General features: G+C 49.2%; 10 protein-coding genes across 16 annotated transcripts; 5 read left to right on the top strand and 5 right to left on the bottom strand.

The window, feature by feature from the left end:
- The first annotated feature begins 7248 nt into the window (after window positions 1-7248).
- ASIC4 (acid sensing ion channel subunit family member 4) lies at window positions 7249-36012 on the top strand. Its single transcript, XM_056496654.1, has 10 exons — window positions 7249-8589; window positions 30934-31078; window positions 31246-31373; window positions 31464-31623; window positions 32018-32074; window positions 32171-32324; window positions 32710-32801; window positions 33115-33194; window positions 33510-33614; window positions 33880-36012. Exons 1-10 carry the CDS (start codon window positions 8014-8016, stop codon window positions 33997-33999), a joined length of 1617 nt encoding a protein of 538 aa, XP_056352629.1. The 5' UTR covers window positions 7249-8013; the 3' UTR covers window positions 34000-36012.
- Window positions 36013-40872: 4860 nt separating this feature from the next.
- On the bottom strand, window positions 40873-45984 carry CHPF (chondroitin polymerizing factor). Its single transcript, XM_056496653.1, has 4 exons — window positions 45609-45984; window positions 43915-44479; window positions 43546-43728; window positions 40873-43156 (listed from the first exon to the last, which is right to left on the bottom strand). The coding sequence occupies exons 1-4, from the start codon at window positions 45911-45913 to the stop codon at window positions 41894-41896; spliced, it is 2316 nt and encodes a 771-aa protein (XP_056352628.1). The 5' UTR covers window positions 45914-45984; the 3' UTR covers window positions 40873-41893.
- Window positions 45985-48686: 2702 nt separating this feature from the next.
- Window positions 48687-53861, top strand: TMEM198 (transmembrane protein 198). Its single transcript, XM_056496549.1, has 5 exons — window positions 48687-48804; window positions 50678-50928; window positions 51039-51614; window positions 51846-52036; window positions 52498-53861. The coding sequence occupies exons 2-5, from the start codon at window positions 50739-50741 to the stop codon at window positions 52642-52644; spliced, it is 1104 nt and encodes a 367-aa protein (XP_056352524.1). The 5' UTR covers window positions 48687-48804; window positions 50678-50738; the 3' UTR covers window positions 52645-53861.
- Window positions 53862-54010: 149 nt separating this feature from the next.
- Window positions 54011-74070, bottom strand: OBSL1 (obscurin like cytoskeletal adaptor 1). Its single transcript, XM_056496894.1, is given in 26 exon segments — window positions 54011-54164; window positions 54409-54675; window positions 54777-54881; window positions 55032-55193; window positions 55293-55446; window positions 55593-55705; window positions 56039-56305; window positions 56535-56801; window positions 56883-57152; window positions 57301-57567; window positions 57670-57945; window positions 58061-58336; window positions 59031-59312; window positions 59576-59851; window positions 59941-60369; window positions 60371-60646; window positions 60919-61191; window positions 61562-61834; window positions 64282-64554; window positions 64683-64958; window positions 65120-65329; window positions 65413-65718; window positions 66048-66308; window positions 66512-66781; window positions 67547-68638; window positions 73931-74070. Coding segments are annotated over 25 exon segments (6870 nt in total). The 5' UTR covers window positions 68580-68638; window positions 73931-74070; the 3' UTR covers window positions 54011-54156.
- INHA (inhibin subunit alpha) lies at window positions 71002-74189 on the top strand. Its single transcript, XM_056496550.1, has 2 exons — window positions 71002-71426; window positions 72305-74189. Exons 1-2 carry the CDS (start codon window positions 71060-71062, stop codon window positions 73036-73038), a joined length of 1101 nt encoding a protein of 366 aa, XP_056352525.1. The 5' UTR covers window positions 71002-71059; the 3' UTR covers window positions 73039-74189.
- Window positions 74190-74899: 710 nt separating this feature from the next.
- LOC130255626 (gap junction gamma-1 protein-like) lies at window positions 74900-79675 on the bottom strand. 6 transcript variants are annotated; one of them, XM_056496547.1, is made up of 3 exons: window positions 79525-79675; window positions 75271-76466; window positions 74900-75144 (listed from the first exon to the last, which is right to left on the bottom strand). In XM_056496547.1, the coding sequence occupies exons 2-3, from the start codon at window positions 76439-76441 to the stop codon at window positions 75137-75139; spliced, it is 1179 nt and encodes a 392-aa protein (XP_056352522.1). In that variant the 5' UTR covers window positions 76442-76466; window positions 79525-79675; the 3' UTR covers window positions 74900-75136. The 6 variants fall into 6 exon arrangements, with proteins under 6 accessions (XP_056352522.1, XP_056352518.1, XP_056352523.1 ...); XM_056496543.1 differs by lacking the exon at window positions 79525-79675 and adding an exon at window positions 78870-79109; XM_056496548.1 differs by lacking the exon at window positions 79525-79675 and adding an exon at window positions 78825-78892.
- Window positions 79676-84606: 4931 nt separating this feature from the next.
- Window positions 84607-103699, bottom strand: STK11IP (serine/threonine kinase 11 interacting protein). Of its 2 annotated transcripts, XM_056496142.1 has the most exons (24): window positions 103482-103695; window positions 103181-103383; window positions 101085-101159; window positions 100768-100863; window positions 99805-99912; window positions 99531-99602; window positions 98454-98583; window positions 98181-98284; window positions 97293-97382; window positions 96205-96246; window positions 95551-95718; window positions 95169-95250; window positions 94695-95060; window positions 94336-94526; window positions 93323-93433; window positions 92405-92600; window positions 90513-91004; window positions 88926-89041; window positions 88637-88734; window positions 88290-88468; window positions 87945-88029; window positions 87448-87530; window positions 85745-85971; window positions 84607-85441 (listed from the first exon to the last, which is right to left on the bottom strand). In XM_056496142.1, the coding sequence occupies exons 1-24, from the start codon at window positions 103534-103536 to the stop codon at window positions 85301-85303; spliced, it is 3510 nt and encodes a 1169-aa protein (XP_056352117.1). In that variant the 5' UTR covers window positions 103537-103695; the 3' UTR covers window positions 84607-85300. The 2 variants fall into 2 exon arrangements, with proteins under 2 accessions (XP_056352117.1, XP_056352118.1); XM_056496143.1 differs by lacking the exons at window positions 84607-85441; window positions 85745-85971; window positions 87448-87530 and having other exon boundaries at window positions 88290-88400; window positions 103482-103699.
- A 204-nt stretch (window positions 103700-103903) lies between these two features.
- SLC4A3 (solute carrier family 4 member 3) lies at window positions 103904-137458 on the top strand. The gene is made up of 23 exons (XM_056496141.1): window positions 103904-103984; window positions 108901-109041; window positions 110337-110493; window positions 114009-114334; window positions 114754-114896; window positions 115470-115681; window positions 121489-121640; window positions 122209-122389; window positions 122936-123071; window positions 123175-123349; window positions 123745-123841; window positions 125557-125741; window positions 127302-127515; window positions 127818-128039; window positions 128366-128514; window positions 129831-130025; window positions 130478-130684; window positions 131277-131366; window positions 132985-133151; window positions 133505-133758; window positions 133986-134155; window positions 134593-134766; window positions 135487-137458. Exons 2-23 carry the CDS (start codon window positions 108988-108990, stop codon window positions 135562-135564), a joined length of 3738 nt encoding a protein of 1245 aa, XP_056352116.1. The 5' UTR covers window positions 103904-103984; window positions 108901-108987; the 3' UTR covers window positions 135565-137458.
- A 7021-nt stretch (window positions 137459-144479) lies between these two features.
- On the top strand, window positions 144480-231908 carry LOC130255265 (unconventional myosin-X-like). The gene is made up of 41 exons (XM_056495718.1): window positions 144480-144570; window positions 158261-158359; window positions 163631-163789; window positions 167438-167625; window positions 167860-167994; window positions 171245-171369; window positions 172676-172689; window positions 173287-173371; window positions 174124-174227; window positions 175560-175689; window positions 176516-176634; window positions 180223-180369; window positions 181059-181159; window positions 183017-183083; window positions 183519-183611; window positions 187227-187295; window positions 188136-188218; window positions 189742-189850; window positions 190518-190598; window positions 191533-191657; window positions 192460-192574; window positions 198392-198498; window positions 202707-203006; window positions 206917-206956; window positions 208443-209213; window positions 211232-211355; window positions 211814-212057; window positions 212860-212955; window positions 214584-214677; window positions 215295-215350; window positions 216967-217109; window positions 218388-218582; window positions 220232-220389; window positions 221592-221715; window positions 223451-223748; window positions 224968-225175; window positions 225854-225990; window positions 226142-226265; window positions 227755-228204; window positions 228890-229081; window positions 229614-231908. The coding sequence occupies exons 1-41, from the start codon at window positions 144550-144552 to the stop codon at window positions 229725-229727; spliced, it is 6144 nt and encodes a 2047-aa protein (XP_056351693.1). The 5' UTR covers window positions 144480-144549; the 3' UTR covers window positions 229728-231908.
- Window positions 231909-236700: 4792 nt separating this feature from the next.
- Window positions 236701-280106, bottom strand: LY75 (lymphocyte antigen 75). The gene is made up of 35 exons (XM_056495719.1): window positions 279934-280106; window positions 277455-277829; window positions 276420-276593; window positions 275948-276112; window positions 275278-275388; window positions 273486-273626; window positions 271729-271917; window positions 270949-271106; window positions 270018-270128; window positions 268703-268791; window positions 268182-268354; window positions 267807-268003; window positions 266663-266805; window positions 261101-261182; window positions 260476-260547; window positions 258935-259058; window positions 258063-258098; window positions 257617-257792; window positions 256963-257027; window positions 256058-256134; window positions 254819-254955; window positions 253700-253805; window positions 251668-251828; window positions 251150-251279; window positions 248523-248749; window positions 246778-246946; window positions 245466-245627; window positions 244394-244516; window positions 243764-243958; window positions 243177-243397; window positions 241946-242120; window positions 241284-241451; window positions 240146-240268; window positions 239536-239703; window positions 236701-238558 (listed from the first exon to the last, which is right to left on the bottom strand). Exons 1-35 carry the CDS (start codon window positions 280040-280042, stop codon window positions 238374-238376), a joined length of 5217 nt encoding a protein of 1738 aa, XP_056351694.1. The 5' UTR covers window positions 280043-280106; the 3' UTR covers window positions 236701-238373.
- Window positions 280107-281386: the final 1280 nt, after the last annotated feature.

Here is a 281386-nt window from a genome sequence, read left to right as displayed (position 1 = left end):
GCCCTGCTGACCACTGTGGGTACTCCTCGAGTGCCAGCATTTCCTGTACTCTGCACTGGGGCTACTTGCAGGCTGCACTTCTCCAGAGTGTCTAAAAAACCTGGTGATTGGCTTCCTGACACTGCTGGGTTGGGCTTCAGCCCTGCAGCATTCATCACCCTCCCACTCTCATGCCAGTGCATGAGAGACCTTCTCCCTAGTGCAGGGCCAGGGCTGTTTGGGGTGGGATGGGGCTCTCATCCTTCTGCACGCCACAACAAGGCTACATCCTTCTGCACACTGCCTCTCCAGTGTGGCACAGCTCTTGGCATGTCCCATTGGCTGTGAGTGACATTCCAGCTGTGCCAGCTGTGTTCAGCAGCAGCGCTACCCACGCCTGCAGCTGTTCATGCCAGCATGCCAGCCCTGATGGGGGTGTGCCAGGGCTGGCGGTGTTGAGCCAGGACAGGGACACTCAGCTGGTGCCTGAGGGCTGCACTTTGTGGCAAGCATGGACCCCCAGTGCTGTTGAGCCACAGCTGGCTGCAGAGTGGCCCTCCAGGCCCAGTCCACTTCATCCATCCAAGCATCCCCCGCCCATAAATCAGCAACTGATGGTAGGCCACCTTAGGAGCTCAAGCTCTTCCCAAATCCTTTTCCCTGAGGGTCTCCTGGCCTGCCTTGTGATCCGGGATGACTGTGGCTATGGTCAGCTGCCCGCCCTTGTCACCTTTGCTCCAGTGTCACTTGGGAGGGAGTTAAGCAAGCAGGACTGGGTGAAGCTTGTCCATCTCTGGCTGCACTGGCTGGAGCATCTCCAACTGCTGCCCTCTCTGCCCAACTGCTGCAGCTCCCATAATGTATTCATCCCAGGATGCCCCGGTGCAACTGCAATATAATTATTGGACTTTATTACACCATTAACTTTAAAATTTTATAAACCACCAGGCAGGTGACAAGTGGTAGAGGCAGGGGGTCTCAGGCTGTGGTCAGAGGGGCTGTGAGGGAAACAGTGCTGGGGACTGTCCCTGCAAAGTGCTGAGCCTGTTTCCCTGCCATGCTGCTGTTCTTGCCAGCAGTGCAAGCCCAGTGGCACCCCAGGAGGGTGACCACTCCCAAGCTGCTCAGCACAGTGTGGCCACGTGCCAGCCTCCCTGGATGCCCTCCTCAAGATGGCAGGGAGAGGGGAGGACCAACCAGCTGCAGCAATAAAAGGCTATAAAACCAAATGACTGTCTCTGCATGCTGCAGTGATGGCTCCCAGGGTGTATTCCCCTTCCTGGCAGTGCTGAGGGCAGGAGGGACTGTGCACATCCCACTGCCCATGCACAGAGCCAGGGCTCCTGCTGCCATGCAGCAGCTCCCTGGTCACGTCTGCGACAGCCTTTCCAGCCGTGGGGGATGCTCTGGGGGTGGTGAGGCCATTTCCTCCACTCCTCCCACGCAGGACTGGAGGGCAGCTCCAGCCGAGCCTGATCTCCTGCTGTCACGGGCCAGCGAGCATTGCCAGATCCGGAGTCAGGAGATGGGTGCTGGCTTGAGCATCCTCCTGGGGATGCTGAACACCCTCTGTGCTGACATGTCTGGGCATCCACATGGGGAGGAGACTCTGTTTTGCTCCTCTGCATGGATTTGGGAGGCTTATAGATTTGTTTTCTCTCTGTGAGAATGTTTGTGCAGTGTGATCCAGTGGCTGGCTCAGTTTGGAGGTGGTTTGTACTGACAGGGTCAGAATAGAACATGGACAGGGAGTGCTGGCTTTCAGCCTAGCAGAGCCAGGGCAGTGGAGGTCCATGGCATGTGGGGTGCCTTAGATGGAGACCAGAAGCAGGGACTGCTGCACATGGGTGGGAACCCCACAGTGTCCACTGCCTGCTGCCTCTTTCTGGGCACAGGGGCAAGAGCTGGCTGGGTGAGCATTTCTGGGAAGAGGAATTCAGGAGGGTGACAAGTCAGATCTCACTGTTCACCATGGTTAAATACCATGGAATCAGCCTGGGCTCAGCACAAACCCTTTTCTCCCATGATCAGGCAGGCATCGGACCCTTCATCCCATTTAGTGTCCATGGGATCTAACCCAGCTCTGATGCAAGCATTGTCCTCTCAGCCATCAAACAGATGCTCCTACACCCAGATCCAACTGAAACCCACTCCTTTAAAAGGGCTTCAAAAGCTACATAAACTCAGTGTTGTTTTCTTGGCAGCAGCGAAAGGTGTCCAGGGCACCTTGTGCGAGCTCATGCACACAGCTTACAAAAGAGACTTTGTAATTGAGGTTTTGCGCTTAATGAAGGAATAAATTGAATGGGAGTGTTGTCTTTAATTGGGGTGTTGCATTAATTAAGGTATTGCACTTAATTGGGGTAAAGCATTTAATAAGGTATCATGTTTAATGGGGGTAGTTTACGTAAATAGGGTCAGTGCGTTAATGGGGTGCTGCATCTCCCATGTGTCTGCTGGCCTTGGCAGACTTTTCATCTGTCACAGTGGGACAAACTGGGCACCAGGACCACCAGTGAGGCTGGTCTGCAGCAATGGAGCTGCCATCTTCCCCATCCCATCATGATTCAGCTGGTAGCAGTGCCCAAATCAATGGCTCCTCTCCTACCCTGGTGCGTACAGCTGCCCCCCACCACTCCCAGCCCTACCACTCCCAGTGGGTGCAGTGGGAGGATGGTGCAGAGGGGTTCAGGCAGCATTTCTGCTCCTGTGGTCCCCCCCACAGCCAGCTCCACAGCAGGCAGTGATGCCTGGCACGCTCATGACACTGTCGCCAGCCTTGCTCTCCTGTAATAGGAGTGGACGTGTTGTCATCCCACATCTCCCCACGGCCGAGGCTCTCGCTGTCCTTGCTGCAGAGCCTGGCCTGCTGGGCAGGTGCCGGCAGCATGCTGGGGAGGCCATGGAAGGAGGCTGTTCTTGTTAAGCCAACGTGTTTGCAAGGGTCCCAGAGGATACAACTTGCATGAGGCAGAGCTGAGTGCTGCGGCCAGCTGGGCTCCGCAGTCACGTTCCCTTCAATTAGATCAAAAGTAATGATTGCCCCAGATCCACTTCCCTCTGGGCATGGGGCCGTGGCCAGCGCCAGCTCTGGAGTGTGAGGAGCTGGCGAGGAAGATGCAGCAGCCAGTTCAAAGGTTTGGGCTGGCAGTAGAAGCACTCAGCAAGCTGGATCCCAATCCTGGCCAGTTTAGCCAAGCAGAGTATCCGGTGGGAGCTCCCTGATGGGGGTCCCCCATTGGACAGCTCCCTGATGATCACCCAGGCCTGTAACTGTCCGGTCACTCATGTCCCCCACCCTCCAGGGCTGCCCCTGACATGTCACTGTTGGTCCCCTGGGCTAATACCCTGCATCCCTCCTGAGCAGCCGCAGCCCTGCAGGCTGGCTGGGAGGGTGAGCTCACTGCAGGTGAGCTGGAGTGCAGTGGGAGTTTGGGTCTTGGTATGGAGAAGAGTCAATCCATTGGCTGGGGGACAAGAAAGGGAAATCACAGCCAAATCCTCATCTGGACTGGGCTAGAATAGAATAGACACAGCCAGTGCCTGTGCCTTGGAGGGGATGAATCACCATGAGGGTGCTGGAGGGCACCACAGCAGGGTCAGGTTCACCAAGCATCCCTCCAGACTGTGGGGCCAGCTTCTCCCATGTGTAGACTTCACCTATCTCCTGCTGTTTTCTGTGGGTGTGTCAGAGCCCTGATGCTGTAGAAAGCCCCCTCCTTCTGTGCTCAGTTATTTGGTCCATGGATGCAGCCTTTTAACCTTCTCTGCTCTCACCCAAACCTCCAGTGTCTCCAGCTGGGTTCCATCACTGCTCCCTGTTACTGCCATCCTCTGTACTCTTTACAATTAATTTGGATTTTCCTTGATGTGTGTCCCGGACCAGAAACAGGGCTCCCAGTAAGGCCTTGCCGCCAGCAAACACTTCAGATGCCTCACGAATGATTCTCCTTCTCACGCAGCCCTGAGCAACGTTGTCCTTTTCACTGAGTTCACTGCAGTTGCAGGGCTGCTAGACATCCCATATTAAACTGATAGATCCCATATGAGGTTTGATCCCAATGAATGAGGTTTCTTCTATTTTCTCCTAACTTTCAGCTGCTTTTCCAAGCATCTGCCTGGCTTCTGGGCATCTGAAAACAGCTCCTGCTCACACAGATAACTGCACCTGCAGAACACGTCCTGCCTGAGGGTTCCACCCCTCTGCATGCCTTGTTTATCCACCTGGAATTGTCCTGGGATTTGGTGTTAAACTCAGAGAAGCTGATGTTGCTGCCCACTGCTGAGCCAGGCTCTGTCCTGCCCTCCTGCCCGCTTGGCAGCCCTGCCCTCCAGCCGCTCGCCCTCTGCTTGCTGGGCAGATTTGCTTCCTGCCCCAGCCCAGCTCTTGTCCTTTTGAATTGTATCTGATTGTTTTCAGGCCATTTCTCCGATTTGTCAACATCATTTCGAATTCCAGTCCTGTCTTCCCTGGCACCCGCAGCCTCCCCCATCATCTGAGTGTAGTACATGGGCCCTGTGCCAAGTCCCTGACGATCAGCATTCCCCTGGCTGGGGGGCACGGGGGTTAGCAGGAGAGACTCCACTTTCCCAATCTGCTGGCAAGCCCTTGGCTGGCTCTCCCATCCTGTTGGCTTGCTTGCACGGTGGCTAGTGACGACAGCACAGGAGCCCAGGGCATTGTGCTTCTCCTGACTGTTAGCATCATATCCAAGGACTGGATGAGGGACCATGAGAGAGCAAACAGACTGTAGCTGCGTGTGGCTAGATGAAGGGGCAGATGAGCCCTACACACACCACAGAGTCCTCCCAAGTGGCCTTATGCCCCCCATGTGCAGGCACTCAGCCAGAGGTGAGGGGGTCCGGTGTGGAACCTTGAGGACCTGCAGACCTGTTGGCGGAGGGGCAGCACCAGCCATTCCTAGTTCAGGCTTTGTTCTCTGCCTTGTCTGGTCTGAGTAGAAAGCAGTCCCTAAGCCCTACTGCCCAGCTTCCCAAGCCATGTTGCTTCCCCACTCCCTGCACCTCCATCCCACTGTCTCTGCCAGCATGCTCTCTCTTCTAGAGCTCCTGGCTGTGAAGCCACAGTCCTCCCCTCTTCGTGGCTTGTAAAAGGCCTGCTGCTGCTGCTGGGGATGGGTCTTGTCCTATAGGTGCCACTCACTTGGGCACAGCTTGATCCCAACCTATCCTGGCTGCACTCTAGCCTTGGGTAATCCTGCAAGGGGATGAATCCCCAACACCCATTTGCCCTTCCTGGGCGGACAGGCAGGAGCAGAGTAATAGGAGAGGAGAGCCAGGAAAGGAGACAGGAGAGGACTTAGGTCATTGGCCACACATGAGGGGATCATGCTGTGGGGAGGGTGCTGAGACATGTCCCCAGTCTACATGGCAGTTGATAAAGGAGTTGAAGATGCCCAGAGAAAGCAGGGATATGTGATCCCCTTGGTATGGGGGACGAGGTCCTGTGGGGAGCCAGGGGACCGTCCTGGGCTCAGCTGCTGGACATACTGTCCAGCACACAGAACACTGGGCTCCAGCTGGCCCCACACTCACACAGCTCAGTTTGCCCCTGTACCTCAGGGTGTGTGCTATGGGGTGACCTGCCTGGCAGACCCTCCATGCCCTCATGTCCCTCACCACCACAGCACCTGAGAGGTGCAGGCAGGGACTACACATGCAGCACTGCAGACCAAAGACCCAGGGCTGGCCATCGCCTGGCTCCATGGAAACTCCTTGCCACAGGATCAGGCCCTTTTTGCCCATGGTCCTTGCTGGGCCAAGCATCCCCCAGAGGACCAGGGGCCCCTGTGGACGCAGCTGTGGTCTGGTGGCTATGTGGCTGGGGCACCCGTGGTGGCAGCAGCGCTCGGGTCACCTGCCCAGCCTGCTCCTACCGTGTGTTTCCGAGCTGGAGGTGCAGGGCTGGCACGTGCACGCTGCATCCCTTGGGCAGGAGGAACAGGCGGCTGGGGCTGTGCGTGCTCCTTGCCGGAGGCAGCCTATCATGCTGTATTGACCCACACAGAGGCAGAAACATGTGTGCCATGCACAGATCGATGGGAAGATTGAAGATGCATGTGCGCTCGCCGGACGGCTGGGGAAGGCTTTGTCGTTGGCATTGGCAGCACAGTGAAGGTCACGCTGACCTGCGGCGCAGTCCCCGAGGAGAGGCGAGGCCTCCTGTCGCGCTCATGGGCGGCTGTCTCATCACTTGTCCTCCGGAGACCCTGGATTCCCTGCCAGGCACGCACCTTCTCAGCAGAGCCATGTCTGCTGTGGGGGGGGGGCACCCAGTCTGGGCTTGTTCTGGGAACAGGGAGCTGGTGTTTCCCCCACCACTGTGCCACAGGGCAATGTCACAGAGGGTTGTTTGACTTGTGAGTGAGTGGGTTGGTTCAGCCTTTTTAGCTGTGCAAATCCTCCCTCACCACCTGGTGAAACCAAGGCAGGAAGCTGGGAATGATCAAAACTTGCTGGCAGAGGTGTTGTGCATCGGGAACAGAGAGACCCAGGTGTCATGTGGTTGGTGCCTCAAGGTTGAACCCATCACCTCATGACCGAGCCACGCTCGCAGAGCCCCAGTGCCGCGGGCAGGACGGGGCAGGAGGATACCCTGCTTGTCACTCTGCCTGCAGGGCAGTGCTGGCTCGGGAGCTGGCTGCTGCCTGGGGCTGTGCACAGGGTCGACGGTAGCATGCCCTAGAGGGAGCAGACCCCGGGAGGAGCAAGGGCTCGGCAGGGCAGGACAGGATGAGGGCTACCCCAGCTCAGCCTTTCTAGCAGAGTTGGACACCCCCCTGCGGTGCCCCCCACTCCTTGTGCGCTGCCGCGGAACAATGAGGAGCAGGGAGGGAGGGAGGGAGGGAAGGGGGGCAGAAATGAAGCCGGAGGACCCCATCCCGGGTGCACAGCGAGCGCAGTGGAGAGGCGGGCGGCGGACACCGGGCGCAGGAGGCGACACTGCCGCCCTCCCGGCTCCGGGGCACCGAGGAGCGCGGCGGGGGCGGGGGGAGGCACGGGAAAGTGCACCCCTGGCGCCCCGTGTTCAGCCCCGCTCCGGCGGCTGCTCGCCGGCCGGATCCCGCCGGGACAGCCGGGGCCGGGACCGGGACGGCCGTGGCTCGGCGCTGGCCGCCGTGGGTCGGGCGGGCCGCGGCAGGGAGGCGGTTAACGGCCAGGGAGCCGCCGAGGCAGGAGGAGTCCGCAGGCGGGCGAGCAGGAGGGGGCCGCCGGGCGAGCTGCCCGCAGGCTGCCCGCCCCCGCCGAGCCGCGCCGCGCTCTGCCCCGGGGCGCACGGGCCGGCGGGGCACGGCGGGGCCAGGCGGAGAGCGCGGCGACAGCGGCGACGGCGGGGGACAGCCTTCGTGCCCCGCCCGCCACGGCACGGCTCGGCATCGCACGGCGCGGCGCGGCACGGCACGAACGACTCGGTATCGCGCGGCGCGGCACGGCTCGGTTCCGCTCGGCACGGCTCGGCTCCGGCAGCTCCCGAGCCATTCAAACAAGTGGCTCCGGCAGCACTTCGGGGCCGGAGCTGGGGAGCGGGCGCAGCGTGGCTCCTTGCCCCGGAGGCGCCGGGCCCTTCACACTGCCTCTTTTCTCTGACGCTTGCTCTTTATTTGACGATGAAATAATGTTGACATGTCTTGAATTATTAAGTATTCCCTGGATTTTATTAGCACATGATGCCTAAATGCTGCCTGTATCTGCTGGGGTCTTAACCAGAGAGGAGCGAAGGAGAGAGGCAGAGAGACAGAGCGAGGGAGAGGAGAGAGAGGGGTTTTTGACAGCTGTATTTGTGCTGATAAGCGAAGGCACAAGGAGACGATCGACTAGTGAGACAAGAGGGAAGCGGCGGCTCGGAGCTGCTGAGAGGGGCTGCGCTTCCCTCCCGAGACGGCTCGGCCCTCCCGGTGCCGTGCTGGGGCTTGGGGGGGACCCGAACCCCCTCCCAGCGCCTGGCCGGGCTCTCGGCCGGTGCCTGTGCCAGGGGGCAGCTCGCTGGCTGGGCACACCAGCTGCGCGGGGCAGATGCCGATTGAGATCGTGTGTAAAATCAAATTTGCTGAAGAGGATGAGAAGCAGAAGGAGAAAGAAGAAGGGGACAAGGAGAGCCTGATCGAGGAGCCTGCCCGGCCCCGCTCCCGGGATCTGGCCACCTTCGCCAGCACCAGCACGCTGCACGGCTTGGGACACATCTGCCGGTCGGGACGGCTGGGCGTGCGCCAGACCCTCTGGGCATTTGCCTTCCTGGCCTCGCTCGCCTTCTTCCTCTACCAGGCGGCCAAGTCAGCGCTGCTCTACCTGGAGCACCCCCACGTCATGGCCCTGGACGAGGAGGCCATCCGCGAGATGGTCTTCCCCGCCATCACCATCTGCAACATCAACCGCTACCGCCACTCGGCACTCACCGACGCCGACATCTTCCACCTGGCCAACATGACCGGGCTGCCCCCCAAGGACCGGGATGGTCACAAGGCCACGGACCTGCTCTACCCTGACCCCGACATGGCTGACATTGTCAACCGCACCGGCCACCAGCTCGACGACATGCTCAAGAGCTGCAACTTCAGCGGCGAGAACTGCTCATCCCGCGATTTCACTGTGGTGAGTGCACACCTGGCTCAGCTTCCTCAGGGGCCCGTACCGGCACGGGGGGCACCCACCTGCCCGCGCCGAACCGGAGCAGGGCTCCCTGGCTCACTCCGGCTGCTGAAGTTTGCATCTCTCTCTGTTTGAGTTTCCCTCCAAGTTTCACACGGAGAGAGGGAGAGGATCCTCCGTGGGAGCTCTCAGCAGGGCTCTGCGCCACAGGACGGGGATGTCGGCAGGTCTGTGCCTGAGGGGCTCACGGGCAGGAGCCGCGGTGGGTGAGCAGCAGGGTTCAGTGGTACCCCGGGTGGGTGTGCAGCGGCCGGGGGAGAGCTGTGGCATAGAGTCCTGCTCCAGCCTGCTCTTCCCCCGGATCAAAGTGCCCTGACGCAGGGTGCTGTACTCAGGGAGAGGGGCTGGAGCAGGGGGGCAGGCAGAGACCCCTTTGCACATAGGGGAACCTTCCTGCATTTGCGGGATTAGCACCGGGATGTGTGTAAATGTGGAGACCGCCAGCATTGCACACGCACGTGTGCACATGCCGAGCACAAATGCCGAGCCGCTCCTCTCTGGAGGCACGGCTACACCCGGCGAGCGGGGGGCTGCCCGCGGCTGCCCGCTCACTGTCCGGGACTGGCAGCGGGGCCTCTTCCAAGCCCAGCCTGCCCAGGCAGAGAGCCCCTGGCCGACCGCCGCCAGTGTACAGCTCTCACCAATATTGAGCCTGGAAATCACAAATCCCCGCTGTGGTTTGGGAAAATAAATGTGCTGAACGGGCGGAATACCTGATGGGACCCTTTTCAGACCTTAATGACTCTGGAAATGAGCCGCCTCTCTCCTACGGCTGCCAGGGGCTACTGCTCAGCTGGCTCCCGCGTTCTCAGGCGCTGTGCTGCCAGCCGGACCCCGCTCCGTGCCGGGGAGTGGGGTGTGATGCCATGGGCTGTGCAGTATCCTGGGGAAGAGGGGAGGCTCCGTGGGGCTGGAAATGGCTGATGCAGCATGTTCCGTTTCACTTCATGCCCATCGGTAAAACGCCTGCTCAATGTGCAGAGTGATGCTGTCCCTGGGAAGAGACTTGGGGAGGAGGGGGGATCGCCGTGTGCGGGGGGGATGGTGGTGGCATGGGGCACTGCAGTGGAGTGGGAAGGAGCGGGTGACAGCGGGCGGGCAGCCCCACTCCTCCTGGGGATTTGCTGGGCTCTGTGCCTGCTCTACGCCAGCTGCTTGAGTTTGCCGGGGAGCAGTGTGGTTCAGCAGGGTTTGGAGCAGGAAGCTCTGGAGCTGGACAGTCCTGCACGTGGCTTGGCCATGCTGACTTCAGCCCTGGGATGCTCCTGGAGGATCCTGCACAGCTTTGGTTTGTGGGGGAGGCAGCGAGCCCAGCCTTGTGCTGGGCAACGGCACAGCATGGCAGTGGGATTTGGAGTGTGCTGAGCCGCACTGTGATGTTGGCAGGGCAGAGCTCAGGTGTGTGGGGCGGTACAAGCTTCCCACATCATGGACAGAGTGTGTGACATGCACTGTGCTACATGGCAGTGAAGGGTGACTACCAGGACAGTCACTGGGACCCAGTTTTCATCGTGTGGCCATGCAGGACTAGCTGGTCTGCTTACCTCATCTGCCTATGAGCATGCCCTGGGGATGCCCAGGCAGTCAGCTGGACTCTGGTGTCTGAGCACCCTGCACTGGAGCAGTTTTCAGGCATGAGAATGGCTAGTGCCAGCTAGCCCGTGGGCTCATGGCCAAAGAAGGGGAGTATAGGGCTCCTAAAGCTTCCACCCACTCTGTCCACAGCTCAACATTTCTGGCCTTTGAGGCATCAGGGGCTGTCACCTCTCACTTGCCTGGAGCAAAGGGGTAAACCTGGGGCAGGAGAGGCTGCAGAGATTGGTGTGGGGAGGGGATAGGTGAAGATGTGATACACTTCTCAGCCATACAACATGTCCCAAAGCCTTGCCAGGCAGCAGCGGGACCTGTCAAAGCATCACACCGTTTGCAGCTGGAGCCTTCTACTCCTGTTCTCTGAGCCAAATAGGTCCCTTGTACCTCCTGGGAATGACTGAAACACAGCACAGGTTTCTTGGCAGGCAGGTTGAGTCCCAGCTGGGCTGTGTGGGCTTGGGCACTCCTGTGCCTCATAGCTATGGCCCCAGTGAAGGGGGACCCAGGCTGCTCACGTGGTGGGGAGCTTCAAGCTTGGCTGGTCCCATTTCTGGGTCCCCATATGAGCCTTCATGTTCAGCTTTTGTACCCGCTCTGCTGTGGGCGAGTGTGTGAGTCACAGCATGTCCTAGCAGTGACAGAGGGCTCCCAGACTGCAGCACATCCCAGTAGGGCAAATGGCTTGGGCTCCCAGGGCACCCAGCCCACAGCAGAGGCTGTCCCTCAGTGACACTGGAGAAGGGAAGGAGCTTTCCCTGCAGCCATGCTTGCAGGAGTGCTGGAGTCTTTCCTTCCCTCTAAGTATGAGGTGGACTTTGTCCAGAGGCTGGAAGTTTTTCAGCACGACAGTGGCCAAGCTGTGGGGCTGCCGCCGACTCCCCGTCCAGGAGCAGGAGCAGCGCCAGGGCTGGAGCATGTCCCCTCGCACTGCTGCTTGCAGCCTGTGCTCACAAAATAAATAACTCGTGCGGATCCTTTAAGTAAGAGCCGTGAGTGCTAAATGATCTTCCCCTATTCAACGTCACAAATCCACATTCTTTATGGGACAGCAAATTAAGAAACTATCGGGAAAAAAAAAAATCCCCAGCGTAAGCATCTTCCATGTAATAAAGCCGGGCTGGGCTGTAAATCTCCCCAGCGGCAGGGACAACCCTGCGCCGCAGCGAGGCTCCCTGCAGCCCCACTGACAAATGTGCCCCGGTGCCGGCTGCTGGGGGGCCGTGCTGGAGCCCTGGCAGAGCCTCTCCTGACCCCATGAGCTGGTGTGTGCCCCGCAGCCCCCGGCTCCGCTGTGCCGGGGCACTGCCCGCCGCACAGTGTCCCACGGGTGCCTCGGTGAGGGTGCCGGGCACGGAGCGCTCCCGGCTGGGCCAGTGCAGCTGCAGAGCTGAAGGGGCTGTGCAGAATCAGTGCTGCTCTTTACATGCCGTTAAGCTGGAAGTGTCCCCGCGGGGATGGGGCTGAGCTGCCATGGGTGGTTTGGCTCACTCTAACCAAACCTCCCTGCCCGGCACCCCGGTACAGCCACAGCCAGGGCCAGTGCTGGCCGTGTCAGGTGGCACTGAGGGAAGAGGGAGCCTTCCCGACACAGCTTTGGAGATGGGGGTACAGACAGATGGGGTGTGCAGGAGTTTGGGGGCTGTGGGAAGAAGGGCATGGAGGGGCCCCTCAGCTGGCAGCAGCATCCCGCCTGTTTGCCGGCAGTGGCTGCAGCAGGAGCTCCGCTCGCGGCCGGGCAGGAGCCCAGTGCCTTTCTCAAAACCTCGTTCGTTGTCAAAAGCCTTTTGTTTGCGATGTGTGGCTGCCGAAGCCAGTTGTGCCGGGGCTGGAAGCTGGGGGGGGAGCAGGGAGGTTGCTGAGAGCTGGCAGTGCCTCTCGGAGCTGGCACCAGCCCCAGCTCTCCATGCTAGGCCTCCTGCCTGCCTGGGATGTGGGGAGTGAGAGGGGTCTCCAGCACCCCATGCAGACCCCAGAGGGGAAAGCCCTATGCTGAGATGGGCAACATCCTCAGCTGTGTTCCACGTGCACACAAGAGGTCCTGGCTCAGGGGGTGGGCAGGGGCAGCAAGCTGTTGCCTCTGCCTCCTCCAAGCAAGGCTCTCACACTGTTCCTGACATGGGGACTCTCTGACCTTTCCACCAGAATAGTACTTAATAAATGTCACATTTTCAGCCTATTTTTACTGGGTAAAAGAGATGGACTGATTGTTTTTCACCTGCTCTGCCCTGCCTGGTGCCTGCTCAGCCCCTGGCATTTGACCACTCCATTTTCCCTGTACTCCTGTGCAGGGCTGGGGTCCCCCCACCTGCTCAGTGGGCTCCAGTTACTGCAGAACCTGCCTTGGCTGCGGTGCAGAGCGGCTCTTGGACCAGGCAGCGCCATACAGGTCCCAGCACAGCATCATGTCCTTTGGAGGGTGGCATGGCTGTGGCTGTGGTGGGTGTCCTGCCATGCCTGGCAGGGACTGGCTGGGCTGGGGCTGGTGGTGTCAGTGCCCAGGAGAGGTTGGAGCATCCCTCACTGATCCCATGCCTGTGAGCTGCCCAGCTGAGCCCATCTGTGCCCATCTGGGTCGCAGCACTCCACTCACTGCATCCACATCCTGCAGTCCTAGCCCAGCGCCTGAGCCAGCTACCCAGGGGCTCACAGCCCATCTGGAACCCTCCATCCTCACAGTCTGGCCCCTGTGCTGGTGCATTTCCAGGCCTGTGTCCCGGGTAGAGCAGGCATGTCGCAGGCTGGCCGTGCTCCTGTCCAGAGCAGCAGCAGCAGCATCTCTGGCTGTTACACATGAGCCGCCTGGGCACGGCTCGAGGCGCTGTTTGTGCCAGAAACGGGGGACTTTAATGCAATTCGTTGCCATTTAATTTTACACAATTCCTGCTGCTTAATCCGCTGAGAAATGCTAATTTATACAATTCACGTCTAAAAATAAATGTCAGTCCAGCAGCTCCCAGCAGTGGGTAGCTGCTCCCACCAGCCCCCACCAAAGCCTTCTGCAGGGACCCCAGTCTGGAGCCCACCTTGCTCCCTGCCAGCCATGCTGCTACTCCCTGTCCCAGGCGCTCAGGCTTTGGCAGCAAGTGTCTGGATTTGGGGATAATGGGATTTTGGGACACTGTGGTGGGAGAACAAGAGGTTGGCTGCACATAGGGGTGTCACTACAAAGTCCCTCGTGACAGTGGGGCAGGTTGACAAGAGGACAAGGAGGTGTCTTGACAATCTGACTCAGATTTTTGGGGAGACGCTATTGGTGTGGGGGTGTCTTTGGGACCACTGCTTCCTCATGGATTCCCCCAATAAATCTGAGTGCAGCCCCATGTGCAACTGCACCCTGGGCTGTGGCTGGGGGTGCATGGAGCAAGAGGGGTGCCCAGTGCAAAGGCTTGGCATGTAGCCCCCTGGGCTGCACATGAGGGGTCCAGCCATAGGTCAGGGCAGGTATTGGGTGGCAGCTATTAATTGGTCACAAAGTGCCATTAATGAATGTGGGATGGGAGGGAAACATGGACCCCTCCTGCCTTGGGAGTGGCGATGCATCATTAGGTCTCTGAGGGGGCTGGATCAATGGGGACAAGGGGGTCCATGGCTGGGAAGAACCTATACTGGGGTCCCAGACCCCTGCCTCTTGCCCTTTAGTATCTCCATACCCTGCTGCCCTCCACCCCAGTGCCACTGCCCCAACCATCTCACACCCACTGCCTCCCCTTCCCCACCCTCTTGCTGAGCTGACGCTCCATCCAAGTGGGGTGCCACTGATACAAGCAGCAACAGTGTGGAGAGGGTGCCAGGGTAGTGGGGTGGGCATCAAGGGCCGTGGTGGTGGGTGCCAGCTCCCTGCAGGAGGAGGGTGAGGTGGGGGAGCAGGGGGGTGCGGAGGCAGCGCAGCGGGGGAGCAGAGATGCTGGAAGAGCCGACGGCTTTCCCACCGTCTCCCTGATTGAGATCGGATCACCGTGAGCATAAAAAAGCTCTCTTCATAATTATATTTAATGAATTGACTTTAAAAGCTCTTATGCTCTTATCTGGGTAATTTAATATCACACACTTAATAAGCCTGTCTCCGATACGGGGGGAGCCAGCGGCCAGGACGCCCGCGCCTGGTGTGTCTCCCCAGGGATGTGGGACGTGCCATGAGGCTGAGCCCACGTGCCAGGCTGAGTGGAGGGAGATGCTGCTGCCCCCTGGGGCCAGGGCACCCGTGGGGGGACTGTGGGGCAGTGTTCCTCCAGCACTGCTGGCTGCAGAGGGGGCTGGGCACCTCGAGTGGATGTGAGAGGGATGGGGACAAGAGACACAGAGGGGACTGGCTCCAGGAGCTGGTGCTTGCTGGTGCCTGGGGCCATGGGGCAATGGGAGCACAGGGAAGTGGGCTGACAGGGTGCAGGTGACAGATGGGCCAAGGGTTTCATGGGGTGCCACATGGCTGGCTGGGCATGGGGCAGGGTGGCTGGGGTGTAGGTGCCCTGTGCCAGCAGCATGGTTGGATGCCACATGGTCCCATTGCTGAAGGGCATTGCTGTGGCCCTGTCCTTTTATGCCAGCTGTGGTAGGGGCCCCATGGACAGCACTGGGGACAGCCATGTGTCAGAGTGCAGCACAGGTTCCAGTGCCATGAAGCTGTTAGAGCCCTGTCTCCTTCTGGCTCCAGCCACCTGGGGTAGTCAGCTGGGATGTCACGGAGGTAAATGAAGGTTTGTCACCATGGTCTCTGCAGCTCTGTCTCTTCCCCCTGCACCTCCCCAGCTCCTGGAGTCCCAGAAGGGGTGTGGGCTGCCTCCTGCAGGCCAGCATTGCTGTAGCCCCAGTAGGAGTCTCTGTGCCCCCACTCCCCCACGATCCGTCACTGTGTGCAGGCGGGCGCCTGCGGCGAGCTGGAGGGGAGGCTCTGCCATATGGAGCCAGGGGCCCTGGGGATTGCAGGAGCCTGGGGCTGGGACCTGTGGCCATGGGGGCAGCCCCCAGAACCCTCCACTCCAGACGCTCACTGGGCAGTGGGGTGGAAAGCCACTGGCCAGGGCTGTGTTCTACTGTGAGCTGGTCTGTCCCCCAGCCTGGCACCATGTCCCCAGTCACCCTGTGTCCTCGGGTCCCTGATTCCCAAGTGATGGAGGACAGAGCAGCACCTCCCAGCATCCATGACTGTGCTGCCACAGGACAGGTGTCAGGGACAGGGTCACAAGGACAGGGTGAGCAATGGTGGCCCTTGGCCAGCCGTCCTCAAGCTCTGGAGTGCCTGGCAGTGCCGGCTGCCATCCTGGCACTTGGTGCCAAGGCTGGGTGGGCTGGAGGGAGGCACGTGCCAAGGTTGTGGGGCAGGGGAACAAGGACACAGCTGCCACCTGGCCCTGCAGAGGCACTGTGGGACTCCCCCAGGCAAAGCAGGGATCCCTGCTCCCCACTGGGGCATGGGGCAGCCGTGCCGGGTCTCCCTCCATGAGGGAGTGTCTGGAGAAGGAGGTTTACGGAGCTGCACTAAGTGACGCAAATGGTTTGAAGCCCATAAAGAGAGACGGTTTTATGTAAGACGACTATATAAAGCTCTGCTGTTCTGCCATTGATGAGATATAGGCCTTTATTTATAGAAGGCAATGTTTGCGGTGTGAGTGCTGAAAGCCAGCCAGGGACCCGCAGATAGGGCGTAGAGTCATTTGACATGCAGCTGCCGTCGACACTGTTCACACATTAAAGAAAAAAATTAACAAGTTTGCAGCCAGTCAGGTGGAAAAAACAATAATTGTCGAAAAACGTATTTCCCCCTTTTTCCAATAACAAATAACTGGAACGCTGTTGGGGAGGCTTCAGCTTGCTTTCCCTCTGGGAAAGGATGGGCTGAGGCTCCAGCCAGGCTAGCGGATGGAGTGGGCAGGGGGAGGTAGACAGGGTGGGATGAGAGCCCAGACAGAGGATGCTGCCACAGGGTGGATGTCCTTGCCTAGGCATTTTTATGTCCACGATTGGAATAACAGGGCCTGCAGGCAGGGAGGAAGGCACCAACAGCTCAACATGGCCATGTGTGTGCTGGGGGATGAGGAGGGGGAACAAACACCAGGAGCTGAAGATGCTCACTACGTGAGGGGCTGTGGACCAAATCTCGCTGGATTTTCCTGCCTGGCCCAGCATTGTCTCTCTCCACCTGCACACACAGGGATGCTCTGAGGTTATTTCTTATCCAGATGTGGCTGGGTTTTTACTGGAGAGCATGCAGCCAGTCCCTGTGGCCAGAGTGCCCTGCCAAATTCTGTTTCATGCACGAAAGGAGGAAAAACTTCTCATGATTAATTGTGCAATAGGGGAAAACATGCATCCCTAACCTGTTCCTTGCTGGTCCCTGGTCTTTTCTCCCAGGCACTGCCCCGACATGCAGCCAAGGGAGGGTGTGAGGACAGGAGGGTGCTGACACCTCTGCCATGTCCTGCCCTGTCCTGACTCTGCCAGACCATGAAAGGTCCCAGCAGCGAGCAGTCAGGCTCAAGGTCAAGCAGCTTCCCTGCAGCTCCCTGCATGTTGTGTGGATGGCTGTCCCCTGCTCATACTGCAAAGCCTTCCCTCATGCTCCCGTGTGCTGTGCCAGGCACAGGCAGGGCTCTGCCCACCCCATCACCCACCATGCTGCCCTTGTGCCAGCAGCAGGCAGGAGGTGAGGGTGGCAAATGGCACTGTGCTGCTGGGCTTGGGTCAGGGGGCCTGGACCTGCACCCGGATGCACTGGGACTCAGGGCTTCTGCATGTGCCTGCTCTGTCCCCAGGAGATGTTACTGGCTGCATGGCTGCTCCTCCCCTGCCACCCTCATGAAGCCCTTCTGCAGATGCCCTCCAGATCACTTGGCCCATCTCTGGGCTCTCAGACAGAAGCCTGAGAACACTCTGCACATGAGCTCAGCTGTGCTCAACAGGTTTTCTTCCAGCAGAACAAAAGGTTTTCACCTGATGGCACTTGGGGAAGGTGACTGCAGGAGGAGGTGGGGGACAGAAAAGCCACTGGCTGGAAGGATCTGTGGGCATTGTGTCCTGGTGGCAAAGAGGTTGGGGATCCCTCTTTGTTGGAGAGCTGAGCCAGGCTGTTCCCTGCCCAACAGTGGCTGGGCAGCAAGGGAGAGGAGGCACAGCCCTGTCAGAGTAGAGCCTCTTATTAATCACTAACCGCCGGCCCTCCAGCCAGCAGCTCATTAGCAGTTTAATTCCCGGTGCCCGGCATGCAGGAGGGCTGTGCAGCTCTGATTGAGCTGGATGCACTCATCTGGGCAGCTGCAATCAGGTGGTGGCCCCCCCACTCTGGTCACAGTCACAATCAGTGGCCACGTCCCTTGTGTCTGGGGTGGGCTGCATGGCAGGTGCTGCAGGTACTGCAGGTGATGCAGATGCTGTGGGTCTCTGGCCAGGCAGGGGTGAAACACATGGGTGGCAGTGGCTTGTGAGCAGAGCCAGGGGCTGGAGATGTGCCCATGTCTCCCCCTGTACCATCGATATCAGGCTGTGCCTGCAGTGTGGCAGTCCCTGCGGTGTCATGGGGCTGGGAGCAGCTGTCAGTGGTGTCAGCAGCCTGGAGAGGCACTGTGCTCGGCTGCACGAGGATATGTCACCAGCCTGTCATCTCTGGGGTAATGACACCCTGCACATCCCTCTGCTGCCCCGTCCCTCTACCACCTGCATGTGCAGCCACAGGGGCAGCAAGGTGAGGGCTGTGGTCCCTGCCTGCATCCTGGTGTTCCTGCCACCATCCCAGGTTCTTTTCTCCCGTGGCTCTTCTTCCTCTCAGACCCCTTCATTAATGGGATGGGGAAATTCGCCTGGGCCATGGGAGCAGGACAGGGGCAGGAGGCACTGAGTATTCCAGAAAAGAGGTATTGTTTGTGGATGCTGCCATTCTCTCATGGACCTTAAACTCCATCTGGGCATGCAGAGGTGGGCACCTCTGTGCCTCCCAGCTGCTTGGGGGTGTTTGCAGCTCAGTCTTATCCCTTTGCCCTCCAAAACTCGCCATGTCCTTCACTCCCAAGCTGCCATCTCCATAATTTTTTCACAGCGCAAGGAGTGAGGAAGAGACCACAGCAGAGATAAACATCTCCATCTGTCTTCAATGCTCCAGTGGCTGGAGCAGGGCAGTGAAGGGGCCTGCAGATGTCCCCACTGCGGTGGGGAAAGGAGGGCTAGGGTGTACGTGGGGGCAAGTCAGGGGCCACGCTGGGGCTGTGACTCCTGCAGAGGGTGCAGGGCCAGCCCAGCATCTGGTGCTGCTGCCCCTGGGAAAGGCTTGGAGCAGCCTGCCTTCCTGAGCAGCATAGGACTGAGGGCACTATGCAAATCCAGCTGAGATTGATGCAAGTATTAATTATGGCCCATCAGCTCAGCTCTTGCCCAGCAAGGCAGGGCACCAGGTCGTGCCGCAGTTTTTCAGGAGAGATAGATTTGCACTGGCAGTGTGTGCCTGTCCCCCTGTCCACAGGCAGCTCTCACCATCCTGCTGTGACTGTGGTGTGCCATGCCAGGTCAGCCTGGCTCTCCCAGCCCCATGGCACTGCCTGGCTCAGGAGTGAAATCATCAGTGAGCAGGGAGGTGAACAATCTGAGGCAGGAGCAATGCAAGCACTGTCAAGCAGTCTGGCATACCCAGCTCTGAGGTCCTGCTAATCAGAGACTGTCTGCAATTACATGTGCTAATTATGGGCAGGGATTCACAGTAATTCCTGCCCTGCTAGCATGACACTGGTCACACTAGGTGTATTGCTTCTTCATGAGGACAGGAGGAAATAACTAGCACTGTTCAGCACACAGGAAATGGTGTATCACCAGGCTTCCTGCCCAGCCACTTCTCATCCCTTCCCATCCCATCCCATCCCATCCCATCCCATCCCATCCCATCCCATCCCATCCCATCCCATCCCATCCCAATCCATCTCATCCCCATCCCATTCCACCCCACCCCACTCCACCCCATCCTCATCCCCATCCCATTTCACCCCATCCCAGTCTATTCTGTACTGGACATGGTACAGCATGTACAGTGCCATACATGGAGCCCTGTCTGCATGGCCATGACAGCTGCTCTGTCCCCGAGCACCTGGCTGATCTCATCTCAGTGGAGCTGCTTTTCAGAGGGAGTTTTTCAGGCTCTGACCCCCCTATGCTGCTGCTGCTGCTCTGACATCCTGTTTCCTTATCGCCTGACATGACCTTAATTAACTCCCTGTGCTGATAATGCTCTGGGCTTGTCCTCCAGGAGCTGTATCTCAGCATTGTGTCCTGCCTCATCCTCTTATGGACCACTGCAGAGACTGCACAGGCAGTCTGGAGCAAGGGAGAGAAAGGGATGTGTGGTGCAGGCAGAGCAGGGCAGTGATACTGGGGTCGCTGGGATGACATGGAGTGGATGGCACAGTGCCAGAGCCAGGGGCTTGGTGCTGCATTGAGGATTTCAGGGAGATGCTGACCTAGTGGAAATGGCTGTCATGGTGCAGAGGTGGGTTCTGGCAGGAAAGGGGCTGTGCTGATGCCCAGGGCAGGGTGGCAGAGGCAGTGGTGTCCATGGCAGCAGCATCCATCCCAGGCTCCAGAGGTGCTGTGCACCAGCATGGAGGGATCCTGGCTTTCCTTGCAGTGCTGCAGGGGAGCTTGGGCAGCTGAGCTGGCAGTACCCCCCACCACTGGGAGCTGCCTGACTACCTGGCTGCCCCTCCACTGCCAGCCCTAGTGGATTGAAATGCCGGCACTGATGACTTGTAGCCACTTTATCTCCCGTGCTTGGCAAATATTGGCAAAGAGGAGATGTTTCAATAGTGAGGTTTGTCGATAGGAATCTGTGTGTGATCCCACCAGCTCCGTGCCGTGCAGCAGCCCAGCTGCTTCTGAGGCAGCTGCTCACCAGGATTGAGCCTGGCATGGGCATAGTCTGGGGCCCATGGGGTCACTTCCAGCACCTTTTCCCCACAGACAGGTTCCCAGCAGGGTGCTGTTCTGAGCTTACCTGTGTTGCAGGTCATGTATCATCCCCCAGCACAGGGCTTTGGAGCAAGGTCCTTGATCAGGGCTCCTGTCACCTGCAGGTAGCTTTCACCTGGCAGCAGCTGGGCCAATTCCACGAGCCCTGCAAAAAGCAAAAGCTGCAAAATGCTCTCAGACAGTTTACTCCCAGCTTGCAGCCACTTCTCATCCTCACCCCTATTCCCCACACCTCCAAGTCCCCAAAACTTTAGTCCTGCCTGTCTCAGGTGCTCAGCTCCCATTCCCAGGCCCACAGCCCAGGCAGCAGTGAGGATGAAGGACCAGCTGTTTCTGGGCATGAGTGGACAGGGTGCATTTTGACCCCTCTGTTTGTGCTGCCTGCAGATACAGTGGGAATTCTATTTTCCTGAAGCTGGCTGTGCCTGACACCTCAGGCATTATGGAAAGTGTGTACAGATACACCTGCTCCCAGCATGCAATGTATGGAATGCTGGGAGCAGCATATACTCCTGGGAATGAGGCACTGGAACCAAGCAGGGGCAAGAGGAAATGGTCTGAAGAGAGGAGGTGGGAGCTGTCAGTGCTGCTTCCATTTGTATGGGTGGCTTCCATTTGTATGAGGAGGGGAGAAGGAGGTCCTCAGCTGCAGGGCAAGGTTGCCTTATCCCATTCCTGCCAGGACAGGTCCCTGCTCCCACAGCAACCACTGGGAGCTGAGAGGAGCTGAAGAAGACAACTGAGGAGCTCCTGCAGGTGCCAAGGACCAGCACATGGGCAATGTGGCCCAAACACACAGGAGAAGCAGATGCCTTGGGAGTCCTGAAACAGCCAGCCCACCACCTGCATGGAGAGCAGATAATGGGGATATAGGGATAAGGTTGTCTCTGCCTGCCAGTGCCCACAGCTCTTCCCCTTCCCGGCAGCCCCGAGGAGGGAGCCCCTGTCAGTGCCAGGGTGCGGGGACTCTCTTGATCAGCCCCTCTGCCCGGGAGCGCCCAGGCTGGGGAAAGCCAACCCCTATCATGTTTGTTCCATTGATTTAGCGCCGCAGAGAGGGTTTAATCAGCCTTTAGCCTGCACGCTCCAGCATTAAGAACAAATCCATTAGCCACGAGATAACCACAAAGGGTTGTGCTGAGGCTGGATGAGGTCCCAGTGCCTTCAAGATGCAAATTGGCAATCAAAGATCAAAGCCGTGCAGCTCCCTAATCTCTGCTAAAAGGGCTCAGCTATTAAGGAGCCCTTTCCCACTGAGCTGTGATCACCCCACTTCACTAGGAGTCCCTATGTGCTGTCGGGTTACACCACCATCCCAACTGGCCTCCTGGCCCCCAGATCCCCTGAGCCGGCCCTGGGGAGGAGGGTGCATCCAGGGCTCAGGCTGTTTGCTTGCATGTTGTTTCCTTCAGTTCTGACATATTGGACTCAAATTTGTGTTGTCAGAGACAGCGGAGCCCACAGCAGTGTCGGGGGTCAGTGGCTGGAGGGGAGGAGAAAGGGAAGAGGTGGGAGTTTGGATGGGCCAGGGTGGTTGGAGAGCTGTGTGGGGCTTATGCAGTGCCTTTGGAGATGGAGAGGATGCTGGCAGGCAGCTACCCTTCCTACTGCTCAGGGATTTAACCTGGTTCAGCCCATGCCTGGTTGCACAGGTGGCTCAGGGCAATCCCTGCTGGCCCCAGGGAAATCAGTGGTGGGGAGCATGGCGTGGGGGCAGGCATCAGGGAGCAAGTGAGGGATCACGGCATGGCAGAGTGTTTTGGAGCCATGTTCCACTTTTGAGGGTATTCCTGCTCATCCCATGCCACCCTGGAGCATGGGGGTGCATAAAGCCCTGGTTCCCATAGCCGCCCTGCCAGCTTCTGCATGGTGCTGAGCTCAGGCTGCAGGATGCAGTCTGCCCCCCTCTCCTCACCCAGGCTGTGTTGCCTGTGGTGGCTCCACACACGGCTGCCCCGGCAGCCCCATGAGTCCCAGTCGCCCCACACTGCAGGAGCGCCGCGAAGCTGCCAAACTGTGACAGGAGCTGCAGTGCCAGCACTGTCAGCAAATCTGCGGCAGCACAGATGTGTGCTCTGCTCAGCATAGTCCAGCTCAGGGACCAGTATCCCTCTGCATCCTGCTGAAATGGTCACAGAGTGTGTGAGGCACTCTGCAACAGGTGGGCAGGGAGCCCATCAGCCCCAGCAGCGGGGAGCAGAGGGTCTTGTCTGGCTGTCCTTTTTTGTGGGGATCCTCTCTACTGGCAGCTGCTCCTTGAGGTTCTGCTCATGCCCCACACAACAGGCCCACGGCAGGCAGCACAGCCTTGCAAGAGCAGCAGGCAGTGAGATGCTGGCACCTCAGCCAGGGTGACAATAAATCTTATCAGTGCAAACCCATCCGTGGGCAGGAGGATAACCCCTGTGACAACCCAGCAAGAGTGGAGGTTCATCTTCCCCGTGTGTGTGCTGTGGATTTACAGATAAATGCCACGGCTGGAAGGACCCCCCCACACCCCCTCCCCTCCCGCCTAACCCTGTCCTGAGGCTGTGGGAGCCGCCAGATCCAGGCCGGTGTGTCCCAGGGACAATGGCCATGCTAGGAAGAGTGAGCCTGATCTAGGACTCAGTAGGGGGATACCTGTATAGGTGAGGATGGAGGGAAGGGTACATGCGGGACAAAGTGGCATTGCCCTGCCTGCTGTCCTGACCCTATTGTGTTCTACACGCACTGTCACATGGAGCCCTGCATCCTTCATAAACCCCTATGTGGGCTTGGGCATCACGCAAGCTGGACCACCGGAGCTCAGTGATCGGGAAACCTGTGAATGAGTGTGTGGCACTGGCAGTGTGTCCCCGAGGCCGTGTGACAGCGCCTGGCGCGAGCCAGCATGCTTCGTGGGTGCAGGCTGTGTGCCCATCCCCGCCTGTCCCCCCCCGCTCCGGCCGGGCAGCGAGGAGTGCGGTGTGCCGGGAGCGGGGGCTGCTGAGCGGGGCGGCAGGCGGCATCCCTGCCCCGGGCCCCGCTCCTCGGCTCAGCTCCCCCATCTCCCGGCAGCCGTGGGAGCAGTAATGAGATGGAGCAGCAGAAGGACGGCGAGATAAGGCTGCCTGCGCTGCCCCAGCAGATTAAACGCTGGGATTAAGCAGGCGGTGCCAGCTCTGCTGCCTTTTTATCTCGCTGCTTCTCCCCTCTTATTCTCCCGCAGTCGATAGAGAACGGTCTCCGAGCTGTCAGCAAAGGAAATTGCTTGTTAACCCTTTGGGGACGGGCGGCAGAGCTCCCTGTACGGCTGCTTTCAAAGAGAAGCGGTCCCCGGGGGATGCGCTGCCCGCGGAGCCAAGGAGGGATGCGGGGACACATCCCCGCAGGGCCGCGCATGCAAAGGAGAGCAAGACAGAGCCGCAGCCAAAAGCACCAGCGCCCAACCAGCACCATGCAGAGGCACTGATGCACTGGGGTTCCTGCGGGGTGACAACAGTCGAAGAACGGAGGCTGCCTAAGCTCCACAAAGGAGCCCTGGGGACATTGCATACCCGGCTTTCGGGTATCCTTGATGTTCCCTGCTTCCTCCTGCTTGCAAGATGTGTGGGCTCAGTGCTACAACTCTGTGAAACAACAGGGCTGGGGATCCTTCTCCGGTCCTGAGGACAAGTGGCACGGGCCAGCTGTGTCTGCACAGTACCGCGCGTGGTGCTGGATCTCCTCCAACTGCCAAGGGGAGCCTGCTACCCAAACCCATCATTATTGCTCTCTGTGTATGTGAGTGTTTTGTTGGGTTTGCAGCAGCGAGGCTGAGCGGCAGCCCATCCCATTGCTTATCCGTAGCGTGCTGTGCTGTGTGCCTGGGAGCAGCGTGCCCGGCGCGGGGGTGTCTGAGGGTGGGAAGTCGGCTGGAGAGAGCCGGAGGGTGCACAGAGTGACAGCAGGATTGCTGCTTATCACAGTCCAAACCCAAGCTAGGGAGGGTATTAGCAGCTCGACAAAGTCTGGCATTTTTGGGGATGCAGCTTTGGTGTAGTCTTTCCCGTGGGGACCCTGAGCACCTCCCAAGCAAGGAGGCAGAAACTTGGGGCAGAAACCTCCTGCAGCTCCAGCACCCCACTCGTTCTAAGGGAGAGACCAGGGTAGGTAGGCAGCATGCTTAGCAACTCAGGGGTTTTCCGGCTGCCAACAGGATGAAGAGGACTTCCCCAGCCCCTGCCCCTCGCCTCTCTGCTCCTGCCTGCCCTCCCCCTCGCATCCCTGCCCTGCACTGCAGCATGCCTTTGCCACTGGCGCTTCATTTTCTGCAATTCCCTTGGTGTTGGCTCCTTCACCTGCCCAGGTGTCACTTTTGGTGGATGCTTGAAAACGAAAACAAACTGGTTGAAAGCACAAGCTGCCGGGAGATCTGCAGGGAGCGGGTTAGCCTCGGCTGGGGCAGCAGTCCCGACCAGCTTGGGATGCTGCCCGACGGCTGCTGTGGAATGAGAGGCAGAGCTGTGTGCGAGCCCTGGGCAGCCAGGGCTGAGGAGCTGGAGCTGATGCTGTGCTGGGCAGCCGGGCTGCGCAGGCAGGCAGAGGCTGAATCGGGAAAGGAAACCAGAAGTGATTGGCACGCGAAGGCTGGCACGCTGGAGGCTGCGAGGGGATAGGATTGCTGTTTATAAATACATCAAGGGAGTAAACACAAGGGAGGAAAGAGAGCTATTTAAGCTAAGGGACAATGCTGGCAGAAGAACAAATGATAAAAACTGGCCATGAATAAATTTAGGTTGGAAATGAGTGAGATTCTGGGACAAATTTCCCCCAGGAGCAGCAGGAGTAGAAATCACTACTGTGTGATGGCACTTCCTCTGCTCTCACAGGCTGTCATGTGTGTGCAGTGTGCTGCCATGCCTGTGCAGTGAAGTCAAGAGGTGAGGAGCTGGGGTCCCCAGCTACTCCCCTCTCTGTCACAGCCACCCAAGCTCCATGTGGCATGGGCAGCACAGCTCTCTCCAGCTTCTGTCTTGGCCAGTGCAGGACTCCTGGGGCAATGGTTTGCAGGGAAAGGTCCTTCCCTGGCACATGAGTTTGGGCACGCTGTCACAGATGCTGATCCTGAAAGCTGGATGGTGCCAATGTCCCCATGCTTTAACAGTCACTGGCAGCGCTGGGACAAATATGCTGGGAGGGTGTCCTTGCCCATGTGCACAGTGCCTCCCTCTGCCTTGCATTGCATCCCTATGCTCCTGACCCACCAGCAGCAGGAAGCCTTGGTCTAGATGCTGCCTGTTCCTGGGGACACGGGTTACACGCTGTCCCTGATGCAGCCTGGTTGTGACCTGCTTGCCCTGCCCAGTGCTGGGGCTGGGGTGTCTCCCACTGCTGGCCAGCGGCACAGCCTGCAGCACAGCTGAGCAATTGGTATTCCAGCAGCGAGCCTGCTTGGCATGAAAGGGGCTCTGCCAGCCCCACACGCCCACATCTCCCCTGCTGGCTCAGGCCTAGCCAAGGGAACTCAGCTGGCAAGGGCTGTCCTGTAGCATAGAGAGAGGCACAGCTGCAGTGGCAGGATGGGTCTTGGCCTTTCTGGGATATGCCGGCTGCAGCCTCTGGCCCCCTTGCCCCACATTGTTTTCCCTCTTCCTTTGGAGGCAGATCAGGGAGCCGCAGGAGATATTCCAAAGCTTAGCCCTTCACAGGATGGGGGAAACAACAGCCTAAACCTTCACTTGTGTGTGTTGTGCCCTGCTCTGTTTGGGCTGAGGATGCAGAGTCTGGTGCCCCATGGAGGCAGCCCCAGACCCCATATGCAGGGCTGTATCCTGCAGGAGGCATCCCAGGAGCTCCGTGTGGGGCAGGAGGGGCTGCTTGTGTGGGAGATGGTTGTGCTCCTGCCAGAGCTGGGGTCAAGCCAAACTGGCACCGTTCCCCAAATCCTCCTGGGAGCGGGGAAAGGAAATGGTGCGACCATGCATGAGAAGGGACGTTTGCAGTGGCAAAAACATCCCACTGGCTCAGAAAATTGCTGCAGAATCGGGCTTGAAATGAGTTGAAATTGCTGAATCCAAGCGGATCTCATATCCCGGGCAGTTGTAATGCTGGCGTCAGCGCTGCAGCTTCCCTCCCGGGGCACCCAGGCGGGGCTGGCTGTGCTGTGCGGGGGGAGCTGGCTGTTGGGGACAGGGGGGCTGCCCCGGGGGGCCTCTGGTGAGGGGCTCCAGCAGAGCTGGAATCTGGGGCTGGGATTCCAAAGTGGGGAGCAGGAGCGGAGCAGGAGCAGAGCAGGAGACAGGATGTGTGGGTGTGCCATTGCCCCAGCTCTACCAGTGTCATCCAGATTTGGCCCCAGCTCCTGTGCCCTGTCTCCTGTCCAGGAACATCCTTGTGCTCCAGCTGCCCGCATTCACTCAGGAAGCAGCATTTCCATTTTTGGAGGCTGCTTTCCTTTATGCCACAGCCTTGACCATGCTGATTTCCTCTCTGGGCTCAGGTACCTGGAGATGACCTTACCCCTGGGCTGGCATCCCCACCAAATCCAGGTGGGCAGCACTCTGGTGTCCTCTCATTCCTGTCCCCATCTCCATTATGGCCCAGTGATGACTGTTCTCAGGGGTGCTTCTATGCTGAGGTGATCGTTCCTGTGTGGTGTGCCCATGCCCAGGGCCTGCCCGTCAGCTGCATGTCCCAGTGGGAGTGTGGGAGCAAGGCTGGATGTCCCAGTGGGGATGTGGGAGCAGGGCTGGTGGCCCAGGCATGCAGCAGCAGGACCACTAGCACCATACATGTTGCAGCTCATTCCCCTCGCAGGAAAACATTTGGCTGGAAGCTTAGTGTGGCCTCTTGTCTCCTCAGAGCAATCAGGATTTGTCACTGCCTGCAATGTTTAACGTTGTCTTCCAGAGGCTAAATACCATGGGGAGCTGTGTAAGCCGCAGAAATACCTGTGTGAGCTGGGATCAGCCCAAGGCTGGCACAATGGACTGGCAGCAGTGGGGATGGGGACTGGGAATGCATGATGTCGGTCCTCATGCTCCCAGTGTTCACAGGTGGGCTGGCGTGAGCCAGGATAAGGGTGCTGGGGGTCAGCATCTTGCTCCCAAAAGGCTCCCCACAGCAGGGGGGCTGGGAGGCAACTCTTGGGAGCACTTGGGGGGCCCCAGAACTGTAAGGAGTGGGGAAGAAGATGCCAGGGTCCTCAGCAATATCTGACTGGGATCTGCCTGCCGAGGCGCAGGCAGCTATTTCTGTCAAGGTCAGCGTGTCTCCATGGGAGAGAGAGGAAAATGAGGAATCATGTAAAGAAATTACCTCTCTAATGGGGTCTCCCTGGATGTGAGCATGGCATGGGGATGCCGGCAGGCACTGGCTGAGCAAGGAAACCAGCACGGGAATACTGCCTCTGGCCCTAGGACTGCAACACTCACGGGTGCCCAGCAGGCAGAGCAGGGTGCCCAAGGGCCCATGCCCCAGTTGCTATCCTTGGCTGGACATGTGTGGTACAGTCCTGCAAGGTATTTTTCTGGGTCAGCTGTGGGGAGAAAATCATGTTCCTGCTGCAGGCAGGCTCTTCTCTGCTCTTCTTCCTCCTCCTCCTCCTCCTTGTGCGCTCCCTGTTATCTAATTGGATTTGTCATGCTGGAAAGGCAAAGCCCTTCAGGACTGTGCTGTGCTCTCACCAGTGTGATTTCACAGCTGGCCTCGGCACCCCAGTGGCCGACAAGTGAGTAACCCAGCTGGACGCCATGGGCACCCTTGCTTCCCATATTCCCCCACAGCCGTGCCCACCTGCCTGGAATACGGCCATCACCACAGCTGGACCTTCTTCTCCAACCCTGCCCAACACTGGTCCCTGTCCCTAAGCCCTGTCCCCACGTGCTCCAGCCTCTGCATCCCATCCCCATCCCTCACCCGCTCCGGGGTGATTGCCATGCCGCCCGGAGATGTCTGAACTGACACGAGATGGAAGCGTTCACAGAAATGACATTTTCTCCAGCCTGGGGAGCTTATCCTCGGTTTAAAGAAAACTAATATAGAAGCTGCCCTGGTGTGCCAGGGCTGATGGTATCAGGCTGGAGCCGCCGGCGCTCGCAGCCGCGATAAATCTAGAAAGGAGCCGAGCCGGCTGCAGCCGCTCCACAGAGAGGGGCTGGGCCGTGTCCTGGCCATGCTGCGGGGACACGGCGGGAGGACACAGCTCAGGGCGGCTGTGGCGGGGTGACCCACAGCGCCCCGAGGATGAGGGGAGCGGGGAGCCCGCGGCGGGGACGGTGCCAGCGCTGCACTCGGCGGCGGGGCTGCAGCAGGAGCCGGGGAGCTCAGCGCCGGCCCTGGCGGGCTGAGGGGCTGCCCTGGGGCTGGGCCGGGCCGGGCCGGGCCGGGCTGAGGGGCTGCCCTGGGGCCGGGCCGGGCCGGGCTGAGAGGCTGCCCTGGGGCCGGGCCGGGCTAAGGGGCTGAGGGGCTACTCTGGGGCCGGGCTGGGCTGGGCTGGGCTGGGCTGAGGGGCTGCCCTGGGGCCGGGCCGGGCTGAGGGGCTGCCCTGGGGCTGGGCCGGGCGGGCCCGGGGGCGGCGGGGGCGCGGGAAGGCAGCGCGGGGCCCTGCTGCCCCCTGCCGGGCAGCGCCCGCCACGCACCCGGCACCGCGGGCAGCGCCTGCCGGGGACGGGCAGGGCCCGCCGGGGAAGGGCAGCGCGGCCTGGCCGCCCTTGGGTGCTGCCGCTGCCTCCGCTCGCCCCACTCGGTGCCCGCCCTGTTTCTGACCTGCCTGAAGTCCTCCTGCGCCTGTAACCCAGCTGCCAGATGGGATCCTGGTCGCGCCTCCAGCGTGGCTATAGGTGTTGCTCAGGCATCAAGGCCTGCGGCTGGGATGCTGCTGGAGAGTCACTGCTGAGGTGATCAGGAGCTCCCTTTGTTCCAGTCCCTCTGGCCACCACTGGCCCTTTCCTGCCTGATGCAAAGGAGTTCAAGGATTCTGCTCTTCACGGGGCCCAGTAGCCCTGACTTGTCCTGGGGCTGTGGAGGATGAGGGACATTCCCCTCTCCATGCCAGCCCACGCTGGGTGGGTGCCGGAGGTGGGTGCCTGGAAGCAGCAGCAGCCGGAGATGAGAGGCTGAGCAGAGTGCGGTGCTGAGCTTTGAAGGCACCTGACAGTCTGTCGGGGCGCTGCCAGCCACGCTGACAGCCGGGTACAGACACCCCCCCGCCACTGCTGCTCTCTGATCACAGACTTGCCGTCACTTCAAAGCACCCGCTAGGCGCAGGTGGGTTCTCAAGCAGCCTCCCACCCCATGGTTCCACTCCGCCTGACCCACAGTCTTGGTTTTCCCACCCCACCTGGCCCAGATACACAGAGGTCCCCAGCTCCAGGGACAGGGATACCAAGGTACAAAGTAGACAAGGTCCCAAGCAGCACTGGCAGTGGTGATAGCCCCCCAGTGCTGTCACTGTCCTGCCTCTGTGGGGCACAGTCCCCAGCTGCAGAGCACACACAGTTGGTGACCCTGGAGGTCCAGGCAGTGTTTTGTGGTGACTCCAGTGAAATGCATGGCAAGGGACAAGGAGGAAGAGCTGGGGCGCAGCATTCCTAGGCACAGGGCTCACACAGTGTGCCTGAGACAGGTCATCACTGTCTAGACACAGATATCCACCATGCTGGGACACTAGGAGTTGCCAGTTCAGCCTGCCTGGGGTAAGACAACACACACCCCTGTCCCAATCCAGCTCAAGAAGGAATTTTCCACTTCCGAATGCAGGCTGGGGAAAGGCGTGTTTGTAGCAACCCCCTCCTCTCCCTCCCCTCACCCATCACCAAAGCAGCTCAGGAAGGCGCTTGCCTTGTTCGTCTCCAGGAAGGTGCAGAGCAAAAGCCTCCCAGGAGGGAGAGATCCCTGGAGGGGACCAGGGACCCTGGGCAGCCCACTTTCCAGAGGAGCCACCCTAAATGCAGTCATGCCATTGCCTCTTGCCTGCTGCCAGGACGGGGAAGTTCTGACACCAGCCCAGGACAGCGCGCCGCAGCTCGTTGTTGGCATCCTGCGAGCTACCCGGATCCCCGGGCTGCACTACATGTGTACCCGGCCGCAGTCCCGCCTGCGCCGGCTGCTCTGGAGCCTGGCCTTCCTGGCCTCCGCCGGGCTGCTGGCCACCGGCACCGCCGACCGCCTGCAGCACCTGCTCTCGCGGCCCGTGCACACCCGCGCTCGCCTCGCCTGGGCACCGCAGCTCCGCTTCCCGGCCGTCACCCTCTGCAACACCAACCGGGCACGCTTCCTGCACCTCACCAAACCCGACCTCTATTCGGTGGGGGAGTGGCTGGGGCTGGCCCGGGAGAACCACTCACTGGTGCCCGAGATGCTGGCCGTGCTGGGGGAGGACCGGCGTGCCTGGCTGACACGTCTAGCCAACTACTCGCGCTTCCTGCCGCCCCGCCGCTCCGAGCGCACCATGCAGAGCTTCTTTCACCGCCTGGGCCACCAGATTGAGGACATGCTGGTGGAGTGTCGCTTTCAGGGAGAGCGCTGTGGCCCCCAGCACTTCACTCCCGTGAGTTCCCTCCTGGAAGGTGCAGGACAGCTAGGCTGCGCCACGGGTACTGGGAATGATGCTTCACCCCCACCCAGCAAGGGTGGAGGGGTGGCAGAGTGGGGAGTCAGGCTGAGATGAGCCTTTCCAAAGCTCATGCAAGACTGTACCTTCCTTCCATCACCTCCATGAAATTGGAAAGGAGTTTCTGGACCTCATCCTGCTTGCAGAATACTCGACCAGATCCCTGCCTGCTCCCTTAATGCTGCTCTCTCCATCCCCAGGTCTACACACGCTATGGTAAGTGCTACACCTTCAATGGGGATCGGAGGAATCCACGTGTGACCCGCCAAGGTGGCATGGGCAACGGGCTGGAGATCATGCTGGACATCCAGCAGGAAGAGTACCTGCCCATCTGGAGAGAGACCAGTAAGTGGGGCTATGGCTCAGACAAGGCACAGGTGAGGGGTGCTAGGATGCACGGTTTCTGGGCAATCAGAGCGCCCTGTGAAGGGACTATGAATAAAGTAGGGCATCAGAGGGGTGCAGGGGCTGGGTCGGTGCAGGCATGCAGCACCTCTGTCCTTCTCCCACAGATGAGACATCATTTGAAGCTGGTATCCGGGTCCAGATCCACAGCCAGGACGAGCCACCCTATATCCATCAGCTGGGCTTTGGTGTCTCGCCTGGCTTCCAGACCTTTGTGTCGTGCCAGGAGCAGCGGGTAAGGCAGGATACCCCACAGCCACAGGGAGGTGCCTGCAGGCACTCAGCCCAGCACAGCCCTGCAGCAATGCCCTTCTCGCCCCAACAGCTCACCTACCTGCCACAGCCATGGGGGAACTGCCGGGCCAGCATGCAGGGGGAGCAGCTGCTGCCTGGCTATGACACCTACAGCATCGCTGCCTGCCGCCTCCAGTGTGAGAAGGAGGCTGTGGTGCAGAGCTGCCACTGCCGCATGGTCCATATGCCAGGTGAGGGTGTTCATGATGGCATGAGGGACAACCCACTGCCCCAACAGTCTGCTGGGGTTGTCTCAACTCCCAGCAATCTGCACCCAAATATCACCTCTGCCCCAACACCCTGCACCCGAGGATTCCCCTGGCCCCATCCCTCTCCACCCAGGAACCACCCCAAACTCTCCACATGCTAGGTCAGCCTCAGCCCCTGTCCTACTCTCTTTACGCCACAGGTCAGCCCCTGTTTGCCTTGTACCTGGGCCACATCTGCCTCAACCAACCTGTAGCCAAGGGTCACTCATCCCCATTCTCTCCTCACCCTGCCCCACTATCTCCAGGGGAGTGAGTCAAGACTGGGGGGCAGAATCTGGCCAGTCTCCCCGCCTCCCAACCTTCTGCTTCTCCGCAGGCAATGAGTCCATCTGCTCCCCTAATGTGTACATCGAGTGTGCTGACCACACGCTGGGTAGGTGTGGCAGTGGGGTGGGCATCTAGGCGCTGGCTGAGTGCCCCAGGGAGGGGGCTGGAGATTGTGGCTGTGCCCATGGGTGTCTGCCCCCAGATGCAGCAGTGGAGGACAGCCAGGAGCGCTGCAGCTGCCCCACACCGTGCAACCTGACACGCTATGGCAAGGAGATCTCCATGGTCCGCATCCCCAACAAGGGCTCAGCGCGCTACCTCGCCCGCAAGTACAACAAGAATGAGACCTACATTCGGTGAGTTGCCAGCTCTGGGGTATTACAGGGGGTGGGCAGGGGGCTGGGGAACTAGGGAGTTTCCACTCCACTCCTGGCAGCAAGCAGAGAGAGGGTCCTGGCATATGTGGTCTCTGTGCAAGGGTGTTTTCACTAGAGCTTCTTTCCAACTTGTCCAATCTTCGCAGCCCTCCTGTCAGCACCTGCCCACCCCACTGTCTCTCCTGGCCTGGGACATGCCTTATCCATGCCCTCACTGCACCAGCCTGAGTAATTCACGAGGGCCATGGGAGTACCTGGGAGCACCTGGGAGCTGGAGGGCTGTGGGACACAGAAGGCTTGTGGGAAGTGGTGCAAGAAGGTCGATGACCAGCCCTCTTTGCTGAGCACAGTGGTGTCCCCACAGGGAGAACTTCCTGGTGCTGGACATCTTCTTTGAGGCGCTCAACTACGAAGCCATTGAGCAGAAGAAAGCCTATGACCTTGCTGGGCTTCTCGGTGACTCCCCTTCCCTTCCTGTGGAGCCCTAAGGCGCAGAGCTCTGGGTCCCAGCCCTGGGAACATGAGGGTCTGGTGGGGGAGGGATCACACAGAGCAGCAGCCAGCCACAGGCTGAAAGGGTGGAATGCTGCTGACTGTCCCCTATCCCGCATGTCTCCCATTCCCTCTGTCCTGCTGACCCTGCCCCCATGACTGCTCTGCCCCCACCATCTGGCAGCCCTGGCACTGCCCACAGCCCTGCTGGCCCACCCAGGCTTCCAGTGAGCTGCACAGCTTCTCCTGGTGACGCTCTTCCCCTTCTCCTCCTCAGGTGACATCGGGGGGCAGATGGGCCTGTTCATCGGTGCCAGCATCCTCACCATCTTGGAGATCCTGGACTACATCTATGAGGTGTGCTTAGCCTTCAGGGATGTGCCTTGGCAGTGGGTGCAGAGACAGGCTTTCTGGGGAGGGAATAAAATATGTGGCCACCCCAGAGGGCTATAATAGTCCTAAATTAGGGAACACTCAGAGGAAGGCAGTAGGAGGAGAATGGGTCCCCCAGCATTCCTCAGTAACCTGAGGACAGGGAGGATGGTGGGCCAAGGTGCTGTTCCCACTGTCCCTGGGTGAGAAGGGGAATAGGCAGCAGTCCTGTGTAGGCTGGGGTGTCCACAGGGTGCTACCTGTGTGCAGGTCTGGGTCTGACCCCCCATTTGCTCCCAGGTGATCCGAGATAAGGTGAGCCGGGTCCTGCGCCGCTCCAAGCCACCTCTGAAGAAGCCCTCGGGCAGCATTGCCACACTGGGATTGGAGGAGATGAAGGACCAGGTACTGCAGGGCTGGGCTGCCTGAAGGCTGCAGGAACAGGGCCTGGCCATGTGTCTGCCCTGACTCCAGGAGGAAGGGACACCATCCCAAGATCGAGGGTCTGTGTGGCTCCGCATTTGGTGCCTTCAGGTTGCAGAGTCAGGGCAGTCCCAGGGAGGCAGGGAGCTGGGGAGCTCCTGTGGACAGGCTGTGATGGGTGGGAGAACTAGGGAGGGGGCAGGGTGAATGGAGTCTGTGCCCACCCTATTGACTGCCATCCCCACAGAGCCCCTGTGAGACATTGGGTCGACACGTGGAGGGCGCCTACAACGCGAGCATCCTGCCCAACCACCACCACCGCCACCACTACCCTCACCAGGGAGTCTTCGAGGACTTCGCCTGCTAGGCAAGACTGGGACTGGGGGGCAGCCCCCTGCCACCCCCCTCCCCAGCGTTCTCATGGAGAGGGACCGCGGCACTGGGTGCGGTGGGCACAGGCACCTGCCTCCCCCACCCCAGTGCCAGGACCAGCCACACCGCTCGCCCCCAGTGATGCCACTGGAGCTGCCTCAGCACCGGCACTGGAGCAGCCCCCTGGCCCCTTTGCCTGTCCCCTCTGCTTGCCCCTAGCACGTGGGCTCAGCCCAGTTTCAAGCACACAGCATGGAGGGAGATGGGCATGCCAGGGGGGTTTGGGGGAGCAGCAGGTGTGGGCCAGAGAGGCCCTGGTGCTGCAGAGCATGAAGGCAGTAAGCCGAGGTTCCTGTGAGCCCCTCCAAGCCCTCCCCTGCTGAGCCCTCCTGGGTGGTAGTCTCTGCCCTGCATGGTTTTCCCATGAGAGAAAGAGACATGCCTGGAACAGCTTCCTTCTACCCGGGAACCACCTCCCTCTCTGCAGGGCAGGGTTGCAGGGCACCCCTCTGAGCAGCAAGGCCCCTGTGGCCAGCCCAGAGACATCCCAACTGCAGCCACACCTGCATGGCACCACCCTGACCCCTGGCACCACCACCACCACTGTGACACGCCCCTAAACATCTGCCCACCCTTGCCCAACCTCATGCAGTCTCTCAGGGCTGCAGCCCCTCCATCACTGTTCCCAGCCAGACCCCTGCACTGTGACTCCCCCTGCCACTCCAGTGTTGGCCCCAATAACCCCCAATCATTTCAGCACTGCAAACCTACTGCCTCCCCGTCTCCTGCCCCAATCTGTTGTGAACCCACCCTTTCCTTGCCCAGGTATTGCCCAGAGTGGCTCATCCCTTGGTGTAGCTGCCCAGCACAGCCCAGGCAGCATGGCAGGTCCTGCCCTCACTCCCCTGCCACCACTGCTCTTTTGCACCGTGCACGTAGCCCTTGCCATGCTCCCAGCCCCAGGTGCTGAGCACCCGCTGTGCCTCCCCAGACTGTACGTGGTTAGGAGGGTGCTCCGTGCCCAGCACTGCCCCAACAGCCACAGTCCAACCTGCTGGCCAGAGCCTTGGCCAAAACTGGCACCCACAGACGTCCTGCCTGCCCTGAGATGGCGGGACCACAGCAGGACACGTGGCAGGACCCGCAGCACTCCCCCTGTCCTGTTGTACATTGCCTCCACCCCCTCCACTGTAGCAGCAGACACCAGCGCAGGGCAAACTGCCCCAAAATATCTCAGGAGGGGGGGCGAGCTGGCAAAGCTCCCCTCAACACACACACTTGGCAGAGGGGGACCCCAGGGCAGGAATTTGGGACTTCTAGGGAAGTCTGGGTTGAGCCAGGCAGCCTCTGGCCCTGCTGGTTTGGTCCCCATCCCTGGTGCCCACAGATGGAACATGGCCATGCTGTGCTGTGCCCAAAGCCATAGATGCAGGAGGAGCCATCATCCTTGCAGCCCTCAAGGCCCCACACAGGGCACAGGGCACAGGGCAGGGACCAGGGCACCAGCAGCCCTGGCTCTGGGTATGCATGGTCCAACAGCTCCCCTGAAGTATGCACCCACGTGTAAGCATGTCCCCCGTGGGTGCAAGCACCCAGCTGCGTGGTGTTCCACGTCCCCTGCATGGGGGGATACACAGCGAGCCCCCTAGCAGGCCAGCCACACTGGTGCTCCCCAGGGAGCCCTCCAGGGCACCCCGTGCTGGCTCCCCATGGGGTTCCCATACACCAACCTGCAAGCAGGAGGGTTCCCAGAGGGTGCCATGAACGTGCCACAGCCATGCCAGCCAGCCTTACACCAAGGTCTCCTGCGGCAAGTGGGGGATCTCCTGCGGCAGGACGTGTCCCCTTCTGGCCAGCCAGAGCAGCAGGCCCTGAGCAGGGTGGGCATGGGCACCACGGTGGGAAGACCAGCATGACCCACTCTCGTGCTGGTGAATGTGAGAGATGTGTGTCACTGTTTTATAAATGTACAAATGCTCCCTTAATAAAGAGGCACAAGTAGGTCCACAGATGCCTGCAAGGTGTGATGGGGCAGAGATGGGTGAGACACCACCCTAGAGGAGGGGTGGTGGTGGGACCCGGGGAACATTTTACAGCCCTGCACTCGTGTATGAGGGCTGCAGTGTGAAACTGAAACAGAGGAGACAGAGAATGGGTGGAGGGGAAGGGGGGCCCTGCTGGGGCTTTCCCTGACAGAGGTGCTTGTCCAGTTCCTGCCTTCTCCAGAACTTTGACCATCTGCCCCAGCTACCCTGCAGCACAAAAGGGACACAGTAGGAAACAGAAGCTTGGTGAAGCCAACACCAGAGACCACCGGTTTCCCTCTAAACCAGTGAGGGCTGAAAAAGCCTGAGTTAACTGGGTGCAGCTGGGACACAGGACCACATACCACAGCTTACACCATGCCCTGTGAGAACAGAACTGAGCTTGGGTGCTAAAGGGAGAAGCAGGGAAATAGCTACATGCTCCACATCTTGTTATCATCAAGTAAGAGGGTTGGATCCCTTTGGGATGAGACTGTCGCTACCACCAGACTCTGACCCATCTGCCCCTCCAGGATGCCCCATCATTCCACACACACCAAGACAGTAACTGAGCCTCCTGCTCTACAGTGAAGACAAGTCACAGGAGCTGAACAAGGAGAACAAGATTGTCTGGTGAGCCAATGAGGTCCTCCTGGATGTCCTCCAGCTCCTCCAGCACCATGCACAGGAGTGAAGCAAGGCAGAAGGAAAGGCTGGGCTTCATGCATGGCCCATCCCAGCTTCTTTGCCAACAAAGCAACCTCAGGATCATTCCCAGGAGCCCTGTAGTGATGACCTAATGAAGATCTGACACGTATTTTTCTCTGCTGCTCTCAGCACTTCTATTCTTTAATTTGACAACTTTCAGGTGCTATCTGAAGTGACAGCTTCTGTAGGGTCTCCCACTTCTCCAAACAGGACAGGCAGATTACATGAACCCAAGCACCACCCCACACCTGTGACATGCCTCAAATGGCCCTGGGCTGAGGAGGGCCAGTGGGACAACCCAGGTTTTGCACCCCAGGGTCAACCACATACACCAGTGCTGTGGCTCCGCTGTGCCTGTTCAAGGGTCACCAGGGGCTTGGTCCTCCCCAGAGATGGAGATGCTGCCACCTGGGGCTCACCCAGCACAGTGCTGCTTGAAACACCTGTAATGAACCACATGAAAAAGCTGAGGCATAATTACAAGGCGATCCACTTCCCTGAAACAGGCCCTTAATTTTAATGAGCACAGTGCTCTGGACAAATGCCAAGTACCTGATCACAGCAGGACTGACTGTGCTGGTGACAGCTTCTGTCACGGTAGAGGTGACAACCCCAGAAGACACTGCAGGAGTGGCAGTAGGGACTAGGCACCAGGACAGAGCAGGCAGCAAGAATCTCTTCTGTCTTATGGGACAGGCATCTCCCCATGGCACTTTCCAACATGCCTCTACTGCCATGAACAGTTATTACAGCCGTTCTCATAGAAAAGCTGTATTTCATCCAGCTTGGGAGCAGAGGGTTTGGAAGTAAGCCCCAAAATGCAATGGGACATGTAGCCTCACTGCTGTCACCTCCTCCCCAAGCATCTCCTGCCCAGAGATGCCGATGGTGACAGGCAACACCTGGAGAAAGGAGTGACTCTCAGCATGTCTGTATGACGTGCAAATGCCAAGCTCACTGATTTGCTCTTTGATCATCTGCCTGTGACCCCCTTGCTGGAAAAATGGGCTGATGGTGCCAATCAGTCAGGCCAGGCAAGGGACACGCAGCACTCAGCCCCTTACTGTGGGCAAGGAGGCTGGAAAAACTAAGGAGGCAATTAGAAGTCCAAGCAAGCTGCCTGCCTCTTCCCTCAGTGCCAGAGCTTCAGGGTCTTGTATTCTGCCAGTGCTCAGGTGGTGTGGTGGTGTGGGCCCAGAGGGGACATCCCTGGGCATAGCCAGATATGCTGACACCCCATAGAAGGAAACCCCTGCAGGCAGGCACACACTGACTGCAGCTCTGCCTGCACCTACAGCTTTCCTTCTTCATTGAAATGCTCTGATTTCCCTGAGCTTGGTCAGAAAAAAGCCCTAACCAAAGCCCCTCACACCCTCCAGAGGGGCTAAGCAGTGTGTTGGACATCCAAGGCATTGGATGCAGGCACAGCTTGGCAGCTCCCTGTCTGCTCCCCCTCAAGCAGACCAGCTTCCTCTGCCTTCACTTAGAGACAGGAGGAAATGTTTGCTGGAGTTGGGTCCTGGGCTGTGGTCAGTAGAGCTGCTCCTGCAGGACAGGCACCACTGGCCCCTTCCCAAGGAAAGCACAGGGAAGGAAGGGCGTTGTATTTCCCCTTGCCCTCCAGCCCTCTCCAGGCATGGCTGCAATTCCCATGTCCTCCCAAAGGTCAGCCATCAAGCTGATTAATATTGCTGGGGCTGAAGTAGCTTTGCCACAGAGTTTAGCACAGCCTGAAGTGACCCAAGCAGGGTTAGAGAAGTAGGTTTTGCCTTCCCTGCTCACAGGCCCACTGTTATGTTTGCATACACAGGAAAACAAACCACAGTGGGGGGGAGAATAGCAGTAGTTTGGGTTTTCCCCACTTTGTGTCTCTTTTCTGGCCACAGTTCAGAAATGAGAGGAGGCAGGAGGGAGGACAGGTGCCCACCCAGGCCCAGTGTATTCAGACGTTCCCTCTTGTGCTTCAGAGTGCTCTGAACCACCCCTTCACTGTCATTTTTGAAAAACTTTCCAAGAGGAAATTGCTCTGTCTCTCTTGATTGCTGTGGTGAGCCAGTAACACTTAAAAAATTTCCTCAAGGGAAGCAGAAGTCTACAACCCAGGAGACAAGTTTTATCCTGCCTCATTTGTAAAATTGACCTTTCACTGCCCTGCTTCCTCAACTGGACAAGTGCAAAAATCCACACATTGTATGAAAGTACTGGTCAAGCCTGAAGAGGGATCACAGAATGTCTATTTTCTCAGCTGCCCACATCAGCACCCAGGGCTGCTCCTCCCACCCTTCAAAGGTGTCACTGTCCCTGCCTGCTCCTGCCAGCCCTATGAGGGCCCACAGAGTGCACCCGTGCCCATGTCCCTATTGTCACAAGTCTCTGCCACATCCCAGTGAGCACAGACAATGCTCACTTCACAGCCAGTGCTCACATTGCTCATGTCACCAACCCCCTTCCCAAAGTTTTGCACATCCTTCTTTGAGGTTTCATCATGTTTTGATGCCTGGCAAACATTAAAACAGCTTCAAACCCTGCCAGCTCCCTTTAAAAGGGAGCAGTAATGATGCTGGGAGTGCCACAAGCACTGTCACTTGCTCATGCATATGTCAGAGCAGGGAGACTCTGCTGGTATTGAGAGTGCAGAGCGTTAAGTATGCAAATATCTCTAACTCAGTCTGGGCAAACAGCAGTGAGGCAAGAGCAACTTTATCCAGACAGTCTCATGATAATTAAATGACAATTCTGAGTTTCTTTTCACAGCCAACTTGATTTGAAGCCGCTTTATTACCATTTGGATGCTCTTCTAATGCCTAATCACATCTTACTACTTGGTCTGCTTTTCAGAGGATAAATGTATCTGTAACACACCTGCATCTGCCTCACTCCCTTTGCCCCAGATTTCCACTTGAAGGGAATTAAGGATGTGCTCAGGGAAGATCAAAAATAGAAATACTCAGAACAAGCTAAGTAACTGTCTGAAATATAATGAAATTATATTTAAACATATACACTCCTACACCATGGATACAGAGACTGGAGCAGGAAGAGATGAATGAGGTATCCTTGGAAAAGGCATACCACACAGCCCAGGGGCTCTCCATGAGTTTTGCTGAGCACTAGAAGCCTTGATAAGTAATAGTGAGTAGGTTCAGTTAATTTTCTTGGGGGTGCTCTTTGATATATGTGTTTCATGAAGCAGTAAAACATGATGAGTAAAGGGCTGGAGGGAAAGGCACATGGAGTCATGAAAAACATGCCTGCAGCAAGCAGCATGGGCAAGGGACACAGTCCCCACACCTCAAAATGCATATAGGAGCTGCAGGTGATGAAACAGTCCAGGACAGGACCACAGTGCTCTACTCAACTAAGAACTGGAACACACAAGTGCTGAGAAGCCCTGACATGTAAAACAGCCCTAAAAAGAGAGAGAGCCATGCAGAGAGCAGATTCAGCACCAGTGATCCAAAACAGTGCTCAGATCCTGTTTCTGGGAGTTTCCTTCAGAGCTGATCCCAGATCCTGGAAGGCATGATTGCTCATTTGATCAACCAACCTCTGCTCTGACATGGGCCAAGAGTCCCCAGTTACTCACATACAGACCACAAAGGCTGTTACAGAGTCAGCAGAGGTGGGAGGACACGGAGCTGCACCAGCCCTTTACTGGTGCTTTTCCACTCATAGACAGGGCTGAGGACTGGCCAGTGGGACCACAAGTTTACAGCAACAGGAAAGACAGGGCAGTCAGCACGTTGCACTGGACTTCCCACATCAGGGGGCTCAGCATCCTGTCACACCACCAGTGATGGCAGCAGGTAGGGCAGGACAGCCCCAGAGGCCGTAAGCATCAGAGGAAGTGCAGGACTCCTGCAGGGGTTCAAGCAGGTATTTCCAAGTGCTTGGCACAGCACCTGCCAGCCTGTCCATAAGGCAAGTGGTCTCCCATAGCCTCCTTAAGAAGAAGCAGGCATCTTCCTGCTCAGGTAAAGGATGCTGCACGTGTTTGGGAAAAGAAGCATCTCTGTAAGGAATCTGTCCAGCCAGCTGCAGACAGAACTCATACAAGCAGCCAGCACCTACCACCACAAAGACTCCCAGGCGAACACTCATAATTTCCTCATAAGAAAATCAGCCAGACCCACCAGTACATCTCTCCATTTTATTAGTGTAAATGCACCCCATCCCTCCTCCTTTCCCCCCTATTAAATACAAACCAGGAGCAGAGAGCGGCTCCTCAGTCACTTTCTCCTTAGGAGATGCACAGCCAAGCCCTCTGCTATGCCCATCAGTGTCAGGCACAGTGTCCCTCGGCCCTGAGGGCAGCCCCACAGTGGGGAGGGATCCCACCTCTGTCAGGAGGCTCTCGTCTGAGGGCTGTGACCTCCGACGTCCTATCAATACTGCGAAGGCCGAAGCGGCCTGGGTCATGGTTCCCATGGGGAGCAGCTCACGGTACGTGAAATCAGCAGGATCCCCTCTGGCACCCCCGACACCCACTGGCCCCAGGGGCCCAAGTTCCTCACACCACAACCAGCCAGGAGCACTCCAGCTCATTGCCAAGCGGCAAAACCCCCAAACCAACATCCTTATTGCTCTTTTGGGATGGGATGTGCCCCATTCCACTGTCCAAGCTTGTGGCAGGCACAGGGACGTGTTCCCTGTACAACCAGGCCAATGCTCCAAAGGAGCAAGGGGCACAGTCCTGTCCCAGGACACTGGGGGAACTACGAGGGATTACTCCAAGCCCTGTGGCAGTCACGGCCCTGCAGAAGGGGAACTTTGGGCTCTACATTCCCCCAGTTAAGGGGGGACAGCAAGAGACAGGGCAGCTCATCTCCCCAGTGCTCAGCAGCAGGGCCAAGACAGAGGGATGGGGCCAGCAGCCACCAGCTCTGAATGAGGAGCCAGGCATTGCAACTTACAGATCAGATCAGACTCTGACTCCATCTTGCCTGGGGGTCTGCACAGCCATGGCTGCTTGAGAAAGACCCAGGCACCCTGGGCTGGCAGACCCCGGCCTGGGGAGCCCCAGTGGGGCAAGTCACGAGCTTGGACACCAGCAATCTCTGCAGCCACTGCAGAAGGAAGACAGATCTGGGCAGAAGAAGAAGTGGAGCGGGCAGGCAGGCATAACACGGCAGGGCCAGCCCCTCCACCATCCAGGGCTCAGGTGCTGTTGCCCTGCTCCTGCTCAAAAAGGACCATGGCCAGCTGGGAGCGAGAGCCGACGCCCTCCAGGCTGCTCTGCACACAGCGGTGGTAGATGTCCTCGCTGAGCCGCGGGTTGCAGGCCTGGTGCCGGTAGCGCTGCAGCAGGGCAGGCTCCACAGCCCGGAAGACGTGCAGGTTGGAGTACTTGATGAACATGTCGTAGATGTCCAGGGTCTCCAGGATGTCCTCATTCTCCTGCACGTCCCCTGCCATGCGGGTGCGTGCTGCCATGTAGTCGGCGTTGTAGAAGCAGGCTTCGTGGAAGACGTCACGGTCAAAGCGCCCCATGTCCCTCAGCAGGTCCAGCGTGGTGGGTGGCACCTGGTTGTGGTAAGCAATGGCTGGGTTGTAGCCCTGGAAGTGGATGGGGAAGAAAACCTGCCAGTTGTTTATGGTGTTCATCCGGCAGCGGTTAAGGAAGTCAACAGTGACCTCTGTCCCCACGCCAGCCACGAAGAAAAGCGTGTCCACAGGATGCTTCTTGGAGATAATGTCCATGACCTTGATTTGGGAGGGTGCATCTGTCTTAACGCTGATCCAGGGGATCTTTACGTCTGCGTACTTGCGCTCATACTCGGTGATCTGGGACTTCACAGAGGCAAAGATGTCATTCTGGGTGACCTGCTGGGCCTCAAAGGGGTCATAGATGAAGAGGAAGGTGAGCACTGCATTCTCACCGCTCTCAAAAGCCGCTGCTGCGTAAGCCTCCAGAAAGCGGGCAGCGTAGTCGCGGTCGTGGGCCGTCAGCGGCAGGATGACATTGATGCGACTGGCCTCTGTCACATAGGGCATGGGGATGATCTCCACCTCGCTGAGGGGCCGCACCAGGTGCACTCGCTTGGTGACGGAGCGGCTGTGCCCCTTCTGGGTGACCACCTCCACCTGAAGGTCCAGCGTGTACTCCATGCCGCGCATGGGGTCGAAGCGCCGGTAGCCGTTCACCAGCTGCTGCTTGCGCACGTGGAGCACCGGCTGGTACTTGCGGTTCAGCTCCTCCATGGCCGTGGCCACCACATCGGCCACGTCCGCCAGATCCGCACCATGCAGCTCACACTTGGGGGAGCCATCCACACAGGCATACACCTGCTCCTCTGTGAAGTAGTCCCAGCGCAGCACCTCAAAGCGGGTTTTAGGCTGGAACGGGGGCGGGATGCCAATGGGCCATGTGGCGACGTGGTCCCCATCCGCAGACAGGCTGCTGGCGTTCTGGATCTCCATCTGCAAGACAAGAGACGGAGGAGTGAGAGCCAAAGCAGGCACAAGCAGATCTTCCAGATCTGGCAGCACTCAAGCTGATTTCTGATACTGAGCTGGCTCAAAAAGCAGTGCCCTCAACCAGACCCCTGTCCAGGTATTCTCCTCCACCCTATCTGGCCTTTGTGACAGAACTCTGCGTTCTTCCAGTTTCATCACTCTGAACCACCACTGCATCTTCAGGACCCATCTAGGTCCAAAGCTGCTTTCCAGACAGCACCACTGCCTCTGTATCCACACGAGTTCAGCTGATCCTGTCCAACAGCAGGATCAGGGGAGAAACCCAGAGAAACCAGAAAGCACACAGGAATGACAAACAGAATCAAGACCCTCCCAGACAAGCCAGGTCTCACCTGGAGCTGCTGGATCTCCTGATAGGTTCTCTCAAGCTCCACCTGTGCAAAGTACTTGTGTAGCCGGTACATCTGGAGGGGATCCAGCACAGGGTGCACAGTGAAGGCGCTCTGGAAGCGGAGGTCGGTCTCCCGTTCGGGGTCTGCGTTCTTCCCCAGCTCAAAATAGTGGTAATGCAGACCCTGTGCCAGCCAGGAGAGATAGGTCACAGCCAGCCCCAACCTGTACTCCCACACCACCAGATGCCAGCATAGCAACCTCAAAGAATGTCAGGGTGCAACAGCAACCCTCTCCCAGGGTTGAGAGAGCCCACAGGGAAGAGGGAAAACACTGGGCCAGGATCCAGCCATCTCTTCTTCAGGACCTACCTCATGTTCCTCAGCACAGCTGACACCTGTGTAGTCAATGATGCAGCGGCCCAGCCACTCATCAGGCCGGGCACTGAGGATGTCATTGCGGCAGCTCTCCAGGTGCTGCTGCAGGAGCAGGAGGAGGCTGCGGGACAGCAAGTAGCCAAACCCTCCATAGCAATAACGTCCCTCAGTGTCCCCGCCGATGAACTCCTCAGGACGACCCAGGTAGAGGTGGGTGTCAATGCTGAGGTGGGCGACCAGGCGGCTGATGCGGTGCGCCTCCGTGTAGGTATCGTCCTGCACCAGGAAGAACCAGTCGAAATCGTTCACGTAGTGGTCCAGAAGGTACCGGATGGTCTGGTACATGTTCCAGATGGGCCGCTCGTCACTGTGCGTCACCACCGTCATGCCGTGGGGCACCTTGCGGCCCCGCGTGCCCGTGAAGTACACCAGGCGCTCCAGGCGGTGGGCCAGCGTGCGGTTCACAGCCACCCCCAGCGTGTTCAGCGTGCTCTTGGAGGTCAGCACGCCCACGAAGAGCCGCTGCCGCATCCCCAGCTCTGTGCTAATGTACCGGGTCCTGCAAGAAGAAAACAATGTAGGGCACTGCAACCCCCCCAGCCTGCACCCTCCCTGTTGTAACCAATGGCACTGACCTCAGTTCCTCTGCAGGAACTGCTCCCAGGCTTCAGCCACACACACAGGACATCACCCCAGAGTCAGCACCTGCCACTACACCTGTGTCACAGGCACTGCAGAGCACTTTGCTGAGGTCCCCTGTCAACTAGCGACTAAAGGGGATACTACCTTCCCATAAGCTGGCCAGTCCAGCTCAAAACAGATGCTCTTAAAAGGTTGAGCACAGCTAAAAGCAGGAAACAGGGCTGCACAATCCAGCTCTAGCAGGGACATGACCCACCAGACACCCCAACCAGGTCTGAAGTGGGAAGCATCTTGCTGCCACCCCTGCCAGCCATACTACCCTAAATCAGGCAGGCAGGAGAGCCTGTGCTGCCCCCCTAGGGAAGCCAGGCCCCACACAGGTTGCTGAAGCCAGCAAGGGGGCTGGTTGCATCCCGCTCCCCACCACGGCCCCCAGCTGTCGCACTCACAATGACTTTCAGGTTTAATTCTCCCAGTCTGGCGCAGGAGCAGGAAGCGACCCCCCCATCACGTCCCCCAACCGCTGCCTGGCACACAGTGGCCCCATTCAGCCCCCTTCATCCGCCCACCGCCTCGCCAGGACAAGGAGGCCCTTTCACTGCCTGCTCCCTGTCATCTAGGGGACGCTGGGATGGGGCTGCAGCCGACTCCGGAGGAGGCTGGCGTTCGCAGCGCTGGGTGGGGACGTGCCACCACGGGAGGAGTCCCAGCTCAGACACGAGGGGACCGTCGCAGGGTGCCCAGCAGCACGTGCTGCAGCAGGCAGCCTCCCACAGCGGGCATCGGCACGGGCAGGCGGCTCCTCGCTGCGGGCTGGGGGTACGGTGAAGTCGGGCACGGGGGAGGAAAGGAGGCAGCTGGGAAAGGCACTCTCAGTGAGAAAAACCCATCTGCAGCCCTAGGTGGCTGAAAGGAGGGCAAAGCCCGCCCTTTAAAGTCCCCCAGCCCCAGCAAGGCAAGTCCCTGAAGCTCGCCCGCAGCCACCCCCAGACAAATCCCGGTGAGCGGCGGCCCGAGTGCCCCAGCCCGGCCCGGCCCCCCCGCACCTGACGGCCTTCTTGGCGGCCCTGCCGGGGCTGGGTGGGCGGTAGGGCACGACGCGGGGCTCCCAGTTGTCAGCGCCCAGCGCGGCGGGCACGGCGTTGGGCCTGCGCGCCGCGTTGCCGTTGGCGGGGCCGGGGGGCGGCGCGGGGCCGCCGTCGGGGTGCGGGCGGGTGGCGGGGCGCGGCGGCGGCCCGCAGGGCTCCTCCACCCAGGTGACGCTGAGCAGGCTGAGGGTGAAGCCCAGCGAGACGCCGATGGCCACGGGCCCGGCGGGCCGCAGCACCGACAACACCAGCGACAGCCGCATGGCCGGGACGGGACCGCGACCGGGGCCGGCTGCCGCTGCCGCTGGCGGCGCCGCCGTCCGACGTGTCACCCGCGAGCCCCGCCCTGCGGCGCGTCACCCGCCCCGGCCAATGGCCCGCGAGGCCACCGGCGCGTCACGGGGCGGGGCGGCCGATCGGGGCGGGGCCCGCGTGGGGGCGGGGCCAGGTTGCCGGGAAACCGCGGGGCAGCGGCCGGGCCGGGCGTGGCGCGGCGGGGCTGGGCCGTGCCCCGTGCCCCGCGCCCCGCGCCCCGCCGTGAGCGCCCCGCGCCCCGCCGTGAGCGTCCCGTGCCCCGCGCCCCGTGCCCCGTGCCCCGCGCCCCGCCGTGAGCGCCCCGTGCCCCGCGCCCCGCGCCCCGCCGTGAGCGCCCCCGGCAGGGCAGCGCCTCAGGTCCCGGCTGCCGGCTCACAGAGGGGAAAGCGCATCCGACTGGAACCGCCACCTGAGAGGGCTTTAGGGTGTATTTCCCTCGCCTTTTGTGCCCGGCACACGGGGATGTCCGCGGAGCCGTGTGTCTCCTGCCTGGGACAACCCAAACTACGGCGCTGGTGAATTCTTGGTGGGCTCGAAGCGCCACGTTCCCCAAACCATTGCCCGAAGGTCGTCCCCTCGGTGTAGCTGAGTCGTCGGGGGGATGAGTGAGGGGCTGAGTGTTTGAGGTCAGAGCTGCCGGCTGCAGGAGGCGGCTGGGCTCGCCGGGTGCCTGGGGAGCAGGCATACCGGGAGGGCAAACGGCGGCTGGAAGATCTTTGGATGCACAGAAACAAACCATCCCGGGGAAGGAGGAGAGCAGGCAGACATCAGGAGATGCCAGCAGCAGCGACCTTTATCATGTGCTTCAAACGGGAGCTAAGGGAGCTCCTCCAGCTGGGGTCGGGTCGCCATCCCACTCTGAGCTGTCTTGCCGCATAGATCCACCATCGCATCCAGAAAGAGCCGCTGGGGCAGACAAAGCTGAAGGAACCGTATCGGGGCAGAGTTTGCTGCACAGACGGCGCTTCCAGCACAGGAATGATCCAAACCAGAAGCTGCAAGGCAAGCAGCCCTACATGCCTGCTCAGTGCCAGGCATTGCTGAATAAGGGCAAAGGAGGACCGGGCCTTTCCACCCATTCCCAGCTCAAAACTTACTTCCACAGCCTTGCAGCCATTGGGACTCTCAAGTGCCTCTGGATTTACTCTGGGCGGGGAGTCCATTCCACCCTCCCCATCAAACACAGTCCACTTGCCCTAGGGGAGCACCAGCAGCCACAGAGCGCTGCAGGTCACTGAGGGCACATGGGAGCCCACTCAGCTCCAGGATCTCTTTCATTTTCTAAAACAAAGCAGCCTGTTTTCATCAGAAAGCGGTTGGCAGCAGCCCACCCCCCTGAGATACTAGACCATCATCCAAGCCTGGCTGCTTTTCACAGGCCTTTTTACTCTTGAATGGACTAAAACAAGCAATAGGCAAAAGCGGTCACATGGATGGCAATTTAATGAAGAACATATCAAAACTAGAATCAGAGAGAACATGATAGGATGAGGAGATACCAGAAGGAAAAAAAGGTGCAGAGTTAAGAAAGGAACAAAGATCTCCCACACCCAGAGGTCAAAAAGCAGCCAGGATGATAAAAAATCCAAAGTAACATGTTTTCTGTACCTTGCAAAGTGCATTAGAAATAGATGTATTTGATTTCCTTTATGGGTTGGAATATTTAACTTTACCCACCTTATACAAACCCTGATCATTTTATGTGAGTGATGAGAGGTTTTATTCTGAAATGACCCTGCTGATCTGACCTTATATTCAGAGAGAGGTGCAGATCAGAGAAAGTAATAAAGTTTCTGGACTCTGAGCTCAGAAAACTTGCATGGGAAGCTGAGGGCAGAGCACACACCTCCCAGAGCTTGCCTGGCAGAGCCCAGGGCCCCCATGCCTGGCAGCCGTGGAAGGTTCTGTAGGGAAGCAGCGGGAAGGCAGCAGTGCCGTTCCTCCAGCAGCCCCTTCTCAGCCCCCCGCCAGCTGCAGCTCCCGCCTTTGTCTCCCCAGTTTTGGCATGGGGCTGGGAAGGGGCTGCCAGGGGGAACGGCAGCTGCTGCCAAGAGTCTTCTGTGTGCCAGGATTTCCCGGGGGTCCCTGGGCGCTACAGCCAGGAGGTGCCAGCTCCAGAGAGCTCTGCCTGGAAGCTCTGCTTGCCCTGGCTGTATGTCCTATCTGCTCATGAGGGATGGGTGGGCAGCTGCTCCAGATGCCCCTGACATGTGCATTTGCCCCCTCTTGAATGCAGGCACTCCAGCCCCCATGCCCCACAGCTCCTTGCACTCTGCACTGTCAGGTCCCACCTGACATATTACCCTGCAGTTCCCACATCTACACCCCTGCATATCACTGCTCTGTCCCCTCTCAGCAGCTGCACACCGAGCACATGGCACACATGGGCCAGCCCGGGGCGTGCTGTGCCACACTGCACACAGCCCTGGGCTGAGTCCCCGGCGCACGCCATGGCACAGGACACGGCACTCCGGTGCATACCCTGATGTACATTCCAGTGCACCCCGCAATGTGCACCCGAGTGCACTCTCAGTGTGCACCCTCACTTTACACCCCAATGTACAGCCTCAATCTACACCTCACTTGACACCCCAACGCGTACCCCAGCGCACCCCCAACTCACCCACCTCAGCCCCGCCCCCTGCAGAGGCCCCGCCCCGCCCCGCGAGGCCCCGCCCCGGCGCGCGCTGACGGCGCGGTGACGTCAGCGGAGCTGTCCGCTCAGCACCGCGCGGCGGCCGCGCCGCCACCATGCGCGGGGTCCGCGGCCGGGAGCGCCGGGAGCGCCGGGAGCGCCGGGCGCCGCGGGGCCGCCGCCGCTGCCGCGCCGGGAGCGCAGGTGGGAGCGGGCGGAGCGGCAGAGGGGGCGCGGCACGAGGGGATCCGGCAGCCGGGTGACGCGCCGGACCCCTCGGGGGAAGGGCTGGGGCACCCGGCTCCCGATCCTCCCGTCGTCCGGCGGAGCGAGCGCGGAGACGAGGATGGGCGTGCGGGGGGCCCGGCGGAGCGCCCCCGGGACCCCCGCCCCGAACAAAGAGAGGGGCGGAGCGGCCCCGCGCCCCGGCGGCCTTTGCGGCCGTCGCTCGGCAACGCCGCGCCCGCCCCGGCGGTCCGGGGCCCGGCAGCCCGGCGGGGGCAGCGGGGCCCGGCCGGGGGCGGCCAGGCGGGCGGTGCGGCGGGGCTCTGCCCCGGGCGCTGCCCCCGGCTCGCCGCGGCCCGCGGGGAGGGGAGGGGTTCGGGGGGCCCGGGGCGGGCGGCAGCAGGTGGGTAAGTCCCGGCGCCAATGAGCAGGCGCTGGGCTCCCCTAGCAACAGTGCCCGCGCCAATGGGCGCCGCGAGCCGCCCGCGCCGCTGCCCGCAGCCCTGCCCGCATCCCGTGCCATCCCATGGCATCCCGTGCCTTCCCCACACCGGTCGGCCAGCCGTGACATGCCGCATCCCCGGTTCTCCCGCCCGGCAGAGCCCTGCTCTCGCTCCACACACCATCTCCTATCCCCACCAGGGCCGGAGCTTCGCTGCTGGGCTCTGCGGATAAAGTCCAATCCTGCTTAACGTCCCCCCGGGGGCTCGAGCAGGGGCCCAGCGCTTGGCTGCCCGCTCCCTACCCGCCTGCTTCCTTGGGATTAGGCTCTGTGCTCGGCTTCCCCACGGGGATTTGCCCTGGCTAGCGTTGCCTTCTCCAGCCAAAGGGAGAAAGGAGGTTGTCGGCAAGGGATGAAATGCCAGTGGAGCCCGCCTGGGCAGCAGCAAGATGCTGGGCAACAGAGAGCCATGACTGCAGCCTTTGCCCTCTTCCCAGCTCCTTCCCAGAGCGCTCTTTTTGTGAGCTGTCCTGAACTGGCCGCATAAACTTGGCACTTGGAAGGAGTGATGCTGGCCTGGGGACAATTTGTGACAATAAACCCATTCTAAACCAACCGAGCCTGTAAAGGGACTAGGGGAGTGAAGGGGGTTAGAACTGGCTCCAGGTGGGAGCAGGCAGACGGATACTGTAATTAGGTTTAAACCGAAGCTGGATCAGTCTTTGCAGGGGATTATGACCCCTCCGTCTGTGTAGGCGCTGCAGGGGGCCCGGTAACTGTTTGCTCAGCATCCCAGCACAGCCACCGCATTACCGGTGAGCCCTTGGGTTAGGGGCAGTGCCAGCTACAGCTGGTGCCCTTCCAGCCCCATGGATCCACATGGGAGGGCTGGATCTAGTATGAAGACCCAATTTGTTTTTACAAAGACAGTGGGAGCTGGAGCAGAGATGAAAAATAGCCAGAAATATGATTAGAGGATTGGAGAAAATGCCTTGGAGTACAAGCTTAAAGAGCTCAATCTGTTTAGCCTATAAAAATAGAAGACTGAGGGGTGACTTAATTACTGAGCATAATTACTTCACAGGCAGAAAATACCAAGTTGTGGAAGTCTCCTGTTAATCTAACAGGGGAATGGTGCAAGAGAGGCATGGGCAGGAAGCCACAGACAAATTAAGTGACACAAAGCTCCCAGGGGTACAGACAGGCTCTCTGGGGACAGCACATCCCTTCAGCCACACATTGGGTGACAGTTTGCACCCCCACTGATGAGGCTGTTCCTCCAGTCCCTCCCTTCCTACCCACGTAGTGGAGGGACTGAGCAGGATTTCTGGTGGCTGGGTGCTGAGAGGTGGGACCGCTGCCCGGCACATGCCACCAGTTCCTCCATTCTCCTTGTCTCTCTCCCGCCAGGTGGGGCAGGTGCCGGGACACAGTTCTGCCGGCGAGCTATGAGGCAGGAGTGGAGATTTTGATGCCTCTCCCAGGAGTTCCCAGAGCCATGACTGCAACTGTGCAGACGCTGCGGTTCAAGCTGCTGCCGCACGAGCCAGGCCAGGAGTGGGGGCATAGCTGCCAGCAGGAAATTGAGCGTCGCTACCAGGTGGTGCCCTCAGTGGTGTGCGCTATGTGCTGCCTTTTTGGCATCATCTACTGCTTCTTCGGTGAGCCAGGCCAGCCTGACTGCTGGTGGGGCAAGTGGGAAGGAGGGCAGAGGGTGCTGGGCAGGGGGGTGCTGGCCATCCACTCTCTGACTGTGGTGGTCTCTCCACAGGCTACCGCTGCTTCAAGGCTGTCATGTTCCTGACGGGGCTGATGTTCGGCTCTATCATCATCTTCATGCTGTGCTACAAGGAGAGAGTGCTGGACACACAGCTGAGTGTGGAGGCCTCAGTGGGCATTGGGTTGGGCATCGGAGTCTTGTGTGGGCTGGTCACCATGCTGGTGCGCAGCGTTGGCCTCTTCATGGTGGGGCTGCTCCTGGGGCTGCTGCTGGCGGTGGCCACGCTGGTGGTGATGGAGCAATTCTACCACCCACCAACGGTGTGGATCCCCATCGCGCTGCTCTTGGGCGTGGGGATGCTCTTTGCTGTCCTCACCCTGCAGTGGCAGCGCTTCTTCACCACCCTTTCCACCGCCGTCTTTGGCAGCGCCATCATGACCGTCACTGTCGACTACTTCATCGAGCTCTTCCTCCTGGTGCAGTACATCTATGAGCGCATCAAGGTGGCCCCTGCTCGCCCCGTGTGCTGGTACAGCTGGGTCATCCTGGGCATCTGGCCACTCCTCACCACACTGGGTGTCCTGGTCCAGTGGAAGGTCACAGGCGAAGGCTACTCCCATACAGAAGGTGTGTGGGGAGTGGGGCAGATGGGCATGGCACAGGTTGAGTGTAGGAGCTGGGAACCTGGGGAGGGGTGGGTGTTTCCAGCACCTGCTCCACAAGGACAGATACGGGGTTCAGGACTCTGTGGCGGCACACCACCCAAAAGAGGTCTGGTTGCTCAAAGTTGGTGCTGGTTTGGCTGCGGGGGTTGTTTGGATGTGCTCCCCAGTGCTCACTGGCCGCTCTGCTCCACAGTGATCATCAGCCGGCAGCAGCGCCGCGTGCAGCTGATGCGCATCAAGCAGCGGGAAGACCGAAAGGAGAAGAAGAAGAAGCGGAGACCCCACCACCCACCACCCCACCAGCACAAAGCCCACCCCCCCGAGCCTGCTTACCGCCGCAAGCCCAACCCCGTGCGCCGCTTTGATGGGGACGTGCTTTCCCCCGTGAGTCCCGCAGCCAGGGTAGAGATCTCCCCCAGCCTCCACAGCCATTCCTTCTCCATGTGGGTGGGCTGGGGCATGGAGAGGTGCCCAGGCACCAGCTAACATCTGAGCTCCTTGAGGGATGGGACTGGAGTGTCCTAGGGACTCAGCAACTCAAGGAGGGCTAAACTGGGCCGTTACTGCCATGGAGCACTTCAGCCTTTGCAAGCAAATGAAAACTGCTGGTCAAGAGTATTGTGGGCATAGTAGAAATAAGCAGTAGGCAGGGTGCAAAATGCCCTGGGGAGGGATAAGGCTGTGCTCCCTGCTGTGGCCAGCCAATGGAGGGCCTGTGTGCTGGGATTCCACTGGGTGGTTTTTGAGGGGGGCCAGGGAGGGGCTGTGGCAGCATTCAGAATGGGGTGGGGTGGAGTGTTCCAGGAGCAGAGCCCCCCTCACTTTCTGTTCCCCCTCTCTCACAGAGCTACATCCAGAGTTTCCGAGAGCGGCAGACAGGACCATCGCTGAACAGCCTCATTGCCAGCTCCCATGCTGTGGTGGACCTGGACTATGACTGCAGCTCCACTGTGCCACTCACCACGGGCTCTGGCCCTGCTGTGAGGGTATAAGCCAACCCAGTGACCTCGAGCAACACCAGCACCCCAGCCTGCTCTGACAGATCCTCTGAGACAGGCAGGACTTCGTCCTCGGCCCCAAGTGGCCACAAGCAGCTTTGGGCTGCAGATGGAGAGACCCTTCTTGGAGACACACGGGACTTGTCTGAGGAAGCCCCAGCTGCCTGTGGGGCCCAAAGGTGCTGGGGAAGCCCTTTGGCAGGGACTCAGCCCAAGGACCAGAACCCATGGACGTGCAGTGCGAGTGGCTCTGCTGGGGTGGTGGGTCCCTGAGCCCCCACTGCTGTGCATTACCTTATGGCCCGGGCACGCTCATCCTGCATCTTAACAATTCCCCATATTTGAGTCCCCCCTTTCCCAAGAGCAGCTCCCCACTCCTGCCCCTACCCCACTGCACCCCCAGCAACTCCCCAAGTGCCTGTCCCCTATGTCCCTTCCTCAAAGAGCAGGTCCCATGGCCCTTTTCCCAGCAGGGAATCCCCTGAGCATGTGTGCCCTGTCCCATCCTGTCCCCAAGAGCAGCTCCCAGGCAGTGCTTCCCAAAACCTGCCTCCTCTTGCCCTAGCCACCCTCCCTTCACCCCAGAGCGGCTCGCCACTCCTTTTTCCCAAGCTGGACTGGGGTGGTCCTGGGGCAGAGACTGCCACAGCCAGGTGGTTCCCAAGGTGATACTGGCAATTGTTGCCTGTCCAGCAGGAGCTGCGCTGGCAGGGTGCATCCCCCACAAAATGTTTTGATGGGAGACAGGACACTGGCTCCAGCCTTTGGGCAAAGGCTGGGCTGCCTCAGGGATGCGGGGACCCCTGCAGCATCAAAGACCGTCGCTATTTTGCTGGCGACTGGATTTTTATAGTGGCCGGGGGACCCTGGGGCAGGGCAGGGCAGGAGCCCCTGCCCAGAGCACTGCTGCGGGCAGAGGCTCACGCCTTGTATATATTTCTCTTGCTGTGATTTGTATTAACTTATTACGGAGTGAGCCAGGATTTCCCCATGGCCAGGCAGGCAGGATGGTGGTGAGACTGGACCGGGGAGCCCTCTGCTTTGGGAGCACCCCCAGCCCAGCCCAGCTGGCCCTGCTGCCCCAGGAACTGCATGTTTCTGCCAGGCACCCCCTTCCTGCAGCATTGTGCTGCCATCCCCCTTTTCAGTCTCTTTTGTAAATGTGCCAAACGCTGCTGAGGCCTCGGCCACACAGTAAAGAGCCTTTCGGAGTCAGGCGTGCAAAGCCAAGGGCTGCGCAGGGGGCGGGGGTGAAGGGGGGCCCAGAGGGCCGGGCTTCCAGGGATGCTGAGCAGGATGTAGAGTGGTGCCACCACCTTTTCTCTTAATGGGACCCTGGCTCGCCTGTGTGGAAGAATCCATGTCAGAAAAAAAGGCTGTTTATTGCAGATCCCTGAGGCTGGAGCAGGCTGGGCATGGTGTCCATGTGTCTGTCCATGCCAGGGGAGCATGACCACATCTCTCAGCAGTGGCATCCATCTACTCTGAGAAAGTGCATCCTGGCTTCTAGCTCCCTGTGGGAACAACGGGAGTCATAGTGAGCATAGTGAGGGGTATTGCCAAAGCTGGTGGGGCACCCAAAAGGTGTATCCCAGACAAGGAGGAACAGATCCCTGGCCCTGTATCCAGCCTGCTCCCTCCAGCCCAGCACTCAGACTCTTGCAAGCAGTGGGGGACGGGGACACGGGTTCTGGTGTTCCTTCACTGCAAGGCACAGCAGCACAGCTGCCAGTGCTGCCCCTCTAGGTGCCCACTCACCCTCCACAAGGAGCCGGGCAGTGGAGCGGTCATCGAAGGCGTCGCAGGTGTACGAGTCCTCGTCTTCAGGGCCCACGCGGTGAATGATGAGTGTGCGGTAGCAGTCCAGATTGCAGATCTCATACTTGTCACCGGCAAAGATCTCGGTGTCCCCACGGAGCCAGCGCACCCGGCCCCGGGCGTGGGACACGGTGCACTCCAGTGTCGCCTTGTGCCTCGCCAGCACCGTCTTGTCCCGCAGTGGCTTCACAATCCGGATTGGCAGTGCTGGTGGGTGGGGGCAAGGTGTCAGCGTCATGGGGTGAGCGGGGCACTACAAGCTGCCCAGGTGCTGGAGCCCAGCCAGACCGTGCAGCCTGCACTGGTACCTTCCACCTGCAGACTGGCCTCCGAGGTGACTGTCCTGGCTGTGAAGCGGATGAGTCCCTTGTCCTCAGGGCGCGCACCACAAAACAGCAGGAAGTGCCGGGTCCCTGGGGAGGGAGAAGCTGGCTCAAGGTGACAGCAGTGCACACCCAGAGTAAGCAGGGGGCAGGGACCCCTCTTTGTTTACACACACTCCCGTGGCTTGAATTTGCCCTTTTCCAGCCCCAAACCAGGTGTGGAACCACCTGCACCCCCACCTTCTTGCCGTATCTTCACTGTGCTGGAGACCTTGATTTTCTCCCCGTCCCGAAACCACTCGCCCTTCACGTCCCCGTGTGACACCTCGCAGGTGAAGACTGCGTTGTCACCCTCCCGCACCTGGACGTCCTGCAGCTCCTGCACAATGTGGACCTGGCGCTCTGCAGATAACAGACAGGGTGCCAGGGCAGCCAAGGATGAGGGGAGCAGGCAGTGTAGGGTTTGGGCTATGCCCACTGCTGGGAGCTGGGTGACTGTACCCTGGACGTGCAGCGTGGCAGAGGCTCGGCAGTCGCCTGCATCGCAGGTGTAGCTGCCAGTGTCGGTCAGCTCGCAGCGGCTCAGCTGCAGGATGCGGCGCCGTCCCGCTGAGTAGATGCGACAGTTGGGCCCTGGCCGCAGCTCCTGTCCATCCTGCATGGAGGCAAACAGGCAGCACCCTCCTGCTTTGGCTCCTCTGCTCTGTCTGCAGCTCTGGCAGGGACAGCAGAGGCCAGGGGACAAAGCAAGGAGGAGGACATGGCCAGGTGCTGCTGGAGGGGATTAGGGTGAGCCCTCACCTTGAACCATTTCACCTCTGCATTTGGGCGCGACAGCTCACATTCAAAGCTGGCAACCCCTGTCTCTGGGACCCCTAGGTCTCGTGGGACCCTCACCATAGTGACTGGAGGCTCTGAAGAGGCAGGACACAGGACAAGAAGGCTTGGTAGAACAAAGACATGGACTTGGAACTGCAGGGAAGAGTAGCTCTGAATGGGGCATTTTAGCATGGAATGAGAGTGGCACTACCCATGGGCAAACACTCGTCAGCGGTGTTTCAGCTGCCTCTGGACCCAGACCCTGGATGGGTGTCCCCAGTGCTCAGCACAATGTCACCGCTGTCCAGGACAGGGGGACACATGTGCACAGGGTGGCCCAGCTCAGCCTTGGTGTCTCCCGGTACGGAACAGCTGCAGGTCAGACAGCACCAGTGCCACACACCCCCCAGCCTGCCCAGGGACCATACCCCGCACGCGCAGGTGGGCGCTGCAGCGCAGAGTGTCAGCAGTGAAGGTGACGGTGCCCGAGTCTTCCAGTGCAAGCCTCTCCAGTGTCAGGCTGTGCCCACAGCCCGTGGCACTGATTCGGCACGTACTGCTGGGCTTCACCCGGATGCCGTCCCGTGTCCAGACCCCAGTCACGCCAGGGTGAGACAGTTCCAGGTGAAAGGTGGCTGTCTCCTTCTCAAAGGTCTCCACATCTGCCAGTGGTGTCCGGATTGACACCTTCCGGGCTGTAAGGGACCCATGACTGTGAGTAGGTGTCTGCTCTACCGCAGAGCCCCTGACTTCCCAGTCTGTGCTTGCTGGAGTGATTGTTTAAATCCAGCTGTTTGTACCAGACTCTCACCCCTGCCCACACACTCACCTCTCTGACCACCTCTTCCAGCTGAGTACCGGCTCTGCCCACATGCTCCCATTGCAGCAGTTGGGTGCCCTCCCTGTCCCCATGCCGGTACTCACGTTCCACATGGAGCTTGGCCTGCGTGCGGTCGTGCAGGCTCTCGCAGCGGTAGGTGCCGCGGTCAGCAGGGCCGAGGCAGCAGATGGTGAGGGTGCGCCGGCACCCCGACTCCCGCAGCTGGTACTTGCTGCTCGGCTGAAGGAGGATGCCCTGCTTCAGCCACTGCACCTCGGCAGCCTCGTGGCTCACCTCCACCTCCAGGCACACGTCCCCCTGCTCCTCTGCCACCACATCCTGCAGCTTCCGTACGAACAGCACCTGTGCCTCTGCACGGCCCGTGTGCTGGGTCAGCAGCTGGCCCCGGGGCTGTGCCTTGGATGAGCCCCATCTTTCTCCATCCCCCTTACCTTGTACACTCAGCCGAGCTGTGCTCACCAGGCCCTCGGCATTGGCTGTCACAGTTCCTGCATCACCTGTCTGGCACTGCCGGAGGGTGAGGCTGTGGCACAGGCCACTCCTTGTCACCAGCAGACGCTCACTGGGGACCACGGGCTGGCCATTCAGCTGCCATGTCACAGCCACATCTTCGGGGGACACGAGGCACTTGAAGGTGGCATCATCCCCCTCCAGCACCGTCAGGCTCTGCAGCTCCATGATGATCTCCACCACCCTGGGGACTACAGCCAGGTTGTCAGGGCATAGCGTAAGAGACTCCCTGTCATGCAGAGACACTGAGCATTCCTGCAATCCTGCCATCACTGTGCCAGCATCCACACCACCCCATGGAATAGGAGTCCCCGAGCGGTGAGGAAGCCTTGTGCTCACCCTGCACCGTCAGCGTTGCCAGGGTCTGGTCGTCGTTGGACTCGCAGCAGTACTCGCCGGCATCCCCGGGCTCCACGCGGCTCAGCACCAGCGACCGCTCCCGTCCGTGCGCCGTCATCTGCCGGCGGGGGCCAGGCGCCAGCACCCGCCCGTCCTTCCGCCACACCACATCGCCCCGCGCCTTGCACAGCTCGCACCACAGCACCACCCGCTCGCCCTGCCGCGCTCGCACGTCCGACAGCCCGCGCAGGAACTTCACCCGCAGCTCTGCACGTATCAGATATCCCCCACATCACACATCCCCCGTATCAGCACCCGCTGCCGCTGCAGGGGGATCCCCGGGCACCCCACTGCCCCCCTGCCGCCCACCTCGGACGGTCACGTCGAACTGCATCTGGTCGTGGGGTGAGAGGCAGGTGTAGGTGCCGGCGTCCTCCATGGCCACGTTGTGGATGATGAGGCTGTGCACTCGGCCATCCCGCCGCAGCTCGCAGCGCTCGCCGGCCACCGCCGCCTGCTGCGGGCCCAGCCAGGTGACATCCGAGCGCTCGGTGGAGGTGATGGCGGAGAGCACGGCACTGCCGCCCTCCAGCACCAGCAGCTTCTCCTGCTCCTCTCGTTTGTTCACGAACAGCACGGGTGCCTCTGCCGGAGGAGCACTACGCTCAGCTGTGGCACCAGCACGGGATGGGGGTGCAAAGCATCCCGGCGTGAGGCAGGATGAAGCTCTGGTGTGGGCGAGGGACGCCTCCAGGCTCACCTTTCACACGTAGTGTGAAATGCACCTCATCATCACCGGCGTCGCAGAGGAAGATGCCACCATCACCCAGCTCTGTTTGCTTGATGGTGAGGCTGCGTGTGGGACCCTCGCTGCACACCAGCAGCCGCCCACCTGAGCACAGCGTCTGTCCATCCTTCTGCCACTGCACTGCCGCTGTCTCCGGGGACAGCCGAGCCACCAGTGTCACACTGTCCCCCTCCTGCACCTCCAGCGGGCTCTGCGCCTCCTCCTTGTTGACAATGCACACAGGCCGGGCTGAGGGGTGCAAGGGGACAAGGCAGGGCTCAGGATTGGACCCACAGTGGGGCAGGGCAGGGATAGGACTGCTGCAAGTGGAGAGGTGATCCCTCAATGAGTCACTGTGGGGCAGAAGGGCAATGGGGCTGGCTGAGGGTCATGGTGGGACCAAACAGGAGTCCCAGAGGGGCAGGCATGCAGGCTGCAGGGGTCTGCAGCTCAGGGCTCACTCAGAGAAGGGATGGCAGCAGAGCCCATCACTCCTGCATCACTCCCTGTACAGGCAGCTCAGCTGCCATCTTGACACCATTAATTTCGTTGTACCCTCCCATCCAGAACACCTTGCTGAGGAACCACGTCACCCGCCTGCAACAGGCCCCCTCCCACCCTGCACAGCCCTCCATCTCCAGCTGATAAGGGTCCAGGCTGAGCTCAGCCTTTGGCAGCCAAAGCAGGAGGAGCGGCGCCTGGGAGCCAGCCAAGGCTAAATTTAAACAGCCCCTGGCTGGGGGAGGCAGCAGGGACATGTCTCGCCACAACCCTGACATGTCTCTTTCTAACCAGTGGCTCCTGTAGGGTTGGGGACAGCGCTCCCACCCTTCCCTGCCATGCTGCCACCCTGTGTCAGCAGGGTCACAGAGGCTTCCCCTCCCCTTGTCCAGGCCTGTGGCACGATCATTCTGGGGGTCCCTGGGGTTCTGAGCCAGCTCACCTGACACCTCCACGTTTGTCACCATGCGGTCGCTGGCAGCGTCACAGATGTAGCACCCTGCATCGCTGGGCTGTGCCCCATGGATGGTGAGCTGCCTCAGCGCCCCATGAGCCTCAACCTGCACCCGTTCACCCGGCTGCACCTCCTGGCCATTCCGGAGCCAGCGCACGGTGGCGTCGGGCCGCGAGAGCTCACAAGCCAGCACCAGGTCTTCCCCAGCCACCAGGCAGCGATGTACCATGGTACCTGTGCTGCCCACGATGGTCACCGGTGGCTCTGGGACTGGAGAGATGGGCTGTCACCACAAAAGCAGCCTGTGCTGGGCATCTCAATGGCCAGACCCTGTCCAGACTCCTCTGGCTGCAGCTGAGCAGCACAGGGGTTTCCACAGGGACACCACACAGGTGCAGTCCACTCCCCTGTGACCCCCACGAGCTTCCATGTGCTCATTGCCACCCAGCCCAGCCTCACACCACCCTGGCAGCAGCCACAGACAAACCTCCGTCCTCTCCCCCTGGACATCCCCACCAGGACCTCCTGCTCACCTTCTACAGTGATGAAGAAGACGATACTGTCATCACCGGTGTCACAAAGATACTCCCCAGCATCCTTGCCCGTGGTGCCCAGGATCACAAGGGATCGGCGCACCCCGTCCTCCTCCAGCCGCACACGCCCTGTGTCCTGCAGCTTCTCCCCGTCCTTGTACCACTTCACCTCCCCATGGGTGTGTGAGAGGTGCACCTCCAACACCAGGTCCTCCATGGCCTGGCAGCGCCGGTGGGTGGGCAGGACATCCTTCTCCAGGATCCTGACCAGTGGATCTGCAGCATCCAGTACCAACACAGCTGAGGTCTCTGGGATTTGTGCACCCAGCACTCCACACCAGGATCTTCCCTAGCCTCATGCTCACCCAACACTTGGATGGTGAAAGTCACTGTGTCATTGGTGGTGTCACAGGTGTATTTTCCAGAGTGTTCAGCTTGGGCAGCAGGGATGAGCAGCCGGCGATGGACACCTTCCTCCTCCAGAACCAGGCTGCCCCCTGCCTCGAGCCTGACACCCTCCTTTGCCCAGCACACGGGTGCATCCGTGCGGGACAGCTCACAGCACAGTGTCACCGTCTCCCCCGGGGACACCGTCATGACAGGGACAGGTCTGCAGGGCTGCAGGATCCTCACCGGAGGCTCTGCAGGTATGGCATATCTGTGATACAAAGCAACGCAGGGACAACGCAGCCCTGGGCACTCCTCTGCTGCCAGCCTCAGGTGAGCACCTCTGCTGGGTGGCCCAGTGGGTGGGCATCCACTGGTGGCCAGAACCACATCAGCACCTCCACTGACCTGACACCTTGACATCGAAGGAGACGGCCTCGTCCTTGGTCTCGCAGATGTACTCGCCTGCATCCTCTGCACTGCTCTTGGGGATGAAGAGACAGCGCCAGGCCCCCTCCACCAGCAGCAGCAGGTTATCAGTCTCATCCACCTCCAACCCATCCTTGAACCAGTGCACCGGAGCGTCCGGCACAGAGAGCTCACACCGCAGTTCCACACACCCTGGTGCCTGAACCAGCAGCTCCAGTGAGCGCTGTGGAGGCTGCAGGATCCTCACTGGTGGCTCTGTGGAGGAAGGGTGTGAGACCTGCTCACAGCTCTGCTGTGTCTATTTGCTGCCAACTGTGTCCCTGTCCCTGTGGGGCTATAGGAAAGCTACATCCTCTCACCCCAGCGCAAAGAGGTCAGAGCTGCTCAGGAGCAGGGGCAGCAGGCACAGAAATACAACAGCACACTCTCCTCCACAATGCTGAGGGCAGGGAGCAGGGCTGGGGACCCCAGAGCACAGGGTTGGGGCAAAGCTGCCCTTTCCAGGATGTCCCTGTGGTGCCACCAACCTGCCACCAAGATGGAGTAGGAGACAGATGCATCTCTGGCATTGCAGACAAACTCCCCTGTGTCCTGCATCCGGGCACAGGGCAGCACCAGCCGGTACTGCAGGCCTTCCTGCTCCAACACCAGGGTCTCATCCACCTCCACTTCTTCACCATCCTTGTACCAGCACACTGGGGACACTGGGCAGGACAGCTGGCACCACAGCTCCACGCGCTGCCCAACCATGTAGGAGTGAGGGGCCTCCTTGTTGGAACTGACAATCCTCACTGGTACCTCTGCTGGGAACATGCCAGGCCTCAGGTGTGGTGCTGGGTGAGTCCCATGTGAGGACAGGAATCCCCTGGGTAGCTTGCTGCTCATGGTCACTCTGAAGCTGGCAGAATTGTCCCCAGCATGGCACATGTACACCCCTGAGTTAGACAGTGTGGCTGCAGCAATGTGCAGGGGGAAGTGTGACACAGGGCTCTGGGAGGAGACAGACCAGCTTGTATGCTCCTGCCCACATCCCCTTCCAACCCAGGGGCATAGGCAAGGAACTGCTCACAAGGAGGTGAGAGGCAGCCAAGGTGCTGAAGCCACAGTGTGAGCAAGGAGCTGGGGTAGAGGGGGAAGCGGGGGAGGGATGTAGGTGTCTGTTGCACCCACCTGCCACAGTGACTGTGTAGAAGACAGAGTCCCCACCAGCATCGCAGACAAATTCCCCTGTGTCCTGTGGCCGGGCGCAGGGCAGCACCAGCCGGCACTGCAGCCCCTCCTGCTCCAGCACCAGGCTCTCACCTGCCTCCACCTCCTCCCCATCCTTGTACCAGCGCACTGGGGCTGCCAGGCGGGACAGCTGGCACCACAGCTCCACACGCTGTCCGGCCACATAGGAGTGGGAAGCCCTCTCGTTGGAGCTGACGATCCTCACCGGCTCCTCTGTCACGGAGAGACATGGGGCTCAGCCAGGACATAAAGACCAGAGCGAGTGATGTGGCAGTCACAGCACTGTGTGGAGTGGTGGCTTCACTGCTTGCTGGCTTTAAGGCTGGAAGGCACCACATCATCCACGTCCTACATAGCACATGCTTCTGGACCATCATGCCTGGCTCTCCCTCTTCTCCTCACGCGTTATAACCCGTAGGAACACCAGGCTTTGAACTGGCTGTACATTGCTGTCCTTGCTCCCATGGTACCTGTCCTGCTTTGCCCTATGGTGGAGCTGAAGGTTGTGGAAGGAGGATGCATATAGGCAAGTCCCAGCACTGATAACCACTGTCTGTGGTGCCAGCACCATCCCCTGCAGCTGCTGTTCCAGATGGTGCCCTCCCCTCTGCCTATGTCCCCATTTCAGAGGCCACCAAGTGCCAGCCAGTGCTTCTGTTATGGCTCAGCCTTGCTGAGCATTTGCTTATACTGTGCCACAGGCATGTGGTTTTCTTGCAGCCAGCAGCCTCTTCCCTCCAGCTCACCAGGACCCAGGGCCCGATTCCAGATTGCAGTCATCAGTAAAATCACCATTAATTTGCTATATAAAATGTGTACCATTGCTCACATTGCCCCTCTTAATTGGGTCAGAACTCTAAAGACAGAGGGGCTCGCAGTACAAATTTTAGGTGACCAGCCCTCTTCTCTCCTGGGAGAAGTTCAGGATGCCACCCACAACCAGCACTGGCTGTACACATTGCAACCAGCCACAGCTGGCCTGGACTCTGCCATGGGTGCTCATCAAGCCCACGACTCATGCAGGCACAAGGCACAGCTCTGGGGCACAATGGTAGACGAGCAGCAAGCTGCCCTTCTCACAGCCCTCAGCTGCTCCATGCTGGGCATGGAAGCTTCCCAGACAGTTCCCAGCTGTGATGCCCAGGCCAGCAGCACGGCACTGCCCTGCAGGTGCGGCGCCAGTGCGCAGCGATTAACCTGCCGCACGCTGAGCCTGCATCCGCCCGCTCCCTGATCAAACCACAGGCGGCTGCCTCTCTCCCTGGGCCTGCTAAAAGCAATCACATTGCTGAAGTGCAGCTGGGGGTGCTGAGCAGCACTGAAGTGAGTGGATAATGTGCCAGCTCTCAACGGGCAGCATCGCTCTGGCCTCAGCCTCTCACTAGTTCTGAGGGAGCTCCAGTGCTCAACAGCTGCTGGAAAACTGAGAGATGTGTGGGGACGGCCAAGCTTGAGGCAGGCAGGCTCCATGCCACAGCAGCCCTATGGGGGATAGCTGAGATGCCTCAGGGAAGCCCAAGCGTGCCACAGCAGTGCTTGACTGCAGCAGCCAGCCTGGCACTTGTGCCAGAGAGGTGTCAGCCTGTGCCTCCAGGCACCCGCCCCCAGCCCTGCTGGTGACACTGATGTCCAAATCCAGACTGAACCAAGACAGCCTCCCTAAGACCCTTCTGTCAAAGTGATGCAAAGCTGCTCAGCCAAGGGGCTGAGCTTCAGCAGATGGTGTTCCCTCTCCAGTCCTAGGGAAGCAGAGCTCCCCATGCCCCACACTCCCACACAGCACCCGACTCCTGCTTCTGCCCAGAGCCCATGCTGCCTGTCCTTCCCACTGGCAATTTTTCCTTTATCTCACTAAAACGCCTCTCTTCCTCACCCTCCCAGCAGTCACCACTCCACTGACTCTTCAGCATCTCTTATCACTCATCCTATCTCAACTCCTACATCCTTAGCCATCGACTTTGGCCCTTTGCCATGTGTTAACACCACAGTGAGGCTTTACCACTGCGGTCACACCACCTTCCAAGGGCTTTACCTCTGCCCTTGGTCGTCTTCCTGTGGTTGTGGGATGTGGATTTTGGGGCCAGCAAGGGGAAGTCTTTTACTTGCTTTCAACTTTCATTATCCTCTGCCAGCCTGCAAAGCTAACAACAGCTGCACAGCTGGGGCAGCCGCCACAGGATGCTGAGCCCTGCTCCCACCTAGCAAACACCACCCAGCCACTAGTTTCCAGGCAACTGCTAATTTTCAGGTCAGTAATTAACGCTGTCCATCACAGCAATGACCAACCATGAGTCACCCCATGCCAGGTGCTGGTCCCACTGCTTTTAGGACCTTGGAGGAGGGTTTGGTTACTACCCATATCAGAGGTCAGGCAAACACCCTGGTGTGCAGATGCGGGGTGCTCCTGTGTCCTGAAGTGTTTTGGACAGGCAGAGTGAGCTGTTCCCTCTGGCAGCTGGTCTGGGTGCCACAAGGACCCCAACCAAACAACCAAACAACCAACCAACCAACCAGCTGGTGAGCACCTGGCAAGAGCATGTCTGACAAATATCCCACCACAGCAAGTGACAGCAATGCTGACAGCAGCACATGCATTGTGGCATCCTGCACCAGCAAAGAAAGCCCCTGAGACCCTACCAGCCTTCCTGCATCACACTCACCTGCCACAGTGATTGTGTAGAAGGCAGAGTCCCCACCAGCATCACAGACAAACTCCCCTGTGTCCTGTGTCTGAGCGCAGGGCAGCACCAGCTTGCACCGTGACCCCTCCTGCTCCAGCACCAGGCTCTCTCCCACTTCCACCTCCTCTCCATCCTTGTACCAGCGCACTGGGGCTGCTGGGCGGGATAGCTGGCACCACAGCTCCACACGCTGCCTGGCCAGGTAGGTGTGGGATTCTTCCTCGTTGGAGCTGACGATCCTCACCGGCTCCTCTGCCAGGGACAATGTGGGTCTCAGCATGACTGGCTGCAGCTTTTGGCCACACGATGGGGACAAGAAGCAGGGCAGGAGCACTGTCAGGAGGTAGGGGCCAGGCTCCCACACACAGTCCCCAGCTCACCGGTCACGGTCACCACAAAGCTCACGGCGTCATCCCCAGCGTCACAGGTGTACACTCCGGTGTCTGAGGGACACGCTGAGCGCAGCAGCAGCCTCCGCACGCAGCCTTCAGCCTGCACTGCGATAATGTCATCCAGGGGCACGGCCTTGCCATCCTTCAGCCAGCAGACAGGGGCATCCGGGGTGGACACCTGGCATTCCAGCAGCACAGGCATCCCTGCTGGCACTTTCCGGAGCCGTTCACCCTCAGACACTGGGGCAATGTGGACCTGTGGGGCTGAGAGACATTGAGGAGCGGTGAGAAGCATCCTCCAGCATGACAGCCCCTCTGGGTTCTGGGAGGGCCCCAGGGTGAGTGCCCTGATCACCTTGCACATGCAGGATAGCTGAGTCCCGCACACCACCAGACACGAAGGTGACCTGGGCCCCGCTGTCAGCCAGTCGTGGCCCCCCGGATCAGCAGCGAGTGCTCCATCCCATGGCGCTGTATGCTGCACCGGCCGCCTGCATCCTCCTCCTCACCCAGCCTGGCACCGTTGAGGAACCAGGATCCATGAACCACGGCTGACAGCTCCAGGGAGAACTGTGCATCCTCACCATCCCTCACCCATGTGTCCTGCAGACCCCTCTCCAGACGAGCTGCTGGGGCTGGAGCAGAGTCGGACTGAGCTCAGTAGCACTGACTACCAGCACACTGTGCCACGACATCCCAGTTTTGCCTGTCTCCTCACCAAGGTGCACGGATCCAGGGAACTGCACAGGGCCGCTCCTGCCGTGCTTGTTGGCGGCAGAGACGCGGAAGCAGTAGTCGGCCTCGCGAGGCACGCTGTCGCCCAGCACCCGCACGCAGCTGGGCAGGTCGGTGGCCAGGCACTGCACCCACTCCCCTCCCGCCGCCTCCCGGCGCTCCAGCACGTAGTGGCTGGCGGGGCGGAGGTGGGCGTCAGGCGCAGGACACCAGGTCAGCAGGGCCGTGTTGCTCTCCACCACGCTCATCTCAGCTGCCACCGGTGCACTCGGAGGGTCGTGCTTCACACCTGCAAGTCACAGCCCAGCTTGCCTTGGGGACGGCACCAAGGCTTTAGATGGGGTGGCAGAAGGGCTGAGTGGGGATACACAGCCCGTTTCTTTGGGGATTCTCTTTCTGATAGAGAGGATGGCCTTGCTCCTGTGTATCATGCTGCTGGCTACAGCGTTTTGTGAGTGCCTGTGAGGCTGTGATCCTGCTCAAAGCCCCCTTCCCAGAAAACACATCACAGCATCACACCCCCAGCACATGGGGTGCCTATTCCACCTCCCCTTCTGTATCACCCCCATGAACAGGAAGGAGAGAGCACACGGGACCCCTTTCAAGCCTGGAGCTTACACTTGACTCGGAGCTGGGAGGATGTCTGCGACTCGCCGACAGTGAAGGAGATGATGCCCGCGTCCTGGCGGGTGACGTGCACCAGCACCAGGAGGTGTGTCCTGCCGAAGCTCTTCAGCACGGTACGGGGTGACTCCCGCAGCTGTATCCCATCCCGGCTCCAGCAGCTCCCCTCTACCACATCCCGCGTCTCCACACAGAAAACCGCGTTCTCCCCCTCCATCACATCCAGCTTCCGTGGCAGCCGCTTCACAATCACCCCTATGGGAAGAGATATATGAGGGCCAGGGAGGGATGCTGGAGAACAGGGCGGACTCTTTGAGGTGGGCGAGGAGGAGGAGGTTGAGGAGGGGCAGCAGCAGGCACCAGCCAAATGGAGGGAAGGCAAATGCAGGGGGCAGTGAGGACCCTGGCAAGGAGGGGAATAGGAAGGCAAATCTGTGCTATCAGAGACCTGACCCCACCTCGGACAGAGACCTCGGCGATGCTGCGCCCTTTGTCCTTCATTTGGCAGAGGTAGATGCCGTCGTCATCGGTGCGCGCATCGCGGATGGTCAGGCGCCGCACCAGCCCTTGCTCCTCCATCACATACTTGTGACTGGGCTGCAGCTCCCTGTCCTCCAGGTACCAGGAGGTGGGGATGGTTTCCAATGGCACCTGGCACTCCAACACTGCATCCTCCCGCTCTGCTACTTCCACATCGGCCAGCTGCACCTGGAACCGCAGCCGGTGCTCTGCCACAGGAAGAGACAGGAGCTTAGGGCATGTGGGGTACAGCAGCCACTGTCAGCCCTTGGCTCAAGGGTTTCCCAGCTCACTAAGAGCACCAAACCCTTGGCCCTCCTTTGCCCTCTCCACTGGCTTGTGTGAGATGGACACTGCCTTGACAAGCACATTCCTCAGAGCACGGAGAACCAGGGCACAGCCTGGGAAAACACAGGGATGCCCCCAGTATCTCAGCAGAGAGTTTTAGGGGATGCAGGAGGATGAAAGCCAGCATGCTGCAGCAGGCATCTCAGTGGAAGGGAGCTGTGGGGTGTAGGCAGGGGCTGCACCAATTACTGGGTAACCCCAGCCACGGGCTGTCCCCAGCTGGCTGGATGGCTTGGGGGGAATTGGGCTGCTGCCAGTCCAGACTGTTGGAGCCATGCCCTGCAGGGCTGCCTGCCAAAATCACTCAGCACTTCCAGGGGAATTTGTCACCAGGGCACTGTCCCTTTTCCCCGTTTGTGGCTGGACATCTGCAGCTATCCCAAGAAGCCACCCTCTGTTTGCAAGGGGAGAGAGACATGGAGCAGGACACAGCTCCTGGAGGAGCCCAGCACCCCCTGCCTCCAGCCCACAGCTCTGTCCTGAGGAGCCTGGGGTGACCTTGGCTGCGCAGGGCAGGAAGGAGCCCAGAGATGCTGTGCTCCCACACAGACACACCCCTGACAGACAAAATTCCTTGAGCTCCCCAGAGCCCGGCCACCTCTGACACTCCTTGGACATGTTCCTACCTTTCACCTGGAGCTGCACTGCGCTGAGGGTCTGGCCAGCGGTGTTGGAAGCGGTGCACACGTACAGCCCCTGGTCCTGGGGTTTGCAGTACAGCACCTTGAGGATGAAGTAGCCCTCCCGGTCCTCGTAGATGAGATGCCTGCGGCCAGGGGCGAGGGGCTCACCATCTTTCTGCCAGATAATCTCTGGCTTGGGCTTGCCCGTAACGTAGCAGCGAAACTTGGCGTGCTTCCCTGCGCTCACGGCAAATGCCTTGGCCCCCGGCGCCCTGGCGGGCACCACGCCGTTGGGCACCCAGCTCTCCGGTCCCGCCCGCCGTCCCGCCGCGTGCCGCCGCCACCGCTCCGCCAGGACCGGGGCACCATCGGCGGGGCAGCCATTGGGGAGCCCGTCCCGCAGCGCCTGGGGCTCGACCAGGAGCACGGCAGCAGCCAGGGCCTCCTGGGAGCCGCTGCGAGCCCGGCAGACGTACACTCCCCCGTCCTGGGGCCGGGCACCGAACAACTTCAGGAAGTGCCAGTCCTCTGGTTTCTGCCCCACTGCAAAGTGGCTGCTCTCAAAGAGGTCGGAGAGCTTGTGCCCGTCCTTCTCCCACTCCAGCACCGGGCAGGGCTGCCCAGACACCCTGCAGGTGAACATCACATCCTCCCCCCGGCACACCCGCATGGACGAGGGGGCGATGAGGAAGGCGGGTGCCACGCTGCCTGAGCATCCTTCCTCCTCTCGGGGCTCCGCCGGCTCCACCCTGAGCGCGGTGGCAGCGTAAGTCTCGCCAACACTATTCTTGGCTCTGCAGACATAGAGTCCGCTGTCCTTGGGGGTGGCACAGGACACCAGCAGGCTGTACAGGTCCCCTTTGGACTCCATATGGAAACGGCCTGAGGGCTCGATGGTATTCTTGTCCTTTTCCCAGAGGATGCTTGGCTGGGGATCACCCACGATCTGGCAGCTCAGGACCACATTGGTGCCACTTTGGACTGTGAAGGCACGTGGATAGGCCAGGAACCTGGGGGCTCCCCCAAACCCCTCCATCACCAGCTCCCCAGGGTCACGGCAGACAGCTGGCTGGAGCAGCAGTAGGAATCATCAGCCTGGGGGAGATGTACAGACAGACTAGAGTGGGGGCTCAGGCTTCATCAAAGAGATGGGCCAGTGTGAAGACCCCAACCAGGAGGGACCCTGGAGCAAAATCCCCAGCATGGAGCCCCTCCTTCAGAAGCATTAGCCTCATATGGAGCAGCACAGTCCCACTGGATTTGCCCCTGTGTCACTCAAATCACCCGTTTCCCAGCCCAAAGCAATAGGAGAGGTGGCAAAAGATGACTCTCTGCATCCCAGCAGGCTGACACAGTTGCAGCCTATCCCAGGTTGTAGATGGGACTCCAGTTCCAGAGGTGGGGACCCCTGCCTAGACAGGGAGCATGGGAAGCTGCTTGCTGGGTGCTGGGGCTGGGGGACAGCGGAGGCAGAAGGGCCCCCGCCCGCCCCTTCCCCACCCGCCGGGCATTCACATTCCTGCAGTATCGGGTGGTGGCAGAGCCGCATTCCTGCAGCATCTGGGCCGGCTCAGCGGGCAGGTGCTGACACGGGGCTGTCAGGGGCGCGAGGCCCGGGCTGGACCCAAAATGGGATTTCCTCCCAGACTCGGGTGGGCAGGGGACCCCTGTGCCGGGCGGCCGCGCCACAGGGCCGTGCCCTGGGGCAAACTGGGGCTCTGGGAAAGGGGTCGCCCTTTCCAGAAGGCAGTCCCACAGGCAGGATCCTGCCCTTGCGCACTCAAAACCCCAGCTGGAAATCACCAGCCTCAGGGGCAAAATGAAAGCCGAGGAGGTGTGTCCTGCTTTTGGAGGACACTGCCTCCATCCCCGGCTTTGTGGGTAACCGTGCCCACCGTCAGGGGCAGGAGTGGGGCAGGGTGCTCTGTGCCTCCCCCCGGTGAGTGCACCCCAGCCTCCACCCGCACCATGGCTGGGACTGGGGCAGGGTCGTCTCTGACTTGCTCAGGCAGGGGGAGGGGAAACAAAAATACTTCTTGAATGAGCCAGAGGGTAGGAGAGGGCTGGTCCCCAAGGAGCGACAGGGACTGCGGCTCCTTGGGAGCTTCTCCTGCCAGAGCCCTACCCCCGGGACGGTGCACCCATTCAGAGCCATCTCCCCATCCACACACGCCCCTGACCGTGGGCCACCCCACAGCAGCTCCTTTGGACACAAACGGACGGCTCTGCTGGCTTGGCCGCACCATCGCACCCTTCAGCCACTCCCTCCCCAGCCACCGTGCCCCAGGCACCCCCCAGCCCCGTCCCCTGCCCCACGCATGTACCTCTCTGCCACCTCTCCCCTGTGTCTCTCGGTGCCGGCACCCAGCTCCTGCTGCTTCCCCCAGCTCTCCTCCTGGGTGTCAGTGCGCAGGGACCAAATGTTACAAATGCCTGCAGCTGCTGTCCCCAAAAATACCCTCTGATGACACGCGGGGTTGATAAGAGTGAGCCTGCTCCATTCAGCGCCTCGCCGAGGCTGGGCTGGCTATACCTATGTATAGCAGCCCAGCAGGAGCCACCCCGGAGAGCTGGGGTGCTGCAGGCTGGCTGTGCCTCTGTGCTGGCTCAGCAGCAGTGAGACACAACGTCCCTGTGGAGAGCAGGGGGTGCAGGATGTGTGGTACACTGAGCTGGACACCAGACATGCTGCACGGGAAGGGGATGTTCTGCTCTGGATGCTGCAGGAGATGCCAGGCTGTGTTGGATGGGATGTGCAGGCCACGGAGCTGCCAGAGGCACAGGCTGCCCACCATCCACAGGGTAGGCAGAGTTAATGGATAGGGAACACCTGGCACTGTCCCCTCAGGCAGTGAGAGGAAGGGCACTGGGTATCCTTACAGCCTGTGCCTCTCGTGCACTCCCAGCCTGTGAGCTGGCCCATGCCTAGACAACCCAAACAGCACCCTAGGATCCTTCCCCAGACCTGCTGCAGGGTTTCCAGCTGGCCTGGCTCTGTCTCATCTGTTCTTCTCCCCCTGAAGCTGGGCCAGCCTTCCCTCACTCCTCAGCTTGCCCTTTCCAGGGCCCCATCCTCACATTTTGGCTGCCCAGGGGACTGCCACCTGCAAAGTGCTTCCCCCATGCCAGAGCCTCACAGGGCTTTGATCTCCACCGGGTCCTTGCCCAGATTTCTCTGCTGTGCACAACTGCTATCACTTCCCACTAGCTCCCCAGAAGCCCTAGACCTTTAACTCCTCCACCATGAGGGCACCCGGCCCCAGCAGCTGCAAAGCTCCCCCAAGGCACCCCCTCCATCCCTGCCAGGCTCCTGGCACCACCCTGCCCACCCTCCCCAGCCCCACGCACCGACTGCTCCCAGCAGCATCCCCCACACACACCCCCTTGCCCGGGCGCCGGCCCCCCCAGACCACACTGTCCTTGCAGTCCTCGCATTCCAGACGTCTCAGCGCTTTCACAGCTCAGAGATAATATTCACGGCGAGCAGACGTTTGCGTCAGTGTCAGATAGATCTCAATGCCACCCTGCCCCGGGGGGAGCGCGGCGGGCAGAAGGGCTGGGCGGGCAGGCAGAAGCCCGCGGCAGAGCCCCCCGAGCCACCAGCCCGCTGCGTGCCCCACGGTCATGCTGCTGCTCCTGCACCTGCTGCCTGCCATGCTGCCCACCGCCGCCCTGGCCAGCTGCACCGGGGCCAGTGCTGACCGGCAGCTCGTCCTGGCCAAGGTGCGGGCTCGGGTGCTGGAACATCTGAGCCCCCCCTTGCTCCTGGAGGAGCCACAGATGGAAGCAAGGAGGGTGCACCGGAGAGACGTCCTTGAAAACACCGAAGTGGAGCCAGAGGAGCTGGAGGACACCTCTCAGGTGATCTTATTCCCTGCCACAGGTGAGAACATCCTGATGAAGTGGAGACGGCAGAAGGGTGAAGCAGGGTGGGGGTTTGGAGCAATGCAGATGCTGAAGGATGGAGAGGCTGATGTGGTGGTCTGTGGGAGAAGGGGAAGAAGGTATGCCAGGCTGAGACATGGGCGTGGGTAAGATTCAGTGGAAAGCCAAGAGATGGAAAGGTATGGCAGGCAGGGACAGGCAGAACAGCTCAGGATAGACAGCACAAGAGGGTACTGAGAGGCTGGGAAACAGCTGGCCAGGCAGGATGCAGAGACGTGGGCAGGGCTGAGGAGCAGGGTGGAATAGGGTGGGATGATATGGAATGGGGCAGGATACTGGATGGTGGGTTGAGATACTAAGGGACAGGGCAGAATGCTGAAGGATGGGGCAGGATGACCAGCTATAAAGCATGACAGCAGGAGATCGGGCAGAATGCTGGGGGATGGGATAGGATGTGCATACTGGAAGAAAGAGGGCAGGATGACCAACTATGGGACAGGACTGGGAGATGGTCAGGATGCAGAGGATGGGAGAAGGGGACAGGATGACCAGCTATGGGGCTGAATGCTGGGGGACAGTACATGATGCGGACTCTGGGGGAAGGGGGCAAGATAACCAGCTATGGGGCTAAATGCTGGGGGACAGGGGTGACAATAATGGACCGGTCTAGGGCATAGCAGGGATCAGCTGTGGGGCACAGCACAGAAGCTGCTGCACAGCACTAGACAGCTGCCCTGCACCCTGCCACAGCCTATGCCAGCAGCCAGGTGCCCTGCCAGCACTCCAGGGACCTCTGCAACATCCCACTTGCCATCTGGCATTCGGGATTCTCCCCATGTTTGGGTGCACACCCTGATCATCTTTTCCTCCCCACAGATGTTCCCTGTGAGCCCACACAGCCAGACAAGCTGCTGGAGGAAGAAGGGATTTTCACCTACCTCTTCCAGCCCTCAGCACACACCCTGAGCCGTGTGGTGACTTCTGCCCAGCTCTGGTTTTACACTGGCCCCTCGGCTGCCCCCAACCACTCAACCCCTGACGTGCTGACCCTGTCGCCTCAGGGCCGGGTGCCGGTGACGGCCATGGCGGAGCGGACACCCGAGCACTGGACAGTGTTTCACTTGGCCCCAGCGCTGCTGCCCCAGCTCTCACAGCCGCTCTTCGTGCTCCTGGTGCGCTGCCCTGGCTGCCCCTGCCTGGCCGAGGGGGACAAGATGCCCTTCCTGGTGGCCACCACCCGGGCCAAGGGCAGCGAGAGGGCTCGTCGCTCCGCCATGCCCTGGTCCCCAGCCGCCCTGAGCCTGCTGCAGCGCCCGTCCGAGGAGCTGGCTGCCCACACCAACTGCCGCCGGGCTTCCCTCAACATCTCCTTCGAGGAGCTGGGCTGGGACAAGTGGATCGTGCATCCCAGCAGCTTTGTTTTCCACTACTGCCACGGCAGCTGTGCTGCAGGCCACGGGCTGAGCCACCGGCTGGGTGTGCAGCTCTGCTGCGCCGCCCTGCCCGGCACCATGCGCTCCCTGCGCGTCCGCACCACCTCTGACGGCGGCTACTCCTTCAAGTACGAGACTGTGCCCAACATCCTGGCCCAGGACTGCACCTGTGTCTAGGGCATCCTGCAGCCCAGCCCCAGACCGTGATCCCACCCAGGAGGAGTTGCTTTCTCAGTGGAACCCTGGCCACTGGGATGGGGCAGTTTGGCTGTACCATCCTTCCCTGCATAAGCCAGATTTTTTGGGCTGGCCCAGGTACCATCACAATGCCAGACTTGCCTGATTTGCACAGCTCAGAGCAAATCAGGGCATGGTGGGGCAGAGATAGGCACAGCCTATGGCAAAGGCATCACTGCCCTGCCAAAGCCAGGCTGCTGTCTGCAACCAGATTAACTCTCATCTCTCCCCACCTGCTTCCCTCCTGCAGTTCTGCGCCCCCACAAAGATCGGTGTCTTGCTCCTGCTGCAGAGTTCAACAGCTCCCCCTGTGCTCCAGGCAGAGCCAGGCCGCTGCAACAGGATCAGGATGCGCCTGGGTGAGCCCATGCCGGGACCTCACACTGGTGGCAGAGCAGGGAGCAGATGTGGCACCACAAGTGAGCCCTCTCCCAGCAGCACAGCTTGTTGGAAAGCTTAATGGGATGAGTGAAATAAACCTGTTCCGTTTACTAAAGCAGCCTGGAAATGCCAGCTTCCATCCGAGGCAGCCACAGAGGTGGCATGCAGTTGTGCAATGGGATATTACCTCCCCGGGGGGTAATAGATGGAGAAACGAGGGGATGGGCAAATACTGTTAGAGGAATCCAGCTCTAATTTGGGGTACCAGAGAGGGGACTGGAGTATGCTGGCCAAAATGGGCATGGTGTGGCTGGGTTTGATCCTGGGCCAGGCAGGGGACTGCAGAGCAGAGCACTCTCTGGGCAACAGGTTGTGCAGGAATAGGGGTAGCAGAGGGCTGGGGAGACACGGGGATGGTGGGAGGATGGTGAGGCAGAGGAAAACCCCTCACCTGGCCCCTTGACGGTGATAGGGCCAAATAGGAATGTGGCCAGTGCAATCCCTCTCCAGCAGGATGATGAAGGCTGCCCCGGCCGCAGCTGCCTCCGCAAGGCAGGAACAACTGAGTCACCCTGGGCAGCAGGGAGGTCCCAGGCACACAGGCAGCGCCAGCCCAGACGCACAGGATTCCCTCCCCACCCCTTCCTCCCGAACGAGCGGATGCAGCAGCTCAGTACAAAACGTCTTCAGCCTTTACTAATATAGATATTAAAAAAAAAAAAAAAAAGAAAAACAGAGTGACAATCATTTCCGAGTAAAAAACAACGCTACAAAAGTCCCCATGTGACCCAGGCTGAGATGATGAGGAATGCTCCACTGGCTCCTGGCCGAGCCCAGCTCGGGGCACCACGTCCCCACACTGTGAGGCCAGGGTCTGGCTCCGTGCAGGGGGTCCCAGCCCTGCGGCCAGAGTGGGAGGAGACAAGTTTTGGTCCAAGGGCAGTCTGCCAGGACAGGGCGGAGGCAGTGGGAACGACAGCCCCTGACCTCTGCACAGATATTTCCGAGCAGGCCAGTCCTGTAACTCATAGCCCCATTCAGGAAGCTGTGCAGCATGGCCCCCCAGGACACAGAGTCACTTTCTGGCAGCACAGTGCCACCAGGACCCCTCCCACCCCCTCCAAGAGTAATGCCAGCCCAGCACTAAGTCCCACAGCTTGGCCTGGCCAGCCAGACTCCCAGTCTGCTCCCCTAAGCCCCCCACACCTCAGGGGGCAGTACCAAAATCACCAGCACATGCACAGCACCAGCTGGTGCTGCCGTGGTGGCAGAGGGCAATGGGGGGCATGGGGAGGGGTGAGGACAACATGCTGGGGAAAATGGGTGTGGGAAGAGGAAAAGTAGGTGAAACAGGAGATGGGGCAAGGGGGGACACAGGCCCAGAGTGGAGATTGGGATGGAGTATAAAAATGCCAGGGTGCACATGTTGATGAGTTTATAAAAACGTATAAAAATAAGATATTCCCTTTTCTGAAAATTACGTAGGAATGAACCCAACAGCCCCTGATCCCTCCACTGCCCACTGAGACAGTGCTGCCCAGACTGCCCTGCTGGGCAGGTGTGTGGCATCCTTGGCCCTGTGCTCCTGGCAGGACGCCTGTCCCACGGTGGCCGTGGCAGCCACTCCAGCAGACACCGCTGTTGTCCCTGGCAGCACTCACAGCCCTGGAGGGAGCAAGAAGCAGGTTAGCACCCACCCCAGGGGGAAGGGCATCCTCTCTCCAGGGGAGCCTCGGGGCAGCCCCCACGCCTCCGCCCCAGCGGGCCAGATCCACCCCCGCTCCGGCTCACCCGTGGTCCTGTCGCAGGCGGCGGTCCCCTTCTCGTGGGCGAGGTTGAGGCGGTTCTGCTCGGCGGCGATGCCGTTGGCCTCGGGGCTGCTGCTGCGGGCGGGGCTGGGGGGCCGCGGGGGGGGCTGCAGGTGGAAGGCCACCTCCAGGTGCTCCTGGGCCAGGCGCAGGTGCTCACGCAGCCGGTCCAGCTCGTGCACCGGGGGAGCTCCAGCCAGGGCGAAGCGCCCCTGGGCCAGGCTCTCCCGGTAGTCCAGCTTGCCGTTGGTCAGTGGGGCTTGGGGCAGCTCCTTCTTCAGCGAGTGATAGGTGGGGGGGGCGCTGGGGGCTTTCTTGGGGTACTGTGGTGCAGGGCTGTCGCCAGATGGGAGCGGGGGGCCATCAGCCTGGCTCAGGGCATCACGGATGCGCCCCACACCAAGGTGCAAGAGCTCGCAGAGGTTGAGGAAGAGGCAGAGCCCGCTGACGGCATACATGATGAGGAGGAAGATGGTCTTCTCAGTGGGGCGGGACACAAAGCAGTCGACAGTGTGCGGGCAGGGGCTGCGGCTGCAGACGTAGGAGGGGCTCACCTCGAAGCGGTACAGCAGGTACTGCCCGAAGAGGAAAACCATCTCCAGCACCGAGCGGCACAGCAAGTGCAGGACGTAGGCCCGCATCAGCCCGTCCTGCTTGATGCGGCGCCGGCCATCGTGCTTCTCTCCACCCTCTGGGCTCTTCTCCTTCTCCACCTCGATCTCCTCAAAGATCATGGGGTCTTCTTCGTTGTCATCCTCTGCCTCCTCGTAGTCGCGCCCGGCTCCCCGGCGCACCACGGGCATGCGCCCCCTCCGCGCTGCCGGCGCCCGGCGCCGTGAGGACTCAGGCATGCGAGCGATGCGGTGCATGGCAAAGCCCAGGTACAGCACCGACGGCGTGGCCACCATGATGATCTGGAAGATCCAGAAGCGGACGTGGGACAGGGGCGCAAAGGCGTCGTAGCAGACGTTCTCACAGCCCGGCTGCTGCGTGTTGCATACAAACTTGCTCTGCTCGTCGTAGTAGATGGACTCACCCCCCACGGCCGTCAGCACGATGCGGAAGACAATGAGGACAGTCAGCCAGATCTTGCCCACGAAGGTCGAGTGGTTGTTGATCTCCTCCAGGAGCCGCGTCAGGAAACTCCAGCTCATCCTGACCAGGCAGCTGATTCAAATCCTGCAAGGAAGAGGCAGGCAAAGAGGCACTGAGCAAACATGCAAGCATCTCACCAGGACTCTGAAGTCTGCCAGCTGTGTCCCACTCCCTCTTCCAGCATCAGTCCCTTTCCTTACCCACAGATCCATAAACACAGCCCTGCAAGGGAAGCTGCCTCCCCAAAACTTTACCCCCTGCTCAGTACTGCCTCCCTCTGCTCCTGCCTGCATCCTGCTCCCGCCCTGCTGCCAGCCAGGTGGGTGGAGGCGACGGGGAAAGGCTGGAACATCCTGGTTGCCTGCAGGGACATATCTAGGGGAAAAGTGAGCACAGTCACAACCAGAGCAAACATGCCAGAGAAGGGCAGCACCAGCTGGGGACTGTGAGGGGACAGGCAGGAGCAGAACTACTTCCTTCTCTCCTGGTGCCACACACCCATTTATCACCTGGCACTGGACAGGTCCCTGACCAGCATCACACCCCATGAAAGCACTCACACCCTCCCACAGGGGTCCACAGGTCACTGGAGGAAGGCAACACATGGCAGCTCCTCTGACCCACTGCAGCTGCCAGCCCTGAGCCCTGGGTGAGGGGTCTCCAGAGCAGCATCCCCCACCACTGCTAATCAGCCACATCCTCTTCACAGAGTTCTCCTCTGAGGGCCAGTAGAGATGCAGCATCCCTCTCTCACCAAACCTCAGTGCTGTGCCTTCTCTCCTGCAGGATCCCAGCCTCCAAAGCCTGCAGTGGCTAGTGCTCACACCACCCTGCAGCTCCACAGCAAGGGCTGGTGGGGGGATGGAACAGAGGGCAGAACAGCGACAGCAAGGGGCAGAGTGGGGCAGCCAAAGAATTGCACAAAGCCCAGGCAAAACAGCTGACACCAGAGATTGGGGAGGAAATTACAAGGACCAAAGAAGATACAAGACATCACATCACCCACTGCCACCCCTGGTTTCAGCAGCTTGTGCATGAGATGATGCAAGCCAGGGCAGCAGGTGGCAGGGATGGCCCAAGGCAAGCAGAGGGTATCTGTCTGCACAGAGCCCCCAGGGGCTCCTGCCAGCCCCATCCCATCACCTCTGGCCAGGGCATGTCCCTGCAGATGATGATTGATGCTGCACTGATTCCACTATTGTCCAGAATAAGAGATCTTTTACACTAAGCTCAGCCAGCCTCCTTACCAACTGCACCTAAGAGTCCCTCCAGCACAAGAATCCATGCTGGGAACATGCCCTTGCTGCAGGAAGTGGCAAAGACTGGCACTAGGGACCCAAATTCAGCCCATCAGGGCCACCATCCTCCTGTGGTCCTGTGGTCATATGCCCTCCAAGGTTTCACTGCTGCCCTATCTCCCAGGTGTGAGCCCTGCTCCCTCACCACCTCCCTGGAAGGTGGATTCTTTGTGTCTGCCTTTACCCCAGCCTCTAGCAGCACACCACCCTGGCACCACGCTGAAGAACAAGGTGAGAGGACCAGGCAAGACGGCAGTTCCAGGACCTAAAGCCCAAGCTATGTCAAACCACGCTAGGTACCAAGCCCAAGAAAAGCAAAAGCACAGGGTGGCACTGCCGTGGTGGCCATGGAAGTGTGGCATGGGAATGGCTGAACACGTGGGATGGCAGCAGCCGTGGGCATGGCCAGGGCAGCACAGAGTACCAGCAGCCTGTCCCCTACTCGCGGCAGGTGACCAGAGGCCAGTTTTCAAAGCAGCACAGCCACCCAGGGCCTCCCTGCCACGCTGCGAATCAGGACTAGCGCCATATACCTTGGCTGGGCCCTACACTTACCCCTCAGTCCTACCGACCCCAGTCCCCCTGCGTGGGGCGCGCACCGCCCTCTGCCCTGCCGGACACGCCCAGTTTCCCCTGCCCAGGGGCACGACAGCAGGCATCGCACCCCGGGCTCACCGGCCCCCGCCCATTGGGGACCGCTGACCCACTGACCCCGCCACCCTGGGGACACAGCCCTTAACCCCGTCCTCCTCAGGGCTCCGGTCCCACCGACTCCAGCGCCCCGAGGGCCTCCAGCACAGCTGCCCCCGCCTGTCCGACACTTCCAGCGGCTGATCCCACCCGCCCGCGGCCTCAGCGCCCGCCCGGGGCTCCCTCCGCCCGGGTCACCGTCCCCTGCCCACCTGCCTGCCCCTGCCCCGCCGCTCCGCTCCGTCCCGCGGCACCCCCGCCCCACTCACGGCACGGCGGTTCGAGCGGCTCCCGCCGGCAGGGCGGACAAAGCCGTGGGGCGGCGCGCAGCCGCCTCCCGCCGAACAAAGGGGCCCGGGGCCGCCCCGCCCCGCTCCGCCCGCCCGCCCGCTGCCGGTGCGCACCGACCGCCCCGCTCCGCGCCGCATCTCCGCCCCGCCAGCCCGCTCCGCACCGGCCACGGCCGCGCCAGCCCCGCTCCGCCAGCCCCGCTCCGCACCGGCCACGGCCGCGCCACGCGGCGGGAGCTGCGGACCGGCCCTTCCCGCTCCGGCCCGTCGGGAGCTGCGGACCGGCCCTTCCCGCTCCGGCCCTTCCCGCTCCGGCCCGTCGGGAGCTGCGGACCGGCCCTTCCCGCTCCAGCCAGTCCCAAGCCCGTCGGAAGCTGCGGACCGGCCCTTCTCCCTCCGGCCCGTCGGGAGCTGCGGACCGGCCCTTCCCGCTCCGGCCCGTCCCGAGCCCGTCGGGAGCTGCCGCCCCTCGGTGCTGCCGCCCGCGGCTTCGGAGGCCGCGCAGGGCTACGGGCGGGGGCCGGCGCCGGCCAAAACTCGACTCCCGCCCCAGCAGCTCCATCCAGCCCCGCGGACCGGCCTTGTCTCTCCGCCCCGCGCTATTGCAGGCTCCCTGCCCGCTGTAGGGGGACGCTCCGAACCGCGGGTGCGGCTCAGCCCGCCGGGTTTCCGGAGGGACCCCCCACCACGGCCTGAGAGCCTTCTGCACAATAACCTCCTGTTCCTCACAGCGTTCTTCCCCGCCCAGTAGAGAGCGAGGATGGAAGAAAGGAGAGATCTGGTGGCACAGAGGAGAGGTGGCCCCGTGCATGGTGGGAGCGCAGAACAAGACGTGCCATATTACCACCGTAATATGCCTCAAACCTTTTGAAGCCCGTGTTGCTTCTCGTGTCCCAGGCCAAGTTCCTGTAGAAGGACCCCGAGATGTGCTCTTAAGAGTCACCTACTGCACCGCCAAGGCCAGCACAATGACAGCAGCGGGTTTGAGTCACCACCCTGGAGCCGTGCCCTGTCCTTTCACCCAAGCACCCTGGCCACTCACTTTCTGCACTGCTAAAATTGGCTCTGTGGGAATTTTGCTGGGGCTGAGTGTCCAGACTGGGCTAACCACACCCTTGACGTCCTGAGCCCGGTTGTGTGGGGATGAGGAGGGACACTGAGCAGTCTTGCACAACCCGAATAGTCATGCTGAAGCTGGTGGCTGTGTAAGCTCATGAAGCACTGCTTCTCCTTACTGAAACATGTGCTCCTTCTAGAAAATGGAAGGGTTTCTATGAACTGGCACTCTCGTGCAGCACCAGGGCTGGCTGGCGGAGAGCTGAGGCCATGAGGTTGAGGCAAGGAGAGCTTTGGGGACTGTGGCCATCATATCCAGTATGGGGTTTTGGTTATTCTGCAGCAGCCCTGCTGCTTCCCTAAATCAGCAATGCCACCATGGCATTGTACCAGCACCTGAGCCTGGACACAGGCTTGGTGCTCTTACATGAGCGGGCAACCCCCCAGAGCAACGTTCTGTACCCTGACGGAGATGTAGGCTAGGGAAAAGGGCCCTGCTTTGGGCTCTTGCTCACTCCTTCCTTCTCCCCAGCTCATGGATGGGTCAATCCCAGGTGGCACATTAAGATCTATGGAGGGAGAGCTGCAGCAAATGGAGGGGAATTTGACCAGGACCTGAAGAAATAGTTTCCATTGAATCCCATTCTCATGCACACAACTGTGGCATTAACATTTCTGTAAGGGAAAAGTACATTCCAGATCCAGCACAGACATTCTGGTCACAATCTCCATCCCATGCCAGGAGAAACAGGAAGAGGTGGATGCAAGGAGACAGCAAGTCGAGCGTGGAAACTCAAGCTTTTGGAAGAATGTAGGGAAGCTTTCAGCTCCAGAAATGAAATCCAGAGCTGCAGGGAGGTGGCACCTGTAGAGCAGCATGGAGAGGTGGGAACAGGGCAGTGCTGGGGAGGTCAAGAAGCACATGTTCAACCTTCTGCTTTTGCCTGGCAGTTTAAAGTGACTTGTGGCTTTCCCCACAGTAACCACTTGTTTTCAAGTATTTCCAGCCTGGAAAGCTTGCCTCCAGCCTGGCTTCAACTCCAGGCAGTTTGCCAGGGGTAAGGGACCTATGTCACCCTTTGACTCTGGTGCTCAGCACATTAAGAACAAGCCTCTATTTCACCAGCCTCATATTAAACTGGGGAGTGTGACCTCTGAGGCACTGCAAATTTGAGCCCTTGAGCCCAGAATGAAGATGCTTGTTGGGCTGGGGTCAGGCACCACTGCTGCAGCGTTTTTGCACAGAACAGCTCAGCCCACACCTTGGAAGGCCAGCCCTGGGGCTGGTGTCACACACCCATGGACAGGCATTGCTGTGCTTGTCAGCATCCGGCCACAGGCGTCAGAGCCCTCCAGCTTCCCCTGTGATGTTGCTCTGGGTGTTCCCGCACTCTGCCCTTTCCTTAAGCTTGCAAAACCCAAATGCTTGCAGAAGCATCGTCCTTTCAGCCTGAGGCAGAGGGAAAACCCACATCATCCGGGAAAGGAAAACAGTGGGCAAAGGGTGTTGCCCACCTCACCCCTTTCCACATCAGCTGAGGCTGACAGAGCATAGTGGGCAGGAAGGATGTACAGACCAGCAGTCTTGTGGGGTCTGGCTCAAAGATCAGCTTTGCAGAGGAAACAGGGGCACTGCCACCAACCGCAAAAACCCAGGATCAGCCCCAAACCACTGAGTCTGTGGGGCAGAGCCACGGAAGGGCGGCTGCACAGCCCAGCAAGAGCAAGGGGAGCTGGTAAAAGAGGAGATAGTGGCTGAGAGGAAGTGTAAGCAGAGGGATAAGAAGAACATCCACTTCTTGGACAAGTGCTGCAGCTCAGGAGGGACGTGGCAAGAGCTTGTGCAAGCACTCCTTCCTCCCTGTTCAGGCAGAGTGCTGCAAGAGAGGCACCCTCTGAGACACCAGTGCCAGACCCTGCCTTGGCTACCAGACACGGTGCAGAGAGGTGCAGGGGCCAGTCTGGCTCTCTTCTGCCAGCACCACACACAGCCCTTGAGCCCAGCCTGCACTGGCTGCTCTTCCCCTCCTGCCAAACTGGAGGGCAGCCCACAGGGAAGGGCTTTACACAGGCCCCGGACACTGCTCTGTATGCTGGGTAAGGATCACTACTGGCACCTTGGAGGGATGAAGCTGGCCAGACAGATCCATGACCCATGAGGAACATGTGTCCTTTGCTGCTACATCTCACATCCCTTGGAGATGAGGCCAGCAGGGATATTCTGCTAGAAGTAAATGACCAGTCACTCACTAGGCTTCACTAGTTGGACATAGTGCAAAGGGACTGACAACCCACAGGCTATGTATGCTCAAGGCAGTACTGCTTTAGAGGGCAGAGAGATGCAGCAGAAAGCACTGAAATAGCAAATCCATGACTGAAGACATCATTTTCATTGATAACAGCAAAGTAAAGCAGGGCTGGCTTGTGCCTGTGGAAAAGTGGTGGTAGCTTCAGGTTTATGGCAACCAGCCCACCAGAGCCCGTGGCTGCAGCCTGTCTCTAGAGCCCTATGGCCACCCCAGCCTGGGAATCCTTTCAGCTACATACACCTTGAGAAGAGACTGCTACAGGCAAGCACAGGCAGGGAAAGAGGCTGAGACCAGCCTTGCTCTGTGTTAGCAGCTGAGTGCTGGAGCCAAGTGCACCCAGAAAAGGAGAAGGAGCAAAATCCAGATTGTTTAAGAGCACAGCTGGGGGACTACATAATCAAAACTGAGACAGGCAGAAGATATCTGAAGCTGGTTTAATATATATTCCACTTTTCTGCAAACTCCAGCTGTCCTATACAACCCCAGTTCCCACACAGCCATCAGTGGGATGCTCACAGTGCTGCATGGTGGAGTGTGTCAGAGGAGCCCTTGCACACACCCAGCTGATGCAAGGAGACCAGTAAATGTAATCACTGCATGAGGTGCAAGAGGCCCTACAGCAAAGCATTTGTGATCATGGAGTAACTAAAAAGGGGTTAATCTGTAATAACCAGGAAAAAATGCTAAGCGAAAACAAAGCAAGTGTTTCATGAAGAGGCAGGGGACAGGTTGTGGAGGTGCATGTGAGCTTTCCTGTCAGCACAGCAGCCAAAGGAATGCAGAAAAGCAGGGAGCTGTTAATGGGACCCAGAGGCTGGTGCTGAGCTGGGACCACAGACCAGCAGAGACATGGCAAAGAAGAGAAGCAAATGAGTAGTCACCTCTGAAATTAAAAGCGGGAAGAGCTTGAGAAGAGCTGTGACAGGCACACAACCAAAACCTTTGGTTCTGGCAGTCCACACTTTGTAAGGCACTTCAACACATACCCAGACACTACAGTAGCAAAGGTGCAGCTTGGCTAGGATCAGAAAAGCAAGTTCCAGGGATGAGTTTTCTCAGGGAATCAGCTTGAGCAGAAGAGACATCAACGAGCTGGCCCAGCAACTCCAAATTTGACTCTTGCCCTTTGTGAAAAATGCAACTAGAGAAGGTGAAGACAGAACTTACCTCCTTAAATGGCAAGATGAAGATAAAAGATGAAGATAAAACCCTACTGGTGTTTACTGGCCCAGCTCTCTGAGTCCTTCCCCAGACAAAGCTGAGGATTGAGCTCGCTCCCACTTAAAATCTGAGATCCCCAAAGGAACAGAGAGCAGCAGCCATATGCAGATTGAGGAAGAGGGGAGAAAGTGGGATAGATTGTGACATCTGCCTCTAGACAGTACAGATCTTGTCAATTGAGTCTACAGAAGGCTAGATAAAAATATCACCACTGTGGGCCTTGAGCAACTCAACTGCCTCTGGAAGTGATAGAACATCCAATAGTACAGTGACCCCAAGAAAGAGTGGCCTTCAGATCCAGGATGGAAACTGAACTTCTCACTCTCCAAAGGCTATAAGGATGGCATAGATGGGTTTGAGCAGGAAGGGAAACTTTATTGCATCTTTTCAGGGGAGCAGCAGGATGCAGTGGGGCCAAGTCCCTGCTGTTTTCTCAATGACAGAAACTGAAGCCACAGACACCAACTTTGGGCATGTGGAAAGTTTAAATGCCATAGAGACTACTGTGAATAGCTCCCGTATTCAATATCCAAAGAAAGCAGGAATCAGGTGTTGTCACTGAATGTCAAATGCATGTCTTTATAAAAATCGAGATCACATTGATATAAAATACAGGTTTGTCACTAAGGATTGAACAGCTAGCTTGCCCTGAAGCTGTGGACTGAACATTCACAGGAAAACAGAGATGCTGTTCTGGGAAAAGGTACTATCAGTAAAGGCTCCTGCTTAGGGTATCAGGTCCCACCTATCAGCACCCTAATGTAACAGGTCCATTTCTGCCCACCCTCACAGGGAGCTCCAACTGCATCAAAACTCCACACACAGTATCTATCTTTGCTCTTCACTGGGCAGGGGCAGAAACTATAACATAGGAAAGCCCTGGCCAGGCAGCAACATATTTTGAACTGCATTTGACTCTGTACAGGAGAGGTTGAGACAAGGTAAAGCCTCGTACAGGGAAGAACCTAGAGGCAGGCACTCCCACCTCCACAGCCACACCAACCACAGCTCCTGAGAGAGACAAGCCTCCGAGGGTCTGTGCAGCCAGCGAGCACTGTGCTGGGGCTGGAAGGCCACAGGATGCCCACCTAAGGGAACTGTCAAAGGAGAACACCCCAACCTGTACCTGGTGTCAGTCTAATCCTGTTTAAACCTTGTTCCTTTGTTGCTGCTTAGAAGCCAGGAAGGTGGAGAAGATCAGCCTAGCAGCCCATTCACACCCACCCTGAACAGGAAGGGAAGAACAGCCTGAACCCCATGAGATGTTAGGGAACCTCTGGGGCAGCAGCAAAGCTAGCATGGAAGCCCTTAGAAAGACATTCTGGCACTACAAAAGGATGAAACAAGGAAAACATGACAATTCAATAAATATAAGCTTTTATTACAATAGAAAATAGTAAAACTCATGTTAAAATAGACTCTTGCTTTTGGACTGCTCAGAAAAAGCCTAAGCCTCGCTTATACCTGCTGGTGCCCATAAAGGTCCTGACCCCTAAGCAGTGAGCAACACATTTCTGTGCTGAGAACCTCAAGGCTCCTTCCTCCCAGTGACAGTGAAAGACTACAGCAGCAGACTGAGCCATGCCCCATCAGGCAGACAGGTAAGGGCTCTCTGTGGGGCTGTGTACAACATGCTTCATCCCCTTGTGCAATCAGGCTCCTGTTAGAAACAGGTAGCTTGAGGGAAACCATGGACAAGGAGGGAGAGGAAAAAAAATTATCAGCATATAATGACAGCTGTCCTGAGACAGCTAAGAAGGCAGCAAATGCATCTGCCAGAAATGGCACCTGACTGCCTTTGGGTACCTTACATACTATTACAAGGAACACTCTCCACCTTCTCTTTCAGTGGCCAGTCCAGTGCAAATAAATGACTGTGCAGCCTGAACCATCATGTGCTCCCCTCTTACCCACCAGAAATGGCCAGGGGCAAGAGTAGAGTGGAAAGCAGAGGCCACAGAACAGCAAGGTCAGATGGGAGAGGGAGACACTTGTGCACCACTGCTGGCACAGCAGCACTTGACTCCAAGTCCTGCCTGTTCCAGTCACCAGGCTCACTCCAGTGCCTCATACACAGCCTTCCGGAGCTCGATTGAGAACATCTCCTCCCAGGGCCCACGGATCCACTCCACCAGCTCTACCAGGAGCTCAGGGCACTCTGTGCGGATGTGCCAAGTGCTCTCCAGCTTCAGTACCTGGCAGGGAGGAAAGGGAGGGAGGCAAATGAGCAGAGTGGCCTGACAGGCACTGATCAGCCCTGAGCCATCATCCCCCAGCACAGCTGCCAGCTCCTCCTAATTCCTCTGTGACCTCCTCCTCCCTCTCTGCTGCCAGCAGTTGAGTGTCCCTTGCCTGACTTTCCACTGTGCTCCCCCGGCTCTGTGGTACAAGGCCCTAGGTTAGGATGGGAGATGACAGCCCCAAGACACTCTTGCAGGAACAAGATCTGAGCAAAGTCAGCCCCCAGCATCTTGACCCCATGACCTCCTCCTGGTTACCTCATCATACAGCATCAGCTTGATGTCACAAGGACAGAGGCGATAGGTTATGATATTGCTAATACTGGTGATTGGCTGCTTCTCCTTCAACTGGATGCTGCTCCTAGGAAGCATTTCTGCCTCATGGTCTTCATCCAAGGAGGGCTGCACCTGCCACTGGTGATTCTCCTCCAGCAGAAATAGCATGCTTCGGGTACTCAGCAGGGTCACAGGGAAAGCAGATGCCCCTAAAAGGATATGAGGGAATAAGAAAGGCTTTGCTGAGAGCCTGAGTCACCACAGAACCAGCTTTGCTCTCCATTCCTCCCCTAGGGAAATCCTGTGTAGTAGCAGTAACTTGGGTGAACAACCTTATCCAGCTTCCTGACTGAAGAGGGGACCACACTACTGAAATGTGGCTGGGCTTGACCAGCTTATCCAAGCTTGTTATAGGAACATGCGTATGAAAGACCACTGCCCAACAAGACTTGTCCAGCCCATGCCCTCAAGTGAGTCACTTGAGTCCTTTGACCTCTTAAACAACATTTTACTACTCCTTAGTTAAAATTTGGCAGCTGCAGCTCAAAGGTTGCCTTTTTTGGCCTGAATTTGTCTGGCTGCAGATATCTGATGGATGGAACAGAGAGCACACACATAAAGTTTAATACCAAGCTGTGATGCATCATAAATATGACAGGAAGGAAAGTAGTTTTGATAATCATTAGGGGACATAAATATAATCCAGCTATTTCAGCGGATGCAAATTAAAAGCACTAGAACTTGGGAATAAGTTAGATGCACAGTAATAGGGAACCATTAGCAAAACTGAGGTCACAGGGGATCACAAGCTGATGCAGCAGTATGTTGCTTTCCTCATCACATCTAACTCTTGGGAATTAGTAGACTAACAGAGAGGGGATGTTTAATTAATCCTGTCTACTTGGTAAAGAGATCTCAGCTGGAACTGTGTCCAGTTTTGGGCATCATACTCTAAAAGAGGAAAAAAACTATAGAGAAGAAAAATGCCCTCAAAGTTCTCCCTCCCACATACTATTTGTTCAGCTTGAGGATACCAAAAAACATACTTTCCACAGATTCCTTCTGATCCTCACTCTCATACCTCCCCAATGGTCAATGGTGACCGGGGTATAAAAGCTTAGGAAATTGGTCAGAATGTGATTAAGAGCTAGGTTGCTTTTTTCAGTGTCCCAAGCTGTGACGACACTGGAATTGTTCACTGAAAACTCAAACCCCAAGTTTAATGCATTTGTCCCTCAGCAAGGCCTGGAACAAAACTTGAAGGGCTCCAGCAGGCTCCTCCTCTCAGGTTCTGAACACCTACTACTGTTTTCCCAAATGAAGAAGCCTTTCAGCAACTCATACAAACCAGCTGGTTTTATGACTTCTCATCTTTCCCTCATATCAGGGCAATGATCCAGCCCTCAGATAATCTCTAGCTTCTCAAGTTGTCACCAAAACTGGTGTGCAAGACCAGCTGCTCCCTAGAGCCCAGACTTCCATGTAGAAAGGACTGGGAGATTTGCTGGGTGTACAGAAGTATGCTGCTATCCTACACAACCCAACACTAGAAAAGAGCCCTCACCCATGTCCCCACCCCATTTCACTGCTGGACAAAGGACACAGCTCTTTTCCCCCAGGCTGTACACTAAAATCACAAGCAGACAGCAGACAGCACAACATCTGGCTACTGAGATCTCCTGTACCTTGGATCAGGTATGCCAGCAGGTAGAAGAAACAGGTGTCACCTGCAGTTGCAGAATCTGTGGTCTTGGAGTCCAGCAGAGGCCTGGAAGAGACACAACAGTTGGCTGATAAGGAAGAACTCTGTTTCCAGTCAGTTTGCCATGAACTAGCTACTGTTCCCAGTCCTCTTGGGGAAGGGAAGGACCCACATCTCTTCCAGCTAATGCAAAGTCTTCCCTCTCTGGTCCTCTGACTACCACCTTGTAAGCCAGGAGCCAAATACTTCTTGCAAGAAGGGAAGATGCCCTTTGCCTCCTGCTTTTTCTCCCTCTGTTATATCCTGCTCAGGCTCCTCCAGAAGAGCTGAAGTTGCCCCATCTGGCTCAGCCCATGACATCCCTTTGCCTGTTCACCCTCTGTGCAGCAGGCACTGTTTCCAGCACCCTGCCTCCCAGGGTCTGCTGGATAAGCAGACATCCCTTTCCACCTGAAATCCCAACCTCTCACAAGCTCTTACCATAGCCAGTGTTGTGGATTCATTTCCACAGTGGGGATTTCCTTCACCTTACTCCTGTGCTTAGCAGGCAGTTCTTTCATGAGATCTAAAGAGAGGGAGAAGGCAGGTGTCTTTTATTGCAAACCCAAGGCCAGGACATAACAGTTCGGGACACTTCTCTACTGTTCAGAGCCATGTTGCAAGTTATGATGCCAGTGAGATTCTCTCTCAGCTTTTTTCTGAGCTGTCAAGAAGATAATTTCCAACATATATCCAACAACAGCTGTCCTGATAGTTCCCCAAGAACAAATCTTTCAAATCCTCTCCCCCACCCTCTCCCCCACCCTCCTACAGCTCTACTCTTACCTGTCAGGGTCTGCAGGAACTGGTCACAGCAGCTTTGGTTCCGGATCAGCAGATTGTAGGAAGTTTTTGGGTTCTGAAACTCCATTCGCAAGCTCTGGTGGCAGAGTCCCACTTCCAGATGAGAAATATCAGACAGGTAGTGAGAGTCATTCTTCTTCAGCCAGCCTGCAGGTTGTCCCCTAATCACAGAGCACAGCCCTCAGCTGCAGCAGGCTGCCCCATCTCCTCTCCCATGTCAGACTGAGCCAGAAGAGCCTGTGCATGTCACCACCCTCCAGGGTAAGGGCAGCAAGGCTAGCACAGGCTGGCACTACCCAGCACTCACAGACTTGCTGCAGGGTCCTCACCTGATAGCTCTGGTGACTTCCAGCACATAAATCTTGACATCAGAAACAACCAGGATTGAAAGGAACTCTCCTTGCCGGCCAAACTTCACCATGACCACCTAGAGCACACAGAGGGTGGGTCATAGCCTTGGCCTGCCCCTTGACAGCTCACCCACAGAAGGGCCAGCCTCAAAGACTCTTCAGCTCCCTTCACACCCCATAGCCTCTGAGACACCACCTCAGTGCAGAACTCTCAGGGTGGTAAGAGGGACAGCCAAAGAGTTGTAGGAGTGGTGCTGTGGGAGCTCACCTTGAGGAAGCACTGGAACTCCTCAGCATTCTCCTCAAAAACTTCCATGTCCAGGTACAGCTTCAGGCGATGATCCACTGCCCGGAAGTCCCTGGTGTTCAGGACGCTGTTTACAGCTGGGGAGAGCAAAGGGCAGCAGTGACCCTCTGCCCACTGACCAGGGACTGCCCAGGCATGCAGACAGGCACCAGGGCAGCAGTGTCACCCCCTCTGCACACCTGCTTCCATCAGGTCTCTCCTCAAGATAAAGACCCAAATACAGGGCTTTACAGGCCACAGGTCTCCATGTGGAAATAAAAAAGAGGACTTCATTGCTCCAACACTTGCTTTTTTTTCAGATATAGAAAGCTTTGGTCTAAGCCAGCTTCAAACTGTGCTTGGCTGTTTAGTCACAGAAGGACACTGCTTTGCTGCTGGATTTGGCAGGAGGGCAATTCTTTATCACAAAGCCAGAAAGATATTTTTTATTTCAGCTTAGGTCAACGTTTTAACTCTGACTTTGATCATAGCAAGGTTAAAGGGGCCAGAGGAAGACACCAATAAAACTGCTAAAGAGTATAATTAGGTTTGTCATGAAATTGTATAACCAAATAATTTATACAACAGCCACAGTACCACCCAAGAGTTTGCATTTCCCAGCAGAGCCTGTTCTCCACCAGAAATACTACACTAATCAACCACTTCTCAGCAGGAATTTTCCATAGTGGTTTTAATTTGGGATCTTGTAATTTGACCCCAGAAGAGACTGCTTTATTTCTCATACTTCAACTGTATGAGACTGAACATAGCAACCTTAAAACTGTGATTCTACACTGACTCCTCTTCTGAAGCACGGCAGTCCTGAAGGACTGGGGGAGACCTCTATAGATCAAGAAACAAATAGTCTGCAAATCAGAACTGCATTCAGCTGCAGTAGAGTCACTTGCTGGGCTAGACCAGGTAACCTCCACAGCTCCTTTCCAACTTGTTATTCTGTAAATCACAAGCTGATACCCAGGCAAAGACAGTCTGCTACATCAGAAATCCAATGTCCTTCAGAAAAATCATTTGTAGACCTCCTATCTTGCATGACAGCCCTCACACAGCCAGCATGCAATCTCTTGGACAGGTTTTGTCAGCTGAAGCTCACAAAAAAAGTGAGGAAAGCACAAGCAACTGTAGATCCACAAACCAGAACCTCCTGCTAGCACACCAGCCTCACACTGCACTTAAGCCCAAGAATAAACACAGAGAAACTGTGCATACTCTTCTCCAAAGGTAATGCTCCAGCTGGCAGCTCATGGATGCCACAGGAACCCAGTGTGTCTGTAACTGAGCACTGCATCTTCCAGAACAAGACCCTATTACTCAGATCTAAGCAATAACAGGTATTAGGAGCTGATTCACTTTTCCTACCTTCAGGCATGAGGATTTAACAGAGAAAGGAATGAAAATCTCTGCTCATAAGAACCATATGTTTATGGCTGCTCATACTTCATGTCCCCCTTCCCTATCAAACAGGAGGAAGCGTACCCTCCCAGCACCAGTGATAAAACCAACAACAAGCTCTCAACACCCCTAAGCCCTGAACAGTTTCCTCATACTCACAAGGACTGAGATTCCATGTTTCCTCCGACTCAGAGTTCAAAGTCAGCGAGGAAGGAGTGGGCCCCCGAGAAACAGTGTAATGGTAGCTTCCCATCAGGCTGCCCCCGTTGGTGTCCGTGTGGCTGAGGGACAAGTACTGGCTCTTCACACCCTGCTCCTTCCCACAGGCACCATCTGATCCATGGGAGCTGGGATGAAGAGTGCTGTCAGGCTCAGTGCTCAGCTCCGGGATCCTGGTGCTGTTGCTGGTGTCTATCTCCGAGCTGTCCTCCCCACCGATGTAGAACTTCCCGCTCTCACTGGCCAGGACAGACGTTTCCTCTGGGCCCTCCTGCTGGCTGCCTCCCTCCAGCACAGAGTCTGACAGGTCCTCGCTCGTGCTGTCGGCACCAGGCGGCAGAGGTGTGCTGGAGCACTCCTCTGAAGGCAGAATGACCACGTGGTCACTGGAACAACTGGGACAGGCTATGGGCTCGCCAGCTGCTGCAGGACCTGCGGAACATTTTGTCAGGTATAAAGAAAAGCCAGAACAGCTCTCTCCAGCAAGATTTTACTTCCCCCCATCTCCTCTACAAACCCCAAACCTTCCCTTTTCAAGGTACAGAATAGTTAGTCTGACCTGAGCAGCTTGTTGAGCAACTTGTTCAGAAGAATATCCTACATACCTCCTCTCACAAATGAAACAGAAATTCTGGATCAGTGCCACATGGAATAGTTCTGCTAATATTTAGGGTGTCCAGTGTGTACTTTGGTTGCAACTGAAACTGTAGCAGGGCTTGGCTCATGACTTTCCTCCACTTCACATCTGCAAGTACTCATACAGCCTCTGAAACCCAAGCTCATGACCAGTCAATCCAATCTTCCTTAGCCACCTCCATCCCCAGCACACTGCATCCCTTCCCAAGCTGTCCTCATCCCTTCTGACCCTGATTCCTGTTGCTCCCTTCACCCACACCAGAACAGACTCCAGCAGGATCATGGAACTCCCATTACTCTGGCAGGAAGAAGAAAGTGTCCTGGGTTGGAGAAAAGTGCTGCAGCCAGGACAGCACTTCTGTGTTCACTGCAGTACTTCAATCCCAGGATATGTTGTCAAACAGCATCTTCTCAGCTAAGGCACTCCCCACTTCAAATATAAACTAAGCTTTGAAAAACACAGCAATCAGAAGATGCCTATTCAAGACTAGCCACATCTCAGCTGAAGTACCACATCAAGTTTTAAACAGCCAAAGAAAAATGTATACAAATTGGGAAAAAGTACAAAGACCAGCAAGAAACTGAATGAATGAGATATGACTGACAAGTAAATTATCTAGAGACTTGAGCTTATTTAGTCTAGAGGACAGAAACCAGGAAAAGTTGCCAGGGTAGAACAATGGCCCTCAAGTACAAAGAAAGGAATAAATTGTTCCTCCAAAGTGGCAGCAGGAGTGGGCTTAAGACCACAGACAGGAAGACTTAGATAAGGGTTTTGATTGTTTTTCTGATGTCTAACAGCCAAAGTTTTACCTGAAATACTGATGCAGATTCCCTGGAAGCTTCCGTTAGCAAAAGCTCTTTAGAATAAATAAAGTCTCTGTGACAGAACTGACTACATGACCTTTAAGTCCCCTCCCAGACTTCAGTTTTCAGCACCCTTGTGTTTCCCCAGGCAACCCAGAACAGGAGTGCTGTTTGCTTAACCTTAAACCAGTGCCTTATTCCTGCTAGGAAACAAGGCAGGCTCTTCCCAGTCCAAGCAGGCCAGTGAGAGTCCATCCCACAATAGGTTTTAAATTCCAATACAGCCAATCATGTCAAATACATTCCATGCTCTGCAACACAGCTGCCACTCTGGAAATCTGCCTGAGCATTAATTAGCAAACATCCTTCTCCTGGGCACTACAGCCTACCTTGACCTGAGGCAACTAGAGTCTCCAGGATTTTTGTGTCTCCAAGCTCTGAAGGATAGGAACCTTGATGCCAGGGAGCCAGGGACTGTGAAAACTCCTGCTTGCATTTCAGGCACTGGAGTTTCATGGATCCTTTTTCTTGGTCCTGATTTCGCCGATTCTCCTCAACAGCAGGGGACAACACTTCAAGGATACTCTAAAAGTAGCAGCACAGGGAAAATGATGCTGTCAGGTAGCTATGACTGTCCTAATAAAATCAAGCTTCTGACACAAGCAAGTCTTTTCACATGCCTCAATACAGTATTTCAGAGAGTAAGGGGTGCAAGAACATTTTCCAGCTGTGCAAGACTTGCCAAGGGCATGGAGCTTCACGGGAGAAGACCAAGACAACCTGTTTTTGCAGGTCTGTACCTGATAGCTACATACTGATAGGCTCTCTCTGGAACTCTGATCTCAAACGTCCCATGTACTTGTGTCTTCCCTCTAATAACTTGTTCAAATGTATTATGCCTTGGGAAAATGATTGGATTAGAGACCAGAGTTCCTACAGCAGCTGTGTGGACATAGCACTGGCATTCACTGTCCAGAGGACCCAGCACAGGCCAGCCCATCAGTCAGCACCCACAAAACATTACATTCACATGCACAAGTAATGATCATTGGCTTGACAACTTTTCATCCCAAGAGGGAGAGAACTGCAAGACTCTCTCCTTGAGAGCCCCATTTATGCTACAGAAGCTCCACTGCCCATGGCCATGCTCACAGGGCCCTCCACAGGTCATCTGTGCAGAAGAAGAAATCCCAACAAGCCAGACTTGGGCAGCAGGTGCTCATGTGCTCTGAGAACAGCAACCCTACACTGGCTGGAAGAATTCAGTGCCTTGCAAGAACACTGCCCCCTCCCCAAGCCTCCCCCACCTGCAGACACTGCTCCGGGCAGTCGTCAAGCACCACGTATTTGCGCTTCTGCCGGTCCTTGCGAATGTAGCTGAAGTGCAACGTGAGGACAGGGAAAACCCGCTCCAGGTCCTGCAGGAGACAGAAAACACCCGTTCTACAAGGAGGGAGAAGCTTTCACAGACTACATTTGCTTGCAAACAGTTGAAACATGGCCATAGAAGCACTTAATTCAGTGCGTCCTAAGCATCCCTCCACAGCTGAAAGCATTTGGGAGTCTGGTAAAATGAGAAATAAATAAACTAATATAAAGCTAATGAGTGCTGACAACACTTGCACTGAGTGCTTGAAAAATTGCACGAGCATTTGAAACTTACAACAGTAACTTTCAAACAAGAGACCTTTTCATGAAGGTATTTCAGAACAATATCAAGCCACAAACATTCAAAAAGGCACAAGTTTAAAAATGAGTTAGAACTTTTACCAAAAACAGTACTAGAGAAACCTGTGAACATGTCTTTATAGAGACTGAATGTAAAAATCCTACCACAAGGAAAAAGATGTCTAAACTCCCTTTCTAAAGAACCACAAAAGCCAAAAAGGGCTGGTAATGCTAAAGTGTGCACCTAGAGCAGATGGCAAACTGCCTACTGAGCTGGCAGAAGCTTTTTAAACATCACACTAGGCTCTGTGCTGCTCTAGAAACAATGCAATCAACAAAGAGTCCTCCAAGGCCAGGAATGGATGGGAAGGAGATCTCCATTTCATTTAAGACCCTCTTGAGAACTCTCGCATTCCTCCACACTGGAACAAGTCCAGCCATTGTCTTCAAATTCCAGCTCTGGAATAGATTTGATGCTGGCTTCTGCTGCATTACTGCAGGTAGTCTAAGCAATACAGATGCCATTAGATACACATGCATTGAGTTGAAGAGATGCTCAATTAGGCTTTGCAGGAGCTAGGAAAAGACCTGTAGGGTTCTCAACAGGAGCCCAAATCTAGAATGCTGCCATACACAGAGAAGTACAACTCACCATCCTCTTCCAGGTCAACTCAGAGATCTCCACATTCTTCAGGCATTTCAGCTCCAGCTTGTGGAGGACTCTGGCAGCCTTCAGTTCCACCTCAATCACATGCTTAGCTGTGACTCGCAGGAAGATCCAGTCTGGCTCTGGATCCCCTTCACCTTCTATTTGGCTTACCAGCACTGGCTGGCACAGGTCCACTGCCAAACAAGAGACAATATAGGTCAGTACATTCAGCAGACCTTCAGTCCTGCTGCACCAAGATCCTTAGCATTCCCACAAAACAGCTTCAGAAATAAATCACATTTGATTAATCTATTTTATTGTCATCCAGGCACTTAAACCCAGCAGTGAAAGGACCTGTTTACCTTCTACCTTCTCCTCTTCTTCCTCTCCAAGCATTAGCTCATCTGCCTCCTCTTCTTCTCTCTGTTCTCCTTCCATAGGCTCATCCAGCTGTACTTCAGATTTTTCCTCCTTTACAGTGTCATCCAAAGGAGGAGAGGATCCTTCCTGGGATATTTGGGGCTTTTCTTGCTCTGGGTCAGAGCTCTCGTTCTGCAAGTCCATGACAGCAGGCCTGTCTGTGATCTCATCAGCAGAACGGCTGCGGGACATGACGGGCCCTTGGTCATACTCCTCCAGGTGTCTCTTGTACTGCAGCCAGTCAGCACCAAAGCGATCTCTGAAGCTGGCCAAGCGCTTCATCTCCTCCTGATGCTCCAGGACCAGACCTGCAGAGAGAAAACTTGGGAAGTAAGAAAGTAGCCACCAGGCCAGAGCACCACTCTTATTGTGGGCAGTTTAGCTTATATGTTATTAAGGAAGATGACAAGCCTCACCAGCAGAGAGAGATAATGCCTGGGGTTCGTGTTCCGTGTCACTTGGCTCTGAAATACTTGCCCTGCGCACTTTGACTTTTCCCTGGAAAAAAACGGAATAAAAGCAGTTGTAAGAAACTAGAACAATGAAAACTGCACCTGATGAGGGGCTCCGCCAAGCTGAAGGATGTATAGCTGTTACAGTGTAGAGACACACCATGATACACTTGTCAGGGTATGAAGATTGATATTAAAGCCCCTTCCTAACACACAGCAGTGCAGAGGCTCACTAACCACGCAGTCAGTACCAGACCACATCTCACTGCAGGAGGCTTTCACATCAAAACATCCCCTTCACTCAACATGCCAGCTATACAGCTAAGAAGCTATGTCAGTCCCAGACCTTGCTTTTCTTTCGAGGGATCCTGACGGCCACATTCTCTGACGGGGACTGACTGTCGCTGAAGTCTGCAGCACAGGAGCTCTCCAGCGCACTGCGGTCCAGTGCAGTCTTCTCTGAGGTAGAGGTGTGGATGGACTGGGACACACTTTGCACAAGTCTTGGGAGATGCTAAAGCAAGAACAGAGTATTGCTGAGTGCAAAGGGTACACAAAGTAACCAAGCCACAACTCAGGCTGACAGCTTTCCTGCTCCTCACCCCAAGCTTCCACCACCTGTCAAAGTACTGTCAACAGATCCTGCCTGGTTGATTGGACTGTTTATCACAACCACTCTGATTTAACTCAATCTCTGCCTTTCTTTAAAATAGCAGATGGGAAACTGGTAACTATTTTGCTGACATGTAGTTCAAGAGTCAAATACCATGCAATACCTGAAGAGGAAACAGGCAAGGCTCCAAGTCCTGCAGGGCTACATAAACCAGAATAAATTACACTGGCCAGTTCCAACAATTATTAGGAATCAGCACGAACTGAGACAAAATGATCTGTGTCAAAGTAGCCCATAAAGATTTAATAGGACACATGACAATGCAAAAACCTGCCAGAGTTGCCAGTCCCAAAGCCAGTAAGATCAGTTTTTAACAATTATACTTACCATTAAGTCTGAGGAAGAGAGTGGCTCCCCGTCCAAGAAGAACTGTAATTAGAGACCCATTTGCAGTCAGATTCCATTTGGCTGGCACATACTCAGGACAACTTCTGCTGACTCCTACTTCCCTTCAGGCCACCCTAGGGTTGGGATCCCTGGCAAAAAAACTGCAAAGAAACAACCCTGTTCCTGCCTATCCACCACTCCTTTAGTTGTAGCTACCTGACCTAGTAGCACATAAGGCCAGAAGGGACTGTTGTGGTTTTCCTGTTTACAGACTTTATAACTTCCAGAAATGTTTCCAAGTCAGTTCACGGAAGAGGTACAATAGATTATTCTACAGCAACTCAAATTGTTTTGAAAGGTACTCACTTTCACCTCAAAGCCTGTATCCTACTTCTAGCCTGATTCCACATAGCTTCCAGTAACTTGAGCTTAGTGAAAGCTTTTTCCAAGATGCAGTTTGAAGACAATAGATCCAGCCATTTGCCACTAATATGAAGGGCAGACCAGCTCTGGAACACCTTTGACCCTTAGCAAATAAGTTTATTTTGCTAAATTGCCAGAATACTGGCTTTGCCTTTATTTGAAATTGGATTACCAAGAACTGACCTAAGCACTGGAGTGTAAGGGAGCAGTGATGACACCCGGCTGAGAGCAGAGTGAAAGAGGCAAAGGGGTGGTCATGGCTGCCAAAGCAGTGCATACTTAGGTAAGGAGGGCCAAGACTGTGAGTTCCTTCTTTGCACAGTCCAGCTACATCAGTACTGTCTAGCAGGAACAGAGTTACTTACATCAGTGAGCAAAACTGAAGAAGTAGACAGTGAAGACATATTAAGATCTGAGGTGGTGTAAACCGAAATCAGTATTCAAATCTGTGCTGGCCACCACATCATGTAAAAATTTAAGGTTAAACTACTCTACTGCAGGTAAAAAAGAAAAAAAAAAAAAAAAAAAAAAGCAACCACAAAACAATCACCACTGTAACACAGCTGAAATAAATCTCCAAGTATCTTTTCTCCCATTTGCCCCTGAGTGTTAGAACACCCTATGCCTTCAACAGCAGGGGCAGAAGGTAGGTGGTTAATACTCACATTGGAGAAGGCTGCCCTGGGAGACACATGGACAAGGGCTGCAGATCGGTGATTTTGATGGAACCATATTGGGTTTCCCTCCAAATGCAGCTGGGTGAGAGAAACAGACAAGCTGTTACTAGAAGCAACATTCTCTACCTCAGTCTATCCTGCCTGCAGGCTCCAGTCTTTATTCTCTGCTTCAAGAAATATCCTTGCAGTGGAACAGTTATCAAGCCAGGAGAGGACTAGGATTTTACAATGCTTTCTGAAATTAGTTCAGCAAATAGAGAAGAAGATTAAAGTACCTCCTACTCATGACCTAAATCATTATAAGCTTTTTCAGTACTGACTCTGAGAAGTGTTGAAAGAACAGTCCTTTGCAGGCCCAGAGAAGCTGTAGATACCACATCCCTGGGGGTGTTCAAGGCCAGATTGGATATGGCTTTGAGCAACCTGGTCTAGTGGGCGGTGTGTTCCTGCCCATGGCAGGAGGGCTGGAACTACACCTTTAAGGTTCCTACCAACTGAAACCACTCTCTGATTCTATGATCTTCTTTCACAAGCACTATAGTGACTGCCATGCTCCTTCAGACTTCTCTGAACACACAAATCCACAACAGGATTATGGGAGGATCTTCACTGAACTCGACAGTGTTCAAATCAGAAAGGACAAGCAAGGAATTAGGGATGAATATATGAGAAAAGGCTAGCTTGAGGAAGGGTCACTGAAAATGAAGGCTGAAACAGGTGTCTATCTAAGGCTCTCCCATCAGTTTCCTGCAATAAAACAAAATGCTCAAGAGTTGAACTTTTCTGTCAAAAATCTCTGGTTATCACAAAGTCTCCATCTTGCACACCCTGACCATGAAATCCCTACTCTACCAACCCATCAGGCTTTATACTTACTTTTTTTAAATAGTGCAGAGTGGACAATGGTGCCAGCTGGGCATGGTTCAGCAGCAGGTTATAGGCCACATCCAGGTGCTGCAGATTCACAAGATGTTCCACCCCTGTAAACACAGCAAGAAACCATTAGCATGCTAGAAGACATAATTTAGGAACTTCCCTCAAAACTGAACACTAGAAAGAATAGTTAAGTCCAAGATTTCAAGTTCTGTTTGTTCTCAAGGATGACAGGAAGGCTTCAAACTCAGAAATGCTCCTCCCTTGTGGGCTCACCATTAATGCTGTCGAGCTCATTGTTGCGCAGGATCAGAGTCACCAGCTTGGATCGGCTGAAGATGCCAAGGTTTGGCACCTTGGACAGGAAGTTGTATGCCAGATTGAGGTATTCTAGCTCTGTAAGGGTCTGTTCAGAGAGAAGAGCAGCATTGGATCAATTGGGACCTTATCTCAAAGCCTGGCCCTGAACTCAAGACAGGGCACTAGCTTCTACCATTTTTTTCATCCCAACAAGGTCAACCAACAAGTGAATTTCTTAAGACTGTTTCTGCACGAAGAGTTCAATGTTCACATTGAGAGTGGTTTGTTTAGGGGTGCTCAGCATCATCTAACTGCTTTACACAATTGGTCAGGAGCACCTTTCTCTTTCCTCGCCAATTTCAATGGAGCTCAATGGAAAGGACCAGACATCCTGCCTCACTCAGCCAAAGGAGTGAACTACCAAAAGAAACCCTTTCTTACCTTTGTAAAGATGATGGGGAATGATACCTTGTGAGCCTCACCAACTCCATGAAAAGCTGTTTCATTGCTTTGCTTCAAAGAAGCAGATCTAGCCCAGCAAAGCATGGATTTCATTGCCATTTCCCAGAAAAACATGTGCCTTTGTGATGGACTGCCCCTTTTCTAGAGTGACTGGTTTCTGAGAGTAGGAAGTAAGTGCTACTGGCAGTTCGAACAAACCAAACAGTAAGCTTCTACAGCTCTATGCCTGGCTACATAACTCTCACTTGCTGCACAGATTACAGCAGTCTTGGCCACAGTGGAGTGCCCACCCTGTGAGGGGCTGTACACAGAGTACCCTGTGTGTTTCAGTGCATTTACCACTCGGCCATGCTGGACTGCCAAGTGACAAACAGAGCTAACTCCTTGTCTTAGAGGTGAGGAACCTTCTCTGCCTCAGTGTCACTCAGATTGTACATACAGGACAAGGGTTTTCAGGATGCAAGCACTAGCTCTAAGCCACACCATATCTGTGATTTCTTTCATTATACCTCACCTAGTAGGAACGTGATGTCAATGATTACAGTATTTTAGCACAGGAGGACATTCTGCTGGTCAGCCCAAACTACTCACCGTTAAATAGTGCTCACAATCCTGGATCTTGTTGTGACTCAAATCCAAGACCCTCAGAGCATTCAGTAATTGCTGAGGGACAAAAGGACATTAGATCAGATCCTACAGCTGTCTCTGTTATAGCATGAAAAGCCTCTCCTGCTGGGAGAGCAAAATTAACACTGCCCATTTCCTCCCACCCAGACCTAGCAGCATCAGTAACAGAGGGCCTGGCTCTTGGCTGTGATCATCTCCTCTCTTCTCCTCAGCCATGCAGGAATGATGCACCACTCACCAGTGAGTCATCCAAGGTAGTAATTGAATTATAGCTGAAGTTCATAGTCTGCAGTTCCAACCATGGGAGAGCACAGCTCAGATCTCCACCACATGCTGAAATTATTTCCTAGGAAGAAGAGAGGAGACATTCCTCGGTGAGTGCTAGCAGATGAACATAAGAGAACAGTCTAGAAGGTGGCTGACATATTGTGCTTTACAGACCTTGTCTTGCTTAGAGAGGCAGTGACTTTTATGTCCCTAATTCAAGTATTTGGAGGTGGTGGGAATCCCACGGCCAGATATTTAGAAAGAAGGGGAGATGCTTTTGTTTCCTACACTGAAGTGGCAGAGGTTAACCTAATCTGTTAGATTTCTTAGGCTCAGAACACTGAGCACAAAGACTCATGTTAATAAAGTCATTTTCAGACCTCCCTCAAACAAAAACAAGATACACATTTGCATCCTGACCTGCTTCTACCTCCCAGAGAGAAGCCCAGAGCCCTGTGGCCAGCACAGCCCATGCTACTTAGTTCTCCATGGCTGGAGCTTGCCTTCATGTCTCATAAATGTGCAGGGCAGCAGTGCAGTTAAGACATTGGGGCACAGCATTTCCTCTGTCAATAAGCTCTAAACAGGCTGCTGAGGTACAGTGAAATAAACTGTGATGACCTGCAGGCCTTGAATGTGAAAACAGCCAGATACACAGAGTTGTCTTAGCTGACACAAATGTTGTCTAGAGCCAGAAATTCTCAAGAAGCTAAAAGAATACTATAGAGCAGATGTGCTTGCAAGCAGGGAATACTTCAACAGTGCTTGAGAGAGGACTAGGAGCCCAGAACAGGGAAGGGAGATGAAGCCATACACAACATGAATGAATAAAAGGGATAACACCATATCCTACATCTTCCCTGTGTGAAGAGCTGTGGGATCAAGACAGCCTTTCTCTTGCAATTTACTCCAGCAGCTGCGTAGAGACACTTACCTCCAGTGTACTGATACATTTGCAACAGGTGAGAGATTCCAGCTGAGAATAGACAAATCGAAGTCCCCGGAGGCAGTGTGGAGGGACAGACCTCAACTGCAGCAGTGATGAAAAAGTAAGAACATACATCAAAATATCACGGTGGAGGAGCAGATCCAAGTTTTACCCCAAACCAGTGTTGCAGTTTAGTGTTAGCCTTCTAGAGAAGCTACAAAAGCCCACCCAGTTTTTAGGAGTAGAGGCATTCTGCAATCACAGAACTAGTCAAGAAAACCCAAACAGAAAGACTCAAAACCACTCTTGCCATCTATACTTACTTCCAGATGCCGGAGGGACTTGAAAGGGAAGATCTTCACAGCAGATTGCAAAACACAGTTTGGAACATGAATGAGCTAGAGAAATGAGAAAAGAAGCCTCATGTCAAGCTTGATTTGTGCTGCATGGCCATCTTCCTGATGCACCAACTGCAGCCCCTGGAACAGGCTGTTCCTCCAGCTCGGGTGATCCCTTAAAAGCTCCCTGCCAGTGCTGGTAGTGGCCTTGTCTCTCCAGATCCATAGTACAGTAGAAGTCACAGAGAATGGCATGTTAGTAAGTGTGGTCTGCCAGTCCAGGGAGCTCCTCTTCATCTCTCCTGCTCGCATGGCTTCACCACTTTCAGCACCACTGGGAGATCTGACAGCTGGATTGCTCATCAGCCACAACCAGCAAATCTACTAAAGACAAAACTAACTACTGAAGGTATGTTTATCAAGCAACTGAGTGGAACTAGCATGCTGGTGGGAGGTGTGCATGTGCATTTCACCACAAGAGGCCAAATAAGACTCTATTAGTGTTAGACTGAGGTGCCTGCAAACCTCCTCTTTGTATTCTGCAAAACAGACACAGGCCCTTTCAGCACAGGGAAGTTAGGCTGTGCTCCTGTACCATAAAGCAGCTTATTAAAACCACATTCTTATACTTTCTACGGACAGTGCATGAACAGTATTTCTGGCTGTTATTGAAAGTGAGTAATGAAGTAGTTACCACTTGAACTGCAGACACCAAAGTATAACAGAAAGGTCACCTCTGCCAGTTACATATACATTCACACAGAAGTGACTCATCAGGTGCAGAACAGACATCCAGAGACCTCATCACCACTACTGCTTCCAAAGCTACAGTCCTGCCAGGAATGAATCACTGCCCACTGCCTGCCAGCACTAATGCTGCATGTTGAACAAGAGCATTTGTAAGGGGAGCTTCCACTGACAAGCTCTAATGATCAGTTCTAGCTAAGTTTATTTCAGATGCCATTCTTGCTGAGCATCTTGATCATCTCCTCTCCCTCCACTGTCTTAAAAATCTGCCAGGCTGATATAAATTATTAGCTTCTCCAAGTAAACCAGTTACCAGACATCAATGGGCAGCTTTCCCTTCTTTACAGATTTGTTGCAGTGAGAGCACATTTTCTAGTGAACAGGAGCACTCACCATAACATCCTCCTGATTGCAGTGTTCCTCCATGCCTCTTCCTGCCGGGAGACCCATCTTTCTCCACAGACTCTGGGCCCCACTCCTATCTCCCCACTCACTATACTGTCAAAAAATCCTCCCAAGAACAGTCTCATATCTCTCCACTCTCACAGGGAAACACGTTTTTAAAGACACCATAGATTTTAGTGCTCAGCCACAATACCTTCTGAGACCCACTGTGGAACCCAAAACAGCTGCTAATGCCTCTTTCCCTTTCAGGTTCCTTTCACCTCTACTACCCTCCCAGCATATCCCAGTGCTGAGTAGAATCATATACAGCATTGTAACACATGCCACCTTTCAAAAACCTCTCTGAAGAACTCCTTGATCTGCAGCTTTATCTTTATTACAGCCTTTTTACTACAGCCTTTATTGTTAAAATTAATGAGGACGTGTAACTAGAAATATCTCATGTTGTGAAACTGATCAACCAGAACCACTGCCCAGGCTGCTGAAGTAAGCAGCAGCCTCAGAGTGTGTACATCTGACCCCTCTGCTCGAGTTCCCCGGCTCCGCTGCCTTGGGCACGTCAATCATCTCTCCGGGAGCACTCAGCAGTGCTCAGGTGCCAGATACTGCCTGAATTGCTCAAGCACTTCAGGAAATAATAATCTGCCCAACAATGACAACACCTTACCAAGGTCAGAATATAATTAACTCCTGCTACCCCCGTTTTTAACCCCGAGAAACTTTCTGCTGAGTCGCAGGGCTGATCCTAGGTAAGCAGCTATAGACTATCGTGCTGAGCGAGAACTTCACGCAAGATCCCTGTGAGAGCCACCGGACCCGCGGAGCCTGGACGGGGCAATGGGGGCAATGGGCAGAGGAGGCTGCTCTGCGGCTGTGCCTGCACCTGCGCTGGCCGGCCCTGCAGCACCCCGGCCCCGGTACGCACGGACCTTCAGAGAGTGAGTCTTCTGCAGGACGTCGAAGAGGAACTGCGCCTGGAGGATGGCGGCTGTCTCGGCGGGGTGCGAGGGCAGCGCCACGAAGCCGCGGTTCTGGTTGCGGGAGCCCAGGTGCTGCTCGAAGACCTGCGTGAGGTGCTGCAGGGTGGAGGTGAGCAGCGTCAGCGTGCTGGAGCCGTCCAGGACGAGGTCGCCTGCAGGAACGGGGAAGGACGGGCCAGGCCGTGAGTGTCCACACGCCGGGGCACCGGCACGACCCGGCCCGGCGAGGCCCGCGGCGGCCGCCACTCACCGGCGTCCTGCAGCAGCCGCGCCAGGCCGCGCACCAGCGTCTCCGCCGCCGCCATCTGCAGCGGGGAGGCCGAGGCGGCCCCGGCCCGGCCCGGTTCAGCCCGGTTCGGCACGGCCCGGCGCGGCCGGTCCCGCCGCCGCTCCGCCGCTCTTCCGCGTTGCCGCCGAGGCGCGCCCTTCCGCCGCACGGGCGAGGCGGCCGCCGCTCACATCCGGTTGCCATGGAGCCCGCCCCAGCGTCCCCCTCCCGCCCGGCGGGCCCGCGCCCCCCGGCCCCCGCCCCGCCGCCGCCCCGCGCCGCCGCCCCGCAGCCCCCCCGGTAAGCGGCGGCGGCCCGGCGGCGGCGGCGGGCGGCGCGGAGCGGAGCGGGCCGGGCCGGCGGGAGGCCGGGGAGCAGCGCCGCCCGCCGCCAGCGCGGCGCGGCACGTGTCGGGCGGAGCGCGGCGGCGGGGCCGGGGCGCGGCGCGGCGGCGGCGGGCGGCTCTCCTGCTCCGGCGGTGCGAGGTACGGGCCGGAGGGGACGGGTGGGTTGTCCCTGCTCTGCCCTGGCTGCAGCAGCTCCGCCTGGCTGCCCTGCCCCAGCCCGGCTGCGGGGCGCTCCGGTGCTGCACGGTGCGTGGCGCGGTGCGGGTGGCTGCCGGTGCGGGGCACGGTGCATGGCATGGCACGGCACGGCACGGCACGGCACGGCACGGTGCGGGGCGGTGCATGGCACGGGGCAGGCACGGCACGGCACGCAGCGCGGCGCTCGGGGCTGGATGCGGCGCGGCGCGGAGCGGTCCCGCGCTCCGCACCGTACGGGCTTGCACGGCACGGCACGGCACGGACGTGGTGCAGTGACCCCCGTGCCTGTCCGTGTCCCTTTCCTTCCCCGCCTGTGCGTGTGTCTGTCAGAGCCGTCCGTACGTCCAGTGGAGCGGTGGCTCATTGTTACTGTCTGGTGTCTGCACTTCGCTCTGGAGTGAATTTTGTTCCGTGTGTTCCTTTATGTGTCTGTGGACCGTGCAGGCTCCGTCCCGTCTGGTACCCTATGAAGGGCCTGTTGTGAGCGAGAGTCACGGAACAGACGGGGCTTCAGGAGTGAATGGCTGTGATGGTTCATCCAGGGTAGTTCTGTGGAGTATAGGGTTCATTGAAATATTTAAGCCTTCTGAAGTGATTGTGTAATAATACAAATTTCAATATAGCCATGTGGCAGGGAGATCCACAGGTTAAAACCTTCGTGCTGGAAAACTCTGTGTGTTTACTGTCTTATGTGTTGCCGTTTCATTTTGGTGTGTGTGTGTTCCTCGGCCATGACAGAGGAGAGGTAGGGGCTATGCAGCCCACTCCTGTTTTGTTTGGCTTTGAGGCTGTGTCACAGTAGCATCCAAATGCTTTGATGTATGCAACAGCACCCCTCCTGCTCCTTCTCTCCGTGCACATGCACATCAGTATTTCTTCCCAGGAAAATCTTCCAAGGCCTCTAATCCTTCTCCTTTGTGAGCTCTTCCCGTCTGTGTCTATCAGCCAGAGTCCCTTCTCCTCCCCTATCCTCAAACCAGCTTTGCCCCTGTAGCTTTATCCTTATCTTAACATCCACTCCTAGTCTAGACACTCCACAGCTGAATTATTCTCAGCCGATGGCCAAGGGATTAAGGAAGGGCTGTGGAGATGGACGTGGGACCTGATGGCTGTCTCCATGCAGCCCCTTGCCTCTAGTGTTACCAACTCGCCTTTATTGCAAAGGGACAGCGTGAACTGCTCGCCTCGGCCCTCAAAGGTGTGCCAGATTGCGTTTTCCTCAGCAAAGCAGGGAAGCACTGGCCTTGTGGAGCAGCTTTTGGGGATGAGGGGGAGCCCATCTGGAGTCCCTCTGTTCAACATGTGGGAGATGCTGTAGCTGCCAGCATTGCAGGGACATGCCTGCCCACTTTCCTTCAGAATCTGTTAAGCTTAGATGGTGAGTACGATGGTCAGTACAAGGTATGGTGATTCCTGTGAGCCAGTTCTGTTTACTGATGTGCTTGTGGAGAGAGCAGGGATGTGTGAGTGCACACAGGTTGGCAGGCTGTGGGTTTTCCTGGCCTCCCTTCGAATCTGGCCTGCTGGCATGATGGTTCTATTACTGAAAATTACTTCTAGCGGGAATGCTGAATCACGTATTCCCCATAACCAGGAGATACAGTAGGATGAAGGTATCAGTCATTTGCTTTTATTTAGTGGTTTGTTCTTTTAGTTTCCCATTTTGTCTTGTGCTCTTCTTATGGCAACCAAGGCAGTGATGCCAGCAGGCTGAGCACTTCAGCATCCTGCTTATTAGGAGAATTCTCCCTGATACTCCTTTTAAGTTTCATTCTAAATTTTAACCCATTCTTAAGTCTCTTTATGAAGGGCTGGCTGACCAAAAAAAATAAATAAAAATCTTTAATTGTGTTTTATACCCTTGAGATCTTTCCAGACTGCTGGCTTGTCCCCTCCCCATCTTAGTCATCCCATATTGTGCTAGACAAAATTAGCTCCTAACCTTTCCTTATAAATCAATCCCTCTGGCCCACTGGCAAAATTTTGCTCTTCTCTGAACTCCATCTGTTGAGGGTGGTAGGAACGCCAGGCAGGATCCCGGTAGGTGTCCATCCTGCCTTGCTCCAGAGGTGGCACAGAGTAAGGGGCAAGTGGCCTCTAGTGGCCGTGGCCAGCCATGAATGTGCAGAAGGGGAGCACCAGTGCTTTCAGGCTGTGGGCTCTCCGTTCTTCAGAAACAGGAGGGCTAGTAGGGTTAGAATCCGAGAACACACCTCTCATCCTCACCTGTCTGTTGTCCCCAAGTGTCAGAACCATCCAACAGCTGGGCCCCAAGTCCTGCCAGCTTGGGATGCCCACACATTGCATCCTGCTTTCACAGGCTGCTGAGTGGGGCATTGATGGAAACCCCGTGGGTGTCTCCCAGTCCCTCTGAAATTCTAAAAGCAAGTCCCCAGGGCTCTCTTACTGCTACTATAACTGTCTGGCTTTTAGCTGTTCAGCCTGTTAGAGTGATGTCTTCAGCATAATTCTGAATGCGCTGCTTTGATGGGTAAAGAAAGACTAAGTGCTGGATTTTCCCTCCCTTTTAACTTTCTTTATGCAGTGGAGCTGTAGTTTTAAACTCAGTATAATACCTTACAAAGCTGGTATCAGCAGAATATGTTGTACCCAGCAGTTCTCCAGGATGTGGGTTTCTTCCCTCCCAGAGCACAAACTGCCCCTGGATCCTCTGCCTTGATTCAGACATACCTAAGGTTGACCTGAAACAAAGCACATAGCTTCACAGCCCTGCTGATAGTTTTTAGTTTACTTTAAAGGCCCCACAAAGCATGTTAGAGGCACAGAGGTGAAGCTGAACATTAGCATTTCTTTTGTTAAATTAGTTTTACCATTTTGCTGGGTCTTAATGATTCTGCCTCTACAGGAGCTGCTGTCCGAACCCCCATTATCTTTTTACTCCCTAAGTTACAGTGCTTGCAACACATTTTTGCAATCACTCTGTAGTTGTGAATGTTCTGTTCCTTAAAAATGTCCAATCCTTTCTTTAACAGTGATGATGCCATGGCCAAGCAAAATGAAGTTCCCCTGCCAGCTCTTCCCACTGGAATAAAATGTTCCCTGCCTTCAGTTTCAAATGTACTGCTGTTTGCTTTCATGGAATTATACCCTCTTCTTGAATTAAATGCAAAAAAAACCCCAAAAAAAACCAAAACAAAACAAAAAAAAAACCAAAACCAAAACAAAAAAAAACCCCATGTATTAACCTTTTCTCTATCATGTCTCCTACTAAAGGGATGGCCTGGCTGCTGCATTTGCTGTTTGTTTGTCTTGGCAGCCTATTTTTCTTGAGCTGTTGAGGTCTTACTAAGGATGAAATTAGTGATGAGTCCAATGAGATGTGTTTCAGGGGTTTCTTCCATTATGTTTTGTCTTGTTCCTGATAATTAGGAAGGTGGAGCAAAGGAGCATTCTTCATCAGTGGTCATATTAGTTCTTCAAAAACTTACCTTACACATGGGATTTTTGGTTTGGGCCCTGGGATTTTTGGTTTGAATGAGCTCTTCATGTAGGCAGAGTAAGTAGACTGTAGACCTTCTGGAGATCTTCAAAGATAGAAGGGATGATGAAGTGGCCTTACTGGTTTCATCCTTAGACAACCTTTACTGTCTTAAACAGTGTGCCATGCTAGGTACTTCAGATGAGATAGTAAGAAACCTCTCAGCAGATAGCCAGGACATATACTCCCTCCAAAGCTTTCATAGCTGCAGAATAGCTTGTTCTGAAAGATGTGTTTAACTTCACTTAATTTTCTTTGTCATAGATACAACTCATTACCAGATACATGGCTAAGCTGTCCTCTGACTTTGCAGTTTTTTGCTCCTTGGTGACATCACTGAAAATAAAATGTTTTGCCAATTTTGAATTAATTTGTATTCTACCCTTGTAGTTTTAACTAATGTCTCTTTTGCTGTGCTGGGAGCTGAGGACACTTTGCTTCTCCCTGTGCCCAAATCGATGTGTATGTGCTTACATCTGCTCTGTTTCAGATGAGTTTTTGGGGATCAGTGTCTTCCCAGTGCCAGTCTCTGTACCATCTCCAGTTCTTCCTGGGATGTAGCCCATGCTGCTTAGGCTGTGCTGCTGCTGTAGATGGTTTGACCAGAGATGTTTCTGTGTTAGTCTGTATCCCAGTATCCCAGTCCCTGTCAAGCGTGGCACCTCTTTGTCTTCCTCACCTGTAGTTGGATATTGATTGGATTGGTCCTTTGTGCTGCCCTCAGGGACTTGTGTGTCCTTTAGCCCTGCCAGGGCACAGATCTGCAGCCTGAAGGTTGTTCTCTTTGCCTGTAACATGTGTTGTTTTGTGTGTGGCGTTTGAATGATGAACTGTTTGTCTTTGTGCTATCTCTGTGATCTGCCCAGCTCTCTGTGGTTCCTTCTGGCCATTTTTGGGATCTGTCCAGTTAAAGCTAGGTGCCACAGGACCACTCTGCTGCCTGCTCCTGGCATGTACTCCCAGCACCTGATCTCTCCAGCTTTTCCTTTCCCTGGTGGTCAATCACACTCCAGCTTTGCACAGATGTGCTGCTGTAGAGGTGTCTGAGCAGGAAGCTTTTCTATCTTTTGCACAGCCCATGCAGGAGCTATGTATAGCTGCTGTCTCCATTGGTTGCTCTGACCTTTCAGAGGACAGGATCCCATCATCCCTGATCAGCTGGAGCTGGTGGCCAAAGCAACATGGGCTGGGCCACTTGTCCCTGCACTTGTCCCTGGCTGGGGACAGGCCTGTCCTAGTGATGCCAGGGAGGTTCTCCAGGGGCTGGTGAGGTGACCTCTGGATCAGGAGCCAGGGGCTTGAGGGCACTGGCCAGCAGCCTTCCACGACATTCCCTTGTCCTGCCCTCTCTCCACAGGTTATGCCACTCTCCAGGTTTGCTGGGTGCCTGCCGGTGAAAGAGAAGGGTTGATATTTTGCCCAGGCCCTTAGGTCCTGAACCAAAATGGCAGCTGGAGAGTCCCCTCCCGTAGGAGATGTCTTCATCGCCTTGCAGCAGGTGAGCTGGGAGTCCAGCAGCAGCGGGGCCGTGCTCCTGCCCCTGAGAGCGGACTGGTGTCCTGGCAGCGAGCTGCAGGAGGAGACACGGCCGCGTTACCGGGACGGGTCTGCTCCAAGTGTGCCCCGAGCCGCCCTGACCCGGATCCTCCCCGCACACACAGCTAACTGTGCCCCAGAAAAGGCCACAGGTTGCTCTGTGAGGTCCCTGTGCCTTCACATGCCGCTGGGTAGGGTAGCAAGCGACAGGAGGAGCTGAGCAGCTTGGAAATAGACTATCCCCATTCAGGCTGGGCTTGGGACAGCTGTGCTAAGGTGAAAGGAGAAGCAGTCTCACCCACAGGTACAAAGCAGCTAGGAACAGGGATGTGAGGAGAGGGATCTCTCGGCTAAAGCTGCCTGGCTCCCTCTTTCTGCCTAGCAGATTTGTCACAGTTGGGCCTCCTCCTGTTTCCATGGAAACACGGGAGTCCACAACAGCTCCGCGCTGGCATTTCGGCTGTATTGATGGAAAATTTTACCAGCTGCAGCTGCTCAGGAGAAAGAAAGAAAGAAAGAAAGAAAGAAAGAAAGAAAGAAAGAAAGAAAGAAAGAAAGAAAGAAAGAAAGAAAGAAAGAAAGAAAGAAAGAAAGAAAGAAAGAAAGAAAGAAAGAAAGAAAGAAAGAAAGAAGGAAAGAAAGGCCAAGGGACACCTGGTGATGCTTGTCTCAGGGCACTTCCACCAGCAGAAGGCAGCGAAGTTCCCGTTGCCTGAAACAGGAGGAAAATGGGCAGAAAAGCCTGAAGAAGGCATCCAAGAGGAACAGGGAGTCCCTAGGTGTGTGGAGGGGAGGTGGGAAGGCACACTGACCCAGGACAGCTCACCAGAGTGGGGATGCTGTTCCCCAAGGGAAAACACAAAGGAGGTCTAAGAATGAGAGAGATGGCTGACTGGGCAAAGGGAAGAGTAGAGGGCAGCAGTTAAATGTGAGGAGAGAGAAATTCCAGCCAAACAAAAGCTATGCATTTCGTCTGACGGGAAAAACAGGCACTGGCAAAATCTTATGATACCTGCCACTCAAGAGAGGTATGGAGGACCACTAAGGTATCCCTGCAGAGTGTGCCTTGGAGCTTGCTGGTCTGTTCTGGCACTCGGTTTTGGGCAGAGCTGTGCCTCTATGTGAGAAGTTATGCCCCAGGCCTGTTGTAGGGAGCCTGCTGCTCCTTAGCGAGCCGGCAGTGTTGGAAGGGCAGGAGGACCCGGAGGGCTTTAGGGGTCTGCCGTGTTTGATTCTTACCTGGCGGTTTCTGTGCAGGGCAGAGATGACGCAGAGAAAGCCTCTCCTGGTGCCGAGGACGATGAGGACTTGGATAAGACTTTGTCAATCGAGAGATTTGGGGACCTGATAAGCAAGTCAGCATCAAGCAATCTGGAGAAGCAAAGTCGCAGCTACAGTGAGAGAGATTTTGAATGTATGTAGGTTTTGAAACATTGTACCCCCTTTCACCCTTACCAGCAGCCCTTACTCAGAGCCCCACCTGCTCTGCAGCCTTGTGCCGGGACTGCAGATTGTATTAGCCTGCTATTCACTTCCTTCCTGCAGAGTGTTCCCAAGGTGCTATGTACACACAGTTTAGCACCAGTGCCCACGGCCTGTTTCCAGTCTGTTCCTGTTTCCTCTGTCTCCATAGGCATAGCTACTGCACAGCCCACCCAGCAGCGCCGCTCAGCCCGGGGTGCTCGCTCACCTCCTAGGCCAGTCTCTGACACCTCTGCAGCTACTTCCCCAAGCTGAAATTTCCACTTTAAAACAATTTTTCTTCCATGTGGCTGCAGAGAAACATCCAAATATGACCAGAAGCCAAGCTGTCCTCCCCAGTCTGAAAGCAGATGGCTCCAGTCAGACATGCCTGTGTATTTCTAAATAGCACCCAAGAATCCTTTGGGCTTATCTGATCAAGGAAAGGAACTGCGAAATAAAAATGGAGTGTGAATTTAAAGTGTTGTAGTTATCTCACCTGAATTTGTCTGAGCAGCATATCTATTGCTCTAACTGCTCTTTCATGATGAAGGCAACTGGTCTGCCCAAAGTCACTGTGGGTGTTCAATGTGAATGTATTGACAAGAGTGACCATAAGCTACTGCCTAGTGTAGGTGGGTTATGTTACTTTGTAGTAACAGCAGTGAAGGGCAGGAAGAGGCCCCTGTCCAGCAGCCTGCTTGTGTGGCAGACACGTAGCAATGGTTGGAAGATTTTCCCAGTCTGTGGCTCTCCACAGTCACATAGTGCTTCTTTTCCAGCTTGACTTTGATGGGATACAACCTTGGGAACATTATGTCCCAAGTATATCACCAGGCTGTTTTCTGCTTGGCCACTCATTTCCAATGGCTGTTATAAAAGCTTGCTGGTAAAAGTCTATTGCTGTAGTGCACCTCAGCTGCTGGTTTTTTGCCTGTGCCATTTCTCTACAGAGGCTCCATTCAAATAGCACTTCCCATCTGGGCTCACAGTCACTCATGCACATGGCTGCAAGGTGCTGATAGCTTTGCTGTGGGTTAAATTCCTGTCCTGTGCCCGTAGGACCTACCTGCTCAGGAGCTCTGCCTGTGTGCACAGGTGCGTGGGTTGGCTTGGAGGACATGGATGATCTGCTTGAGCATGCATGGCAGAAGCTTTTTAAAATTTGACTAGAGATTTGTACTGTTTGGGGTTGGGATTTTTTTCCTTATTAATAGGAGAGTAATTTTTCTTTTGTCAGAATCAAGTTTGTTTTCCTCTGAACTCCTGATTTATTTCTGTTGTCTAGGACTACATCAACCCTGGTTATCAGAAGTTTTATTCAGTTCATATTCATAAAGCTGGAAGATCTGGTTAGGTCATTAGACTTTTAAAGATCACATACCAGCTCATAGAGGTGAATGCTCTCTAGGCTTGGAAATGTTTCCTGCTCTAGTCGAAGCCAGGAATTCCTAATATGTAGGCTCTTCCTTCTGGGCTCCCTATCCAAATTATTTTTTCATATCTCTTGTATCAAGTTCACCCAGAAATGTAATCAAACATCTGGGACACTACTTTGGCAGTAACTTTCCATACAGGCAGGCAGTACAAGGAAGGGATGAAGGAGGGAGGGCAGAGACTGGATGCACAGGAGGACAAGGAGGAAGAAGAGGGAAGTATGAATCCTTTTGTGTTTGGGAGAGGTGTATTTTTCCCACCTCCTGACCACCTCTGTGGAGATGTGATCAGCTGACACAAGGAGGTGAGTGCAGGGGTGAGGAGAAGAGCAGTGCTCCCCTCTTCTGTGCCAGATCACACCCATCACTGCCCAAGGGAAGTTTACTTCTGATCCAAAACATAAATATTTCTGTCTTGGGCTGAAGTGAACCAGCCAGAAGGGAAAGATGAGCTGTGTCCTCATCAGCAGCTTTGTGCTGTTGAAAGAGCAACATGAGTGTAGTTGGGGTCTTCCTTGCTTCTTATATTAGAGATTCGTGCCTGGCCTATCTATAGCATGCTATAGAAGTACAGCAGTAGGACAGGAGAGTCTTTCTGCCACATCTTGTGAGTGAAATAGGGTACAACCAGTTAAGTCAAAGAAAAAAACACTTTTGAGAGAAAAGTGTTTATAAAGACCCCAAACTCTTTCCAATTTGCAGACGTCTGATCATTCTAAATCTCCTCTAATCTTGCCACAAGCTGCTTCTGAACCAGGGGGATGTGTGAAATATCCCTGCTGTTCCCAAGGGGGGAAACAAGGGAGAAAAGACTTGAGAAACCAAAGGAAAGGAAACATGACAGCAGAACAATGAACCTGCCTGGCTCTCCCAGGGAGAAGGTTAAAGCCTACATTGAAAATGTCCTTTGAAGGTAGTTTTCACTATAAACAGATTTTGCTGCCATGTCACAGGAAAGCTGGGAAGGAACCAAATCAAAACAGACTGGAAACAATTCCTCAGGAAGAGCTGCCGAGCAACACCCCCTTGCCAAGTGGCTAGTGCCCCCTGATCTCAGCCACTCCGGGTGCAGCCCCAGGATCTGTGCATCCTGCAGACTGGCCCTGGGAGGCTTTGTGCCTGCAGCCTGCCCTGGCAGCAATGGCTTCTCTTTCTCTCACAGTGGGATGCTGAGCTTACCCTGTTCCCTGCCTGGAGCATTGCCTTTGTTTTGGAGTGAAGGCGCAGAAATGCCCTTAATTTCTTCTCATGCTGTAATTCCCATGACACCCAGGTCAAGCCTGTATGAATTTCTCTTTGTAGATTAGTTTAAAGAAAAGTCCTTCTGCCCTGTTTCTTTACCCTGGTTTTTAAAAGACAGCCTCCTAACTGAACCTGAATTTCAGAGGCTGGTAGACACATGCCCTCAAAGTACCTGGGATGTGGACTTTGGTTGCATCTGCACTGTTGTTCCTGTGGCTAGAAGGAACTTTCTGTCAAAGCTGTGGGGTAAATAAGCATCTATTCAACTCAAAGAAACATTATGCAGAAAATAAATCACTATCATTTAGGATGGAAAAGACCTGTAATATCATCAAGTCCAACAGTAAACCTAACACCAAGTCCACCACTAAGACATGGCCTAACCACTAAGTAATATTTCTAGAAAGTTTGTAAAGGACCCAAATCTTGCTTGTTTGAGGATGCAAGAAACATTTCCCCATGTTTAGGAAGGGGATGTTGCCTGTGGCAAGTCACTGCAGCTCTGCACAGCCATGCAAATGGCTTTTGGCAACACAAGGAGAGGATTGCTGCTTTCCCCAGGCCAGTGGAGCTGTGTTGGGGTGGTTTGGCACAGGGGCTCTATCCCCACCTATCCCAGGCTGGACACAGCCTGCTGCATCACTGAAAGAGCTTTGCTATGTCCCTGTGGGCTGGTGGCTCTCCTTGCCCTTCCTGGCCCTTGATCTTCAGACCATGCTGTTTCCTGGAGGGGCGCCTGGCAGGTTCCTCCCAGCCTCTTCCTGCCCCTGACTCTCTTTTTCTCTCTCAGTCCACCGCCAAACCTCGCACCACATCCATCATCCCCTTTCCACTCACCTCCCTTCTGCCCTCAAGTTCCAAAAGAGGCCACCCCGTGCCAGCAGGAGGAAAAAAAGGAGGAAGAAAAAGAAGAAAACCTCAATACCTCCTTCAGAAGTCACCCCCACCATCCAGGAAGAGGACGAGGAGGGAGAAGAAGAGGAGGAAGAAGAGGAAGAAGAAGAGGAAGAAGGAGAATCTGAGGCAGAGGAGGTCCAGGAGAAAGAAATCTCTGCAGAGTCTGAAGCTCGTGGGAAGGACACATCCCCTAAGCTGGAGTCCCCAAGCAAACCAAAGGCAAGGCCAGGGCATGCCTATCTGGATAGGGCTTGGAGTCTGGGGGGAGGTTGTATAGGAGGGTGCCAGCAAGTGTGCTGCTCAGGGATAAGAAGTTGTAGCTGTGCAATATTGTGGGAGTGTTTTTGTCCTTGCCTAGCAGAGATGGCCACCAAAGGACAGTGACAGGTAAGTCATTGCTTGGTGTGGATGCAGCGGTGGGTGTGCATGGGTGTTTTGGGGCTGTAAGACCCATGGGGGAAGATCAGTGTATCTGTTCTTAATGTTTATAGTATAGTGGAGGGCTCAATATGACCAGTCCCAGTGTATGGGGCAGGTGGGGAAAGTCACTGTGGCCCATTCTGGGGAGGATCTGTGTGCCAAGGGTTGGGGTGAAGGCTGTGTGCCTGCTCCTGCTGTCAGGGCTGTTGTCTCTGCAGTTCACCGTTGGCAGCGATGAGGAGGAGCCCAGCAGTGCTCTGGCTCCCGCGCAGTTCCACGTGGAGGAGGAGTGTGGCATCCTGTCCCCCATGCCTCGCTTTGCTGACCTGCTGCAGGACAAGGGCCCCACCTCTCTCCACAGGTAGGTGAGCAGTGCCAAGCTGCCTGCTGCTCTCCACAGCTCAAGGTCACTGCACAGAGTCTGTCCCCAGGGCTTGTGGCTGTGCTTAGCCTGAACCTGCCTGCTGAGTCAGAAGAGACATGGGCCCCACAGGGAGAACATCTGTGAGCAGGAGGGCTGCTCTCTGGTGATTCAGTGATTCCATGGGACTCCTGCAACCTCCCTGGGTCCATGGGATCCCCATTGTGCAGAGTTGGAGGCACTGGGCTGCACACTTGGATTACCCTTCCTCCCTGCTAACTTGTGGTGCCATGCTGAGCTGCAAGCTGGGAAGCCTCAGGAGGGGACTATGAGGCCATCAACTCAGGGGTGGGTCCCCAACACTGGGCACAAGCTGATCCCAGTCTGTGGTGGGGAAGGAGGAGGAGCAGAAGGAGCATCCTTCAGGTTTTGCAGAGGACTCCTGGCCCTGCTCCTTCTTAGGGCCTTGCTGGTCAGGGCTGGGCCATGGGACCCCAACCCCTGAGGGCCACCACCCATTCTGACTCACCCTGCTTACTACCGTCAGTGTCTTTGTGTCTTTGGTCCCTGCAGCCCCCCCGGGCCTCGAGAGCGCCTGTCCCGTGGGTGGGAGAAGCGCAAGGCCTGGGGCCAGGTGGCGAGTGGGCAGCGGGTCACCTATGACCTGAAGGAGAGGATGTGCATCGGCAGCATGACCACCCTGGAGAGCGCCGCGTACCAGCGCGTCCCCACCGACGAGGCCGAGGCCCAGATGCTGGCATCTGCTGACTTGGATGGCATGAAAAGTGAGGCTTTACAACACTGCCTGCATTACCAGTGTGTGTTCCTTTGTCCTGTGCTTCTCTTGCTCTCCCCTAATAGCCATAGGTCCTGGTCCCCAGATCCTTCTTTTCCAACAGTGTCTCATCTCTGTAAGCTTTGCATTGACCACAGCACTGATCCCCATGTTTTCAGCATCTCTATCCCACCTACCCCATGGATGCCTGCTCTTCCACCCACCCTGCTGCCCTCTCCAGTTCAGGGTTCCCAGAATTTCCCTGAGACCCAGCTCTCTACTATCCTGACACACTTTCCTAGCAATCAGCCCTCTGTGTGACACGCTGCCAGCTCTGGTATTGCAGAAAACCTGAGGTGAGGAGCCTCCCCTCTCCTCTGCTCTCCTGGCAGAGGCAGCTGCCTCCTCTGGAGTGCCTCAGAGGGGGACTGCCCCTGTGTGTGGCACGAGGACAGGGAGAAGAGACGTCATGGAAATGCACGCTCCGGGCCCGAGGACATGGAGAATTCAATAGGTTGCTCTGCAGGCTGGAGAGGGAGGGAGACTCCAGAGGGGAGTGAGGGAGAGGAGCCGTTGCTGCACACACAGCCTGGCTGTCCCCGGGCCACGGCTGCTGCCTCCCCAGGCATCCGGCACAAGACCCCACGGAAAAGCGAGGACCCTGCTCTGGAGGAGCTGGTGGGGCAGCCCCCCACAGAAGCATCCCTGGGTGGAGCCAGTCTTCCTGGAGCCTCCTCAGTCCTCGGGGCTGCTGCAGCCGACACCTTCATGCCCCGTGAACAGGGGAGCGAGGCACCGGGGCTGGCCCCAGGGCTGTGGTGAAGCCCCCCAGAGGGGCAGCTTGCTTTCCACACATCAGCCTGGCTGTCCTGGCTCCTCACCTGGAGGTGTGTCGCTCATGACACCTGACCCCTGACCTTCACAAGGACAAAATGACAGCCCTTCAGGAGAGAGAGGAGCCAGCGAAGGAATCAGAAGGGGGCAGCAGCCCGGAGGTAGTGATAAGCACCTGTATTCGCAACTCACTCGGCTATGAAGACTTTGATGAATTTGCCTTCAATTTTGAAGACTATGATTTATGGGAGGCCATCAGAAACCATCTGGGCTACCCAGGCGGGGAGCCCACCTGTAAGTACTGGAGCAGTGACCCCATGGTTGCAGCTGGAGATCAGAGCCCCCAACTACAGTGCATAACCCCCTCCTGTGTTTGTTGTCTGTACCCTCTCTATGTCAGGTTGGTCTTCTAGTTTAGAGGGAGTAGTCTGCCCCACTGTGTTTCTGGGGACACCAGAGGAGCTGCCTGATGCCTGTGTGTCTGTGTGAGGTCTTAGTACTGATCTGTGTTGTAGTGCTGAGGTGTTTTCCTGCGTGTCTCTCGCTCGAGCAGCTCCAGAGGCAGCTGCATCTTGCTGTTTGTGCTTATCAGGATGTGCCCCGTGCTGTGGGCAGAGAAAAAGCAGCGGCTCTGAGGTGTGTGAGGACAAAGAGATTTCCCCTTCCATTTGTAGCACAAGGTGACAGTGTGCTGCTGCTCTGTTTGCTGGAATTTGAGTTGAGGTGTGGATCTGACAGTGGAGGTGGGTATCAGGTTCTCAGCTCTGCACCGTAGCCTAATTGCCCAGAGGGAAAAAAATAATGTAGTCTTTGTATCTGCATGCTTGAGTATGGCTGTGAAACTACCTGATGGCAGGCTCACTGGGATGCCTGGAAGGGGGAAAAGGAGGAAGGAAGGAGGCAAGAGTGGGAAAGCAGAGAAGGAGACAATAGGATTCATGAGAGTCAGGAATGTCTTCCTGTTTCTGCCTCTGTTTCTATACCTTCCCATGCCTTGCAGAGTGATCTCTGAACCATCTCAGACTGTGCAGAAACCAGAGCCTCACTCCCATCTCTCACAGGGGTTCTTCCTTGGTACATCATGCTAAAGGTGGCCCACCTTGGGAGTGATACTGTTTGTAGCCATGGCTCATGGTTGTCCAAATATCCTCATCTGGATCATGTGTTAATTTTTCAAGGAATTCTAGGAGTGCACATGGGAGGATGATGTCCCAGAACTAGCCCACTAAACAGCTTTACACTGAAAAGTGGGAAAGCAGAGTGATTTTAACAGGAGCTCAGGATGCTTCGGTTCAGCTTCTGCCTCTGCCACAGACTGTTTGATCTTGGGCAAGAGACTTAATTTGCCCTGCCTCCCAGTTCCAGCATCATGTTCTCTTTGTCATCTGTTCCATCTTTACAAGCCTTCAGGGAAAAAATGTCTGCCTATGTGCTTCTGCAGGGACCAGCGAGTGGGGATTAGCTTCTGGCTGTTACAGTAACAAGTCTGCTACTTGTTACTGTAAATTGATAGAGCATATAATAGTAGCAAAGTTCAAAATAGAAACCTGGAGCAAATTGGTGTCATCAGCTGTCCCAAGCTGAATGAACTGTAAATAAAAAGTGTGAAGAAATTGTTCCAGGTTCACCTTGGAAAGCATGACTGTTCTTGGGAAGGTAGAAGGGGCAGATCACTCTGCAAAGTGTGATAATGCATCACTTACATAGTGGGGAAATTGGACTTTCTAGTAGTTAACACATTCGTTGACTGCTACAGCTAATACTGCAGGTGCACTGTACAGTCAACCCTTAATTATTTCTGTATAATGAATCCAGATTGTGAATTAATCCTGCAAAGAGGTATGGCAGAGTCAGACATGTCCGAGATGCCAGAGTCTGTTTTGTGCAGTGCCAGTTCATTCCAGCGAGTGCTGCTTGCCCAGCTGTTCACTCCCTGGCAATGCTTCTTCCAGGACCAGCTCAGATTCAGGAGGAATCCATTTGCTTTTGACCAGAATGGAGTCCTTGGTCTCCTTGCAGTCTTTTAAGTGTTTGGAGCATGGGGAGTGCTGGACAGCTGGTTGGCAGCAGGGATGAGCCATCCCTATCACACTGAACTTAGCATCAGCCGGGAGAGACTTGGGCTCTGTGCAGGACAGGGCAGTTGCTTTGGCCTGAAGCCAGCATAGGGCTGTGTCTTACAGGATGTTGATTAGCATTTCATTTAGTCTAATTTTAAATATTTCAAGAATCTGAGTTTTAAATCTCTTTTTATATATTTCAAGAGTCCGAGTTTTAAATCTTTTTCTTGCTATATCTTAACCATTGGGGTATATGGGCAGTGTGCATTATCCCTGTGATGCCAGGATAACAAGTTGCTTTCTAGTACTGATACAAGAATTCTGATGCCTCTTTCTGGTCTTCCTCCTTGTGGATTAAGGGAAATGAAAGGAGAGGAGCAGGAGCTATGGTGTAAATTGAAGGCAGTTGCCTGCTAGCAAAGGCATTCTTGTGGAAACTTTAACCAGTGCAATCATATTTGTCATATTCATATTTAAGCTGGTGAAGCTAACATGATGAGATCGTCCTCTGGAAGAGACTGTAAGAGATGCTGTGTGGGATGGTGATATACCAGTTCATCGTAGTGGAGCTACCATAAGAATTGCTCTCTGTCCTCTGATGTTGTCACTGTCTTCACACTCAGATCCTGGGGAGCACTGAAGAGGAGGTACAGCAAGAGCAGTACTCCCTGGGGAGTTTGGCTTCAAGCAAGAAGGACAGACCTATGCCCTGAGCATATCACCCTTTGGTCTCACTCTAAGATCCTGTCATGATTAAGGACCTCACATTTGGGTGCTCTCTTGAGCTTGACTTTCACTGGGGAGAGCAGAATCTGACAGGACACAGAAAGGGTCTCTGTAGAGCAGCCTGGAGCACTTCAGCTTGGTTCTGCATGAGACTCCCAAAGCCAGTGGTTCTCCTAAATTAAGACCAGGTGCCCACTTTGCCCTTATGAGTTATATCCACCAGCTGGCATCTCAATGACCACAAACACTGCTAAGGAAGAGCAGCAAAGCAGATCTCTCCTCAGTCTGCTGTAGGTAGGGCTCTGAAGATGTGCCTTCACCGATGCTGTCTGACCCTGCAGCACTCTGATTCCTGTCCCTGTCAGTGAGTGTGGAAGTCACTGGAGGTGCTGTCAGGAAACGTGGCTCCTTGCTTTTTATCTGTCCTCTAGCTGTTTCTGGCTAAGACTAGATGCCTGTGGATGCTTTCTAGGGCTGCTGTTGAAGAGCACTGTGTACTGAGTTGTCATTGCTGTGAGGAAAGCTTGCTGTGCTCTGTCTTGCTGGGCAGAGTGTACTCTGCCCCCAGTTTTCCAGTGAGAATGAGTCCCAGGGTGCATAGGAGAATTAGAAGCTGCAGGGATTGGAGCAAGGGTGCCAGATACCAAGATCATCTGCCTGGTGCACTGCTTGTTTTATGCATGAGCTCCTACTGATGTGCTGAAGTGGCTACTGTGCGTGCAGGAGCTGAGAAATCCATGTGAAACTCCACGGAAGCCCCACACGTGCCCGGTTCCCAGAAACGTTCGTGGTGGTTATTGGGCAGTTATTGGCTCCTATCGACATTGCAGTGCAGTAAGTGGAGCAGGGAGGAGTCCCGCCATCAGCACGACGTGCATCAGCAGGGCAGCCAATGGGGGAAAATGCCCTGAGGCTCAGTATTGATTCATTTTATATTTAATTTAGCGACCCAGATTTCCAAGGTGCAAGGCCATGGTATGCCTGGCCTCATGCTGGGTGTGTCTTTCCATGCCAGAGGTGTACAGATATTTTTCTGCAACATCAAAGAGACCACTCAGACTTAAAACCCTGTGCTTTTTACTGTCTCTCATACCCTGAAAGCTGCAGGACTTGAAGCTAGGTGCAGAAATATATGTGCAGTCAGAACATTCACCCCAGTCAGTGGAGAGCTGCCCTTGCTCTGCCAGGGAGAAGACCTTGGCATTGTCTTACAAACATGGCCAGCAAACCTCAGTGGACCAAAGCTGAGCAAAAGTCCTGACTTCATAATCTACTTGGGTGAGCCTGCCCATCCTCTGAGGGTCTGGGGCTTTCCACATTCCTGTGAGTTGTCCATGCTGAGAAAGATACACTTGCTATCTCTGGGTAGTGTGCAGGGATATTCTCCCTGGCAGGCTGTTGCCCAGGTGCTGTTTCTCTGGCATTGCAGAAAGGCTGGCATGGTTGTGGCTGCATTTTGGTGGGCACTGGCTAGCCAGCAGCACAGTGATGGGTCTGTAGAGCAGCTTTGACAGGCTTTGTTAAGGCTTTAAGGGAGGCTTTGCCCTAGGCAGCCAGTCTCTAACACAGACCTTTCCCAGGGCAGTACAGCAGCTCTGCAGATTGTCTAGAAGCAGCAATAGCTCTACTTCACTGCCAGCCTCCGAGCCAGCCCCAGGCTGCAGTGTTATCCTACAGTCTCATCACAATTAAATAAAACAGACATTGATATTTCCTTATGTCTCCCAGACCAGCAGCTAAATATCCTTCCCTTTCACTGCCCTTTGTGCTTGCTGAGCCCCAGGCCTTTGCCTGGTGCAAGAGGTGAGGCCCAGCCAGGTGCCTGTCTTTGCTGTGTGGATGCAGAACTGTGCAAGCAAGGCTGCAGCTTGCTTTTTGTTGGGGGAATATGAGGAGGATTCCCACACCACTTCGTTTGAGTAAAAGCTTTTGTGATGAAGCCCCAGGTGTATGCCCAGCCTAGGAGGAAGCCTTCTTTGTGAAAAGGTTAGCTCACAGACATCTGGAAAAGGTGAAAGTAGGCAGATGAGGCAGGAAGGATCTTCAGAGTTCTGGAGGATGATGGTGAGTTCTCCAGCTGCCAGGGCTTTGGTAGCCTAAGTTAATGAGAGAAGGATGTGCTTGGCTGTGTTTCCCTGCCAGACAGTGTATATCCACTAGACAAATTGGTGGCCTTTTTTTCCTTTCCTGTCTTCAGGCCACCGCTTTGAAGATAACCCAGGTGTGAGGAGGCATCTGATGAAAAAACCATCTCGGAGTCAGATCACCAGGACAAGCAAAAAATTAGCATCAACTCCATCTGTCAAGAAAAAGAAGAAGAAGAAGAAGTTGGATAGAAAGCCTCACGAGGTATCCATATGCTGTCCTCCCACTCTTGTTCAGAAGCCATAAATCAGGACTAGAAACATGTAATTTATAATGTGATAAATATGTTTCAATATAAATAATTCTCTTGATGACCTTGAGGGTGATATTTCAAGCTATTATCCATTATCAGGAAAACTGAAAATACACTTTTTTCAATGTAAGTGGAGATTTCCCTGAAACCACAAAGCTTTGACCTTAGGAGAGACATTAAAAGTCACAGAAATGGTGATGTTGTAGAAGTTGGCAGCACAGTAACATCACTATCTCTGGTAAGTGTGGGAAATTTAGGGGGAAACCAAGAATAAGGCAGAGGACAAAATTGCCATATTTTGGTAGAAAGGGATGCAGCATTGCATCATTCTCTCCTTTCTACCCACACCAGGTGACTTGGAGCTTTCTGGTGCTCCATGAGCTGGTGGAAGTTCCTGCCCTGCTGTCAGTGATACTTACCCTGGCTGCTGCTGTGCAGTAAACCTCTGATTAAGCTATTTCAGGTTTGTTCCAGTAGCGCTCTGTATACATCTCATGTCCTTACTGTAATCCACACTAGGTGTTTGTGGAGCTGAATGAGCTGGTGGTGGATAAGAACCAGGAGATGCACTGGAGGGAGACAGCCCGCTGGATCAAGTTTGAGGAGAATGTGGAGGAGGATACAGCAAGGTGGGGGAAACCCCATGTGGCTTCACTGTCCTTCCGCAGTCTTTTGGAGCTCAGGAAGACTATTGCCCACGGTGAGTGAGCAAGAGCAGTCCAAGGTTTGTCCCTTGCTCTAGGACAAGTTTTGCTGGATAGCTTCTGTCACTGTTAGGCCCCTCACTGGAGGCATGAAACAGTGTCTGTGTCCAGGCTTCATATGGGGTCTGTGGAGACAGACTTCCTGCTGCCTGTTTAGCAGGGTTTGCATTAGCCCAAGGGTGCCTGTGTTGGTTCCATGCTCTGCTTCACCGGTCTCAGGCATATGGAAGCTGCAACTCCCAGCTGTGCCTTGGCCAGCAGGTCTTGGACCCATCTTTGGTGTGGAAAGGCAAATTTGGTCAGAGTGGGAAACTGAAATGAAAGGAGATACCAGAACTACCACTGCACCTTGGAGCTTTTGTGCTCTCTTGGGGAAAGGGTTTCCAGAAAGGACATGGGGCACTTGGACTTGGGCATTTCTCAGCTGAATCTGTACCCCAACCACAGCCTGGCTCCTGGTGGAACAGCTGTGTCCTCAGGGTGTGAATGCCATGGGAAGTGTTGCATTCTAGGAGCAGGGCTCTTCCCCTCATTGCTGACAGGTGCCGTCCTCCTCGACTTGGAGCAGACCACTCTGCCTGGCATTGCTCACCTCATGGTGGAGACCATGATCATCTCTGACCAGATCAGGGCAGAAGATCGAGCCAACGTGCTGCGTGCCCTGCTGCTGAAGCACAGGTGGGTGAACATGGACGTGGGCTCCCAGGGCTGGGGGTTATCTGTGAGCCCCTCCCAGGGGCACGGGAGGCAGCTCCTCTCATGGCCACCACTCTCCCCTCAGCCATCCTAATGATGAGAAAGAAGGCTTCTTCCCGAGGAACCATTCCAGCTCCAGCATGAACTCCATCGTGGGGAACCACCATCACAACCACACCACGGACACGTGCGTGCCCCTCATGGGGGAGGAGCGCATTGAGATGGCTGACCCCAAGGCCAACGAGACCGAGTGCAAGGAGGTGAGGGTCACCTGGGGGGTTACTGTGTCTTTTTGCACACTCTGGGGACAGCTGTTGGCCAATACCAGGCCATGGCACCCACCTCTGAGTCCCTTCATGGGGAAACCTTGTAATGTGAGGACTGAGCTCCCTGGATCACCTGGAGTGCTGGAAATCTGTCGCTGCGTTGTGATTTTGTTACCTGATTTTGGCTTTGCACTGTAAGCAGATGTCTGCTTGAGCATATAATGGCAGCAGCAGCCCTGTTACTTGCAGGGTGGCCTTTACTGTGAAGCAGGCAGTGGGTGTGCAGCCAAAGCAAGCCCAGCTGCATTTGTGCCAGCGGGGTGCAAGGCTGTGTAGGAGACCAAAGCATGGGGACTTCACCCTTACTTAATTGTATTTTTCCCTGACAGAAAAACCCACATCTTCATAACTCTGAGGGCCATCGTAAATACTTGAAGCTGATGGAGAAAATCCCTGAAGATGCAGAGGCCACAGTGGTCCTTGTGGGTAAGAGGTGGCATGTAGAGTCCCTCAGTGACTAGTGCAGATGCTGGTGTGGCTCCAGCTGTCTGTGCCCTCACTCCTGAGGGATATTTGGTTGTCTCATACATGTTCATCTGGGGACTGAGCCTGGTACACTCCCTCCTTTGGTGATGGTTCACATTCTGCTTGTGTATAGCAAATATATGGCCTGCTAGGGTAGTTCTTTTCCTAAATTAATAAAGAGGTTGATAGACACTGCTGTTGGGAACTGGGGCCCAACTTAGTGGTGTAAGTCCTGTCAGGCTCACAGAATGTCTGCTTTTGCAACTCTAGTAGTGCCTGAGGGACTGGTGGCCAAGCCATCACCCTGCCCTTTGACCATTGCTGCTCTCTGTGTGGCCTCTTTAACACCTTGCCAGCAGCTGGGCCCTGTCCCTGGCCAGTGTTGGCTGCTGGCTGTGTGTGCCAGCAAGCTTTGAGTTGACAGAAGCAGAGCCTGGCTGGTGGCAAGGTCTCAAGTATTGACTGTAGCACTACGAAGACATATTTCGCTGCACAGGAGGGCTATGAGCAGCCAGGCTTGAGCATCAGTGGGCTTGGTACCTTCTGACTGCAAGAGTATTCCTTCTTGGCACTTAGCTGACATTAACTTCTCAGCAAACCCTGCTATACTACAAGCAAAGTAAATGCCATTGTCTACCCAGTAGATTAAAAGCTCAGGCAAAGAGGCTTGGCAGCTCAACCAAACTGATGCTTAATCACAATGAGGCCAAATCAGGTTCATAAATGCACTTCTGAGGGCTCAAATAACTAAACATTGGCTTGTTTCTGATCTAAGGCTATGTCTTGGGATTTGCTTTGACTCTCAGAAGGCCCATATTTGCCAGCCTGACACAGAACACAGCCCTTTGCTGGACACGATGGCAGAAGGATCAGTAATAATGCCAGAGCAGTACCAGTATTCCATAAACATTTGTGTTCGGTGCGTGAAGGAAGCGGCTGGTGTGCTGGAGGATGCAGGAGTACTTCCCAATCTGTTAGGAACCAAGGAGACTGCCAAGCACTGATGAGATGCAGGCATTGTAAAACAAAATGCAGTTTGCACCTATGAGTCTTTAGAGCACTGACTTAGTTTTTCTTGAAAAAAAAAAAAAGTTTAGGAGTACAGGGTGCATACAAGATAAGAGAAGAAGCTCATAGCATCAGTGCTCAAGGAGGGAAGAACAGTGAGCCACTACCTATAGGCCCTTTAACCTGACATCCTTCTCAGCCAGGATAGTGGCAGAGCTAATATGGGATTCAATTAATAAAGAGCTAAAGAATATGAATGTAATTATTGCCAAGCAGTAAGGTTTATGGAAAATAGGTTATGTCAAGCAACCCTGATTTCGTTCTTTGATGAGAAGTTTGCTTGATAAAAGTAACGTGTAAGAGATTTCCTTCTATAAGTGGGAAACAATTTTCTGATTTAAACTTAGCCGCTTACGTGTAAGTGGAGCCCATCTGTAAGGGATTGATAATGGGCTAACTGGGAGGCTAAAGAAAGTAGCTTGTGAATGATCAGTGAAACACTTGGAGCAGTCCTCAGCTTGAAGATCAGTGCTGTGTCCATGGTCTGGAGAAAGTCCATGACTGCAGGGCTTGTAGGAACCTCCAGAAGCCCTGTCTCTGCTGTTAAAGGCAGCCTGGTACAGCTCACTCCAATCATTAACTCTGCTCCAAACATTGCCCCCTGGTAGGTTGTGTGCAGTTTCTGGAGCAGCCAACCATGGCCTTTGTCCGACTAAATGAGGCCGTCTTCCTGGAATCTGTCTTGGAGGTCCCAATCCCTGTCAGATTCATCTTCGTGCTGCTGGGACCTAGCCAGGCCAACATGGACTACCACGAAATTGGCCGCTCAATCTCCACCCTCATGTCAGACAAGGTGAGGAGCTGATGGGCAGTGATGCTGGGAGGGAGCTGTGCTGGCTCCTTAGAAGACAGTCCTGAGATGAGAGCTGTGCAAAGGCTCAGGTGGGGTAGGCAGGTGTGACCACCTGGGATTTTTAAGATCAGCCTGGCTTGGCCAAGTTAGAATGCTCCAGTGCAGAGGAAAGAGTAGGACAGACACTTACTTGGCTGGGACAAAGTGTGCTAGGCTGGGTGAGGAAAGGGACCATGTGTAAAAGCAGAAGAAAAGGATGATCCAGGGTTAGAGGAGCAATGCTCAGTCGACACATCACAGAGAGGTGGGGAGTCTGAGTGGTGCCTGTGACTATGGCACCTGGCCCAGACCACACTGACAAAAAAACCCAGCAGTTCCTGGAGACTGTTTTCAGGTGTTTGGATGGAGCTTTCTAGCTAAGTCCCAGGGCTGGAGCATCCATGCAGAGGAGGACATCCATATAGGAGAGATGAGGAGGCAGAAAGGTTTTTCTGCCAAGTAAGTGCGCTGCTAGAATTCCCTCATGTGTCTAGATGGCAGTGAAATTGATTATCTTGGTAAGGAATTAAATGCAAAGGAAAGACAATCTGAGCATCTGCTGCAAACATTCAGCACAAGAGCATCAGGGGTTCACAGGTCCTTTCTGCTGGTGCCAGGTAACTATAAAACAAGTAACAAACCTTCCTGTACTGCCACTATTGCACAACTTCCGCTGAACTGGAGACTAAAAGGCTCAATCAGAAAAAGTGCATTAGAGGCAGCAAGATTGAAAGATTCCTTCCTTGAAGTTGTGCAGGGCTCAGCTGAGAATGTGTTTTTAGCCAGAAGAGGTGAGGTGCCATTCCAGCTTCAGTGCTGTGTTTGTGGGCTGACCTCATTCGTTTGAGTCTCTGCTCCTCTTGCTGGAAGAGCAGAGCCAGCTGCTGCAGCCGAGGCTGGCCACAGCAAGGTTACACAGTCCTGGCGCCGTGGAGAGAGTACAGTATCATTTACATTGAAGCTGTGGCTCCAGGGAGTCTGTGTGCTGCAGGGACCTTTGCTGTCCCCTACCTCCTTTACAGGCTGTTCGCTCATTCATCATCCTCCAGCCTTTTCTCTGGAGGCATGTTCCAGAGGCAGTGCAGCACTTCCACCTGTTTGCCAGCACCTCCCTGCCTGGTCTCCTTAGTCCTTGCTTGCTAACCTGCTCTTGCTGTCAAAAATATCTCCCCTTTTCTGCCTGGTTTCCTTTGCATGGCTTCTCTTGTCCTGTAGATGCATATTTTCTCACTGTCTCCCATGTGGAGACTCCCAGGAGTCTCTTGTGCTCCCTGCTCAGGTCATGGTTCTTGTGCTTTATAACGGTGGTGCTTTAGGACTCTACCAGCTTCTCCCTCAAAACAGGAGGCGGGATTCAGGAGTGTGGGTCACAGAGTGGCAGTAGTGAGACAACTAGTGGATGGAGGGGCAGAATGTTACTCTAAAGGTCACAGCAAGCATTGTCTTTCCAGGCTGTAGGTAGCTGTGTCTAGTCTTGGTCTGAGCTTTCTCCCTCTCTCTTTTTCCCTACTTCTTTTCCAGCACTTCCATGAGGCTGCATACATGGCAGATGATCGCCAAGACCTCCTCAATGCAATCAATGAATTCTTGGATTGTAGCATTGTTATCCCCCCATCAGAGGTGGAGGGGAAAGACTTGCTCAAATCCATTGCCACCTTCCAGAAGTTGCTGCTGAAGAAGAGGAAGGAGAGGGAGCAGAAGTCCATGAAGGAGGGGACTGCTCAGGAAGCCAAAGGTCTCTCGTTTCACATTTGGGCAAGTTTGTGCTTAGTGCTCTGTGTGCCCCAGTGGGTCCTCCCCTCCCAGAGCCCGGCAGAGGGGTGAGCAAGGTTTGGCTCCTGGGGAGTGGGGAGCAGGGCAAGGGGAGCAGGACAGTGTCTGTGGGCAGCTCTGGTGTCTGGGGACAGCTGAGGCAGTGGGATGTGCTGTCACAGGGAGGCCACCTGGCTAGTCCTGCTCTATGAGGTACTGGGGAGAGGGGCAGCCCAAGGGCCCAGCTGTGTTCTTGCTGAAGCCCTGCCCTCCATGCACCTCCAGAGCTGTGTGAAGTGAAAGCTGAGGAAGAAGAGGAGGAAGCTGAGGACGACCCTTTGAAGCGAACCGGGATATTTTTTGGAGGTCTGGTTCGGGACATAAAGCGCAGGTACCCCAAATACCTCAGTGACATCAGAGACGCCTTGCACAGCCAGTGTCTCGCAGCCGTTCTCTTCATCTACTTTGCTGCTCTCTCTCCTGCCATCACCTTCGGGGGACTCCTAGGTAATGGGCCTGCTTTCTGGTCTACTCTTTGCACTCTGGGACACTGGCTGTGTCTGTGTGATGCCGGTCTGGGGTGGGCTTTGATGCTGTTTGCTCAGGGAGAATGGTAGTCTGTGCCTCAGCTGCTGCCTTGTTCCCTCCCTGCCATTTGGCCTCTCCAGCCTCGGCTGCCTGGGCTCCCTCTGTGCTCCCTGCCTAACACAGGGCACCTCTGACTGATGGGATGGAGACCTGCCTTCTGCCTGGAGCTGTGCAGCCTGCCTGTCTGTGGTGATGGTGCCTGTCCAGGCTACTGGACTGAACTCATACATTGTTCTCTTTCCCAGGAGAGAAGACTGAGGGTCTCATGGGTGTCTCCGAGCTGATCATCTCCACCTCGGTTTTAGGGATCCTCTTCTCTCTGCTTGGAGCCCAGCCACTCCTTGTCATTGGCTTCTCAGGGCCTCTGCTGGTGTTTGAAGAAGCTTTTTACAAGGTACATGTGAGGCAGTGTCTGTGCTTGGCACCTGCTCAACTCTCCTTGCTCTGGAGAGGGTGGCTGGCATTTCTCAGCTCTACAAAGGGTCTTTGTTAGTGTGAACTCTTTGAGTCCTTCCAGGCTGCTCTCAGCTCAGCCACGGCTGCCCTTGGCTCTGCTGACCCTTTGCAGGTCCCACTACAGGGACTTCTACCTCCTGTTGCTGTATCCATTATCCCTTGAGGTGTGACACTGATAATAGCACTCCTCTACGTGCTGACTGTGAGGAGAGCACTGTCCCCCAGCCCTGTGCTGTGGCTCATTGGCATAATGAGCACTTGTAGCTGCATCTAAAACTTTGTTGTCCTTTGAAGACTATTTCACCACTTTGCCTGTGTCCAGATTTCCTTTTATGAGAGCTCAATAACGTTCAGTGTACCACCTGTTTGGGGTGTGTCACATACATTACTCTCACCTCTGAGGATGAGCCCAAGGGTGTATGCAGAGGTATCCTGGGCAGCCAGGATGGATATATTTCTTTCTCAAGTAGCATGACCTCTTTGCTCTTGAAAGCATCCCTGTATCTTCAAGTACCTTCAAGTAGTAGATCTAATTCTTCTCCTTTTCTGTCTGTATCTTTGAAAAAGCGTGGTTTTTTTCTACAGCTGGATTTTCACCTTGTCAAGAGTTCGGAGCTGGTGATGTTATTGCAGAGTGGCAATTTCTGTGCTCTCCTGTGACTGCACTTCTCACTGACTGCTTTTGCTTTGTCCAGTCACTGTACAGAGGAGTACCTCTGCCTGTGGTGTTACTGAGGAAGGCTGCAAAGGGAGGGATGTGATTTGTCCCAGAAATAGTTGGTGTGTGTGGATGAGCAGTGGCAGTGGGATGGTCTCCTCTGTGGTGACAGCCTGGGGGTTTTTCTCCACACACATACAAGTGTCCCAACGCAAGGTGCTGTCTGAGATTGTGGCCTTTGTGCAGTGGGATGTGAGCAGGATGCTCAGGATCTCCTTTGTAGGGAGCAGACTTGTGCTGTTGAGTGCATGGAGCAATGGGTGGGATGGGGAGCGTTATGCACGGGCTGGCTTCAGCAGAGCATGAAGGAGGTTCAAAGACTTGAGCAATAAAGACCTGCTTGGTGTGACCTATCAGGTGCTAATGCAAAGTCTGCAAATTCACCTGTGATTCTAGCCATGAATTCACTGATTCTGTGCTGGATGCCCGAGCAGATGTAGATGCTTTTTTCCAGGACAGTCTTTGATCTTAATGGGGAGTGGATGCAGGAAGCAGCCTGGGGAGCCATGAGTAACTCCTTCCCCTTTCCTTTTCAGTTCTGCCAGACACAGGGCATTGAGTATCTGACAGGCAGAGTGTGGATTGGTTTGTGGCTCATCGTCTTCATCTTCATTATCGTGGCAGCAGAAGGAAGCTTCTTGGTGCGCTACATCTCGCCCTTCACCCAGGAGATTTTTGCTTTCCTCATCTCCCTCATCTTTATCTATGAGACCTTCTACAAACTGTACAAGGTGAACCTTCCCTGGGGAGATGGGCTGCTGCATCTCTTAATCCCTCAGGAAACTGCTGCTTTAGCACACAGGAGGCGAGGGAGCAGGGCCAGCTCAGCCACAACCTTCTTAGACATTCTGCAGAGCAGTTCTTTGCTGGTCTCATGGCTCAGCCCAGCTGGCTCCTGTGCCACCACAGAGGGTGGCAGGAAGAGCCCTAATGTCTCTCTCCCCTTCTCTTCCTGCAGGAGACATTAAAGAGGGGCCACTTTTCTCTCCCCAGCCCTCTCCAGCTGGGTAGGTTGCGAGGCGAGGTGACGGATGCTGGGATTGTCCATGCCCACCATCTACTGCCCTCCCCTTCTCCACAGAGCAGGACACCTCCGCTTCCCCCTGCCCCCAGTAGTGACAGTGCCCCCGGCCCCTCCTTGCAACTCCTTGTAACTTGTCTGCTGCTTCTCTCACCTGCTCAGGTGTTTGCAGAACATCCTTTGCTGAAGTTCTACCCACCAAGCGTGCAGAGCAGCGTGAATGCCAGCGTGCTCCCCACGGATGCCGTGTCTCTGGGAACCAGGATGCAGCCCAACACTGCTCTGCTCTCCCTCATCCTCATGCTCGGCACTTTCTTCATTGCCTTCTTTATGCGCAAGTTCAAGAACAGCCGCTTCTTAGGAGGAAAGGTGAGACCTTCGTGGGATTCACATCCTAAGGACAAGGGACATGCCAGACAAATAATGCTTATGGCTACAGACCTTTATTCTCCAGAACACTTGCACATCCTCCAGAGAAACACCAGAAATCCTTTAAATACCTTGCAGGAGGGATGGTAGCCTTCCCTAGGGTGCAGATAAGAGCTGACTGTTGATGATGGTATCTGCACTGTCCTGCTCCAGTGAAGCTTGCTGGAAAGTCCTCTGGACCTTGGGAAAGCTCCTTGGGCTGGGTACAAGTCTGTTAAACTAGAATATAAGAAGAAGAGCTTACAGCTTTTTCTCTTTGGGCATTTCTCTGTGTGCAGGGTATCTGTGTAATACCTGGAGCACTGTCCAAATAGGCCAGCAGGAGCAATTAGCCAGTCATTTGAGAGCATGTTATGTGGGCAGTGGGATGCACAGCCCCATGGGTCAAGTCTGGATTTCCTTGCCCTGCGCATCAGCAGTGCTCAGGTTTGGAGTGGTGCTTGGCCCCTTCTGGGGCTTCTCTTTGCCATAGCAGGATGCATGCCTGAAGCTGGCCTGTTCCTTTTGATAATGACAGGTCTGTGTTCTGCAGGCACGGCGGATCATCGGAGACTTTGGGATCCCCATCTCCATCCTGGTCATGGTGCTGGTGGATTACACCATCACTGACACATACACACAGGTAGGTGCCAGCACTGCCCTCACAGCCTCTCCTGCAGCCCAGCAGTGATCCCCGTGGCACTGGGCTGCTCTTGTGCAATGGAAATTTGTATTTCCTGCCTCTTTAGTCATAACAGCACAAAGCAAACAGAAACATTCTCCTCATCCTCACTCCCACGTTGAAGGGAAGCTCCAAGGGTCTTGGTGAGACTGAGACCAGAGCTACAGGGACTGGAGTGCCCTGGTATCCCTCTGGTCTTCCAGCTGTTGGTAGGGAAGGGCTTAGGGGCTTTAGGGAGATTCAGTTCATTCCTTTTTTGTATCTCCAAACACTTACAGTCAATCAACAAGACATAAACTGTTTATGCACACTGTAGAAGGTGGCATGTAGAATGGTTTCAGTGTCATGAGTTTTGTACTCAACATACTTATTCTTAACTGTAGGATACTGATATTTTGATCACTTTATCTCAAACACAATTTTTTTCCCCAGTTCATGCACAAACTCAAGTTTGGTAACTTCATGTTATTGAACAAACATATCTCACAGGGTTCATTTTTTCTCCTTTTTCAGAAGATATGGAATTATATATTTTTGTTTTATTTGTTTGTTTTTTTGTTGTGGGGTTTTTTTGGTTTTTTTTTGGTTTTTTTTGGTTTTTTTTTGTTTTTTTTGCTAAGATTGGGAAGAGGGTGAAAAGTATTTCCTGTTCATCATGCAAGCTTTTTTATCAAAACAGCCCAAGGCTTGGTGGAATCCAAATGCATTTTTATTCATTTGAATTTCAATGAAAAACTTCAATCTATCAGACGTTAGTAAAATCATGCACTTTGTTACATTCTTTTCATACCCTTCTACACTTCTACAGTTAATATCAAAAGCATTATCATTTTAGTATTAACTCAGCATATGTACAAAGCTTTCCGAGAAAATGGTGCTTAGTTACACAGCTTAACTCAAGGACAAACATTCCAGAAATATTATTCATACTTAGGCTGATTAACATAAATGCAAATCATAAACTCTGCCTGCAGTGCAGATAGCAGAAATTGCTGTAGAGAGTACAGAGCCAAGGGTTCAAATGCTGATGAACGCAGGGTCAGGATGATTTACAGCTAGGAGTCTGTGTGGTCTGATGGGAGCACAAACATGATATTCCCTCTGAACATGGTCAGGGTGAGGTCATTTCCATAGAATGTGGCCACTTCTGGGGTTTGCACTGTAAAAACAATGCTGTAAAAGGTCTCAGAAATGCCTTGGAAAGTCTGGAAAGCCACCTCTGAAACTGGTGGACAGTTCAGAACACTTAATTGGTCCAAGCAGAGATCAAGGAGCATTTTCACCATGGTCTGCAAGGACTGACATGGGGGCAAGGTTCCTGAGGGAAGATACTTCCTTGGTCTCTTGGAAAAAAATGAAGGGAATTTAAGTAGCTGAAAGGAAATGACACAGGCTCATGTTAAGGAACATGGTTTTTTTTTTTGCACTGGAGGGGATTATCCATGAGAAAGTCCTGCTCAGTTCAGGGTGGCTTATCCCATCATCTGAGGCATTCAGACCAGGGAGAGCAGGAGGATCTGTGGCTGTGAGCTTGTTTGTATTAATAAGTAACTGCTGGGTTTTGCAACTACACCACCAGAAGCTGAATGTCCCCTCTGGCCTGTCGGTCACATCCCCTCACAAGCGTGGCTGGTTCATCCACCCCATGGGCAGTAGTGGGACCTTTCCGCTGTGGATGATGTTTGCCTCTGCCATCCCTGCCCTCCTGGTCTTCATTCTTATCTTCATGGAGACACAGATCACTACGTGAGTACCTCCCCCTCCAACCTCAATCACTGCTAACCCCTAGACAGGCAAGGCCAGCATGGGTGCTGGTTCACTTGGAGATGCAACAGACATCCCAGAGGAACAGCAAGAACAGGATCCTGGCCATTTCAGAGTGTACCTTGGTTTCTCCCATCATCTTTTTGCTCCCCTCTTGGCATATGGTGTGGTGGAGACCTGCCTCAGACAAGCACAGGAGGAAACTCCTAACCTGAGGCTGACAGTCAGGATCCCCCTCCTCAGCCATCTTCTTGTTATCCCCATGTGTGCTGTCTCCAGAGAGCTGCAGTGCTGTCCCTGGGCCTTGCACTGAGCCAGGTTCTATTTTCTTTCAGGCTGATTGTTAGCAAGAAGGAGAGGAAGTTGCTGAAAGGCTCTGGCTTCCACCTGGACCTGCTGCTGATTGGCACGATGGGGGGGCTTTGCGCTCTGTTCGGGCTGCCCTGGCTGACGGCAGCCACAGTGCGCTCCGTCACGCACGTCAACGCCCTGACTGTCATGAGCAAGGCCATCGCGCCCGGGGAGAAGCCCAGGATCGAGGAGGTGAAGGAGCAGCGTGTCACTGGAGTGCTTATTGCTGCTCTCGTTGGTGAGCCTCTGCTCAGGGAGCAAGGGAGGGGAGAGGGCAGCACCAAGCACTGGAATCTCTGTCCCTGCCCCGTGGGCCTGTGTGTGCTCTGCCTGCTCACTGCAGGACTGCCCAACCTGCCCATTTTGAGCTTCCTTTCCCTTGACCCCAGGGCGTAGAGGAGGTGGGAGAGGGAGGGAGGCTGAGGTGCGTTGTGGACACACGTGCCCTGAGCTGTGTCTGTGCAGGTCTGTCCATTGTGATGGGGAACATGCTGCGGCAGATCCCCCTGGCCGTGCTCTTCGGCATCTTCCTCTACATGGGGGTTACATCGCTCACTGGCATCCAGCTCTACGAGCGCCTGCTCCTCATCTTCATGCCATCCAAGCACCACCCTGACCACATCTACGTTGTCAAGGTGAGCAAAGGCAGGTTGCACAGAACCAGGTAATGAGGAGAAGATGAGCAGAAGAGGGGAGGATAGTATTTTGCTAGAGTGATACTTGGCTTGGCTGCAAGTTTGTGCTGAGAAGTAAATGCAAGGCGTGCACAGAGGTGGCGCAATGCTGGTAGGCTGCTCACAGGAGTGTATTGCCAGGATATTGTGTGGATGGACAGACAGTTTGTAGGAGTGATGCGCTGCTTGAGGGGGTGGAGGGACACTGCAGTGCCAGGTTGCACAGAGGCTGATGGGTTATGGAGTTCTGCCTGGCTGTAGAGTAAAGGCAGGTCGAATCTGCAGCAGCAGGTACTCTGCTATACTATGCTATTGCAGAAGAGTTTTGTTTTGCCAGTTGGGCCTTTGTTAATCTGTGTGGAAAGATAATGTGTTCTTAGACTGGATTTACCTACTAGGTGAAGACCTGGAGAATGAATCTCTTCACCTGCATTCAACTGGCCTGCATTGTGCTGCTCTGGGTGGTGAAATCTACAGTGGCATCGCTGGCCTTCCCCTTTGTCCTGATCATGACAGTGCCATTGCGACGCTTCGTGCTGCCCCGCTTCTTCCATGACAGGGAGCTCAAAGCGGTGAGCAGACAGCTGTCCTCAGTCTAGCTTACAACACTGGAGTGAGATTGAGGAGGTTTGGCAGCCTGAAAGGCTGGGGGATCATGGGCCAGCAAAGCCTTGAGGATCCTTGCTCAACAGCAGAAAGTGGGTGGATGGCTTCCTTGGATCTTGTAGCCCTGGGAGTGCAGTATGAGATGGATGGGCAGCCTGGGGCAAGTAAACAGGTTCCTACCAGGCAGAGGCCTGGAATAAGGATTTCCCCTTCCATCTTGTGGCTGATTCATCAAGAAACACACCAATTCCCCACTGAACCCGTAGCAAGAACAGCCCAGCAGCACATCAGAGCCTATGGCTGTTGGTGCTTCAGCACGTAACCACAGTGCCAGGGTCCTGGCAGCTCTTCAAGAGCTGGCAGTGTCTCTGCTGCCGTCAACATCCTGAGCTTTTGTTGGAGAGCCTGGAGTAGCACCCAGAAGTGAGTGCTGCCAGCAGGGGGAGAGGAAGGAGCTGCAGGACCAAAGCCCCGGGCATTAGAATAGAAAGGGCATCGGGCTGGGCACGCATGGATGGGCATGAGGGTTTAAAGAAGGAGCCTGCTGGGGGGAGGGGAAGGAAAAAGAGCTTTGCTTTTCACAGCCCAGCTGACTGGGTTGCTGTGTGCTGATCCCTCTGTGCCAGACTTGACCCCACACTGGGGGCAGCTGTGGCCTTCATAGCCTGGTCTCTGCCTCTTCCCAGCTGGACTCGGAGGATGCGGAGCCCAATTTCGATGAGGATGGCCGGGACGAATACAACGAGCTGCACATGCCTGTGTGAGCTGGGAGCTGCCCTCCCTGCTCCGAGACGGGTGGCTCGCGCCTGCTCACCCCTCCCAAGAACTAACTGGAGACTTGCTGTGAGTCACACTGTCTCCTGCCTGGACCAATGAATGGCTGTTCCATAGCCCTGCAGGATGCAGCCCTGGCTCTGGCTGCCCCATTGCTCCCTCAGCAGAGGCTGTGAGTCTCTCTCCTCTTGGACCTGGTGGGCTGAGAGATGCCTCTCACATCCCAAAGCTGTGTGGGTCCTGAGTGCTCAAGGGTCAGGGGTCTGTCCCCTCCCTGCTGGAGGCAGCCTGTGCCTGGTCTCCAGGTGGTTAAGGGGAACCATGCCAGCTGGTGCCACTCCATTCCCCTCCACTACCATGACGCTTGGGTAGCTCAGCACACGACACTGAGCATTCACAGGAATGGGCTAGAAGCTGCCTCTTCTCCCAGGCCAGTAATCTCCTTATTCAGCTGGCAGATGCCTTGCTCCTGCTCCTTCTGCCCCCTTCTAGGAGTGCTCACACAAGGCCTCTGCCACAGCTACTGGCCTAAGGGGCTGCTGCAGCCTGGCAGAGAGGCAAACAGGGACTGGCACCCTGGCCCAGTCCTCCAGACCACCTTCTGTCCAGTCACCTTCCCACATGACAGTTTTCAGCTCTTGCTGAAGAGGCTGTTTGGCTCCAATCCCTCTTCAATTTTCCCAGGCAAACTGCATAGGGAGGGAAGGCTGGAGACAGACAGGTGTCCTGAAACCTTCAATGCTTGCCCTCTTGCAGGAACTAAGAGGAGTCCTCTGACATTCTGCACCTCCACAGAGGTTGCAGGAGTAAACACTCATCACAGGACTGTATCCCAGTTCCTGATCCCCAATTCCTGTCTGAGAACAAACCTTATTTAAGAAGCTATACAAGAAATGTAGTGCTGGAGCACAAAACAGTCCTTTGGGTCCCCTCCCTTTCCCTGTGCAGTGATCCACTGAGTCTGGCTCCCTGCAAGCCTACAAGAAGGTCACTGAAACCCCAGCCCCAGTTTAGCTGCCATACTGAGATCACCTTTCACACCCAGCAGTGCCCTCCAGGTGGGAAGGAGCAGCACTCAGGGTGCCCAGCACTCAGCCCCTATCGCCTCTCGGCAGCTCCACAGAATCTTAGAATGCCTCAGGTTGGAAGAGACCACAGTGGATCATCTGGTTCAACCTCTTTGCCCAAGCAGAGTCACCCCAGAGCACATGGCACAGGATTGTATCCAGACAGTTCTGCAATATCTCCAGTGAGGGAGACTCCATAACCTCTCTGGACAACCTGTTCCAGTACTCAGTCACTGTTCAGTAAAGTTCTTCCTTGTGTTCAGGTGAGACTTGCTGTGCATCACACCTTTCCACCTGACAGAGCTGTTTGCTGGGGTGTCCCTGAGCCTGCAGCCTTTGTTCAAAACTGACCCAGAAACTGTTTGATGGTGCCCTCGCTGTCCCTGGAAACTCAAAGAGTAGTGCCAGAAGAGAAAGGCAGCCCAGCCTCTTCCTAATGGTCAGAGCTGGACTGGTCTTCCAGGGGAAGCTGGGATGCTCACTTCATCGTTCGATCTGGGAGACGACGCTGCCCCATTCCCACTTGCCAGCCTGGCTCCTGCGAGAGATGGTGGGTGCTTCATTACCAGGAGGGTCCAATGCCTTCCTCGGGAGGCTGCAGAAATATCCCTTCACAGAAAGGAGCCTCCCCTGCAGCAGGTCCTGCCCACAGCCTGGCCCCCCTACAGGGCCCGGGGCGGAGAGACGAGTGTCTCTGTGTGTCTGTGGCCGTGTGTGTCCTGTCCTCCCTGTGTAGTGTAGGAGGCCTGTTGTTTCTGTGCATTGTGACTCCTCTGACTGTAGTGGAAACAGCTACACCAATAAACTCTTCACAGGAGCTGTGCCTCTGGCTCTACGCTTTCATTTTTATTGCCAATGGCAATACATTAAATGGATTGAAATTCCCCAGCACAGAACTTCCTTTCCCACCATAGCCAGCAAGGTAGCAAGCCCCAGCTGGAGCAAGGACTGTCACCATGTTACCCACTATCAGCAGGGAGGTGGGCTTTCTATCATCATCATCATCAAGCAGAGTGGTTATTGTGGACTCAGCCTCCACACTGGTTGCTAGAAACAGGAGGCTGAGCCCTGCATTTAACCAGAATCACATTTTCTTGCCTGTTTGCATCCATATATATGTGCATGCTTGTGCCAGCGTGCTCAGCAGCACTCGGTGCCCATCTCTGTGCAGTCTGTAGCCACATGCCAAATGGGAGGCCCATGGGCTGAGCACAGAAGAAAATCTCATTAAACACGTTCTTTCCATGCTTTCTTCCCAGGCAAGAGCTGAGCCAGGTCCCTGTGAGCTACTGGCTGCCTGCAGCCCTTGCTGATGGGTTGGGTGTCCTCCAGTCCTGCTCTCTAGGGTGCTGCTGCTGGGAGAAGGTGGAAGTTCCACCACCCATGGTCAGTCACTGGCTGCTCCAGGGGCTGCCTGCTGAGGCAGAGGTAGAGGGCTGAACCTGCCCAGGTACACAGGTGGTGGCCATCCTGTTTCTGAGCCGGCTGTGCTGTGGGGCAGGCAGTGCCTGGCCTTTCAGCACCCTCTCCAGGGCCTGGCAGCGCTGCAGAACCTGCAGGAGAGAAATCAGTGTGGGTGCCTGTCTCCTGAGCATTCAGTTGGGCTGGATGGGAGAATCCATGACCCACAGGCTGCTCTGCCATGTTAGGAAACACTCCCTCTCCCATTCCCCACTCCTCAGCTCTCCTCCCTCACATCTCAATGTCTGAACTAGCAGGCCATTGGTTTGGACTGGAGAGATTATGGCTGTACCCAGTCCCACAAGATTCTCGTCTCCCCCTGGATGTCCAGCTTTTTATGTGCAGCACCCCGGACCACAGCAGTGCCCCCACCCACCCTGGTGTGCAGACCAGGGAGCACAAGGGACAATAGTTGTGTATGAAGGCCCAAGAGCAGCCCCAGCTCAGGGGTTCTGGGTCCTGCTCGCTGCTGTAGATGCTGAGGACCACACTCAGCAAGTGCTGAACATTGGTGACCTTGCACATCCCTGCCATGGCCCCAGCCCAGTGCTCTCTATCTCCCACCCTCCATCTACCTCCCCTTCATGTCACTCGAAAGGAGGGACTCACCAGCCCCAGGAGAAGCATCAGGGAGAGAAGAAAGGGCTGAGCAGGGCCGTGCTGACCACCAGGGGAGGAGCCTGCCCTCCTCAGGCATGGACGCAAACCTTCCTCCCCATGGGAACAGCAGGTTTGGACGTGTCCCTTGTGCTGCAGCCAGCGTTTCCCAGTTGCCAGGTCACAGACATTGCCACAGAACTACAGGACAGAGATGAAGCTCTGTCCAGCTCTCCTCCCTCACACAGATCTTAGCAAAGGCTATTTTTCTAGTAGGGATGTCTGAATCCTGGGCACAAGCTTGGACAGCATGTTTCTGCAATACAGGTGAGTGCTCCTGTAGTCTGTCTGACCTTCACTCCTTTGCCCTGGGAGGTTTGCTCCTGGCTGCTGCCCTGTGCCCCTGCCCCATCCCTCCCAGCACATCTCCCTCAAGGCTCTCCAGCCCTCTGCCTCTCTGAGGTGCCTGTGCTGGGACTGGTCTCCAAAGGGACTCTTTGCAGAAGTCATGGAGGCATTTCTGGGACAATTCTGTGTTCCAGGAAGCAAGGTTCCCCTGACCAGGTGCATACTTTGGCTGGAATGCACCTGGTCACAAGCTGCTGTCTCGTTCTGCAGAGATGGCTCTCATGAGCTCCCATGCAGAGAGGGAGCAATGCTGCTGTGAGGTGTGGGCAGGGAAGGCTCAGCCTGAGCTCTGAAATGTGACTGCCAAAGCTTCTTCCCTGCAGGGTGCAGCAAGGAAGTGGGCTGGCACCCATGAGTGTCCTGTGTGGCTCAGAGGGGGCCATGCAGGAGTCAGAACAAGGAGAAGTGCTAAGCATCTGTCCTGCACAACATTCCCCATCTCTCCTGCCACTTTGTTCTGTGACCCCCTGGGCTGCCAGATGTGATCTTGTCATTGAGCAGGACAGGAGGGTAATCCTCACATGATTTCTGCAGAGAAGGGAGGACCTTGTGATCTCTGCTGCAGGAGCCCAGCTGGATGATTTCCTTCATCCATCAGCCTAGTGTCCCTGGAGGATGTCCCCCCCTCCAGCACACAGCGTACAGCAACCTCACTGGGGCTGGGAGAGGCTGGGGCGTGGCTGCTTCCTGCTGTGCCATCTGTACTCAGTGAGTACAGATGGCCAGATGCTGGGGCCAGCTACTGGTGCTCTGAACTGGGGCTGCACTCACTTTTCAGCCCTGGAGGTGTTAGCACAGCCTTGCTTGCTTTTTTCCTTCGCTAGTCCAGGAGCACAGCATTTCAGGTTGCCTCTAGGAACTTATAAGGGACAAGCACAACAAAAGAGGGCAGGAATTGGCATCAGTTTGGCTGCAGGTGCACAGCCAAAGAAGAGCTCTCTCCTTCAGCACAAAAATGATTTTGCAAGCTGAAACTGTGCAGGCAAGATCAGGAAGAGGAAATGTGCATGGCTTAGGCTACCAGCACCCATCAGCAGAATTCAGCCACAGCCAGGGGTAGTGATATGACACCATTTAACCTCCTTGCTCGCTTGGGTTGCTGGTTGTGAAGGAGACAAAGAGCTCCCCTGGCAAAACAGCCCAGTCTGGGCATTGCCAACACCACAGCTGCCTGACATACTTTCTACAGCATGAATCACATAGTAATGGTATCTGCAAGCAAAGCCCTGCTTATGCATTTAGTCGAGCAGAATCCACAAAGCTGCTTGTAGCAGAGTCATCTGCGACCTCCACAGCAATGTGCCATTAATAGCAAGGTTTGGTCTGGGTCAAACAAAAGCAGAGCAGACTTAATAGGAGAGGAAATGAGGTGGATGCGCTCGGCTGGCCTCTCCCCACATGCTCCTACTGTAATTATAGCCTGGTGCAGTTCAGCTCCCTCATTCAGAAATCTCATCACTGGGACTGCATTTCTCATGGCCAAGGTGTAAAAGCCACACACAGATATGTTGTGGCCCCAAGAAAACCAGCAGCAGCACAAAGGGAGCAGTGGCAGGGAACCTCAGCTTGTCACTGCCAGGAGCTGTATATGTGGCCTCGGATGTGGAAGGGAAAGGAAGGAAGGGTTGGGCTGAAGGAACAAGGACTGCTATCTGCAGAGAAAGCTGGAGGTACCTGATTATGGGTTTGGTTTGTCAGAATGGCCAAGTGCAGATGGGCTGGTAGAAAGTGGCTGGCTCCAGTGATGCAGCTCAGGAGGGTGCTTCAGAGGCCAAGGGGTAGCACATGGTCACAGTGGGGTGGATGTGCCCAGCATCCATCCTCTGGATCCGCCTGCTCCAGTGATCTTCTTTTGTGGTCAGGCTGAAAATGAAGACAACATCCTGTTTTCCTGACCTACAGAGAAAGGGCAGCCCTGGAGGGCATTCCTATGCTTGGATGGGATCAGAAGCTTTTCCCACTGCAGTCAGACTAAGCAAGGGTGTAGCTGCCCTTGGCCTGAGTTCTGTAGTGTGCAGAGGCAGCAGTGTCCATTGCAGTGAGACGGGCTCACTGCTGGTGGCTGAAGTGATACAGGAGCCAGCAGGGTGCCCAGGACAAATAAACCCTCCCCAGCCCACACCATCCTCCCTCAAAAGGAGGACTTTCCCTCATGCTCCTGCTTTCTGGGGAAGCAGGTGCCGCAGTGCTTGGTGTGACCCTGTGAAAACCTCTCCAGACATCCTTAATCACATTCCTCTGAAACAGGGACACATCTGGTACAAACATGATCCTGTCCCCAAGGAGCTTGGGCTCATTCCTGCCATAGAGCCTCAGCACAGCCCCGGGCAGGGAGAGCTTTGATCATCACCATCATTGCTTTGCAGCAGATGGGGCTGGAGGAGAGTCCACAGTTTCATGAGCTGAGTTCAAGCAGCCCAAGCCTGAGCTGGCTTGGCCAGACTGACCAAGTCTGGGAATGGGAAAAGGGAGGACCTGCCCTTTTCAAGTGTTGATTTATAAGCTGATTTCAAGGAATTGTTAAACTAGAACAAGGAGAGGGCCAGAACTGTGGAATCAGTTTGCACCCTAGTGCACATTCTGTGTGTCCCCTTCCTCTTGCACACATGCAGCCTGAATTAGGAGAGTGCCTCGGCATCTGGTGGTCTACCAGGGTCTGGCAACGGGTGCCATGATTGATTTTTGGCTGCTGTTCTCAGTAGTTCTCTGTGTGGTGAAGACATTCCTGGCTGTCCTGTGCTTTGGGCAAGGGGGATTTGGTTGTCTCAGAGAAGCAGCAGGGCCTGGCAATGGGGGCTGTGATGGTGGCAATGCATAGCAGAGCACAGGTTCCCTCCTTCTCCACCTGTGCCTCCCTGTGCCTTTGTTTGGTCCAAGGTATCCTGCCTCTGCTGCTGACTCTCCCAAATGAGACCATTCCAGGGATGACAGTGGAGGAAATCAGTCCTCCACCCTACGAGCACAGTTCTGATGAGCTATTGAGGAAGTGGGAGCTGCAGCCAAGGTGGCACAGCTCGACCCCTTGCAGGTGATGGGAGAGCAAGTCTGTCAGATGCTTCCCACCCACAGCAGGGCATGCAGGCTGCCTGCCTCCCAGCAATGTGCCAGACCCGTGGCAGAAGAGGAAATTAAGATATTGTCTGGAGTCCAGGAGGAATTCCTGCCTCAGCTTGTTCCTGCCAGTCCTCTGCCGACCTTCCCTCGGTGTGGAAAGCCCAGCAGGAAGCTGACTCACTGTCTGCCACTGCCATGGCTGGGTGCGGGGCCCTGCCGCCTGCAGCACCAGAGGTTGCTCCTTTCATGATGCAGGGATAGCTCCCTGCTCAGACACACCAGCACTGCCCTGCCTGTCCTCTCCCAGAGCCCAGCACTCTGCTGACAAGCAGAGGACAGCCATGGCATCCTGGTTCTTGTGCTGTCTGCAGCTGGGCTGAGAGGAGGGTTAGGAGCTTGTAGGGTTGCTGACATTGCTGCCAAACTCACAGTCAGCACTGCTGTGCCAGGTTTGGGGAAGGAGGCAGCCCCAAGGTTGGGGGGGGAGGAGCAGGGTACTGATGAGCTGGAGAGAGGTCCCAGGCTTTTCCTGAACAGTAGGGCTCATGTGACAGCAAGTCAGCAATCACCTGCTTATCATTCTTATGTGAAGAAGCAGGTGGGAACAGTCACCCCTTCTCACGAGGCAGCACCTAAAGCCAGCTAGGAAACTGTTATGAAAGGAACAAATTTCAGGTGTAAGTTTCTTGTCAAGATTCTTGCCGCCTTTTCTGCTCGGCTGATAGAGAACAGGGCTTACAGCGTCAGTTACTGATGCTCCATTTGGGGAATCCAGTGCTTATTGACTGAGAGTTGGGAAGTTACTTTGTTATAATGACTTGGTCAAGGCATCTTCTACTTCCTCCTTGGAAAGTGTCAGTCATTAGTGTTAATGCTAAAAACCTTGCCCTTTTGAAAGGTAGTATCCTCCCCTTCTACCCTGGATGACAGGAACCACGGCCAAAGTTTCTCCCGGGAAATCTGGGAGAGGATGTCTGGTGGAAGAGGCTGCTGGCCAGCAGGCGGGTAGAGGAGAAAGCAGTGTGCTCCTCAGCTTTCCCGTGGCTGTGAGGAGCTCCATGGCCCCCTGGTGACCAGCCAAAACTGAGAAGTTTAACAGCCAAAATTGTCTGCAGAAACAGTATCAGCAGGAACCCCCTCTCTTCCCGTGAGGAGAAAGAGGGCTGCAGCAGAAACAGCCTGGCAACAAATACGTGGCAGTAAGGAGGGCTGTCAAGGACACTGTGAGTAGATTTAATCCCCTTCTCTGACACCGTGATTGGCCTTGCAGATAGAAGTATTAGATAGGCAATAAGAACTGCAGTTAGGCTTCTGCCACTGTCTTGCATGATGTTTTCGTAAGACAGGGAAAGTGGTGTAGATTAAACTAATCCAGCATGAGTACAAAAGAGCCTGGATAGTCACGCTCAGGATAGCTCTCAATAACTTGGTATCAAAATGGAAGGACACACTGACAGTGACTCATAGATCAGTAAACTACCAAAAGGCCCAGATAGTGAAGGTGGGAGAGTGGTGGGGTGGTCATCACAGGTTAGACAGTGGCCTCAGTGTGACTCTGTCTAGTGGAGGATGTCGAAAAAGATACTGCCATCTACATCAGAATCCCCTCTGTGTTTTAAGCAGTTAAAAACCCTCCCATTATTGACTAAAATAATAATAATAATAAATTAAAAAACCTTTTCCCCGCAACCCTCCATTAGATTTCCTCTCTTTCAGAATAATTTCTGATGGAAAGAAACACCTTCACAGAGCACTTGTGAACTATGATCTGGCCACACTTTGATCTGTGATGAGTTCTATCTTTGAACTATGATGTGGAGAAACTTTGCCCAGAGTATTGCTCTTTGCCACCTGTTCCAGATGTCAGAGACATCATTTCGAAGCTCTACCAGGATTCCTGTCAACGGCCTCTCTCACTGCATCATGCTATGATGGTCTGCTTGAAGGAACCCCAAACCCGAAATGTTTGCTATTCTGGATGACATCAATTGCCCTTACAAAGGTGCGCACTTGGCTCCTCTGGCTGTGTACAGCAGTGGTCCCCCGTGCGCGTCGCGTGTCCGTGGGTGGCACCGGCCGCTCGGGCCTCCCCCTCCCCAACCCTTCTCAGCAGCCTCCTCTCGAGATGCCCATCTTTTCCCAGCCAGCCTCATCCCGCTCCTAAGCGCTCCGGCCCGGCCCGGCCCTGCCGCTGCCGCAGGAGCCCAGCCGCACTCCCCGCGGCCCGGGGCGGGCGGAGCGGGGCGGAGCGGGCGGCCCGGCCGCTCCCCGCTGCCCGCGGCCGGCGAGGCGGAGCCAGCGCGGCGCGGAGCCGGCGAGCCGTGCCCGCCCGGCCGCGGCGATGCGGCGCTGAGAGCCGGCGGCAGCGCTTCCCGGGCGGCTCCGCCGATGGACGCCTCTCTGCGCCAGGTGGGCAGCGGCGGGACGGGCACGGAGCGGGGCCGGGAGAGGCGGGGGCCGGGCGGAGGCGGCACGATTTGGTCTCGGTGTCTCGGGGCGAGACGGGCATGGGGTGCCGTGCCCCGGGCCAGGAGCGCCCCCGGGGCCGTGGGACGCTGGGCTCCCCGCGGGCAGCGCCGCGCCCCCGCTGCCCTCTCGCCGAGGCGGTCCCTGTTGCACTTTCTCTGGAGCAATGGGATGCCGAGGGTTTTGTCCCCGAGCGCTCCCCAGCCAGGCGCGGCACCGCGCAGCCCGTGCGAGGGGTTGAAGGGGCTGCGGGAGCCGGAGCCCGAGCGATGTGCGGTGCCGGCAATGCCGACCGAGGGCTGCTTGCGGGAGGAGAGGGTTTGTCGCATGATAGTCATGGCTGCCCAGAGCCGGCTCCTTAATCCTCTGGAACGACTTGAGGGTCCGGAGCCTGCTCTTGCCTGCGTGTGCGTGTCACAGAGCCCTGGCCTCCGGGCCACCGGGCCGGTGAGCAGGCGGACGCCGTGCGGCGGGATTGCCCTGCCCCTCGCTGCCGCTGCCCAGTCACCGTCACGCCGGCGGGCAGAGCGTGCCCGGGGCCGGAGCCGTACCTGTAACCGCGGGCTGTGGTCCCGCCTGCCCGCGGAGCGCTGCCGGGCTGGGCGCACAGCCGTGCGGGCGCTGCGCTGCCGCGGGGAGCGGTGACCGAGGGCGCGGGGCCAGGTGCCTGGCACGGCCCAGACGCCCCGAAATTCTCTGTGCCGTTTTTCTTGCCTGAGCATACACAGGTTTCCAGCCCAGCCTGGTGATGCCTTTGGTTGTGAGGGGCAAGGCCGGCCGGGGCAGCCCTTTCTGGACCCATGGCCATGCCCGTGGCATTGGCAGCGGGCACGGCAAGCACTATGGGGTGACGGGGCCTTCTCGAGGTCTGCGGCCGAGGTCTGAAAACCTCCTGCTTGGGGCATGACACATCTGCCCCCTCCAGCCCCAGATGGTTTCCAGGCCATTAACCCCAGTGTCTGGCCCCGCGAGTCATGGGTGCGGAGGGGGAGCTAACAGCGCTCCGGAGCAGCCCGTGGTCGCTGGGCTGGAGCAGCTGATGGGCTTGGGCCTGCCCCCTCCCTGGTGAAGCACTTTCTTTATCAGAAGAGATTGTTTTCCCAGATCTGGCCCCAGAGAGGAAGGAGTGGCTGCCCCCGGGCTGTGCGGCTGGGGCTGCCCCGCAGCGTGCGGCAGCGCATCGCCCAGCATCCTTCAGCCATTAACTGATTAACCTGCTGCTCCTGGAAGTCTGGGCCGTCTGTATCTAATCAGATGAAGGCCAGGGTTTCCCAAAGGGCCATTTCACCAGAGCCTTTATGCCCACCCCTCTGTCAGGAGAAGCCTCCTGGCCTCTTGCAACAGGAGTAGCCGCTGAAGAGCCTGAAGGAACGGATGGGAGTGGGAGGCTGGAAAGGGGATACCCAGAGGTGCATCTCTCAGTCAATAGCACCCACCAGATAACTGCCTACTTTGTCCAGCTCCACCTGTCCAGGCATGATTCTGCCATTATCTGAAGAAATAGGGATTTCCAAGGAAGGGCTAGGGGCAGTCCTGGAGCCAGAGTCTCTAAGAGTCACACATCTCTTGTAAATCACAGACATAAATCCTGATGAAGCAAGAGAGGCAAGGCTGGAGAACTGGGGTGAGCGTGTGCAGGAAAGCATCAGACTTTGCTTTGCAGGAAAGGCAGTGGCGGTGGGAGAGAGGGAATGTGGCTTCCTCAGAGCTGGAATGTTTGGCATTTGCTGCACCCCAGCCACTCTTCCTCCTTCTCCATGGGGGGTTCTTGGTGGGAGGGAAAGCCTGAGTGGAAGGGAGTTGCTTCACTTCTTTCTGCAGCAGCAGGGGATGCGTGTCATGTTTTACAGTGAATAGCTTAAACCCCTGTGCTGTTGGTCTTGCCTTAGCAGGCTCCCATGCTGTGCTTGCAGCATTTAGATTATCCCACTCAGCTATGGGATCAGTATCCGGAGTTAGGTGGGGATGCCATGGGTCTTCACAACTCCCCTAGTTGCCTTTTTGGCATGCTAGAGACCAAACTGGCTATGTGAAGGGTTCAACTTACTTGTCATCCTGGTTCTGCCAAGAGTGGAATAGTTTGGCCAGTTGTGCCAGCTCAACACTGTGGAAAGGTTTCCCATGTGCTGTGTCCTGCTCTGCTTGCAGCCCCCAGGGACAGCAAGCTGCTGGGCTGTGTGCTGCTGCTGCTCTTCTCCTGCAGTGTCCCAAGCCAGCCAGATTAGGAAACCTTCATCCTCAGCGGTGGTACAGCACAAAGATGTGTGTGTGTGCGCCTCTGCCATCAGAGGTCTGCTGTGGCACAGCTCAGAGATGTGATGGATGATGCCTTTGCTCCAGCCAGGTGTGAATGGAGGAGTCCTGTGTGAGCTCCACCATCTCCTTGCTTGGCTGCTGCAGTGGGTCCTGTGCCCAGGCAGGGAAGAGGGGCCCTGGAGGGCAGGGCTGTGGCAGGGTGACAGATGACATCTGTGTGTCTGGAGTGTGGGCAGGATGTGGGGTTGACACAGAGGATGTGACTCGCTCTCCAATTCCCCCTTAGGAGCAGGAATGCCATGGACAGGGTTAAAGGAGACTTTCACCCATCCTGTCCTGCACTCCAGTTAGCATGGTCCCAACAGTCAGTCTGCACTGAGGAGCAACATCCAGTGGAGCCACAGATGCTGTTCTCCTTCTCATGTGCCACTGGCCTAGAAATGCTGGCATTTTAAGTGTTAAGCAGTTTTCCTCATTGCTCTTGTGGTGAAATCCAAAGCTTTTCATCTGTGTTGTAAAATAAATCCCCTGAAGTTCTTAAGCTTTCTGACATGGGGAGAGAAAGGCGGGTTAATTCTGTGTTTATGTTCTGCATGGCTGTGGTGATTAGAATTATTCTCTCTACAGCTGTCATGGTCTTCACTTACTATACCCCATGTTCCCCATCCTTCCCTGGCCACAGCCCTTCTCTTCTTTGTGGCCTGGGACATCTGCCATGGAGATAGGGAAAGGATCCATCTCTCCCAGGGATACATGCAGATCAGGGAGGAGCCTCAGAGTCAGGAGTACTCAGAGAGTACTAAGGCTACTGGAATTGCCACCATGAGTGCACCTGAGCTGCTTTCTTGGCCCCAAACTGAGGTGGAGAGCAAGTACCTCTGCCAGGTTTCTTTTGCTCTGACTCTTGACTCCTTGATGCAAGTGGAAAGTGCCTGACTACTTCACAAAGCCATCAGGGAGTCTACAGAGCGTGGCCCTTTACTGGCCACAAGACACTTGGCTCAATTTGCTGTGCTTTGGACATCTGATGGTTTCTTAGTCTCAGTGTAGTCATATGCATAAACATGCAGGCAGGGAACATGGGTAAGGAGAGCAACTGAAAGGATTAACTGTGAATGCACCTTTGCAGTGTGGAGCCTGCCTGATTCAGGGTGCAGCAGATACAGGACTGGTCTGATTTTTGGTTGCACATGTAATTCTCACCAGCTTTGGGCTCTCTGTTGAATCTGCTTGGATGCATCATCCAGAGACCCGTGTCCCCAGGGAGCCCAGGTTCTGCTGGGTAGGAAGGGCTTGTACATGGCTGGATTAGGTTTCTCAATAGTTTGGTCTGCCGTTCCCATGCTCCCTGCATTTGGGAGAAGGAGGAGTTCCTGTGAGAGGGGAACATGGCCAGATGTCTGGGAGAATCTGTCCAGAGACTCCTGTCTGAGATGAGGGAAATGGTTCAGCTGACGTGGATGATGCTGACCATGAGTGATGTGCTGTCTTTACAGATAACAGTAAGCTGAATGCCCATGTGTTAACAAGCATTGTCTTAGGAAAATGCCATCTTGGAAAGAAAAGGTACATAGAGCATCATCTTTAGCAGTGAGGCTTCTCTTTGAAGGAGTGTTCTGGCCAAGCCTCTCTCCACTTCTCAGGAACACGTGCTTTGCCAGCTTCCCCTGACAAACTCCTCTCAGTCTACTGAGAGTATTGTGACCTCTCAGAAAGAGGACCTGTAGGGATTAAGAAGAGACAGAGAAATGCTGACTGTTACCCATCTTGTATATGTAATGCTCTCTGTGTCAGTAGCAAACAGAACAACCCTTCTCTGTTTAGCCTGTGTGGTGCAGCTAAAGACAAGTACCACTGCCCTTGAAGTTATCCATGCAGCTAGGGTAATATGGATGTTCCTATACACAGAATCCTTCATCCAAGCTGTGTCTCCCCTAAACCATTCAGAGTGACAAAGAGGCAGATATAGGACAAAAGGGTTCGACTGCCCTGTTTTGGAGCAGCAATTGCAAGGAAGAAAGCTCTTGTGCCAAAGGTGACATGAAGAAGTGTCTGGTGGAAGAGAGGGAGTCCTGCTAGCTCCCTCCTTAGGGCATTCATCTGGAGCCAGGCTGCATGAGCTGCGACCTTGTCAGATCCCATCAGCAGCAAGAGGGTAAGCTGGCACAGGCTCTCACTGAGAGCCCCCACTGAAGGGAAGCCAGACTGCCCTGGGCCAGCCTGCAGCTGCCCCATTGTGGCCTCCAAAACCACCTTGTTCTGCTCTGGTTTCACTTCTTGCCACGCTGACATTTAACATAATGATCACAAATGTTTTGCAATTTCTTTTTCCCGTTTTGCTCTAAAGAGAATATGTGAACTATCTAAATGTGATCATTAAGACTAAAACTTGTGAGAGTCTGGATTTCCTGGTTATCCTTCCGTTACCCCAAACTCTGCAGTTCTGCCTCCTCATTTCCGTCTGAGATCACCCACAGCTCAGCAGTGCTGCAGAGCCAAGGCTCAGGAAAAACACCTATGGAGGGCCTGTATGCACCACTTGGCACAGTGCCCAGGGGACTGAGAGGTCCTATCATACAAGTGCAATAATTACCACAGCAACTGAACTGGTGGTGGGGCCTCTCAGAGATCCAGCTATCAGTGAATTTGATGAGGAGGTAGAAATTAGGGTTAGGATGAGGGGGATGTATTAGTGCTGTTTATTCCTGTTACTTGAGTCTTGAGCCAATGATAGAGATTTGGCTGAATCACACTTTCTAGAAGTGCTTCTTATTTCTGGAGGATCTCCTGCTTTTTGCAGTTTCTTCAAGTGGTTACACAACCTTGTTTTAAAATAAATCCTGCTTCATTTCTAAGGTGTCTGGCAGATCCATCCATTTTCGGGTCCTACTTTTCTCCAGCTTCATGAGAGTCGCTTTGTCCCAAATAACTTCCCTGTCTGCAAAAAATTGTTTTCTGGCACTGGGTTGCCTCTGGGTTGCTGACAAAGGTGAGCCAGCAGGTAGCAGAGAGGGGCCTCAGTGCCACTGGCTGCTGTGTCTGTCAGCAGGGTTGAGTCAGTTGAGGATGCAGGGACAGAGACGAGGTTTGCAGCCCATGCTGGGCCACATGCTGCTCTTCCCCCACTATCACTGTCTGGGCTAGATAGGTCAGCCCTAGCTCTGGCAAATCTACATAATGACATTAACATCTTCACAAATACTTTTGCACTACAAGGGATCTTTCTGAATAGCAAAAATGACTGAGCCTTTTATGTTGTCTCTGGAAGGCTTCTTTCTCACACCTCAAAGCATAAGTAAGCAGTAAACTTCCTTACTTCTGTTTATACATCCCAGACATGCATCAGCTCTTGTTGCAACCGAATGTCCTGGGAGTTTCTGCTCAGCAATTTGCAATCCTCTTTGGGTCTGTGACTTTCCAGAAGACATTCCTCTGTTTGAAGTACTCCTTGCATTCTTTCTCTCCTGATGATGACCTTTCAGTTTGGCTATACTTTAATCCTGTTTTGTTCTAACAGGAGGTTGTGGAATCCACACTGCTCTGATGGTCACATCCTTTGGGTACTTACTTATCTACCAGATGTTGGCATCTGCTAGTACTGTCAGTACTGCTTTAGATTTTAGGTCATTGATGAGAATACAAAATAGTGCTGACCCTGTCACTGCAGACATTCATTGGAAACTCCCTCAATTAGTAGTGATTTTCCCCATTCAGATCAACAGTTTTGAGATCCCTTTGCTGCTGTTTGCTCCTCAAGAGCTGACTTTTACTGAAATACTGCATTCTACATGGGCAATGCTGTGAGAGGCAATCATGTTCTTATTTGTCTTGTATGCTTGGATGCTAAGGGAGAAGAAGCCTTTTTGACTAGACTTCTTTCTACATGTTAATTGGCACTGGACAACAATTAAACCCAGAGTATCCTTAAGATGCAACAGCTTAGAGCAAAACCTGTATTTTCCTTGGGGTCCTCAGACTAAGCAACCCATGGTTGTTAGGGATAATCCTGCTTTGACTCCCATTTAGATTCTGACTCTTTCAGTCTCTTGGAATTTCCTCAGCATTACCAGATTTATAAAAAAAATTAATATCAGCTGTTGAGAAACTTTATTGGGCAGATCTCTGGGAACTCTTGGACCTGTTGATTTGTAAAATGTTTTACATCCTTTCCATTTACTGAAAGCACTTCAGCATTGCAGTGTGATGCAAGATGGTGCTTTCCAGGGATGTTTGTTAAAAACTTCTGTCTGTCTCCATCATCACAGCCTGCCAGAGTTCAGAAGTGTTTGGACAATACTCTTGAGCACATGGTGTGACTCTTGAGGATGGTCCTGTACAGGGCCAGGAGTTGGACCTTTCCCTGCTTCCACTCTTATTTCAGATTGACTGACAGTACATCCCAGCTCAAAGGAAATCCACTTGCTTTCTGTGTGGTGTTTGAAGGAAGGACGTTGAGGACGAGCAAACACCAGGAAAATGTTTCACATGAAGAGTTTAAAAAACCTGAGATTACTTTATTAGTGAAATGACAAATAGGGGGAGACATGGCAAAAGAGCAGGAAATAATGGATGAGACAGAGAAGGTGGATTGAATTCCTCTGTGCCTCTACCTCTGACTGCAACAAAAGGGGATTTTCAGCTTCACAGTGATGAGACTGGTTTAAAAGTGTACATTTCTGTATAATATGAGAGTAAATGGCAGAACTCCACAAGACAGGGAATTATTGAAGTCAAGGATGTGGCAAGATGCAAAAAGGTATTGGACATAATCCCAAATGATGCATAATAAACATTGCAGAAGAAATACTGTTTCAGGGCTCTTGTCTGAGATTTTTAGGAAGCATGTGGCACTGTGGCTGCTCAGTGACAGACCACTGTATCCTTGTGGCTTCCTGAAGCCCTGAGCTCTATTCTGTGGACCTGGAAGACTTCTCAACTGTCCATCAGGCCAGCTTCATCCTGGAAGCCATTGGCTGAATTTGAGAGAGGGAGGGAAGTGCAAGAAAGCTGCCTCACTATATATATTTGGTGGCAAGAGGGAGAGGCTTCTTTGAGAAGCACTGCCCAAGTTGAGAGCAGGGCAGGAATACCTTTTACTTGCTCAGCTTGGAGCTGCATGCTGCAAGGGGAAGTTTTGCTTAGGCCAGGCTGGGTTTTAGCAGATGCCATGTTACCTCCTTTCTTCCAAGGCTACAGAAGAGATGTAGGAAACCAGTGTTGCTGTGATGTGACAGGGAACACACATCTGTAGATACCCATGTGACTAATGTGCTTTGGGTTTTAATTCAGCTCCTAATTAAAGTTTTAGGCAGGGAAGAGCTTGTAATGAAGGCATGGAAGGGGTGTTTATTTTATGAACATAATGAAATTCAGTATGCATTTTCAAGACTGGTGAGAATTTCTCAGTTGGTTGTAGGACTGTAGGACTATTACTTCACCTGAGGAGAGTGGCTTCACTGCCCATGGTGGAATTGCAGGGGACAGCTCATTTTAAACTGAGCTTGGAGAGAGTGTACAGTGAAGTCTGGAAGGATTCACACCTGCCTCCTTTCTGTTTACCTTGTGCTCATGGCAAAGGGCAGCTCTGAAGTATGTGAAAAGCAGATGGGGGCTCATTCCCTCCACTCCCATGACAAGCAGTTTGTGTGGTTCCTGTAGTGTGTAGCTGTTTCTGTGAGAAGATTAAGAATTACCTCCATGGACCAGGCATTTCCTGGGAGATATTTGAAGTTGGAGATGTTCTGGAGAGTGAGAAGCTGTGCAGCAGCCAAACTGGGGGAGGAGAAAGGAACAGAACAGATGGGAGGGGGAGGCAAAAGGGGAGTGGGAAGCAGTGCACATACATCAGTGACCAGAAGTGACAAAATGCTCTCAGATTATTTAAAATGCACAAACCCCATCCTGATACTGCTATTCTGCAAAGTGCTGGCAGACTGAGGGCTCTGCTCCTTAATTAGTGAGGAATGGGGCTGCTAATTGGCAGAACTAGCATGAGTCATGGCTCAGCCTAGGCTGCAGCTCTGGAGCAGCAGGACCCATGGCTGCAGTTTGTGCCCAGCTCTGAGCTCTGCTGGCTTGCAGGGGCTGCCTGAGCTCAGTGAGCTGCTGTGTGAGAATTGGGGGACCAGACAGGTACAATCCAGTCCCTTTTTGCTCTCTAGTGTGTCTTCCTCATGCCTTACAAGAAGTAGATTTTGTTTGTTATCCCTAGTGCTGTCTTGTATTGTCTCTCTTCCCAGCTACTGCATGTTACCAAGTGAGCTGTTGCTTCTGTCTCTCTTACCTGTGACATCCTGGGCTGCCCCTCCCTTCCAGCTGCTGGTCCTGGTTTTGCTGATCAGATACAACCCATGGCTTCATTTCAACCTCCTGTCAGAAAAACAGCAGAGTTGCATTCCTTACCATATGGGGCTAGGCTGCCAGGGACTCCCCCTCCCCACCAATCTTACATCCATTAGCTAAGGCTCTTTATATTTGCCCTATCACTTATTCATGATCATCCAGATCAATCTCTTGAAAAGTGCATTTATTGAAACCTGATTCCGGCTTTATCTGAGTTGTGGGGGCCTTTCTAGCCCAGACTCTGCCTCGTGGTTTGCAACCACAGAGCCCTCTGAGGCTGGAAAGAGAGCTGGCTCAGCACTGTGCTCTAGGAGAGCCTTTTCTAAGCCTAGGAGCATATGGATCCATTGCCAAGAGAAACACAAGGCTTGGATGCCCAATACCCACTGAACAGCCTCAGTGTGTTAGGAGGACAAAGGTGAGTTACTTATATGGCACTTGTAGATGAAAACTTGTAGCACCCACAGAGGTTTTTGTCTCAGGCTCTCAGTGCAGGGACATTTTTGAGACATGCCTGCCCCTTGCAGCAGGGTGGCTGATCTGGTATAATTACCTATATCAAGGAGGCATTGCAAGAGCCTCTTGTAGTATTGTGTTTGTAGGTAGCTCTGGGAGCTGAGACAGCCAAGTTCAATCACAAAGAGAACATTAAAAACATCTTGTACTGGAAAAAGCAGTGTGCTCCCGTCACACACTGAAAGGTGTCTTCCAAGCAAAAACACTTTTCCTCTCTGAATAACCCCTGGAAAACTGAAGCAGCCATCCTGGTTTAGCCCCTACTGAGCATGGTACTCGTGGCAGTTGTGTAGGTTCGTGCACAAGGAGGAATGGGATGTCTGAGTGCACTCGGAGAGAGGCAGCACTGCTGTGTCCTGAGGTTCAGCTGGGGCAGCTCATTCTTGCTTGGGAAGAAACACTTTCCAGAAGACAGAGGACATCCTGGGAAAACGTGGAGATTCAAGGGGAGTCTGAAACACATGAGTAAGGAGAACAAAGATGAGCAAGAACAAAGATGAAGGCTTGTTTCTGAAGAGTGATGCAGTTGTGGAGTGCTTTCTCATGTCAGTCCATGAATATGTCTCCTGCTGGGCTGGGAAGCCCTGGAGAGGCCAAGGCACCTGCAGGTGCAGAGTTTTGTCTCTTGTCCTCTGGAGCTTACCTTGCTGTCTTCAGCAGCTGGATAACTGATGAGGAGGGTTTAACTGCTGGCCACACACTCAGCTTTAATGTGTGGTTGCCTTGCTGCTGCAGTAAGGGCTGTGTGCTGCCTGTCTGCCATTCCCTGGGTACTGCACACAGGATCTGCCTTGTTCTTTCCCTGCTGACACACCATACTCCACCTCCTGAGATGAGATACAGGCATGTGAATGCAAGGGAGAACTTCTGGCTTCAGTTACTCTAAAAAAAAAAAAAAAATAGGCATAGAAGGCCAAAGAAATCTGTGGCTTTAATTGATTTTTGATATCCTGAATAGCCGGAAATGTTATTTCTGAGTGTAGGATCCAAAGTGCCATGTGTTATTTGAACTGAGAAATGACATCTTAGAGTTTACTGTCACAATGGAAGGCATGATGGTGTGACCGTGTGCTGACTGCTCTCTGTGTGCAAGCAACTTTATTTTCTCAGTTACAACCCCATGGTACAGGATCACTTTTCAGGATTGTGCTTTGCTGTGCACTTTGTGGCAAGGCAAGTTCATGGACAGATTGTTACTGAGGCCATAGGAATGAGGATGTTGGTCTCAGGGTTTGTTTAACATCTGAGTGACCTGCCCTTGATATAGGAACTGGTACATTACTATTTTATTCTTCTTTTCAGTTCCTGCTGTTGTTCCCTTTAAAACCAAAACAATAGACCAGCCGAATAAACTGCTAGTAAAAGAATAATTGGGAGGGCATGAGCTCATTATATAAATGAGTTAACTGCATGATCAGTATTCAGCCAGCTTTATTTGATGGAAAGTAGTTACACAGAATCATCACTGCTGTTCCTCCTCTGTCTTCCAAGGCATCCTCTTCAAATTGATAATTGCTTGTTGCTTCATTTTGTGAAACTGTTTTGTCTGTGGGTGAGGGTGGACCTTCTGTATCCCAGAATGAAAGCTGAAGGGTTTTTACTCTTGTCCTAGAAGAGCAGGGTTTTCCCATCATCTGTGGTGCCTTGTGGGAGCTGGAGTCCCCAGAGCTGGCACATTGCTGCTGGGCACTGCTTGGTCCTACTGGCCTTGCTTCTCCTATGGAAGTTCAGCCTTGCTGCCTGGCAGTTTTTGGAAGTTTTCTGCTCAATTTAATCCTTTCAACTGATCAATGAGTTGTGTGGCACTGGGGGAGAGGGGAGTAAAGTGAGGGCAGTCTCTTTGGTGTCACCATCTGCTCCTGTATTTAGTCAAGGCTCCTTGGGGAATTTCATGTTTAGAAAAAAGGGCTGGTGGAAGGACATGCACCAAAACAAACTCTGCCTTTCAGGAAATGGGGCTATGGGTATGCTGGGCAGAAGTTACAATAATTATTTGCTCTGTGGTTCCTTTTCTGGCTGTCTCAGCACAATATTCCTTTTGGAGACATCATGACTGGGTGCAGTTATTCTGCTGTGCAGAGGCAATTGCTATTGTACAAACAGCTACAACATCAGAGTAAACTGAAGTAAGTCATTCTGGGCAGCTGAAATACCACAGTGCCTGGGAGTTTCAGCATGTTGCCCTCCATTCCTTAGCAGCACACAGAAGGACCTGCCATAAGTCTGTGTGGTGGTGTACAAAAGAACTATGTCTCCTTGGAGGAGTACCTGTCAACACTTTTGCACATGGACTTCTGCTGGGAAAGGGGTCTGAATCAGTGTGGACTTTTAGATAATTTTTATGTGTTGAAGACAGCTGAGTCATCCCATTGCCCATCTCCCCTCTTTTCCTTCAAGTGGTACCTATTAAATAACAGCCTTCATGCCTGTGGGCTGTCTCTTCTGTGTCAGATTATCAACTGCCTGTGGCTCCAAGTTAATTTCTTAGCTCAGGGAGTAGAAAGTCTGTGTCCCCTCTGGTCTTCAGGGACAGACAGTGTAGGCTGTGTGATGCTGTGATATGCAGGGCGCGTGTGCCATGGCATTGGGGCACAGTGGGCATGGCAGGGTGCAGACTTGTCCTCTGATTAAACTGCACTTGCTTCAGGCTCTCATCTCTGCCATCCTGGGTTGCTGGTGTCTGAAGGCATTGAAATGCACTGTTGGGGATGTTTACACTGAGTGTCTTATAAAAGGCTTTCTCTCATCCCACTGTTTGGAGACACAACCTTCCTGTTTTCTGACTCTTTGCTTTCTACCATGATGGTAGTAGGAGTCTGGTGAAAGTAGCAAAAAAATCCTTAAACAAATGTTGCTGTTCGTATCTTTATGCACAATAGTCAGAATGTGATTTGGGAAACTGATGATTTCACAACAGGACACTTTATTTCAAGCATCCAGAGTTTTGGAAAACCTAAGAAGATGTAACAAATCCTCTATATAGTTCCTCAAAATCTGTGTGTGATGTATTGTTCATACCAGCTCTCTGGGATCTCAAATCTGTAACATAAGACTCTATTTTTTTCTATCACTAGTGTTCACTGGCCATGAGGATAATCTTTGCAGACCATCCATGGGTTTAGGTGCTGATGAGATGCAATGGTGCTTTTTATTCACTTGATGAGGGGAGATTAATCTGTTTGATGTGGAAACTTTAGACCAGAGCACAGCAGTAAAGCTAGAATTATGCACACCTTTTTAATGTCATTAAACCCAGTTCTTTTATTGGGAAAACAGGAGGTTGGCCTATAGATGTATCTCCTACAGTAAGGAAAGTCCAGGCTGCCAAAGAGTTTAGAGTGACTTAAGTAGTTTAAAAAAACCCACCTAAGCTAAAAACAAATCATTAAAAATAGAATTAGTGTTTCACATTTTGTATAATGTAATATAGAAACACTATTCAATTTCTTTAAACATATTAAGCCTACAAGCAAAGAGCTAATGGTGCTGATGGGATTAAGAGGGTAGGAAGGGCTTAAAGCTCATGATCAATGATTTAGGGGCATAAAAAAAATTAGGAAGAAAGTCAGTCGATGAAAGGCAGAATGGCCCTAATGTTACTCAACAGTTGAGCACTCTGGATTTTTCTCAATATTTATCTAAGCAGAGTTTATATGATTTCTATGGGAGGACATGGAAGTGATTAGTTTGCAATAACTGAAATGTGGTGTGACTTCATGCTTAGCTCAGTAATTGCAGGTCACCCTGAATCTGCCTTCATGCTCCTGCTCTTTCCCTGGTACCAGGTCCCACAGGCAGACAGGGCAGAAAAGGCCAATCCAGCAAACTCGTTTTCCCTGCTATTTTGGTAGGCAAGCTGTGAGATCTACCTGTCCTGCAGATCCCTGCATGTGTGTTACCAGAAATCTGGGTTTGTGCTCAGACTTGTCTTGAGAGACAGGGAGCAGTTTAAGATGTTGCAATGTATGTGAAACGTCACATATATAAACATATGTAAACACCAGTGCATACACACATCAGACATCAGTGTTTATATACAGTGTATATATACATCAGAGAAACACTCAGGTCATGTCATTTACCAAAGGAAACTCTTGCCAGAGTGTGCAAACAAAGCCCTGTGAAACCCTCTTAGCAGTTTGCTGGTGATTTCTGGAAGCATTTTGACTTACAATTATGTGGGTGTATGACATTGTAAACATGCTTTATTTGTATTTTCTATTATTATTATAGCCTGACTCTTAATGACCGGTTTTTCCAAGTTTTAAAATATTTAGACAGTCAAACCAACTATTCTATTCTGCTTTTTCTTCCGCTCACGTTACATTAAGAAAAAAAAAACAAAAAACAGTTTTTCTGAAAATGTAAGTAGGACTTGCTTAAATATTTTAAGCAGCTGTAGCTTGGAAGTAGCCTCTGAATACTGCAGCTTCCCCCAGCTTTCCTTGGGTGTTTTTAGCCTGTGTGCAGATGTCAAGGCAGCAGTTCTTTCTAATGGGATGTCTCCTGGTTTTTGCAGGGTGCCAGAGTATGGCTGCGGGAGGAGGACCAGCTGCAGCCATGCACTGTTGGCTTCTCTGCCAATGGAAATGTTCTCTTCACCTCAGATTATGGCATGGTAAGTGAAGTTTGCATGAGGTTGTAGCCTATGCCAAGCTGTAAGAAGGACTTCTTGGTTTTGCATGACCATCATGTTGAAATTTATCAATGGAAATGCTGCAGTTCTCTCTGAAAAGTGACCTGTCTCTGTTACAAACTATGCCAAAGATCTAATAAATGTTAAAAAGAGAAGGTTGTCCTTGTTCTCTTCATTTCTCTGCCTACCTCACTTTTCCTGCTCTCCCTTATGCCATCTTTGAAGGAGTTGCATTAACAGCTTAGCAAAATCATTATATTGGCTAAATGCTCCTGGAAGGAGGCAGCTCCACCAACCAAGCAGCCCTTCCTGCCAAGATGTGCAAGCTGGACACTCCAGGGGTGCTTGTGCTCTCCACCAGCCACTCCAGCAGCTCTGCTGTCAGCCCTTGGTGGCAGTGGGCTCCCTGTGCTGCCCAGTGTGTAAAGGCAGCAGAGATGCACAGGACAGCTCAGCAAGGCAGCCAAGCCCCACTGAGAGCAGAGCTCTGCAGCAGTGGTAAGAACAAGCTCCTTTCCTGCCTCATTTCCAGCCCTGTGCTCCTTGTGGTTCCCTGCTGCATCCACTGCAGTACTCATGGAATAATATTGGTAGGAAAGGACCTCTGGGAATCATCCAAGTCCTCAGTGAGTCAGCTCGCCTGGCTGACCCTGGGAAAACTATCCACAGCCTTCAGGGAGGTTGTTGGTGAGTCAGACTGGTGCCTGGGCTGGGAGGAGGGTGGGGAAATGGGCAGGACTGTGCCCTCCAGCAGTGAGCAATTAGACCTGCTCAGCTGTTCTGGCGAATGGGCCCTGCAGGTGGCTGCTTTGTTACAGAAAAATGGACAGGTTTCCTTCAGCCTCTTACCTGGCAAACAAAGGAGGGCACAGAGGGAAAGGGGATTTAGGACTCTGGTTTGTGGAGTCAGTGGCAGGACTGTATTGCCTCGGAAGATCTAGATTTGAAGTCATCATTCTTTTATAAAGAGCCTGATTTGCTTCTTAGAGATGGAAATTCCCCTAGCAAACACATTTTTTATCTGGTTACTGTAGTCTCTCAAACCCCTTCTTGAGGAGTTGCCTTGTTTTGGGGGTGCTGGATAGAACTAACACATTTTAAGGAATCACAACAGCCTCCAGAGGGAGGAAAAATGGTGAGTACTTCTGTGACTTTCCCAGTCTCTTCTAACATGCTGCTGGGGCCTTGTAAAATCTTTCAAACTCACCTGGCACCTCTGAAAGGACACCAGAAATCCCACTTTAGAGCTGCCTGTGTGGGTGCACCCACCTCCAGCCTGTGCCCTGTATGCTGGAAAATATGCTCAGGATAATGCTGGCTGGCTCATAGGTGTGAAAAAAACCAAAACCTGGGTTTGGGTTTTTTTCTTCTGTGAAACAAGAAACCACTAGTCTGGAGGAGCACGTGCTTTATGGCTTCTGCAGTAAAAGCACATGGTGAGCATTAAAGGGCTCTCTTTATTCAGTGCCACCCACAAGAGCTGTGTGCTCACCTGCCACATTCATTGCTTCATACCTGGAGGAGGGACTGGCAGTCCCAGGTGAAAACTCTGATAACCTTGGGTGGGATGGGGCAATTGGTCCCTCTGATTTTTAGGACCCCCAAATCCAGTGTCCTCATGTTTGCTGTGGCCCAGCATCCCTGCAGCTCTGAGGTAAGAAGTCCAGTCATGCTTCAAAGCTTTTGTTATTTGTTTTCACTTCCTTAAAAACACCTTGAGCAATAAATCCATCAGAAATGTGACTTCCTGGGAGGAAAGGAGGAGCTTTGCTTATGAAACACAAGATTGGAAACCACGATCCAGACAAAACAGCCAAATGCTTTATGGATAAATATAACTTGGATGCCAGGTGGGAGCTTTGCTTATGTGCTCAGGATGGCACTAATGGATGGAATTGAGTTTGAAAAGGAATCACTTCTCCCTTGCTGAGCCTGGTGAGCAGCACTGGCAAGCCTCATCTTGGCTTGTTTGCTGGCCAGATTTTGCTTTATTCCTGACCAATGCAGGGCCTTGGAGAGAGTCATGGTCATTTTACTCTCACTTTGGGCTAAATCTGAGGCAAATTTAGTGTGTCTTTGGTGAGAAAGTAGAAATCTTTGGCTGTGAGATGCATTTTAGACTGAAATCTGATTATTCAAAAAAAATAAAGATCTGCTTATTAACACCTATAACTTCCTGGTTTATACATTAGCTTGTTAAAAAAGGGATATTCTAGGGGCAACTATGCTGAGAGATCAGTCTACCTGAGTTCTTACTTGCTTCAGAAGAAATCAGCTCTCATATTCAGCTCAGTAGTGCTGAACATCACCCTGGCATACCCTTCCTGGAGCAGGATGATGGGGGAGGATCTTTCAAATTGCTCTCCTGGCAGATTGCTGGAAGCATCCAGGAGTGAGCAGTGGGGCAGCAAAAGCTTCTTTACTGGGACTCTGAGGGTGGAGCTTCATCCTGTTTGCATCTCAGACCTCTGAGCTCCTTGAAGGAAGTCACTTTGACAGTCTTGGGACATGTGTCTGTGTCCAGCAGCATGGATGATCCTTGCAGCCTGTTGGTGAAACAGAGACTGGAAAAACCACCCTCTTCCCTGGAGGGCAGAGAACAAATTTAAAATCATCAGAGAGGACCTGAAAACTCTGCCACATCACAGGTGCCTTCCAGAGGCACAGAGCCATCAGCTCCCAAACCTGTGATGTGCATCAGATGAACCTCCACAGCCTCAGGGACAGACAGGTGACAACTTGGCCTTGGCTGGGATGGCAATGTGGCATCACACTGCTCCTCCAGGGACCAAATTTGAGCTCTGCAGGGTTTCTGTCCCAAGGGTACCAAAACCAATAATACAAATCCACCTTTGTTGCTGTCCTGCCAGAGCACCTGCTTAACTCTTTATGGATATTGGACCAGACTTTTTTTAGAGAGGGACGACTGAATAACACCAATCAAGTGACTCAAGACAGGTATAACAGATGACTAAGCCCTACTAATCATTTACTTGTGTATTTAGAACTCCTGTTCCTCTTCAGGGTTCCATTTTCTCCCATATTGTTTACAGGAACAAGGAAATGAGCTCTGACCCATCACTTTTCGTGCATAGCAGCCTCTGGGCACAGGTGCTGCCAGCTGCTTGATATCTTCTAGTACACTTGTCCACTCAGCTTTTTCTCTAAATGTTTTCTTAATGTTTCTCTTCTGGCCCAAATGGCTGCAAGTGCTGACAGAGCAGTAGTAAATGAGCAAGAACCAGGCAGATGTAAGGAAAGTCCACGTCATACTGTTTTTAACTTGTCCTTTTCCAAACTTTGTGTACGTCAGCAGACAAGAGAGACCCAGGTGCCTCCTGGTTTGAAAGTGCTGTACTGATCTTGTTCCTGACAGTCCAGTTCATGTTGTGCATCTACAGCTTGTACTCCCTCCTGAATTTAGTTTTCCAATTCTCCCTTTCTGCTCCCTCAGTTCTCTTATGAAAGTGCCTGAGGTCTCTGTCCTGAAGAAGGAAAAAAAAGGTTTATTTAGGTTCAGGCTTGCAGAGTAGGGATCCTGCTGCTGGCAGTCAGACCTCTCTGACACCCAGGAGCAGAACTGGTGTGGAGAGGCCTGGAAAGAGCATTTTTGCTGGGCTGGGCTTTGTTTTACACTGATCATGAACATGAACTCTGTATTTTTGAAACCCTCCTGGCTGGTGAAAGAAGTGGGTGTGAAGGAGTCTGCCAGTGGAAGAGACTGAGTAGTCCTTACCACACAGGTGTGACTGGTCAGAAATGGGGCAAACACACCTGAGGGACTGAGCCAGCTTCTCCTCCCCAGCTCCCTTCCAGAAAGAGCTGCTCTTGTGCATCATGGTGATCTTTGAGGGATGCTGTGCTGGGCTGTGGCTGCCCTGCAGGTGGGTGCAGCTCTGAGCCTGGAGGGGGAGCACCTGCAGTGTGCTGCACCGTGAGCGCCCTGCAGGGACGGGCAGGGGTGGCTCCTGGAGGGGGCTGGGTGACCTCATTCTGTCTGCAGCCTGCAGCTGCAGGGATGGCCTCTCCAGCAGTGACAGCAGCCTGAGCACTCCAAGGAGCTGGGCAGGAAAAACCAGCTAGATCAAGGCTACAGATTATAGTTCACTCTCTATGGAGCCCATCAGCTTCTTGCTGGCACCCAGGAGGGCTGATAAGCAGGGATGGAAATCAGGTAGACACCAGAGCCCCAGGAGAGCAGGAAAAGCACAAGATTCTTTGGAGGGGTTACTGTGGGACCAGTTTCCTTCTCCAGGATGCCTATATGAAGTCTCCCATCTGTCTTTCTTTGGGTCTTACCATCTAGCACAGCTTTGGATGCTGGGTGGGAGATGGCACATGGCTGAATCCAAGAGTGGGAAGCAACTTAAATAACTTCAGTGAAATGCCAGCATCGTGCTTGAGGAGGAGGAAAGGAGGGCTGGGATGTTCATGTGGTGGAGGGGGAGCAGTCACATAATCTCAGCTGTGTTGAAAGGGGGTGAAGGAGATGACCTGATAACTGAAGAGTGCATTATTGAGGAGAAGAAAGCTCTGGCAGGAAGAAGGATGCAGCAATTGAGGCAAGATGAGTGCAACTGCACAGAGAGATGAGTACTTCCTGGAGCAGTGATAGAAGTTAATAGGTGTCACTGTACAAATATTTTGAAAGCTGTATCATACACAGACGTGTCATCACACAGAGAGAATGTCACTACTTTATTTGGCTCCTCACGTGCTTTGCTTTCCTTTGCACTTGAGATGACAAGCTCTTCCAGATGCTCTCTGGCTGCCTCTATGGAGTGTGCAGGGCCAAACTTGGAATGTGAATTAACTTTTCCTCTACTTCCCCAAGGTCAGAGACATGATCTCACCTGTGTTTTTTATGAAAGACTGTTCCTGGTCTCTTGGGAGCAGCTGCCATCATTATTCACAGTCATGAGTGCAGTGTGTTTAGCCTAGCAGCTGGAGGCTGGTGCCCTGCTCCTGTTAAGGGGAAATTAAGTAACCTTGTGTTGATTTGTCCCCATCAGTAGTGAAAATGAGAGGTTGAATATGTATCAAAAGAAGGGAGTATGCTGTATAGTTTCTGGCCAGAGGGCTCAAATAAGTAGGAGCAGGAATGGAAGGGTGACTATAAAAGTAAGGAGCAGATCTGTGTCTTATTAATTTCCTTTTCCAATTCCAAAGTATAATGGTGCACATTTCTGATAGGAAATCAGACCATGTGCCCAGGTATCATGAGCTAATTTGTCCTTCTCCCCATTCTTCCAGGTGTTCCAGTACCCCAAGGCCACCCTTTCCAGAGAAAAGGTCTTACCCATGCACCAGACCAGCGTTGATGGGGTAGAAGACATGTCCACGCTGGGAGATCTGCATGAAGCTGCCATCCTGCTCAACCTCCACCAGCGCTACCAGCAGGGTAACATCTATGTAAGTGCTCATCCCCTCTGGCTTTGTAGTTTTTGTTTAGCTTCAGGGCTGCCACTTTGCATGTGAGTGAAGTACTGATGTTATCCTTGTCTCTTGAGGATAGGAATTGGAGGGGCTTTTCTGCCTTGCCAGCTCCATCATCCCTGTGAAATCCTACCCTTATTAGAGGGGCCTCTGCCTCAATGGAGGAATTTCCAAAACACGAATGTTCACCTCTGAGCTTTGTGGTAATTGCTCAGCTCTGTATCCTCCATGGGCATCCATGTTTGATGAGCTGTCATTCACATTTCCCAGGTTCCCCATTTGGCTGTTCCATGCTTTTTAAGGCCAAGCAGACTGGAAAGTGCAGTGTACACAGGTTGTTGCTGAGTATCCCTCCTGATCCAGACATGCCAAGATACTGCCTAACAAAACTAGGAATGCAAATCTGTTGCCTAACTCTTCTGCTTTTACATGCAGTTGTGCCTTTCTTTTTTCTTTAATTGCTCTGCTCTCCTTGCACAGATGAATACTCATAGCATCTCCTGATTTCCCTCTCAGGAAGGAGATAAGTGTTAGGAAAGGGACTTGTGAGAAAAGCACATCTGGGACAAGGCATCCCTAAACTGCTGGGGTGGCAGTGCTCTGCTGAGACTTGGAGAGAACAAGGAAGATAGATTACAAAGACTGTCTTACCTTGCTTTACTCTTACCTTGCTTGTCCATGCTATGTGCACACAGAATTTTCAGAATATGACAGAAAAAATGTAAATCTCTGTCTGTGTTGCATAGCAACTGTTATCAAGGCAACCAAACCATATGCACCTGTATCCCAGTAAATTATCAGTAAAGTGACCCTGTTTCTGAACCACCTCCTGCACTGGATGCAGAGGAGACAGTAAATTCTCTTTTTTTTCTTTTTTTTTTTTTGCTGTAGGCATCTTTGTCTGTCAACACAGCCTTGTCACCCTGTGGCAGTACCCATGTGCAAACACTATTTTGGTGGCCCCTGTCCTTTCTGCTGTTCTTGTCCTGTGTTTGACTCATGCTATGTGTCTGTGCAGCTTTTGACACATTTGGGTATATTCCTCCTGTTTCTTCTTCCTCACACCTTAAAATGTGACGCAGGAGTCTCTTTCTTTTCAGTCTGTGCCTTGTACCAGAAATGCCACACCACCAGCAGTGTCATAGCAGTCATATCTCCTTAAGCCTTTCAGCTAGCTCTGATGTGTCATTCCTTCTCTTGCTCAGCATTAGTTCTGTGCCTTCTCCATCCATGCATAAAGGTGTTAAAGTTTAACACCTTTTTTTTGCCTTTGCATAGTGCATGAATCTCAGATGTGCACCTCAGTCTGAAATTTTTGGAGATGTATGAAGGGGCCTGACCTCTGTAACATGCTCAGCACTGGGAGGAACCCCTCTATGTAGAACTTTTAGCCCCACCCTGAGCTCCTAAAGGGGATTCTTTCTGATCAGGGAGTGTAGGTAGCAGTATATCTAGACTGCTCTGGCACCCACAATTAATTTACTACAGCAATACTGACAAGCTCAACAGTACCTTTTGTTTTTCAGACAAATACTATTCAGGTTCTACCCAACTGTTGAAGGAAATTATGTGAGCACAGCAGCAGCCTGCATCTTCCCTCTTCATTCTTACAATTCCTCTATTCCTTAATAAAAGTAGACCCAGCATAATGTGAGTGATGTAGAAATGAGCCAGGGGTTGTACTGCCACATTTTGTGCTGTCCTTAGCAAAGCCATGCCTAACCATCCAAGTAGGATCTATTCTCCTGAGTAGTAGACTTGCCACATGTGGCTTGTCCTGCTCTGGAGAGTTCTTTGGGGGCAATTACTTTGCTGATAGAGTAGCTGGTATGTACATGGTTTTACTTCTATTAAAAATTACGGATAGAAATTGTCTGTAAGGGAATGCATGTGATGAGGAGACTGCAAGTGGGTGGTGGAAAAGTTTCCTAGGAACACCTTTGGAAGAGACGGCTGTACTGGAGGAAGTTCTGGAAAGGATTTTCCAGAACTTCTCTGGAAAGGAACTCTGTTCCTAATGAAACTACAAAGGAAAATGCAAACTGAAACATCTGAGAAGAAAAAATGCTAAAAGAAGTAAAGGTCTGGGAGAAGAGTTAGAATGGACATTTCTGTCTTTAGTCTCTGGACAATGCCTGTTCCTCAGCTCTTGCACAATGCTTTTTCCCCAGTTCATGTTTTCTCCCTCAGTGCTTTCCTCTCTCTTGCCAAAGATCATCTGCTTGCTTATTGCTTTCATTACCAATGAATTATATTTCTGCCCACAAAGGTCCCTGCCAGAGGCTCCTCAGGACTTGACCCATGATGTATCAGTTTATCCTGATAATGTAATTTGGCTTAGGTGATTATTTTCCCCCCGATGATCTCCGACTGTTGCTTTAATAAATGAATTTTAAATATTTCAGCATCTTATCAGTCTGGCTTCTGGCTTCAGAGCTTGGCATTGCTATAGCCTCAGATTTCATTTGGCCTGCTGAATCTTCCTTGTCACCAAGTGTTTAATTTACAGCTTCTCCAGTAGATTCATTCAAATGCTTTTATATCTGTTGGGTGACTTGTAGTTAGTTCATGGTTTGGAAACAATGCTAGATGTTATCCCTGCCCACAGAGCTTGGCACCTCCTGCAGCAAGCTAAGTGTTTACTGGGTCATGTCTGCTGAGGATGGGTATTCCTTGGGTAGAGCAGTCCAAGATGTCCCTGGGGACATCTCCCAAGGGAGGCTACCACACCAGCAGCATGGATGTTGACCATGTTACAGAGCCATCATTAGGGGAGAGGTGGCACCATTGCTCTGAACTGCAGCTCTGAGAATAACTGGATTTGAGCTGGTTGGCTGAACCGAAAAACTCATGCCCCAAAAAGCAAAATTAATTTCCTCTTGACTGCACAAAAACAATACATTTGAAATTCAATATTGTGCTCTGGGTACTTAATTTTAAATCTTGCTACCTCTTTTTTGTTGGACTGGAAGATTTTAAAAATATTTTCAAAATAAAATGTTTAAAAACATAGGAATGTTTTGACTTGAAATCCAGAGCTTCACCTTCAGCTGTCAATTTTGATTTGGTTTACCAAATTATTTAAGCTGCACCAAACAGCATTTTTTCAGCAGAAGAAAAATTATATGGCTTAGTGGTTCTTTGCACATGTGTGTAGTGTGTGTGTGTTTGTGTTCCAGCTCTGTTCAGGAGGTTCTTGAGCCCTGCCAAGCCCCCTTTGCTTAGAACTGTGGATAGGGGCATTGAAGGTATCTGCTGACTCTTTCAGTCCTGGCTCTGCTATTCAGCTTCAAGCACAGTGCAGAGTAGCTGGGTATGAAGATGGCTTCATGGCTTTTTAAATTGTTTAAGCTTAATTTAGCAAAGACAACAGGATAAGAATGTTATATGGTAAAGCAGCAAAATTTGGAGTGCCCCATCCATACCCAGCTTTACAGCTCCTTCTCTGGGGTTTGACATCCTTTGCCAAACTGTGGAGCTCTCTGCTGAAGCCCCATGTCCTTATTTAGGCTTTCTCCTCCACCATGACTTATTTCAGGATCTGGCTTTGTTGTGATTTTTTTTTTTTTTTTTTCCCCAGGAGCTTGCTTCATTTCCTTTCTGTGTTTTGTTTTTTTGCCGTAGACAAACATTGGCTCCATCTTGGCATCAGTAAATCCCTACAAAGCCATCCCTGCTCTGTACAGCGTGGATGCCGTGGAGCTGTACAGGCAGCACCGCCTGGGTGAGCTGCCTCCCCACATCTTCGCCACCGCTAACGAGTGCTACTGCTGCCTGTGGAAGCGCCACGACAGCCAGTGTGTGCTGATAAGGTTAGAAATGGAGAGCCAGCTCCCCCATGGCTGCATCACACGCCTTGCTCCTGCTGTGCCACTCGCACTGACACTTGCCTGAATACCCACACTGTCCTCCCTGCCCTTGCCTGATCCCTGCATGTCGCAGCGGAGATGTTTGTTCCTAGAGATCACTTCTGTGCCACGGGTAGGATGGTCATCGGCTCTGTCTGCCCTGGAGTTGTCAATGAAGTGTATGTTTTTGCTTAACAGTGGAGAAAGTGGAGCTGGAAAGACTGAGAGCACCAAGTTGCTCCTGAAATTCCTGTCAGCTATGAGCCAGACCTCCCTCGGGGCCCCTGTGTGTGAGAAGAGCACTCACGTGGAAGAAGCCATCCTGGAAAGCAGGTACAGTCACCCTCATGGGCACCTGGGGTGCTGGGTCTGCCTTTGGGCAACTTTGGGGGGCTCTGCCTTTGGGGGGGGGCCCTGCCTTCTGGGCAGCCAGGCCATGGATGGAGCCAGACCTGGCTAGAGAGGATCCCAGAGCTGGATGGTGTCACATCAGGGAAGTGGGAAGGTTGTGGTTCTGCTGGGATGCCTCACCCTGGCTGCTCTCCCAGCTGTCCATGGATGGATTAGGCTCCTTTTCAACAGCAGTGTGGGATGTGCATGGCAGCTGCAGAATTAATGCTCTAGCTCTCGACTGTAGCTGTTCTGCCAGTGAGTCTGTCTTACTGTCTTACTGCTGTCCCTCCCTGAGCCCCTGCTCTCCCCCAGCCTCCCTGTGTTTCAGGCTTCTGTGTCTTGCCCTCAGGAGTCTCTGGCAGCTCTTCTGCTGTCCTGGCAAGTGATTTCATGGACAACCATCCATGGGAGCTGGCATCAGGGAACAGCCACCACCCACCTAAGCCCTGATGAAGCGTCAGGCAGGCAGGGAAGTGCATGGCACCTGAATCAAATGTGCTTGAGAGAGAAGCTGGCAGCAGTGATGGGATGGAGACACACTCCAGGAAAAACACTTCATGCTAGAAGAGGTCCTGACACCCCTGAGGGACCATAACCCATGCCAGGGCAGGGAAACAAACCCATGAGGGACCATGGCCCACAGGCGACCTATGCTGGAATAGGGAGATAAATGGAAAAAGTATCCAGAAAACCTGAAGAAACAAAGTATGGCTGAGGAAAACCAGTAAGAGGCAAAAAGCAGCAGAGAGAAAGCAAAGAGTGACAGAGAGAAGCAGCCCTGAGTGTGACCACAGGCTCTTGTGCTGCCCTGTTGGGGGAGTTTTGAGGGAGTGGGTGTAAAAAGAAAGCTGAGGCTAAGAAATGGAGGACAGTAGGTGTTTGACTTTAGGTAAGCCTGGGGAAGAGGCAGGAAATACACATCTGTTTTATTGGTTTTGTCCTTGTTTTCCTTAATACCTGAATCATATTTAATAAATTACGTTAACATTTCCCAGCACAAGACTTTCTTGCCTGTGCGTGAAGGACCTTGATGGGGGTTCTGCAGCTTGGTACTGTCAAGGTTGAGGCTGCAGATTAGTCCCAGATGGAGTCTGTGATAGTTGCAGAAACTCCAGAGGAGGCAGCTGTGAGAGCATTGTGGGTTTTAGGTCCTTATAAGCAGAGCAGCCTTGAGCAGAAGGGCTGCTGCCCTTGAACTGACTGGTGTTCCAGAGACTGTTGTTGGATGATTTATTCTTTGCAGGTGTGCAGATCTTAGCATGGAGGCAAATTGGGAAAAGCTCAGAAGAGCAGTACAGTCATGATTCAAGATCTGCAAAATCTGCTTTAAGACAAGCAGCTTAGAAGGCTCAAGCACTCTTAGCAATTAGGTGATAACCTGACAGTGATCCAGAGAGCTTGTGATGGTGGGTGGGTGATTCCTGAGCCTGTGAGCTGGACTGAAGTAAGAGATCACAACCTGTTCCATGTACATCTCTAGTGCTGCATGAACTATTGCAATATGAGTGCAGGAGAATCTGATTTGTCACCTCTTCTCTGAAGACAGAAGCTGCTGCCACTCCTATGGACCCTACCTCATGTGTTTGGAGTTCAGCTGCACTTGCTCTGACAGTGGCCCTCCTCAGGTTCACTTATGGTGGATTTTCATCCTTTCCTAGCACATACTAAGGAACAATGCTGGATTCTTTCTCAGTTTCAGACAGCATTGCAAAGAGAGTGTTCATCAGCTTTCTATCACTTGTATTGGAACATTTGTGCTTGGTATATTTCTCACAGATCAGACTCCAAAAACTCCTTTGCCACTGTTGATTTTGTCTCTTTTCCTTCTTGAAAATATCCATTGTAGTGTGTTATAACAGAGGAATTTTTATTTCTATCCTTGTTACTTAAAAGCAATTTTTTCAAGAAATGTTAGGAAAATACTGCCTGGATTTTCTTGAAGGTTTTTGAGTGTTTTCTTAATCACAGCTCTCCCTTAGCTAACACTTGCAGGGCCTGAAGCTTTCTGCAAGCTCCAGAGTGTCTCTACTTGTGGTTATTTTTTAAGCTGTATTTACTAACTTGTGTATAATCCCATATCTGCCCCAGTCTCCAGTGGGACTGCACAGTAGATCTGTGGAGATGTTTAAAAGCCAATATTTCTCAGGGTAATACAGTGATAATTTTTGTTTTAAACTATGTATGTTTTAAAATTAGATGTGAAAACATACAGGCTGTTCTTGTAGCATCCCTGTGATTCCTTGCTTGTCAACCCTTCAGATTATTTTAGAATTGGCTTAATTGCAGAAATGAATATTTTAATCCTGGATTCAGTGTGTCAGTTTGAGTGGTTTAGGCTTTTCCTGTGTACTGTTCTGTGAAGCAAGTACCAAGCATTTTAACTTTTTATTTTTTCCTCCCTGAAGATGGGAATGTGACCAGCAGACAAAATTCTTCACTTTATGGCTGGTCTGACATTTAGTGATAGATTTTTATGCACCTTTTTTTTTGACCTGAAGTGGATGATGTCACTCTCTTATGTAATTTTCAAATCTACAGTGTGTGTATAGTCCCTCTACTTGGAAACCACGTGGCATATATTAGCCTAAGCAAGATTTAGGTAATAAGGGTTTGTGTGTTCCAGTATCAAATTTAAGTACCAAACAAATTTTTTTATTACTGTTTGTTAGTTTGAAGATGTTTGCCTGTAATTTTAAGAGATGATTTTTTTAAGGCAAAAGGAAAAAGGGTAGAATGAATATAGAAGTATGTGGCTTAAAGAAACAGAGGGTTTGCTGTATATGTCTGTAAATCCTTGAAAAAATACAGTTGCATTCATGGGATGTTCTGTGTTGAACAGAACATGTTCTGTGTCTTGAGGACACAACCTGGCTGGGTCTTGCCACCTTTCATTTCCTGAAGCCATTCTGATGGGGAATGCCCTTGACAGTGTGAGCACCAGCTGCCCATAAAGACTGGGGCTGATTTAATTAACTGCAATCCCAAAGGTTTAAAATTTATCTAGCAGTGTGTTAAATTGCTCTTGCCATCCTTCCTTTCCCTTGAGCTCTTCCTGCTTGTCCAGGCTGGTGCTCTAACAAATAAATCTCTCATGGCAGAACACAGTGTGCAAATGTCAAAAGACTGGGCACATGCTTTGTTTTAATGGCATCCCATCACTAATGATATCTTCATTGCCTTGTTTCTACAGCCCCATTCTGGAGGCCTTTGGAAATGCCAAGACAGTTTATAACAACAACTCCAGCCGCTTTGGCAAATTCATCCAGCTGCACTTCTCTCAACATGGACACATCCAGGGAGGCCGAGTAACTGATTGTATCCTTCTCTGCTCTGGACCACAGATGGATTGAGTCAGCAAAGATGAAGAGGAGCTCAGTGTAGACCAGGAAATCCCTCATCAAAGTTTTTTAAAGTCCATTTACAACTGTGGGCAAATTTGCAACTTAAAGAGGGAAGAAATGTTTGTTTTGTGGCTCTGCAGCACCTAACTCTGGGGACCTTTTGTCTCAGTACTGTATTAGGTAGGGACATAGTTTGACTTCTCACTTTGTTAATCTCAGCATTTGATACTTGAAACTCTGGAATTTTCTACCTTGGAAGGTCACCCAGGTTGATTGCATCCTGTTTGCTCCACATAAAATTGTTCACTTACCTTAGCTCTGCAAATGAACTTGTGATTGAGAAAAGTGAGACCAAACTAAGAATACATATACTCTGCACAATGTTTGGGTGCAGAAGAGAATTATGAGTCCCTGTTTTGGGCTGCCATGTTCAGTGGGCCTTGGAACCCTAGTCATAGAGTCACAGAATATCTCAAGTTGGGAGGATCCATAAGGATCATGAAGTTCAACTCCCTGGTCCTCTCAAGACTACCTAAAATGAAACCATATGACTTATGAGTGTTGTCCAGATGCTCCTTGTACTCTGAGCTTGGTGACATGTCCACTTCTGTGGGGAGGCTGTTCCAGTGACAACAAGGACAGTGAAGACTGGATATAGTCAAACTGTGTTGTGCCATGATGACCCTCTTCCCTGTATGCCCAGGTACCCATCTCCAAAAGGCTTTGACATATCTTTTGTCTCCATGAGGCAGGTAAAGCTGCCCTGGCTACATTTCTTGATGTATGTTCAAAGCTCCTGCTGACTGCAGACCACACCAATTGCCACTGGAGTAGCAGCCAGATGAATTTACTGCTGTTGTAAATGACAGGCTTGGATTGTTTGGCCTCTGCTCTTTGTGCTGTTATAGATTTAAGATAGTGGACTCTTGCAGGGGCAATGAGAGCTGATGCAAGACTTGCTGTGTGCAATGCAGACTTCCAGATAAGAGTGGCTTCTAATCTTTCTAGGTGTCCCTAATGTGGCTCATCTTTTGTTAGGTTACCTATGCTCTATCTGGCCCTGCCCTTTTAAATATCTCTTTGGCACATCATACCTTCTTGGACGGTGACTAGAGAGGATGATCTCAGATGATATTTAGAGCCACTCTTTACCTACTTCCCAAAGTGTCAGTTATTTCATGATTTGTTGCTTGTTGCAGAGTTCATCCCAATTTTTTGCTTATCATCAAGAAATCTGTGCTTCTGTCACTTTGATGTTTTTTCCTTAACATGCTGTTCAGATTTACTGGAAAAGGTAGGTATCACCTCTGCTGAGTGCTGGGTGAGCCCTCTCCTCACAGGAGGTGTGGCAGTGCCAGATCTCCCCCTGGATGAGGCTGTCTCCACTGCAGTGTGTAGCCATCAGCTCCTTAGGTGTTACTACTGCAACTGTCCCAACTGGGAAGAGGCAGAGGAGCAATATTTGTTCTGTATCTGTCACAGCCTGTTCTCCCATCTTTGATAAACTCTGTGCATTACAGAGAGACTCCAAGAAAGAACTGTTTACTGAAGAGAAAGGGAGAGAGAAGTGCCTGGAAACACAGCTCCACGGAGAAGAATGTGGGGTTCAACTCCAAATGCAGGCATCTGTGATTGGATGTAGTTTACTTTGGAGTCAGGAATTCAATGAGGAGCAGGGCCAGAACTGACAAAGTTCAGTTTGTTCATGTTTATGCCCAGTTGCACAGCCACAAAGATCTTGCTGTAGAATTTATTTAGACAAAACCATCATTAAATAGTAAGAAGACCCCCATTGGCACTGGAGATTTACCTGTATCCTGGTCCTCTCTTTGCCTTTGCAACCCCAAGTCTGATCTTTTTCTGCTGGCTACTCTTGTATTTTTTGTTCCAGAACAGGGTGGTGCATCAGAACCCCGGGGAGCGGAATTACCACATCTTTTATGCTCTGCTGGCTGGTGTGAGCGGGGAGCAGAAAGGTAATTTCATTTTCTGGGTTATGTCTCTTGTCCTATTTCCAGTCCAACATGTGAAGCAGGTGTAAGTCAGAGCATGGATATTTCAGGTACTTATAGCTTCTTCTTGAAGGCCAGCCATATGGTGATTTTGTGGGAAACAGAAAGGAGGGTTAAGAGAAAGAGGCTGAGGATGCCAGAAATTCTTTATGAGAAAAGACTTCAGGCATTCTGTGCAGAAGGAAAATTTTGTGCAAAGTGATGAGGTAATGGCACTATCTGGAGGCAGAGGAAGGGTAAAGAGTCTTGATTCACTTGCTGATGGGAGCTGTTCAAGGAGTTCAAAGGATGGACTGATAGATATATTTTTAGAACAAATCTTCAGTCTAGGTAATAGTAGAGAGAAGAATTACAAAGACCAGAGAAGTAGTGGAAGTACTAGAGCCAGAGCATGTCTTGTGTCTGAACAAAGGGTTTATAGCTCTGTACTTGGGGGAGGAAGACTTAGGTCTGGAAAAGTGCACATTACCATATGTATATAGTTAAGACTATTTTTCTGTATACTTTTGGAGCTAGAATTAATTTTTTTTTTCTTGAGTCAATTCAGTATTGAGATATTTTTCTGAGACTCTGCAGCTTGGGATTTGACTGTTCTAAATAATTTTGCATACCATCTGCAAGCTTTATTACAGCACACCCTCCTCTTCTATGAATTAAAAGACTGGTTGCTAAATAAATTGTTGTCTCTCCCCTCTCCTCTTTTTCTTCTGTTGCAGAGAGCCTCTCCCTCTGTGAGCCAGAGGCTTATCACTACTTGAACCAGTCTGGCTGTGTGACTGATGAGAACCTGAATGATGTAGAGATGTTCAGTAAGGTCATGGTGAGTCCATGAACTAACTAACTCCTCCTGAACTTTTGCACACAGTCCCATGGACTAAACATGCTGCATGGTCTAGATCTCACAGGCAGAATTGATTTACCTTAAACCAAAATTTGGTGTTCAACCAGTCCAAAACTCAGCTAAAACAAGACTCCAAAAGTAACTTTAGTGTACAGAAATGGGGGGATTTGGGAAACAGTCAGTATGAATAATAATTTAGAATGACAGAGAATTTGGGGGAGCAGAACCCCACCCCATAATGGTTTGTGGGAGCCTCCTAGAGAGCCTGATTCAGGAAACCTCACACTGACCATTAGAAGGGGAACAGTTTGGTCTGAAGGACTGTTCTCCAGAAATATTCCAGTAAAGTTATATCCCCTGTGCAAATCACCTATTCTGAAATACTACAGAGATTCAACAGACACCTGTTTATCAGAGGTTAAGTGATTAATAGAATGAATGTGCAAATTCATGTTTTCTTTGGTAAATACTTGTTGGCCTGAAGGCTTTAGTAATGTAGGTGAAACCAGAAGGCAAGATGAGTTGAGTCAGCTTAGGATTTCAGTAGCTCCTAGTTAGAGGTGATTTAAGGGAAAGCAGAAGTTTCAATGGCAATATGGCATTTATTCTTCAGCTGAAGAGATGATGGAGGAAAGTAGGGAACTAGAACCCCAGAGTGCCCCACTGACAGGGTGAATGCATGAAGACTAGGTCCTAGCTCTAAAAGTCAATTTATCATCAAGAACCTTGTTTCACATGCAGGCACTGAGAGGGAATGTGCTATACTTCTTTATTATCTGATAATCTCTTTCCAACCACCTAGCAGTTAATGCTGAAAGCCTGGTTTTAAATCTTGCTGCATAAATCTACTACACTAAGAATGAATTAAAGGGGTTATGTGGATCAGAGTAAATTAAGTATCTTATGTGGATCCATCCTTCAGGGAAGAAAATAAGTGAGGATGTGGAAGCCATCCAGTAACATCTGTAACCTGTGCTGCCAGTGTTCAGGGCAGGATTTCCTCACACAGGCACAAATGTTCTTCCTGTGACAGACTGTCAATAGTGGCAGCAAAGTCCAGCCTGAGGATGGGGCTAATGCCCACCTGCCTTAGGTGGCAATAGAGGAGAGAATAGGGGAATAGGAGAGAATGGGGAACAGATCATTGACAGATGCATAGCTCAGAGAGGTGCTGTGCCATCCCTTTTCATTTGTATTAATGGTGACTATAATTCTGAGTTTTTACATCTTGCACACACTGGACCTGGCTGTGGTGGTTGCACTGCACTTGGCTGTACACACAGCTAACATTAGCTGTTTGGTTTTGCATAGACTGCCATGAAGGTGGTGGACTTCAGCACTGAAGAAATCAGAGACATCTTCAAACTTCTTTCTGGCACCCTTCATTTGGGAAATGTTGAATTTATGACAGCTGGTGGGGCCCAGATTACAACAAAAGCAGGTGAGTAGGACCCTAGCAGCTTGGTAGACCATGCAGAGCCTCGTGAGGCCCCAGTAAAGCCCTCTCCCTTTTCCTTTCTCCCTCTGCTATGCTGGTCTGTAGTTCACCAGCAGGTTCCCTATAGTTTAACCATACAAAAGCATTGCCACAGGATGCATGGCTCCAAGGTGCCAGTGGGATTTAGCTGGTCTGTGGCTCTGCTCCTGGATATTCTCAGACTGAGTCCACAGCCTCACAGTTTCTCTTTTGCATTGAAAGAAATGGAAGAAATAGGATCAGGAAGGAGCTGGAGACAAAAGTGATCTGTTAGAGATTTTCCCCCATCTTCATTTGAAGCTGTTGCTAGTGTGCACTTTGTTACAGTTATCTAATCTGGGCTGGTCTGCAAAGTGAGTCCCAAAACAGAAGCAATAAATATGCATTACAAGTGCATCAAGTGTTAAGTTAATTGCCTCTCTTCTTAACATCCAAGTTTAGCAACCCCATGCTTAGACTGCAGCATTGTGCTTTTACGAAAACATATCTTCTCATGCAGTGTTTTGCTGGTGCTGAATTTTACATAGGGTTTTGCTCTTCCTGTTGTCAGCAGGAAGGCTGACTTACATGAGAATATGTGGTCCTTAGTGGGTGTGTGAGCCTCACTCTGGGTATGTGAGCCTGCAGCCTTGGGTATGCCCAAGAGAATCAGATGAGGGAGAGTGTGTTTCGTGCTGGGGCTTAGTCACTTGCCTTGTAGAAGTCCCTGGGATTTTCTCACCAAGCTGCAAAAATATCCCAATGAGTGATGTGGATCCATGCAGGAGAAAAAAGTGTGTTTTCCTTTTAGTGCTGAATGTTGCCAGTGACCTCCTGGGCTTAGATGCCTTTCAGCTTTCTGAAGTACTGACACAGAGATCCATGATTCTGCGTGGGGAAGAGATCAGCTCCCCTCTCACTGTGGAGCAGGTGAGTGTCCTGGTGCATGCTTTCACTTCGCCACTTCTGCATTTCCAGGCCCTGAGTCTTCCTCCTGTGTCACCCATTCCAGCCTAGGGCCTCCTGTTTCCTCAGGTATTTTATTGGTAGCTCAGGTCCCAGTGTTGACTCTGCTTTTCAGGCTTTACAGGGGAGTTCACTTGCAAATGCCAGTGTACAATACTGGTTTTAGGTCACCTTCACTCACCAGGAGATGGTCATACTTGTGTCATGCAGAAGGTGCATCAGATGCTTTTGATAATTGCATGTGTGCATACTTTAACCTGCAGAACTCCCAGGTTATGCTGTGCTTTGTGGGAAGTAAAAGCTGGCACACAGTTCCCACAAAACATCTGGCAGATGTTAGGCTGTTAGTCCACAGCAGCTTCTTTCTGGATCCATACAACCACAAAGGAGGACCAAATAAACTGATATGTAGCTCTTGTGATGTTGCTGATCACTTGAGGGCACTCTTGGTGTGTTAGGTCCATGCACAGATAACTGTAGAAAATCCTCTGTCATTAATAAAATGCAAAACACTGGAAGACAAGGAGTACTATTACTAGGATGGAAAAGGCATCATGTTATAGCAAAATGAACATCTGTAATGGAAGTCATGTGCTGGCACAGACTGCAGAGGGTTATCAATCCAACACCTACATTGGCAGAGAAGCCAGAGTTACTAGACTCTCTCTGATGGATGTCTGTCTAACTTTCCTTCAGATTTCCCATGGAAGGAATTTCACAGCATCTTTAAGTATCCTGCTTTAGCTGCAGTGGAGTCTGGAGTTGAAAAGATTTTCCTCATATTTAGATTACCTTTGACATCCCAGCTGTCCACCTTACAAGCTTTGGCTTCTGTGAAGTTTTTCATGTGGTGTTCTCTTTTCTAAGCTAAACAATCCAGTTCCTTCAGTGCTTCCTTGTAAGTAATTTTCTAAATCTCTTTGTCTTCTGTCTCTGTTTTCCCACATCTTTTAAGAAGTGGAGTGCCCCTAACTGGACACTGTGTTCAAGCTGAAGTCTCAGCAGTGCTCATTATGGTAGAGTAGTTGCTTATTTTCTTGATGTTGACACATCTGATAATATGTCACAAACTAAGCTTTGCCTTTAAGAAATGGTCTCCTTTTTTTGCATAGTCTGTGACCTTTCTTTGCAGTGAAATTGTGTGAAAATTATTTTTCAGCCTGTAGTCTGTGGTAGATATCCTCAATATCCAGCACCACAGTTTTCTTCTCAGCTGTCTATTCTAAATAAGCCACATCTTTCTCTAGCAGTGCAGCAGGTTGGATAACAGATGATACCAGAGGCATTTTATGCAGTCCCCAGCAATGGTATGCAGCTGTAGGATTTGCAGTCTCCCTGAACAGAACTTTCCCTGATGGTATAGCTATTCCTGACATGTGTGTATTGGACCCCACACTTACTGTTTCCAGCCCAGTGAAGTATCAAGGCCACAAGAAAATTGTGATAGCAAGTGGATGCTGCCATTTACTCTTCTTCACTAGGTGACCCTGTTGCACTCAACACTGAGCCTGTAAAAACTGTTCCTGCCTAAGCCCAAGTGCTGCACCCACCTATTCCCCCTTGTGGTGGGACAGAATTGCTGGGGATTTCTCATTATGTAATGGGCTCATTACCATCTGAGCTTTGACATTTCAGTGGGCTGAATGGATGCACTGGCCTAAAGGCAGGCAAAGCTGGGAGCATGAGAGGCGCCTTTGAGAATCTCATTTGAGCCATTTTGTGGGGAAAGTGGCTTTGCTTACAGCTGGATGGGGAGGTCCTGTTCCTAGAAAATGTGTCCAGCTTGCTATATAGCCAGATACACTACAGTGGCATGGCCTTGGGGGCATTCTTAGTCCCAACCAATAAGGGAGATCATCTGATGGACAGAAGAAATATCCAGAAAAGGCGTCTGTGCCCATGCTTTGAAATGTTCTCTTCTGTGGAGAAGGGAGATTATTCTGTGTCACCTTTGAGCTGCTGAAGAGGAAATAGTACCTAGGGAGAGAAAGGAGGAGAAGACCAGTGTGGTTGGGTGAAAAGGAGGATCTGGCAGGCTGGGTCTCAGAAGTTTGTGAGACACTGGAAGGGATCAGAAAAAGCTGGCCTGTTCCATTGGCAAAGAGCTCATGATATTTAGCTCCGGTTATTTGAGGGGGCAAGGGTGAATTTAGATCTGTCATTGCTGGTCTGGCCTACTGAAGGAATTGCCCTGCTGGTGTCACAGGCAAGACAGGGGAAACAATATGTAATCTGTTTACTGTGGTTTATTTATGAAACGATAAGGTTACAGCTTTCACCCTACTTGATTATTTAATGTACTGGCTTGCTCACCCCTCAGCATTGTCTTCTCTGGAATTCTCTAGATATCAACTTCTTTTCCCAGTTGGGAGTTCAGACAAGTGGAGCTTGTCCAGGAGGGCTGGGCAAAAGCTTGACTGGTTTATATTGTGCAGTTGCAGTTATCAGTCTCAGGTACTACCAGCCAAGGTCCTTGGGCATGCCCTGACATTTATCTCTATGTCTCTGATCTCCAGGATCTTTCCCCACTTCCAACATCTTTCTTCCAGTCATGATCTCTGCCATCTTCTTTCCTGGCTCCTTTTTCTGTCCTCTGAGATCATGTCTTCTTGTTAGGGACCCTTATTTTTGCCTTTCTCTTCTTTCCAGAACCCTAAACTCTGGTTTCCAATTCTAAATAGTGTATGTGCAGAAGGACAGCACATGATCAGACTCCAAATCTCTGGTTCTGTCTCATGTCTCTTTATTAATTGAAGGATTTAAGGTGTGCCACTTCTGTTTGTCCAAGTGTTATCAAAATATGCAGCCAGTCCATTCCTTGTGCAGCTATCAGGTAGCAGCCTTTTGCTTGAGATACCAAAAGTTTGATTTTGGATGTTCATCCACATGCTTACATACACCCAGTTATCTACTGCCTGTTAGTGATTGCAGTTTAAGTTATTTTTTCCACGTATGACACTTGGTTATGGTATCTGCATGGGTCAACTGCAGGAAGGTTTCAAGCCATGGACTTCTGGGGCATGTCCTGGCTGTTGGCCAGCCTAACTGGATTCCAGTAGGATAATGCTGTTTGCAGGAATGTTTTGGAAAGGGAATTTTTGAGGGTAACTTGGTGACAGGACATTCTATTAAATCCTGCCCTACCAGTTTTTGAAAACTGAGCAGACACCCACTTGACAGCTCTACTAGGAGTACTGAACCGAGTACCTTGCTTGTCACTGCTAATGTTGGCTCAGGTGATACAAATCACTGCCCTGGGCTTAGTTTGAGGTATTTTGTCACTTTCCCTATCCCAGCACTTGTTCCAAAAAATGTCACTGATTTTGTTACTTCCTTCACCCTCTCAAGTGCAGTTAGCCAAAGATTGTGGTTTATCTGTGTGTGGCCTGGCTATTTAAAAACTTGTTACAAATAAATACTGTACCCTGCATGGCCAGTCAGAGGCTGAGAAACCTGAAGAGGAACGGAGGAGCCTGAAGTCCTGTCGGGATTCATGTGGCCCTTATGACTTCTAATCTCTTTGTGACTCATTTTTTCTCTCTGTATTTACAGGCAGCTGACTCCAGGGACTCCCTCTCTATGGCACTCTATTCCCAGTGTTTTTCATGGCTCATTAGCAAGATTAATACAAAGATCAAAGGCAAGGAAAACTTTAAGTCTGTGGGCATCCTGGATATCTTTGGCTTCGAGAACTTTCAGGTCAGGATTTTGTTTTTTGTGGAGTGGGTTGGTTTTGGAGATGTTGATGCATATTGGAAGAAACTTTGGTGGGTTTGCATCCTGGTAAGGATAGCATAGAGCATTCTGGAATCTCTACCCTGCCACTTTCCCCTGAAAACAGAAAGATATATTTATCTGTCCATTTCTGCCACCATATTCATACAGGCTGATTTTGGTTTGAGATACAGACACTGAGCAGATCAGCTGTGATAGATAATAATGAATTTTTGATTTGTATGCGAACCAGATATCCAAATCCTACACACAGATTGTTTGTTTACATCTGTTTTGCATTGTGTGGAGAATCCTGCATGTAATGCTTCTAACTACAGCTGATGTGGGATGTGTGTTTAACAGTCATAGAGTGACTGCTCAGATATTTCACAGAAGAGAAAGACCAGTGACCTAACAGTTAGGAAATTTATTTCTTTCTTCCAGTAAGAGAAGCATAATTGCCTTTAGCATACTTTACTATGGATTAGATTTACTGAATTAACTTTGCATGAGCTACAAAAGCTGTTCTACTGGACCTCTCCATACTGTCCTTCTCATATCCACCTGACACCACTATGTTCTCTGGCTTTACTCCAGGCCTGGCACCTTCTCTGTTGCTTGTTTTAGGGCTCAGGAACAAGAATGTAAAATTTTATAATTGTTTCTTCTTGCAGGTGAATCGTTTTGAGCAGTTTAACATTAACTATGCAAATGAGAAACTCCAGGAATATTTCAACAAACACATCTTCTCCTTGGAGCAGCTGGAGTACAACAGGTGACAAACAGTGGGAGTGGGGCCCCACTGCTTTCATGATAGTAGGAGGAAGGGCATAATTATAATTCCTCCTGTGCTGCTCAGTCCCTACCCCTGAAGCAGGAGAGACAGCCTGGCCTTAGTACAACCCTGACTGGTTGTCTTGCTAGGTATTGTCCATGTGCTTTGCCAGCATAAGTCACTTGTCTCCAGGAAAAAGCATTCTCCATTGTAGTGTTTGAAACTCCAGATTTCCTTCTGTCTCTCAGCTGAATGGAAAGTTCCTGTGCTTTAACCCATTAAAGTACATGGTCATTGGATGTATTACTGACTTTGATAATGATTTACCTATGGCACTGGTAGTGTAATGCAGATGGAATCTTGGTGTGCAAAAAGCAAATTCCCTAAAGACAGACAATTAGAGATATCTAACAGCTCTTTCTGTCCCAGAGATTCCTGTACTGTGAAAAGGACTCTTTTCCTCAGCAAGATTTACATCAGGCTGTTTTCTGAGCTTGGGACTTTCTGCACAGCTTTTTCCTCTTCTGTGGGCTTCATATTGGATTGTATTTTGTGAAGTACCTGTGATGTTCTAGAGTATTTCTGCTTCTAGAGAAGGCTGCTAGACAAATACTTGAGTTGTTGCTCTGAAACAGAAGCCTTTATGTTTGTGAATGAAGGAATTGAATAGGGTCAGTGAGGGCAAATGAGAGCAGCCTTGTAAAGGGAGACAGTTGAATAGGCAATTCATTAAATTCTAAAGATTACAAAATTGCAAGGCTATTTATGTGCTCACTTATCAGGCCAGTTCCACCATTGCAGGAATCTTCTATTTAAAATGGTACCATCATGACAAATGATTCGTTCCTGATGGTTACATAGAAGTTTAAGTTCTGTGGCTGAACTTTGGAAGGAATGAGAGGATTTTGATATTGACTACATATCAAATTATTCTAAGGCAATGTAGCTAAAGTTCATCTTTCACTATAAACTCTGCTTCTTCAGGTTTAGGAAGTAGATTCATGTATCTCATCTTGATGCTTTGAACTTTCAAGTATGAAGCCTGGGCTGAAGCATTTGGAGGCAACAGCTCCACTATTTTCAAAATGTTAGTCTCCACTTGAAAGGTGTCTGTAAGGTGTCAGTAAGTAGCTTCACATAACCTCTAGTCTTCTTTCCATTCTTAAGAGCTATTCTAGGCTTCTCTGAATTCTGGAAACAGACATATCCTGTATTATGGGAGTATAAGAAGATGGTAAGGGGAAAAAACACATTCAGCATATTTACAGCATGCCATGGGTGATTTTCAAAGCACATTATTGCACTACTGTACCTACATCAGTTCCTATTCTGAAATAAGCAGGGCCACCCTATAAGCTCCCTGCATGTCAGGCCAAAGGTTATCTCTGTCATCCTCTTCAAAACTCTCCCTGAAAACTCTCTCCAGTCTCTTCTCCTGGTGGACCTGTGAACTGTGGTTCAGTCTTCTGGCAGATGTGCTTCAGGCCTGCTTTCCACATTGGTGGGTCAGCAGCTGACTCTTGAGGTTGTGTAGCAAAGTGTCCATCATCACCACTGTGTGGGCTGATGCTCATCACTCCAGAAAGAGCACAGTCTTAAAATTCATGTGAAATTTGCTCAATGACTAAAGGAAAAGCATCAATCTAAGACACTGGTATGGGTACAAAAGGCTGTCTCTTATTTCAATCTCCTTCTGCTGTCCCCTATTCTTTTTCCTCAGCCATGGTAAAGCCTAATTCCTGCAAATTGCCTTGAGTCCTGGGGCAGCTGCCAGGATCAGTTACTTCTGCTCTCCTACACTTCAGGACAATGGATCTTGCATTTCACAACTTTGTTCTATTTGTTCTTGACTGTCAGGGAAGGGATAAACTGGGAAGCCATTGACTGGATGGATAATGCAGAGTGCCTGGACCTCATTGAGAAGGTAAGCAGTTACCTGTGGCAGTTTCTAGGGATCAGTGGGGACTGCTCATTGAGATCTTCTCTGGCATTTCCTGGTTTTAAAAGCAGATAGCTGCTTAGATCCTCTTCCCATAGTGACCTGGCAAAAGTATGAGCTGTTCTACCCATAGTCCCAGCTCAAGAAAGAAGATCTTGGCTTATTGTTAAGACCAAGTTTAGGAAGGGTGTCAGTTTTTCACAGGGATTAGCATTCAAGTAAAACCTTAATGTGAGTTTTTTATAAATAATCTCCACTTATGTTCTGCTTGCTGAATGCATTAACTGTCCAGAATTCTGCTTTCAGTTTGAGTTTTGCTGGGTATAACTCAAGGGTTATTGCTCAATGGTCTGTTCAGATCTCTGCTGTGTAGTTAGAGCTTTTGCTGACTGTAAAAGCCTGTCTCTTGTTTGGCTGTAGAAACTAGGTCTACTGGCTTTGGTGAATGAAGAGAGTCGATTCCCCAAAGGCACAGACAACACCCTTCTGGAAAAACTTCACAGCCAGCATATGGTAAGTAAGAAAATAACCTGGCAGGCAAATGATCAGTATGTTAGCCCCATCAGCATTTCAAAACCTAAAGTGAAGGTTTTGTTGATGTAAAATATGTGCTTTGTGCAGGAAATTTAAAATGCCTTAGGCCCGACCCTGTGAGTGTTTAATAGGGCTGCAGTGAACACCAGTAATATGTAAAGCAAACTGAGAGTGGTCTGCTGTGCACATTGGAGCAGAGGGGGTGTGCACTGCAGCGGCTGCAGGCAGAGGAGGTTTGAATTTGCAGCGAGGATGGAGTCAGGTTCTGCTGGTCCATGATGGACACGAGGCAGCGCCCCGGGCACAGGATGTGGCTGCACAGTGTGTGGGTTCCTCCTGGCAGCTGACCCACTGCAGCCTGCTCCAGAGCATGGCAAATCTGTCTCCTGGGGCTGGGGACGGCTTTTGCCTCATGACTTTTAATGAAAGCTTCCTTATTGTTCCTAATTAATTAAATTCTTTCATCCTCTTTCTTGTGTTCTGAGCACAGTAGTGGAACGGCTTTTGCATGCAGGTCAGAAAGTTGTCCTGGGGACACAGAAACCCCACTGAGATCACTGAGCAATCCCTTACCATGTCTGCTACAGCCAACACTTTGTTCTAAATAGTAAATAGACTGAAAACAAAGCAAATTAAAGCCTGTAGCATGGACTTACGGAATAATTAACTACTTTAGTAAGAACATTGTCAACAAATACATTTTCTAGTCTTCTAATTCAGGCTTCATCCAAGCCTGAAAACATACAAATCTGTATCCTTTATCTGAATTTTTTAAAATTGACATAGATGAAGATATTCTCATTTTTCATATTTGCATTGTAACTCTGCTAGTAATACTCATTACTTCAAGTTAGAAGCAATAGCAATGACTACTTACAGCTTTGAGGAAATATTTCTTTTCTTTAGGCTTAAATCAAGCCCTTCAATTTAGTCTGCTGTGGCTTTGCCTTGTATTATAGATCAAGAAATGTGAAAATGCCTGATTTACCTTTTTTTTAAAAAAAATGTTGTTGGTATGTCTTAATATAGAAGTAAAGAATATTTTTAATGTATCACTTGTTATGAATTTTCTTTCTCAAATGTCCCAACCTCTTCAGTTTGTCTCCAAATGGAGACATTTCAAAGCTCCTCTTTCTTCTGTTTCTGAATTTGTCTACATATTTTTTTTCTCTATTCTTTTCTGAGATAAATAATCAGACCAGAATGCAGTTCCCTTGGTAAGAAGGTACCTGTGGTTTATTGTACAGCAGCATGAGACTGCCAGTATTATTTTGCATTCCTCTATGCCCCACTACATTTTGGTTGCCATTTTTGGTGATTTCTGTGCATTGAGTAGCCTTTTCATTAAGCTGTTCATAGTGTCACCTCTGTCTGCTTTGAGGCAATAGCAGTTAATGTGGAGCCCTGGGAAGCTTGCAAGAGATGGAAGAGGCTGAGTTATAATTGCAGGGAGGAACAGTGGAAAGTGCTCTAAGATTTGCATTTGCTGAAGGCAAAAGCATTTTTTATACCAGCTGAAGTCTCTAGTGCTGGCTGGAAGAACACTGGAAGACATCCAGCCAGCATTGCTGGGAAGCCTGATGAGAACAAACCCTCTTCTCTGTATTTTCTGTGGAATGCTGTAGTCTTAAGGAGGAAAAGCATAAAGCTGGGATTTAAGAGAATATGAAAAAGCTGGAGAGAGGAGCAATAGGGAAGATAGCAGAAGGAACCAAAAGTGTTGTAAGCATGGGTGAAATATAAGGGCTTGGTAGAGAGGGAGAGGAGAACAGGATGCCAATGCACATGAGAGATCCAGTAGCACTCATGTTTGGAGTGGAAGTTTTTGCTTGGAAAAAGATGACTGTGGTGGGGGGAAGGGAAGAACAATGAAATAGGATCAATGTGGAAAAAAAAAAAGAAAATATTTTCAGTAGCACTAACAAATTATCAGCATCAGAAGCTGTCCACCTGCTAAATACTGCTACAAGATCTTGAAGATGAAAGAGCTAAATTACAAACAGCATCGTGCAACATGTTACTTAAAATTTTCTTAGCACTTTTGTCTGAGAAGGTGGGGAATTATATTAATTTTTAGAAAGTATTGTTGTAAACTATAGGCCTATAGTTCTGATTTCACAATTGTGTAAATTCACAGAATGTAAGTGGCCAGTTGCCTCAATGGCAGGAGGCCTGTAAGACACTGTCTCACAAGCACTTAGGTTTTCTGCTGACCCACAGGGCCAGGCTGCTCTGACAGGGGCCTCATGAGACTGATTGTGTTTTAAAGTGAAAATGAAAATGAAAAGCTGTGTAGATAAATGTGAAATGCTGTGCCTGAAGGACAGCAGTCCCAATTTCACCTTTGAAATGATGGCCCCTGAACTGACTGCTGCTCTTAAGGAGTGAGACCCAAACAGAGGCTGTGATGCAGTTCCATAGAAATTCCAGCACAGGGCTCAGCAGTAATAAAAAATCTCCAAAAGAAGTAGTAAGAGCTCCCAGGAAACAGTAAAAGTAGAAAACATTGTTATGGCATTGCATAGTCTGTAGATCACCTTCACTTTGAACCACATACACCACGGGTCCCTCCACTCAAGGAGGGCTTCTGTCAGAAATGGTAACAGCAGGTCTGGGACAGCTTCAGTGCTACAGAAAACTGCTTTGAAGGGACCTGCAGGGTGGGGACAAGACAGCTTGGGTGGGTGTGATGGGTTTAAAAGTCACACATGGCCTGTAGAAGGTTAATGGCACTAATGGAAGCCAGGCTTAAATCCAAGCAGCTCTAGTTCCATGTGTGTTCCATGTGGTTGAGAGCTCCCTGTGAAAGGACACTCCAGATGCAAATAGTCTGCATGGGTTCAAGTGGAATGAGCAAGTATTTCAAAGAGAAATCCATTTGGGATTGCTAGTTAGGCAGGCCTCATAGAAATAATTAGAGTTTGAGGGAATATTAGGATGAAAGTATGATTTACCTGCTTTGTTTGTACTCTACCTTACATAGCCAGTGCTGGAGACAGAATACTTGGCTGGATAGATCATTGGTCTAGAGCAGTGTGGCTGCTCTTCAATAGTTAAAATGGTTTTCACAGAACAGACAAAGGAGGGGGGAAATGAGAGAGGAAAAAGAGAAATGAAAACTGAATATTGAATATAGGGGAAGAGAGGTGCAAGGAAAGAAAAAATATAGAGGAAGACAGGAAATTGGTATGCTATTTCCTTTGATGAAGAAAAGGTGTGGAGGTGTTATGCAAAGCTGCCATTTTCCCCGCATCCTGATCCTGTGTCCTGCACCACATGGTTTGTGTGGAGCTCAGTCTCCTCAGGTGTCAGACACACAAGAATTAACATTCCATCCATGGCATGCCTCCGCAGCCTTGATTCTGCAAGCCCTTGCTCACATGAGAAATGCCTTGAAGGGCTGGATATTTCCATCTTAAATTTGAGTAACATATTTGTAATGTAGCTGCAGGTAGCTGCAGCAGATGTGGTCGGGCTCTGCAAGAGCAAAGGTCCTTGCCCATCCCAGCCTTGTCATAGTCATGGCAGAGTTCCTGAGTGACTATTTATTCTTATACCAGCATTATAAGACAGCTTCTTTTTCTTTCATTTCAGAGCAACCCCTACTATGTGAAGCCTCGGGTGACAGACCATCAGTTTGGCATAAGACATTATGCAGGGGAGGTGGGTGTTCATGATGTGTTTGTGATATGCTTGGTATATTCTGGACTTGAGCTCCTCAATGCTGGATTCCAAAAACCAGGAATGTCTCTGAGCTGTGTGTTTCCACACAGTTAATGTTCTATACCAGAGCACAACGAGTGTGATGGGTTTAAAATGGCATGTCACTTTCCAGTACTATATTCTCCAGCTTGGATATTTGAGTTTCTCAGGTAATTTTTGTTTGAGTGATAAACTCCTTACTTCTGTTATTCATGTTGTCTTTTCTTGGGCAAACAAAACTCAAAGGAAAAGTCCCTAGTAAAATTTGAGTCTTGAGGAGGAAAGGCTGAATACCTATTGCAAAAAGGTTCCAGAGCCTTGAAGGTTAACTGTTGCTCTTTGTTGTGAAGAGATATGAAGCAGATGAAGGTGTGTCAAGGGAGGACACCTGCACATTAAAGAAGGGCTAACCTCCTCCCAGAATAATCTGCTGAGCACTTGTGGTTGGGAGGCTGGGCACTGGGTGGCCATTCTCTTCACTCTCCTGAAGTGAATAGAGTACCTCACACCTTGCAGAGGATTTCCACACAGACCCTCTCCTGCCAGGCAAATCTCTGCAGCTGTTTCACTTGGCTCTTGTTTTTGGGAGTTTTTGTGTGTTTTTTAATTGATGGCTAAAAGCCACTTTCTTGCCAGTAACTGCAGAACTCTGTAGCTCTTTGACCCCAGAAATTCAGATCTTGGCACATGCCTGCAGTGTAACTGTGCAGCTCTGCTGGAGACCTTGTACATTGGCATGTAAATGTGGAAGGACTTAATGATGTGTATGGCTCTGCTCTAGTGGCTGTGACTGTGTTGCAGGTGCTGTATGATGTGAGAGGCTTTCTGGAGAAGAACAGAGACACCTTTCGTGATGACATTTTAAACATGCTGAAAGACAGCAGGTATGCTTGTCAGGAGGCCACATCTGTTGGCAGAACTGAGCCACATTCATGTAATGAACCAGACCAAGGAAAGCAGTTGCTTTTGCCAGGGCATCAGGCATCATTCTTAATCATTCTTCTCTTTGTGCTGAAGTGTCCTGATGGAAGAAGGGAAAGCTGGAGAAGTCAGATGAGGCACAGATTTAATCAGGACTCCTGTTGACCTAGTTTTAAAAAGAGCTTTAACAGCATGACAGACGTCCCTCCAGGCAATTTGTTTTTTTCCCCTCCTCCTTTCCCTTTCCCTTTCCCCTTGTCCCTTCCCCTTCCCTTCCCCCTTTCCTTTTCCTTTTTCCTCTTACCTCCCTATACCAACAATGGCAAAGTTTTCCCTGAATGAGTCAGTGCTCTTTGCCATGCTGTCAATTGCCAGCCTTTGTACAGAGGCTGCTTATTTTCCAGCCTGCTTGTTAGTGGAAATCATCTTATCCTGAGTCAGACTGAGCTGCTGCTGTGGGACTGGGCATGGACCCTAATGTCACATCCCAAAGCTGCAACATGGCCTTAGAGAAATGAGCTAATTTTGATCTTGGGCAAGATCTGGGAAACAGAAATGGGGCCTAGCAGGAGAGAGGTGTTCAATAACAGAGGATCCTACGAGTCTTTGAGCAGCAGCTCTACCATGTGCCTTTACCACAGCCTGTGTATTGCCTTTGGGCTCCAGCCTGGTGAGAGTGTTTCAGAACTGCATCGTCTCTGAAGCTGCTGCAGAGTGTGCACTGAGAAGCTTTGCAATAACCTGAGGGAGCTGAGACTATAAGCTGCTCATAGTTGTCTTACTTGGACAGTGGCATCTGGGGAACATTTTACATGAGGCTTGAGGCCAGAATTGTGGTTGTTATTGTCCAGCATAATGGAAGGACTCAGGCTTTTTCAACATGCCCGAAGGGAAGTTGGACCAGAAGCAGCCATAACAATAAACTGGCACAAGCAGCTCTGGAGAGCTTTGTGCAGCTTCCTAAGAACCAGCACCAATGTCTCAGGAGTGGCAAAATGGTGGAAGATTCCCTAGAACTGACCTACATGGAGGGTGGCTCTAGAATTCCTCTGGCCACAGAAGAGCTGGGCTTCTAATTTTGTGATCATGTCATGGGGGGTAAACATGAGAGCTAGTTTGGGAGGCATGACAACACCTGGCTGGCATACCTTCAAGATAGTTTTGCCTGGGGGCACATGCTTGCTCAAGGGAGGTGTCCTAGTCAGTGCAGAATGGAGATTTTCCTTTGTGTAATATCCTTCTGGAAAGTGTGAGATGGGATTTCTGGCTTTGCAGCTGAGTGTGGCATACAGGGCAGAGCACAGGGTCTGGGAATGATTAATTTCCTCACTGAAGTGCCCAGCTGAACTGCTTCTTGCAACACTCTGGCACAGCAGGTATAAAAATGAGGTGTTTCACAGTGGGACAGGGCAGCTGACAATAAGAACCATCTTCTCACAGGTGGTAGGGGTCTTGCATCTTCTTAAATTCTTTTCTTCTCCCTTAGGCTGGACTTCATCTATGACCTTTTTGAAAGAGTCTGCAGTCGTTGCAGTGAAGAGACACTGAAGATGGGCACCCAGAGGCGCAGACCGACTGTCAGTTCCCAGTTCAGGGTATGATGTTTTCCAAGAGAGCAGCAGGCTGCTGGGGAGGAGCAGATGGGTAAAGCAAAGCCTGTAGCCAAGAGGAGTCATTCATCCTTGTTTTGTGTCCAGCACTGAAAATGTGCAGGAATGTTGCAGTGCTAAAAAAAGACAGTGCCACTGCCCCAAGGATTTCTGTCTGGTATAAAATGTGAGATGATAAGACTGAGCAGGGTGGCAGAGGAAGAGACTTAAGTATATGAAGTTCTTGAGGTTCTTTGATCTTTCGTATTGGTTGGGTGTTTCAGCTAAGTGTATGTGTCCTTTTACAGGTATAGTGACAATTCTAATAAAACCTTATTAGGAAGACCTTGCAAGTGTGAATCTCACACACTTAGATTGTCTGCAGACCTGTTCATCTAACTGTTTTGTTTTCCTGTATTTAAAGTTTGAGAGACTTGTAAAATTAACTCACAAAGCTATATAGCTCCAAGACCAAGGATTGCCCTATAGTCTTAAGAGCAAACCGTGTGGGTATCTTTTGGACAGGAAGGAATCTCAAGGGTTATTGAAATTATGGTAGACAGAGTCAAAGGATGTTAGGAATGGGAGTGCTGCATGAAGACCTTATTGCATCAAATGTAGCCCCTTTCTCTTGTAGTGACTGATCCTTTGGGTGTCTCTTGCTGTTCTTTAGGATTCTCTCCATTCCCTGATGGCCACGCTCAGTACTTCCAACCCATTTTTCATCCGCTGCATCAAACCAAATACAGAAAAGGTAAGTCTGTCTCCCAGCCATATGTGTGCAAGTGACATAGGCCTGCATGGGCATGCCCTTGCACAAATGCCTAACAGGTGCCTCAAACTGAGGGTAAGAGCAGTTCCTCCCTGCCTTCCCTTTTTTATTCTAGTTATTTTACAGTTGAGAAAAAACACATCCTCCTCCTGGTAATCAGATGGAAAGACTCCATGCTGAATATGAGATCATAGAGCCATTCCCACCTCTTCCAGTGCTCATGAAGCCTGGAGGATTAACCAGGCTTGTGCAGAGTCCAGAGCTGTGGTAGAAGAAGCAATCACTCCTGTTCATAGTGCCTGTAGAGAAATCAGTTCTGGAATGAAGGGTTTGTTAGTAGGCACTGTCTCCTGCAGACCCCTGGCTCTGAGGCAGTGGAGGTGGACACATCATGAGCAAGTCACAGTGCTTAGGGATAGGCTGGCTCTCACTTGTACTGTGAGCTGTGGCTGGAGGATGTGCTGCTATCTAGATTGGGTGGGGAGCTCTGAACTGATCCTTTTCTTTGTGTGTTTTGAAACCATGAATGATATGGCAGAGGACAGGCTGCTTAGGGGATTTATGCCAGAAAAGAATTCTGTAGTTTGTCTCCAGTTTAACTGAAAAGAGAGACTGCAAATTGAACTGAGTCAGGTTTCTGCACCCTGTAGGTGTTCAGACATTGTATCTTTGATTTCTTACCATAGTTGGACTGTGAGTGCAGTCTGCAAACTGTTTGTTTTTCTTCCAGAATCAGCCCAATTCCCTTTTGTCCCTTATTCTGCACTATGCAGTGTTGTGAGCTTGCTTTCCCCTTCATCCAACTTCCCTTTTTTCCTGGCATGCCCAGACATGCTGGGTTGGCTTTCTGCACCGAACAGACATACAGCCTGTGACCACCTGGCTTACTTGCTTTTGATTCTGGGTCGTTCTTTAGGCGCCGAACCTCTTTAACCCAGACGTGGTGCTAAAGCAGCTCCGGTACTCAGGGATGCTGGAGACAGTGAAAGTGCGGAGAGCAGGTTTCCCTGTACGGCGCCTTTTCCAGGACTTCCTCAGCAGGTAATTGCTGCCACTGAATTGTATGCTGGAACAGCCCCAAAGTATGGAATTCCATAGGACTGTTCCCTCTTCAACTGCTTCTTCTGGTGTGGATCATCTGTGGGATGTTTTTCTAACCATGGTTTTAATGCTCATATCATAGACTGGTCTGGGAGGCCTTTTGGAGACTTGCCTTTAGGCTAAAAGTCAGAATGGAAAAATAGCCAGATGGTCTTTGGTCTTTTTTTCTTTTTCTTTTTTTTTTCCTTGGTAGCTTTGCCACAGATTTGCTAGTGTGATGCTGTGAAACCCAGCTGGTCATAATATGTAAAAGGAAAATACCATGCTTAAAACCTTTAGGCAGCTGAAGAAAATTCTAATGGACACTATAGTTGATGATTAATATTGGAAGGAGTGATTATTTCTTTTAGTGAGCTACATCAAAAGGATTTTTTTGAAGTTTAAGGCTGGAAGGGACACTGAACATTGCTTCCTTTGTCTCTTGGAGCACTAAATGCCACCCCTATACTGAACAAAATAACTTGTGTCTGATGAAAGCACATGTTTCAAAAAGACAGTTGTTCTTTACTGAAAAATGCTGTTGAGTTTGTATTCTTTTAGGGGGATTGCAACAATAATTGCCAGCGTGGTAGGAACAGATAAAGCTTGGGGGATGGAAATTTCCAAATTGGAAGGCAAACAAGAAGGAAGGTCCCAGAGGAAGAAGGACTAATGGGAGCAGGATAATTAGAGTTAAAAGATTGGGAAGAGAGGGGGCAGTTACTGTCATCCATAATCCGATGAAATTTTGTTTTGTTCTTAGGTACAAGATGCTTGTGAAGGGTCCAAGCCCCTCAGACAACAGCAAAGCTGTATGTGCAGGTTTTCTTCAGACCTATGACAGCAGCAAGAAAGAATGGCAGCTGGGTAAAACCAAGGTACTTCATCTCTGTGGGGAAGGGTGTGGCTTCACTCCAGCTACAAGGGGACGTGATTGCATTGGGTCAGATTGCAAGGCACTGCAGTCATGACCCTTTCAAACACTGGCCTATGCCACTGACCTGCAGCAACTCAAGTATTTCCCATATTATGTAGATAGATAGCAGGTTTTTTGGATTTTATCTAAACTCCTTATTGACCAACCCAAATTGATTTTGTTGTGTCTGATCCAATTTAAAGATTCAAGGGGAACAAGCATGGGTCTCATTTTATCTAACTGCAATGTGTGCCATTAACTCTTGCCTCTTGTGCCAGGTATTTCACTCTGCTTGACTAACTGAAATTCTTGCCTGAGGCAGTGAGCTGAATCTTGGTGTATATCTAAGTTGTGAATAACTATATCACCAGATGTATGACAGCTTTCTGTTGGGGAAGCTCAGATGATGCTTTTGCAGCTAGCCCAGATGCTAGCATACGTTTTCTACAAAGAGGTATCCAAATGCTTCTGCCCACTTGCATAATTTTCATCTTGCTTCTGTTTTGGTGAATGTTTAACACTTCTCTCTTGCCTGGAATAGTCTGGATTTTCATGCAGAAATAGATGTGACCATTTTGAGGTATATTGCTATAGAAATCTGTGAGTGTGAAGCTGTCTCTATCACAACTTTCCACATATTCCAGTAAATTCTTCAAAGAATATTCCAAGATGGATAGTGCTCAATGCAGACAGCATTTCTCAATAGTGGATATGCAGTCCATATCTAGAGCAGATGGTAGTACATCAAAGCAACTTCTTGCATTTTTTTGCCCTTAAGCTTTCAGGAAAGTACTTCAGAATATTTCCAGTGCCACAATGAAACCAGAAGTGATTCTAGTGAACACGCACATTTAATTTGTCCAGGAGATCAGTTAATGACATTTGTTGCTTTGAGCAATTATTTCTCAATAAGTGGATAGACTATAAAGATTATTAGAGCAAGATCTTTTTCTCTTCTTCATTGAGGACTGGTAGTAGTCCAGTTAATAGTCTGAGCTATGAGCTCTATGTGACAATCAAGGAAACCACTGGCCGTTGCTGTGGGAAGAACGTGTGTTAATCTGGAATTTGGTTGGTTTGGGTTTTTTTCTTTCATGCCTCCACTTATGTTCCAGAAAGAAGATTTTATCACTTAGCTGTATTTCTACTCTGTGATTCTGCCTTTGATTTTGGAATCAGGACTCTCCTCACTGGTGCCTGCAAACCAGGAACCATTTTGGTCATTCCTGTCCCTGGATAATCCACATTGCTTGAGTGACTGCCAGTCTCCCAGAATTTTAGTGTTAAAGCTTATGTGGAGAGTGTGTGTGTTGCAGAGCTGTCTGGAAAGCTTTAGAAAATGGGGTATAGAGCTGGTGAACACAGAGTTTGAACTTTCTTCCTAGCATGGCAACAGATGGAAGAATGCTGCACTACAGCAAGGGTGGCAGGATGGAGGATCAAACTCACATGCACGTATTCACCTTTTAGAGTACAAAATGTTATAAGCTATACAGCTGGAGTCCAGGGCCTACAGCAGACTAATAATAAGCAGGAAATCCAGGCTGCTTTGAGCCCCTGGAAGCTATAGGTCCCTCTTCAGTCACCATTATGCATCATAAAGGACTCAGTCCATCTGTCTGTTTTCACTCACTCTTTGACCTGCAGGAATTATTTGGAAAAAAAACAATATGGGTGGTAATTGTGGCAAAGAAAATGTGTGTGTATTTTGTCAAAACTCTGGATATATTCTAATGTATTTATTTTTTAATGGTTGTGTCCTGTAAACTAAAACTTGACCGACAAGCTGCATGCAGCATGTTGGTAAACAGCAGTCTCTCTGCTTGGGCACTGGTTGCTGTGAGTCTGAATATTGTGGAAAGAAAGAAAGAAATTATTAAGAGAGGCAATCTTGTATTCTTTATGCCTGAGAAGGAATATTCACTGGAGCTGGGAAGCAGTTGAGCCATCTTGTTTGGTTGTAGAAGTTACTTTCTATTGGGCATGGTTCGTATTAGAGACGTGTGTCCTGATTGAGGGGAGCAGTTCTATTTATTGAAAGAATGGATCACTCTAAGGCTGTCCTGGCATGTCCCACACTTGCTGCCATGCTGGATGGCTGGCCAGCCTCTGGCTGCTCCAAGGTGCTGTCATTCCAAGGTGTATTGCCCTGCCATTTCTTTCTTCAGATGAGTTGCTTGGCATTCTTTCCCATGCAAAACCATTTCATTCCTGCCTTGGAGATCACTTTGCAACTCAGCTTTGTGACAGTGCCTCCAGAAAGCCTGTCCCTAGGAAAGCAGATGCCAAGGTGAGGCCTTGCAGAGCAGTGGTGCTTCCTGGTAGTACCTTCCCTGCTGTCTGTATCCAGCTGTTGTTCCTTGGATTCCAGACTGCTTTTTCTGCATTCATGTTTCACCTAGCAGGTAACACAGGCCTGGAATACTTGGGTGGATGGAGAAAAGAGCCTTAATTTTTCCAGAGTCTTTCAGGTAAAGGTGAAGTGAAGCTCCCAGCCAAGGGGAACAGAGCATAGGTCATTGTCCTGAAAAGGAAGTCCCCTGCATGGCCTTATTGACACTTCTGCTGTTGCAGGTGCAGCTCTGGGTACTCAGGTTGGTGTTCTCAGAACTAATCTTAGCTTGGTCAGGAGTAGCTACTGAAAAAGGTGTGACAAGCCCATGGGGATGTAACCTAGGAAGAAGTACAAGGGGTGGGTGAAGAGCAAGGCTTATAGAAGGGGGAATACTTCCTGCAAGATGAATGGAAGGATAATTATATCCCTAGCAATTGTTTGAAGGAGGAAGGAAAAGACTCTGTGAATTAGTGCAGGGGATTGTGAAGCTTGGGAAAGGAAACGGAGGAGGAAGGGCAGGATGATCTTTGTGTTTTTCATTAAGAATAGAGCAGCTGCTGTGCTGGCAATTGTCAAATTAATGTTTATAAGAGGTATTAATGTATGCAATGCAGGTTTTATCTGGTGGTATGGCAGAGTTGAGGGCTTGGATGCAAACAAGCAGAATGATGATGAAAGAGGTTGTGCTAAGGTGCCTTTGCCTTCCCTGGGATGTGCTGGGATGGAGCAGCAGCTTTCATGACTCTTTCTTCAGTGCACCTGGGCCTTCTGCCATCCTTGCCCATACTCACAACACAGATTTCCTACAGTGGTTTAACACAGTAACCTTTGCTATTTGGAGGCATTAATTTCCACATTTCAACCTGCTGGTTTGCAGGGCCTGTTTGAAGGAGGAGGTTTCTGTACACTGTTTGGCATTCAGGTCACAGTGACCCACTTCCTGCTTTTCCCAGTGTTGTCCCCAAGAATCATATGATCCCACTTATGAACACATGGGTGCCCAAGCAGTTACATTTGTGTCTGCTGATGTCTGTGAAACCTTAACATGTTCACTATCACACTGATGGTACATGCAGGCTTTGAGGTTATGTGAAGAACACTGTGGTTTAAAACATGGCCAGTGTCTAGTATGAGCAGAATGATAGATGTAACCTTGTATGTTTTGTTCAATCGTTCTTTTCTCAGATGAAAACGATCTAATGTTTTCAGAAAATGACTATGAATAATGACAAAGAAACGGCCACTTTCCAGTTTATTTCCAGAAATCATCAAAAATACTTCTGGACTTGAAATGCATGTTATTCTTCCTTGTCATCTAGTGGAGTCTAAAAAAAATCTCCAAACCTTCAAAATGCCATCAGTTTATACCTAGATATTGTTATGTCTTTTTGAGATTAAACCCTCACTCAAGCATATATAGATCCTGTAATCCTATAGGATTAGGGTTGGGTCTCATAGAACTCTGCATGCCCTGAAGTTTCTCCCCCTTAACTGGCCTGGCTCAGCAAAGACTATGCTTGCTAGGGAAATACTGATGGCCTGAGTATTTTTGCAATTTGATGAAGATAATGGACTGAGACAGTGTTTTGCTGGTTGCATTCTTGAAAAGGGTGACTGCTGCTTGGTTCTGGAATGTAATGGAAAGAGCAATCCCTGCCTCACAGAAATCTTTAAAAGATTGTTGAGTTGACAGAGGGAGTGGATGTACAACTTGCAGGGAAGGATGCCAGCTTCACGGTTGCCAGTACCTTGATAATGAAGCTTCTTTTCAGGCTACCCATGGTTACTTAGTCATTACAAAACAGCTCATTTCTTAATGGAAACTGCTCCCCAGGAGAAATTCAAGTCCAGGAAAGCCACTGGCAGTGGGTACTAACTCAGGGAGTGGTGTCAGTACACAATGGTCATTGCAGGGGGAAGGAAGAGCCTTGAGGGATAAGGCCAAAAGCAGTGATGGAAGGGAAGGTATAGAGAGACATAAAGGGGAGATAAGTGGGAAAGTGGAGAGTTTGTGCAGAGTGCTGGATGACTGTTCAAAATCTCTGGCCTCTCAGCACAACCACATGGATCCAATACATTCGTAAGGACTTTCTACTGATTAATGTGGTTCTGAGTTCTGCAGATGGATGGATTTCAGCTCACATCTTGTGTACATGGCAGTGCTTTAACAAGTGAGGCTGCACTCCCCGAGTGTAGCCGGTTCTGCTGCTGGCCCTGACAGGGATTTATCCAATGCCAGGCAGCAGGTCACACTAGCATGGCCATATGGCACTTGCTGCTGTGACTGCAGCTTGTATGGACATATTTTACCAGCTTATTCTAGTCTGGGTACTGCTAGCAGTGTACCCACTGCACCCTGGAGCTCCGTGCAGGCTGCAATCCATCTCAAAAAGCAGTGCATTTATTCCAGGAATTTGTGCTGAATCCTGTGCTAACCTAATGCAAGCCAGCTGATTTAACATTGCTTAGATATGTCAGCACAATTCCTGTAAACATGGCCTTATCTTGCTTGTATCTCAGTTCTTTTTTCTTTAACATAGCACCTGCATTCTTCACAAGCATTTAGCACGGAGCAGAATTTGTAAATACGGGCGGTGAAAGATGCTTGAGAATTAAAATACTGGACACTGACATGCCACTAATAATTGGAGAGTTTTATCGTCAGAGCTCAGTTGACCCTAGTGCAAGCTCCACTGTCGAACCTCTTCAGCATGGAAACATCTCACCCCAGGGTGTCTGGAGGTCGGTGGAGGGCTTCAGCACCGGTGGGCTCAGAGTTCGAGCTTTGTGCCTCGACTGGGCTTTTGGCTTTCTGCCTGCCTTCCGTTAGGATTGCTGTTAAGGTTACTTCCTGGAGTCTAGAAATCTAAAAGTTCCTCCCTTTCCTTGAAACGCGGAGGAGTTTCTCTGCAAAATATTTAATCACCCAAGTAGGTCCCAGTGCCTGCTGCAGGGAGGTACCGGATTGCACCGGGAAATCCGTCAGCCGGGAAAGAGTTAATCACAGGCGCAAACTTTGGGCTCTCCTCCTCCCTCCTCTTTCCCTCCTTCCTCTGCTCCCTCCCTCTCTCTCTCTTTTAAGTCTTGACCACAGAGTGAGGGAGGGGGGGTTGGGCACGGAGTTTGGCTCCCGCCGCTGCAGAAGTTTCGGCGGCGCTCGGAGTGCGGGCGCCGCGGGGCAGCGCGGGGGCGGCGGCAGCGCAGCCGGGCAGGGAGCGGAGCCGGGCACGGAGCTCAGCCCGGGCAGAGAATACAGCCCGGGCACGGAGCTCGGCCCGGGCAGAGAATACAGCCCGGGCACGGAGCTCAGCCCGGGCAGAGAATACAGCCCGGGCACTGGAGCGCTCCCCGCGCCGTTCACCGGGGATGAAACCGCCCCGCTCTCCCGGGGACTGACTTCTTTCCTCTCTTTGTGTTTACTGAAACTCCTCCCCGTGGCGTCAGGTTTTCCTGAAGGAAGCTCTTGAGCAGAAGCTGGAGAAGGATCGGGAAGAGGAGTTGAGGAAAGCAGCAATAGTCATCCGGGCCCACGTCTTGGGCTACATGGCAAGGTCAGTGCTGGGGGCTGCCCCACCATCCCTGTGCTTGCGTGCCTGGGTTGTCCCGACACCCTGCTTTGCTTTCTAGTCCCCTAGCATCCGTCCCATCTTCCCCTCCTGTATTCGAAGGGAGAGTTGCAGAATCTGCCCTCCCCGCTAGCACCAGCTCTTCTGAAACCTTCCTGCACCTTTGGCACCTCTTTTTCAGTTATGTGCACGTTTGCACCCTCCCTCGACGCTGCTCAGCAGGCTTCCCGTGGACTTCTGTACCCACTGCTTGCCTCTGATGACACCTTTTCCTTGCCTTCAGGGCTCTCCTGCCTGGGCCCCATCTACGCTTTGGGTCCCCTCCTTTTCCTCGTGCCTGTCGACTCTGTTTTCTGCTCCCCCGCCAATCGCTTCTTCCTCACTTGCGGTTCTGCCTTTGCTCTTTTCCTCGCCCTGCCTGTTTGCCTCGTGATCTCCCTCTCCTTTTAATTAACTCTTCAGAATTGGTTTTTGGCCAGCTCTGCAACAGTAATCTCCTCTTGCCTCTCCCTTTTGCACCTGACCAGAGAAAGTTTGGGAGAACCAACTGCAGACAAACTGCCCCTCCTCTGCCCCTCGAAGTCAGTGCAACAGCTGACTCCTTAATGGCTGTGGCATGCACACTTAATCCCAGTAAGATGCTCTTTCCTGGCTGGTCTTTGCTCCAGACACCTGTCAGTCAGGGTTGTGAGGAGGTGAAATCCCTGGCCAGCAGAGCTGTTTCCAGCAGGCACTCTTCTTAGAGCTCCAGTTACACCAGGTAGCTCCTTTTGCATTGGGAAATGTGTGCGAGGGTTGTACCCTGCCTTGCCAGTGTGGAATATCAGCAAAATACACATTTGGTCTCTGGGGCTTTTATTATTTATTTATTTCCCTCTAGGAAGACAAATGAGCTTGCTGTATTGTTTGTACATGAGATTGCAAGTTCTTTGTGTCAGGGCCTCTGCTCTCTTTTACTTTGTGTCTAGCATTTGGAGAGAGGGGTTGGGATTAGCACAGGAAAATTGATTTGCTGGGAAGCATCACTGGATTACTGCTTTTCTGAGTCCCTGGTAAGAAAGCTTCCCTGCAGGGCCGTGATGGAGACTGTGTGGCAGCAGTGTTCCTCTTGGTTAGAAATCTTGTGGTCCTTCAGCCTCCACACTTCTGAATTCCTCATCCCACATGTTGCTGTTATGAGTGTCATCCTTAAGGACAAACTATGCTTCTGCAACCAGAGTGTAAATCTTCACAAGCAGCTGGAGGTAAACTGGACATTGCAGGGGAGGAGAGCAGGGAGTAAGGAAGAGCTGGATTGGGGGTCTGTAAAATTTTCTGTGAGGAGAGTTTCCAGTTGCACTGCGCCTGTACTGAAAAAAGTTCAGGAGGCAGAAGTTCATCTGGGCAAGTGCTGAATGGTCTGTGCAGAGTTAGGCAGGAATACCAATATGTGCTGCCTTAAACTAAAAGAAATGGTATCAAGTTTTGCAAGTATAAGTGTATTTAAATTCATTTGGTCTCATGCAAAGTACACTGGCAGAGGAAGGATTTTAGTGGTTTCTCCCCCTTTGTGAACTTGTTCTGTGAGCCTGGAGAACCAGATTTTCTTTGCTTTCATTCCCTGCAGTCTATGCAGCCTAGTATCTCTGATCACTAAAATGTGAGACAAGAAAATCAAGCCCGTTGAAATGATCCCATTCTTATGTAGCTAATCTCTGGAGCTCTGAGATGCAGGTGACAGCTTCACCAGCTAAACACCACATAGTGCAGGAACCATGTAGGAATCTGGCTGTGCACCTGGACTGTATTGCTCATGGGAAGAAGACAGTAGCAAATTGCTCCATAACCCTGTGATCTCTAGTCCTTGGAGGCATAACTGCTAGCTACAGCTCATTGACAGAATAATTAAGTAAATTTCAAATACAGCATTGGAGCCTTGCAACCTGCCTGCCTTGATACATGGTCAGGAGGTCTCCCAACCCCTTCACTTGGTCTGCAGGTTGAGCTTCTTTGGCCAGTGCAGAAGGGTGAGTGGAAGCTTGGACAAAGAGAATGAAATTCGCAGCCTGTGAACAGCAATTCCAGCTGAAGGACATCTGCAGGCTTGGCTGTGGTCATGAGGAATGAGGGGGCACTTCAGCCTGGCAGATTAGCAGGCAGAGCTGGCCTGGAGCTGGGCAGGGCTTGGCACATGTTGCACTTGAGAGAGTTTCTGGCAGATGCATTTTGTAAAAGTCAGAGTACCCTTTTTGATGCATTTAGTTTGCCTTGGCAGAGTGTGCATGTGCAGCTGTTCACACCCCATGTGCAGGACACAGGGCAGACAGGAGGACTGGGGATGAGGGGACTGCAGCCCAGGAGTAATTAACCTAAAACCACCTACTTCTTATCACCTCCTGCCTTTCCTTTTCTCTGTGCTTCCTCCCTTTGGCTTAATACTTATGGAAAAGAGCATGACCTCTGGACACTATTGGTATTAGCATCCCTCTCTGGGCTGATATATCTGACGTGCAGGGAGGTAGCAAACTGTCAGCATGTGTCCCTGTTGCCATTTGAAGGGAATTTCATTGCCAGGACAGGGATTTTAAGGTGTGTCTTTTCCTCAGAGTATTGCAGAAGGTCTCTGGGAAGTTTATGTGAGAATATTGTTCTATTTCCAGTGTGCTTTCTAGGACTGTAAGGCTACAGGATTACTGTAGCCTGCTGGCCCAAGATCTTGTGTAACAGCCCCATAGACGTTCTCTCTGTGCATTCTGGTTTGGATTAAAGAAGTTTTTGATTTCACTAGCACCAATGGTTGCTTCCCCAGTGCAAGATACTAAGGTGCCTAAATATATTAAATGACTTTTAAAAATGTCAGCTTATTTTCAGCATTAATAGATACCAGCTTCAGATTGGTTAAATTTTATGGCCCCTGTTGGAAAAATAGAAATGTAGATACTTTAACTGGGCTAAAGCCTGTCCTTTTCTATTTCTTAAGGTCCTGCATGGAGCAATTGCTCTCATTCTATATGCCTGAATTTCTGGTTCCAATCGTGCTTCCTCAGTTGAAGACTTGAGGGTCTAACATTGTTCATGAAATGGGGGTGCTAGCACAGAACACAGGATAAAAGCAGTGTTCTGTACCACAATATTTTTGCTTACAAGTATAAGAATCCCAGTAGTCTTTTTTTCTGTAGCATTGTGGTGGGAGTTTGCCTTTGTGTGATGATCTGGGGCCCAAAAGTCCAGTTTTGACTTGCTGCTTCCCAACACAGTCCCACATTAGTTGTGTTTGGCCTTTGATTCTTCAATACAAAACCTTATGATTGGCTCTTTTGGATTGTTTAATGTTTGCTTGAACCTAGCTTACAAATTGATCCAGATTACTGTGTAATGGTAACTTGTTATTTGTCCAGTTTGTGTATCATGTACAAACTTCTACCAGGAACTTTTTTCATGTCCTTGATAGAATTAGCTTTTAATGAGGAGGAAAAACCTGGCTTTTCTACAACTTTACTAGACTACAGGAATACGGAATGATGGTGGTTGTGTTTTGGGGCCCTATCATGTTCTTAAAGTGCTGTAAAGTTGACTTTGATAGAATTGATGATCCTTGTGGGTCCCCTGCAACTCTATATATTCTATTATTCTTGTTTAGGCAGAGTGTTGTGCAATAGAAGTATTTGTTTATGTGAACCTGTTACAATGTTTGATTCAGCCATCACTATTGTAGTATCAGTGTGTTTTCTCCCAGACAGTGTGAAATTAATGTGACCAAATCTATTTTTGCACTGTTTTTGCCTTTCCTGGAGTAATTTGCTTTTGACCACTTAAGAGATGGAGCAATATTTGTTCTCATGTAGTAAGGCTGTTTATATGTTTCTATTATAATAAGTCCATACTGAATGATTACAAATGTGAATGAATTAGCAAATGTGTTTGTGTGCAATGCAAGGAGACTTCCCTTTCCATGTGCCAAATGTCTCTCCCTCATTTTCCGAGAGTTTTCATAAAAGTAGGTGCTCATTGAAACAAACTAGTGGTAGGTTTAGGAGGGAGAAGAGTGAGATGAGTATGATTTACAGGTAGTGGGTGGCAGGGGAGGAACACAAATCATGCCACTTCTGGATGTGTTTTTCAGAAGGGACTTTCCTGTGGACGTGTGTGTGAGGGCACGAGAGACGCAGAGCGTGTGCGACTCGGTGGCGCATTAATGTCACTTCTGTCTTTAGGAAGAAGTACCAGAAGGTGCTATCCAGTGTGGTGGTAATCCAGAAGAACTTCCGGGCCTACCTGTGGAAGAAGAGCCTGCTGCGGCTGAAGGCCTCGGCGGTGACGCTGCAGAGGCACTGGCGGGGCCGCCTGGCCCGCGGCCGCTACCGGCACCTGCTGCAGGAGCGGCGCGCGCGCGAGGCGGAGGAGGGCCGGAGGCAGCAGGAGCAGGAGCGCATCAGGAGAGAGCAGGAGGAGAGGCAATGGCGAGAAGAGGAGGAGCGTAGGAGGAAACTGGAAGAGGAAGAGGTGAAGGAAAGGTACAAGATGGCGTCTTGCGTTCGGTCTTGGTTTTAGACAATTTACAGGGGAGCGTTCTAAAATGAATTCTCCCTCTTTGTTTTAACCAGTCCCTTTCCTCCAATAAGGAATGAATACAAGTAGCTATAAGTGAAAAAATAAGTTTGCTAACAAGTGAAACTGCAGCAGGCAAAAAACAACAGTAAATAATCACTGTATACAAAATGGCTGAATCTCACAAGCTCCCTGAGAATAAATGGAAATTCAAAATGGTGGGAATACCCTGTCCAACATGGCACCTTTGACACAGGGAGTTAAAGGGAAAATGGCATCAGGCCTTCCCCTCAAGATGACGGCCTCTGCAGGTGACTGTGGTCAGGAGACCCAGGGGAAGGATGGCAGGAAAGCCCCACAGGAATGAAGGAGCTTACCCAGCAGTTCTCATGGCGGATGAGCAGTGCTGCTGTGTGTGGGGTCAGCGCTGCCGCTTGCTGCGCCTGCTGGGCTCTCCTGGGTTTATTATTATATAAATTTCAACATATAATTGTGTGATATTTCACTTTCCAGAAGTAGTTCTTCTAGGCTTTTGTTACATACTTTATCAAAGGGGGATCTCATCAGATTGTGTCATAAGCATAAAAAAATTCTAAGGTTAGAAGCACTCACTTTGAGTCTTGTGTGCAGTTTTGGTCACCAGAATATAAAAAAGACATTAAGCTGTTAGAGAGTGTCCAGAGGAGAGCAGTGAGGATGGTGAAGGTCTGGAAGGGAAGCCATATGAGGAGTGGCTGAGGTCACTTGATCTGCTTAGCCTGGAGGAGAATGAGGGAAGACTCATTGGGGTCTTCAACATTCTCAGGAGGGAAAAGGAGGAGTAGGCTCTGATCTCTTCACTCTTGTGCCCAGTGACAGGAGTCAAGGAAATGGCAGGAAGCTGAGTTAGGGAAGATATAGATTTGATATCAGGAAAGGTTTTTCACCCACAGGGTTGTTGGCACTGGAACAGGCTCCCCAAAGAAGTGGTCACAGCACCAAGCCTGGCAGGATTAAGGAAGCATTTGAATAATACTTTTGGGCACATGTGTGACTCTTGGGGTGCCATGCACAGGGCCAGGAGCTGGACTTTATGATCCTGATGGGACCCTTCCAACTCAGCATTTGATTCTGTAATACAAGGAAGGGCCTGTCCAGTTTATTAGCTGTAGAGTGTTTTTGCCCTTTAGTTCCCAGCCATAAGAGATGTGTTCAGCTCAGCATCACGGCAGAGAAGTGTCAGTGTTTCTAGGAGTTAAGTAAACTACTTTTATTTTCATTTTCTAATTAATGTTTAATGGCATCTGAGTAAGTAATCGGGACAGTACTAGCAGACCAACTTGGCTAACTTCTGAACATCAATTTGACCTTAAAAATGAGGTGAAAGTCCATAGAAATTGCAAATCAGCTCATCTACTGAGAATGAGCAAAAACCCCCAACAGAAGTGTAGACACAAAACCAGAAGGACCTAGGTGCAATGCGAGCTGTAATGAACTGGAAGTTGGCATGCAGTTATTGTGCATACAGTGTTTGCAGAGGGGAGACATGGAACAATTTGGTCTAATATTCAACAGGAAGAAAAATAATAACATTGAGAAAAAATAGATATTTGATGTTATTTTTATCTTCCAAAAAAAAGCTTAACTGTTGGATATTAAATATGATTAGGAAGGATGTACAAGAATTCAGAGTATGTCATGGAAATAAAAGGTTAGAAAATGCTCAGATAAATCAAATTACAAATTATAAGGAAGGTATGGAGATTTGGCAGAAATAATGTTTGGGTACTTCAAGAACTAGCTGAAGCAGTTTAAAACAGTAGCTATTCTCTTTCTTCTCCTTTGTGGATGAAAATACCAAACAATTATGATCCTCTTTTAAAATGGGAAAAGTAAGAATAAGGGAATTGTGGACCGATCAGCCTGATCTCAGTTTCAGGAAGATACTGAAACAAATGACCAAACAGTTGTAAATACTTGATAAAGGAATCCAGCCTATATGGATTTCTGAAGAACAAACAGCATTAGAGTTAGCTGTTTTCTTCTGTGGTATCTTATGACATGTCTTTTGGACAGGGAAAAGCCATGGAGGGATAGGTGACTTGATTTTGAGTAGGTAAAAGGTAGATAAAGGCTTTGATATGTTCTGACAGTACTCTAAGTTGCTAAAAGAAATTTGCTTTGGAAAAAAGTATGTGAAGCAAGAGTACGATTCATGATTTTACTGCATTTAATTAATTAACAGTAGTAGTTTTTTGTTAAATAGAACTCTTGAATGGGATTTTTCCATGATTTGTGCTGGATGTGGTACTTGTGCAATGTTTTCATAAGAATTTGGATGAAGAAATATGAACATCCTTCTTAAATTTGCAGATAAAACCATCTGCTGAGGGGCTGTAGGCATTTGGCCTAGGATTACAGTTCAGATAATTTTGGCAAGTTAAAGGATCTGAAAAACAGGATAACTTTTGGTACAGACATATGCAGATTTACAGTCAGGAGTAATCAAATGCACAGGGAGCAGAGGAGAATGTTTATTTCAACAGCAGGAGGAAGGTCTGGAGGCTGAGTTGAGTATGTCACCAATGTCATGCTGTGTGAGAGGAAAAAGCAAATTCTCTTTATAAACAGAATTGTTTCTGTAAGATGGGGTGATGCTTTGGTACCCTTCAGTTGGAGTAATGTCCCTAGTTTCGGGTATCACATTTTAGGAAGAGTGTAGATCAGTTGATGCTGACTAAAAAGCAGGAAGAAATACCAAAGGTTTAAAAACCTTTGAGGAACAGTTGCAGGAATTAATATGTAGATAATAGGTGGTGTTCCTAACTTCTTTTAAAATGGTTGTGCTTTTGAGCCCTCTTATCATTTAAGGTAGTTCTTTAACTCATGATAACTACTAGGGATCTTTCTGTGGAGTTGGAACCATCTGGATCTCACTTATGACAGCTTTCATTTGCAAATATTTCCTGAATTTTTTTATTTTTTTATTTTTTTTTGAAAGAGTGAGCACAAGATTGAGAGAGCTTTAAGGACTTTGTGACTTGCAGCTGCAGTTTAGAATTTGTCTGGGAAAATCTGCAAGGCCTGGGAAATAAATATAATTACCCTCCTGTTCTCCCAGGGGTTGAATTACAGATTTGAAAGCCACCACCAGCAGTGGTAACTTTCTTCCATCCAGCAGCATCCTATTCCTGCTTCCTAAGCATGACCCTGGCATTTGTCTGTCTGCTGCTTCAGTTGTTTGTAGCAAACTTGCTCTGGAGAAACTGGCCGCAGTGATATAGCTTTGCTTTGGAATACAACCTTTTTGATCTGGGTAGAGCTGCAACACCGTGGGAGAGGTTTTTTTTTTTTCTGCTCATATTTACTAACAAACTGACTCTTACAGTCTTCACTAATAAACTGGATTTTGTGTGCCACTGAGAAGTTATGTGAATTGGGGCTTTAAAACAGTAAAAAGCAAAACAAAACACAAATTCAGTGCTGGTATTGCAATAATTCTTTTCAAAAAAGAGCACAGATATGTGTCAGTTTCACAGGTACAACCTCAATATTCACAGATTTATAGTTCTTCAGAAGATTCTGTTTACATTTATCATGAGTCTGATTTGTCTTTCTGTCACTGTTTCCAATATCTTTCCTGGTGTGTTCCAACTAATCCAATTTCCTAATTGATCTGAAAGTTAAGTGCGTGGGGAAAATCTGTTACATCCACAAAGGTCATGCCAACCACATTGGATTGGATTTTTACTAAATTGCAAAAGCTTTTAAATCAGTCTTACAGCAAGTACCTCATTTTAACCTTATCCATGGAGGGATGATGTGTCCATGTAATTCTGAAAACCTCACGCAGAGAACTAGGTCTGTCTCTGACTGTTATGTCTTGTTTTTTGACAGAGAAAAGGAGCAGCTGAATGCACTTCTGCAGGTGGCCCAGGTAAGTTTAACAGTCTTTCTTTTCATTTGTTTTCTTGTGAATATCTGTGAAGAGTCCCTCACTGCCTGCACTTTGGATACCAATACTGTTATTGTGACAACACTATTTAAAAAATGGGCTTTATTCCCTCAAAACCTGCAGGTGTTTGGCTTTGGCAGAGGTGCATAGAGTTAACAAGGTGTAGGGCTTTTTTTCAAGGCTCTTGTATGAGCTTACATTGATTCTATTTGAAAATTTCCATATTGAACATGCAGCATCCTATTTTTATCTCTGCTGCTTGAGCCTGTTAGATAACCTTGTGATGTGCTACACTGTGACAGTCTGTTTTGCTGGATTGTTGCCTGTAACAGCCGAAATGAGAGTGCAGCCAACTGCTGCCATGGCTAAAATAAACCCCTTGTAACTGATATAATTGTTGGTACTTGACATACCAAAGAGCAGACCACCTACCCTGAGGTGTGTGAAAATGGCTGTGTATCTCATTGGGTTTTTTCCCATACCACTTGCTCCCCAGTTTCAGACCGTCTTTGTTCAGGAGAGATTAGAAGCATAGAAATGCATTCAGCCACAAGTAGGAGTCAGGTAGAGAAAAAGCAACAGGGTAACTACAGAAAACAAGGATTAACACTTAAATGGGCTGATATATTTGACTACATTGTCATAAATCCTATCAGGAAGTACATGAACTCCTATTGGAATTTATTTTTACTTTTTCTCATATGTGTATCTGTTCTCTCATGTGTATGTTTTCAACATCCTATGTTGGCTTTATCCTAAACATCAGTGAAAGTTACCAGTATCTTCCATCTTCCAGTTATCATGTATCTGCTAGAAATTTCCTGTTACTTCAGTGTGGAGAATAGAGTAAGACAGAATCTTCAGCAGTCAGCCATCGGCCATCTAGTGATGCCAAAGAATGCCAAGAAATTATGGGTGGAGTTTTGTTAGGCTGTGGTTGGAGTGGATACTGTGGTTGGAGTCCTGCTTCATGCAAATACCCCTTCCAGCCCCAGATTCTGATGGTCAGATCCTCATTTCAGAAAATAATGATATTTCCAGACCTCTTAATGTATTTCTGGGAAATCTTCAGCTCTTTAGTAGTCTATGCATATATGTATTCATATATAGTTGCTTTCTCCTATATGTGTGTGAGTTCAGAGAGAATGGACTTTCAGGCTGCTTTTATCCAAATTGCAGTGTACAGTGACCAACAGATAGAGGGACTTTTCTAAAAATTCACTGAACCCAGTGAGCTTCTTTGTATGAATCATAATGGAGGTAGATTGCTGGGAAAAAGGAGGTACCTGAAGATCCAGAAGTTCTACCTTTAGCTTTTATACCATGAATGATTGGAGGATGCTTGAAGTCATCCTTCTGTAGATGGTAAGTACAAGGCAAGCACAGGGGACAGGAAGAATGAAAGGTCTAGGCAAGGAGCACAGGCAGGTTGAAGAAAGTGCTTTAACAGTGTTCTAAATTTTTTAAGGTGGAAACAGTAAACACTGAGGAGGTGGATATTCCCCTGCAAGAAGAGGAGAGACGTCAGATGGAGGAGATCTTAAGACTGGAGAAGGAGATTGAAAAGTTGCAGCAACAGAAAGAGGATCACATGTCTGTCATCTCTGAAGACACCAGGAATGAAATCTATCGGCAGCGAGAAGAAGAGATACAGAGGTTGGAAAAAGAGGCATCTAGAGTTGCCCAGGAATTCTTGGAGCTGCTGGATTTTGGCAATCTGGATGAAAGTGTGCAGAACTTAGAGCACTCACTTTCTAGTGAGGGGACACTGAACATTGACTGCAGCCTGGTGGCACCACTGGCTGAAGAAGAAGTGGATGAGGGTTTTCATGCCGATGATGAAGGACGGCCAGCTTCCAGTCTGGTGGTCTCAAACCAGCATGGCACAAGAAACAGTGGTAACTACTCAAAGGAGGTTACAAATACAAAACTTTTGCATCCCCAGAGGGGAGAGGTTGCCCCTGCTCCAGGACTACCTAGCCCCAAGGAGCAGAGAGCCCTATCTGACGCAGCAGAAAGCGTTTATAGCACTGTCTCTGACACACAGAGGAGTAACAGTGGAGGGGCAGGAGAGCCCATTTACACCTCCCCCCCAGATGTAGAGTCTGACTATGACCATGAGGAGTTTGATGGCTGTGGAGATGCAGGTAATGCCTCAGCTGAGCCTCTGAATGATGAGGAGGGTCTGAGAAACTCCCATGGTACCAGCCTGGACTCCAACCGTGGCAGCCTGGACTCGGTGAGAATCTCTCCCTTCAATTTCTGGACATTAGTGTGACTTTGTTGGTGTTTATAACATCTTTGCCTTCTTACTGTATTCCTGCTCACTCTGAGTTTAGTTAGTAATATATAACCCTCTCTTGTATCAATAATCAGCTTGAAAAAAAGGGGAGAGTGATAAATAGGCTGAAGGCCACAGGGCTTGTGATTGTCTGGTGTCTTCTGACACAGAAGCTAGTACATGTGTACCTATTTTAGATTATTTCCATTGCCATATGTTAATGTAACACCCTTTAGGAGGAAGGAAAGCAAACAACTTTTGCTTTGTAGGTGCGTTTTCTACCTTAGAGAGATTTCACAGGAGGGGCCTAAGGTTCCAGTGTGCAATGACAAGAAGAAATGGGAAAGGCTGGGGTTTGATTTGTCTCCATCACTAAAACTTCTCTTGTTCTAGGTCTGTTCAGAGTCAAGGGTTTCTTTTCAGCTGCTATGTACAAGTGAAGCTATTCTAAAGCTGGGAGAAATGACTGTGCTGCTTGGACTGGGTCCCAGTGCACACAGCCAGGATCACTGGACCTTTTCATTCCTGCTGCAGGGACAGTGACAGGGTGGCCTTGCACCTCAGCATCTCACTTAGATCCCACTCTGGATCTGGACTTCCTGAGTGCTCTCAGGCCAGCTGCTTAATGATGCAATGATAAATCTCCTTACAGGACAGCATGTCAAAACCCACTTAAGATTGTGAGGAGTTCAGGTGTGAAGCCAATGGCAGCCACAAAAATACTTCCAATAAATGATATCTCTGAGAAGAGACACTTGAACAACAAAATGTCTTTAAAAAAACTATTGAATTTTTATTATTTTAGGAACTCAATTTATTTCCTTCAGTATGTTTTTCCAATGACAGATTGTGACCTTTCTTAAACAAAGTTGCATGATTGTCTTGTTTGCATTTCCCTAATGTCAGCTGCCAGCCATCAGAATTTTTTATGTGATCTGCTTGAGTAAAGGTACCTTCTCTGTGAGCAGGTACCCACAGATCACTGTCAGGTAATCTTCAAATCATGAATCATTCTGTCACAGCTTGGGCTGGTTTCTGCCATTCTTCTTAAAACGCAGATAGAAGTGGAGGGTTTTATTGGGCTCATAAGTGAGTAAGACTAATGAAAAAGGCAGTTGATAATTTGTCATAGTGTGAGCCACAGGAAGCAATAATCACAGCTGAGTCAGGATCCCATCAGTAGCTGCTGTTCCAAGACTACTGGGTTTTTGAAACTTAATGCCAAGGGAGAGAATGAGTGAGTGGACCAGGGATGAGACAAAAGAAGGTCACAGAGAGAAGACAGAAAGGAAAACGGAAAGAAGCAATATGTGTTTGAGGAAGGAAAAGGTCTAAGGAACTGTCTTCATTAGTATTAAGTTAATAAAGCAAATCAAAGGAAATTGTATTTAAGGTGAAGGAAATGATTTTGTGTGTGAAGTACTTTCTTATGGCTGAGGGCCTTCATCTAGTTGGAGAACAGAGATGAGTAAATTCAATATTATTATTTCAGTAATTCTGATTGTTGTTTTTAGGGTTCACTTTTCCTGGACTGTGCTTTTTTTCCTAATCAACCCAAAGCAAGTAATTTCCTTGCTGGGGTTAAATCACTGTTCCATCTTGTCTGGCATTGTGGCCTTTCTGCCAGAAAAATCGGAAAACTTCTCCAAAATGAAAAATTCTCTCTTAATCCCATCAAATTAGATTTGGCAAGGTGGGCACTGCCTTGAAGCAGGAAGTTTTGTTACTGCAGGGAACTGGAGCTTTCTAGCCATGTCCACTGCTCTCCTTTCAGGTATGAAAATTCCATGCTCTTGCTTTAGGCATTAATGGATAAGCTGTCAAGCCTCTACTTTTACCATAGTGTTTTTTTTTTGCAGTTTGTTTTTTTGTAGTTTTGCACCTTCTGATCATGTGACTTCTCTAACCCTGTTAATTGCTCCGCTCCTCCCACGACCAGGAGAACCAAAGTGGCTATATCTGTTCTTTTTCTTTAGTTTCTGGAGAGTGAAGAAGAAGTGGATGTTTACATTGATACAGATGAAGAGTTTTGTAATGGACGAGTCACTATCTTCAATGGCTCAGGGCCGCCCTACTTTCACAGTTACCTCTACATGAAAGGCAAGTGGATTTAGCCAAAACCAGGGATGGATGGGATCCAGGAACCTGCTTTCTTCTTCTTTTTGTCCACAATCATCATCTTTATTTGCTCTTAGTTGTCACTTTATTCTCCTTTTTTTTTTTTCTTCTTTTATTTAAAACAACAAATACAGAGATGTCTTTGCCACTGAGACTTAATTGTGCTTTCTTGGTTTGGGCTTAAATGATTCATTCTCAGCTAGGAAACTGAAGTCAGAACAAAAATACTTGAGTGGTGCATATATTTCTCTGTTTTGCTTTTTTTTCACTGGTTTGTTCTGATTTTCTGATTTTTCGAAATCAGGCACAACTTTGTTTCTCTCCTTCAGTTCCTTTGATGTAGGAGCTGAAGTGGCCACGACTCCTGCCTAGGAGCAGGACCAGAATGGCAGCACAGCCCCTGTTGCATTCTGCTGAAATGTCGCTCCTGGCTTTTGCAGGAGGGCTCATGAACCCGTGGCGGCGGCGCTGGTGTGTGCTGAAGAACGAGGCCTTCATGTGGTTCCGCACCAAGCAGGAGGCCCTGAAGTCAGGCTGGCTCTACAAAAAGGGCGGGGGAATGTCAACGCTCTCCCGCCGCAACTGGAAACGCCGCTGGTTTGTGCTCCGGGAATCCAAGCTCATGTACTTCGAGAATGATAGTGAGGAAAAGCTGAAGGGGACTATTGACATCAGAAGGGCAAAGTGAGTGCAGAAATAAATCCCTTTGATCCCTTGTATTCACTCTCTAAAGCAGTAATGAAGGGTCCGGAGCTGCTGTTCACTGGCCTGTGTATCTCCCATCGTGCTTGGAGAATCAGAAACAAAGGAAGGAAAAGACAATTACAGCATCTAGTTTTACTCTGGAGGGAGTCTGCAATTTCTTGATAGTTCTTTTCCCAGTCTTGCATTTCATAATCCAGCAGAAGCTCTTTCCAAGCCATGGATGGAGCCAGACCAGGAGGGGCTAATTAAGTACATACCCCCATGCATTCTCTCCTACTCAGACTCCATCTGTTTTCTGGCTTCTCCAGGCATTTCACAGAGGTATTATGAAGCTCACAGCGGGATTTGGATTTGGCAGCATGTACTGTGCCTTTTCCTGAATCCTGAATGCTCTTTCTGCTGCCATAGTCAATTCCTTAGCTCTTGCTGTAAGAAAGGACAGACTGGTCACCTGTTAGCATTATGCAGACCTGTAAAGTGCCAAGAAGAGTGGGACACCTGACTTGATAAACAGCTCTCCATATCAGCTTCTCTTTATCTCTTCTTCCATTTAGTCTGCCAGTGTCTTGAAAATCCATAAAAGCCTTAAGCTTTGGTTTTTAACTGTACAGATATTTTTAAACATCTTGTGTATTGGTGCAATTTTGTATTTCTGTCAGAGTTACAAGCCAGTGATTTCCCTTCTGTGTGGTGAAGGGTATGATCCAAAAGAATTGACCAGATGGAATTCAGGCCTGTGAAAGATTTTTAGCTTTGGCTCTTGTGTTTTCTTGTGTTCCAGAGAGATTGTGGATATTCATGAGAAGGAGAATGCCTTGGACGTTGTGACAGAAGACCGAGTTTACCACATTGTTGCAGAATCACCAGAAGATGCCAGGTACAGCAGAGAGTTTTTTTCGGCTCATTCCGTCTGTGCAGGTCTGACCCAGGTACTCATGGGAGAGTTTGGGAAGCATAATCAATTCCCTTTTGCTGGAGAAAAGGGAGATTTGTTCCAGTGTCATTTTGTGCTTCCTGGGATGCATCACAGCTACTTTGGGGACTTGATGTTACAGCTATCAAGGTTGTGGTTCAGTCTGCCCGTCACAGGACTGCCAGCTTCTCATGTGGCTGTGAGCATGCTGAATTCAAGGGTTATTTCAGCAGACACACAAACCTTAACATAAACTGGAACATCTAATAGCTGATTTATTTATTTAATGGAATCTTGAATCAAACAAAAAGTCTATTCATGTTGTCTGTAAATGATTGTGAGAGCAGCTGGGTTTTATCCAGGAGACAGAAAAAAGGCTGCAGCTTATCAGAGTCTGTAGTGTCATCTGATAAAATCTTCCCAGTGCAAAGCAAACAAGTGACTCATGTCCTTCCTTCTTGGCATCCTGGCCAGACAGTGGGAATCAGTTGCTTAAGGGCAGGTTGGACAACCTGTCCTGGCTATGCAAAGCCAAGTTACGAGGTTACTGTCCCCAGCCACTTGGTGTCTTTCCTCTTTTAGCAAGGCTTGTGCTCTCAGCCCTGACAGTGTAACTGTTTCTCTGATCTACTGATTCTGTGAAGTTATTTAGGGTATATTAGTATTTTGGTGTAAGGAGAGAAAGGAGGAAGGTGTTTGGATACAATTTAACAGAAATAGACTGAAGAAGGGCCACATGGACAAGAAACAGGCAAATTTAGGGAGCAGTAGTGGAAGGAACAGTAACTTCTTAAGCCAGAACTTCCACAACTGCAGTAGACATGACCTAAGATAACACTGCAGAGTTGTTAGGATGAGTGTAAACCAAATGTGGCCTCTGTCTCTGCCCTATCAGTCTCTGTTCTGGGGAAGGAGAAAGCACCAACAGTTGCAGTAGCAAAGGGCAGATTAGCAGAGGCTGCAGAGTATCCAGTCTGAGAATCCTCCATGCAGTATGGATGTTTTCTGATCCCACTGGAAGCTGCAGATAAGAATCTGCTTTTTCTGCTACAGCAGTTAGCCTCCAGATATGTCTATACGAGAAGCCCTTTTGCAGACAAAAAACTTCACTCCAAATTCACTTATAAACAAAACCATAATTAATTGCCAGCCATATGACTTTCAAGTTTATTAGCAGATCAGAGGGAGACTAATCAAGAAGGCTCCAGGCATCTCTAGGACTCTAGTCCAGGAAGATTCCCAACTAACTCTGTTTTTCACAAGTGCTGTGTGCTCCTCTCAGTCTGCTGACATGGGCTTCCTGTAAAGCCACTACCTACTTAGAGTGCCCTGAATAACAAGTGGAAAACTGGATTTTGCAGGAGCAGCTGTCAGTGGGTTGAAGAACGTGCACAGAATTTTCATGGATAAATAAGGAGGAAGGAACACATTGGAATCTGGTATGATCAGCCCAAGAGATATTTTGTGACATAATATTCAGGAAGTTGTGAATGAAGAAATTTTCCCAGTGGCATCTTTCCAGGTTCCTTGATCATATTCTCGAGCCAGTTTCACTCCTGAAAGTTTAACTCTGGTTCTGTTTTGATTGGCAGTGGTTGGTTTAATGTCCTGAGCCGAGTGCACAGCGCTACAGCACAGCAGCTGAGGGAAATGCAGGATGAACAGGCCAATCCAAAGAATGCTGTGGTGAGTTACTGTGCAACCAGCCTCTGGGCATGCTTGGAGCCCTCTGTGTTTAACTGTTTGTGCATGTTTTTCCAGCACATGCAGTGCTGTGTTTCTTACATGCAGTGAAAGAAAGTTGGACATTCGTAATTACAAAGAAACAGCAAAGCAAAGAGGGTAAGCAGTGGGGAACATGGTGTTTGTTGTGGGTTGCTCAGCTTGGTCACAGATAGCTGTTTCACAGATAGCTCTCTGGAGGAGAGCAGGGAGGCTGCCTCACACAGATAAAATGTCTTTGGATGGGACTAGTCTGGGCCACAGTTATTCCAGACCGAAGATAGCACTTGGGAAGAACAGTGTATTTATATGTTTTGCCAGTACAGAGCTAATAGCTAAGGTTATTTCAGACCTTCATAATACTCTCTGGAAACCTGTAACTTGTTTTTCCTCCAGTCCTGTGGAGCCCTTTGTGCATTTTAGGCTGTTTAGTGAGCGAAGATGACTCACTTCTGCCTTTCTCGTGTGTTCATTTCTACTCAAGCTATTGGAATTCAGAGGAATGGTTTCAATTCCAGTCCTGTTCACAGAGGAGAACACCTGTTATCTAAAATGCAATCTGTGTCTTCTTCATTCTGCAGGGAACCCTGGATGTTGGGCTTATTGACTCTGTTTGTGCCTCAGACAATCCTGATAGGTAGGTACAACAATCTGACCAGCTCTTAAATCAGAAACTCCCCACAATATTTTTGTGGGGAAGTCCAGGTTTCCTTTTGGGTTTTGTATTTGTTGAAACTCATACATCTTTTTCTCCAAACAAATAAACATAGCTGAAATCTTTAGCTTGTTTCATGCAAAGTCACTTCATAGGCATGAAGTCCATAAATGTATTGTCTTTGAGTCAGAGTTTCTTCTGCAGCTCCTAAAAGTGAAAACAGCATAATCTCAATGCCAGAAAATTATAGTTTTATCTATTCCCAGCACTGAACAAATATGTCCAGCAAAAGCAGCACTTCCATTTTTTCAACAGAGTAATTTTGAGTTAATCTTGAAAATTTAGGGGAAAGAAACAGCATTGTGGAAGAATAATGGATGAATATAGAAATCCGTATTATTCTTGATATCTTTGCAATGCAACAGAGCACAGACCTTTAGTTAGTTTCAGAGAAGAGATGATGGGACATTTCATATCACTTTATGTTAACTTTTAATTATTCCCCACATATTAACAGGTTCAGCGAGGGCAAAGATACTCACCACAGTGCTGAAGTAAAATGTTAGCTATTAAGTTATTTATCTCTGTGGTCTGGGGACAGAGCTCTGGGCTCTGACACAGGTTGCCTGGACTTTCTTTTTAGTAGTTTAGAAAATACATTTCAGAAGTGAACCAAGATTTCATTGATTAAAACATTTTAGGCAGTTTGCGACCTGTACTCGTAATTAATCTGTGAACCAGTGAAAACTGGGAACAAATAGTAAACTGAACAGTCAAGATTTGTTTATGTGCTGAGGTAAGCTCTTCTGGAATATCAGTGTTTGAAGCAATGTTAAAAAATTCTGAGGAGAATGCTTATTCTCAGCATTTTTATGCAGCTTGTTTTTATCTTCCATGGGTTTATGCATTTTTCTAACCAAGCTTGATTGCACCTTTTGCTTCATACTGGCATTTCACAGAAATCTGATTTTGCTTTCAAAGTTTTATGAGTCTATCCTCTTAGAACTGGTCATACTTTTATTTTTCTATTATCCTGTAAAGCATCGATTCTGTACAGAGTTGTGAATATTGTTTTATAAGATACAGTTGCAAGAGGAGGACAAAATCACCCAGGAGCAACACAGCAGTTTTTCTTCTGTTTTGCCAGGATCAGCTCATCCTATCTAAAACCAATCTCTATCATGCTTTAGCTGATCATGAGATCTGTGTTTAGTTGAACTGAGACCTGTGTTTGCTACTGCATCACTGGTTTTAATAAGTATGAGGAGAATGGCTGTACCAGCTCAGCCCAATGGTTCAAGCACTGGCTCATTCCAAAGTCCTTTGCTAATGAACCAAGGACATTTTGCAGCTGCTTATTAGCTAATTAATATTTTCCAGTCTCTGGATGTAGCTTTTGAAAGATATTTAATTTCATTTAGCTGGTCTCTGCATTTATCAGTTGACAGAGCGACTGAACAAGAGATGATCTTAGGTATTTCTGCACTTCTCTGTAGTATTCAGAAAGTCTTTCTGGCAAGGTAAAAAACATGACTTTGGGTGTGTTGTGAGCTATTTGCATGGCTATGACTAATTTTAATGCTTTTGTTCTCTGGCAGACCAAATTCTTTTGTGATCATCACAGCCAATCGTGTGATTCACTGCAACAGCGACACTCCTGAGGAAATGCATCACTGGATCTCCCTGCTGCAGAAACCCAAAGGCGAATCCAAGGTTGATGGCCAGGAATTCCTTGTGAGAGGTGAAAGGAAATACATGCAGTTACATGTGAAACTCATCTTCTGCTTGTAATCTGACAGGGAGATTTGATTGTTGCTAACAGTCTAGGATTTAGCTGCTCCCCAAAAACTGTCATTCTCTGCCCCCCCTACCTTCCTGCCTGCTATTTGCCATGTCACGTGTGTGCTGGCTCTTACCTAATTCCCTGCCAGGTGGAAAAAAAAGTGCTTTATATGTTTTATTTTCTGATGATAGTTCTAGCCTATTTAAATATGTCTAGCAAATGCCACCAGGAATAGGAAGGAACATGGCTGCTGATAGGAGCAGCTGGCTTAGATGGACTGTGACATGACACTGTGGCTTTTGTTGGCAGCTCAGTTCTTTCTGACACCTGTCATGTAGAGAGGGAGGGAGGGAGATTTTTGTGGGATTGCTGCTGTCCTCATCTAAACTGACTAACCTGATTATGGTAGACATAGTGAGGTGAGAAAAATTCTCTGAGGTTGAGCAAAAGGTTTAAATTACATCTTTAGTCAGAGCCTAGTTGAAGATGGCAGAGCATTAGTAGGGATCACACATGTATTGCAAAATATTCACCCATTTGTCTTAAATATTTCTAGATTTCCTCTATACTTTGAGCTCATGACAGGGTCTTAAATGTATGAAGACAGTCTATAGAAACCAAGTGGATGAGCAAATTGCCTTATATCTTCCAGAAATGTCTGTAAAGGAATAAAGATCCTAGAGTGGTTGTGACCGGGCAGAAGGAAAGGAAGAAAAGGATCACCAGAATGTGGGAAAAGCCAACTCTAGTCTTAAAAAACTCAGGGAGATGGAGTGATACAAAGGAGTAATAAGGAGTAGGAGTAACTGTTCTATAAGACAACAGTTTGAGTACCTTAACTTCAAAATACTTAACTGCAAAGCAACGGTTCTTTTTATCTGGTACTACTCTTCATAAGAAGATGTCTGTGTGACAGCAGAGTAGTCTCAAAGGCATATATATATATTCAGGAAGGTCTGTCTCTATCTTTTCTTTATATGGAGCCTTTTGGTTCAGTCCCACATCTTTTGAACATTTTGCCTTGTGGGTGGACATTGCTTTTTACACCTCTGAGTAGAAAATTACCTTTTTGACAGCTTTAGCAATGCAGGCTGTAATTTTTTATGTTGAAGTATTGAATTTTCTTGATCTTTTTTTTTTCTTTATTTTGCAACAAATGAAACGACAGTGAAATTATTCATCCTGACCATGGGAGCCAGAGATGCACATAATGACATTTTTGTGTTTCTGTGCTAGGCTGGCTTCATAAGGAGGTTCAGAGCAGCAACAAGATGTCCTCTCTGAAGATGAAGAAGCGCTGGTTTGTTCTGACAAACACTGCCCTGGACTACTACAAGTCCTCCGAGCGCACGGCTGCCAAGCTCGGGACGCTCGTGCTCAACAGCCTCTGCTCTGTCGTGCAGCCTGATGAGAGGGTCTTCAAAGACACAGGTGAGAGGGAGAAAGAGGAAAGAGCAGACTCCAGGTGTGCAATTCCTGAAGAGGGAGTAGTGCACGCCAGTAGTGGTGTTTTGTGTTGAGAATGCAGTGTTGAGGCTTTGTGTCTGCCTGCAGACATCTCTGCACATGGAAACTAAGGGATTTGCAACGTGTGCAGGTGACTGTAAGTGCCTCACACCTGGCAGAGATACACAGAGCTGGTGTTTCTCACTGAGTAGAGTCACTGCTTATCTCAGTGTTCCCCAGGCAGGGTAACAGGTGTGAGTTCCTGTAGTTGACACTAATTACTGGTACATCTCCAGAACTGTCACCTTGTAGCATGACCTACATTTGTCTCTGGGGTCAGCATTAACCTTAAATAGCAGCCATCCCATACACTGTTAGGGGTGTACAGTGCATGTGTTACAGCATCACTCAACTTGATAGAAACAAAAGATGACAGAAGCCTGTGTTTGCTTTCTGTGCAACATGACAGAGTTCTGGGAAGGCAGGATCTGGCATGAGCCTCCACTGCTTGCCTTAGGAGTTTGGAAGGGAACCCAGGTTATGGGAAAAAGGGTGAATCCCCCATACAAAGATTGTGAACCTTAGAAGAAGACTTGAAAAACTGGACATTTAAGTACTGGAGGGCTGGAAGTATTTAGTAAAGTGAGATGAGAGGAAATTTATTCTGCTCAGTCACAAGAAAGTGTCCATATTTTTGGTATCAACAGATGTCCAGGGCTGCCTCTAGCAGATAGAATTGCCATCACCTTGACGCATTCTCTCAGGTTGTCAAACATATATTTTTAAAAGTTCTGAGAGTTGATTTGGCAATCTGACTAGGTGTGTGTAGAGTGGTCATTTTCCAAGTGATTAACAGGATGGTGTAGTCCAAATGCTGTCTGTGAAAGTGAGCTGCCTGGTTGGCAGGCAAGTCAGGTTACACTGCATGATATTTGCATCTTAGAAACCTGTCTTTGTATCAAAATCTGAACTGGGACTTCCCTATTGATAAATCTGGGGAATGGGGATGTTAATGTCTACCTAGTGGATTTTAACCAGACACACCATATGTTGCTCTGAAAACAGCAAGGGTTTTTCATCAGCCACAAGCAAAAAGAATCAGTGATCTCTTGATAATGAAGTCCAAGCATTAGCCTAACCTTGTCAAGTCCACCACTAAGCCATGTCCCTAAGTGCCACATCTACACATTTTTAAATGCCTCGAGGGTTGGTGATTCAGCCACTTCCCTGGACAGCCTGTTGACAGCCCTTTCCTCTTGTCCTATTGCTTGTTACTGGGGAGAAGGGACAGACCCCCACCTGGTTACATCCTCCTTTCAGATAGTTGTAGATAGTAATAAGGTCCCCCTTGAGCCTTATTTTCTCCAAGCTAAACAGCCCCAGCTCCCTTAGCCACTCCCCACAGGACTTGTGTTCCAGACCCTTCCCCAGCTCCATGGCTCTCCTGTGACACCCAAGATGATCTGCTCCATCCACAACCTTTCCTGATATCAAGGACAGACTGACAGATCTGTAGTTCCCCAGATTCTCCTTCTGGCCCTTTCACAGGTGGATGTCACATTTGCCAGCCTCTAGTCAGGTACATAATGTGGAAGGCAGTTTCCAGCTTTGTTCCCACCTTTGTTCCTCCCCAGGCTACTGGAACATCATAGTGCATGGGCGGAAGCACTCCTACAGGCTGTACACCAAGCTGCTGAACGAAGCCATGCGCTGGGCCTCGGCCATCCAGGGGGTCATTGACAGCAAAGTTCCCATAGAAACTCCTACACAGCAGCTCATTCGGGACATCAGGGTAGGTGGCATCCTGCTAGTTCCCACGTGACATGGGAGCAGCCACACCACCACTGGCCTAACCCAGTCATTGCTGAGAATGTGGCAAAAAATGGGATTGCTGTCTTAAAGAGGAAAATTAAAAAGAGTAGTAAAAGAAACTTACACAACTGTGCAACAAAAAAAGTATCAAATATTGCATGAATTTTATTTTGTTAACTGATCTGTATAAGTTAAGACTACGAATCTGTTCAATTAAAAATTGCATGTAGGATTACACCATTGAGTATTTGAAAATCTCTAGTACATCCTTCCTGCTCCTAAGCATCCTTGACACAAATACAAAAAAATCCATTTCTACCAGCCATCTGACTTCAATGTACCCTGAAGTTCTCTTCATACCTTAGACTTGTGTGGTTAAATACCGAAGTAAAGGGTGGAAAGACAATATCCTTCAAAACAGCATAAATTGTACCACAGAAATAATTTTTGAGAAGGAATTTGCCAGAAACTTAGGCAAATAAACCTAGAATTATTTAAGAATACACACTAAAGCAAATTTCAGAAGAAATGTGTTTGTGATGAACTCTAAACTTGATGCAATTAGATAGTTCATATTTAGGAAGAAAGAGCTGAGAGTGATTATAGAGAACCTTGGAAAACTTCAGCTCAGGATTCCAGGACAAATGGAACATTATGTTAGGGAAGGAGTTATTGTTAGGGAAGGAGTATAGGACAAAATGCAGAAGAATGTGATCCAGTGTGTATGGTAGTGACAGGCCCAGATTTTGAATCAGGGAGCATTTTGGTTGTTCATTCTGTAAACATATATAGTACAACCAGACAAGCTGAGAACAGGCTCATTATTACACACTGAAAATGGGTGATCTGTGGTCAGAAAGTCCATTAACCATACCCTGTTGAAAGCTTGAAGGATGTAGGAGAGAGGGATCATGCCATATATATTACACAAGCCACACTTGAAGGCATGACTCTGTGCCTGGTGAGCTGTGGGATGATGCAGGATGGCTATTCTTGTGTTTAATTTTCAGAAATAACCTACAGGGTCATTTTTAGATAGGAGTTATGCTTTGATCACTTAGTCCCCCTAGACACATCCAGAAATTTAGACAAAGGTTGTTGAGCTTGAACTTAGACATTTAAGTGCATCCCACAAAGGACTGTGCCTATTTGAGGATAATTATTTTTTCCTTTCTTTTCCAGGAAAACAGCACAAACTTTGAAGTAGTGGAACAGACGTACAGGAGGAACCCGATCTTGCGCTACACCCAGCACCCCTTGCATTCCCCACTGCTCCCACTGCCCTATGGCGATGTCAGTGTCAACTGTAAGTATTTTACCCAAGTCAAAGACAGAATCCACTCACATTTTGATGGTCAGTGAGGAGCCTGAGCTCCACAAAATGGGCCTGTAAGCTCTCTCTGTGCAGGTGAGTCCTAAAAAGTCTATTTAGGGCAGTGTAGCCCACAGGGTTTAGAGAGGGAACAGTCCCTTTCTCTCCCTTTCTTCTTGGAGTGTTCCATGTCCACTGCTTCTTACCGTGTGGGAATACTGGATCTTAAAGTAAATGGGGGCAGATACTTCTATCATCCATCCAGGGGACATGCAGCCTGTCATTCTTTAGCCAGAACTGGGTTATGAGTGGCTCCAGTGGTAATACTGCAACAGGTTTACATTATGCAGCTGGTAGTGGGGTAATATTTCTACAGAAGCTGCTTTAAAACCAGAGTAAATTACTACTTTTCTCAAATGTGTCAGAAGCATGAAAGAGCTAGAGTGATGGGCCACCAGAAAACTGAAGTGATTTGCTGATGATTACAGACTGTTTGACATATTAAAACTGAAAGCTGGTGAGGAACTATAGAAGAATGTCTTATGTGGAGTGACTGAGCCACAGAATCTTTTAAGAAATTAATTTCAGTCAAAGCAATGTATATGGCAAAAACAGTCTGCCACACAGGTAGTGATCTAGCTGTGCTTAGGAAAGTGAACATCAATTTACATAGCTTTATGAAAATGTCAACTCTAGTGGTGAGTACAGAAACAAAACAGCTAATGTAAGGTTTTGAAAGCTTAGAAAAGGAAAAATAAAGTCTTTGTGCAGCTGTATATATATTGTGCATCTGCATCTTGAGTACAGGTTACAGTTTTGCCTTCTACATCTCATAAAAAAATATAGGAGATGTAAAAACCTACACAAAGATGATCAAAGGCACAGAAGATCTTAATATAGAGAATAGAGAGCAGGATTCTTCAGCCTCAAAATGAAGTTTTTAGGGCTAGAATACTGTAATGGAGAAAGTGAAAGGTCTGTCACAATACAAGTATCCAATTACGTGGCAGATTAAAAGCACAGAAAAAATAAATTCCGAAATACAGAAAAAATACAGGGCAAGCACTTACACTGTGGACTTATTTTTTAGAGCTGTGTCTTTGTATAGTAGAGTTAATACATGGCCACTGGGGAAGCAGTGGCTGTACAGGATATTCAGAAGGACCTAAAGCCCCAGAGATGTGCAAAGGAGAATGCAAGCATGCATCTGAATGGTATCTGACACGTGTCTGAGCAGTTCAAAAAGCAGACATTTAGGTGCTCAAAAACCTCAAGTTTTGGTCTAAGCATTTTAAATCTAAACAATAGGTATAAATTGCATTTGTAGTACAGCAATTTGTTTAAGTTCTGTGTTGGCCCAGGGTCAAAGCTAATACAGGCACAACCCAGAATTCTGGAATTACACAAGCCAGACTTCAGTGACCACATTCTGGTACCTCAGGTGCAGACACTGAAGCCTGAACTAGGTTTCAGTGCTTATTTCCCTTAAAAATATTGCTCTGCTTTTCTGCACAGTGTATCCCAAAATGGATTAGGCAGTGGTGACAAAAAAAGATGTTGGCAAATACTAATTAAAACTGCATTTGAACGAACATAAGTTCAGGATATGCGTGAATGCTCAGGTTGCAGTTCTTCCATGGCAGATGAGTACAGTTGATTGTAGTGCTGCTGGGCCAGTAGAAAATGAGGGAGATGCTCACCTCTTGTCCCCTTTGTGATTGTTCCCCAGTGCAACAAGAGAAGGGTTACAGCAGCTTACAGGATGAAGCAGTGAAGATCTTTAACTCCCTTCAGGAAATCGAGACAGTGTCTGACCCCATACCCATTATCCAAGGCATCCTGCAGACCTGCCACGATTTAAAGCCCCTCCGTGATGAAGTGTACTGTCAGCTCATCAAGCAAACCAACCACATGCCACATCCCAACAGTACTGGGAACCTGCACCACTGGCAGCTGATGACCTGCATGAGCTGCACTTTCCTGCCCAGCAGAGGGATCCTGCGCTACCTCAAGTTCCACCTCCGAAGGTAAACGTCTCTTTTGTTTGCAGCTTGTTGCCTTTTACTCTGCTGATTGTAGTTACCTGTATCACCCTCTTGCTGTGCAAACATCTTCCTGTCATGTTCCAACCTCCTACCTTTGCCCAGTTCTTACCACCAGCTGTTCTCTGCATTCAGACTCCCCCCCCCCTCTTGCCACCCATCTGTTGTGTCAAAAGGATGTGGAATGAATGTAAGTTGCCCAAACAGAATACCATGAGACTGTATTGCAGTGGATTTACAGCTGATGACCTGCTGCTTACTAATGTACATATAAACATTATCAACCTGCAGGAAAGGTGAGGACTACTTTCATACTCATGGAAATATGTACTACCTTGCAGCTGGCACAGGCAAAAACCATACTGTGAAGTAGGAGAGATAATGTAAATCCAATTTATAATTTTTCAAGATTTGTTTAAGTACATAATGCTTGCAAATAGTATTTTTGATGTGATTTAACCTCCCATTTTCATGAACTAAATAATTTATATTTCTTCCCAAGTCATCTTCAGCATCTAATGCATCTTTACAAAGCAGTCTGCACTGGGCCTGATCTGCAGCTCTGTAACCTTGCTCCATTCCTAATGATGAGAAAGATCAGTAAAATCTATTTGATTTCTTCCAGGCTAGGAAAGAGTGAGATATTTGTGTCAGTACATCAAATAGCTACATCCATTGCCTGGGTCTAAGGGATGTAGATATTCCATGTAGCCATTTCATTGTTTTATCACTGGAGTTGCAAATAATATTATTCTTAGACCGGCTGGTCTTGGAGAAAAGAGAACAGTGTACAGGCACCTGCTTTCTATCTTCTTAATTCTCAAACATACTGTAAAAGTGGCTCCAACACAAATTAAAAACAACGAAACAACAAAAACATTAAGAATAAATGAAAAAAGTTTACATTTGATTTCTCAGTTTTGTAAATTGAGATTGTCAATCATGCTGCCTCCAGCTGTCACTAAACTCTTGAAACTCTGAACTGCTTATTTCATACATTGCTGAGAAATGCCACTGAAGTGACTTTCAAACGACCAGTAAAAGATTGTATGGTTTAGGAAATAAGCTTGGTTTTTGTGTGGTTGCATTTGACATCAGCATCTCTACCAAACTCTTTACTTGCAGTAGCCTAATTTTTAGGGTAATGTGTTGTTAACTGTGTAATGCTTTTGTTTGTTATTTTCTTTCTTCTCTTTGCAATTAGGGTAAAAGATCTCTTTCCAGACTCAGAAATAGACAGGTATGCACAGTTCATAAGTGATTCCCTGAAGAGAACAAAGACGAGGGAGTTTGTGCCCTCCCAGGAGGAAATACAGGCTCTTCTCACCCGTGAGGAAATGACCACAACAGTCTATTGCCATGGTGGTGGCTCCTGCAAAATAACCATCAACTCCCACACCAGTGCTGGGGAGGTAATGCATTAGTAGGATTAACCAGATGTGGGCACATCTGTGTCTGGAGAGTGGGTTCTTCTTCTTTTTTTTTTTTTTTATTACAATCTCTTTTGCTATATCTTTGGGCAAAGTTCAGCTTATTCTACAAGGCCAGTGCCCAGGTTGTAGAGTATCACTTGAAAATCGTGTTGCAAAATCTAAACAGTTCTGATGTTCTACCTTTTGTCTGAAACTTACTAAAGACAATTTTCTGGACAAGGAGAGATTCCAGTTCATAATGCAATCCTTCTGAGAGGATAACTTAATCATTAGCAGGTCAGAAGCAAGATTCCAGGTAGCAGTAGTCATGTCTGTGAAAGCATTAGTGCTAAACAGAGCAAAAAGTGAAATTGTTACTAGAGGAACTGAGAAGGTCATCATGGCATCTGAATCCATTATGTGCCTATATCTTGTGTCGAATTCTAATTCAAAAGGGTAGTGGAAATTGAAAAAAAACTCCAAGAAGAAAAGCAAGGATGATCAAATATAAGTAATGACTTCATTGCCGGGAATGATCTTCTAGGGTTAGAATTCTTTAATCTGAAAACACGGTTATTCAGGGAGAAATGTGATGGAGATGTATGAAATGTAGAGGTACTGATTCTTCCTTGTGGAAGGGGGAGTGATGCCTGCTGTGTGGTGTGTCTGATTTTGCAGGTGGTTGAAAAGCTGATCCGAGGGCTGGCAATGGAGGACAGCCGGAATATGTTTGCGCTCTTTGAACACAATCAGCAGGTTGACCGTGCTGTGGAGAGTCGGGTGATTGTGGCTGATATCTTGGCCAAGTTTGAGAGGTAAAAGGATGTTTCATTAAAACTTTAATTTCTAGTTGGATGTAATGCTAGATTTCAGAATCCAAGTTTACCTTCAGATTGTGATTTGCACACTCCAGTACCATGGTACTTATCCTAAGTGTTTTTTTCCCTTCTCTTCTTCATTTTACAGACTTGCTGGCTCTGAAGAAGATGAGGAGGAAGGGCAGTGGCAACTGTATTTTAAGCTTTATTGCTTCTTGGATATTGAGAACGTTCCCAAAGATGGTGTGGAATTTGCCTTCATGTTTGAGCAGGTAAGCTAACCCTGGGAGAAGGATTTGGTTCCAGTGTGGCAAAAGTACACAAGAAGGTACAGAAAACTGGTTTACCTTTCATTAGAAGTGGGAATGCTGGTTGTAGCAGAATAATTTAGTGTGTTGGATTTTTGCCTAGAATCTACTAAGCAAATATACTGTGAAGTTTCCTAGGGAAGATGAGTATTAGAACAAAAGCAAGAAAAATTAGCGAAGGCTTAAAAAAAATGAAACCCTAATGATAATTAATTATTTTTAACTTGATCTTTAATTTTAGAAGGCAGAGAAATTTGGGTAATGATTCAAGAGAATCATTAAAAGTACCTGTTTGCAGAACATAAATGTTAAGAAAACTGGAAAATCTATCTATCTATCTAGCAAGAGCAGCACATCCTTGGGGTGTTACCAGAACTAACTATGAAAATCTTTTGGGCAATTTCTTTTGATTAACAGAGAGGCATTAGAAGAGTACTGCAGACAAAGGAAAGGAAAATGTAATTGACAATATTTATCTGCTGAGTAGTCTGTTATTTTTTAAGTCACTGTACTTCATAGCACAGTGATGCTGGCAAGATCAGAGATCACACTGGTATGAAAGAGCCTTGCAGCTGGGATGTAAAACTAAACTGACTGGAGCACCCAGCTGTGTGATTTGTCCCGTCTGTATTACTTCTAGTGAACACTGACCTTGCCTCAGAAAATCATAGCTGTAGAAAATTACTGAATCTGTGTTAATGGCAGTCAGTCATGAAGACTGAAACTCACTGATAGTCAAATGCATGACCATGGTTCCCTTCTTGAAATGAACATCAAGCATTGTTAGCTAGAGGATGTCTAGAAAACAGTCAGAGCACATGGTGCTCTCTGGAACCTCAGTTGTACCAGACTCACTGTTGACAAGGCTTTCAGTCTGCACAGCTTTAACTGGCAAAGAGGAGTAACAGTAGGAGAGTAGGTGTTACCCAGACATTAGATGGATGTGCAAAAAAAACACCATTAATAGATTTCATAGAAAAACAGGCAGACAGAAACAAGAAGATTGGTGGAGACATCAGGTGAAGGAGGAGGAGGTGGGAGGTGTTTTTGTCTAATGATGAGGTTGACAATATAGAATTTATTATATATGACAGTGAGGTTGAATATAATCTTCACATAGGAGCTGTAGCTGGTACAACACAAAACCAAATTGCCTCAATTCTGGTCTCTCCCATCTGTTCCAGACCTAAAAGGTCCTCATTGTAGGACTTTCTGTACAGGATAGGAGCCCCTCTAAGATCTCTGTCCTGTTCAGGCTTGCAGAAAGGGGTGCTCTCCCCCATACCAACCACTTGCAGACTTTGACATACTTACTACAATGTATGCTCTGACCTCCTGAATTATGTCTGTCCTGATGGGATCAGCAGATGTGACAGGAATCTGTACATGGACCCAGATGTGAATAAAGTGTGCTTTTGCTTTCTAATGAGTTTGGGGGACTTTTTGTTCATAGGCTCATGAAAGCCTCATAGCTGGTCATTTTCCTGGGCCAGAAGACACTCTGCAGCGTCTGGCAGCTCTGCGGCTGCAGTATCTGCATGGAGACTATTCCAAAATAAGCTGGACCCTTGATGGAATCTACCCAGTCAACAGGCTGAAATCCAAAATCCTGCACTCAACCAAGAGCAGCAGCAGTACCAGTCACACTCTGGAGAGGAGAAGGACCAGCTTCCTTGAAGGGACATTGAAGCGGAGCTTCAAGACAGGGTCTGTAAAGAAGCAGAAGGTGGAAGAGGAGCAGATGATGGAGATGTGGGTGAAAGAAGAGCTTTCAGCTGCTCGGGCAAGCATAGCACAGAAATGGACCAAGCTGCAGGGGCTCTCTCAGCATCAGGCCATGGTGAAATACATGTCCATTGTAAAGGAGTGGCCAGGTTATGGGTCAACCCTCTTTGATGTTGAGGTGAGTGATTAATAAACTCCTAAAACTACAGCTGAGGAGGGCTGTCAGTCTGGATATAGAGCTGTGTGTAACAGAAGGGAATTTTGGAAACTGGATACATTTTACCTTAGTAATCTCAGGGAAAGTACCTGCAGTACCACAATACCCAAGAGTTACCACACGGAGAGCTCAGAGCAAGCAAGGCAGGACATCCTGGTAAATGAAGGGAGACAGTGGATTCCCACTTCGTTAGCAAAATGATGGAATGTGGGGGAAGAGAGAGGTGTAAGAAAGTGTTGGCTAGTGAAAGTCAAAGAAAAACAAAGCTCTGGTGTTCTTGCCAGCAAAAAGTGCAATCCTGTTCTGCAGCAGTACAACAGAAGCTGTGCAGACTGGGGCATGTACAGCACTGTGCTCAGCCTGCTAGGGTAGGAGGCCACAGTTCAGTTCTGTCAGTTTTGCTGCTGCCTAGGTAGATGACTATGGGAAGTTGTTTGCACTCAGTGTATTTGTAAAATAAGAAGTGAGATATTAACTTGCTACATCACTTTAAAATCTGATGAGAACCATTCCGTATTACAATTATTTATTACTCAACTAGTATTTGACTCACAGCTGTGTCACTTCCAAATCTTCACAGCAGAAGTGCCTCATCATTTGATCCTCCCCTGCATTTATATAAAAGGTCTTGTTTCTCTTTCTGCAGTGCAAAGAGGGTGGATTCCCCAATGATCTCTGGCTTGGCGTCAGCACTGAGAATGTGTCTGTCTACAAACGAGGGGATCCTAAACCATTAGAAACTTTCCAGTATGAACACATTGTTTTCTTTGGAGCACCACAGCCCAACACCTTCAAAATTACAGTGGATGAGAGAGAAATGTTCTTTGAAACCTCCCAGGTACGTGAAAGCACACAGCCATTTCAATTAATCTTCTAGGAATAGACAGGTTTCTGTGCAAAAACTCTTGACTAATGGACTACACAGCCAAGGGAAAAGATGCAGGGAGCTTAAGCCTAAAGGGAATGGTACCTCGAATGGAGGGATGAACAAAAAATATAGACTGATTAGAAAGTGAAGGAGGTTGGTTGGTGTTCCAGTTCTGGTTGCTCTTCAGTTTGCCTGGTTTTTTCCTTCCTTTCTGGTAGATGAATGGGGAGTTTCACAAACTCAAAAAAATATAAAAATTAGTAGAAAGGAAGTTGCTTTGCTTTCTTTTGAGCTAAAAATATTTTAAAGTGTTGCTACAGCAGTGCACAAACTTGTCAAACCTTTCTCTTCCTACTGTCATGTTCACATTTAGTATTAACATGAAAAATTTATTTTATCATGACTTTGGAGAAGGGGAATTCTTTCAGCAAAATGTCCTGTATGCCTCAGTGCTCTGAGGTTTTCAAAGTGCTTATGCTGTGTTGCTGTGTTCTCTCCCCAGGTGGGCGAGATCATCAAGATCATGAAAGCATACATCAACATGATTGTGAAGAAACGCTGCAGTGTCAAATCAGCCACCAGTGTGGACAGTCATGCAAGCATCTGGACTAGGTGATACGGATGAACTGGCACTAGTTTAGTCATGGGTATTTGCAACTTGCCAGCACAACTGTAGCAAAGATGTTTTTTAAGAATTCAGCTGACTACTGTATTTAAAACCTGAAGTGACATCTACAGTACCATAGGATTTTCACCTCTGCCCAAAGACATTAAACAGTTACAACTGTTAAATACTAATGACCCAAAACTTGTTTTCCCTTTGCTTGTTTGATGAACAATGTACCTTAAAGAAGCAAAGTCAGAAGCATCCTCCTCCTCCATGTGCTGCTTTCACTATCAGCTCTCATACTGGCAGAAAAATTTACAAGGATCATTTCTGCAGGAGAGGAGACAGACTTAAGCTTCCTTAAGAATTTTGAACATGCAGACATCTAGGATCATGTGATCACGGCATGATCTGCTGAAAGAATATTTGTTTTATTTATTTTGCAAACAAATCTAAAATACAAATCACTGTGGGTTTGGCTTTTTTTCTTCAGGATGTACTAATGATCTGACCTGGTCCTAAAAAGAAAAAAGCCTTTGTATAATTGAAGCCAAGTGGTCCAACAGAGAGATCAAACCGTACGTGAGAGAGCATTAAACAAAGAAACAAATAAAAACACCCAAGGTGGTTGTTTACCTTCCAGTAAAAGTTCACAGGTACACAACTGTAAAAAGTGGCACTTTCAGTTAAACTGCTAAATACTCCAGTCTAGGAGAAAACCTCTGGGATTAGCACCACTGAAATAGGCCATAAGGTGCCATTCTGGGCACACTGCAAGCAGTGCCTCTTGTGTAAACAATAATGAGCCCAGGAGGAGAGATAGATGGTTTTAGTAGCATTTCCAGAAGAGCTGCTCTTCACAAATTCCAGGTATTAGATGGAGGTTGGAGATTTAGGGTGAGCAGCTTGCTTGCATTAAGATCCTCCTTTCTTTAGGGGGGATTTTAGGATGACTGGGGTCCCTGAATTTAGTTTTAAGCCAGCTCTTTCCTACTGTGTGAATAGGCACGTAGATAAATCGTTGCAGGCAAGATTTTTACTTCCTCTGTACTACTGTAAGCAAATGCCAGATCCTTCATCCATCTCAACTTTTAACAAGAACTGCTCACAGTTCACTAAATCCCCAGATCCCCATGCAGTCTCCTCTAGGTCCTTAGTCCTTAGCAGAACTTGGAAACAATGCGTTTTTGCCAAAACAATTGCTGCTTGGAGGTTTTTATAGCTACCTGCAATTTGAAGAAGCAGTTTTGTTCTTTTTCCTCCATGAAAGATAACAGTCATCTTCAGTTTCTTGACTTCAGAAAGTTGATTTGTTTACACAATATTCAGCTTCAGTCCCATCATAAATTAGTTGCTTTAGCAAACAAGAAACCTGGTGGTGAGCCATTTTCCATGACCCTTGTCGAGTCTTGGGATCCCAGAATGCAAAGGCCCCTTCTGTTTCTTACTGAAACTGCAGAGCTGTATGTAATGTGGGCCTTCTTCCACATTTAAAACTGGCTGTCCCCAGTTTCTGAAGTAGCAGCAGCTAAGGCCTGTTAGCAGAAATTGCATAAAAAATTATGAGTCAGTATGCAACAGGTTCCATTCCAATTCATCATCAAATTATGCCATATCATTAATACTATGTTGCAGAGCACCAATTTTGAGGGTGACAATACAAGAAGAAATACTGTACATAACCCCTGCTCCTCTCTCATTTCCACTACACTGCAGCCTGAGCAAACACACTGTGCACTTGCTACATGATCAGCTGAAGAGGGTGGCCATGCTGTGCATCATCCCTTCAACTGGAGTTTTGCCTTAAATAGTGTCACTGATGGATCCTACAAACACCCCCTTGTTGTCACAAGGAATAAAGAGATGACCAGGTCACAGGTGAGAGAGAACAGGAGTGCAGAGGCCACCTGAGAAGCAACACTTTGCATACACTGCATACACTGGCTTGATCTCTAATGTATCAGACTAGGCTTGATTATCCCTGTCCTAACTCTGCACTAGCTCTGTGTTCTGGCTCTTGGGTTGCTGCAGGCAGCTTGAACCCACTTGAAACATAACTTCCACTACTATTTGTTGTAATTTTGCTCATTTCTATTACAGAATTCCTTCTTCTGTCTTTTTTAATTTGTAACTGGCTTTACAAGATGAAAGTTTAATAAATTATTGGATTGCACAGGCTGTATTCACTTACAGGCATTGTGTGCCATGTTAAGGTGTTTACTCAGAGCTTAACACTTGGAACTTTTAAGTGAAAAGCAAGTGTCATCAGCATGAGGACACAACAGCCCTTCCTCCTAGAAGCAAATTTTGGGGTCAGTAGAAAAGAGTTTGCTGCTACAGTGGGGAAGGCTTTTTCCCAAATTCTGCTTTTCTCTCTGGGGCTGAGTCACACATCTGGGAGATGTCCCACTGGTCCTGAGACAGCAGAGCAAGGAATTAATCATCTCCCAAAGCCCAGTCTGTGGGATCAGTTCCATACCTTCTCTCCAGCACTTCCGAAGTCAGTAATAACAGAAAATCACTTCTGGCTCAAATAAGCTGCCAACTGTGTGCTTCCCACACAACTGCACAGCTGGGCCACGGTGCTCACCTAAGAGCTTGTGTCACTGAAGTAAATTGGGACTGGGAGCAGCTGAACTGTCAGCAACACAGACAGACTAGCAAGCAAAAGTTCCCTCAAATCCATACACAGGTATGGAATCCAAGCAGTGATGCATAATCCCCATCATTATGCTCCCCTATATACCTTGGTCAGATGCACTGAGATCCTCGGGACTCTGGAGATCAATTATGCAATATCACTTCCAGTGGTTCAGAGATTCTTTTTCTCCATCTTTATCCCCTTGTATACACTTTCCAGTCTTTATTCAAGGCTGCAACTGCTTCTGCTTACTGCCAGCTAGCCAGTCTCCTTTCTGAGCAGCTGCTGAATTTCAGACTGCACTTGCTTCATTAATACATCTCTGTAAAGACAAAACATGACTGCTGCAGGTCCAGTGTGACTGCAACGTGACAGATAAATGGATTTACTGAGTGGTAGCCTTGAGTAACAGCCCAAAGTGGTGGCCAACTAAAAGCTTTCCCTGACTCCCTTTTTATATGTTTGATCACCCTGTCAGTGTGACATGCAGTCTCTCTGGGACCCCACCCAAGTATTTCTGTAATAGTTAATTCAAGTTTGAATGTTCTTGTTTATTTTATATGAACTAGTTTCATGACAATTTATAATTAGCACCTACACCATAAACATGAAATGGTTTATACACAAAGACATTGCCTCAGGTAAGTTGTTTCACAAGTTCATGTGTCTAGTTATTATTCACTGTAAGCTTGAAACATTTATTTATACCTGGTTTTAAAACACACAGCCTCTCCCTATGTAGATTGTGTATTCTATTATTACCCTGTGCATTTGCTTCAAAGTAACATGCTCCCCTTGGGCCTTTAAGCCAATCTCACACATGAATTCCAGCCCTCTCTGTAAAATATGAACTCCTAAATCAGTGGGATGCTAATTTGCCAGGCTTTTGGTTACTTTTTTTGACCACAGATTCCTAATGCACAGCTGGTATACACCTTGGCCCCATTCCAGGGTCAGCAGCGAGGTGAAGGCTGGTAGCTGCATTGCCAGTGCCAGTCACCCAGTGCCAGCTCAGTGCTGCTCCAGCACAGCTGTGACACCCAGCTGGGAGAAATCCATCACATGGAGCACCCACGCTCCATGACGCTGTTAGGTCTGAATGCAACCCAGAGCAAGCACATGCAGGTGGCTGATTCCTGCTTCCTGCCGGACATTTGCTACCCAGCACTGGCTTGGGCAGCCCAGACAGGTACAGAACAGCTCTGGTGTTCCAGAGCCCAGCTCCACCTCCTGCCCACATGCACCCAGGGACACATCTGGGGTCCCTCACAGCCCTCAGGCACTGGCTCCCAGGCCTTCCCTAAATGCTGTGAGGGCTCAGGATTACCAATACAAACACGTTCTTCCTGTAAAAGCAAACACTTAAAAATCCTGAGTGTCTATCATGACAGCCTAAGAAGGTGAACTCAATTAGCTCTGCACTGGGTTAACACTGAGCATAGTTTCTGCAGGGTCACTAATGAGGCACATACATTAACAGCAGCAACATACCTATCTTGTTTCTTCCTCCTGTTGCAGTGTGAGGTTGAAGGCAATTCAGCAGCCTGATGTGGGGTACAAAGGCACTGAATCTGCATGGGAAGAGAGACTCAGGTTCAAGAAGGTGTGGAGGGAGTCCCTTGGGCCTGGAAGAGGGGAGAAGTGCCTGTTGCCCACTGCAGTCTCCATTGTGTCATAAGTACATGAGCCAGGGTTAAGGAAGCTCTTCTCGGCTTTCTTGCTTGCAGAGGATGGGGACAGACCCACCCTGCCAAGGTTGTGGCATCCTGCTGCTACAGTTGTCCAGCTGTTGCAGCCATTTCCCTGCAGCCCATGGCAGTGTTGTGGGGCTGCTGGCAGTGCTCATCCCACGTGTTTCAGCCTTGTGGCTGCTGCTTTGTAGAGCAAGTGGTGCTTTCTGGTCCCCTCCCCTGGCAGCTTGTGGTGGTGTAAGGCTGCCTGCTTGGATCTTGTGTCTGTGGTGCCATGTTCTCCATCTGGTAGCTTAACAGTCAGTGCTGCTAAGCAGGTAAGAGAGAGAAGAGGTATAAAGAAGAGCTTGTCTGCAGGAGACAGCAAAAGATGGAATTTCAAAAACCTGGTCTTTTTCCTCAAAGCAGCTCACGATGCAAGTCCTGGGCAAATGTGACTTCCCATTATCCACACACATTTATAATTCACACTCTCACTTAACACATCATGCTCTTCAAATACCCAGATCATGTTCACAAAAAAAAAAAAAGACATTTCAATGAAAGTTCAGTTGCTAATGGTGATGACATTCAATCATGTTTTTTTGTAAAACCATCTCAACCCACTACTTATTGATTTAAATATGCATATAAGGCTTATTAGCTTTAACAAAGTGTAAGCACCATGGTTTTGTACAATTATCGGTTCTGAATAATCTCCTAAAAGGGAACATGAGACATGGCATTTGAAAAGAGTTTTATAGAAAGCAGGAGCAGTACTCTTACTATCCATGTGAGTGTCCTAAAACACAGCATGCAGAAAAAGACCTCTATTCTCATTTGTTCCAGCAAAAAAATGCATAAGAGGCCAGCATAATTCAGCAACATTTTGAAATAATTATATTGCTGGGATCCACTTTTTAAAGTCAACTTGAAGTAAATTACTCTATTTATGCTGAAAAGTACTAAAACAAAGAACTGTTGTACTGTTTGTAATTATAGTGCCTTCTGCATCGGTAAAGAGAAATCCATAAGGACATACAGTTTGTGTTGTAGTACTGTGTCATCACAATAAAAACCTCATCTGGTATCCTCCCCTATCCCCAAAAATCTGTTGACAATCTTAGTTACTGACAGATATTACAATAGAGTGAGTGAATGGGAGTTTTCAGTGTGCAAATACCATTGCTGTGGTTTAGCCATAAAGAATATACCCAAGATAACAGTATTTTATAAGGGCATTTATGCTATGCACCATTTGCAAGTTAATTTGCTATTAACAGAATATTCCCTCTCTAGTACTTTGTCAACTCTCATCATAAAACTCCACAACTAAATGGGAAAGGTCCATTAGAGTGACAATTGGATTTTACTCTCCATTAATGAATCTGTTCTTCCCAAGCTCAGTTAATATTGGTCTTGCTTTAAAACTGTGCAGTGTCTGTTCAATTTGGTCAGTAAGAACTTTATGTACTTCGTGACAACAGAATGAATTTGACTAACTTTTAGAAACTTGGGTGTTATATATCCCACTATGCTCCATACACACAGCAACAGCAGATGCATGAAGGGCCCAAATAGTAGTTCCAGCTTGTAGCAACAAAAAATTGCAATGTTTGATCTTCATTTATTTGCAGCCACACTGAAAAATACCCCAAAAACTAAAAACACTAGCAGGCCTTTCAAAAATGTTTACATGTATAACATATGTCCAAAGCAATAAGCAGATGGTGCATTTGGTTTAAGGGAAAAATGCTGAGAAGTACAAAAGCATCAAGCCCAAAGGGTGCTCATGCATGAAGACTTGTTGATTTCTATGCCAATTAAGTTACTGATACAGAAACACTTTTAAAATAAAAATAGTGGCTGGTCTAGTGGCAGATGTGGATTAACCTTTCCACGATCCAGAGTCTCCAAGGACAGGGCAAAATTCAGGAAGAGGAATTGAAGTTTTATAATTTTTGCCTAAAGCTACCATAGCTGGCAGATAGTCTGTGCCCTGGGATGAAGGAATTTTAGGATGCCTTCTCAACTCCATTGCTCTGGGATCTGGGAAAGCATTTCTCTGCTGTCATTTCCTTGTGCATCATCTTCAGTTTTAAGATTAATGTTTGTGAAGCAGATGACCTTGTTAGTCATCTTGCACAACAGGATGTTTCTCCCAGCAAGCCATCACTGGAGCTAAAAATAACAATCCCCTTTGACCAGCAGTCAGAGATTTTAGACATCTGGAATTCAGAGCTCAGACATCACCTAAAATGAATACATCTCATGCTTTAATTGCAAGTGTTACTTAACTTTGCCTATATTTTAAGTGGCTCTGTGAAGGAAGCCTTTATACACTGCCTTAATTTGGGCCTCAAGGTGCTAATGAACTACACTCTGATTAGATCAAAAATGCACAGAGGAATGTTCCCTGTGTAAGCCTGAGGCAGCTTGATAAAAGCTGGGTATAGCCAAGTTTTCAACTGCAAAAAGAAAATTACCAGCACACTTTTTTAAATACATCAAACATATGTATTACCTCTAAAGTTTTCTTACTGTGGTAACACACATTTACTGGCTTTAATTCTAATCCCAGCCCCTGTGCTGTGCTTTTTTACCCAGTGATTAATGACCCATACCTTAACTCGGATAACTGCTTCCATGGAAATAAAACCAGTGTAAGCAGTTCAGTGTTTTATTTAACTTTATTCTTTCAATAACAATACTACCAAATAATCTTCCTGTGTATTTCAAATGAAGTGGGTTAATTACCTGCACTAAGGCCATAGCGCTTATGCAAAAAGGAATTACCAGTGATTAGACAACTTGTGATGAAACAAACATGAGAAATGGGACCTGAAAAAATTATTTACATCATTTATAAGAATAAAATATACAATTTTTAATAAAAAGTATATATCCTTTTGTGTTGAATTAGGATCTTACTACTAATTTCCATTTTCAGATTCACACCTAAAAATGCTCAGAGTATAAACATCTATAAAACTAGTAAATCTCAAAACATGGGAACTTGCAAATAATTTTCCCCACTTATTACTGTAGTTAGAAAAAGACAATAACCAACATTTTTTTAGTCCCTTAAGTTAGAAGTCATTTGGCAAAGCACTTAGGCATATAAGCTAAACCAGAAGATATCAGGAACCAGACTATGCAATGTTTCAAACACTTCTCATACCAGGATAAGTTAAAGAATGAGAGTTTTCATCATAACTACATTTTCTACAAGTTACCTCAGGAAAAGCAAATGTTCACAATTGTGCCCAAAGTACTGAACAAACAATGAAAGTGCTTGCTCCTTTTATCAGCCAACTACCACAATGGCTCCTGTACCATGCCCTTCAGGCTGCTCCTTTAACAGGCTCAAAGTGGTATTTACAAGGAGCTCTCTACTTCTCAACACAAATGATAAACACTTATCAAAATAGTGCAAACAGGAACAAAGAAAAGTGCCATCAACATAAGTAAAATGCAGGAAAAGAAGGCAGTTGAACACTGTGGCCTTGCTCTGCTGCTTCAGAGAAATCAGTAGTACTCTTCTCAGCACACCAGGCCAATGTATTCCTATTTACCACCTCATGCCACCACATGCACAAAGGATTTGGTCTTTGGCTTATCCTCCTTCATAAAACTAAATGCACCTGTTCTTTGTACTGTGCATTAAAAAAAGTCAAAAGACTTTTTCAAAACAGTAATTCATAAAATCATTGAGTAATTAATATATACAACTCTGTCTTCCCTTTTTCCCTTTATAGCATTCTTTGGAGTGCATAGGAAAGGCTACAGTGACACATCCCATACAAAAATCAAGTTTAAGTTTTATGAAAAATACTCAAGTATTTTTAGCATTTATGTACACAAGTTTGTTTACCATATATTCTCAGTCTTTCCTTAGACATATATTTTATCTTGTTTCTTGGACAGATGACATATTTAACCTATAAAGTTATAGATTGGTAACTATAAAATTAGGCATTTAATCCTAGTATAAATAAGAGTACTGGGAGAAGTAAATTTTAAGTGTATTCATTAAAGTGATGTTGCATGAAGTACTGTTGGCATTAATTTGTTCCATCAAAAATTCCAGTAAAGACAGATAATACTATAAATTTAAAAATACAATAGAACTCTAAACACCTTGCATCTTAAAAGGCTGAGGCCAAACCTCAAGAATTACCATAACATTGAATAAAAATTGCACTTGTATATAAACGAACCAATTTTAGCTCCCATTAATAACCTTGTTACTTGTCCAAAAAGAAGTAATAAAACATCAAGTAGCTCATTTGTTATGGCTTCACACGGTGAAGTTCATGCTTAAATTGATCAGAAGAAAGTTTTTCAATAGCTGTCTTTTGTGAACATATCATCAGTTTCATCATCATTCATCCCTCTTTGATAGCGTACGGAAGAGAAGGCACTCCAGTGAAGACGCTTCTTTTTGTAGAGGTACCATACCAGTCCAGCAATAAAAACTAAGATAATTAGCAGGGCAAATGCTACAGCCACACCAGTATGATTAGAACCTGAAACAGAACAAAAGATGTATAGTTATTATTTACAAGTTTTGGCGAGAATATTTTGTCATATGGTTGATGCTTAGGTAGCTACACTTCAATACTGCACAGCTCAAGCCATGGCAAACTGCTTCCTATTAATATCTTCATCACATGGGAAGTTAGATGCTCATTCATGCAGGAATGCATTAGCTTATTTTTGATAATTTTGCTGTTAATTTACTAGTATTTAGGTTAGAAGGGACCTCTAGAGTTCAAAACAAACCTATTTGCAAAGGCTACACTCATTTAGAGGTTTGTATACTTCATAAATCTAATGAGATCCTGGGCTCTTGAAGGAAAGGTAATTATACCCCCTTCAGACTGAAAAGATCTTGTTGAGATCTTCCTTAGCAGCACAAAGTTTAATCTATTCCTGCATTTTCACTTTGGTGAAAATGTATATAAAATCAAAAGATTCCACTGCTTCTCAGGAACTTGCTTGCTTAATGCTCAGTTAACTGCCTGCTTTCCTGTACAGAGCCAAGGATAAGGGAGTAAAGGCCTCTGCCTTTTTCTGGAACTATGGGGTGACATTTCCAGAAGCCTCCCCACAACTGAAAACACAGTGTGCAGTACCTGCTTACTCAGCATCTCTTACAAGCAGAACTCTTTCTGATTCCACCTATACAAACTCACCCATGATAGATACACTGTGGTAAGAAGCAATAGCAACTACTCTACACTTTCTGGACATTTCAGTTCTCTTCCTCACCAATCAAGTAGATAGTGAGAGCCAGGAGAAGAAAATTCCTGGACAATTTGACTCTGAATGCAATTATATGGCTAAACAACAACAGAGGACTCTTGCTTAGGCAGAGGTACTTGATGGATCCTTTTGTGAATTGCACTTCTATTATTTCAACACAGACTTTATCCAATAAACCAGAAATTCCTGAAAACAGTCTCTACAAAGTTAAGTCTCTGCTAAAATAATGCTTCCATACCTAGAGGAGCTTTACAAACCACTCTGCTTCGACTACGTGCACAGTCAACTTTGGACCACATGCCAGTTGTGGACAGGATAACACTGCATTTTTCATTGGCTTCTGCAGTTTTATTCTCCCAGTTGACATAATTAACTGATGAGCCATCCAGCCAGTTCAGAGACCGTCCTGTTGGAAAAAACATTACTTAGTCTAGACCACCAAAATATCCTGTAATGTACACAATGTCATTCACAATCTGATGATTTCTTTACATTGCTAAGAGAAAAGGGCTGACTATCCATCCCATATATTAGAAGGGGTAAATATAAACATACAACTTTTAGCCACCCCTCTTCTCCAGACCTTTAGCAATTGATGCACATTAGGCAGCAATAACAGAGGTGGCAAAAATTAATTTCAGGGACTCCTAATTACCCTAACTGTGCAACAGGAAGAGACTTAACTACAATGAAGTCCTAAGTGCTTGAAAATGTTAAATGATGAATTCTAACCTCAAGTAGAAGCTCCTGTAGGTTACCAACACTATAGAACTGTTCTTACTTGAGATTTATGCATTTATATTTATAATATGAAACATTCATGCTCATACATTGTTGCTACTTCTTACCCTTAAAGCTCTGATCCAGGCCAAGCCATACGTTCTTGGTGATGAGATCATGCTCTTTTATGTGTGTGCTCACAAATGCATTTTCTTCAGCATCCACTATAGTCAGAAGGGTTGCTGAAGGATCTAAGGGGAAGAGGAAACCAGTCAGAATTGCAACTTCCATAATTTTTCATGGTGCTTGTACACTGAGGGTGGGAACAATTACTATGGAAAAGGATTTGCTGATCTGGGCTTGTAAAATGAGCTTAGACTAACCTTCAGAATGAAGACATGAACCTCCCATCCCCTAAAAGCTCAGCATTTTGCTGAGTCAAGTTAATTTCTAAATCAATCTTCCCACTGTGGCTCAGGTTTTTTATGTACAGTAATTAAGGAATAAGAGGGAGGGAAGAGCATGCTAGAGAGGCATGCTCAGAATGTACCCATCCTCTACAATTATAAATGTAAGCCAGATGCTTTCTCTTTCAACTAGCAGACCAAACTGGACTCAACAGAAAACTGCATCCAGGATTGGGCTTTTCAGATCCTAAATAGTGAGTCCAACATCACACTGTAAGATAATTCCATAAAAGAAAGTTACAATAGTCATTAACTTCTACATTAGGGTGGTTAAAACTTCTGTCCATGAAATTGATTAACACTGTCTCTGCAATACAATTCCCCATGTAGCTCAGCAATGAAAGAAAGTCATTAATTTGACATAAAATTAAGTTTTTTACATGCTTTAACATCTATAACATACATGCTCTTTGAACCATTTGATAGGTTAGCAAGCTCCTTATTAGCAAGCAGTTTGGCAAGGATATAAGAAAGCCCTGCCAACAGCACTAACTGCAATGCAGATAAAATGTTTTCCTCCAAACTGTAAGAATTAAATTTCTGAATCTTCTCTAACTGGCTACCTGCATTTTAACTGCCAATATCTGTGTGTCAATTGATCTGTAGCATGTTGCAATGTTTTATGAAGAATTTTCATGCTGTGTTCAAAGATAAAGCCAGCTACTGCCTTTCCTAAACTAAAGGAGCATAAAATGGCAAGGCTGAAATATAACCAGTGTTAAGACTTTAGGTTGTTGGGTTTTATTTCTTCTAAGTGGACTTATTACAAGTTGTAAGGTGATGAAGAGTCTAAACCTACTCAGCTTCTGGCAGATTCTCTTAGCCTCTTCCACGTTATACACGGAGAAGTTGTAGAATGCCATGTCAAAGGCATAACAGTGATCCCTGTACTGTTCCCACTGCAGGGAGCCACTGCTCTGCGGGCATCTAGAGCCTCTGCTTGCTTGCTTTGGCTCTAATTTTCTCTCTGCAAAGACAAAGAAACTGATGTTATTTCTGATGCATCAGTTTGTGCACAGTCTCTGGAATAAGAGGACAATAAGTATTAACAAGGGCTACTACTCCTACCAACAACCACTCTTCAATTAGCTTACATTCTTTCTTCTTGTGTCACGTACAAATTTATCTAAAAATGAGAACAAATCCCAAACTTGGGAACAATTTTTTATTGCTTTTCTGTGGGGTTTGACATTTGTTATATATATTTGGTAACTATTTTGATTTAGAAAAGATACATACATTTGATATTCCTATCACAGGTGATCAAGAAGTAACTAGATTTGATTTCACCACTGGAATGGATGAGAATTTATCTCCCTGAAGTACTAAAAAGTGTTTTATCATTCCTGATAGAAAACTGGTCTTAAAAAGGGAACCATGTGCAGTATTTTAACCTTCATTTCTACTTCTAAATACAACATGTTAAAGACAACTGCACAAAACCTTAAAAATAAAACTTACTGTTTGGAGGGCTATAGCAAATGGCACCTTCAGCAACATTTGTACACTTTGTACGGTTCCAAAATCCTTTAGTATCCAACAGAACACAGTTGTCAGTAGTATTGGAGTTTTCCAATTCCCAGGGATAGTAGTCAAAGTCACTTCCGTCCGACCATTCGAAATTAGTTTTACTTCCCTAATTGAAGAAAAAAAGACACAAATTTTAAACCACATATGACTGTGCTTTAAATGTCATCCATCATGAATTAAGTCATGTAGCAATATTTGTCACTTGTAAAGTGACAAATTAAAGAGCAGGTGGTCTCATCTAAATTCACAGCAAATAAACGTACAACAACTACTTAATGTAGAAATTTTTATTATTTGTGGGAACTGAGAAAGGACAGCCTGCTCGCAAGTTTAAACCTGCAATGAGCCTGTTTTATCCTATGGGAAACATTTTACTTAGTTCCACCCTGCTGTTTCATTTCAGCAATCTGCCTTCCCTGCTATGAACATCAGTGGGTACTGTGCAAACTGCTGAAGTGTTGAGATGGCCTCAGTGAGCAGAACTGGGCAGCTCAGGGATGGTTTGCAGTGCTAGCTCCTACTTCAGATGCATTCCTGGAAACTCATGACACTGAGGAGTTGTGAGGGACCCATTCACAGGTATGCACAGAAATGACACATCTCTGCAGAGGAGTATTCCTGCCAATTAACTACTATGTACAGGTCTGGCAGTCAGTGAGGGTAGCAGGGTCAGGGCCGCAGGCTTTTGGCTCCATGGTAAAGAACACAGAGGAGAAAGATCTTCAGCTGCCTCCTGCTATTGTGTTTCCTGGGAGAACAGACACTGAACTTACTGACAGCCAGCTCCTGAACTGCTCTGGAGAGTGAGTCCTGACCTCAGCTAAGCAGGCTCCACACAGCCTTGTCTGTCTCAATTTGCTAATTAAACCTGATTCGACAGAGGGCCATAAAGTCTGAAGCCACTAGGGGTAGCACTGCAAATCACACTTCCTTGTGCTGCAAGGAATGCTCTATTATTTTAAACTGTCAGGTGTTAGGAAGAAATATCTTATTTTGCCTACATTCACCAAAATTTGGCATTGACACGTTACACAGGGTTGAAAATATACTACATGGAAAAAAGATTCTAAGGAACTGGAAAAAAAATCAGAAAATATTTTGTATCTTGTCCAAAATATTATTTACAGATCTATTACTGACATCCCCAACAGTATATACTCACATCATGAATTGACAACCCAAGCCACAGAGGATAACCATCCTGTTTGACAAGATCTTCTAGAAATAACTGTTCTGATTCACTGTGTACACTTGCTAAATCACTGTTATTTTGTTGGCACAATCTCAACGCCTCATACCACGTTAATTTTTTCTGAAGGATCCTGTATGTTCTGCTTCCATGTGGAATAGTGTCAGGCAATGGAGGCTTGTGCTGTTGGTGTCCTATTACAAAGAATAAGAAGATAAGCTGTGTGCATTTCTTGCCTGTTACTAGGAAAAATAGAGAAAGCATTAAAATCCACCTATATCAGTGTAACTCAAGCATTAAAGTGCTCCGTACAAGCCACTTCTATCAAGTTAAGTTACTTTTGCTACTTGGAACACTGAGTTCAGCAGTTCCTGGATAAGCACAGCAAACACATTTCTCCTGATCAGAGTACTACAGCAGTGATGCAGACTGACCAGATGACCCCAGATGCTCATGACAGCTGTGCCATCTGTTTTCACTAGGAGCAAAACCAAAGCCTTATTTAGCAGGAACCATTACTTAAATTATAACCCTCATCCCAACACTCCAATACTACTCACCCCTTTCGATTTTACAGGCGAGAATACTGTACATGTTGTAGTGGTTAGCATGCCAACTTTGAGAATAATTATAAATATCCCAAAACCCATCAAGATTTACACCAGCAAAAAAACTGTTCTTCTTTATGATAGGTCTTCCCAGCCTCCAGTTATTGTAAGTCAGATGAGTTTCATCATACCACTTGAGAACTTTATCTGTGGAAAACATTGCATATTCATTAAACCACTGGCATTACATCTACAAATACCATTTAACTTTGAATATATTAATGATATTAACAGACCACTTTGGAAAAAATTCTGGGATACTGCAAATGACTCTAAATCAGTTCCATATGCAATGCTAAATATGTTAGCATTACTCATCCTGGCCACTTTCATTTCTGCTTTCCAGGGAAATCAAATTTAGACTAAACAGAACGTATTGGATCTAATTATCACTCAAACAGAGAGCATGTCAGGTTATTTTCTTCTAGAAGATAAGTATGAATATAAATCATTGTTGCAGATTTGCATTCACTTTGGCTTTAGTTATAAACTGAAACATGCAAGAAACATGCACTTAATGCTGTAAATTTTGTTTCCAATCCAGTTAATATAAAAAAAAAAAGCCAAACCATTAATTCTTACCACTGTCATCATAAATCACACCCAGCCAGACCCACAGAGCCAGACCGCTGAATGAATGAAGCTGCTCAGTAACAAAGTTATTCTCCTCTTCATCTCGAACACTCAGAACAAATGCTTCGGGGTCTGTTGAAAATTTTTTACATTACTTTCTTACAAATTCACCTTTAAGTTAAAAAATAAATATTTTTTCTATTACTGTTAACAATTATTGCAGATAGGTTAACATCTGTAAAGGCCAGATGTTTATAACATAACTAATTGAACAGTGCAAAACTAATTTTCAAAGGTATTATTAATGGTACTACCCTGGTTTTGTGGATAAGTGAAAGATTTCAGCTCCAGAGATATTTGTGAGCCCTACTGTCACTTCAAGTTGTATAGAACACAAAAATACCAGCAAACTTTAATGATTTGCTTGAACTGCTCTAGCAGAGAAACAGTATTAAGAAAAAGACTGAATCAATTCACAAAAACATAAAAAAAAAATTGAAAGGATGAATGTCTGAAGGTTTAATACAAGAGGAAAGCTGTTCCTATTATATATAGGAATATATATATATATATACATATATATATATATATAGGTTATACATTATTCAGGATGGACAGAAAACATCCATGTGCTTTTCAGTCTATTTACTTTGTTCACCTAAGTGTTCCACACAGCAAAGCTGGAGGCAGCAGGAAACCACAAAGTAAATGTAACTGTAAAGCCAGAATGTTGCCAAGGGTACAACAATTACCCAAACTATTTAAAACTGGCCTATTATAACAGAAACCTCAACCAAACACAAAAACCTTGCCATATTTCATAGATCTCAGAGTTCAGGAGTTCCAAGCCACCTGTTTCTTCACCCCTCCCATCCATGCTCTGGCACTTTTTATCAGGGTAGTGCAAGGGCAAACAGCATCACTACATCACAATGCAGTGCTACACTACTGCATTACTGCTACAGCCCTTCTCAGCATTCACTCTCCTGTCATTGCAAGACAGTGACTCAGATCTAACACTAATCATCTCCCCCAAGCTGATCTAAGTCCATAAATACCTGCAGTATGACAAAGTACTTACTCATGTTCCTGCATAAATGATGAGCTTCTTGAGGCTTCAGTTCTCTCCATCTATTTTTTGTTATCATGAAAGTGTAACAATTGTTTCTAAATGATATCCAGGGTGTATTTTTAATCTTATGTGGGCACTTCACTTGTGCAATTTGGTCTTTTTCAGTCTTCTCTAAAAAAAGACAAGACAACATTAGGACGTGAATTACTAATAACATCACCTGACCTGGCACTCCACAAACCACTTTCAGGTACCACTTAAAAATATGTAAGACAAATTAAGTTGTCATCCTTTAAAAGTGTTATTTTTAGTTTCCTCACAATGGTGTTTTTTTTAAGTAACAAACCAGCAGTAAGCTCTACTAATGAATATAGATACTTGCAAGTTTTCACAGTTACTTTAAATAGGTTTAAAAATAAAATCCCTACATAAAAGTGCTAAGTGTAGGCCAATAACTAAAAGCCCTTATTGCCTCTTGTGTAAGTACTAGATCACTGCAACAAATAAGCTACTTCACAGCTGGCAACACATCTTAATTCTATGGCTTTATCTAATACTTTAGGAGTGAGAAGGACTCTTCCTGCAGTTCCCTGGCTTGTAAGCACAAAATAGTTAATGATGTCATAACACCACACTTTACTGTGACTCAGGATGTTCAACAGCTTGTGACCCCTCACAGAATAAAAGCAAAACAAATCATAATGGTCTCACAGGGAAGAAATCTGTGATGACCTCTCAGAAAAATCTTTTCTGAAGGATACACAACTAGCAGAGCTCTTTCCTGGAAATAAAAACACACATCCTACTATATCCCTATCTTGTTATAATTAGTAGATATTTAGAAGGGTTTTGTGAACTTCAGATGATGTTAATTTTCAGTTCAGTGTCTACCTTCTACCTTTGTTCTCCATATAGTCATGCACCTTCTCCCTGCAGAAGACTTCTATGTCTGAACAGATTTCAGGAGGTCCCAGTAGTAAGATACAAATAGTACAGAGGTTTTTTAATCTTCTAACACAGGCAAGTGGGAGAGATTAGTATGCAACAATCTTAGAGAAGCAGTGCAAGATAGAATCAGTTGGCAGTAAGGGTACTGACCCAATGCTGAATTTATTTCTAAGATACAATTAGATCAAGATCAACAGCTGTATGCCCCCCATTTTTGAAGTCACATTTGTTTTTTTAATGGCATAGAAATCAGACTGTCAGTAGAAATATGTTTTAAAAAGCTGTAATTTTGAAGTTACAAGATGTAATCATTGAATACATGTTGTAATAAAACAAAAGTAAACTTTTATAAAAATTATGGTAGCATACATACTTTCTGATGCATAGCAAATAGCACCTCGATTTTCAGAGGAGCAGTCAGAAGTTTTCCAGAAGCCATCAGTATCCAAAAACACACATTCTTCGTTTGTTTCTTCATCATCTTCAGACCAGCGACTAAAACTCACATGTTTCCCATCCAGCCAGCCATAATGTTTTCCACCCTAGCATTATTTAAGCAAAAGGGATAAGCTTACATAGTAAAAAAAAAAAAAAAATAAGGTGCAGAAAATGATACGATAATATATTTAAACTGGCTACACATTTTCAGTGTCTGTGATGAGAACTGTAAGTGTTCCACTGCCCTCATGAGCTGATATCCTGCTCACAATACAACAAGCTTTGTTATTTTGAGTTCTGCAGTTGCAAAAATACAAATTAGCTGAATGTAAAATTATCCAAAGGTGATGTTTCACTACTGCACTTAGGGAGGAAGGCCTAGCAATGGGATGTCCAAATTGCATCATTTGCATCTGCAAAGCAATGGTGGATATAATCTCCCAGTCTTGGAAAACTTGTAATAACTGAGAAGAAAGTCCAGTCTCAGTTACTACATATTGAGTTGAAAGCAATCTATTAAATACTTAATTGATTCAATATATCAGACATGTTCCTGCCCTGGAGGATGCAAGAAGAAAAAAACCCACATTCAAGCAGCAAGCTATCCTTTAAAAATCTTACATTTGAAAGTCTTTGGGAAATCACCTTACTGTTGTGTAATTTATCTTGTATTTTTCTTTTGTATCTGATTTCACCACTGGACTAACAAGTTCTGTTGACCAGTTGCATTATAATTTCCTTTCATGTGACATTTTAATTGTGCCCAAATAATGAAGTGTTGCAATAGTGAAGAGCCAGTGCATATCTGAGCTATGTGCCCCAAAATGAATCATTTGATCCTTACAGATAAAAAAAATCAAGAGATAGGAAAATAAGTTGCCTGTTTTCCCCATTTTCACTAAGATTAAACCCATAAAGTATATTAAATCCATAAAGTATATACTCCAATTTCTGTTTTCCCCTACTTTGCTAAAGTATCCAGTAGCCCAGAACTGACAATAGAAGAACATAACAGCAAAGTGCTGAGTGAGTGCCACCATACCTTGTAGGTAAGGCACTTCTAAACAAATTTCAACTTTCTTCTTGCAATTATCTCCAGACTTATGTGCTTGACAAAAAAGATAAACCCTGCCAGCAAGCCCAAGCTTTTCAGAGATGCTTCCCTCAAACTCAAAACATGGGCACAAATAACATGAAGTAACAACAGAACCTAAGTTAAACTTCAGAAATATATCTCCACCAGTATTCAATGATTCATTTTCAATTTTATTTGCCACTCATAGTTTCTCCCTTCCAAAACAGAATTTTGGGTCATCTTTCTAGAGTGGTATTGTAAACAGTGGTGATAATATTAAATGGCAACACTCATTATTCATTATTGTTAACAAAAGAGATGACTCAGTAACCTACGTTGTTGCCACCCTACAATATACTCCTTCAATATCAGTCTTATTTTAAAAGAATTTTATCATCATCATCAATTCATACAGTGGAGTTCAAATATGTAACTTGGAGAACTGAAGGTTTAAAACATTTATGTTGAGACACACCAGATGTTACCCCTACACAAAAAGTTAGCCCAGAAAGTAATTTGTCATTGCATTTCTTTAACTTGGGTTTTGTTTCACACAACTGTAAAAATTACCTTAAGCCACAGTCTGAGGAACAAACAAAACTTACATCTCTGCTGAAGAGTCCAGTCCAGAGTGGGTAATTATGAAGAGCAGCCTGAACAGCAAGAAAAGCCTGCTGGAACTGATCAGTGATGCTAACCAGTTGCATCTTGTTATTTATGCATGCAGCCATTGCATCATTCCAGGACAAATTCTTCAGAATTAACATGTACTGAACATTTTGATAGCTCAAGGTTTCATTAATGACTTGCTCTGTCTGGTTATCAGCAGTTCCTATACATAAGAAAGAAATCCAGTAATTAGGTAGTTAAATATTGGAATATATTTTAAACTCCCAATGTCTCTGCAACAATCAGAAAAACCTGTTTGACTACACTTGGTGAAAAAAAAAATCTTAGATAGTAGATTATGCCGATAATTATAGTTAGAAGCAAACATCTTTGATATCTTAGACAGAAAAATATATATTAAAAGTAATTATTTTCAGCCAATGTAGTATTAAGTATCTTTTTCTTAACTTAGGTTCACATCTTTTTATATGTTATTTTTAACTAACTCCTAAGTAATTTACTGAATTAAAAGCATATTTTATAATTTTAATTATAGAGCAAATGCGAGAGAGCAAGTGCTCTCTGCAGTAAAATAGCAACAGCTAAACTTGACTCATTTATCTCTGTGGAGCCTGTGGATTGATGCTTATGCAAATCTAATGAGCCACAAAACCTGTCTATGCAGATCTTGGTACAGCACAGACCCAGAAATCCTTACTGCCATCCATGAATATGGTGAGAACTGTTTTTGCCTCCACTTAACTAATTGCAGAAAATCCACCTTGCACAGGGAGGGATGTAATTCACTGTTTGTGCTTTGAGCACAGTGTGTTATCACAGCTACCAACACCACACCTGAAGGCACACAGCTCAGTGATGCATAGCTACTGCAGTTAACAGAATATGCAAATACTCCTGTGGGTGGTAAGGTTAAGTATACAAATGTTAATCCCAAAAGCTTTATACATAACCAAAAATAAATTCATTCTGCAAAGAAGCAGAACCCTCCTGATATTTAAAATATTTAAAGTAGAAAAAGGCTTGCAAGTGGTGACGGGAGGCGTCGCACTATAAATAACAATATATGAATGGCTGATTGATAGGCTGACAGGGCCATTTTCCAAAACACAGGATGACAGAAACACAATATTAATTTCATATTTACAGCTTTCAGTAGATCAGAAAACTGACAAGGCTTAAGCAGATTGTTTCAAGTGGTTTCTGCCTGCTGCCAAATACTTTCACTTAGTAAAGAGCTACAAAAGAGAACCATGGAACCCAGGGTGCCATCACACATCAAGGGGTACCAAATTGGAAACAAGGCAGTAAGTGAAATGTTCATTTCTGAAAAAATAATTGCTGATGATTATCATCTCAAGAAATTCTGCAAATCACAATCATGCCAAGATTTCCAATGAACATGAATCATCTTTTTCCTGGGTATAAAGTCCTAGACAACTTGGACACTTTCACAACTGTCCCTACAACCTGCTGAGGTCCCTCTCAACCCAAACTATTCTTAGATCCCTAACACAGTATAAAACCAGACCACAGCAGGACACATTCTCTGTCAGTCCAAAAACCTTTCTCATTAAATCCTCTACAGCTGTGGCAAAGAAACCTTGAGTATTTAGTCACTCCAGACTAATAAGAGATTGATATAAACAGATGCATTGCCAACCTCCAATTCATAAAAGTCTCCTTTTCACATTTTTATGGCATTTTTTCAATCCAGACTTCTAATCTTAACACTTAGAATTTCTGGAGTATTTGGCACTGAGTAAAGAGGATTTTGTATGTGACATGGAGGTGAGGGGTGGGAGGTGGAAATCTTTGCCTATTTGAGAATGAAGAAGATGGGCGTAGTCTTGGGCGTTTTGTACACCCAGGTTTCTTTGTGTTTGATTTTTTTTTAGAAGATAGCATGTTCATCACTTAAAAGGATTATTTATATAAAGGAACCTACTCAGAAGTGGTTATGCTGAACATTATCCTGTAGCAGTAATTAAATGCACATAATAACTGTATGTGTTTGATCTTATTCCAGTAATTGGTATTGGCCAACCCACATGGGTACATCTGAATATTATATTTAGTTCAGATTAAAAAATCCCACTCACACCAACTCTCAAGTTTGCTCTGGGGAGAAACCTACTTCAACATCAAGAGTCTATGATACTTTATATTCTCATAGAACTAAAAGACAGAGGATGTATTTATGGAGGATATAAATATTGTGAGATTCCTTCCTAGGCTTCTGACTTCCACAGTTCTGAAAAGGAAAAATGCTTCACTTGTTCCACCCCTCAGTGTACATGACCTCTATACCCACAGAACATTAAAGACCTGTCTGCTGAAGTATAATTCCACTGAAACTGCACAAAGTCTCTCAGGAAGACAGATTCTCCCTGATCTGGGCTAGGAAAAACAAGAGGGAATATTCTGAATGGCTGATAAAACAGGCTCCAGATCCTCCTCTACACTCTGCTTTTCTAAAATTTACCTGCTCACTCTCTACAAGTATCTTGCTTTTCAAGTGAAATCTTTACATACATAAAAGTCTGCTGGCACATGCATCTTAAGTTTAAAATCTGGCTTCAATTTATTTTGATTCTTCACTTACCTACAGACCGCTGGCATATACCCAAGAAGTGCCTGTCAGCACAAGCAGTGAAATTCCATGTTCCAACATATTGGGATTTGGGATCATTGAGGATTACACCACACTGATTGTTAAATTCTTCATCAAAAAGCTGAGAAACAGAAATATCCTTATCAGACTCAAATAAGATATAAACACACTTGTGTAGAGGTGAAGTAACATGAGTCTAGGAGAATTCCAGCTGTCTGAACTTGTTTAAGAAGTTTCAAAAGAGTGCTGCAATACAGCTTACCTGTTTTACAAACATCACCATGTGCCTGGACTCAAAAAGTTTTCCCAAGTTAAATACACTTCAGAAGTTGTCATCCAAGTAAAGGTAAACAGCCACCCTGCTGGCCAATTAAAATGACTAACTGAGGAATTCAGACTGTTACATGGGGGGTTTTTTTTGACACATGGGTTTGTTTTGTTTTTTTTTTGACACAGCATACCAAATTTCATTACTCAACAGGCAAGAAAAGTCAAAAGGCAGAACTTACATCCAGTGGAATTTTCCTTAATCTTCCTGTCAGGAGTGGGTGAAAGTTACTATACAACAGTCTACTCTCATCTATCCATTTGTTTTCCCTTGTACTGAACAGGAACTGTAAACCAATCCAAATATCTTTTGGCAGGCCAGGAAGCAAGGATGTTATATAATCTGTTGGACAGAACAGTAAATGTACATATTGTGGTCAGGAAAACAACAGTAAACATCTGAAAGAGTATTTCACATAAGTAAGGCAATGTAATCCCAGTTTGTGTTAATTTAATTTTTCCAGCCCTTCATGACTACCAAATGCCTATCAGCCCTTTCTTCCATATGGTAACACTTTTAATATTGATTTTATCTGAAAGGAGCAGGCTATTTGTATTTGTCCTTCAAATTCTGAGCTGTGGAGAAGGTAGGGGATTTAACCTGCTCCTTTGCCCATTACTTTGGAGTCTTTTACTTATACACAAATTTAAGAAGCTGCTTTTACACAAGCCTGCAAGATCTTCTACTGCCTTGCTGCCCTTTCTGATGGAGGAAGTCCTATCTTCCATTTTTCTCTTTCATATGTCATAAATAATATTTTTTGGATTTTGGCAGAGCTGTTCACTCCACCATCAGAGAAAGCAGGACAGGTCAAAGGAAGTCAGAATCAGCTGAAAAAAAATTCAGCCAGGTAAACCTTAAATCAGACCCCTCTTAGGGAGCTTTCTGACAAGAAACAATGGGCTTTGGCAACCCCCCAGGCATCAAAGCCATTCACTAAACTTGACTAGTTCAGGAAGGCAAATCTAAGTTATGTAATTAGCTACTGCTGACATGTTTCAGCTATTGGTCACATGCCAGACTAGCCACAGCCTATTTTCTGAACAAGACAAAGCCATTGTGGATTTGCATGTCAGGGAGAATAGAGGCAGCCTACAGAAAGAAGTGCATTTTAAGAGGACTGTGTCGTCCTTCCATATAGGTGGTCTCCACAGAGAAAAGATAAAACAAACAAGACACAGTAACAAACACTTCCAAATGCACCAGATCACCCAAGGGATCCTGCTACGTAACATTTCAGAATGGCTGCACTATTCCAACCTTAAATGCATACAAAAACATGCAGACCTGAGACATGTATATTCCTGTATATAACCCTATTCCTCCCCAATAACAGCAGTAAAAAAAAAAAATTATCATTAAGTTGCTGCCTGCAGGTACACGCTTGACTTCTCCAGTCTACTTAGTGTATTTTGTTTGGCAAGAGGTTATTTGCTTATGAAGAAAATATGCGCTGTGGGCACTGAAGAATTCAACTGAGCTACTTCAAGTACACCCTCAGAGAACTCTGAATTATCCACAAGAATATAGTTGCAAATTCAGCCATATCATTCAGCAGTTTATTGCTGAACATTACTTGCAGCCAATGTGAACCTGTTTCTTCCTCACTGCATTTCTCTCACTGACTTCAGTTGATTTAAGTGAATCAGTTCTGTTTTTCAGCCCTCCTGTTTTTCATCCTCTTATCAGTGTCCTGCAGAGCTCACAGGGGGTCAGTTGCCACATTAAGCTGCTTGGCACATGCAGAAACAAAGGCTCCTGTGCTCAGCTGGCATTGTATCTGCCACCTCATTCCCACACACAGAGCTGAGTTTCTCTTGGAAGCAGCTTCTGCGGTGGTTTTTCAAAGAGCAAAGTCTACAGTCTCAGTTTTGTTTTAGCTTGCAAAGGCAAACAATCTTTCATTCAACAACAACCCTTTTATACTCAACTCTCAGTGCAAGGTTTTGTAACCTTCTTCTCTTTGGAACAGGTTAAGATCATACAGAGAAGCTGCTCTTCAAACTGGTTCAAATGTCTGCTAACTGCATTTCTGTGTTATGTTTCCAGTGATGCAAACAACAAACAAGTCAATTTTAACCAGTCCTGGATTTTCAGAAAGCTCCTAGTATGCCTGAGAATATCCTGTGATTTATGCTCGAGTTCTTAAGCAGAACTATTCTGAATCTGAAAGAGAAGCTGCATATTAAAGTGCGCCCAGTTCACCACCATACCTTGGTCAGCTTGGTCTGAGATAGATGGAAGAGAGCCTCCAAAAGTTACACACTTTTCATTAGCTGCATTAAATGTTAAATGTTCGGGTTTCATCCTTAGAAAACACTGCAAAATAAATACAATGAAAATTATTTTCACCATACCATTCTGCCTAAGACATAAATCAATATGTAAAGGTTTTTAAACCAACCCTAAAGATTCACTTCTCATTTCCTGTAATAACATATAACTATTTTTCGCAGAAAGCAAGGGACCTGATACTAGCTGCAAGCACTTATTTGGTTCAGCAGAGCAGCTAAATATAAAATGATCCCCCGTCTTACTCCTCATTCATATTCAGTAATTCTTATTTGTTACATCAGGATCACGTGCTGTTTTAGGAACAAGAACTCACACGTGAACTCTGCAGTCAGACAGTGCTAGTCAGGAACTTATAACAAGCTACCTTTGGGGAAAATCTACATGGGAACTCCAAGGTCTATTTTGCAATAATGTGAAATAAGTTTGCAAACCTTGGCACAACATAATGTGCAGTTTTGATGCACATGTACAGAATAATGGTGGAGCAAATAACAGGAATGAGTCTCACTAAGACTTTAGCAGCCTGCCTTAAAACATAGTACTGAAATAATTAATAGTACTATGGCTTCTGACTTGTTGGTTAATTCTTAAAAGCTTCTCACTAATTCTTAAGTAAGTTTAGTCATTAAGGCAACTCAGGAAACAGTGTCTGCCAACTTGCTGCCTGCCTATGATTACTCCAGAAGAAACATAACATGCTTCTGCCACAGAAACCTCATCCTCTCTCTTACTAACCCTTCCGTTCATTCAAAGCAGAAGCCCAAGATTAGACAATACAATCAATGTTCTTGGACCTAAATGCGTGGCGATGGGAAAGCAAAACAACCTGAAAATGTATGCTTTGAATTTAAGAAACCATCGATCGTGAATAAGGGACAAAAAGGGAGCAGATTATTTTAATCACTGTGTTTTCAAAAGCCCATTTATAGTCTATTTCTCAAGAGAGGGGCTACCTCCTCCTTTCTTTTAGAAAAGCATTCCAACTTACTGGACCATGAAGAATAGGCAAGGATGATGAATCTGAGTTATTGCTGTACCTTGTTCCGGAACTGATGCCAGCCTTTGGGGCAACCTCCTCTGACTGGGCGGTAACTGGGATCATGTTTCTCTAGTAAGGAGGCATTATTTTTTTCACAAATGAAAGGCAGTTTCACATTACAGTTAACTGGGTAGTCTGCAGAAATAGAAGTTTTAAAAAACAGTTATGGTAATGCCTATCATACTCCATTTGCTATATATACTTTATGACATGACAAAGACCAATCTGAAGGGAAATCCTTTTTTGGTGCAACTACAGTGAACTACTGTGCAATTGAAAGCATTAAAAGTAGCAGTAGAGCAAATGGCAAGCATAAATCATTTGTATCAGAAAGTAGCACAATATTCCTAAAGATACAGAGTCTCATTCTTACTTCCAGTATTAGCATTTTGTATAGGCAGAGAAAACTTGAAAACAGAATAATATGGAAAAAAATATTTTTTATACGAGGTCTAAACTTGAATTCTGGCAAAGAGGGCACGCCTGAACGTCAAAAAGCCAAAAGGAACCCTTTAACATCTACATGGAGAGCATCTGACCTGCACTGCTTTACATGACTCCTGCAGTCATAAATGGACTGACTTCCTAGTCTAGAGCAATTTTTGGCTAACAGAGATAAAAACAGTTCAGCAGCAAATAACTGAATAATGGGGAAAACGTGCTTTAAATGGAAATTGAAGAAGACAGGAGGAGCTTTTTGTTCTCTGGACATTATACTTTCTCCTCAATATAAAAGTTTTGAAAAAAGGAAGTAATAAGTTCAAGTGCCAGGTGGGTTTTTCACTACTTTGTCTATCTCTTAAAATATGACTCCAGTAGTTAATGGAATTTGTGTCTCCAGATATGCACACATTTGCAAGTATAGAGTCAACCTCTCTAACAGCTGCCAGACAAACTCCAGAGGCCAGAGTATGTAGCATAAACACAAAAAGGTAGCCATTGAAACCAGATTTCACCTAATTAACTTCTGCTGCAAAAAGAGTGACAATCTATCATAAAAATTTATCACTTGAATTCAGGTTTGCTTCTGGTGATTAAGAAATATTAGCATGGCTTCTACCATGAGGAAGTAACAATGATTCGACAGTCAATCAGATTATCAGGAAGAAGCCATTCACTCCTAATTTGGTATCAATTTGCATTTAATAGAAGAGTTTGGGTAGAACAATAATTACTATTTTTTTCTTTTCAAATAAACACAATAGTAGAGGGGGTGAAAAAATCAAAACAGCCTTACCTCTATACCAGTTCTTTCTGGAAATATACCAGCAATCTCTCAGTAGTCTATCATGGAAGCGTGGAAATAACTGTAAACTGGATATAAATATTTCAGAGTTAATCTCCAATTCAATGTGACCTTTCTGGAGAAACTCTGATAGCAAAAGTGTCAGTGCAAACAAAAATTTGGGTTATTAACTGTTTCTAGATGCCCTACACAAACTAGGCTAGAAATAAATATGTGGTAGGCTCACCAGTTACGTACCATGCCCAAATTAACTGTGTTGAGACATACAGAATGAGGTTATTTATCACCATGCTGCAATTCCAGCACTTTGTCAGGACAAGTGAATGGAACAGCAAGTAGCCCTGGTTTTCTTTTCACAATAGTACATTGCTATAACATTTTGGAAAGTGACTTCCCTTGTAAGAAGTCAGTCAATCTTCTCTGCAGCCAAGAAGGGAATGATGCAAGATTTGCTGTGAGTCATCTCAACTCTACAAGGCTGTTAAGTTAAAACTAAAAATACTAAAAGCCCTCCAAGACTTTGGCATTACCTAACTGTGAGTGATGTCCTTATGCCAATTTCCCATTCCCTGTTCTTGGGTATTCCTCAATCCTGAGAGTCAACAGACTGGGCACTCTTTTTGGTCAGTTCTCCAAATGTTAACAGAACATAGAAACTGGCTCAAAACCCTAATAAAACCTTTTCAAAGATCAAGGGAATACATTAGCTACTAGGATCATATATTTCAAGGATTCACAAAACAAGACTAAGCCCAACAACCCGAAATCTAGAGGCTCTGACAACACACACAAGAAATGGATTACTAACTCAGTTACAATAGCATTACTATGAATTAACTACTCTAATTAAAAAGGACAAAACTTAAAATAAAGCGTCCCATAATTATTCTACATACGGTGAATGATAGCTGTAGCCATAATCAATAAACTTCAGCCACCACTTCTGTTCGCTGTTTGATAACTGTGGAAGCAAAGAACAAAACCCAGTATTTTACAACCCACACAGAAAGAGCTTCTGACTCTACCAAAGATAGAGCAATGTGACAAAATTAGTCACAGAGGTACTGAAACTTGACATGTTTTTCTCAGATTCCTTACAAGAATGTACTTTCATGCCATGAACAACACAAACTCCTTTCAATAAAGCTTATCAGACCATCATGCATTTCTAATTAAATCCTCTCACCAGGTAAAATACTATGTGTTGTCCTGTGCACAAAATTAAGAACCAGCACAATTGTTACTGAAATATTTGCAGACAATGGGATACTTTTATGGTGGTTCTGCTAAGACACTTTTTCACTACTCACAGAGTTTTGCAGTTTGTTAATGTTGTTAAACCTACTTTTAAATTTAAAAACTCTGATTTATCAGAGTGCCATTAAAACAATTCTCTTTTATCCCATCTTTTCCTTTTAAGTACAATTGAAAACTGAGGCAAACAGGAAAAAGAAAGAACTTAGGATTAACATTTTCTTATATTGAAAAACTTGGCATGTAAATTTCCTTGCAATGGAAAGTAACTGTGAAAACAGATTACACCCCCTCACCTTTTCTATTTGAGATAGTATTGTCCTGAGTTTTGGGTAAGACTCTATAGAGGCTAAATCACTATCATTTTTCTGACAGTAGAAAATAGCTTCCTGGTAGCTCAGGTTTTTATCTGGTACAAACCACAGCTCTGCTCCATCAACAACAAGTGGGGCTCCATGAATTCCAATTTCATCTACACGGAAGAAATACCACAAAAGTAAGAAATGAATTCTGAAAAACAAATCTTTTCTTTTTCTGAATGTATGAAGAAATCTCAATTTGACACAAGGAAGAGGCAACGTTCTGCATTTTGAACTCTCTCAAAATCTCAAAATTCTATCAGTCATAACCTTTTCTGGTATGAAACAGGTATTGCAGTAGCAATGCAACAAAACTAAGAAAAGATAGTGAGTATAAACAACCCTACACACATAGTGGGAAAAAATAAAGGAAGTCCAATTACCTGGTATATACCACTCTGGTGTCTTTGGAGTGCTACCTGTCCAGAGGAAAAAAGGAAAAGTCACTGAATTCACCTTCCAACAAGACTGTGGCCACCAATAATAAAAGTGATGGTTAGTACTCATACTTCTCAGTATTCATGATAAAAAAAAAAAAAGGAGAATGAAATCATACACAGGTTTAATAGTTTACAATGAGCTGATATAAAAATTAATGGGAGTATTGCATACCTCCATTTTAGCATCTATGGTCCTTTTTTTTCATCTCCCAAGCATCAAGGTAGTATTTCTACCAGTATCTCACCCCAAAAAGAAAGTTTCATCCCAAGACACCTTTTAATCAACAACCTAAATGTAAAAGTCTACTGGATTACATTTCACACTGCATGAAAAAACCTGGATCTGTGCAGATATGCCATACAACTCTTTTGAATTTCCACTCCTCTGTTGCCTGACAATGAGGAACTAGGACATCAGTTTTTACCAGAAGAAGCCTAGTTTGCCTAAGGCTGAAGCCAACTGTAACGCCAAAATACTTATGGTGATTTAGTTAAAAATATCACTAAGAAAGATTAAGTCAAATAAAAATATTCTGCAACTCAGTGCCTTGTATCACCACACAAGAAACCACCTCTTACTTCATGAGACTAGAAAGAATATGAGAGCAGTGATACTGCATCCTCCTTAGGGTCAGTTTCTGATCTAAGTGTACATCTGTTTGTATGTGACATCAGTGAGACATTTCATGTACTGTCCTCTCAGCAGTTCAGAGAGGCAACAAAATATTGTCTGCAATGTTTCTATCATAGGGCAATAATTACAACTCATTGTATTAAACTCTTTATATGAATGAATGGGTGTAACTGCAGTTTACCTTTTGTTATCTGGCAGACCCATTCAAGCTTAGCTTCACAATCAAAAGGCCTAAAGTAAAATTCCAGGTCTCTGCCTTCATGGAAGTACAATCTCCAAAATGATCTCCGTGAAAAATGTGAGGTCTGCATTCAAATGGAAACAGAGAACTGAGTTAGGACAGCATAGGCCTTTGAAATATAAAATTAAACTATATTAAAAAGGTCCTTTGGCAAAGATGGTGAATTTTACTGTGTTGTTAGTCACACAATTTATTTTGCAAATAAAAGAGCAGATACAGTTATAACTTCAACTATAACTCTCCATGTTAGCCAATGCTGTGAAGCAATTATGTAAAGGGCTTAAGGTCAGTCTACATACAAATCTTTTAAAAACCTTTTCTAAAAAATAACATTTCTTAGGTTTTTATAGTGTCCAGCTTCTCATCAATGCTTATTATTAAATTACCTATTACAACGTGTTCCACTGAAATTATTCTCATTTCTGCTGAAAAGAAAGAACCATCTGCACTGGCACAAAAACAATCATTCTTATTTAAGATTATTTCTTACAATCAAACCTGAAGAACAGACTTCACTCTTGCTGGTCTCTCCAGTAAGTAGAATTTTTTATAATTTATTGAAATAACATGTCTATAATTAGCAGGGAAAAGAGGAAAGTGATTATGTTCACAGCATTCCCTTCAAAGTGCTCTCCTTTGTCTAAAATTTTAGGAGCTCAATGTCGACCAGCTTCTCAGTCTGGGGTCATGAACACAGGAGAAGCCAATGAGGGAAATGACTGTGAAGAGAAGGGAAGTGATGCAATTATCCTTTCCCCCAGTAAATCCCAAAAGCAGAGGTGGTTCTATTTAGGTTAAAAGTGATGGTAGGTACTGCAAAAAGTCAGATGATATTTCAGAAAAATTAAAGGCTATTTTAAAACTCATGCCATCAAGACTAAATTAAGTATTGAAGAGCTTAATCAGGAATCAAGCTGAGGTCTGACATTTGAAATTAGAAACCAAGAGAGCACATACAGTCTATTTCACAAGTAAATAAGGAAATAAACACAGTAAACACAAACACAGTAAACACAGGGCTCTGCCCTGGCTACTGCATTCCCTTTCTTCAGGTTTCAAACTTTTTCTTAATCTGTATTTAAGAAAAGCTAATATAGATTTTTAAAAGTTACTGGTAGGGCTCTCTGTGCTTTTTTGTTTTAGACTCCATGACACATCATTAAGAATTATATGTAATATACAAGAGATCAATAGAATGGCATTATGCAATACAGAAAGCACTGTCACTGAAATAATTTGTAATTAAAAAGGTTCAGAAGAAGTCCTATGAAAGGTTATCATTAGCACAGTACTTGGCTCATAAAAAAAAATACTTGATTAAGGGAAAGTTTCTAATAGGTATAGATTGATAAAGGGAACACTACAGCTTTTTCACTATACTAAGAAAACATCTAAACCTAAATTCAGTGTACAACTGGAAAAAGTATTTTTCCCAAGTACTTCCAAGTAAAACACACATTATTAAAAACCTTGAAACTAACCTTTAATGCAGCACAGTCTCTTGTATCATACTCATCTTCCAGATAGTCAAGTGGCATAACAACACTGGTTACCTACAGGATGATGGACAGGGTGAAAGAATCAGCATCTGACACTTTGCTGTGGCAATCCCAAGAGATAACTATTCAAATCTGGGGTCCCATTATGTTTATTACTATTAATATATGTGTTGAATGGCAGTTACTCCTTCAGTTTTGAGTCTGCGTTTTGGGGAAGAGGGGGAAGAGTCACAATTTCAGAGACAATTGAAACAATTACAGTGAGGAAGACATTTTTGGAAAAGTCTGACATAGCAAGGAAATGAGCTGATAAACCCTCCCTTCTATTGTGGGTGGCATTAACACACCACATTCTCTCCACTTCCATTTTCTGTGAAATTATTTTTATATATAATGGAGAAGGAAATCAGGTTAACCTTGTTAAAGATAAGTTTTTAATTGGAAATCTGCTTGGATGGCAGCACTTAGGTGCACAATCTTCTTCTGAATTATTAATCAGTTGAAAGACCTGACATATTTTAATTAAAATATTCATCAATTTACTTTTAATTCAGTCCTAGTTGAAACAAATCAGTATGTGACACTTCCTGGTTAAAACTTAACTTACAGGTTTGTTATCACTCCATTGCCAAGTTCCCAAAGAATCAGGACCCCTCTTATTCATCCCAATCCAGACCCATCTGTCATTGCTGTAAATAAACAAGACACAATCTTATGTCAAGCATATGGCTCAGCTCATTTAACAGGAAGACTGACCTATGGCATGGCATTTAGGACCAAGCAGCAAACCCAAGGTTTTACCATTGCAAGTTGTAGCAGCTCAAACAGAAAATAGATACAAGGACTAGGACCTTTTCTGTACAAAAGAAAACTAACTAAACCAGTTCATTCCTCTGTGGGCTGCATCACCACTTCATCAGCTGTCACTCAATATAATGGTCTCTTTTCTACACTTTTCCTCCAGAATCACACACAGAGTGTTCATATGGTTTGGTCCCCCTTCTCTTGTCCACCTTGGGCTATCTCTTAAATACTATCAGGCTATCAGCTCAAATACACTCTTCCTCAAACAACACAAAAGCTTCTACTCAAAGAACTGGCATATTTCCCCTAACTCTGTAAGTGGTATAAACACACTAAATATGGGTACCTATTTCAATTATGCATAAATGAGGTGTAGACATAAATCAGCACCTAGTGCCACTGACTTCAATGGTTGAATGAACAAGTGACAGTAGAAATTTTAATCCCATCAGAACTGTTTTTTTCCTAATTTTTACTTCCTCATTTTTCAAAAACCACAGATACTTAAATCTAAAATTTCCTATTTCCAAGATACAAAATTACCTGAAAAAAATAGGTTTACAATGCAAATAGTCAAATTTGCAGTAAGATCCTTTACCATACTCTTTTGCTTATAAATCTAAAGATGCTATAATAAAGTTAAAGGTGCTAGTCCAATTGCATGGCTAGTTTTGTACTGCAAATTCTCAAAGATTCAATTTCATGCAGGCTGTTGAACTTTATAACTCACTCCAATCCACTACCCAGCCCAAGAAAGTCAATAGGCACTTTTCTGAATGACAGTATCAGCTGGAAGCAGCAGAGGGGAGAAAGACCATGAGTATACTATGAAATCACAGACTACATGAAACCCTTCTGCAGAAGAGCTGTGGGAAAGGCACTCTCACCAAGGTGGTCTGACAGCAACAGTAAAGCACTGATGCCACATTACAGGGCTCCTGAAGGATTGTATCTGGAGCACTGTCCCCTCAGGATGCACCAAAGGCAGAGAAGGAACACAGGACACTTGAGGAAACTAAGAGTTTAGGCTATTAACAAGGTTTAAGGATTTTCTTAGCTAGGCTTCAAAAAGAAAGAGGGAAAGGATACAATTATTATTTATAATATTTTAGGAGACTAAACCTGCAAGAAGAGGAGCAATTTGAGGAAAAAGAACATCATATCTGAGGGAACCACAACTCAAAAATAAATTTAAGTTCAAAACTGGACAGACACATCTGACCAGCAGAGGTCAGAATTTGTAAAAGGCTCCCCCAGAGGGTAGTGCTGACAAACTCAGTGATTTGAAGCCAGAACTTGGAAAATTTATGAAAATTACTTTATTACCTGGAGGATGGACTCAGAATCAGGCTTTGCCACTAGCTTTCCACATGTACCACCACAAAAAATGATGGTGCAGCACCAAGAAACAGCTTACCCCAGGGTACGTGAGCTAAGCAGGTGAAATCCAAGAAGGGCAACAGTACTTTACTTGGTAAAGTTTCCTTTAGGAAGAAAAGTATCAGCCATCAACAGATCTAACTTTTTTTGTTCTTTGTTCTCAACTACAGGAATAGTTTTCTGACATGGGTAAAACAGTGTAATCACTGTAGTGGGATTTTATCATACTGATCAATCTTTAGTCTTTCAATGATACAACTAAGAAGCCTTAAAAGAGCCTAAATGCCCCATATGACTGCAGAGGGAAAACTGTGAGCCTAACATTCAGAGCTGTCAAGAAGCTAAACGATTTTTGGCTATTTGTCTTTAGGACTTTGTTTTTCTGTGGCTGTTCTTCCAATGAAGAAATGGACCTCCCTTCCTAATTGTCACCTACAGACTTAGTGCAGTTTAAGCAGCTGATCACCACACAGGAATATCCACTAAAAAGAAAAACTGAGACACTCATTTCAAATTGATTTGCAGCAATTAACTGAGGCTCTAGAGCACTTTTTCAAACTTCTTCAATATCTATCTGGCTATTATATAATAAATAAATTAAAAACACAAAGTGTGCCAGAATTTCTCAGCTTATCTCCCAGTTTACAATTACTAGCCTGCAAACAGAACAATGTTTTCAGCTGACTGGGCTTTTACACCTTGATGTACCTCTTTTGCTTCTTTCAGAATTGTTCAGACATGACCATGAGTAATTTAGTAACTGCTACACTACACTTGACAGTACTTTTAAGCTTCAGTAAAACCTTCTGAACACCTTCTGAAATTATACTGTCATCTCATCACAGGAGAAAATTCCACCATTTAAGACAAAGATGAATTAAGACTCTCTATTGCAATTAAGCTTGCAGCAAGGAATTTGCTTGTGTTTCAAGTATCAGTCTCCTCAGTGCAAAGCATTTAAAACTCATCCTATGGACTGATATCAAAATGGATTATCAGTGACAGGGTATTCTTTGAGCTACACTCCTGGAACTGTCTCTAAAAACTTTAAGTATCCTGAGTTTTACACTAAAACATACATGCAATTTGTGCTTTGCAATGGACTCCACACTGATTGACACTGAAAGACCCTAAATCTCTAGCAATTACTGCAGAATACTGGTAGTTTTTCTTTTACACAGAGCTAAACATTCCTAAAAGTCAAAGTACTATAGGAGCGAAGAAATACATCAGATTGTGAAGGGACTATAAACCCACAATTTTTCTGATCATATTCTAACTGCCAAAATATAGAATTATTTTCTCTGTCCTTTATGACAGCTCCAACACAAGATTAAGTGCCTAAGTGAAGTTTTAGGGGCTTGTAGGTCAGCCTAGCTCTTGACAAGAGGTAAGGTGCAATTTAAGGCATTATTTAATCTTAGGCAGTGCTGACCTAAAACTCTGCATGAAGCCCATCTGGCCACCCTGTCTTCCCTGCTGTAACAGGCTACTGCACTAGCTAAATCACATCCTCCTAATTACCTTCTCTTGAGTGAAAGAAAAGAGAAGCTGAATTAATGCAATTAGTACAACTTGCATCTCAGCTTTATTGCTGTTTTGGCTGTTCTGTTAAGGTGATTTTTTTTCTTTATAACTCAAGTGTTTGTGAGGTTTTCTAGATTCAAACCAATTACAGCTGCAGAGCTGTTCATATAAAAGGTAACCTGGATTTCTTTCCAGTAAGGCACCCTTACTCAAATGTTTCTTCTAAGCAGTCCAAGTTATTTCTCCTCCTGTGTGCCAGCTATAAGATGCAAAATATTCACAAATGCAGTCCAAAAGAAATGGATGTAACTGAACCAGATCTGTTCTGCCTGTATCATGTCCCTTAAAGCCAAAAGAGGTTATCTCCTATTTCTTCTACACAGGGGAAGGCTGGCAGGCAAATTTTATTTTCCTTTCCAATGGCAGTAGCCTGACTTGGCTGGAGCAATTTTGGCTCTTATTTGACTCTAAGGTGGAATCTGAGTAAAGAACAGAATGGACTAGGCAAGCTGCCCTTTTCCTGGTGAACCAAAATGACTCTTGCTAACATTTAAAAACAAACAATTCTCAATGAGTCACCAGAGAACTGTGCAAGGGGAAAAAACCCAAAACCAAGAGAGCTGAGGTGTGGCTCCTTCCCCAAGCTGAAATGAATGCACTGAATGAATGCTTTAGGTTGGAGTTTGCACTGAGTAAACACAGAGAATATGAAAAAACTGCATGTCACCACACTTCAGCAGCTAGTCACATCTAATAGCACCTTGGTGTGATTTCTCCCAGTTAGTTAAAGTATTTGTTCTTGGTGAAATAATTCACATTTCCTATCTTAAAGGAGCTTGATTTTTAGATTAACTACCCTTGACATTTGACCTCCAAAATATTTTATGTAATCAACACCTGTGAGTAATTTAAAGGCATAACTATCTTCAACAATTCATCATGTTATCTAAACAAACATTATTTAAAACACCTCAGTCAATATCAACTATGTAGTATTTCAGTTCTGAATGTTCTGAAGTGCTGAAAAAGGGGTTACCCAGATAAAAATACTGTGTTTTCAGTTGTATTTGATATGAGCAGTTACTGCAACACTGACTGCAGTGTCAATTTCTACCAGGCTCCATATATTGCCCTTCATTTTAAGTTCTGCTGGAATAATATTGAAATACTGGAACTTATCATCTTTCAGACTAAGTTCAAAATTTCTGAATTATGGGAAATGCAGAAGTATTGTATGTCAATTGACTACCTCAGAAGATATAAGTTTCCACCTTTAAACTCCTAACAGAAAATATAATTAACACCTCAGACAATTTGCAAGCTGAAAAGCAATTCCAAGTACTTGTAGGAAAATAAAATGTTACTTCTCTATTCACATTTCATAGTAGATTAGGTGCACTAAAACAGAATTCCTAATTGCAAAACCATCTAATAAGGTCTACATCTAGAAATACGTTGTGCACTGATTTTTATTGTGGAACTTCAGCCAGTTTAGCAAAGGAATCACAAGTGGCTTTTACACAAGCTCAACTATCTATATATAGAGCATACAAGTTTGGTTTTGTCTCTTATTAACATAAACACTGAGTAATGTTCATGACTCGTGCACTTCTAAAAAAAGTTCACTGGTTTCTCAAGTAGGCACCACTTCAATCATCAGATTTAAAAACTTAATCATTGTGTTGTATGCTGGCAAATTCTGCAATAATCCTGATTTAGTTTGTTGATGAAAAAATTTAAATCACATAACTGGCAGCATTTGAGTTTAAGCAGGCAAAAGTTCTGAAAAAACAGACTGTCCATCAAAAAAAAATATTACACAAGGATCTGACATCACACCCATGCCTAATAAACCTTAGCAATGACAGTTCATTTGATTAAAAATAAAGCTTTAAACTCATAAATTATTTAGCATTTAATCTGTTGATACCAGAACATTCAGCACACCCATCTAATGCCCATATAGTGTCAGTGCAGCTATGCCAAATAGGATCTGTGCCAACCAGACTGCTGGACACTACATTATTCACATTTTCAAAAGTTAACACCCAGTTTAGTCAGGATGCATTTCATGAATAAAAATGACACATATCTGAAAAACTGAAATAATAACTCATCTCTAAAGAATGTACTAGTAAAAAATAGGTACATTTACCATCCAGCTGTGCCAAAATTCAACACAGAGAAGGAAAAATGCATTATAACAACAGACTAAGATTTGCTTTGAGCATCTTCCATTACATAAATTTCTCTTCCTGTGCTGCCTCTAGCAATGTGAAATATTTGCCCAAGCTGTATTCCCTTGACATTTTCCAGCAAGGCAGTTCAAATGCCACATCTAGCTGCTCTGTGGGAAACACAGTTGTCACACACTATCTCATATTTGCCATTTGGGGTCAGCAGCAGCATTTGCAGTCCACTGCAGAATCAAAATTTTAGAACATGGCTAGTTTGTTACCTGATCATTTTTCTCAGGATAGAATGAAGTGCCTTAATTTCTTCTGAGTGGCTAAAACTAGGCAGATGGCCTCCGAGGGCTTCACAGAACCTTTCTGCCTCTTCCCAGGTCCTGGTTCGCAGAACTCTTTCACTGTGGAAGAACTTCACAACAGCCAAATGTCAGAGCAGAAAATGACACATGAGGCAGTATTTTTAAAACACTCCTGTTCTACTAAAACATAGCCACTTGAGATTTAATAACTGGCATTTCCATAGGGAAAGAACTTGACTTTGTAACAATTTTTTGTTTCAGTTTGTTTGACAACAGCCAGACTCTGAAGTTTAGCTGACAAAATTTGTTTCAAACACAACATATTCCACATGACAGACTTTCTCTGTTTTTCTTTACCAGAAAGATTCTAGAAACCACCAGCCTGCTCATTCCATAACTGCAAGTTAAGTTGTAAATTTTAAGGGACGTTGTTCTTTCTACAACACCTAATGTTCACTGAAACTGGGTTCACTTAAGTGATGTGCATGAATAAAGTTCTTTGGCACACCCTTGTCTACCTGCAAGCATCTGAGGTACAAGTTTGGCTCATGCACCTCAGCTAACATGTACACTTGATCCCCTTGGTTTCAGTCCAAGACAATTCCCATCAGCTGGATCTCTCTGCACAGACATGCTGCATTTGGTCAACAGCAGCTGTGGAGAATCTGCCAGGCCAGCTGTCATGTCCATCAGCTATGGGACAGTGACACTGCACAGCAGCACAGACTGATCCCTTCGGGATGCTTGCCCACACCCTTGTTGGGTTTCCCCACTTTGCTACGTGAGCTGTTTACAAGAAACAGATCATTGCAGATGCTGAGTCCAAAAATAATGAATAAATAATCCAATGAACAGCCTCAGTTTTAACTTAATTTAATTTTTAATATGAGGGGAAAAACCTGCATTTCTAAATACAAATTTACTTAGCTAAACAGCACAGCTGCTTGTTTCCACTACTGCAGTCAATCTGAATCAACACCAATTCCCTCTCCTGGTGAGGAGCACCTCAAAATGCCCTCCAGGGCAGCTATGCCCACAAAATGGCAGCTGATCACTCATTTCCTCCAATACAGTAATGAGCAATTAACACCAAACAGGAATAAAATTTTACCTTGTAGCAGGCAAGGCCGGATCCATTGTGCCACCCAGGGGGACAGGGATCAGTTGGCTTTGGGAGCACTTCTGGCTCCTTGGGCTTCCCAATGTATTTTTTGCATACAGAAAATGCTTTAGTGGTTTTACAATCCTTGGTTTCCCACTTTCCAAGAGAATTTCCACTGGACATGGCCACACATCCTCCTGAAAACTCTAAAATTAAAGCCACCAAAACCACATTTAAAACCATTGGCTGGTTTTCAAAAAAACCCATGACATAATTGTGAATTACTACATTATTGCATGCTTGGAGTTCTGTAGCATGGTACTCCAGTGCTTGCTCAATGTAAAAGCACAGTATTTTTATGTGTTTTTCAGTTTTCAAATTTACCTGGTTGCATGGAATTCCAGTTGGTGTATGCCACAGCCTCAGGCGTTTCCCCATCCACTGTACCCCAGGAATATATTCCTGACTTGCTAATATCCTGCAAACCGGTCCAGAAGTACCTTTCTTCAACTTTGGTGTGTTTTCTAATTAGACTATTAATAAACTCTTGTTCAAACCTGAAAATTCAGAGATTATTAGGAGTTAATACTTGAATGATACTAAACTACTGACACAATTAAAAATCCAGGGCTATTACATGAGTCAGTTCAAGCCGTCATCCAGGCAGTCCCATATCCAATATGGGGTCAGCAGGCTGGGAATTCTCATACTTCCAAGCAGGTTTCACATTCTAGGTTAACCATTGTCACACCCTGGAAAATGCAGCTTTCTAGCTCTTGGCAAAAGCAGTTCTTTTTCTACTTTTTCTTTATAAACCATTAGTTATGATACAGCAGTTTTTATCTCTGATTTTATCTCTAGGATTATGATGCTAAACCTGGTCATAAATTACAAATGTGCTTTACCTGTTCACCACTGTAAGATTGCACTGGGCTCCAAATGAAACTTCCATTTTATTAATCCTGTAACAGTAGTTTCCATGTCTCTCCCACCCCTGGTCAGGGAACAAAAACCACACTTATACAAAACAACCTAATTTAGGCATTACCTACAGGATAAAAATAAATCATTGCCAACACTGGCTGGTGCCCACAAGCTGGCACAGCATATACAAGAAAGAAATGCACTGTGTCACACACAAGGTCCACTACCATCAACTCTCAGATTCACAGTTGCAAAAAATAATGCAGCCACAGGAATAAAATACAGCACTGTTTTAGCTTGCCTGGGCAGAGTCTTCTGACCACTATGTGCATTTACAGAGAGAAACACAAGGGCAACAGCCCAGTCCTATTCAAAACAATAGGAGTTTTCATGCTGTTCCACCAACGCCAGGATTCAAACCCAAAAATACCAGGAAGGCATACACCAGTGTTTCTTTACTTTTGAGAAAAATACTTGATAATGAAAACGTGTGAACTTACAAAATTTCTCTATTATTCAAACATTTCTCCCCATATTTACACTGAAATTTCAACATTAATGTGTTAACTCTTTTCTAGCCTAGCAATGCCACTAGTGTCTAAACAGCAGAGAAAGCTGTAACTCTACATGCTGTAAGTCTCTGAAAAGACAGAGTACAACAGCCATGTAGAAAGAAAGATAAGGGTAAACATCTTTCCTGTTGCAAGCAAAATGCCACACAAAACTGAACCAAATAACTCTGAAGTAGCTGGGAATACCATCCCAGGCTATTTAAAAGACAAAAGCTTTATTTAAGTCACAAAATGCCATACTGTAAACAAAAAAATAAAAAAATAAATCAAAAAACCAAAAAGCCCCCATCTTCAAGTCATGTAACAAAAATGATCCAGTGAAGTGTAACAAACCTAATCTCAGTCAACAATCTCTGCATATCTTTATGTTGCAAAGTATTTATCCTAAATTTTAAAACATAATTTGAGCAAAAGCAACAGAACAAGTGGTGTTATCAATAACATCTCTAATAAAATCAACCTACTTTAAATAAATAAATAAAACATAACTTCTCCTGGGTCCAAGCTCATAATACTTTCATCAACAAACAGACTGATAATACATGCAGAGCCTGCTTAGGAAAATGTGACATTTGGTTTAAGCTATATAAACGTCCTTTTTCAGATAAAATGTTTCACAGACTTTACTGAACAGACTAGAAAGAAATGGAAGTAGAGAAAGCAAGGGATTTCAAGCAGGTTTCTGAGCCAAATGATAATAAAAGAAATAGAGGCTTCCTATTACCTCTTCCAATGAACAACTTTCATCTGATTTTGTTTCATTCAAAATTTCTCCTTTTTTCTTGCAAACATATTTCAATTTTTCATCACAGGATTTGACCCTCCACTGTCCCAGCTGTGAGAATAAAAGGAAAAAAAAAAACATTTTAAGTTCTGAAAATCTTTCAATTTCTATGTTTGCAGGGGCTGTTTCCATTGGCAAGAAAGACAAAATGCGTCTAGTATAGATACTGGGTGGGATGGCCTGGATTATATGCATAGGTACATGTTTGGAAGGGAGAGAGAAAGCTGACACGCAAGGAGATGGGAGGATTCTGGATCACATCCAAAAAGGAAAGAAAAGGCCGGGGTGGTGCCAACTCTCTTAGCCCAGGAAGGGAAGAGGTGCAGGAGGTGTGCTCAGCTCAGAGAAGCTGAGTGCAGCTCCAGTGCCAGGCTGATGACAAGCAGGCAAATGCACGCTCACCTTTCCTAATAAATCTGCAGGGTGGGATATAGCCTGCTTCCCACTCTTAGTGACCTCCTTCCTTCACCAACACCCTTTTTAGAACATTCCATCCTCAGACTGGGTGACCCAACTTGGTCTGGGAGATGACTGAACCCAAATTTCCCTTCCTTCCTACCTTTCTGCCAGAGATATGCAAGAATACAATAACCCAAAATACAGAGTGACAAGGTCAACTGTCTGGCCAACAATGTGGTTGTCTCAGAGCTAACAGTCATTTCTTCCATTCTTTGCAGTACACAGCTACAAAGTTCTACCTAAATAATTTTAAGAAATTTTCTTGTAGAAAAATGTATTTTAAAGATTATTCCAGAACAGACCAGCTATCTGCTTTATCCCCCTCCTCAACTTTCACACACACCAATGTTGCCTCTACTATGACGAAAAAACACAAACCAACAACCAAACTCAACACTTAAGGTATTCCTACCTTGCCTGAATATGACACACAGTTAGGAGTGCTATTAAAGGGAACTTTTGGTTCATTCTGATCCCAGTAGGTAAAAACCACAGGCGAGTGATCTGACCATTTGAACAAGGTTGGCACGTCATCATTCCTGAGACCCATCCACATTTCCTCTTCAGCATCTGTAAGTTAAAATTAGGTCAACATTGTCATTTCAATATAATATTCAAACTGATAAGAAAGTAATGTGTTATCAGCAAAATTAAATTTTTTATCATACTGTGCACCATAAGGTATGTTTGTCATCTTGTTCTTAACTTATATTCATGACTTTCAGTAAGTTTCACAGAGAGGGAACAAACAGGAAAAAAAACAACCACAAACAAACAGAAATAACCAACACACAAGCAAAAAAAGACCTCAACCAAATTTAGAGTGTAGGCAGACAATAACATCAAACACTATGGATACTATTTATTAGTTCAGTGACTCAGCAGTCAAAATATTGACCCAACTATCGACTATTCTCTTTGAAGGAGCAAATTAAGCATCAAGTATTAAAAAAACTAGAAGTAGGTTAGCCTAGTAAATAAATAAATTAATAGACTGAACCAGAACAACTCCTAACACAGTGGGCCTGGATCTGCACAGCAATATTCAACACTAGCCTGAGTACAAGCTCAGCATTAACACCACACTTAAAAGCTAGAGATTATGACAACCATATGCTAGAACGTGGAAAGCAGTTTGTAATTTATGGTGTGCAGCACTGGCTGCTTGACCTTTACAACTACCCTAACTTACCATTATGAAGCTTTGTAACAATCAGTTCAACATCTGCTAAAGAGTGAATGCTGATGAGGTTACTCTTATTTGCTTTGCACAACTCATCTGCTGTACTCCAAGGTGCCTGGTTGTTTATCAGCATGTAGCAAAATCCATCGTGGGGGAGCCAGCCGGGATCACAACGAGTATCTAAGTGTCTCCAAAAGTCTAATAATGAAGAGAATGGAATTAGAGGCTTTTGTTCTACATTGCCTAGTGCAAGCAGTTGGCTGTAAAGTCAGCAGCACCTTGAAAATAGCCAGAATGCAGCAATCAGAATGTGTTCACATCTCTTCAGGCCTCATATAAGAAAGGGTCACAGCTTAGTTAAACAAACAGACTTCAATGCAGCATTAGGAAACTCATAATATTTTGGGGGCATGAAATAGGTAGAAGGAGAAAGAAGTTAGTGGGAGTGAAAGTAGAAATCAGGACTGAATTACATTAAACTGGTATTAGTGTAAGTGAAAGGTTCAAAAGTAACTGTAAACTAGATTTCAAAAGCAACTGAAGATAAATCAAGTTGATTCACTGCAGGAAAGAAGCACACAACTCATCAAATGCTTAGTTTTAAATATTTTTTTCTTCTCAAGGTATTCAAGAATTCTAGCTAGTTTTAATGGCTGCTGAAAACGTATACACTAATAGCCTTTCTGGTTCAAAACACACTACAAAATACTCCAACCACAGGAATTTTGTTTTTTAATGAATAAAACGCTATATAAACACACTGGTAATAACTACATATCCCACTGAGGAGCCAGAGAACAGGATTGTTAACTGACAATTAGCTTTCAGAGCATCACTGCAAAATTTGAACCAGTTCAGTTAAATTTAAAGTGACTACCATTTCTTCTTCAAATGCACAAACCTCTCCAGGGGGAACTGAAGAGAACATGCCTTAACCAGAGACACTCCACACCTCTTATCCTCTAGTCTTCCTAGCCATTCAAAGACAATTACCTTTTAGTAAGTTTTTTCAGGAGAGCCCTGCAAACTGGAGCCCTGGGAACTGGGTAAGGCCAAAGCACACATAGAAGAGGTCATGGACATGAGAAGGGCTGGACATTCAGGGGAAGATAAATGGCCAAAAGCATGGAAGCAGTTATATGTCATGGCTGGACACTGTAAACACTGAAGGCCTCTGTGTGTGTTTGTGTGTGTAGGTCAGGATAAAGGAATTATTATCTTGTAAGAGCTGCTTTGGGTCCAGTAAAGATTGCACACTGAACAAACTACCAACTCTTGCACTCTGATTTTCAGCCCTTGGCCTGGTTTCAGGACAGTAAGGTTATTTGACTATTTCTATATGAATTCAACAGAGTTTGATCCAAGACCCAGGTAAGTCCCATTTTTTGTCAATACACACCAAGAATGAGAGAAACAGGCTTAAAGCAAAGATGGAAAGGTTTGGGATGCAACTGCCAATTCCAGACTTCCAGTAATACATGAAATAAGGCACAAGCCATGGAGGAAAATGTGATGAAAAGGGCAGGACTGCTGCAAAATGCTTTACGTGTGAATGAGAAAGCTGCAAAAAATGAAAACTGTTTGTGATGCATCATCTTGACACTGAAGAAACAGAGTTTGCTTCTGCTCTGCTAAAAAACCCAAAGCTGTTGTGAAAATGTTTTGGCAGAGATGCCTGAAAAAGCTTGGGAGGGAAAAGAAAGACTCCATAAGTGAACATTATACTCCTATTAACATACAAAACTCAAAAATGCAAACTGTCCTACCTGGAATGCTTGAAACTTCATTGAGTGACTTCTTGCAAGCATATGGAAGCTGAGTCCCACAGTGGTAACTCTGCCACTGACCTGAAGCAGCATTCATCACCACACAACTCATCCCATCCAGTGGGGATAAACTCTGCATATCTATAGACAGCAACAAATAAAAACATAACAGCACAAGTTACCAAACAGTAAGGCAGTGACTGCTTCTTTTTACTACTGGTTTTCAGTACAAGAATTTTGGATAGTACAGCACCTTGTATTTGAAGAACATAATTTGCATCAACTGAGGGCAGCTGTCCCAGAACAGGTCCCACACAATGTTTTTTGTGAGAGTTTCAGAATCAAGGAATCTTGACTTCTTTTCCAATGTTTAATCACAGAACAAGAAGGAATGTTCTATTTACAATACAAGAAACCCTTAGCTGAGCACTTTCCCAGACTAAAAATATCTCACGGGAGAGCCATTTTTGCAGCCCTCAGTTTCCTTTGGCAATCCCTTTTCACCCTCACTCCAAACACCATTCTGCACTTTCTCGCAATGATAACCATAACCTTTACGTTAACAAAAAAACCTTAGACAAGGCCCCAGATCTGAAACAACACTGAGAGTAACTCTTTTTTGCAGTCTTCTGCTTCCCTTGGAGCCCCTTTCTAATGTAACTTTTTAACTTAGTTTTTCTTTGAGCCTCAATACAAACCCAAGCTGTTACCTACACAGAGCACTTCAGCTCCCCCTTTACTGGTTCGTTCAGGCTCACAGAAAAAAAGCTCAAGGTAAATCTCAGTTTTCCATGAAAAAGAACAGTGGTACAGGGCCAGGATCCTTTCAGAGGGGTAAAGTGAAAGGAAAAGTAACAGGCTCAACTTGCAGGTATCTAAGTTCCTGTAAGGCACCAGTAAGTAGCTTCACAAGAGGGGTAGACATGAGCAGTCTGCCATGACTGCAAACTAAACTATGCCCCTACATCTCAGGACAGTCTGGCCTCTAGCTCTGCATTACAGTCCTACAGAGTGGTCACAGTTCCAGAAGGTGCAGTCAATAGCACAAGCAGCAAAGTTCTTAACCTTTCCAAAAGACAGAGTACATTCGGAAAATCCCACAGAAATTTCTTAGCAAAGCTATCAAAGAAGTAACAAAAACCACTTCTCAACTTTTCGCAGAATTCCAGTTGCAGCACTATTCTAGAAACTAAAGAAAAAAGGAGAATTCCACTTAAAGATCAAATACAGCTTGAATGACAGAACATTAGCTTCAGGATTCCTGATGACTATTACTCTGGGATTCTCATATACACATAGATTCATGAAATATTTGTGAGAACATAAAATTCATCCTGAAAATTTCAAATAGTCTCACTAATCTTACTAGCACCCTTGGAGTAATTAAAAAGGTTTTCCAAAGGTTTTATACTTCTTTCATCTTCACATTGAAATAAATTTAGGTGACCTTGAGGTTTAAAAACTCAAGTGAAACTTCCAGGTAACATCAGTCTGTGTATAAACACAAACAATCTGCATATTTGAGGAAAATCAGTGTTATTCTGTCAGTGGGAGGAGAAATTCAGCAACTAGGAAAGCTGTGGATACTTTACTAAAATAGACTTCAAAAATACTATTTAAATTTTACCTTTTTAGAGATTTATTAACCTAATCAGCCGTAAATATAAAATGAGAATAGAAAGATTTGCTGGCTAGGATGAAAAGATGCTTCTGAAAATGGAATGAGATGGAAAAAAAAATTAATACTAGTTACTGTTGAGAATATTGTCCATTACACCAGAAATATCAGTACCTGGATGCCAGTTGAGAAAATTCAAAGGTTTGTGATCTGACCACTGCCAACCGCCAGAAACATCCAGTTGATTTAAGCCAATCCAGAAAATGTCGGCAATGTCATCCTTGCCTAGAGATTTTTTTTTTTAAAGAAAACAATTAGTATAAAAACTCATCATTTATTGGTCTCCTTTAAATCAAAAATAAAATTAGAAATGACATGCATCTCAGGAAACAAAGATTGCTACTATAATTGGACATGCAAACTTTATTGAACTGAGGAGGAATTAATCCACACAAGCGTTCCCTCCTAATGTCTTCAGATGTTTCTCTTTTGGTTTTATAGCCCCAAAGGCACTTGGATAATTTCTCCAGGTCAAGACTGAACATCAGGGAGGACAATTTCATAACATGAGAGTAACATGCTGCTAAAACACCAACTGCCACTCCGACCTGTACTTAAGATTTTGGGGACATTCCTCATTAACAATATGAACAACATCTAACTGCTGCAATGAAATCATAACTCCCTAAAATGAGATTGGCAGCTTAGTTTTGCAACACAAATGAAAGCCAAAATATTTTAAAGTACAATCAACTTTTAACCCAGAGATTTAGGACAGAAACTGAAGTGCTGCCTCCACTTTATAAAGATCTCCCAATATTCATATGTAAATAATTACACCTACCTTGTATATAACTTAATTCAGATGCATTTTGGATGCTAAGCAAATCTCCTCCTTGCCTTTGACATGAAATGTAAGCTTCCTTCCAAGAAAGAGCAGACTGTGTATTGAACTGGTAGCAATTTTCAGATCCTGGATCATGTTCCCAGATATCTTGACAACCATCCTCTGTTTAAAGAAAGCAGAAGGTTACTTGTAACTACAATTATACAGAAACATTATGAAAGTTTCAAAAGAAAAAAGTTTTGAACATAACATAACATAACATAACATAACATAACATAACATAACATAACATAACATAACATACTGAGAGTCTACTGATTTTTATACTGGTCATCACAAATACTTGCAGTGTAAGCCAAAACTGCAATGGAAAAGCTTTTACACAGCTTAACAGCCACACGAAGGTGCAGCTGTACACCAGAAAAGTGACAGAATGCTTTTAGGATGTCTATTTAGAAACCCAACATACCTGGTTGTAAGCAGATTCCCCATTTTCCATCGCGAGAATAATCTTCAGAAGTAGCACACCATTTCCCTCCTGTGTGTGTTTCATCCTGAATGCAGTCATGATGCCACACTTTGTTATACAGAAAGGGGAACTCACAGGGCTTACCATAGGAGTTGCCATCTTTGGTATAAACTTCTGCAGGAAAAAAGAAAAAAGTAAAATAAAGAAGTAAATACATCCCCTTTGCTTAGACATTGGAAGTACAGCAAATCAGTGTTACTGATTGTACCGACACAGTTAACCTAAATGCATGCAAATCACACTTGTGGTCTTAAAATACCATATTTTCTTGATACAGATAATATACAGCTATGCCAGAAATGAAAAAAAAAAAAAAATTACATTGAGAAATATTTTTCTGTACTTTTTCTTCTGAGAAACAGCAGAAATGTGTCTCCCTCCTGGCAAGCTACAGATAATCCATCGTCCCATAGCAATCCAGGTGCTTTGCAGAGTCCTACAGAACAAGGACTCTTAACAATCAACACATACAGAAGAGGGAAAAGGTAAGGCACATTTTCACCACTTCTTCCAACAATCATGGACTGGCTTCCATGGCAAGTGCACACACTGCCATACCAAAGCTCAAAGTCCAGTCAGGCTGTGAGCTGGCAGCATGCTCTGAATTTGACTGTACAGCCTACTAGCAAAGAAAACATCCTCAAACCCTGCTAAGAGGAAAATTCCCATCATGGTGAGGAAGACAGTGTCAGTTCTGAGAGAAGGTGGCTGGTATTTAATATATAATTAAATAAGTTTGCACTGAAATATGGAGCAGGGGGGATTTAAACCTGCTAAGGAAGCCACTCAGTAACACAACTTCTGCAATTGCAGTTACTTTTTATTAAAAACCTTTAAGGTTTCTCTCTACAGCACAACATTCTACTGCTTTACTGACCAGTCTTTTCACATAACTGATTCAGAGAACTTACTGGCACAGACATACTCAAAAAGTCCTTAACAAATAAAAATTCTCTGAAGTGCAAACTTACTTACCATGGTAGGGATACCGACATATATCACTGGAGGAATTGTTGCTTTTCCACTGGTCTGTTGCATTTATGCTTGCAGTCACATAGTTATTCTTGACAGTCACTTTGTACTGAGATGCACCAACGATGGAAGCATCAGCACATCGCCACCACAGCATTAATTCTGAGTTACAATCGACCATTTTCAGGCGAGACAGCGATTTGGTGAATATGTCAAGTCCCAGGCACTGCTTGGACCCCAAGTGAAAGAGGCGATTCTGGGATACCCATTTCCATAAAGCTTCCCTTGTGTCCCTGCAGTCATCTATGACTATCAGCGAGTTTTTAACTTGTATGCACTTGTTCTGTTTGTCATGGCGAATGGTAAAAGCATCATTGCCTGTATAAGAACAAACATATGGCTGTGAATCGGTTCCATTTTCACAGGAAGCTCGTTTTTAAAAGGGTAATCACATTCTGAGAAACGCTTTCAGAAAAGTACCACAACCGTTTGTACGTTAAACCACCTCTTTTGTAGAAGCCACATTCAGGGCATTTTCCTGCTCTTTATTGAGTCTTAACTTCTGAGGGAAAAGACCTCTTTCCAAGTCTTTATAAAACAAGGAGAGATAAAATGAGACTTCTAAGTCCAATTCTAGTGATAAGAATTCTTCCTCAATATTTAACATATGATGATTGCATCAGCCCCTGATTAATTTGCAGGCTGGCTGGATAAAGAATCTCATCTTCATGCCTATCTGCAAACACAGTAACACACACAACAGACACCATAAATATAATTAATAATAATCTTCACTTACTAAGCACTTGTGTTAAAACTGTGTATCGTGTATGATACCCAGCATGTATGGTTTACATTTGAACCAGTTTTGCGGGTGCAGTACTACTAAATTAACTGCTTTGAGGAGAAAGTTGTAGAATAAATATCCCACCAACGACAGCACACAATAGATTAAGAGTATAATTTTTTTAATTATGTAGCGCCCCTAGTTTCATTTTCAGTTGTGATGAGTTTCATTTTCAGTTGTGATGAGTTTCATTTTCAGTTCTGGCGTAGTTTGTGATTAAAGAGAAAAATTAAAGTTGATAAAGCATAGTATACCATTAAAACAGTATATGGATCACCCTCCTAACATAAGCTAACAGTTCTGTCAGTGAAGAACACTTATGATGAGCAGCAATAGGTTAAGTGAACCATGAAAAAGTCCCTAAAACTACTTCTATGCCACAATAAAGATGGCGCCACAGTATAGAACTTCCACTAACCAGGCTGAAACAGACCTTGGCTGTCCCAGACCCACAAGGCTATTATTCTGCTGCTTAAAAAAGGAATCTGCTGAGTAGCATTTTGCATTTAATACTAATGCACTGTCAATCACATTCCCACTGCGTTTTTCTGTTATGACTTACTAATAGGTTTGGCTGAAGAGTAAAGAAACTATTCAGTGATGTTATGCAGTAAATTTTACCACTACTTCCAAGTATACCCATGAATTTTCCACTGTGTAAGTGCCAAACAGTATTTAAATGGTACCTAGCTGGTCACACCATAAACAAGAATCTGTAAGTCACCCACTGACTACAGTGAATTTTTTTAAGTAGCACACTTCAACCAATTGTCCCTTTCATCCTATTAATTAAGATATTTTAACAACCACCCGTTTTTGTGGTATCCTTTAACCCCGTACTTTTTCAGTGCTGTATCTGCTTTCGCTTTTTATTCTTCCCTCACGACTTTCTTCTTCTTTTTTATTTCTTGTAACAAGATTTTAGCCTCTTCTCACGTCTTCTTTCACTTCTGCCTCCACAACCCTCACACCGATACAGAGTGGAAAGTCACTTAAAATTTACCTAGAAAAACTGCTGATGTTGTCTCATCAAATCTCTCTGTGCAGTAATTTATTAATGATTACTCCAGTTCAATGCTATGGCCATGAAGTTTTAGTGACATGCTCAGCTACCAACCTGAGCCTTTACTATCGCAGGACATAAAAAATACGAGGTGCGACTTAGCGAAGTGCTCAGCTTGTTTCCCAGAAGCTGTGAGCAGACTAGCGGCTTTCGCTTACAAGAAATTGTTCAACGTGAAACTTTTCCACCTGCTTCCCGTGGGGAAAGGCGAGCCTGCTTCTGTGTCGGTGCGCATAACGCAGCGAGTAGCAGCGCCGGCGGGGCGCGCCGCGGCTCTGCCCGGGCCGGGCCGGTTCCCGTGCCCGAGCTGCCCGGCCAAAGGCCGCGGCCCGTCCCCGGGGGCACCGGAGAGCGGCAGCCGCGGCTTCCGCGACGGCCCGGGAGGAACTCCGGGACTTTTCCCTGCCTTCTTCGCTTCTCCTTCTAAGTTCCCCAGGTTGGAAACCTTCTAAGCTTCCCCGCTGGACTTCACCACGGAGCGCAGCGGCCGGGGCGGAAGGCCCGTCACACCGCCCGCGACCCGCCCCGCCGCCCGCTCCGGGACCCTCCACACCCGCAGCGCACCCGCTCACCTGCGGGGTCCCGGCGGGCCGCGCAGCACAGCAGCAGCCAGGCGAGGCCGCAGGCGCGCAGGCAGCGCCGGGCGCCCGCCATGGTGGCCGTCCCCGGCGCGGTGGCCATGGCCGTCCCCGCGGCGCGCAGGCTGCGCGGAGCGGCCGCGCTGCCCGGCCCGCCGCGCCCGAGCCGCGCCCGCCGCGCCCCGGCGCCGCCCCATTGGCCGCCCCGCGCGCGTCACTTGTTGCCAGGAGGAAAGCGGCCCCCGGGCTTGGGGCCGGGCGGGGCCGCCCCGGCGGGAGCGAGAACGGGAACGGGAGAGCGCGGGTGAAGGGAAAAGGCGGGGAGAAGAGGAAAAAAAAAAAAAAAAAAAAAAAAAAAAAAGAGGAAAAAAAGAAAGGAATTTAAAAAATATATATAAAGTGGAAGAAAATATATATAAACCCGAAGAAAAGCTGGAAAAGCAGATCGAATTGTCGCGTGGTCATTAAAGTTAAAACTTCAAGCAAGCAAGCAAGCAAACAAACAAACAAAACAAAACAAAAAAACTTTGGAAGTTCAGTTGGGTAAAAAAAAGGGAACGCGTAACTGCTAGAAGTGAAGGAAAGGCAAAAGGTGAATGGAATAATCTAAAATTAACAAGCACGCTGAAGTAAAATATTTAAAATGGTACAAATAATACATGTCACGCTGCGATCCCCGGTCCCCTCCGGCCGAGGCGGGAGCGGCTGCCAAAATTGCGATTATTGCCGGGGATGGGCAGAGGGGATGGCACCGCGCCCCTGGAGCAGCCGCTGCTGAGAAACGCGTGCGGGTGGCCGCAGAAGGTACAGAAACCAAAAGCAAAAACACCTACGTGGCGAGAACTAGCTAGCCTGAAGGAGGAAAAGAGAAAGAAGGGGAAATGGATAGAATTTATGTGAAATGAAATCAAGTTTATAGCTACGTGCCATCTGATTCAATACTTACCTGGAAAGGCTGCATAGCTCAAGCTCCAGCTGTTTGAAAAAAGATTTGCAAAGTTCCAAGAAAAAAGCTTTTTTTTTTTTTTTTCTTTTTTTTTTTTTCCCCCCTTTTTTTTTTTTTTTTTTTTTTTTGTTTCTAGGAAAATCTATTTTCATTAGACTTAGAAGAGCCAGTTCAGGGAAATAAATACTAAATTTACATAAAGATAGGAAATGCAGTGTGCAGTCTGTTTTATATGCTTCCAGTGTGCCCATCATGCAGGAATGTGCACGCCTGGGGACACAGGATGTGAGGGTATGCAGGCTGGGAACTGAGTGGAAATGCAGTGAACAAAAACAGACACCTGCAAGTTAACAAATGTTCTCTCCTGCTGGAAACTGCAGAGCAACGCATGGCAGCCAAGGCAGGAGCTATTTGAAAAAACAGGTTCAGGAAGAGAGGAGCCTGTAGATGTAGCAAAATCAAATCTGTGTTACCAGAAAGAATTCATTTTCAGGAAGAGCA

This window comes from Oenanthe melanoleuca, chromosome 7 (assembly GCF_029582105.1).
Source record: "Oenanthe melanoleuca isolate GR-GAL-2019-014 chromosome 7, OMel1.0, whole genome shotgun sequence".
Taxonomy (NCBI): domain Eukaryota; kingdom Metazoa; phylum Chordata; class Aves; order Passeriformes; family Muscicapidae; genus Oenanthe; species Oenanthe melanoleuca.
Note: the sequence above shows the minus strand (reverse complement) of the source record. Positions and strands in the feature narration are given on the sequence as shown.

Excerpts from the sequence above, each read along its gene's own strand:
- INHA (XM_056496550.1), top strand. The coding sequence starts at position 71,060 with ATGCCACCCTGCCCCGGGGGGAGCGCGGCGGGCAGAAGGGCTGGGCGG. Across the intron at positions 71,427-72,304 it reads GATCTTATTCCCTGCCACAG|ATGTTCCCTGTGAGCCCACA; the intron begins GTGAGAACATCC and ends TCCTCCCCACAG.
- SLC4A3 (XM_056496141.1), top strand. The coding sequence starts at position 108,988 with ATGGCAGCTGGAGAGTCCCCTCCCGTAGGAGATGTCTTCATCGCCTTG. Across the intron at positions 121,641-122,208 it reads TGGATAGAAAGCCTCACGAG|GTGTTTGTGGAGCTGAATGA; the intron begins GTATCCATATGC and ends AATCCACACTAG. Across the intron at positions 133,152-133,504 it reads ATGGAGACACAGATCACTAC|GCTGATTGTTAGCAAGAAGG; the intron begins GTGAGTACCTCC and ends ATTTTCTTTCAG.
- LY75 (XM_056495719.1), bottom strand. The coding sequence starts at position 280,042 with ATGGCCACCGCGCCGGGGACGGCCACCATGGCGGGCGCCCGGCGCTGC. Across the intron at positions 273,627-275,277 it reads TTTTCTCAACTGGCATCCAG|ATATGCAGAGTTTATCCCCA; the intron begins GTACTGATATTT and ends TGCTGTCTATAG. Across the intron at positions 238,559-239,535 it reads GGTTTGTAAAGCTCCTCTAG|GTTCTAATCATACTGGTGTG; the intron begins GTATGGAAGCAT and ends GTTCTGTTTCAG.
- STK11IP (XM_056496142.1), bottom strand. The coding sequence starts at position 103,536 with ATGGCGGCGGCGGAGACGCTGGTGCGCGGCCTGGCGCGGCTGCTGCAG. Across the intron at positions 101,160-103,180 it reads AGAAGACTCACTCTCTGAAG|CTCATTCATGTTCCAAACTG; the intron begins GTCCGTGCGTAC and ends TCATTTCTCTAG. Across the intron at positions 91,005-92,404 it reads TCTAGTTGCCTCAGGTCAAG|GTCCTGCAGCAGCTGGCGAG; the intron begins GTAGGCTGTAGT and ends AATGTTCCGCAG.
- LOC130255265 (XM_056495718.1), top strand. The coding sequence starts at position 144,550 with ATGGACGCCTCTCTGCGCCAG. Across the intron at positions 198,499-202,706 it reads GTCTTGGGCTACATGGCAAG|GAAGAAGTACCAGAAGGTGC; the intron begins GTCAGTGCTGGG and ends TTCTGTCTTTAG. Across the intron at positions 218,583-220,231 it reads GAGGGTCTTCAAAGACACAG|GCTACTGGAACATCATAGTG; the intron begins GTGAGAGGGAGA and ends GTTCCTCCCCAG.
- TMEM198 (XM_056496549.1), top strand. The coding sequence starts at position 50,739 with ATGCCTCTCCCAGGAGTTCCCAGAGCCATGACTGCAACTGTGCAGACG. Across the intron at positions 50,929-51,038 it reads CATCATCTACTGCTTCTTCG|GCTACCGCTGCTTCAAGGCT; the intron begins GTGAGCCAGGCC and ends GTCTCTCCACAG. Across the intron at positions 52,037-52,497 it reads ATGGGGACGTGCTTTCCCCC|AGCTACATCCAGAGTTTCCG; the intron begins GTGAGTCCCGCA and ends CCTCTCTCACAG.
- LOC130255626 (XM_056496547.1), bottom strand. The coding sequence starts at position 76,441 with ATGAGCTGGAGTTTCCTGACGCGGCTCCTGGAGGAGATCAACAACCAC.
- ASIC4 (XM_056496654.1), top strand. The coding sequence starts at position 8,014 with ATGCCGATTGAGATCGTGTGTAAAATCAAATTTGCTGAAGAGGATGAG. Across the intron at positions 31,079-31,245 it reads GCCCATCTGGAGAGAGACCA|ATGAGACATCATTTGAAGCT; the intron begins GTAAGTGGGGCT and ends CTTCTCCCACAG. Across the intron at positions 31,624-32,017 it reads CCGCATGGTCCATATGCCAG|GCAATGAGTCCATCTGCTCC; the intron begins GTGAGGGTGTTC and ends GCTTCTCCGCAG.
- CHPF (XM_056496653.1), bottom strand. The coding sequence starts at position 45,913 with ATGCGGCTGTCGCTGGTGTTGTCGGTGCTGCGGCCCGCCGGGCCCGTG. Across the intron at positions 43,729-43,914 it reads GCTGTGCTGAGGAACATGAG|GGTCTGCATTACCACTATTT; the intron begins GTAGGTCCTGAA and ends TGGCTGGCACAG. Across the intron at positions 43,157-43,545 it reads AGGAGATCCAGCAGCTCCAG|ATGGAGATCCAGAACGCCAG; the intron begins GTGAGACCTGGC and ends CTTGTCTTGCAG.